Genomic DNA, 243,793 nt, shown 5'->3' with positions numbered 1-243,793 from the left:
TTCTCACCTGGATTTGCTTGCTTTTTAACAAAGAAAAGCCCATAAAAAACCCAAAACCAAAGTCCTCAGCACAATCAAAAAATATCTCCGTTACCATTATAATGACAGCCTGAATGAAAAAGTCCAAAAATCAAAGAACTAAGTTTGTTTAAAAAAAACCCAAAACAACACAAAAGAAAAAGGCCCTTTGACTGTCTTCTTGTCAAGTCAGAACTAGGCCCTGGTCCTGCAGCTCTCCAGTTCCATGGACAAGTTTCACTGACACTCTCCGCTGGTGATGAGTGGGACCATATTTTATCCACCAGCACCCTGATGCTGTAAGATCTCTGTGCCCTACATTTTTTATCTATTGAGGGCTCATCATCTAGTGTTTTCAAGGAAAAAAAAATGAAGCTCAATGATGAGAAGAAAAAGATACCATAGAGCAGCTGCAGATGTAATTGGCTGAGGGGCTAACAAATGACCTAATATTCTTCTAACTAGGATTTATCCAGCTGCTCACTGTTCTGATTAAATAGGACTAATCCATCAGATGAAAATTGCTTTGCTGATTCAAGAAATAAACTTACCTATTTCTTAATTCTTAATTTTATTATTATAAAATAAGCTCCACTTCTCTAAATCTAATGTTTGTTCTAAATTATTCATGGGTAATTTCGTAAATTAACACATAAACCTACTCCCATAGAGCTCTCTTATGAAGCTGCTGTATCTGATCTTTATTTAAAGCTGTGAATTAAAACAAAGCACAAGATGAGCCACTAAAACTCCCAGACTTCTCTATCAGTGAATATATTTCATACAAGCTACAGAGTTTTTTCTAGTATTTGACTTCTGCAATAGGAAGCTACCACAGTTATAATTAGCATTTGATGGATCACAATATATATGTATCATTGTTCCACTTCTGATAAATGCTTTGCATTCCAAGACAAATATGCCCAATTAAATTGTAATCAATATGATTTTTTGGAGTCATTCGGTCCCCATTTTCAGAAATAATATAAAAAGAACGTTAAAAATGGTTGAACCTTTGACAGTTCTCACCTTATTTCAGTCCTCTCTCCTGATTCAGCTTCTCAGCATCCTGCCTTTAAATCCCAGCTGGAGGACAGGCTCCCTTTTCCCCTGAACACCTCAGTGTCAACGCACCAGCCACAGACTAACATCTTTTGGTATTCTGCTACTGCAGTAATGGAGCATTTTCCATCTCATCAACATCTTTGCCTTAGCCTTCCTCATACAGAGGAGAATAATGATGCAAAGCCCTGAGTGTGCTGCTACCAAAAGAACTATAACTTTTAGTATCAGATAGTGTACTACAGTATATTATACACCTTTGGCTAATGTCACTGTTCTTCAGCAAACGTGATGGGTCTAGTGCTAGTAAACATTACTTGATCTGCTATTAAGTCCTGCCAGCAGAATACATATTAAAAAACAAAACAAAACAAAACTAAACAAATAAGAGAGAGAAAGGGATAAAGCAGGAAAACAGAACAGTACAGGAGCTTCCACTTAGAGGAGAAACTTGTTATGAATCCACTTAATGAGCAGAATGTTCCTTTTCCAGTGACATTTGTAAAAGCCAATTTCCAACACTGCCTGTCTTTTTTCACTGAAATACATGACAAATCTTCCCTATAAAGTCATTCAAGAGCTTAGCATGCATACAAACAAACAAAAACTATTCACTGGGGCAGCATTTTCTTTCCCCCATTGCTCAAGTGACCTCCATCAATATTGTGTTTCACTTCTGCTCCATATGGCTGAGGTTACGTTTCAGGATCTGCTCCCTTCCATCCATGCAGAGATTGCTATGGCTTCAGCTCTGGGACAGCTTCATTATTGAAACAGGAAAGAAAATGGAAATGCTGGAAGGTTCTTCAGATGGAACTGCTGGAACAGACCCTTAAAAGAAATAAAAGACCAAAGACTGAAGAGTTTATGAATGTAAGATCCAACTTCCAAGTCTCTCTTCATTTACAAGAAACAATGTGGTTTAGCTGCCAGAGAAATGGAACAACAGAGTTGTAACATGACTGGCATTTCATGACATGGCAATATCAGATACAGCTTTTACAAGATCTAACTGGCCAGGTAAAAGATGAGATTTTGGTGTAACGCTGTTTGCTGGATCTGAGAGAGTACCTTTTACAAGGTGCACATCTCAGCATTAGAAGAGTTCACTGTTTTACCTTTTCAAATCAATAATCGCAAAGTCACTACAAAATGATTGTTTGTAAGTATACAAATAATCAAATGAATCAAAGAAAGAAAAGAGTATCAAAATGTTTACTTTTGATTTTAATTTATATTCTTGTTAATGAATCAGGAGGGTGAGTTTTGGAAAAAAAAACCTGCAACCTTGCTTGGTCTGATTACCTATCTGCTCAAAAATGAAGGCAGAAAAGTAGAAGATGACATTACAAAATGTGCTATACATGTTAAGTGCAAGTGAACAGCATTACTGAAAGAGCTGCGTATAGATATGGTCCTTTAGCAAGAAACTTAGACTTAAGCAACCTACTGTCTCACCTGAGGGACCCACTCACCAGCCATGGGTTCTTTTCAACATTTCTGACATTTGGTCCTTAACTCTCTCCGACATCTCGGAGCCCCTTGGGACTGAGCCCTCCTGGCAGAACAGGAGAGATGACAGCAGTTCCAGGGAATGGGTTTCTCCTGGGTAGAGCGAGTATTTTCTAGTGCTAAAATTGGTGGTAGCCAGCTCCCTGCTAAGATCACGCCCCACCTCCCACTTCCATCTTGAAGCTTACATGAAACCTGTGCTCTATATAAGGCTCTGAGAGCTGCTCTATAAAGAAATGTCAAAGCTTTTATCATCGTAGGAAATGGAGGCTCATAAAATTGTGATCATTAAGCCTTCGCAGTCAAGTGAAGCAGGAAAAAAAGTATACCTAAAGGTTTTAGTAAACACATCTGAATTTGCCATCTTGGATAACTGAGCACTGCAATAACGTGCCAAGTAGAGATTAATACATACTTACATGCTACTAATTTCCTGGTTTCAATAAATCCAATAAAATAAAATTGACAGATGCTGTTTTACCTACTCAAGTGATTCATGAAGGGCCTGAAACTGTAATGCTGCAACAAGATATGCCATCTGTGCTAGGGTTTGGGTGTTTTTTGAAATAAAAAGAACTGACTGGCCGAAGAATGGTGACAGCACATGATTTGCCTAGCACAAAATGAGAAGCTTGCCGCCTTTACCTATAGGTGTAAGACAATTACTGGACTTGGCTACTATTTTCCTATCCACTGTCTACCCAGACTATTAGTTTGCAAATGCTGAAAAGAAAGAAAAATAAATCAAAGAAATAATTGAAATTTAAAGCAAAATTAGATCTTTTTCCATGTCTCCTTTTAAAATGATGTTAATTGGCATGCATTTTTAACAACAACATTAGCAGCGAGTAATAAAAAGTCAGTAGGATCTACACATGGATAAATAACAACACACTAATGATAATTACATAAACCTTCTGTGTAGTGACATGTGGGTCAGGAATTGCGTTTGCACTCTCAAATTAAATCATCTATCAGGTCCCCACATCATCGGTAACAAATGTCACTGGTAGGTTTCATTCTCCCGTATTCAGAGTGCTCTCATTGTTCTGTTTGTTAACATCCAATAAAAGATATGCTTCAAGGCCAAATCTTGAAACCTAATGGTACTTGACAGGAGTGTTCATTGCAAAAGGGTAGCAACATTTGAGTTTCAAAAATGAGCTTCTTTCAGAAACTCAGAGAATGTAACTTCTTCTTTATATCTAGGCATTTAGAAGGCCCTTTCTGATAAAAAAGGATCAACTTAAATACATCTGTTTATAGTTATATACTGGCATAATTGCTGAAATGGGACCTTTTTTTAAGCAGGTGACTTAACAGTGAAGATTTAAAGACTGAGCAAATTGTTTCTGAATTACTGAGGTCAGGCCAAATAGGGAACGACTGAAGTCAAATGGAAAGGTTGCCTTTAGTTTCAGAGAAAATACACATTTTTACACCCTTTTTTTTTTCAACATAATGGGATATGCTTTCTTGTCCTTATAGAACAGGCTGACAAAGTAGCTGAAAATAATTCTCATAAGTTCAGAAGAACATGGTGCTTCCAAACAGGACTTTTTATTCTGTGGTACCACGAAGCATTTGGCAGAATAAGTCATATAACATGGGCTGTTTGGGAACCCTGAAAATGGCATCTGCTCTGCCTTGTTTTAAGCACAGGTAGAACAACAGTTTGCTTTACAAATCCTGTGGTCCTGAGCTACTGACATATGGAAAATAAAAGCTAATCTAATACCTGTTGTACCGAGCATAACTGGCAGCATTTGGGTAGCTGGGGGCTGCATGGGAGAAGGTCATGGGTTGCGCTGAGCAGGTAACAGCTACGTCCAGCCAGCTCTGAAACTGGTGTGAGCAATCTATTGCCTGCCACAACTTCAGCGTTGAAGGAGCACATGGTGCCTCTGCTCAAATGTATTTCAGAAAGAGCAGCAGCCGCAAAGGGCAAGGGACACATGGGAAGATGCTCTTGGGCATATGCAAGGAGAAGCCACAGGAAAGGAGACATTTTGGGGCATAGAGGTGATCCATGTCAGAGTGGGGACAACCTCAAGGGCCTGCAGCTCGGGGTGACTCATGCCAGGGCAGGGACACCCCTGAGGGACCATGGCCATGGGTGACTCTCACTGGAGCAGAGGAAAAAGAGCAAGGAGCAGCAGAAAGAAACCATTAGGCACAAGACCAGCTCGTGGGATCACGGAATTAATAAGGAGGGACTGAGTGTAATCCACAGCAAAAACAAGGCAAGATGACACTAATAAGAGAAAAGCAGAGATGTTTGCCTTAAGATGAGCCTGGGAAAGAGGAAGGAAAGCGAGTTACTTAGGTGTTTGTTTTCTCTTTTATGTCCCCCCTCCAATACCTAAATCAGAAGATGGTGTTAACTGATAGTAAATAAAATCAAGTAAAAGTTTCCCAAGTTGAGACTGTTTTGCCTGTGCCACCTGTGTCTTTTCAGTTGTAGTTGTTGAAATGGGAAGATCTAGTGAAATGACCTGTCAAGCTAGACTTATAAATTTACAATGGACGATGGAGAATTCGCCACAACTCTTGACACTTCAAGACCTCTTTTCTGTTTATCAGTTTCCTTTCATTGTTAAAAATGTATATTTTAAATTGCTCAGTTTAGCTTCCAACCAACAGATTTTGTTACACTTTCAACAAATAGAGTGAGCTATTAATAATCCATGTTCAAGTCACTTCAGTATTTAGATACTATGAACCTTCAGAATATTTTATCTTCAGATTTTCTAGTTTTTAAATCATTCTACAGTTATTTAGCAATTTCTTACCAATTTTTCAATGTTATTCATTAGTTACGGACATCAGAATTGGTGTGTTTTAATAGCAGATGCACAAAAGCCAAAGAAAGAGGTAATAAAATCTCTATTCCAATTTAAATCTAAACAGGATGGTCTATTGCCAACAAAATATACACTAATTTGTTAAACTCAGTCTATTAAATTTGGTGATTAAACATGGAAGGCTAATACAATTTTAACTCGCCTTTGTGCTTGAGAATTTCACCTTGGACCAATATTTGCTGTGTTAATTTTATATGCTGTTACTCAGTATTCGTGGAGAAAATATAGATAGCGTAGGTACACAAACAGTGGTGAAACCATAGTTTCTTGAAAATCAAGTTATATTTTTTTAAAGTTCAATATGATTCTCAGAAAGGCTAAATAAAAAATAGCGTTAGTTACATATAAAAGTGCAATATGCATTTAAAGTTAAATAATGGGGAAATGTAGCCAGACAAATATTTCAAACAAAATGTAAAGAATTAGCATTTTCTTCCCAGAATAACCTGTCCACTTTTTTCCTATTAAACTAGCTATATTAAGTACGTATAGATCATTAAGATCATGAAAAAGAATGCATAAAATCTATTAGTCTAATAGAACACCTCTCACCTTTTGGATATTTCTTGACAAAGTCAGAACTCCATCAGGGTAACTTCTGATTTCAAGAAGTTATTTTTATCCTGAAATCCTAATTCCATATGTCTTAATAGACTTGAGAAGCCAAAGTTAGATTCCTTAGCATGGACTAGAGAAAAACAGGTGATTAGCCAAACAAAAGGTTGCTTTATATATCTGCACCTCCACTTAAATAACTTCCTTGAGTCCAGTCACCTCTCCCAAAGCAATGATAAGGCATCAAAAAGAGGAAGAAATTATTGAGGATGCTTGCCCCATTCAGCACTGTTTCAGGAGAGGCAGATTTAGATTTATTAGCAATTACAGCTACGTGGCTAAAGGAATTTTAAGTTAAACTGATGAAGTCTTAAAGTTCTGTGCCTTTTTGTTACTTTAGAGCAAGTTTTATTGTATGTATGATTTATATGTATAAAAGAATCACCCTTCATCTTAAACACATCAAAATGGGTCTCCATTGTGAAATGAACAGCACTGAGAAATGAGGACTTGTCAAACACCCCCTGGTTCCCTCAAAATGTTGTCAGCCAACAAGTGTTGAGCAACTAAACACCAAGGAACCAAAAGAATTAGAGCAAAGGCAGCAGATGCAGGAGACATAGCACCACTGGACAAGTCAGAGCAGTAAAATGAGAAGGAGAGTAGACATGGAGGAGATACACAATCAGAGGATTAGAAGAGGAACTGGAGAAAGGTTACATTTGTGAGGCAGAGGAGAAATAATGAAAAAGTGTTTACACTATGATTGTTCTTACCTGGGGAAAAATCCAATATTGAGATTTTGCAGAAGACAATGAAAATTTCAAAATGTTTCATAAATACTGGAGAAAGAAATTGTTTTCTCTATTAGATCTCTCCATTTTTCTTTCTGCCTTCCTGTGAAGTAAATTCTGGCTTTCAGAAGTACAGTTGACTAACATGGCATGTTTAGAGAGAAGAACCAAATGATACTGGGAGAAAGTTCAGGGGATAGATGTGTAATGCTGAGGCCAACAGTATAAGCAAGCCACATCTGTATTTCCCTCTTGAGAAAATAAATGTGCTAAGCTGCTGAATGAGAAAAACTGCTGGGAAACACAACAATAAGGAGATCATGAATAAAATCTGTAACTATGTTAATCTTACACTTACAGCTTTTCAACAAAGCACAGTAGCAAATGTTAAAAGGAAGTGTACATCCTTCAGATCAAAAGTCTAAAAAAATCCCTTGCACAGATTCAGCCCCACTCTTAGGGTTACCATATTACTGTCTGAGATTTTCCAGGCTAAAAGCGTGTCTACAGTGCAAACAGAGTGAGTCTGATATGCCCAGGATCCATCAAATTTACTAATGATTGAGATATGCTCGTAAAAGTGATGCATCTCAAACTCCTTGTATGCTTGTGCCTTCACACATCACCTATGCAACTCACATACAGGAAATAAATCTTATATGTCTTGACGGACAATTTGGCTGCATCTATGATTGTAAATTAAGAAGTGTCCAGGACCTTTGCCATCATTTAAACATGACCATGCCTACTAATACACTGTAGGAATATCCTCTGCTGAGGTTCTAGCCTGCGCCAAGAAGTACCATTCCAGGAAAGTCCCGAGGGTGCCTCTGCCAATTGGCCTGAGAGCACACATGCATTCCCAGGCACAGGTAATTCAGTAGCTTAGATAGAGCCAGTATGACCTGCTGGACAGCAAGAAATTTTGGGCAAGGTCCTCCTATCTACTAGGGTAATACTTTTCAGCAGAAAAAGAGGACTTTGGCAGATATGCTCTGTAACTAGGATGTAACTTATATGCATAAAATACCCAAATGCATATGTAATTAAGAAGTAATGGGGATTAGTAGCACCCATGTACTTTGGGACAGTTCATGTGCTTGTGCTGTGTAATGCATCTGCATTCCCAGTTACTTCAGTGTGAACACTGGGAACTCATGCACTTGTCAGTGGGAGGATGAGTATAAAGTATGTTAATAACTTTGAGGGTGTAAACAGGTAGACAACCAAATAATAATTATTTAAAAATACAAGAAAAGTTTATTATGTAAACCCAAGTATATTATTAATAAACCCCTATCATTTAAGCAATAGTAAATCTTCCTCTCTATGCCATTGTTCTTCAATATAAGAAAATCCATGTGTATAAACCCCACACTCTTTAATAACATTTTGTATCCACCAGCAGAAGGATTATTTTTGAGGCACAAACAAGGAGTGTTTACTTTTCTAAATGTCTGATTAGCATTTATTTCTTTTACACTCCTGCATCTGCCAAAGCTGAGACCTGTCGTGCTTGGTAGAATGATAGAGAATTTATTTATTTTCCGCAACAGCTGCTTCTTGGCGAAGTGACAGGGGGCATTCCTGCACCGGGCTGATAGCCGCAGCTGCAGTGTGGGTTTTGCTGCACTTTGGTTAGATCTTCAAATTTGGGGTCCTTCTGCACATGCATGCTAGTTCCAAACAAATCTCAATCTATTCTAAGGAAAAAAAAATCAAAACATAAATAATGCCAGTGGGTTTCTTTCTTTTTCTGTGTACGTGCTTTGAATATGACTGTCCCCCAAACAAGAGTTTTTACTTCACGCCCTTGTAATACTTCTGCACAAGGTGGCCCAAAACCATATATTAATATTAAAGGAAATAGTTTCTTGTTCCTTGACAAGTGACATAGATCTTTATGTAGATAAAACAAACATAAAATTGACCTAAAATACTATAACTGTGAACCGGTACCCATTTACGCTTTCTAACACTGGGGGAAATAACTACAAGCTGTATAGCCACAGAAAAAAAAGGGAAAAAATACTAAATTCTGTAAAATGTGCAGCAAGGTAACAAAGTTAAGCTAATGCTAATTCACTGTTTATGATTCATAGGTGAAGTGATTCTTTGAAATGTATATTTTGTAAAGGGCATAAAATGGATTTACTTATTAGATTCTCCATTTTTAAACTATAGAGACATTATGCTCATTATTAATTACTTCATTGGATACTATAGTTAATTTTTCAGCTAATTCTCTGATATTCAATATATAGCCCTCTTTTTGTTTCAGGACTAGCTGTAGCTTGATAAAAGCATGCTGTGTTGAAGTACTGTTTTCTTCATAATGTGTCCTTATGATCTTAATGTCATAGTTCATCTCTTGTATATTGTATACTATTGATCTTGAAGATCTTGAAATCCATTTGATCTTTTAATTTTTAGAACTTCTTAATAATGGTTGATAGGTATTTTAATCTGGACTGCATATTTTAATCTGGACTGGGATTTTCCAGAGAGTTTTCTTGTGTTTCTTTTTCACTTCAACCAAAGTTTTGAAGAAGCAAGTCAAGGGAGAAGCCAGAGAACAGATTTTAATAACAGTTTCTCTTCATGAGCACTTCTTTCCTTGAGGAAAGTTAGTACACAGAAGGCAGCAACCTATAGTGCAAGCATGTAAGGGTGAAATCCCAAGCACAAAATTAGGTTTAACCAGCAAAGGACATTAAAAACAGCAAAAAAGTCACTCCTGAAATACATCAGCAGTAAGAGGAACACCAAGGTAGTCAGTTGTCCAGCTACTTAATGGAGAGGGAAAGCCATCCCTAAAAATGTCTACTATAATCAGATAATTAACACAACTGGTACCAGAGACAAGAGGGTACCATCTCAGCTTTGAACAGGTTAGAGAGCACTTGTATGAGCTGTATATTTTAAAATGATGTGGGCATAATGGACATCACTGGAAAGCACTTGAAGAGGTGGCTGATTCAGTCACAGGGCCATCAGGAGTCATCTTCCAGAAATCATGAAAATGGGTAATGCAAGGAAGAATGGGGAAGGATAAACATAACAACCGCCTACATTTCAAAAGAGGGAAAAGGAGAAGTGGAGGGAATTAGTATCGTCAGCTTTATTTCACTCTCTGGAAAAATGCTACACAAGTGAATGGTTTATAAGCACCCTCAGAGATAAAAAGTAAACCAGGAAGAGTCAACATGAATTTGTCAAGAAGAAGCTGAGTCAACCCAGTCTAACTTCCTTCCATGTCAAAGTAACAGGCACTGTGGACTGAGGAGCAGTAGATGTCACATCTCAATTTCAGTAAAGCTTTTAGCACTACTTCCATGACATTTTCATAAGTAAACCAGAAAAATATGGTCTAGACAAAACTGTTACTCAGTCAAAAGTGGGTGGAAAACCATTCTCACACAGTCATAGTGGCAACCCTAGCAAAGTCAGTTCTGGCATGGTTCCAGTTCCTTCTAGCATTTTAGTTAGTGAGCTGGGTGATAGGACAGGGAGTTCTGAGTGGGAGGCTGGGCTTGATGACCTACTAAGGGCCCTTCCAACAGGAATAATCTTGTGATACTGTGGCCCTGTTTTCTGAATTTGCAGACAATACCTACCTGGGAAATACTGTCAGCTTGTTGGTGGATAAGATTGGAATTTAAGATGATCTTAACAAGCTCAGGTTATGATTTAAAAGCTTATGATAGCATCAAGCACGGATAAATAGAATATTCTACACTTAGTGTTTAAATACAGACAGGGGAAGAAGCAGCTAGAAGTTTTACTGGGAAGGATGCAGGGGTTACTGGGATCAGCCTGAACCCAGCTCAAACAGGCCATGGACAAACCAAACACTGTTCTTGGACACAGGAGCACAACTGTAGCCCATAAGGCATGCAAAACAACACCACCTCTCTGCTCAGTCTCAGCTGAGACAATGTATTCACTCTTGGGAACTGAACAGCAAAAAGGATTTGACTGACTGGAGAGAGTCCACAGAAGATCAATGAAAATGATAAGAGGTTGGAAAACATGACCTGTAAAGAAAGGCTGAATATTAGGATTGTTTAGTTTAAACAATGGAAACCCAAGAGAGACAAATTAACAGCCTACCTATCTAATAGACTGCTGGAAAGAGGAAAGGAAAAAGTCATTTTCAGTGTCTGTGAAGCATAGATAAGACTGAACGGGCTCAAACAGCAGCAAGGAAGATTTGGGTTAAACATTAGGATAAGCTCCCTGATTGTAAGAACAGTGAAGCACTGAAACAGACTGTCTCCGTGACCGGAGGCCCTGCAGAGTGGGTGAGGCACAGCACCCTCAGCAGTGGTTTGAGCTTGCTGTGGGACAGCAGGGACAAGTTGGCCTTCAGATTTTTGGCCATCCTGTTTTTCAGATTCTATGATATATTAATAATATTCTTTTTACAGCACCAGAAGTACCCTAATATTTAATCCTGATTTAAGCATACTTCATAGCCCACTTTCGTAATGCTTTACTCTTCTTCTATCTTCTTCTATCTCGATTTCAGTAAAGCGTTTGACACGGTCTCCCACAGCATCCTCGCAGCTAAACTGGGGAAGTGTGGTCTGGATGATCGGGTAGTGAGGTGGATTGTGAACTGGCTGAAGGAAAGAAGCCAGAGAGTAGTGGTCAGTGGGACAGAGTCCAGTTGGAGGTCTGTGTCTAGCGGAGTCCCGCAAGGGTCGGTACTGGGACCAGTTCTATTCAATATATTCATTAATGACTTGGGTGAGGGATTAGAGTGCACTGTCAGCAAGTTCGCTGATGACACAAAACTGGGAGGAGTGGCTGACGCGCCGGAAGGCTGCACAGCCATTCAGAGAGATCTGGACAGGCTGGAGAGTTGGGCGGGGAGAAATTTAATGAAATGTAACAAGGGCAAGTGTAGAGTCCTGCATCTGGGCAAGAACAATCCCATGTACCAGTACAAGTTGGGGGCAGACCTGTTGGAGACCAGTGTAGGGGAAAGGGACCTGGGGGTCCTAGTGGACAGCAGGATGACCATGAGCCAGCAATGTGCCCTTGTGGCCAAGAAGGCCAATGGCATCCTGGGGTGTATTTGAAGGGGTGTGGTTAGTAGGTCGAGAGAGGTTCTCCTCCCCCTCTACTCTGCCCTGGTGAGGCTGCATCTGGAGTATTGTGTCCAGTTCTGGGCCCCTCAGTTCAAGAAGGACAGGGAACTGCTAGAGAGAGTCCAGCGCAGAGCCACGAAGATGATTAAGGGAGTGGAACATCTCTCTTATGAGGAAAGGCTGAGGGAGCTGGGTCTCTTTAGCTTAGAGAAGAGGAGACTGAGGGGTGACCTCATTAATGTTTATAAATATGTAAAGGGCAAGTGTCATGAGGATGGAGCCAGGCTCTTCTCAGTGACATCCCTTGACAGGACAAGGGGCAATGGGTGCAAGCTGCAACACAGGAGGTTCCACTTAAATTTGAGGAAAAACTTCTTTACAGTGAGGGTGACTGAACACTGGAACAGGCTGCCCAGAGAGGTTGTGGAGTCTCCTTCTCTGGAGACATTCAAAACCCGCCTGGACGCGTTCCTGTGTGATATGGTCTAGGCAATCCTGCCCCGGCAGGGGGATTGGACTAGATGATCTTTCGAGGTCCCTTCCAATCCCTAACATTCTGTGATTCTGTGATTCTGTGATTCTTCGGTAGTCCTTAAATATAATATTTTTTTTTTAACCATATCACAATCATCAGATGCCAGAGAGAACCCCTTGTGACTGACACCTCACACATATTTCTTTCTATTCCTTCAAAGCATTATTTAATTTTCTGCCTAAGTCTCTATAAATCCTTTTTTATTAAATATTCAGGTACCACTAGCACTAGTGTACACATCATTCCTCTTTACTGTCACACAGACACCATAAAGAGCTTGATATTATTTCTCTGAAAATTTAGAAGATGCAGAATGGAGAAGGTCTGTACCTCCAGCCCAGTAATACTCTGCGAAGTCCCTTGAATCACACGGCTATTTTCACTGCCCTTTCATTGGATTTTAAAGGAACTGAAAAGACAAATTCATACTTTCCCTACTCAGATTACTTCTGTTCCAGGTAGCATGACATACTTCACTGAAATAGGTGACACTGAATGTGTTTCTAGATTACTTTTTAAACTGTTTTACACAGCGAAGAACATAAATTAGACTTGCCTGGCAATGCAAGCAAAGACTTTTAGACACAGGAAACTAAAGTAAGGCCCCGAAATTCCTATTTTAGGAAACAAAAACAAAGACCCTTAATTTGCAAAATGCTGAGCATACAGGAACTTTTTAATTTCCTAACCGGAAATATTGTAAAACACCATCAAAACAGCTATTTTTAAGAACCTAGCCATCAAGTTTGTAATGTTATATCATCAGCTAGCTGTGGATCTATTTTTCCTTAATAAATACTTAAATTTCTCTCCCAATTTAGAGCTATGAAAGGTGTTCTTAATATTCACAATCCTATACAGATGCTGAAATTTTAAAAGAATTGGCAGGATCACTTGTTCCAAAAGCATAACTAAACTTCTTTTTCACTAGTCTTATGCTGACTCTCTCCTTATCCATGCTTATTCTCCTTGACAGACTATCTGCATTGGCCACAATTTTCCTATCTGAGGACATTTATTTGGACTTGTTGAACTGTAAATGCTCACTTCCGGACAGAACCCAGGAGTATGGTCTATTCTGGCTGCTATGGGTCAGCTCCTGCTCACACTCATTAAAAAATCTGAGGCTTAGACTTTTCCACTCAATAACCTAAAGGAAATAAAAGGAAATATGTTAGGATTATTGCATTTTCACAGCTAATTTTATTATTTTACTCAAAGACTCCATACCATGCTGCACAATGCATAAGTAAATAAGTGAAGGAGGGTGAGGCACTGTGTACAAGTCTCTCCACCATCGCCCAGATATGCTCCTTTAAAAGTGAGGAATGCACACATTGGTAACAAAGATTCTGCACAATGGATGTTGGGCTGAGAGTTGCCAATCAGGGAGCATAAAAAAGTGATTTGCAAGATGGATCTGAGCAGTTGGGGAAGAATCAGAAGCAAATAAGACAGCAAGGCCTTTACAACAGGGCCCAATATTAAAAAAAAAAAAAAAGAAAAAAAAAGTATCTCCTCCTTTATATTAATATCAACAGTCAGTTATTTACTCAACATAGCAAGATTTCTTATTAATAGAAATCAATTGTCCAGTATATTCAGCTTATTTTCAGATGTATTTTTTCTGTGTGGGATTTTAACCTGTCCTCTGCACTGGTGGTACACGCATAAGGATGCTCAGACATACTGGAAGAAAGCTCTCAGCTTTTTGTTGGAAAGACATGGAGATAAGACTCTGAAGGCTGAACTAAGCTCTATGACACCAGGACAAAGAACACAGAACAGAAGGGCTTTAGAAAGGTGACCTGTACACAGAAATTCACATTTATCCAGGGTGTCATTAGCTTCCAAAAAGTACAATCCTGGAATTTTTTCCCCATGGATATGCGAAACAACTGTTGACTTTATCACTGCTGGTGGGTGAATAGGCACTTCCTAGGCTGGGAGCATGAACTTGCAGTACTTAAAAGTAAATGGCTGTCATTTAACTGAGCTATAATAAACTCCTGTCATCAGTCCCTGCTACGTATTTGTAGAGTACCAGTGTCCAGGTGTCTGAATTAGCTCAAGAAGTGTTGCTTTCTGTGTCTAGCTCAGTTTCCATAAAAAAACAGCTGTACTAATAAGTTACTCTGTCTCCACAAGCAGGTACCAGCAGGTACCAGTGCCTGTGACTCTGTTTACCTTCCTTATCATGTAAAACTGTCTCCAAGGTGGTGCTGTTCAAAGGTGTTGCTGTTTGGTGCTCCTTCAACTGCAAGCCATGTCACCCCAGAAAGGCCAGGCTTGATAACAGCACACCCTGTGCACACCAAGGAGTGATAATACCTTCGTATTTATTTGTGAAGCGCCTCGATACAAAGATCTGTGTTGCTGTCTCTCTTCATTCATGAGAGGCAAAGGAAACGGCAAGAAAAAGAAATAAAAATGCCCTGGCTCTGGCCTGGGGAATAATTTTTTCCAGTGTCTCAGTACTTCACTTCCACAGACTGCACAGCTCAGACAGTGCTTTCAAAGGCTGCCGAAGTTGCCAAGCACAGGAAAGGGTGATGTGAGCTTCAGGGCAAGATTTCTATTGAAAGCCAAGTTCCAGGACTGGGGGGGAAGGAGGGCTTGCTTTCACTGCAAGTAAAGCTCCACACTGAAGAAAGGCAAGCCCAGAAAGCTTGTGCATTCATGGTTGGTTTCCTCCGTGCTCTGTGCTTTTGCTGAGGGACAGGAAAGCCGAAGAGTGCAAGACCACAGCAGTGTGTTTTCTCCTGATGCCATCTGCCGGCTGAACCTCCAGCCTAAGGCTGGGCTGGCCTCAGGAGAGCACACAGGCCTAAGGGAAGTGACAAGGCCTAACTTACTAATACTTACAAGGTCCTTAGCACACCACCACAGAAAAGCCAAATGTTTATTTTTTAAGATCGAACAAAAATGTGCAGAAATATTTTACAGGTTTTAAAAAGAAAAAAGGAAAAAGGACAAAAGTGAATATTTAGCTAGCACAGGTTTAAGAAATTGATTTGCATTTCATTGCGTAGATGGAAAATTGTGAAATTAGCTTGAATAGCCATTGCTGTCAGAAGCAGAGCTAGTCCCTCATTTTGTACAGCCCCATGCAAAGACAAATATCTAAGCAGAACTTAACAAGTTAAATAATCTGCATGATAGTAATAGCTGAGGGAGTTTGCCAGGTGGGTATTGGATATGAAAAAAAGGTCATTGGATTATCAACTACATAGGGTGGCATAGTCTTCTTTCTGGATTTGGCCAGATTTTGGCAGAAGGGGCTGCCATTCACTGCTAACAAGACCCTCAGATGGTACCACAGATGACAGGAGGCTGGGCAAAAGATGGTGTTCAAGAAGCGCTGTTCTGGTATTTCAGAGCAGGTCTATGAAAAAGCTATTTGTTGCCCACCCTCTTAACGCTTTCACCCTAAAAGCTCTCTTTGCAGGGTAAAATGCTGAAAACTTTTTTAAAATTTATTTTTCATATGATGGCTACTGAATTTCCATTTCAGGAAGGTCTTCCAGACTTCAGACGATAACTGGTTTGAGGAACACAACTTGGACTGGTAGCCTTTCATATACTATGGACATTTAATTTCTTCTGCTGTGGGGATGAGAAATGATGGAGATGTATGCCTGGATGCGGAGCTGTCATTCAGGACAGGGTTGCAGACGGAGGCAAAGTACTAAAATACACCCGGCATTAACTACCCAAAGCAACATAATCACTTTCATCCACAAACTATTCTACTTACGACAACTTAATATACAACACCTAGTTTTATTTTACTAGTATAAGATGATTAATACTTGAGTTACATCAGAAGTCATTCAGACTATGTCTTACATCATCATCATTTAAAAATCCTTTACAAAGGACCGATTTTTCTCTCATGTTTCTATTTCACCAACCTGTACATACAATGGATGCGCACAAGCAGGATCTCCTGCCTAAGGCACTGAACAAAAAATAAATAAACAAATGACAAATATTATTTTACCTCTTTATTTCTTTTCAGAATATTTTAATATTGAAGCCCAAAGTGTTATTTTCAAGGGATAGGGAAGGGGAAAAGGAAAGGGAAAAGAGAGAACTTATGAAAACAAATGATTTAATTTATGGTTTTGTGAATGGTCATTTCTGTAGGCAACAAAACTTTGATTTCTTTAAAAAAAAATAAAACAAACAGCACCATTAAAGAAAGCATGATCCCTGAATTCTAAACAAAAGACTGTCTTGAAACAAAAAAATTGCTAAAATGCTTGTTTCACCCAGTCACGTCTGGTGGGGTAACAAAGCGAAGCATAACAGCATTCAACTGTAGCAATCCCGCTGAAACCAACTACGCCCCCTTCTGAAGATTCAGAGAACCACTTTCCGAGCTTGTCCTGTGGGAGTAATATTTTCTTTGGTAGAGGACTGAAGGAGGGTATTTACTTCACTGAATGTGGATAGAAAAAATATCTATGCACGTTAGGGATCTCCCCAATAAATTTGTATTTCTCATGCATGTTAGGTATGAGCAGATTTCACATTGCTGTTATACTGCAGGAGTAATACTGCCCTATAAAGGCATAGAATGGCTAATGTCGAACAGATGTAAACATTCAGAATACTGACAAAAAAAAAATACATACACACAAAAACCCCTGTACTGAAAATGTGAATCGAGTTAAGTTTCCGTAAAGCAGAAAAAATATTTTACAGCAATACAAGAGAATTATGGCAACAAAGTAAAGCACTTTTCTTGTAACATTCATGAACAGTACAAATACAACAAAGTTATTCTACGGACTAAATTATTCTTTAACTATCAAATATAGTACAAAGCGAAATATTATGTGCTATAAAAGAAGCAGCTCCTTAAATTAGACTAAAAAATGCTTTTTTTTTTTTTCCATTGGTTTTACAGTGACAAAGCATGATGACCGAAGACAACAGGATTTCATAGCTTCAGAAACATTTAGCTACACAGGTCCATGATAAATTCACTGAATATTTTGTTGCTTCCCTTGCAGAGTTCTGCAGAGCCACAGGAGACGAACCGCTGGGCTGCTGCCAGGAGACTGCAGAAGTCATTCAGTGTTCAGAGCAGGGCCGTCCACGTGTGTCAGCTAAAATGATCCCTTTTGGTGACACTTCTCAGCTCATCTTGAGTGTTCATCCTGGTACTTCACCACACCTTGGAGAAACTGCTAAACCAGAGGCTACAATAACGATTCTGAAATTGTGCGTGTGTTTATAAGGGGAAGGGGGTGCAGCATAAGGTAATTTTACTTCAGAAATTGCATTATAAAGCACCATATGCACCAGCTTAAAAACTGTGCAAGGAACTGCAGGGCCCTGAAAAACCATCTGCACGTTCTGTAGCTTACCCTGACAACATGCACCACCCTCAAGAAGAAAGTCTATAGTACAGAGAATATACCTTTTGCTTTATGGCTCAACCTTGATTTTTGTCTTTTAAACGCTACTTCATGTACTAGACCTCAGCAGATCAATAAAATATAAACAGGGAGCATCCAGTTCACCATTTCTTAATTATTTTTTTAAACATTATTTCAAAGGGGATTTCTGCTTGGAAAATTATTTCAGAACAGGAACACACAAACACACACACTGCAAATGCCCTAACATTATCTGCATATCTCACAGGTATGCAATTAAAACAATAAAGAGGGAGGAAAGAAAAAAAGAGCGTTTCTCCCTCTCACCCAAAAGTGCTGCTCCAGGGGGTAGGACTGGGGGAACAATTTTGAAGATTTAAAAAAAAAATGGTAAATTATACATGCTGGACATTGGGACACATATGTACGTACACGCAAACATAGAGCAGTGTGTTCTTAAGCAATTCTTTCACCACTTTTCAGTGCATAAACTATTAACACCCAACGGTGCAAACTGCATGGTCATTAGAAAACACAATGACAGTGGGCCTGAAACCTGGATGATTAAACAAAAAAAGAAGGCATTCGAAATTAACCTCTAAATGTGGTTGTGTTCTTAATGAAGACCAAGGGTCACTCTTCCCCAAGCATTTGTATGATACCAGAATCCAAGTAACGTTTTCTGTCACACTAGGATTCAGTCAGGCTCCTATATCACTGCAGTTGCTTTTGAGTATTTTAATACCCTAAAACTATAATCTGTAACAACACTTCACGATTGTTGCTAACTAATTGGGAATTTATTCCTGGTGCAACTCCAGTGACTCAAGAATGAATGGAGTGGAACTGCACTATGGAAGAGTTTGGTCGGCTGTGTAACACCACATAGCACCATCCAGTCTAATGCCATTTTAAATAACATTTTATCATGACCTCACACATGCAAGTTGCAATCCTGATACAAAAATGACAATATGACATGAATGAGTTACCTACCACATTAGTCAGACTCTTATCCGTTGAACAAAGTAAAACTATTTTGTGGCTGGAATTTATTTCTGTATCATGTCAGTCAATACGAGAAGTATTTAAAGATGCAAATACAAACATATATTGACTTATGTGCTGTAGACAGGAAAACCTGAGCTAGAAATAAGGATTCCCAGCAGGCTTATATAAACATAGGTTATTAGACATCTAAGACTGGTTGTTCTCTTTATTTTAAACAGAAGTATCCTACCTCTACCAAGTATAAATACAATGCAATAAAATTCCGATACAAAGGCTCCTCAAATATTAATTTGATATGCATTAACTGACTACACTCATGCTTACTCATGAGTATTTTCCCAGTGACTGTTTTGCCAGCAGCTGGCATAGCACTGGATACTAATTTTCATGTGGTTACTTTTAGGTTTTTGCTTGGCTGGCTTATTTTCCTACCAGAAGACCTGGAAGTGCTGAGAAGCCGTTTCTTAACTCACATGTCATATTAAGGAGCACTTTTGTATAGAAAAAATATATTATTGTATCAGCAACAAATTCGTTAGTGTAATTATAAATGGCCTTTGTACGACACAGTGTCAAAAATAATATTGATATGTTGCTAATTACAATAAATGAGAACATCAAGGTGCACCATAGAGCTTCCTATGACAGGAATGTATGTTGTAGATATTCCAGCTTACTTTTAAGACAATAAATGGCATTTATTGTGTTTGTGAAAATGGTCCCACAAGAAAATAAATGTGGTTCCTCCATGCAGTAGAACCTCACTAATATGCACCCATGTCAGAGAGACCAGTTACAGCTTATGAATAAGTATGCAAAGGAAGATCATATTAAAAAAGTATAGTGTAAAATGTAGTATATTTCTTATTTCCTAAATGGAGTTCTATCATTCACATTAATATTTCAGAATGCAACAGTAAATCCATCATGAAATCCAAGCAGTATTACATCTCACACATTCTTACTACATCGCTCTCTGAAAATTGTGAAAGGAAAATCCGTTTTCTTGAGCAGACTGTAAGGTCTTTGGATTAGTGAGGTTCTACTGTAATGGTAAAAATAACATTTCTCTCTGATGCTGACATTTGGGCAGACCCAACCACATATTGGCAGATGGATGACTTGCACTTCACATTTTGTGTTCTTGAAGTGGGAGTAAAAAAACCCAAGGTATTTTCATCTCCCCAGCAACTGCATGTGCTCTATCCCTTTATAATATTTTCCTTTTAGGTGAATAGGGCCCCAAAATTATTGTTTTTCTTCTCTGCTGTTACAGTGGCTAGCGCATCTGGAATGCAGCTATAGTCCTAAATGTAAATACAGTACTGGATAAATACTGAAGGTTACTTTAAAGATGCAGTATCCCTTTTAAAAATGCCTTTTTTGCATCCAAATTTCTAAAAGGTAGAGTAACAGGTCTGAATTCCTCTGAGAAAAAAACTGTTTTAAGTAATTCTAAGAATTACTTTAAATGGTAAAACTCTGAGATGTTATTTAAATAGAGTAACTCACATAAGAGGAAAAATAACTGATAATCTAATATTCCACCAATAGCAACTAGAATCTTTCCTTATTCATTCATCATAAGAACACATCATTTTTAGGCCACGGAAATGCTAAAACATCCAGAACCTATTACATAAGTCTGACCCTATATATATATATATATAGATACATATATATATTTGGGACTGACAAACCAAGTGGACAGATTAGAGAGATAAATACAAATAAAGAATATTTGAGTGAGAAATGGGAAGAGAAAACAGGTTTCTAATCCCCAGTAGAGAAGGTACTTTCTCCAGCCTCTACTGAAGCCAATGATTCCAGTGTTGGTCCCGCTAACCCATTGCATATACAAATTTTTGTCAAGGAATCAACAAGTAGAGATGATGACTAAGGTTTGAGTTCCATAGTCCCTGGCAGGCATGTAAGCAAAGTCCTCTAACAATCTAAATTCCTCTTTTTTTTTCTTTTTTTTCTAGGTGAAGTGACTATATTTTAGCTCTAGATAGTGAAAGTCAATTGAAGAAAACAACCCGATGAGCAGAAAAACTGCAAATCGACTTAGAAGCTACAACGGCTGATACCCCGCACTTTGCCACCACCCCACTCAAAACAGTCGCTATTCAGTGTGTTATTCATTCTGCATAGTTACTCCACTTCTTGCAGAGTTATTCTTCCACTGATCTTTAACCTGCAGCTTGTATCAACTATCAAAAAGTGGAGAAAAAATGTGCTGCACTTTGTGCAAATAAATAGAAGCTACGGATGACATGCATTAATGCCTTTTTTTTTTTCTTTAGCACAGCAAGAGAGCTCATAGAAGCTTCAGTAATAAGGCTCTTTTTTTTTTTTTAAACTACTTCTACAGGTTTCCTCTTCTTCCCAGAAAATGGCACTCAGGCAGGAATAATTAAATTCTGAAAGCACCATGTGGAAGGAAAAAAAAAACAGTTAAAAAAAAATCAATCAACTAATTGCAAACCATTAGTGGCCTAAACTGTTCCAATTTCTCCATTCCTTTGTCCCACTTTCCCACGCTGATAAGGGATACTGCTTCTTTGATTCAGTTCCTACCGTACAACCAGACAAGCTACACACAGTTTGGAAGGCCCTATGCAGTCATCATGACAGAAGGCTCCGCAGCCTTTGCACACGATCATGGCTTTCAGCCTGCAAGAGCATTTCAGTTCCAGCTCATCGGCATTGCTACTGTCAGCAAATTTCTGAACCGGGATCTGCGCGTTCTGGTTAGACAGGCCTGTGGCAGCGTTTGAGCCACTTCCTAAAATCCCAATCGATTTCTCAATTGCAGATGCTGCCCTTTTGAAGCTTGTGCTACCGAAGTGTATTGTCGGATAATTTCCACAGAGCTGCTGCTGCTGCTGCTGTGGGTGCTGCATCTGTATTTTCTGAGCAGCAAGTTGGGTAAAAGGCTTCTGTGGCTCAGAAAGTAAATACGAAGAGAAATCTGCATTTTTTAATGCAAACGCTTTTAACTGTTCTTTCACTTCGTTCTGATCATAGGAAGCTTGTTTCATGCCCAGTTCGCAGCTGCTGCTTAAACCTTCCTCGAAAGAAACAGGTTCAGATTTTATATTGCTACAGATGCTTGCTGGCTGAGGCCAACTAAGTCTTTTAGTGGTTTCCATAGTAACTGTCGGTTGTTTTTGATCAGAGGGGACTTCTGCATTTGGGTGAGGAGGGGGAGGAGGTGGCAAGGGCGGAGGGGGAGGAGGGGGATGCACTAACATTTTACTCTGCAGAGTTTGAGAGGCACTGGCAATGTCATCACCTTCCTTAATCTGAATATTAGGGGAAAACACACTTCCTAGCCTCAGCTGGTGAGCTGCTGTAGAAATATTCACATCTCCCAAGCCCTTCTGTTCCAGGTGTCTGCTAAAAGCAAACGCGTTGCAGCCAGGTGGGCCTTTTGAAGCAGTTTGCAACAAAGCTGCTGTAGGAATGGGGCCTCTTGCAGCCATGGACATTTGGTAAAAATGCTGTCTGTGTGAGGTACTAGCTTCTGCATGAAAGCTGCCATTTTTATCAATGTGAAATAAGCTCTGCTGGAAACTGCAGGAAGGCAACGGCCTCTTCTGCTGCTTGATCTCAGGGCTGTGAGCAATTCGGCTCTGAATGGCATGTTTGTTCAGCCACTCCTGCTTAAATGGCTGACCATGCCCTAGCTGGTTCATGCTGGAACTAATTACACAAGGAGCCACTTTAACATCTGTGTCCATTGACACCTTCCCAGGCTCACATTTAATTTGAGCATGTTCCCCTACAGTCCTGGCCATCCTCTTTTTCGGATGGTTTTCACGCTTTCTGATTTGTAGCGGGGCTATGCTGCCTGCTGCAAATCCTTTACCATCTGGATTAGGAGAGTTGGAAGGATGTTCAACAATATTTCTCTCGGACACTGCTGTTTTACATACTGAGGTAGTTTGCAAAGGCAAGGGAAGCCTGTTAATTTCTAGTTTGGCTCCTGATCTGGGCTGCGGCAGCACTTTCTCTAAAGGCAGATTGCCTTGCAGCAACTGTGTCACTAAAGGATTGTTGGCCTCCACTGATGACAAGCGACAGCTAGAGCCGCTGGCACTGGTAACTCTCTTTAGGGTTTCTGTTGTCAGGGACAGGGAGTCTTCCATGGAGTCCGCGATGGATGTCTTGGAGGTCTGCGGCGGCTGTGCACTTGTGGCTATTTCTGCAGTCTGGGCAGGCATTTCAGGTCCTGTAAAATCCTCGGTGTCCATCCTGAAGCACTTGTCAGGCTCATTAGTTTCCGATTTAACAGGAACAGCAATGCTCGTCAAAAGGCTCCTGGATTGCAGTTCTGACATTTGTGTGTAACTGGAAGGTTCCGTTTTGACATTTTTAAAGCAGTTTTGCTCTGCATATTCCTTATGCTTACCAGAGTTAAGATGGCTGACCGCTGGCTGGTCTGTACTCATTGCCTCTTCATCATGCCAACAAATTCTATTGTTAGTGTTATACTGATTGGCACAGGCAGCATCTGCTTCATTTTTAAATGCTGAAGGACCTCTTAATTGCTCAGCAAAACCTTGGCTGGGAGTAACCACCTCAATTAATTTATCTTGAGGAGCAAGAGGCACTTCTCGAAGACTTGAACAACCTGCCTGCAAGTTCTTGCTGTCTTGCTTTGCTGTAACGGTGATAAAGCTGGAACTGTTCTCAAGGCTTTCATTAGAGACCACTTCAGGCCTGCTTATGACAGACACCTGAGGACAGGCTATACTTTGTAAGGCAGCTTCTGTCCTTACAGGTCTGCTCTGCAGGTCAATGCTGTTGTCTGCATTTTCAATAGAAGAAGAAAGTGACAGACTGGAATTCAGATTTGTAGTGTGGTCAACAATGACTTTGCAAGGTATAGACCTATTCATGGCAGTTTGTGTAAAGCTCACTGGCTGAGATTTACCAGAGAGATCCATTCGGTTTCGTGCTCCAGGGCTTTTTTCTAAGAGATCAGCATTTAATTTAGTAGCATTATCGTAAGAGCTTATTGTCACCATGTTACCGGTAAACATTGAAATGGGTGGCCTTGCAGCAGAATCTGCTACTGCAAGGGCCTCACTGCAACTTAAAGCTGACCTAACGGTAGTGTGAATGGAGAGAGTGCTTTGCTCGTTACACCCAGTTATGGCTATCTTATCAGAGGAAAATCTGTTGGTAGCCCCCACTGGAGGAATCAGTACAGAACTACCAGAGAGATGATTTGGCAAATTATTTGCAATAGATGAAGCTGGCACAGTGGCATAATGACTGGAGACTGCGTTACTCGCATTGCTACTTGGTATCGGCAACCTTTTGTCATCGATGGCATTTGATAAGACCGTATTGTCTATGGAGACGGGTACGTTACTGTTATCAGTACCTTTTTGTCCAATGGTTATGCATGGAGTATCAGACCCTTGGATGGTTTTCAGCATATTTATATTACGAACTGATACTGCTGTGTTTGCACTGTCAACAGACATTAAAACAGAGGATTTATCAACAGAACTTGCAAAAGAAAGTTCTTTAATTGCTCCAGACATAGCAGTGCTGCAAACAGACACAGAGACTGAACTTTTATTATAAAGCACTGGCACACTGTTACTTTCAGTAGAGGTAGATGAAATAATTTTCTCACACAATTGTGGCATAGGTATATTTTCATCAGAGCTGTGCACAGACATCTCAGTAGCAGTTTCTGGTAATGTAGCTGTGTTAAGTGACTGCTGCAATAAAGTTGTAGTCTCACGGTGATGAGCAGACTTGTTGCTAGGGGACCTGCAGTTAGGATTAACTATAATGACACCGGTAGAACCTTCAATTTTTGTGTCAGTAGAAGCTGGTATCTCCAGAGATGAGGTACTTTCCTTTGAGCAGAACTGTGACTTTGATTCTTTATTAGTCTGGAGTAAATGAGCTCTAGCTTGATGCTTTGCAAATAGCTTGGCCTTTGTTTGCTCCTTGATGTGTGCCAGTGTTCTTGTCTTCCCACCTTCGCATGGGGTCCCCATTGCTCCAGAGACTATGCTCGCAGCTGCTGCCACGGCTGCTGCAGCTGCAGCTTCTCTTTGGGCTCTTGCTTGCTGAGCTCTTGCTTTGATATCTGCAAGAGTTCTAGCCCCAGTGTTTCTCCCACTGCTGACCGATGTACTTGGGGAAACTCGAGGATCTGGTTTAGAAACAGGTTGGCTCTTGATGATAAAAGGTGGTCCAATTTTTGAAAGCTGAATCTAAAGGAAGAAAAAAACCAGTAAGTTTAATGAGATCATCGACTCGCTAAAATCACCAGCTGTCTCTTGAAGGGTCAGAGAGAGGTAATGAAGGGAATTACTGTTCCGTGCAGCTGGACAGAAAAATGCTAAAAATTAATGATATTTACACTTCAGTATTTTATCATCCTCCAGCATGAATAACTGACACCTTTATTAGCCTACTCACATTGATCCTCTGACAGGAAGAAAGATTGAACTGGATGACAACATGATGCTTATCTGATACAACTTGTCAGACCTGTTTTACATGCAGTGTATCTAACCGAGAAGATCAACAAGCCTAGTGCAGCGATACTGGCGAAGAGCCTACAGCTAAGCACCTTCTGCAAAGGTGTGAAAAAATAACGATCATGTTGTGCTTTAGGAACAGCCTTTCGCTTATATAGCAGACAACAAATCTTGCCTTTACATAGGATGTAGCAGTGTCTCCACTGAGCCTGTTTTTCATGTTACACCACAGAGTACTTTAGAGTAGTGGTATAAAAGAAGTGAATCACCAAAGGATACGCCTTTCCCCTTCTTGTTCGCAATTTTAAGAGTATGTCCCTGGGATACCTCCTACACTACTGCATTTCAAACATGAAATCCTCAAACCTACAAATATTAAAAATGCAAATATTAAAGTTTTAAATACCTAAGACTTTAAGCAAAATAATAACCTGTAAAATCACTGGGATTATTAGTACGTTTCCAATTAGGCACATCTGTTTTCAGGATTAGAGATTAAGAGTCCTGGGACCACTTTATAACTCATACACTCTCTCAGAATACCCAAGGTTGGCAAAAAAAAAACATTTCAATTTCTTAAAAAGGGACATATGTTTACCGGCTGTCCACAGTAGTAGGACTTAGTGGTTAATGCTGTGACTTATCTTCTGAAAGGAACTGAGAAGGAAACTAGGTAGTATTTGTAGAAAAAGTAATCATAAGGTATGACGGGAAGTGAGAGCTGTATCGCAGAATAATTTAGAACTGGGGTTCTTCTTCCTCTTTAAATTACAAAGGATAGGGGTTTGTTGGTGAGACGACCCAAGAGCCAAATATTTGTTACACAAAAAACATACTAGAATTGATTGTCCAAAATTATTTTTCAAAATGCTTGCCAATTTTTCAGCATTCTCATTTGTTAGATGGAGGCTTCAGGGAGACTCAGTTCTTAAGACTGTGCAAGACTGACAGCATCTGATTTTCCATAAGAGATCAGCAGAAATCAATATTAAGATGGTATTGTAATATATAACCATTTATACAACCATACAGCTCTATGCTGGTCTGGAGGGCTGGAATACTTCACTTTTCCTAGCAGTTAAATTTTTGGCTTATAAGTAAACACTCATGGCCTACTACTGCGAGGCTTTAACATTTACATGAACATACATGAACTGCTAAAGCTCTAAGTGCTTGATTATTTTTATTATATAGTCATGACCGTTTTTATTCCCTAGTGATCTATTTTCTTTTGTGCTAGAGAGTGATTAGAATTTATTAGGCTAGATAGAGACCTTCCAAATATGAAAGAATATCACTAAACTAAGAATGGGCTAACTTCCAATTGCATCACTGCTCATAAAAATAAGTTAGTTGAAATATGCTGCCACACTAGTTATTAAAACAGTTAGCCTGTTTGCCCTCCTGGCCATATTAACAATGTTCAGTGATTGCAGTAGTTAAAAATAAATGCAGAAAAGGGCATTTTTGAATAATCAGGAACTAGTATTGCAAAGTCAATGGCTTAAGTTCAGCAAATTGGATCTAAAACTTGGCTGATGCCATCATGTACAAAATCAAAAGGGTCAAAATGCTGAGCCTATATATAACTAAATCTATAGATCCTTCTGTTAGAAAAAAAAACTTTGAACTGGAATTTACTTTCTTACATAGCAGAATGATATACATAAAAGTGTTTGCTTAGTTGTTGTATCTTTTTTACCTTTTGCTTTGCCATTAACAAAGATATCTATACATATATCAATTAGACACTTCCCCCTTATAGCCAGGTCTCCATTTCCAATTAATTCTACAGAGAAATCTTGTACTTCAGCCTACCCCAAGCCCTGGGCTTGCAAAGGGATCTCCAACTATTCTGACTCTAGGTTCTCTTGCTGGATTAAGGCACTGTTTGTTTTTCTTAGTATTGGTTACGGTAACATTTATTATTCATGCTTGCTGGAGAAGTCATCCGCAGGAGAACAAGCAGATAATACAGTTAGGCAATTAGAAGAACTAGTAGCACTGTGTAAATGATGGGGAAGCTTTTGAATTAGATTAAGCCATAGATCCTAGAAAGCTTTCCCTCACACAAAAGCAATTTTGTAGCAAAGACCCTGACTGAGCAACTATAGGTATATTTATATCAGAAGTAATTTGGCATGGTAGGAATGTAATAGTAAAGCAAAACCATCAGTTTTAACACCCCTCACAGCTCCACAAAAAATACACCATGCAGTGTCTGCATGCAGTCAGTAGGAGGGAGATAATAAACCTTTAGTTCCCAAGTCAGCTTGTTTATTCATTACTTTACCTTAAGGGGTGGAACTCGGGGTTCTTCTCTGGGTGGCTGATCTTTATCAGATGAACTCGTTGATGAAGCACTACGGTTAGGCTGATCATCATCTATTCTAGCTCTCTTCTCTTTGCAGATTCCAAAATTGTGCTGTTCTGCTGTTTTCCTCTTTGGGATCTCTGGGTCTCTACTTTCATTCCTCACTTCAGGTGATTTTGTGGGTTCTAATGACTTGGAAGAATGTGAACTCTCTAGACGGCTTTGGGTGCTGCCTGTTAGCTTGTGAGATTTACTTCTGCACACTTCGGAGAATGTAGCTTTCTCTAGAGATGAGGTATATAGTTTATCATGTGGCTTTGATGGAAGCAATTCGATATTTTTGCCAACTGATCCTTCTGATAAGACAGCTACCTCTGATGGCAAGAGTGTACCTTTCTTGTCACTTCTTTGCTGAACACTGTGATTTTTAATTTTGATCACCTCTGGAGGAGAGTGTTCTGGGATGGATGCAATGTAGGATTTCTCAATTTCAGAATGTGACTTACATGGCTGATGACTGAGGTTTTTGCTTTGGGCCTCTTCCAATACTGAAGTATCAGGTATAATTGTTAGTGGACCGACTTTCATACTTTCAGGGGCACTCTGGAGTTGCTTTGGCTGAACAACAAGATTCTCTTCTTGAGTCACCTTAGGAATGGCAGAGCTTTCATCTTTCAAAGTGGGAAGAGAGTCCTCCAGCAAACATGGTGATTTCCTTTGTTGCAGAATAAGTCTTTCATTGCTTGAGGAATTAGAAACTGGAGATGTCTCTGATGGAAGAGGCAAACTATTTGCCATGGATGTTTCAGAAGTTAGAAGAACAGAAGATACTGAAGAAGTTTCTGATGTTAAAGGCAAATCAGACATTGGAGATGTTTCTGATGTTAAAGGTAAATTAGAAGCTGGTGATGCCTCTGATGTTAAAGGTAAGTTTGACATCAGAGATGCTTCTGATGTTACAGGTGAGGTGGACATTGGAGAGATTTCTGACATTACAGGTGTGTGCGAGTTTTCATCACTGGCCTTTGGCTGAATATCAGCTTCAATGTTTTCAGTACTGGACACTTCAGATGAGCAAGCTGTTTCAAGAGATGCTGGAGTACAGGGTTCCTCTGAAGTTGACTGAGTGTCTCCTCCAGGAGAGGCAATACAAACACACAGTCCTTCTGGACTTCCAGAGGAAAAGGAAGTTTCAGAAATACAAGCATTCTCAGACAACTGTTCCTCAGGGTCACTTTGAAGCTCCATATCCACCGCAATGCCTCCACCAGTGAACAACGAGCCTTCCAGAGCAGCATTTTGCATTTCTGGTGCAATTAGCTCTTTTGCAGACTCAGAATCCTTCTCTGCTGTATCACTGACAGAGCGTGTGGATGAAGCTGATTGTGCTGGCGATACGCAATCCTCCAGCTGATCTATCACAACTGACATCTCCTCCTGAGGGCATTCTGACTTCAACTCCACTTTAATTTCAATGTGAGATACAGTATCAGTTACATCATTCATCATGACACAGGACTCAGCACTGTCTGCAAGCTGTGCTGCCTCTGTTTCTTCATTTGTGCCAGCTGGACTTACTGACTCCTCAGAAAACTCATGTTCTGTTTTATGGTTCTCCTCTTGGCATTCACAAATACTTGTCTCAACCTCTTCAGCAATCTCCTCCTGAATCACTGATTCTTCAGGTATCAGTATATCCTCTGAGTCTGCTGTTAGATCCTTGACAGGGACCTGTTCCATACTACAAAGAGATGGACAATAATCTCTCTCTGCTAAAGGTTGAATTTTAGCGCCTTTCTCTTCTTGGTCCTCAAAGGTTGCTTGCTTAGAAGGACCAGGTGTGCCAGAAGATCCACACAAAGATTTGCTTTCATCTTCATCATTATTCTGCACTGCAGTGAGTTTCATTGATTCCTCTCTTGACATTCCCAATCTAAATAAAACCACACAAATTAAAAAGGTCTTTTCATCACAGACATGACAAAGGAATAGGATTGTCTTTCTCGTCCACATCTTTTATTTACAAAAAGGACATATTTCCAGTTAAAAAGAGTGGTTTGGTTAAGTGGTGGCTGACTAACTCATATATGGTTTTACATATTTTGGAAACTTAACTAATCAGATTTTCTTATCAGTGTTAAAAAACTTATATTTTTAAAATAAGTAATCTATTATTCATTATTTAACTATCTGGCACTTCAATGAAACAAAAAAGCAAGCTACACAGATTCACCACTACTCATATTCTGTTTAAATCCCTTTTTTCCTCCTACACCTGCATTTAGGGTCAACACAGCCAGCAATATGGCTTAAATGCTGCACTTTAAAGAAAAAGCTGCACCTAAAACTAATAAGGCAAAGCATGTGCTTCAGTTTTGTAATTTGACAGTTATTTCAAATTTATGATGAAAATCAAAATAACTCCACTTTAGCTTCATTTTACAACTCAAGAGTCAATTATAAAGATCTCAGTTGACAGCTTGTGTGGTTTTGCTCCATTCTTTCAGCAAACTAAATACTTCATTTAAGATGAAAACTATTTCTAAATGAACAGATCTATGTATATACCATTCATTCAATTTCACTATAATTAAAAAGAAGTTTAACATTCTTAAGGAGCTAAAAAGACACATATTTACAATGTATGCATTCATTTTCAGGGATGAAGTGCAAAGAAACCATTCCTACATATACTTGTCTTCTGAAGATTTTCTTATCTTTGGTCCTGAAAATATTAGTTCAAAAAAGTTTTATTACTTCAACAGAATTAAAAAAACTCACAACAAACCAAACCAAACCAAAAGCCAAGGGCTGAAAAAAAAAGGTTATTTTAAAAAACATAGTGCTCTGACATCCTCATTTCCTTCTAAGGACAGTGGGAGTACAGGTGTTCAGCACCTTTAGTAAGATTTTCCAAGCAGACTTTCTGTCTCAGCAATTCCATAACAGTAGAAAACACACAAAAGCTTAGTTGGAAGCGTTAAAAGAAATTTCATGGTCTTAAGGATCTTCTACGCTAACTAATAGAAGTTTGATCTCTGTTCTCATTTTAATCAGAAAACAAAGAATAATGTGGAAATAAGTGAGCATAAAAGACATTCAGAAATTATGGAAGCAAGATAACTTGTCAATGTGAAGCCAGAGGATACGGAGATCACAAAGGCCCATGTCTATGGAAGTACAGAAACATGTAAAAAAACCAAAATCTGTGGTTGTGCATTTTAAAAATACTGAACAGATGCATTACAGTAGTAGCTGTAAACACACAAAAAAATAAAACAGTCTGGAACTGGTACCCTAAAAAGCACTCTCAGGATGATTACTAATACGGCCTACTACTAGTCACATAATATGCACAAAGTGTCCCTCTGCCATCAATACGCTGAGGAAGGATCCTCTAGAGAGCAATTCAGAACAGTAAACTTACACGTCCAACATTGAATGCATTTCAGAAGATGTGTCTTTCTTCAATATAGACTATAGGTTGCCTACATAGTCTAAGTTTAGGTGAGTAAAGTTTAGTTTACCTAGGTTTAGGTGAGTTCCTTCCTTCCTCTAAAATTCCTTGTATAAACAAGAAAAAGTTATCTCAGGAAAATGAGGAGGGGAAAGAAATCCACTGCATTACTGAAAACTGAATCAGTGGTCTATTTTCTCTAGCTGGCTTACATCACGAAAAGATATTGCCTGATAGTTATCTTCAGGGAATGAAAATCGGCAAAGGAATGAAGGACAAGATAAAGGTGAATGCAATTGTCACATGGACACTACACAAATACATGTATTCTAGTAACACACTGCAGAGGAAGAAGTGTAAGAAAAATAAATTAATATAGGATTAAGGCCAGCAGAACATGTACTGAATCTTAATCGGGTTTTTTTTTCAGTATTGAAAATACTACTATCTTTAAGAAGATACTGCAGTGAAGAAAAAGGCTTTCAAAAGGAGAAGGCTCAAGATCAGCATGTTTAAGGCAATCTCAGATTGCAAGATAAACAGCTGATGTCTTCTTTCTTAGAGAAAAAGACACCCAAAGTTTGCAAAACAGCACAAAAATATGAGGACAGCAGTAAACAGCCATCAGTGAAAGTGCTAAGGACAAGATTCAACCTATAAAGAAGGGCAGTCAGTCATCACACAAAAAACTCCAAACAGCTACTCAAGAATATGCTGATATTCTAGTGCTGTGATAAGTAGTACCAGGGAAAAAAAACCACAAAAAACTAATGAAGGATTAAATCAGCAATAAAATTTAGAGGAGGTGTAGCCAAAATTAAAGCTTTGATTTAGTAAGATGGCAGTACTATCCTGACATGTAACTCTCTCAAGAGTGGGAAAAGAAATAATATATTGAGAGAATAGAGTATAACCCTTGCAATCCTGGGTCAACAAGCCAGAAGAACGTGGATTTCTGGCAACATGCATCAGCTGATCCTAGATAAATGACCGCAGAATGAAGTTTTTGCTTTTTAAAGAAAGTCACAGAGAGGAAAAATGAACAAACATGAGTAAGTGAAAAGAGAAGATAAATAGATGGAAGTAAACTACAACTGACAATCCTATGATAAACAGCCTGGGTAGAGTTAACAGCAAACACAAGAAACATAATGTGTAGAGCCAACATGGAAGAAGCACTCTAAAACCTTTAAATGCCATGAACTGGGGAGTGTGTAAAAATGTTTACAAAGATTCTGCATCTATTAATGGTCCTTCTTTAAGTATAAGGTGAAACCTGAATTTACTTATGGAATATTAAAAGATCAGATTAGCTGAAGTCAGAGCACAAATACCGCATTGACTGTAGAGTGAGCAAGTTAGACTGCAAGAGATCCATTTTGCAGACAGTGCAAGTGAGAAATAGCTCAGAAAGCTTTCAAAATCTGCTACTTCAGTTGAACCAACATAGCTGAAAAGAGACAAAGCCCAATCATACTCAAAGCAAGTTTAAAAACCAAAGGCAAAAAAGGTGAGAGAACTTATGCAAGGTGTTAACTATAGCAAAAGCTACCATTCAGTCAGTAAATAATGAGAAAAAGTACTCAAATCTGGACAGGCAGCAAAGAAGTAGGATCTGCCTACATAACAGCCAGGAAGAAGAATGCAAGTGAAACAACGCAAGCTGTGGAAAGGTCAGGGGGGACCAGATTCAATACTGTAGTCAAAATGGAAATGATGAGCAATGTGACATTTTGCATAACAATGGTGATGTCAGGAACCTATCAACCCAAATGACATGTATCACTGCAGACTGAGTAATTATCTGCCAACCATTATAGTGTCCAGCATTCAGCTAGCACGGCAGGACTGCTGGCTCTGTAAAATTATGAGTATCATTCTCTGTGCATGTGACAGTCATTTGTGACTGAGGAACAGGCTTCAGCTAGAGAGAGGTACTCATGCTTTGCTGTTACTAAACTTGTGAAAGGCCCTATGCCAATACTTTACATAGCCCTTTCCGTCATGAAAGGTTGGTAACTGACTCTTCTCTTGACATGCATAATGAAAAGCCACTATGTTAGTTATCTAAAAACCTAATTAATATTTTTTGATTCTAAAGGGATCAACACCTGGACTACATTGAGGTCTCAAAGCTGTTAAGTAAGAAATTAAACACTTGACAATAAGAAAGTCTGCCATATTAAGACCCTAGAATTTCCATTATATGTAAAGTGGGAGAAAGCACCTAGAAAGGATGTGCAAAATAAAATATTAAAATGGATCTGTCCATTTGCTGCCTTGTTTTCATTACATTTCCCAGTGGTCCAAGGCAGTGGATTGTGCAAAGTAGCATTGTTACTGCAGAAACACTTTAGTCAATGCCTTAATCTTTAAGTTAATCACATACATGAAGGGTTCCATGTGCCCTGGATTTCCTAAACATCTAACAACAAAACTAAGACATCTCATGGCTCCCATGGCACATTTTTGTCTGCTAAGTATTATGCATAAATTCCATTAAACATACTTGAAAATAAAAAAAAAGATTAGTAACTTTCAAAGATTTAGTTTATACTTTATAATAATTAATACTTCTAATACTTAATATTTTTAAAAACAGAGATGTAATTCTAAGTACTGATGGATTAACTTCTTAAAGCAATTTTTAAAAGGAAATTTCTCGAGTTTTAAAAATATGTGAATCTCCTTAAATTTTGATTTTAAAAAGCACTGAATATAACAACTGAATCTTCAGCTGCTGCAGAATGCCATCTCTGTATCCTCATCCAATGACATTGTGCTGACTTGCCCCAGTTGTGCACCTGGAGTGATACTATCTAATTAATTTTAATCAGTTAAGGGTATTTATTTATTCTTTGCATCTCACTTCTAAAATTAGACTAGTCATTGTCACTTTGATTTGTCTCTAGCCAATATTTCTTCCATGTCATATATTCGACTCCAGCAAAGGGCCATATCAGCCAAACGATAAAAAACCACTATTTGATTCCAGAAACTTTGCAACTAGCTTAGAAAAAATAAAGTAAATAAAAACATACTATAGAAATATCTCTACTGGTCTTCTAGCCTGTAGAAGCTGTATTTATATTTTGCAGGAGGGGAGAACTGCCTTAATGCTATCTTTTAAAAGATAGTTAGAAAATACTCACATACTTGGGCCTTGTGTCTTAAGCTCTCCTTGGAATGAATTTTTATGGATGAGTTACTAACTTTTAAAAATGCAACTGTAATGCAAGTGCAGACACATCACTATAATTCTACCCACAACTTCTTATACTAGGGAATGACTGCCTTTGATAACTGCTTTATTAAGTTTTACAGACATGAGCGTGCTATGTGAAGCAGAGAATTATATTTTCATTTCCTCCTAAAAGAAAATTAAAATATGCTTTTATTTGCTTCAATACTTACTTTTCACCATAAAACCTTTCAAAGAATTTTTCTTTCCAAGGTTCTGTTTTCTTTTCCTTTTCAATCTCTTGTCTGATGCGCAACTGCATTTCTGGTGTAAATTCTCCTAAAAAACAAATACTAACATATTGAATAAAAGTTGTGAAGGATTAGCTTAATATGCGTAATTATAAATTACAGATACAAAGATGACATAGTGATTTCTGTTACAGTTATCCAACAATTCCAAATGAAAATAATGAAAAAGAAAAGTGAGTGTGACATAGAAAGATTTAATTTATCATATAACGTCAGTATTTCAAAAGTATATTGGTGGGATTTAGTTGCATGCATTTACGTTTCCAAGGCTGGCAGTGATGAAAATGCTTGGGTTTTTTTTAAACTGTCAAAACATGCTGCCATAGCAAGCTGTAAAAACGTACACTAAATTCAAAATGGAATCAGCAATTTTTCTTTTGCTGAGTTACTGGTGTATTACACTTTCTATTCTAAAAGTATTTCTCAAATGTAGAAACAGAGACATTCTTCATAAAAACAATTAGCCTTCGGTAAATCTGAGAACAAGTAGAGAGTTACCTTCTGCCAATCGCTGTTTCCACCCTTGCGCTGCATACGCGAAGAATTCATTATTTAGAGCAGAACTACTGAGGCGCAAAACTCCATCACTTCCCATCTAGAAAATAAGCCGATGGTAGCAGAAGATAGTGTCAGAAATAGCGTCAGCTAAGATTACATAAAATCAGAGTTCCAATTAAGGAAAATGTGGAGGGACAGGGAGTGGGAATAACAAAGAAAATCACCTACTACTATTAAAACAGCATTTTCATTATAGTCATTACTGTAAATGCAAGTGGTCTAATACAGCATCAGCGTGCTCTCTTCAGTCAACAGTATTACGGATGATAACCCAGTTTACAACTGATTGATGTGTTTTAATCACAGCCCTTTATCTTGCACTTATGTCTAGAGCTATTGTACACAATCAAAAATCAAGATCATTATTGTACTTGTGCATCTGCCTGGAATATGGTACAAAACAAATTAATTAAATGTAATGAAGACAGTAACTTTGCTGTTTCTAAATAAACCTAACACTCATGGTAGCTAATATGCTGTACCGGCAGAAGGGTGGATGACAGGTAACCTTAACAAAATAACTGGTGTAAGCTCAGCACTAAAACTAAAAACAGCTATACACATAATTTTATAGGCATCAACAGTGAAAACTATGAAAGAACATAATAATTATTTTTACTTTCTACATCTGTCAAACATGCAATGATAAAACACCATTAAAAGTCTTAATCACAAAGTTTTCTACAATAACTTTTAAAGGCAATCCAACTATTGAGCCTTCTTTTACCATAAAACTTAATGCTTGTTTTCAGGTTGTGAGGATATGTCTGACTATTGAAAGAATTCTAATAACTGAACAAAGTAATTATATAAAACAAATTAGCAGTGGGTATTACCTCTAGCATAACAAATAAACAGACAGTAAGTATGAACTAGCAAATAAAGAGAGAAAGAGAGGAAACAGCAGAAGAGGTAATGGTGCTAGAACAAACACTCTCACTATTTTATGTCCTTTACGGTAACTAAGAGATAAATGTTTGACAACACCATTTGTGACCTAGCAGTAAAAACCAGCACATTTTCCAGCATATTAACACATGTTTTAGCTATGTAATATCCCCTAATTCTCAGTGCTTGTTTCAAACTGTAGCCAGAAAGAAGCAGACGTGTCAGAAATATTAAATGATATTTAGCTCTATCTCCCTCACTGAGCTCTATATTTCACTGATAATACTGGCCCTACTTTCAGAACAGTCTTTGCTAATTTACTCATGGCCTAGCTGACAGCCTGTCCCACAATAATCTCATAGGAGTAAACCAGAAAGATGTGAAGTAGTAAAAAGAGAAATGGAGTGATAAGCATGGACTCTAAAAAACAGGCAATGCTAAGGACATTTGATTACAGCAAGAAAACAGTATGTGCATGGTACCAGGGTCCCTCAGCAGCATATGAACCTACAGTACTGCTGCCTGTGATTTTCTGCTGTATGGCATTGTTTTGCCAACAAGCCACAGGATTCGCTTTCAAGTAGGGTGGATATATATTGCTTCTACAATTCTCATGATGTGGGTTGTGGAATGCATGCATATTAATTTTAGATAGGCTATGACTAATGCTGAAACTGGAGAAAAACCAGAAAGAAACAGTGAAACATGCAGCAGAAGCAGCAAGAAAATAAAATCAGTGAGATAAGAGAAAGGCCATAAAGAACATGTACTTATTGTATAAATCAAACTGGTAAGACACATTATCTTCTTTCTGCACAAATGAACTTTTCCAGAAATATTTAAATCTCAGAATTAATACATTAAAGTGAGATTTTTAGATACCAGTGCCTCTTGCACCTGAACAAACAAACCAGTATATGGTTGAAAACAGCACTTACACAATTTCCTAAAAAGGTAAGAGAAGTTACAAAGAAAAGAATCACAAGTTACTAAATAAACAATTCTTTGTTCCTCCAAGCAAGGTGCTGAGGCTACCTTCAGTTTCAACATAAAAGGAGGTGAAATAGTAACATCCATTCATGTCAGTGTAGGTTCTACTCCAAACTTCAGTAAATTCAAGATTTTATCCCTAAGCCTGACAGTGTTTTGCAGGAAAGAGTAATATAGACATGAAATTGTTATTATCATATTTAACCTTATTTAAATGCAGGCTGTCTCTGAAAAGCATGGTCCTCGTGAAACTCCATTGCTCAGCTGATGGCAAACGGTGTAGCCATATCACTAGCCAGATCAAAAAATTTCATAGGAAAGTAATAATTTGTGGACAGTAATTTTCTGTTAAATCAGCAAGATGATCCAACTTACCCTAAGGTCATACGATCATTAGATCCCACGCAAAGCTGGAATATACCACAAGAGGCAGAAAGAGAATGGCACTTTTCAGCAGCAATCCACTTTCAGATTGCATTAAACATAATATGAAACATAGCCAAGTGTGATTGAGCTATTTCACAAGACTGCATAAATCGAGAGCATTATGAAGACTGCCAAGTTACATTACCTTGTGAATACAAGAACAGTATTAGCTTCGTTGTCACCCTGTTGTTCTAAGGACATGAGAAAAGCAAGATCTGCAGGAAGAGTTACTGCATCTTTTATTTTATTGGCTACTAGCTAATATACTTGGGAAAAAAGTGCCAAGTTTTTGGGTGCACAATTTCTTAGAAGGTGTGAAAAAGAAACTGCAAACCCCAAGCTAAATGCTAGAAAGAGGGTCAACCAAATTCAAATGTTAACTAGTCCACCTGAGAGAAAAGCACAGGCTGGAACTTCAGAACTGAAAGCAAATGTTAGCAAGGTCATAGTTGAAGTTCATTAGTTCTTGTGGACCAGAAAAAAAAGCCAAGTAGTAAGTACCTGCGGAAGAATAAAGGAGGGAGAAAAAACCCGCAGAAGAATAGCAGAAAGGGAGAATGAGAAGATTGCTGTGAGTTACCTAAGAAGAAAATTAATATAGGTTAACTAGCAATGGAACAACAGATCATTTGTGGACTGGATCGGATAACAGATGCATACAGCACTGACCACTTTAGATATTAATTGTAATGGCTTACAAGTATTAGGGAACTATGTTCACACGATCAAAAATATGATGTTAAAGACGCTTAGGTTAAAAAAAGTAAGAAGAACAAACTCAAGAAGTCACTGCTAACTTTATGATAGTCATTGCCTTTAATGAACTGGCAGAAGAGGACCTTTTCTGAGACCTGTGTTCATGGGACCACACAACTCACGGAAGATTTAAGCAGCTGGAACAGCTGAAATCTAGATGGAAGAGCATATAATGATACAGAAGGTGGAAACACACTAATTAATTAGAGAAGAAGCTTCCAGTGACCTATTTTAATACTATATGAAAAAATAATTTCAGGCTAACACACTATGGAGGGATGAATGAAAGTAGTCATCACTATCTAGACTTAGTACACATAATTTAGGGTAAGAGATACCTTAAAAAAGGAAAAAACACAGGAAATAAAGAGTTGGCGAGCCCCAGTGACTTCACCAAACTTGCTCAGAAATTTTAGATCAATAAAAACCTGTGCTGGGAATAGAACAGGAAGAATTTATTCAGTCAGTTAAAACTCAAAGAGAAAAGGATGAGGACAAAAAAGCTAAAGGAACTCACACTGGCCGAAGAGCTAAAGTGAATGAGACAGAAATTTTCAAAATGTTCTAAGAAAAAAGTACTAAGTAGAAAACAGATCCACAATGAAATGAGGAAAACAACCCAAACTAAACTAACAAGAAGTTCAATTGTTTAGCTGACACGGGGGAAAAAAAGTTTGAACAAGTCAGAACAGACACAAAAGCAGCAATTTTAGATATAGTTGTTTCGAAAGAGTCTATCAAAAACACCACTAACACAGGCGTTTTAGTCCTTTTCTCAATACCCTAGCCATGTGAAATCAGGCTGACATTTTTTCTGCTCTGTTGAACTTGGAAGGTCTAAGAGGTCTTCCTCCCAAAGTATCAACTAACAACCTCTAGTGAAATCCTCTTTTCTTACCTCACCCAAAGAACGCATTTTCATCTAAGCCAAAAGTTAAAGCGAAAATTGAAAATTTTGAAGCTAAAGGGTGTATTTACTTCTCTATGCTCTGATGACAGAGACAGCACAATTAACCACTAGGTCTAAATTAGAATTTGAAGAAACATGCCAATAAAGCAGTTCTTAAATACACTATTAATTTTTATGGTATTTAAAAAATGCTGTCCAACAGAGACAGTGTGTTAATGAGCTGGAACAACAAACATTTCTTGGAAAGTTTATGTTTTATTCTGTTGAGCTTCAAATTTCTGTTTTCCTGATTAAGCACAATAGTAGAATTATGTTTTCTAATTAATACTTCTGTGCAGAATTCACAATGGCTTTTAAAAGTTCCTCTTTTTATTGAAAGTAAACAAAAAAACACCCAGCCCCAAAACATTTCTGCTAAAACCCAAAATCTGTTTGCATTACAAAGCAAACATCAAACACTCTTATCAAAAGGAACTGAGTAATCTTTCTATGAACAACTACTTCAATTATTTTCCTCCAAGTTCCACTGAAAATTCTCTCCTGACAATAAGACAGGTATTATTTGTGTAGCTCAACGTGAAGATGCACACTGGTGGTTTAGTAGGGATACAGCAAGTACTGCATAGGTACTGGTAGGTTATCTGATCTTGGTTAGAATTTTCAAAAACAAGGTATTAGTAAATCTATTATTTCTCTCTCTCTTTCAAATTATTCAAAAATCTCCTAATGTATTTATGAAACTACTAATGATCCACTATATATAGTTCTTGTGTAGTATAACATACTTCTTACATCAAAGCTTATGTGTGAACATCACACCATTTGACCATAATACCATACAATACAAAACCAAACAAAAAATCAGTGAGAGAAGTGAAGATTCATCCAAATTAAGTGTTCAGCACCACTCAAGTAATTATATACTTTCTACAAACTGCTGCTAGCCCTCTTTTGTGCTTTTATATTTTATCTTGGAGGAAGAACAGTCCTATAATTCACAGACTTTCCCAAAGGTATGTAAAAGGAATTATGTGCAAAAGATGGAAGGTATGAGAAAATATATTTTGACACTTTTGCATTGAAGCCTCCAAAATATTAAAAAAGAAAAATTTAGCAGCATTTATATCACACACAGGAAAAATTACATTTTACTTATGTATATGGAGAGACACCACTGCTGTTTTGTCACATGGAACAAATCCGATTCTCCAGCACTGGGCACCAGCATCAAACTGACCTGTGATGAATGTACAGTGCAAATGTAGCACCTGAAGATGTGGCAACCTTAGTGACTGACTTTCTGAAGGCAAACACTTCAGAGAGCTGGCTGGACAACATGCTGGGCCTGGCTCATTTCAGTCTTGACAATCACAGAGCAAAAGTTCACAGGTGACAGGAAAGACCGGTATCTGTATTTTCCTCCTAAAATCTCTAATACTAAGCAGAACTCTCTCCAAGAAACAGAACTGTTTGAGTCCAAGTACACAGAAATAAACACTTAATTTAGGTACTCTGCATCATCACTCTGGAAGAGCTCCTCTGTTTCCACTAACAGTAAAGGAAGCATAAAGAAGATCAGGCTCCTAATTAGGGCCTCTACATTTGCTACTGAAGCTTGTCAGCATGAAACACCCCCTCGCAATCTAAATCCAAAGAGAACATCAATAGATGTAGCTACCAGATGCTCTCTTGCTCCACAAAATCCCCAAAGGATTAAAAATTGCTATCAAATCTAGTAAAAAGTGATAGTAAGCTTTACAAGAGATTGCAATAACCCAATGCACACCTCAACATGCACGAGCTTCTACCACTTGGACATCCTCTGAATGCAGACTACTGTAAACTAGGTGAGTACTCTGGAACACACACTTTGGTGACTAATTTTTGTGCTTTTCTTATGCATCTATTACATTGGGTAGGCCAACCTTGTCCAAATTCATGTTTGTTGATCCTATAAATTTCCACCACTTCCTACTGGTAACCATGAAGTCTGATGCATTATTTGTTCCTCCATGCCACAGTGTCTTTGTGAGCAAAAACCAGATATCTCAGTGCTTAACACCAAGCTTGGTGGTTCATGTTGTAACAGGACTGAACCGCCTTCTCTTTTAAAGTCCCTACTTTTTAAAATAGGCTACCTACTCATATTACTTTAGCCACCCAAATACAGATGTAAGCAATGACTACTTATACCTATCAACTATCTTAATAGAAAAAACTGACCTTAGACTTGAGACTTTTTCAAGGTTTGTGAAGCAGTATGTGGAATAGAAGACAGAAAGTGCAAAAATAAGTTTGGCCCAATTGTGCTGGTTTTGGCTGGGATACAGACAATTTTCTCCATAGTAGCTAGTACAGGGCTATGTTTTGGATTTGCGTTGAAAAGAGTGTTGATAATACGGGGATGTTTTTGTTCTTGCTGAGCAGTGCTTACACAGAGTCAAGGCCTTTCTGCTTCTCACACCACCCCACCAGCGAGTAGGCTGGAGGTACACAAGAAGCTGGGAGGGGACACAGCCGGGACAGCTGACCCCAACTAAGCAAAGGGATATTCCATACCATATGACATCACACTCAGCAATAAAAAGCCGAGGGAAGAAGAAGGAAGGGGGGACATTTGACATGATGGTGCATGTCTTCCTAAGTAACTGTTATGTGTGATGGAGCCCTGCTTTCCTGGAGATGCCTGCCAATGGGAAGTAGTGAATGAATTCCTTGTTTTGCTTTGCTTGCGTGTGTGGCTTTTGCTTTACCTATTAAATTGTCTTTATCTCAATCCATGAGTTTTCTCACTTTTACTCTTCCAATTCTCTCCACCATCCCACCAGAGAGGAGTGAGTGAGTAGCTGTGTGGTGCTTAGTTGCCGGCTGGAGCTGAACCACGACATCAATTCACAAGCGAGTCCCCAGGTGATACTATGAAATATCTGTGTACACCACCAAAACTGGATGCTTGCCACCTGTGATCAACGGCTTCAGGCCACTACTTCAAGTGCTTTTGGGATTCTTTGAGTGAGTGAGTAGAAGGGGTGACTGCTAGCAATCATAACAAAAACAATATCCAAACTCATACTTTACAAACTATCATTTGATGACAAAGATTAATATTTGCTATTAATGATTTCTATAGTGTTAGTGCCAAAGGCATACAAGCCTAGACCCTACAGCTCTACACAAATGTAACTTAAAAAGTAATGGAGGGTGGTGGCATTCCTGGATGGAATTCTGCTTAAGATTAAAATAACTAATGTAAATGTCTAGACATGGCCTAGGTTTCCAGTCTCCTATTACAGTCAGTGGAGATCTAGCCAATGCAGTCAATGGAGCCTAGAGGACTACCTGGCTGACTAGCAAGTCAGCATCTACTTTACAGTGAGACAAATAGCTCTTCAGGCTCTTTGTTCATGTATTGACTCAATCTGCACGATCGGTAATGGGAGTTTAGCACACTTGGAGACATATAAATTTAGATGTCTCCATTTAGAGGTGAATCCTATCCTCCTCTGTGTCAAACAGCTCAGAAGCTGGATACGGGAAAGCTACAAAGAGGTAACACACTGCAACAACAGAAAAGTGTAGCAAGAAAAGCACTGACCAAATTAATTCCTGTTAATGCTTATAGAGCACAACATAAAAGACAAGGCAATGCATTTCTAAAGGCCATCTACCTTGTCATTAACTACTGAAAACTTATAAAAGATACACTTTGTCACACAGAGCAGAACTAGATACAAGCTCTGCAGATATATTTGAACAAAGTGTTCCAGGTATAAGCAGTCACAAACATGCTCCTGAGCACTGACAGATATAAACCCACATCTGCTGCACTGGACACCAAAGACTACATTGCTATTCCTCTTGAAACAGCACGTTTAAAATGGGCACATGTAAATTTTAAATAGGCAGTCTCAGGCACCAGTAACTAGTTTACATATGAGACTGTTTGGCAAGTTTGAAATTCAGATATAATAGCACAAGGCACCCAAGCACACCATCAGAGAATAAAAAGCTCTCTCCATGCTAAACCCTCCAAACCTTCATATGATCTTTATATACAGACAGAAGTAATCCCAAAATTAGAACCTGTTCTGGAAAAAGAGAGGAACCAATCCCGAGAACAGATTAAGAAAAGCCAGTGCTCCCAGTGTCCAAGAGATTCACCACCTCCAAAGGGGATTCCACGGGAGGAATGAAGACAACAAAGACTATCTGATGAACCTCATGAAGGTCTTGGTAGGTATGATGCCTGCAAAATCTACCCATTTCACTGGTTATTAAACTTTGATATCCATCTATCTTCACCCTAAGAATACAGCCAGAAACGAGACTGAGTGGATGAGAAGTGACAAGAAGGCTGTAGGACTCATCATGGAACATAGGGATCTGTTGATATTTTTATCAGCAGTGACAGACATATACTGCTAATGAAGTCGTGGTTTAATAGGTGCTACAGCAGAACGGCTTTCGCATCTTCACCCGTGGGGTGATGCTCCAAGAAGGTTTAGAGATATGGCAATAAGTAAGCAAAGATAGAAAACAGCCCTCACAGAGGAAAGAAACATGCTGTAAAGACAGACTTGCTAATACCTCCAAAATTTGAATGCTGTATTTATATATGTGGCCCAATAGTATGGGCAAATCAAATAAAATAAAATACGGTTCTGTGGACCACTGCCAAAACAAGTTTATTTATAATAGGAGGGGTTAAAGAAGGGGCCAATATGATGGCAGTGGCACATTTATATCAGTCTTTGATGGTTGAACACTAATGCAAGAACTACAAATGGTACATTCGTAGGAGGGCTTGGAAGATTTAGTTGACACATCAACATTTTGGCTTAATAGGCAAAATGGAGATCTGATAATTCATATGACTGATAGTAATATAAAAGACTAAAGCTTGTTTGGGGAAAAAAAAAGAAAGAAGAAACGGCAACAGAATTAAAAAAATGTGTTTCAAGCAGGCATACTTTCATAAATGCAGAATTAGTTGGGAGAATCCCCAAGAATGTGGTGCTAGTGAAAAAGGAGTTAAAGAAACCTTACAGTTATTTAAATAAACAATACTGACCACACGGAGTGCAAAGCCTCCTGCAAAGGAATAATGGGGATTGTACAATAAGACCACATTGTCTTAGGACGTCACTGTCGATCTCGCAGCATGCAGGGAATGGAAATGAGGTCAACTTACTAAGCAAGAATACCACAGCAGAACATGGTATAATGGGCCAAAATTAGACACAGTTGGCAAGGGACATATCAAACTCCTGAAGAAGTAATTCTGTAAGTACATTAGGAGCAAGAAGATGATGAAAGAAAAGGTCTGCTGTGCAACACAGGTAAAAAACTAGAGGGACACCGAGACAAAGCTAATGTTCATACTGCCTTTTTTGCATCCATCTTCACCACAAATCTGCTGCTTTGAGGTACTTAATACAATTAATACCAGCAACAAAAGGCAAAAGGGTAAGAACTCACCCTTAAACAAGCAAGGAGCTGAATAATTATTATTCAAATGCATTCAAATCATCTGGGCTTGATAGACTAGCCTGTTAAATGCCCACTTATGTATCTATTTCAGAACTGTTAAAAGAAAGAAAAGACAGCACATATGTATAACCTGTGACTAAAGAAGGGAATAAGCACAGCTAAGGACTTAACAGACTAAGCCAGCTTCAGAAGAACTCTATGGCCTACACACAGACAACCGATTCTTTTTTGAGATGCCCTAGGGTATCCTAAGATATTCATATGGACACATTCTGGGCAGATACAACCCAGAACCTACAGGAGACCTATAACCTTTTGAGGAAGAAGTTGGGTACTAGACTACATACCGCAGCACATCTCAATTGACACAAGAAACCTATGTTTAAATATCTAGCTTGCTCCCCCTGTCTTCAAGCTCTGGAGAATATGTGCAATGATTAAAGCACAAGATATCACACTATACACAACTGCCTGGAAGTTAACAAGGAGTTGAGCAACAGCCAGCATGGATTTGTCAAGAATAGGTCACGTCAAGTCAGTCTATTTTCTTTCTGACAGCATAAAAGGCCTTGTGATAGAAGAGAAACAGCACAAGTTTTATAACTTGATTTTAACAATGCTGTGTCACATGACATTTTCTTAAGCAAAGCTAGGATATATAAATTGTAATTAGGTGGCTACAGAACTACTCAGAACTCTTTACTTAAGGAACTATTGTTCATTTATTCTCAACTAGTAGGCTGTATTTCAGGGACATGATAAAAAAATGGAAGGAATTTGCAAATAACATCAGTCAGAGAGGGACTGAGTACACTGAAACCTACAACTGAAACTCAGAATTCTCTTGATGGACTTGAGAATTACTTTGGAAACAACAGGGATAAGTAGGGCATTGCAATAGTGGCAAATGCAAAGTTTCAGATTCTTGTAGTAAAACATAACTAGAGAAATACAAAATAAAGAAACTAAGTGGCTATGCAATGCTTCTGTAGAAAAGTATTTGTAGCTTACGAGCACGTGGGCTGATCACAAACTGAATATAAGTCAACTTTGCTATAAAATTGCAAAGAAGGTGGGCACAACACTGGAAGTCATAAATGGGAGTACTGTGTAAAAACACAGAAATCGCTCGGGCTGGAGTAGTAAGTTCAATTTTGATTGTTGCAACTCAGAACTGGTACAAAGTCCAAAGGAGAGAAATGAGGCTGAACACAGATTTAAGGTCCTAGATCTACAAACACTGCAGTAATAAGGGCTATTGCAAAATGAACACAGTGACCTCCATGCTCTCCACATAGATGCCTAACTGAACAAAGAATAAATGTCAGAATTGCAGTGAGATCAAGATTCATATTAGATACTGAGGAGGAAACTTTCTAACAATGAGAACAATGAAGCACTGGACTTATTTGGAGAGGCTGTGAATTCTCCATCACCGAATAGCCAAAAAACCTTTTAGACAATATCTATCAAGAAAAACAGACATTGTTGATTCTGCCTTAGTGTAGAGAAGACTAGACAGATTGCCCTTTCTTTGCATATTTTCTATATCAAGATATAAAAGATGCTATAGAAGTTTAAAAATAAATTAGTAACAGAGTGTTACAGTTTACAAAGTTAAAGGACGGTATACCAAATTGCCATCTATTACATTATCGTTAAAAAGAAAACTAAAAGTGCTCTTGTATGCATTTCTCTTCTGACCAATTGCCAACCTCCTTTTTTTAAAGAAAGGTACTTAAGTCAGTCCTTGCATGCTGTCTTCAAAACCTCTAGCCTCCTAATGCCCTTCCAATGGAGTTACTCTATGCAATCTAGTGTAACTGACCACAGCTCATGATTCGTATCTGAAACCACCACTGAATTAGACAGAATGACCTTCAGAAACACTGTGGTTTCATAAGGTAATGGCTTAGTTTTGCCTGCATGCGATTTAAACTTTAGATTGCAATTAGTTCCAAAATATCTTAAATGGATGTCACAGCATGGAGCATTGCACTGTCTTCTGGGTCTGCTTGTATTGCGGACACACTCTCTCATTTTCTGGAACCATCTTTCTCAAACACAAATCCATCATATCAGCCACCACAACTACACCTCATGATGGCTGGAAGGAGCCTTACTCATTCATCAACAACTCCTATGATAGCAGTCGATAGCTTGAGGCATATTAAAAGCCAAGTTAGATGCTTTCTGTTCTTGAGGCTGAGTGTGGCATCCTTGTAGAACAGACTTCTCATCAAGCCCAAGAGCCAGAAATTATCATTGAGAAATACAGAATGGCTGCAGATAGTAGTATTATAAGGCCATATGCTTTGTCCATACCAATGTTTCCTAAAAAAAATGTTATCATCGCAAAATGGACAAGGCACTGAAAAGGGGAACAGAACTTATTACTATGCGTGCTCTTGTCAGTCTCTGGCCTGTTTAATTTCTGACTGACACATTCTTCAGAAACACTAACAAGCTCTGCTTGCCCTTACACAAGCCTAAATTCGATATAATAACGCAATAATGATTCTCCTGTTCATTATTTTGGCTAATGATCTGGGAACTAATTATGTCAAGTTTTCCACACCTAGGGCTTTCCCTGTCAAGTAATAGTTGGCAATTATAAAGCTGAACTTTTATCCATCTGAAAAATACTTTTATGTGAACTTGCATGTATTTCTAGTATGAAAATCGTCAACGAAGTTTCTCCATTTCCTATCAACTACTGCTGACTGTTCAAGTATGCCACTACCTATCTATAAGTCATTTTTCCACTTATACAACTACCATTCAAAGAGATTGTGATAAATGGGAGCAAACGAAAAGAATGCTCTAACAGTTGGCAAGTCTATAATAGAGAAGGAGTGTGAATGCACTTGGGTAAGAAAAGGAAAAGCAGCTGTAGTCACAAAAAGTCTGTAAGTTCTGTTAAATAATAGCTGCATTTCTGATGATAGTGTTTCTGCTACACAACTCAATGTTAAGAAAAGATACTGTATTTTTCAGCAGTCAGTAATATGTGAGTGGTACCATATAGTAACAATATCACATAAAATCAAAGTTGAACTAACCCTTGATAACTGCAAGGAACAGATCGTGTAGATAAAGCTTGTGAAAGATCACATAATAGCCAATTACTAGGAAAGCTGTCAAATAAAAGATTTCTATTTCTATTTAGCTTAGCTGGCATAAGACTGAAAGAGGGGAGTTTTATTTTCCATAAATATTTCAGTCCATTTGATATAACTGCGGCTACTACTCATATATATGCATCCATCATCTTCTATTCATATCAGTTAAACTCTGCCAGCAATCAATGCTAACTTTTAGCATGCAAAAGACTTCCATGGGTTAGTTGCCTATTGTATGAAATACAGCACTTGATTGTTATTAAAGTTGCTGCTCTTCACATTTAATTTGGTTCTGGTATAGATTAAAAAGCCCAAATCCAGTAATTTTTCTTTAGACTTTTTTTTTTTTATGGCTCATGTAAATTTTGATGCCTTTCTCAAGATTCTTTCCACAGCTTCTTAAGTGAACTGGCCATGCTTAATACTCAAGATGATGACTTAATACTACTTATTTAATGAAAGAGTATTTTCTGTAGTGCAGCCTCCCTGTTGTTGTTGCTTAAAGGTTGACTGAACAGATGTTTCCGCTGAGCTGTCCATAATCATGACTGTATCTTAAGATCTGATTTAGAAACGAGTAACGGAATAACATCATTATTTCCAGTGCAAGACGGTGTATGCTTTCCTGCACTAAAACCCCACTGCCACCATTAAGCCTCAATGTCTACCTTTGACTGCATTACTGTAGAACTCCTCAGTATTGGATTACCTCTGAACTTTTGGGTCAACCTCACATGGTAAGGGAAACAGCAACAAAACAGAGCTCAAGAGTCCACAGGAAGTACCTGTAGGTGCGACAGATAATTTGTATTTGCCTCAGAATTGGCAGGGAAGCAGAGTTTGGAGATCCAGGAAAAGGAACTACACAGGGATAAAGCAGTGGCACTATCAGGTGCTGAAAAAAACCTGTGTGAGGGGCCTCAACAGGGAAGTTGAGAACAGCAAAACAAAAACACCTTGAATGCAAGCTGCCACACAGTGAGCAGCAAAATAAAAACACCGTACTTCAATAAATTACTAGATTAGTAGCTGCACAAACTTGATTCAAGAAATTAGGAATTCTGTAAATTCTTTACAGAAATGATGCTAGGGCAAAGTACACCCTTGCAAATTATGTCAGTGTAGGGGAAAAAAAAAGAGACAGTAACCTATCAGCTTAAAGCACAAGCTTTTCATTAACGTCCAAGACCAGAAAGAACCATATTGAAAGTACCAACCTAGCTGTGTTATTAAACTATAATAATACACTTCAGATGGGGACAAAAATCAGAGGCCAGGCAAAAACTGTGACATACTAACAAAGGAAAACAAGAACAAACAAATCAACTTAAATCACATTAAAGAGCTAGCTCGTTACTGAACAGCTAACATGCTGTGTTTGTACTTCTCCAGGTTTTCACACATACAGAACATAGATTTCAAATCCTGGAAAAAAAAAATGGGAAATAATGCAACAAAGAACCCAGAAGATTACAAAGAAACAAGCACCAACCATGATGGACCTCTCAAGAAGAAATCATGACATCAATCTAAATGCTTTCTCTGATAGGTCTAAGGAAAAAGCAGTAGATATCACCTACAGAATCATTCATTGAATCATGTGGGTTGGGCATGACCTCCAGAGGTCATGAAGTTTTCAAAGCCATTCCACTTAGAGGAGCTTGTTTAGGGCCTTGCCTACTTGAGTTCAGAGTACCTCTGAGAAGAGAGCTTCCACAGCCTCTCTGGACAACTTCTTCCAGTGCTTAACCACTCTTGCTGTGAAAATAGTCTTCCTGATAACCAAATCAGAACGCCCCATGTTTCAGCTTGTTTCCATCACCTCTAATGCTATTACTATGTGCCTCTAAGAGGAGCTCTGTCCTCTCTACAACCTCCCATTAGCTAGCTGTGAACTGCCATGAGATCCCCTCGCAGCCTCCTCTTATCCTGTGTGAACAAATCCAGCTCTTCTCTGCTACAGCCCCTTAGGTAGGTCCAGTCCCCTCCAGTGGACTTGCTCCAATATGTCAGTGTCTTTCTTGAAATAAAGGTTATCAATGATCACTTCTCTTGATCTGCTGGCTGTGGTGCTGGTCATTCAGCCCAGGATACCGCCAGCCGCCTTTACTGCCAGGGTGCAATGCTGGGTCGTATTTAACTTGCTGCCTACCAAGACCCTAGGGTTCTTTTGCCTTTTTTTGAAGATGGGTGGAACACTTCCTTTCTCCTGTCATTGTGGACCTTGCCTGATCTCCAGGACCCTTCAAAGATGACAGAGAATGGCCTTGCAAAGACATTATCCAGCTCTCTCAGCACCCCTGGATGCAGTCTGTTGCGTCCCATGGATTTCTATGGGTCAAGTTCTCGCAAGTAATCTTGACTTGATCCTTAACTACTGCTAGAAGTTCTCTCTGAATGCTTTTACAAAGCTCAGGGGCCTGGGAGATCTTGTTGATGAAAACGGAGGCAAAGAAGGCATTATGTCAGCTGTATATGTGTTCATAGTCATTAAAACACACACTCCATTCAGCAACAGTCCCAAATTTTCTTTGTTTAGTCTACTACTACTTATTCTTTGCTCCCCTCAGGATCTTGAACTCCACTTCACAGTCACTATAGCTAAGGCTAGCATGGTAATTTATTACAGAATCACCGAATCACAGAATCAATCAGGTTGGAAGAGACCTCTGGGATCATCGAGTCCAACCATTGCCCTGACACCACCATGTCAACTAGACCATGGCACTAAGTGCCATGTCCAGTCTTTTTTTAAACACATCCAGAGATGGTGACTCCACCACCTCCCTGGGCAGCCCGTTCCAATGTCTAATAAACCTTTCTGAAAAGAAATTTTTCCTAATGTCCAACCTGAACCTCCCCTGGCAAAGCTTGAGGCTGTGTCCTCTTGTCCTATCACTAGTTGCTGGGGAGAAGAGGCAGACTCCCACTTCACTACAACCTCCCTTCAGGTAGTTGTAGACTGCAATAAGGTCACCTCGGAGCCTCCTCTTCTCCAGGCTAAACAACCCCAGCTCCCTCAGCCGTTCCTCATAGGTCAGACCCTCCAGACCCTTCACCAGCTTGGTCTCGGCCCATCTCTCTAACCTGTCCAGATCCCTCTGTAGGGCCTTCCTACCCTCCAGCAGATCGACACTCCCACCCAGCTTGGTGTCATCTGCAAATTTACTGAGGGTGCATTCAATGCCTACGTCTAGATCATCTATAAAGATATTGAACAGCACCGGCCCCAAAACTGAGCCCTGGGGGACACCACTAGTGACCGACCGGCAGTTGGACTTTGCCCCATTCACCACCACTCTCTGGGCTCGGCCATCCAGCCAGTTTTTAACCCATTTAAGAGTCCACCCATCCAAGCCCCGGGCAGCCAGTTTGTCCAGGAGGATGCTGTGGGAGACAGTGTCAAATGCCTTACTGAAGTCTAGATAGACTACATCCACAGCCCTGCCCTCATCTACTAAGCGGGTCACTTGGTCATAGAAGGAGAACAGGTTGGTCAAGCAGGACCTACCTTTCATGAATCCATGTTGGCTGGCCTCGATGCCCCGATTGTCCTGCATGTGCCGTGTAATGGCACTCAGGATGATCTGTTCCATCACCTTGCCTGGCACCGAGGTCAGGCTGACAGGCCTATAGTTCCCCGGATCATCCTTCCGGCCCTTCTTGTAGATGGGCGTTACATTTGCTAATTTCCAGTCAGCTGGAACTTCTCCAATTAACCAGGACTGCCGGTAGATAATAGAGAGTGGTTTGGCAAGTTCATTTGCCAGTTCCTTCATTACTCTGGGGTGAATCCCATCCGGGCCCATAGCCTTGTGGGTGTCCAACTGGCACAGCAGGTCACTAACCGTCTCCTCCTGGATTATGGGGGGTTCACACAGCCCCCCATCCCTAACTTCAGGCTCTGGGGGCTGCATCTCCTGAGGACAACCGGTCTTGACATTAAAGACCGAGGCAAAGAAGGCATTGAGCACCTCTGCCTTTTCCTCATCCCCTGACACTACACTACCCTCCTCATTCAGCAAGTGGTGGAGGCTTTCCTTGACCCTCATTTTGCTGTTAATGTATTTGTAGAAGCTTTTTTTGTTATCTTTGACCGTAGCAGCCAAATCAAGCTCTAATTGAGCTTTGGCCCTTCCAGTATTCTCCCTACACGACCTGGAAACATCATTATAGACCTCCCAAGTTACCTGACCCTTCTTCCAGAGCAAATAGGCTCTCTTTTTTTCCTTAAGTTCTAGTCTAAGTTCTCTGTTTAACCAGGCCAGTCTTTTTCCCCGACGGCTTGTCTTCCTACACACCGGGACAGCCTGCTCCTGAATATTTAGCAATTCCTTTTTAAAGCACATCCAGCCTTCCTGGACTCCTTTGCCCTTCAAGACTGACTCCCAAGGGACTCTGTCCACCAACCTCTTAAACAGGCTAAAGTCTGCCCGGCAAAAATCTAAGGCAGAAGTTCTGCTCTTGCCCCTCCTTACTTCCCCCACTATCGAAAACTCTTAACATTTCATGGTCGCTATTCCCAAGATGGCCACCAACCCTCACATCTCCCACTAGTCCTTCTCTGTTCACAAACAACAGGTCAAGCAGGGCCCCTCCTCTAGTGGGCTCATTTACCACTTGCATGAGGAAGTTGTCCTCCACACATTCGAGGAACCTCCTAGATTGCTTCCTCTCTGCCACGTTGTATTTCCAGCAGACATCCGGCAAGTTGAAGTCGCCCACGAGTACAAGGGCCGGCGACCGGGCGGCTTCTGACAGCTGCTTGTAAAACACCTCGTCTGCCTGCTCATCCTGGTTGGGTGGTCTATAACAGACTCCCACCGTAATGTCCGCCCTGCCGACCTTCCCCCTGATCTTTACCCATAGACATTCAACCTTGTCATCCTCATCTTCTTCCTCAATTTCGACACAGTCTAAGCACTCCCTAACACACAACACTACCCCACTGCCTCTCCTGCTTCGCCTGTCCCTCTTAAAGAGCTTATAGCCATCCATAGCAGCACTCCAGTCATGAGAGTCATCCCACCACGTTTCTGTGATGGCAACCACATCATAACCTTCCTGCTGTACAGTGGCTTCTAGCTCTTCCTGTTTGTTGCCCATACTGCGTGCACTGGTGTAAATGCACTTCAGTGGTGCTAACGGTCTTGCCCCTGACGCAGGCCTGTCACCCCTAGGTTCATTTGCGGCTGCCCTGGTCTTATCCCCCTCCCCTATCGAACCTAGTTTAAAGACCTCTTGACCAGACCTGCCAACTTCTGGGCCATAACCTTTTTCCCCTTCTGATTCAGCTGTTCCCCTTCCGGCATAAGCAGGCCCGGTGCCATGAAAGCCACCCTGTGGTCAAAGAACCCAAAATCCACCTACAGCACCAGTCTCTTAGCCACTTATTAATCTGTTGTGTTCTCGTAGTCCTTTCCCTATTTTCACCTAACACGGAAGGAACTGAAGAGAATATAACCTGCGCACCTACCCCCTTCACCAAACGCCCCAGGGCCCTGAAGTCCCCTTTGATTGCCCTGGGACTTCTATTATTACTCCCCCAACCAGCTATTCTATGTTACTGAACAGCAGATCCACTTGTGCATCACTCCCAGTTGCCTGCTCCATTACCAGATTCAAGAAGTACCCTGATACTCTCCAGAAATCTCCCTTTTTGCATTCCATTGTGTTGCCCTTCTAGTGCTAACAGGGAGGTTGAAGTCCCCATAAGAACTAGACTTCCTCAAGTTATTTAAAGAGTTTATCTACTTCCTCATCCTATCAAAGAACAGTTGAGATTAGAAGGGACCTCTGGAGGTAGTCATCTTGTCCAACCCCCTGCTCAAGTGGGGTCACCTACAACCAGTTGCCCAAGACCATGTCCAGATGGCTTTTGAATATCTCCAAGGATGGAGAATCCAAAACCTCTCTAGGCAACCTGTGCCTTCACTAAATAAGTTTTACCTCATGTTCATGTGGAACCTCCTGTCTTTTGGTTTGTGCCCACTGCCTCTGGTCCTGTCACACCCTTCCTTCAGGTATTTATACACATTGGTAAGATTCCCCCTGTTCCTTCTCTTCTCTAGGCTAAGTTTCAGCTCTCAAAGGCCTTTCCTCATATGAGAGATGCTCCTGTCCCTTAATCCTCTTGGTGGTTCTTCACTGTAGTCTCCAGTAGCTCCTTCTTTCTCTACTGGGGAGCCCAGAATTGGACAAAGTACTCTAGGTGTGGCCTTACCAGTGCTGAGTCAGATCAGATGGTCTAGCAAACTCCCATCACAATGATGTCCATGCCACTTGCCTCTCCTCTGACCCTGACCCCTCAGATCTGAACCAGACTGTAATCCACCCTACAGAAGAGCTCCATACACATACGCTGCTCTCCTTGAAAGCAACCATTCCTCTTGTCTTCTCTGCTTGTCTTTCCTCAAAAGAAGCAAATTTTCATCAATGGTTTTGATATACATAAAAAAAAAGGAAAGAGAAACATGTACAGAGAAAGGCACAGTATAATATTGGAGAGAAGCAAAAAAAGGGAGGGGAATGAATAGTAAAGGAGTCGGTAATTACCAAGTTTAATACAAACGATGATTTCAGGTCTTGAGGACACAGATGGAAGGAATGTGGAAGAAGTAATGCAGTTGGAAGCTACAGAACATTTAAAAAAGCAGACAGGGCTTGCCAAAAAACACAAAGACAAAAGGATACCCACTGTTTCTTTGCCTGAAGGAACACTTAGAGGCTCATCTCAAACACAAAAATACATGCACACATTCACACACAGCGCTGTGCCTTTGAAGAAAAATCTATCCTTTCTTAAAACAGTTTCCATGTATTTAAAGCAAACAATGGAAAAGGTTCTGAGTTTAAAGTAGGTAAAGAGGAGTATAAGAAAATTGCTTCTGACAAGATGCAACTATCAGGACATTTTTGCTGTTGTGACCACAAAACTGTTATAGTAAAGCTGAGAAGTACACGAATGGTAAGACAGATACATCCAACAAAAAAAGAATACAGTAGACAGCAATACATGGATCTGACTTAAGAGCTGCTCCCAGAACAACAAACTCAGCCACGACAACTTTGTGTTTTAGGTAGGTGACATGGAAAGAGACCAGCTTACACTATGTCTCTCACAGCAATTCTGATGTAATACAGCTTGAGTGCTAATGTTCACTCCGTATAATCTCTCTTCCATGGGTCTCATCTTTTCGCAGTAGAATATAACCTGACCCAGAATACGGCTAAATTTTGATTAGTCCTGATTATGAAGTTTTCAATCCTTATAAGAAAAACTCTTGTCATTCCCAACTGATCATCGACATAACATAAACAGTGTCCTCAAATACGAAATGAAAAGACAGACTCTGAAGACAGATGGTGAAAAATAACTCTGCATATTACTTTAGTCCTTTAAAAATAATCAGACTAAACTTAGAAGTAAAACATCAAAGGATGAAAAAGAAAATATCTACTACTATAGGAATAATTGCTTCAGACAAGAGGAGAAAAGGAAGAAGAGTCTTTTAAAGAAAGAAACAAAGACCTTTTCCATGTTCACTAAAGTGGGAAATATGCCAAGTAAGACTGAAGAATTGCAAACATATGTTTTCAAAATGGAATGTGACTTGTTAATTTAGATCTTGTCTAAATCAATAAGACAAGTGGGATAGCTATATTCTTTCCAATACACAGTAGTGTCAAAAAATACAATAGAATCCAATCTGGTTGAGCTCAGATGCAAGAAATTAAATGAAGAATTTAAGGAGAATAATAAATCTGGCAAAATGAAAACATAAAGCGTTTTTAAAATGAAGCAAAAACCAAGTAAAATATAAAGAAAACCAAAATATGCAGCAAACTACCTTCTAACTGCATTCAAATTATAGAAATTACAATTAAAATTTATCTATTACATACAAGTACATACAAGTACTAATTCCAAGCATGTCAGAACACACAACAAACAGGAAGTATTTATAAAAGTACTAGAAGAGGCACATAAGCCTATAAAAAAAAGGTAAAATAGAAAAACATACCTAGATTGTGATCAAGGCAAGCATGTACGAAACTTATTTCAAAAAAGATGCTTGGAGACTTTGAGAAAGTAACCCACTATTAAATTATCCAACAATGCTCATATGTTGGGGAAGGTGCAGAAAAAGAGATATAAACAGCCAGGGTCTATTCATCTAGCTTTTGATAAAAATAAAACACACATGCCTTTGAACCCAAGAAGCAAAAGATGAGGGGATGTTACACATAAACATCTAAAATTAGTCAGTCATTTTTGATGAGTGTCATAAATGAAAACCCTGCATCCAATCCGCTTTCTGTAGGCATTAGAAAACATTGCCCTCCTATGTAAAAAAATGGATGTATGTCCTTAACACAAGAGAGAACAAGCTAAAGGAAATTTGAGTTTAAATAGTTCAAATATAAAAATTAGCAGTGTTCTGAAATAATTAGGAAAAAACCTCTCAACCTCTTTTTCCCTTTTTTATTTCAGCAAAACAAATATACTGAAAGGAGGAGGGGGAGAGGGGGAAAGAGGCAAGAGGGGAGAGAGAGGGAGGGAGAGAAAGGAGGGACAAGGGGAGAGCGATTGTGGCAGAAGCATGGATGGATCACTTCTGTTTGCTCTTCTTTTCCCTGCACTTGCATCTAATATCCTGTTTCAAGTCCTTGGCTGTCTTCAGATTCAGAACTGTAAGGAATGTTCTGTTCTCCATCTCATGCCCGTGCAGCCCTACAGTGGCAACACTGGAGGCACTGCAGACCAACTCATATCACTTAATTATTAGCACTTTGCAAGGAAGGAACAGTTGAAACACTACACACTGCAGTAGTGCAATGCACCCTTAATAGCCACATAATTTGAAGCATGCCAGTCCCTAGTGTCCATATATGTTACCATTTATGCCCACATATTAGTTATACTCTCATAACACAGCTCCTATCAGTGTCTTTTAAAAAGGTACTTGTGCAAGTACTTCATCACTTGAAGGGAGGTGTTTTATCAATTCTTTTCTCTTTTTAAAGTACTAATAATTCTGTCAAATGTAAATGGAACTGGTTTTGCATACAAGGTCCTCTTTTTTCAAGCACTAACAGCTGTGCACTGTACTTTATAAAATTTGTTTGAAGGGAAGGAGAGGGGAACAAAAGCTTCACTAGTTTGCATGAGGAGAACGACCATGAGTGCAGGGCCCCTCACACACCAGAAGGACTTAGGGAAAAGGATGCTGCAGAGACAGCTGTGGCTCTTGTATTTTCAGGTTTCAGCAGGCACAGCATCATTGCTGTGTCCTACTAGATGCTGTAACTAAGCCAAGCCTTGCTACAGACAAAAGCAATTGCAATAGTTCTGCTAACACATCTGCAAAACTTGTTCATAAAGGTGACACATGCTTTAAGTGAGACAAGAACTTGTAGCTAGGGCTTTAGAAATGAAACAAGAACTTCCACAACGTGGATGCGACATGATGGAAAACACTGATTCACGCTTCTGAAACAGTGACCAAGCCTGCAGAAATACAAAAACATGACACTTAATCAAAAATGTAAAGCTTCCTATTCACGTACATAGAAGTACTGATATTGAGAAGGACCTCTAAGGATTATTGCAAACAAGAATTCCACTACCACACCAATCAGCAGCCAGATTGCAATGCAATTGCAGTGAGCCTTACTGGACTGCACTAAGGAAGCTAAAAGAGTATTCCTGTAGCTAAAGGCGACAGGGATTTTGAAGTAAAATCCTTCAGCCTTCAACTCACGTAAACTGAAACTGATGTTTGTTGTTAATACATGACTGTGAAATGTGCAGATACACCATCCATACAGCTGCGTTTGGTAAAAAAGGTATTAAGTTGCAGCACAAGGACAGAGGGGCCAGCCAGGGGTAGCAACCTCTCTGAACACCCCTGGCTAGATGAGCTCAGGAATCAGAGCCCCAGACTCTTATTGAAAAGGCAGCTTAAATGCTTTGGAACGTCTTCGTCCATCTAGTCTATACAACACCTATATTAAAACTACCCTAATAAAGCTGTACAAATAAAGCACATTACAACAATGCCATGCTATCCATATTAACCAATAAAACCAAAGAAAAAATGTCAGTTAAAGGGAAAAATGTGACATAAAACGACCTTCAATTACTAGACACACAGGGGTGCCAATTTAACAGCTTTTTAAATATGCTTAGGTGCAGAAGACATATGTTACATTTAACCTTCTATTGCAAATGTTCTCCTCTGAACTAAGTGCTTTTGTCATAACCCTAAAACTATTCCAGTGTAAAACTCAAACATTTACAGGAACATAATAATAAATATTTGAAAGCTACTGATGACAGAGAATTGAAAAGGACAGCTAAAAGGTTTTAGTATTAGCAGAAAAGGCAGTTAAGTAAGATAAGGTAACCACTTAGCTACTACTACACAATAATTCCATGGAGAGAAACATAAAACAAACCTGGGAACAAATAATACACACAGGACTAATTTCTGCAGTTTGATGTCTTATAAAGAAAATGCAAAAGTTCAATGGCAAATATAATCCTCAAGTACTGATGAAGTTAAGAAAGCAAACAGGAGGATGGTTACACTGCTACAAGGAAGGAACTGTGAAAATAAATAAAACTTCACTTACTCTCTTTTAATATAAAACTAATATACAATAAGAGATATACTAAATAGTTCTAAATTAAATATTTCTTTGTAATCAAAAGAATAAAATAAATACTAAGTGTCAGAATGGCAGATACCAGACCACTCTCCTTGTCTTTTACAAGCGTAAGAATTTTGTGTATTATTCGTTACCCGCTCTCCACTGCAGAACTCAAACTGATGTGCTTGGGAGTAGGAGTAATTTGTGCTCATCAAAAAGAACGGTTACCTTTTGTTATCATTGCTCAAATGGTAGGAATAGATATTAAGCTGATTCGTACTACATGAAAGCAAAAATGTTTTGAAATGGAATTCCGTAGATAACCTCCCCAAAATTACTTCTATTTTAAACAGAACAGAGAAAATCACTAACTGACATCAACCTGTGCCTTTTTTCAACACCAGGTGAGAGGGAACCTTTGCAAAGTGATATAATCAACCTGGAAGTGCCAGCATCAACCTAAATTGAGTAGGCCAAGACAGAAACAGAGAATGTGCGCTGACCTTAAAATGACAAGATCCTGTAATGTTATTACATAACAACAATACTGGCACTGACCCAAGAGACAGTTATTATTTTGGGATTCACTAATTTAGAAATGAAAAGAAAGAGATCATTGTGTGTTTTGACCCATGTTAGAATCTTTTGATTCGTGCATCATGTTTTTCTTTTTAGTAAATTGGCTTACTGTGAACCTGAAATATTCACAGGCATTCTGCAATCCTACATGGTTAAAGTATTTCCTTAAGAATATTTAAGTTTAGAATTTTGAATTTAAGTAACTACCTCAACTATCTATAAATTGTGGATTGATTCAGAAAATAAAAGATTGCTAAATTTGGCAGTTACATCTCAATATGAGGAAAAAATTCTTTACTCTGAGGGTGACAGAGCACTGGAACAGGCTGCCCAGGGAGGCTGGGGAGTCTCCTTCTCTGGAGATATTCAAAACTTACCTGGATGTGACCCTGTGCAACCTGCTCCAAGGGAACCTGCTTGGGCAGGGGGTTGGACTAGATGATCTCCAGAGGATCCTTCCAACCCTAACCATTCTGTGGTTTTGTAAATTTCTTTCATAAAATAAGTAAAGCTAAGACAAGATATAATTTTTACTAGGATATCCTCTACTGTTTTAAATGCTCTTCATGAGTAGGTTTGGTCAGATAAAATGGCACTGCGACCTAACACACAGGTCTGAGGAGGCTCTGAGATCCTTCGCGGGTGTTTTTGCAGGAGGAAATTCCCATCCTATGTGAAAGACCAGGGCAGGTATAAACCACAAGAGGCTCAGAAGAACCCAATATTACCAGAAGATAAAATATAGGAGAGGGAGTTAAATTCTCAAAGATCAGAAAGTTGTTAAGCATTTGCAGAGTCTAGAAAGACACATTTTTTTCAGAGCACTCAGGAAAGAACATTTTGTTTAGCACTCTAAGGATAAGCAAAATCACTTAAGCTTTCTGCTACTATTCAGACGAGGCAGCACTTCTCTTCTTGGAAGCTTACTACATGGGTGTATTTCCCTTCCTTTTCCCCACACCCCAGTGTTAATAGCAGTAATTTGACTCCCCAGTAGCTGCAACAAGGAAAGCTGGTGTAGACAAGATATTGCCAGCTGCCATTCCTTTTCAGCAATCTGTCATACAGACCTGTTACTCATCCTTGCACAACATACGTTGTTTAATTAATATTTAAAGAGGCACTGATGCAATATAGCAATCTACAGAGAGAAACTTCCTGCTTTGAAGATGAATATTTGCTGAGAGGTGGTCAGGAAGGCTTCTGTTACCTGTAATTATCAGCGTGATGTATTAATATTAGAAGCAGGTATTTCTTTGATGAAAACTGCATTGTTCTTCAGCTGTAGAATGTTCTAATTAGAGCTGAAAAGAAAAATACTTTGCTGGGATTTGACACAACTGAAATCTTTTGTGCAGAGACTTTGCCTTCCATATAGTTTCTATACCTACATGTTTTCTTTATTGCCAGCTTAGTCATCTAGGTCTCCTGGGGGCTCACCCAACAGGCTTCTGTATCAGCTGAGCTTTAAGGTTTTTGATCCTTTGAGTCCATACAGATTAACAAAGAGCTGAAAATCTGAATGTTCAAATTTCAGGCATGAGGTTCCCTGTATCCAGTGATGCAACACTTTGGAGCAGTCTGCTAAATAGACAAGTCTGGGTCATGGCTGCTTCTTTGAACAATGACCACATACTATTTCACTCTGAACCCAAATGAAAGCATATAAAATCATTGATAAAACATGTCTACCATAACTGCCATCTTGCTCCAATTTCTTTTATAGGCATTTTGAATACAGAAAATTACACACAGGCCTCATTGCTACAGAAGTAAAATTTAAACTAATAGACAAGCTGAAATCAATTTCAAGTGTGAATAACTGATGATACAATTTATCTTTTCCCCAAGGAAAAAAAAAAAGGCAATGATCCTACGCTTCCACTTTGCCAAAAATCTAGCTGGAGTAGGAAAAATGACAGCACCAACATCAGCAGAGTTGTTCTCAACTTCTTCCATTCCTAAGACCCTTTGTTCCATGGGCTCTCATGGCTCTTTTTCCATAAAGGGCTCACACGGCCCCCTGATAGCAACCACAAAACTTAAAAACAAAAGAAAAACCAGAAAACACATCCCATGAAGCTCCTGACTTGGCCCCGAACTTTTTTTGAACATGTTAGACTAACCAGGGTTGACAGAGAAGTCATTTATTTATAATAAACACTTGCACACAAAAAAAAAATCCCTCAACTCCCTTAACTAATGGTTTCTAAAGATGCTTATTCAAACTGATGTATGCATGACAAGTTTCAGCTCAGTATGATTTAAGGAGGAGGAGTTATACCGCCCAGAAAAATGGTGTTTGTGACAGAAATGACAAAGGATCATTCATCATAGGGTTTTTCTATGTGGAGCAGTAATAAAGCCTAAATGAAACTGCACTTCATTAGTAATTTATTTCACAGATCACTATATATACACAAATAGCATAACTCTATTACAGTTTTATAGTGCCATTCATTACAGTACTTCCCATACTATATCCACATGACAACACAGAAATGCAGTTTTCTCTGGGGAAGACAGCAGCAGCAAACTGCAGAGCAGCACACGGGGAGGAAACACTTCAGAGCCAGAAGAGCAGGAGTAGGAATTCTCAGGCAAAACAAGAAAAGGGCAACATAAAACAATGGAACTGAACCCTCAGAGATGGGCAGCTAACTGAAAGAATAGTTTTACACCATTTCTGCTTGCCTGATGCCCCATTTGATTTAGCCAGTAGAAATAAAAGAGGAAGACTGAATACCCTTGCCTTGTCCAGTCAGAGTGACCAACACCAGAGACTCCCACCAGAGCTCCCTGGCTGGAATACTCTCTCCTTCTCACTCGATCCTTGAGCACTACACTGGCATTTTCCACTTGCCACAGGAAGGAAAAGATTACCAGTTCAATTGCTTTCATCAGTCCGTATCTGGGGTGCTACTCTTTAGGCATAGCAAAGGACATAATTCTCAGATATCAAGAAAAGGGATGCAATTCTTTCTCTACTAAGACCTCTGCAAAGTAAGGATTTGGGGCTATTTCACTCCCCACCAGAAAACAATCCTCAAACTATAGCACTTAGAGGCCAAACATTTCCGTTAGTCTTCCAGAGATGAATGGAGACTCCTGCCTTCAAAACGCGTGTTAAAACATGGTATGCTACACAAACCCACAGAACACTGTGAGAAGACAATAGACAGAACAACACCTGTAAATGTCGCATGACAACTGCTTTTTTGTGACTAGTTCACTTGCCCCAATTATGTAGTGTGGGGCCTTTGCAATAACACATGCAATGTATGCATTATGCGAACGCTTTCTGAAACAAAAATTAAAAAGAAATGCATTGCTTTTAACTAGTGAGGTATGATTAAATTCAACAAATAGTCTCTTGATTTTCTTGCCAAAAACTTCACTGTAAGAACCCTGATAAGAAGGTAAATGGCTTGTCAGTTCTAGAGCCTCAATTTTTAAAAAGAAATTTTAAAGTAAGAGACTTCTAAATAAGGCCCCTGTACTTGAAACGTAATTCATGAGCACTGGGATCTTTGATGGTTGCAGAGAAAACATGATTTTACCTAGCAGATTTTTTTTTTTATCTCTTCTAGTAAATTAACTAGAAAGAAGTGGGGGCGGGGAGGGGAATCAAAACCATCAGGAAAATATTTACTGGGCACTAAGTTAAAATCTGTTTTACAGCTGTGAAAAAAGTTATCTTAAAATCTGTCAGTGCTGACATTGACTGCCTTGTGGGAGCTTGGGAATAAATAAATTTACGTTGTTTCTCCTATGGCTCTGGTTTTAATGTTCTTTTTCAAATACTCCCTTATCAAAGTGCATAATCTTAGTCCACAACATACAGTATCTAATTTGATAAGAGGCTGAGTAAATGTAATCAATACAATTTTTCTTTTTTTTGTCTCATATTGCATTGCTTTCCCCTGTGTTACTGTGGTACACGCTAACTACTAACAGTTTAAGAAATGAAACCATGGCATTTAACATACTGATTTAAGATGCAGGTTTAATCAGTCATTTAAGTGACCTGCATTCTCTAGTTATTACATAAAAGAGGGATACTGACCATCTGCAAGAATTATAATGCGCTGTTTGTGTAAATTAATGTGTCTGAATTAAGTACCCGAGTATTCTCCATTGAAATTGGTAAGACTCTTTAAATCTGGAAGTGAGGCAAGTGCGTAAATGAAATTGGTTTGGGCTCTCTTTGCTATTTTAACTGCTAGACATGCTGGAAAGATTTTTTTTCTCACTCTTAAGTAGCTTGCAATCTGACATACAAATGCAGGAAGGACCAAACATTGCAGAAAACAGCATGAAATTGAACTTTTATTTCTACCCTGTTACTCCCCAAATCATTCTCCTCAACAGAACTGATTGGCAACCCATATGAGCCTACAGCCGTGAGCTCTGAACAAGAACTTCCTCACAAAAGATGTGAATGAATGGATTTGGTGCACTGGAGCTGAGCAGATGCATACATAGGCATGTGTAAAAGGTGAGGAGGAGAAGAAACTAAGAGAACTAATATTGACCTGGACATTGCTGGCAGAATGCCTAGGAGAAGAGCAGATGAAGAGAGACTCAACATAAAGTCTTGAAGATGAGAGGTTTACCTTCAAACCATAGGTAGAAAAGCTGATTAAGAGATTTGGCAAGTTCGGAAGATCTGCTGGCCAGTTTCCATTTAGACAAATCAGGGAGCTGCACACTTTTCAGAAAGAAAGGAAGAGGAGCTGGCTGACACTTAGATAAACTTTATAGTCATTCTACATCTAACAGTTTTACCTAAGAAAATACAGAAATTTTCTTCGTATTCTTTCCTGGAACAATTCATAGTCAAATTGGCCTATGCAAACACACTGTAAAAAAAGTCTCATTACAGAAAGAAATATTGCATGACTCTACTTACCTGCCTGTCTACTTCTGGGAGCAAAAGCAGGAGGTATTGTTGAAAATGCTGAGGTAAAGAAGCAAAGGTGTGTTTATTTATTAAAGCCCTCAGGTTAGTGTTCACTAGAATAGATCCTGGTGTTTCTATGTCAATATCCTCAGCTTTGGTCCATTTCAAATGTCCTGGAGTAAATAAACAGAAATAACTTTAAACATAAATAAAGGAAGAGAGTAACAACAATTCTTCTTTTTAAGTTTTTAGCTTTTATTGTATCATACAGTAAGCTCCAGAGAAATGGTACTCTGAGAAGGGTAACACAGCCTTTTCTAGGTGTCTTAAGAGCTTCTTTTATATTCCCTGTATTTGTCTTTTGAGCTCATACAGGATCCATGTTCCAGTCAACATCACAGCTGACGTATTCTTACTTCCAGCTTAAGAGACATTAACTTAACTCAACTCAGCAGCAGCAGAAAATTTTCCTGTCATGTCATCAACATAATTACAAGCATCTATTTCCAAGCAAAAGGCAGCTTGACAAGGCTGATGTGAATCAATCATTATGGAGAGCTTCTCTTTTACCATGCTCTGCATCTGCAGTGCACTATGGCCTACATAACTTGTCCCATAGCACCTGCTAAAAACTACCTGTGTGAATAGACAGTGATCATAGAGATAAGAATATTTAATGTGTTAAATTAGTGTCTGAAAACATGCATTTTTCAGAATTTTCATAAGAACCTATGATCTAAAATGATCAACACACAGAAGGCAGCAGCAGGAATTATCAGAGTTTTAGAAAACAAGGCCTGTGAGGAAAAATACAAACCCAGGAATGAGTAAGATAAAGACTCAGCAGAGAGAAGGGGAAATGCATAAATGGCTGATGCATAGAGGTAAAGAACAATGTCCTCTTACTGTCCACAGTGGATAGCAAAGGTAACGAGCTTAAACTCTTACACAGTAAGAAATATTTCTGTTAAGATACTGGAAGAAGAGAGCTTTCAACCACCAAGGACAAGGAGACTCTGGATTAGATCCACAGGGAGACATTACTGTCTCCATCAGTGGAAATCTTTAAGAATATGTTAGACAAATACCTGTCAGGAGTGACAGACGTATAACTGATTTTGCCCTATGACTGACAAACAAATTAGATGACCACTGGAGGGCCCATCTGGTCTCATTTTGTTATTATTTCTAGGATAATATTTAAATTATATTTTTTAAAGCTCTTTAAAGAGCAATTAATGCTACCTGCTTCAGGGTATATACATACTGCTACAATCCTTTTTTCTTCTCAGTCTTAATGTATTATGATACTCAATAAAGAAATGGAAGAAGTGGGGAGTCCAGGTGGCTGGAAAAACTCAAAAGCTTCTAACCTCTCCCAGAAAACTCCTCCAGGTTTTGGTCTGTTGTACTTTCAAATATTTCAAAGATGCTACAAAATGGGTCTTAACTAAATCATACACAAACTCCAGCAGAATCTATAAAAAAGCAACTGAAAAGAATATTCCACTCCTATAAGCAATGATGGCATTTGGCATTCACATAGGACCTCTCAGGAAGGATTACAACTGACATGTTAATAAATGTATTTTACAAATGGGGGAATTTGGGCATGCTGATTATTAGGAGCTTCTCAAATGCTACAAACTACTTAAGAGTAACATTAATAAAAATAATGCAATTATGCTTTAGATTTCTTGGAAGGCCTATAGTGGTCTCCCCTGAAGGCTTATAACATCACCCACAAAATGCAGAAATTAAAGAAAATGCAGCAGATTTGTAAATTCTAAAAGCTCCCTTTCAGCCACAGCCTGCCACAAACATTCTTCCAATTTCCTTTTACTTTTCAGCAGACAATACTAACTGAATGAGACAAGGATTACTTTGCACTCAGCACAAGATAACCTTTTCCAACACATTTTTCCAACATAGTGTATTTCAGTATAGCAAAGGCTCCATTACAAACAAATGAATGCCCTGTTATAAAGGACAATTGTATGGAAGAAGTGCTCATTTTCATGAATGTCTCACAATAAACTGTCCTCACCATCTGTTCCACTCACTAAATATAAATGCAAAAAGAACACAGTCCCCAAGTGTAACACAAGTAGTATGATGTATCTGATTTTAATGCCTGTATGTATATTCTTTTCTTTAATCAATACAGAATACGCATTCCCATCTTCTAAATGACTCCAAATTGAAGTAACATTTTCCCCCGCTAACGCTTCATATCCTATGGAAAGACATACATATAGAGATGATCCAAACTAAAACAACATATATATGACCGCAAAGCCTGTAACATCCTTTAGTGGCAGATATTTTAATAGTGTGAAAAGCCCAAGACAGTATCAGAAAGTCAAACCTAATTCTGTGTGTCTGGGTCACACATTTTCTGATTTATTTAACCTGCTACTGCTTATGGGCTACTATGGAGGTTTTATCAGCTTGTGGAAAAAATATATATATATCATTCCCAGGGTGATAGGCCAGTAGCTCACTGTGGATGCCAAGCAGAGCCATACTTTTAAAAAAAGAAAAATCTGTTCAGGAGAACAACAAATTCTCTCTCCTGCACCCTTCCTATGGCTAGTTTAGGACCTTTACCGCAGGTCTCAAGTTTGTAATCAGATTTAGCGAAGTATTTGGGAGTAACATCGAAAGCAGTAGTTCTGTGGAATATGACAAGAGTATGCCACTACTGCATAGCTAATCGTAACTCTGAGCGGAGTTTATGACATATGCCAATGTTGTTTATATTGTTTTCCACAGAGAAAGACATTTTGAATCCTTGTATAGCTGCTACCAGAGTTTGGGGGGATCACTGCCCAGATCAGAAATACAACCTGGAAGATGAGAGAAACTCAAGCTTACAGCCTCGGTAAAGAAGAGATTAGTCTCCAACGTATAGAATTAACTCCAAAAAGGATGGCAGCACCATGGTTCTACATCAAAGTATAAAAATCAAAATAGGAAAAGGATAGAAAACACATAGTCGGTTGAATCAGTTATCTAAAATCCTTTTTTTAGTTAACTGGGAAAAAGGGGAAAGAGTCATCATCTTTAATGGGAGCTCAGAAAGTCTACCAAACACAACATGCAGCGAATGCTGGGCGGATAAGCAGAGTTTCAGACAATCAATGTCTGGAACTGAATTGTGTACTATATAGGACACTGGACGTATTCTCAAAGATGCTCAACAGCTGTTCTATTAGTATCCCAAGAACTATTATGTCATAAGAGAAACATCTCAGCAGGTACAAGAACAGAAACCCTTAAACCTTACACAAAGTTCCCCGCATTCCAAGTGCAGTGTCCCAGAAGGCCAGAGGATTTTTTCTGAAATTCACAAAAAATCTAATGAATTCACTCTACATGTTGTACCATCGGCCAACAGTTGATGAAATATCTGGGGATGGGGAGGAATGTATACATCAAATTATGTATCTCAGTCTTAAATGTAGAGAAAAGTTACAGGAAATGATCTAAAATTGAATGCATCTTTGCATAGCAAAAGTTGTAATACTGAAGGAGTATTTTTGGTTTTGAATAATGCCATTTGATCAACATAGAGAACTAGCTATCTGTCTGAGACTGATGAATAATCTACAGAAACATCACATTTGAAACAAAAGTACACTTTCATGGGAGGCTGTGATATAATAAGGCTTGCAAGAAACAGTTCGCCAAGAACTGGCAATAGCATATTTAAAAACCAACCTATGATATTTAGGAAGTAAAGTACCTTCAAGCTATTTTGCAGAATTTTTATGCATAAAAACAGGACTAGGCCAGATGATTAATAAAGAAGAAAAATCTTATCACCACGAAGACAGACATTAACTAATTTTTAGGATGATCCAGCCACTACAAAAAGCTTGTTTGCTAACTTTTCCGATATGTCCATGTTGCAAAATACTTCTCTAAATGATTCAGCAGTCTGCTGAATGCAAAAAGTCCTTTGTACAGATAAAGAAACAGTTATGTAATTATTCTACTTTACTTTAGCCGAGGCAAGAGTCTTAGTGAACACTACATTTTCTGCTCCTTAGGGAACATTTCCAATTATATTCCATGCAAAGCAGGAAAATCTGCCTATCGCATGGAGCTACTGAGAATTTACTCTTAGCATCTCTTTAGAGAAAATTCTTCATTAATTACAGATCATCATCCATGAATCTTGCTAAAAAACACAGAAAATAAAACCAGAAACTGTATCTACCACCTCAAGAGATGTAGCTTCAAAATAATTAAGGATCCAACTAAAGAAACAAATCAACTAAAGAAAGAGAATCAAACGGAAATGATATGCCAAATTTCTATATGACATGGAATAATGCAAATGAAGAAAAGAGGGTTAACTTCTAATAGGGCAGGTATGTAAATAAATATGCTATTATCTTTGGGAATAAATGCATATTAGACTGCAAGCGAATTTATCAGGAAGAAATAATATTTGCTACACCCCACCCCATCCCCAAAAAAATCATAATGCAGCAATCAGAAACAAACTGCTGAATGACCTCTCTGCCTGCAGTTGCTTAGGTCTGTCAAGCTTTAAAAAGCAACTACAGAAAAGCATTCTGGGGGGAAAAAATTGCCCATGGATTTTCCAGGCAGCCAGAAAGAAAGATGCCTTCTTGAGAAAGGGTCAGCTGATGAGTTTGAAAAATGGACAGATAAACCAGAAAAATAAAAACTTTTAAAGAGAACATAGAGTTTAGAAAAATAACAGTATTACAATAACAAGTAAGATATTTATTTTACTTCTACTCACCTAAACCAGATTTTTTTAACCTCTTTAAGTGCTGGCTTGTTTGTTTTCCAGTTGGAGACTTTTGCCCATGTTTCATCTCTTTATCAGAACTGTCTGCTTCACCATTTTTAGATTCAGATCCTTAGGAAAAAATAAAAATCCCCAAACATGATACTGATGCACTTGTACCAACAATCCCCCCAGCACCCCCTACACTGTAAACAAAACAAAAATAGGATTTAAAAAAACCTGATATCTACTTGCTGAAAGGCAATACACCTTTCTGGCCCCAATAAGATTCCTCATCATCAGAGGAAATGGAAGTAAAAGCTCAATAAATCAATTAAGTGCTGAAAACTAAAGTTTACTGAACACTGCAGTCAATAAAAATGTTCACTGATCTAATAAAAATAATGTTTTCCTATAATGCCCAAGAGATATCTTTAAAAATATTTTAACCTCAAGTTATGGGGCAGTAAAGCAATCTAAAGGCAAAAAAAATCATTTCTTTGTGAAGGAACATTTATAGAAGAGATATGCCTGGAAATAAAATTGTCAATTTGTGTTAAACATAGACATAGAAATCTCTTAAAATGAAGCAACTTAACCACCAGAACTAAAGGTCAAGGTTATGCTGCAGTGATAAGCATGGTACCAGAAGAAGAAAAGCTAACAAAAGGATCCGAGTATTGCAGCGTAGAATTGAGCCACAAATTCACATTCACACAGAAGCTTGCCTTCCCCGCCCGCCCTCCCCTTTTTATGGCATTGAATACCAGCATGGGGTCCTCCATTAGAGTTCCAGAGCCAAACAAAATGTTACTTTGCATTCCTTTAAAGCTGCTGCTATTAGCAATTGTCATTTTACTGCATGCCTTCAGTTCTTTATTAAAGAAAAATCTCCATCCTTGAGACACCAGATTTGATAAGGAAATAAAGATGTTAAACAAAGCCACCAAGTGGAAATATTACTTCAGCAGTTCCAAATTCTGTATGCTACACAGCTGATTCAGAGGAAGGCTCTGTGACTAGAGCTGATCTTGCAAACAGTCCTTTAGCTATTTACCTGAAGGTGAATCCGACTGCTCATCAGACACCTTTAATGGTGTCAAAACAACACGAGGAACAGTCTTGTTTACCATCATTGAGACTCCATTTCTTCTTTTCTGCTGTTGTCTTAAAGCCTACAAAAGCGAAACAAAACATAAAAATGTAACAAAAAATAATACTTATAAGTGAATTACATGAGACATTTCTCTACCATTAAACTGAATCTCTTAAAATAAGCACAATTTACATAGCTACTGACTTGCCAGATTTCACATTCATCCCCTTTATGTCATTTTCCTTTAAAATATAAAATCAGGCTTTTGGTTATACAGAGAAATAAGATGCACCCTAGATCATTTTCCAATACAGTTTTGACAACAAAGAAGCACGTAACTATTTGCTCTACCTTAACAGCACAATATGATAACCCAATGTGAAACTAAGATATCCAAGTAAAAAAAAAATGTAAAATAAATGTTTCAAAACCAGAATAAAAACATATATGTCTGCACATCTCTTGCAGGTGCATGCTCTCCAGTATACTGCTCAGTCAATCAAGTTAACACAGAGTGTCATCAGTATGTACAGCATGTAAGGACTACAGTATTGATGCACTCACTCAGCCGTGAGTAGTGCTGCACAAAATCACTGAACATGGCAGGAATCATTTATTTTTGTGAAGGGAATCAGTCCTAATCTTGGAAACCTTGCAGCACTTGGCTTCTGTCTGCTTGACTTTGGGCATTAACCTTCAGAACACGAACATGATGGTGTTCTGGCAAATCTGGGGAAAAATGATACAAGAATAAATCTCTACAAATGGGAGTGCTTTGTGTTTCATAAATGGATTGAATACAGGGTTGGTAATGTAATACAAAATATTTAAAGATTCGAAATAGAAAATACCTGGCAGACTGTTTTATACGGAAAATGATATCTGATTCAAATGATCTTAAAACATACAAATATGAGTACTTGCTAATTAATACATTTGCAAGCATTAAACTTCTGGAATTAATCACAATGAGCTGGGCTTAATACAGATCTCTCTTATCCTCATGTCTATTTTTCTCCAATCTTACTGTGCACTCTCTTTTTAAAACTGTGATTTGTGTTATGATCTTGGGGGGGATTTATTAAAGTAATATTATATCAACAAGGAACATATTTTATATGAATTATGCCTGTAGGTTTATGAGCATGAATGACTGATGCCTTATAAGGTTTAAGTCTGTAACTTCAATTAATCTGTAATATCTTTCAAAAATGTTTAAATAGCTAAATAAAAAAAAAGTCTCTGAAAGAAAAAGAAATCGATATCGCTCTGCTCCTCTAAATAACACACTACACAACATAAAATACACCAAGCCACACAAAAGCTATTTCATTGATTAACCCCTTTTATAGTACACTTCTTAAAAGACACATAAGCACTCTGCAATAAAAAGCAAATTAGAACACTCGAAATCAAACAAAGAGAGGAAGCTGGTCAGATCTGCACTGAGTCAAAGAAGCAAGCAGAAAGCCATGAAGAACAGCCTATAGAATCATAGAATCACAGAATGGTTTGGGTTAGAAGGGACCTTAAAGAGCAACTAGTTCCAACCCTCCTGCCATGGGCAGGGACACCTTTCCACTAGACCAGTTTGCTCAAAGCCCCATCCAACCTGGCCTTAAACACTGCCAGGGAGGGGGCATCCACAGATTCTCTGGGCAACCTGTTCCAGTGTCTCACCACCCTCACAGTAAAGAATTTCTTCCTAATATCTAATCTAAATCTACCCTCTTTCAGCTTAAAACCTTTGCCCCTCGTCCTATTGCTACATGCCCTTGTAAAAAGTCCCTCTCCAGCTTTCTGGTTTGAGACAGAAAATTCGTACTGGTATTGAGCAAGCACAGCCACACTTGTGGACAGAAGATTCCAAAATGTTAACGTTTTTCAAAAATTGCCTAAAATTCCAAAAATGACCCTCAGTGCACAGTCCTGACAAGCTAAATGTCAAACCAGGTGATCCTTATTTAACAGTAATACCACTGAGACAGTAACAAATAATTCACTAAAATTTAACTGAAAAGACAGCCAATTTCTGTGCTAACAGCATACCAATATAACCACAACCCAAACTTTGTATTGTTGTGCCCCACAGCCTGATTTACCTGATGAAAAGCAAAGACAAAAAATAGCCATCCTCACTGTCATCTTCCCTAGACAAATAAGTAGGAGCCCAAACAATGCCCCATGTTCTCCTCCAACCTCCTCCTGACCTTTCAAGACAATTTCCACATCTACCAGGAACCACAGCCTTGTTGCCAGCATCCATAAGGAATTGCCATTTTAATGACGTATACAGCCACTATGACAAAGGTAGATTCTTTGTAAAGCCTCACAGTTGATTTTCAATGCTTTAGACTGAACTCCCACGAATGAGAGAAAGTAAGCAGCAATGTATCCCCCACCAATGACAGGTAGCCAGTGTTCATACACCTTAGGTGACCCATGTGCTGCTGGAGTGAGGGCAGCGGTACCCAGTCTTTGTCAGGTGCACCACTTACCTTCTTTCGTGTTACAAGAAGGCCACTTATGGACCTTAAGTACACCTTTACGCAACCGATCTGGCACTTCCAAGAAGCACAGGCCACCCCATGCCCACAGAGCACTAATGCAAGACAGCATGGCTCATCCCAGCACTCCCGGACACTCAGAGCCACAAGAGCAGGGAACACAGCTGGCAGCAGGCAAACATTGCTACCAGAACTATTTACTTTGAGGCATAGCGCACTTCTGAGCTACCAGCTACGCACCTCAACATGTGAGGATCAAGCACAAACCTTAAAGACACTATTTCCCTTTGACACACATTTGCTTTTCAGGGTTTCTTTTTCCCCAACATTCATTGTTTCACTGCCAGTCCCTCCCCCATCTCCTCCAGTTTCACAACGCAAGGAACCAATCACCGCGCAGGGCCCATAGTTAAGTTTGGAAATCAGTCTGTACGGGATGACTCAAGCTGACAGTAAAGCTACACACATGTGGACTCCTGAAAGATAGGTTGTAGAATAGAAAAAAAATTAAAACCACATGGACATCAAAATCTAAGTTTTAACACAAAGTGCCAATGAATTATGCTGTGCCCAGAGAACAGATGAATAATCTTCCCTATGCCTCTCCATCCTTTCATTTGTCAAAGGAAAGATACGAGGCAGGGGAGGACGGTACAGAAGTATCAAGTAAATAATCTAACATTTGATTTGCAGGGTAAAGAGATGGCTGAGATCTTGCTCAGTCATCCTGTTCAGTGGGACATATTATCACAGAATCACAGAATCAACCACGTTGGAAGAGACCTCTGGGATCATCGAGTCCAACCGTTGCCCTGACACCACCATGACAACTAGACCATGGCACTAAGTGCCATGTCCAGTCTTTTCTTAAACACATCCAGAGATGGTGACTCCACCACCTCCCTGGGCAGCCCATTCCAATGTCTAATAACCCTTTCTGAAAAGAAATTCTTCCTGATGTCCAACCTGAACCTCCCCTGGCAAAGCTTGAGGCTGTGCCCTCTTGTCCTATCGCTAGTTGCCCGGGAGAAGAGGCAGACTCCCACGTCACTACAACCTCCCTTCAGGTAGTTGTAGACTGCAATAAGGTCACCTCGGAGCCTCCTCTTCTCCAGGCTAAACAACCCCAGCTCCCTCAGCCGTTCCTCATAGGTCAGACCCTCCAGACCCTTCACCAGCTTGGTCGCCCTCCTCTGGACTTGCTCCAACACCTCAACATCTTTCTTGAAGTGCGGGGCCCAGAACTGAACACAGTACTCAAGATGCGGCTTCACCAGTGCCGAGTACAGAGGGACGATCACTTCCCTAGACCGGCTGGCTACACTATTCCTAATAGAGGCCAGGATGCCATTGGCCTTCTTGGCCACCTGGGCACACTGCTGGCTCATGTTTAGCCGGCTGTCGATCAGCACCCCCAGGTCTCTTTCCACTGGGCCGCTTTCTAACCACTCTTCCCCCAGCCTGTAGAGCTGCATGGGGTTGTTGTGGCCGAAGTGTAAGACCCGGCACTTGTTCTTGTTGAACCTCATGCCGTTGGTCTCGGCCCATCTATCTAACCTGTCCAAATCCCTCTGTAGGGCCTTCCTACCCTCCAGCAGATCGACACTCCCACCCAGCTTGGTGTCATCTGCAAATTTACTGAGGGTGCACTCAATCCCTACGTCTAGATCATCTATAAAGATATTGAACAGCACTGGCCCCAGAACTGAGCCCTGGGGAACACCGCTAGTGACCGGCCACCAGTTGGACTTTGCCCCATTCACCACCACTCTCTGGGCTCGGCCATCCAGCCAGTTTTTAACCCTAATTTTAACCTAATTTTAACCTAATTTAACCCTAATTATGTCCCTAATCACAACAATTTTATGTTAAATTCTCCTTTGAATTTTAAGCTTCAGGGTCTGAAATTTTGGATAGATGAGTCTTTGCAAGAAAACACTAGGAGCAACCCAGCAGAGGGAGAAATTGCCGACTGACGCCTAGTTACTAGTAAAGCCAAACACCAGAAGGAGTTAAGTATAAATCAAGGACACTGTGCAGTCTCTGCTGAGGACGAATATATAACTTCTCTACACTTAGCCTGAGGGATATTAATTTTAGGATACAAGACTACCATAGGATAAGACAAGAATCTTGTATCCCAAGATTAATACTACTTAGCTGGGACGTCAATGGGATTACTCAAAGTGAAACATACACCAAACGCTTTGCTATATTGAGCTTTTAGTGCACCAAGCTAATTCAGTGCTTTCCTAGTCACCATGACCAAATAAATCTCTAGTTTTGGCTCTTCTGTCGAAGGGAATAAACACAAAGTAGATGAGTTAAATTTGTAACTAACATTGAAGAAAATGAGAAATTTTATAACTTATTCCGAAGAAAAATGGTTCCAGATCTCAGTGCAGATACAGAAACACCAACTAACACAAACTACATTGGCCTCTTTTACCGACAGAGTCTTTTGCATCTCATCCATATTTAGAGATATATAACCTCCTAGCCAGGCTGCCTACAGATCTGCAAGAAAGAGCCGATGATTCTACCAAATTATAAGGTGTCACTTTTACTACAGAAAGTAAGAGAGAAAAACATATAGCACATATGACAGCTTACATAAAGTATATTTTTCTTTAACGAGACTCTGTGTTTACATTTCAAATGTATTCAACCATTCTGTGCTAAATGCTTGAGTTAAAAAAGCTGCAAGTTGTAAATTCCTAGAACTGATCACTGTCGAAGCATTCTGTAAAACATTACTACCATCCTATCTGTACAGCACATAAATATAAAAGGAGAGAAAGAAAATGAAAGTTTATGTGGTATACAAGTTAACCATTAAAAGCTCTCTTAAAATCACCACCAAAATATAGTACTTACATCCAGCCTTTCACAAGCAGTTTTGCAAATGACATCTGTGAATCTCTTGCACATAATGAGTATGGAGAATTCCCAATATTCCCATTCATAAAAATGAACCTGTGACCATCTGTTGAATAACACTGCCATGGTCATTATACAGGGCTTGGCATAATTAATTTGTTTAATGAAATTATTTTTATTGCCAAAATCTTTAAGTAACCTATCAATCCATTTTCATCCAAAGAACTCAAAATAACATAAAAAGATGAATATTAAGAAAACACAAACGCTGAAGATAGATGGCAAAAGGAAAACACCATGCAATTAACAGTCATCTTCTAATTCCAAGCAGTTATTTATGAAGAGGTGACAAAAGCAAGTCTCCTTCTCTTTTTAAGGGAGTTTATGCCCCTGCTGGAGCATAGCAGTGTGTTGGAGGTTTCATGAATGCTATTATCTGTTCTTAGGAATAACCATTTCATGTTTAGTTGATCTTAACATAGGAAAGACTTCACCCATGTGACCAAATGGTTGACTCTCTTCAGTAAAAACTAATAAAGATATCTTTGAAGCAGGAAGGAAACAATATAAACTAAAAGGTAACTGGACAGAGGGGAAAAATACATTCCCAAAAGAACACCAGAAGCAAAATGTCAAGCTCTATGCTCTGATTTTACTGCTGCTCGGGGTATTTTTTAATTATTTTTCTTTTCCACATCTTTTCAACTCAGAACAAAAAAATGCAGCATACAGATAAACCATTAATGCAGAAAACCACTTTGATTTGAGCTTCAACGCATGACATGCTGAGAATGTTAAAAATTTTTTAACAATAAAATTTATTAACAACAAAGATATGTAACACTTGGTTGCATTAAGCAACATCGTCCCAGATTTCTATTTGTTCCATAAATGTCAAGTCTGCCTTCTGAAACTCATATCATGAAACATAACCCTTGAAATTTCACACATTATGGATAAGAAATGTAAAGCTATGGAATTCTTCCGTTCTGCCATGTGAAAAACACGAGCTATGATACACTGAGCAAAGTCTTTTGCACAAAATAAATAACAACTCTACATCATGGTCATGGATCCCAGATCGGCAAAGATGAACAGATTTATAGTTTATCACTGATTCACTTAACACCACCATAAAATTTCTTCTTTGTCCTCTCTCTCACCCTCAGTTTGTTAGTAAAATTAAGACAGCCTTTAATTCCCATGTGTCTATTAAATTAAAATTTCTCAGTGGCAACCTGTTTCATGGATACACAGAGCAGTTAAAATAAAATACTAAGCACCAAAAATCATGAGGAATAAACCCATTATTGTTTTTAGGATGTCACTACTACTTATATTAAACATACATTAAAAGTACTCAGTTATAAGCATGCAAACATAAGATTAAAACAATAGTAAAGATGTCTTATGGAAACAGCTACAAAGTGCCATTTCCAAAGCATAGAGCAAATTAATTTACTTCCAACCAGACTTGTACATCAAACACAACAGTATTTGTGCCAAGTGTACACAACCAATCATTTGGAGATGAAGAACAGTGGTAGAACATCACGCTGCAAGTTTGGAGACTGAGGGTTCACTTTCAAACTCTGCTAATAACTTCTCAAATAAGCATCTATTCTTGTCCCATGCCATCCTCCTACCCTGTGACACTTATACCTGTATTTGGAACAAAAAAAAATTTCTTGCTGCATATTTGTTCTTTAGGTCCCAGCAGTGATCAGAGTCTTTCTGCATAACTACAGTACACATTAACAACTGAACATTTATCTGTATATTAACCAACATTGAACTAAGGTGCTTAGACATTCATGGTGCGGAGACACAGAGAGAATGTGTGTATCTGTGTCCATGTCTGTACACCTGCAAGCCAGCACTATCTTCTATAGGGGTACAATAACGCTATGGTTGCTGCAGATCACAATAGACCGCAAAGTAAACATTTTTGTTGCTTTCCCAACCACAGAAGCAAGAGACAGACAAAAAAACATGTGATGTGTTCAAACATCTGGTCTGACGTGCATGTGAATGGGAATGATGACGGCATATGCATCGACTCAATGACGCTTTTTTCCAAAGAGAAGAGTGTGGGTTTTTTTTTTTAAATTGTTTATGTAGCATTAAACTAATAACATCAGCTGAAAAGTGCTTTATGGGGAGAAGTGATTCTTGGCACAACGAAACACATATAGGTAAGGAAACAGTTTGTAGAAAGTAGTTTAAAACCAAACTAAAATAAAGATAGCAATGTCAATACAAAATCTTAAAACAGTAATCGACACTTTTCATTAGGTCAAGTTTGCAAACATACTCTGCACAGGGTCCAAAGCATACAGTGGGGGACTACAGGGCTAGACTACCATTCTCCAGATAAAAAATCCTGTCATATTACCTCTCAGAGAAACATATGCACCAATTTACATTGCACCAATGCAAGCAGTTACAGTGTAATGCCTTTCTGCCAGACATCCTCTTTCATCCTGGGTTCTGCCACATGCCCACGTACCCTGAGCACGCAGCCTTCTAGGGACCTACCCAACAGCTCCTGGAACTGCATTTATACATAACGGCTTGTCAGCATTTTGTAGGAGGCTTCCTAAAGCTCTGAAGAGTTGTGAGCTGTTCCACCTCCTGTCTTTCCCTGAAAAGGCCAACCGTTTCCAGGATGCACTTCAAAATCAAGGCATGATTCACTTTCACCTGGGTATAATTTCATGTTATAAACTATACAAATCTAAAGCTGTTCTTTTCGTATGGCCCAGAAGAAGATACTCACCTAAACACCCACTGCCACTACATGGAAAAATCAAGTAACATCATCGGAAAAGCTTGACTGCTATGCACAGACCAAACAAAATGGGACTCTCATCTCCAGTGATGATATTTGTCATTAATATAGTAGCAGTGACCAATCTATCTTAAATAGTTCCCCAGGTTACTTAAAGAAAAACATTATCAGACAAATGCAATGCTTAGAAGTAGGCCACTATCATCAGCTTGATTGCCTGAGACTTGGAACAAGCAAAGGCATCTAGAACAGAACAAAGGGAGCGCTTCTGACCTATATTTGGGGAAGAGATCCCACTACGTAGCAGTGGTAGACTTAACCAAAGGTAATGTTCACGCCAGGACATATTTTAAGTGAGGGACACTGTCTTACAGTGAGGTAGAGGGGCAACTACACTTCAACATGGTACTGTTCTAAAGTTGCTTTAAAATTCTTCTTTTCTCAGAGTAAGAAATTCTGGAAAACACATTTATTAAAACAGAAAACATGCAGGAGAGCTGCAAAAAGCATGCTATGCAAACAACCCCAAAGGAAAAACAAACAAGCAGAATGCCCCAGCAACTGGGAGCTAGTTATTAAAAAGCAGTACAAAAAGAATACAGGGACTGTGTGGATTCCTGTTCCTTTCTTTCCATCACAGGTAAGGGCTGAGGACCAGAAGAAAGTCCCATAAACATTCTCTTGAGTCTTACCAAAGCACTGTGCTGAGCAGCTGGTACGTGCTGCCCATGCATAGGGACCTTTAGAGGGACATACCGTGCAGCCTGCCTTCGGGCAATTCATGTACTCCCTGAAGAGCTCCTGCTGGAACTCTTGCTCTTCCAGCTTCTTTTCCCCATTATGCAGTCTCCCTGCCATAGTTTCTCTGTCCTCTTCCCTAGACTTGTCTTGACAATCAGAAAATCAGTTTAGTTTATCATCTTCGAACTTCCATTTTCCTGAATGCATTTTGTAAATTCCACTGTCCCTTCCCATGTCTCTCTAGAAGTCAAAAAGCAACATGTTTTCCTTGTTTTCCGTTTGTTGTCAGGAAAATTTGTCAAGAATCATCACTTATGTTGCCAGACATCTGATCAAATGCTTCAGCTAGGGAGCCAGAATTCTCCAACTGTAGCCTTGGTAAATTTGTAGCATCTGAAATGAAACATAGGAAAATGGTTAACACAGACACTGAGAAACTGCTGCAACCTCTCTATACTGAGGAATTTAGTAGAAAAAATACCTCTCAGTTCACAGTGGATTTTCAGAGCCTTTCAAGAAGACACCCTGTGCTTAAATTCTAAGTGATAAGGACATAATCATAATGATCTTGTCTGTCACCTTTGTTTCTTTGGGGACAAGGAAGGGAAAGAAGGGCAGGCAAATATATCAGGCTTGTATCAGAATGCATGAGTGAGTAGTTGCTCAAATGAGTAAAAGGATAGACACCACAGACAGACTCATACTGGATTACTTTCTACGAGCAGCAAAATGCTTCAAGATAACCTGCATCTGGCTGTAGTCAAGGAAAGAAGTCCTAACAGAATGAGTGTGGAGGAAGCAAGACTGGCGAGTTTGCTCTTGTTCTTCTCTCAAAGCAAGATAAGCTGTGTGCCTGAGCTGAAGACAGGAAAGCAAACCCACACCAGCATCAATGGACATCAGGATTCTACCTTCAGTGCCAACCTAGGCACTTGGGCACCGGTGTCCTTAAAAAACAAACAAACAAAGAAGTCTTGATAAACTAGTCCTGTGAATTTGGGTAAATCAGAGTTAAATGACACTGTTCACCATTCTGCTCTGAAATATAGTCTCTTGTTGCTTCAGGTTGTAGGTTGGTTTCTAATAATAATTACAGTTGTGCTAGAAAAGTCAGCCTGAAATGTTATTTGAAGCTGTACAGGTCTAACGTCCTACAATTCAGAAGCAACACATTAGCCAACCTGTAACCTCCCCATAGCTCTCTTACTGCTTGGGGCCTAACAGCATCCATTGGAAAAAAAGAGATGTGGAGTTGCCACTTCTACTATAAGAACAAATCATATGGATGGGTGCCTTCTTTCTCCACAAAAAACTGCATCTACCCACTTTATGAATAAAACAGTGGCACATATATGAACCCAGCCACCAAGCATGCAGACAAAGCCCAAAGTTAACAAAAACAAAACAAACCAGCGACAGTAACATACCTTGTGTAGATTCCCTTATTTCCTGAGCTTCTCTCCTCCCAAACCCACTTGGCTGCTGTCTCTGGAGTTTCTGTCGCTACAAAGAGATCTGGATGCCCAGCACAGTCTCAGACATGTCCTGGTCTGTATTCACATTCTGAGTCTGAATGGAGTATCCTTCTCTTCTCCCAACAGAAAATTTATGGGTACCCTTCTTGGTGCTGATTCCAAAATGCCAAAAGTGAGGCAGGATTTTCTTCCACATCTGGGAGCTCTACTATCATCCCAGACAGCGTTACAGGGCATCTTCAAGTTCTTTATCCTCTCTTGGTACTGCCCCAGGAAACAACTTGTACACTGATGGACAAGGTGCTCTTATACTTGGCTATCAGAGTCCAACAGACACTAATACCACCTCAATGTCCTGGATATTCACACATGCTCAGTGTTACCTACATGAGGCCAGTTTGCAGGTATGATCGTTTCTTCTGAGAAATGTTCCAAGAACATCTTGACAGATACAGACAAATCTGTACATAGCGAAGACTTCCAAAAAAAGTATCACCTCAAGTCAATGGAACAGAAACTGGACCAGAGAGGAGCATGGTAGATACTATGCCATGACTTGATGTCCGTACTTGAGTTAGCCTTGTCCAGAGCAAGAATAATTCACACAGTAGTGTGACCATGTACCACTGCTAGCAGATGCAGATGTAGTTCAGTACTTTCCCAGGAAGAGGTCCTTAACATGGGTCTGTATGCCAAAACGCTCGAGTGCAAAAATGAGGTAAATCAGTATGGAACTGATCAGTACTGATAGTAAATCAGTGTGTGACAGCATACCATAAACCTTTTTTTCAAAGGTACTAGATCAGCAACAGCTGGACACACATACCCAAGCACTTCCAACAGCAAAGGGGAAACAAAAATCTGTAAAATCTGCCATCAGAAAGCCAAGCATAAAAGGCAGCTCTACACCATAGACTCTTTTGTCTAAACCCTCATGAATGGGAACTATTTTGTTGGACATTACACTCAGATACTATACAAGAGCAAAACTGAAACTCCCTCAAAAACAAAAAAAGAAGCATGAAACACACTCAGTGGTAAAACACTCAAAACCTTTTTCCCAACAAGGACACTATGGAAGGCAGTGAAGCTACGAAGTTTCCAGATCAAAATGGCAGCCCAGCCTTTGAAAGGTGAGGAGATAAGGTCTGATCTGTGACATAGACCTTGTGAGAGTCCATTGCAACTGCAAATCTTCCTAGCCTCTGTAAAGTACTCCAGATCCACTACTACCTGACAGAAGTCAAGACCAAGAGTCAGGGCTCAGAAAATGCCATTTCCTCCAAGCTCCTAGCAGAGCTCAAGAAATGCAGTGTTGTGACTAATTTGATTCATGAAAACATCCTAAAATGCAAGCTGTTACAAGGAAATGCGAGATTGCTCCTTGCAATCTAAACTCAGGAATACACGTCTAGAATTCATTAAAAATCAAGTCATATGTAAATCCAGCATATAATATTTTAAAGAGAATTACATAGTACTAGACTGTTTAATAAGTAGATAAACAGTGGAGAAAATCTTCTAATTCTAGCTCAGATCTTCAAGCAGTACTGCACATTATCAACTTGCCTCTCAATTTTAACAGATTACAGAACAAATACACACAAGTTCAAGTTAATGCAAAGAACCCACTGTTTTTAAATAAATTGAGTAGGAAACTATTTGGAAGACTATCTTGTAGGTTTTCATTCTGGGAAGACCGTTTAGTAATAGCAAAAAAGTGATAGCTAGGGAAGACCCCATTATGACACATATAGAGTATAGATATGTTTATATAGAATAAGCACTATATGGCTCATCTTCTGTTACTTTAGCATGGAACCAGTAAGTTAGTATCATTTGGAGGAGTGTTGCATACAACTGTCTAAAGTTTCTTTTGTATTCAAAGGTACTACAGGATTTTTTTTGTACAAATTTTAGGTATTATGTATCCATAAAAGCAACAGAGAGAATGGACAGTGAAAGAATAAATTTCCAACAGCAATTTTATAAATAAAATCACTGTTAAAGTTTATTCACCTCTGCTACAGTATGAAATTAAATCAAACCTCCAGCGTATATATGGCAGTAGCGAACACCTGAAACTTTAGAGAAAACAAAGCAAAAATCCTCTACTATTCCACAATACAAATGTCCATTTGTCTGATATGGAACATAGAGAAAACATTTTACTGATAGCTGTAATAATACTTTTATACTCTGAAGTACAGGATCTAATTACCATCAACTTAATTAAAACTGATTTCTTTTTATCGATTACTTAACTTTCCGATGTTGCCCTAATCCTACTGCCTTAGGGAATGTTTTCAAAGATTTCCATCAGTGTTATGACTTTTTATATTAATTAAGCTATTCTGATTAGTTTACCCTTTTAAAAACTATTCTCAGTGCTACACATCTGCTAAGTGACAAATGGTAGAGTTTAAACAGTTACACAAGTCCAAACATTGTGGCTTTGCTCTTTTTTACCCCTCCTTTCCCTTTGCCCACTCCCTTCACTCCTAAGAAAGTTCACGTATCGCAAAAGATCTGTATAGAAGAGTTTCCAAAAAGTGTGTCTTTTTCACAGCTATCCACACAGTGAGTGAGCTGCTTTGTGCCCACTTCTCAATTTTCCTGACCAAACAGATGTGAGTTCCCAATCTAACAATCCTTTCCAGTCCTCAAATCCTGCAAGTACAAGATAACCTTATGTGAATGATAAAGGTCTACTATTTTAAGTGGTTTTGAACTCAAACCGCATGAAAAACTAAGCACAAATACTTAAGTGTTTTGAGAAGGAGATGCGGATAGACTTTGCTTAACTTAACACTAAATCAACAACTCTGCAATAAACTACCCCACGAAATACTAGACCTCCATTTACTGTAACTAGGAGAGCAGTTATCAGAAAAAAATAAAACAACAACATCTCATTATGCTAACACTTCAGAAAAGTATTTCATTTTTTATAGTCTTTACATGACTAAAACAGTTCCTACATACTCAAAATTGAGAGGAGATCATGATAATATTTTTGAAATTATAATTTTTTAGTTTTTCTTTTTCATTTGCCCGGCTGTAAGCTGAACTACTTTGGCACTGTTGGAAAATAATTTTCACATTGTTATGCTTTCAGTTAGTATCTGACCTTCAATACTCAGTTACTGTTGCCAAGCTTTACTACTTATCATGCAACATAAATCATCCAATTCATGTTATTCAAAAAACAATAACTACCCCACTTTTATACACTGTAGCGTCAAATACAGTATAAAAAAAAACCTACTTAACAGACCATAAAGAAAAATTGAACAGCAAGTGTACACAGATTCTTATCTGCAGAACTTCTTTCAAAATCTTTTTTTTTTTTTATTTTAAACCTCACGTAAAGTTTCCAACGCAAGTGCTTACATACAAAAAGCAGGGATGTGATAAGATAAACAATTCTGCTTACTTGAAAAGCACATAAAAAATCATCAACTCACAATAAATAGCAGGACTGCACCATCGGTAAAACAAGAGAAGGAAAAACACCGGCAATACACCACTAAACAAAGCACTAAAAATCCTCAGAAATACCTTGAAATTCTGCTGAGATCTTATACAAATAAGACTGACACACACTTTAAAGGGAAGCCAATTGATTATCAGTCAATACAAGCTTACCTGCTTAAGTGCTTTCTTTGTGTGCTGCTGGAAGGAAGATACTAGCTTGCTTTGCACTGGTGCATTAGTAAGGCTTGAATCACGACTGGAAGACATTTCTTCAGATGTCTGCTTTGGGCAAACTTTATAAAAAGAAAAACAAAATCAGAATACTGTTACGGGGGTTACCTTCCCTATATCTCGGAAAGTCCTGAGGACAGGGAAAAAAAAAAAAAAAAAAAAAAAAAAAGACAAGTGCCTGGAAAACAGAAAGCTTGCTCTAAGAAATTCAGCTAATCTTGAGCTCCAGGTGAGCTGAAAATCCATCCATACTCCAAATAAATGTATTGCTTCACAAATATTTGTACCTCATCATACCCTTTCTATGCAGTTCTGAAAGGAAACTGAAATAGTTTAACTATGGTTTTCACACAGAAGCTAGACAAAAATTATCATCCTCACCAAGACATTTTTAATGGATTATCATGTGTCTAAAGGTGTATTTATACAAGAGACACTGATGACCCTGTGTTCTAGAAATATTTATAAATATGTAACTTCATGCCAGATTGTAATGGCTTCTTAGGAGCCAGACTCATCTATTTTATAAGTACGTCTTGGCAAAGCTAAGAACACACACTTTCCTGTTCAATGGGTAGACTGGAATATCCTGCAAAGAGGAATTCTGGTCTCTCAGGTAATACACACTGCTACTTGTCAGCCTTCTAAATAATACATGTTTTAATGAAAAAATACTACAGTACTTGCACTAAACAGCCTCTTGAATACATGTTGTGTGAGACACAGAAAAAGTCTCCTGGTTAAAATTAAAAGGAAATACGATTAATTGTTTTAAAAAAAACAGCTTTATTGAACAGATATGAAAGCTGTGAAAACAGCTGGAGGATCCTATTAGTCCTGGTAGTCAGCAAGTTTGACTAAAAGGGCTGTAAAAACCTTTCCACTCTTAATGCCTTGCATTACTATTACTCTCAATAGTGTCCTAAGACAGCCCAGCTAAAACAGCATTAGCATGAATCCAGAAATTAAGCAGCTTTTTTTCCATTCTCCTCTGCTGACTCAATTCAAGTCTGTCTTCCAGCGCTGCTCAAAGCTGGTTTGCGTGTTGACATACCTTCTTTCTAACGCTCTGCAGTTGTACATGGTTTTCCAAGGTTTGCCATACTTCGCACACCTACCAAAACAGTTTGAAGACACTCAAAGCAGCTGCACAGACACGTGCCAGAAATAATTTTAGCCCAAAGTTTCTGTTTGCCTATGGTTTTCTCCTCCCATCCTTCAGTGGGATGATCAGACACCTAAAGTAGCATTCTACCTCCCTTGCCTTTAGCAATGTTTCATAAAATAAGCATTGTAATGATTTTTTCTTTGTGTTTATATGAAGAAAAAAAAAAAGAATAGAGACAATTTCATTATCAATAATTAATGGCCACCATAAGATGCATGCAATAGTAAACATTTTTTTTTCACATTGAAAGAACAAATAATGAATACTTACCTCACAAACAGAGAATACACTCTGTTTTATGGCATTGTTATTATGTCAAGATATTTTTCATATTAGATTAAAAATTTTCATCAGCAGCTAAGACAAATCCAATTTTGTCACAAGATTTATAACTGATATTTGTCACTTTTTTCCCTTACACTTGGGGGATTTGTCAAAATATACAAAGCAGCTGCCACACAAAACAGATTCTGAGTCTACAGCATCACCTGGTTTGGATCAATCTTTTCCACATGATGAGCAAAGCTTACTATCAAAAAAGACAACTTAAAGGAGCAGCAAAGCATCAGCAGAAAACAAACAATAGCTGGTTTATACAATCTAAATCACTGCAACAGCTAAGCTCCTGAGACAAAGAACATCTACACCAAAATAAAAACCTGACATTTCAAATTACCTAGCTTTTGTCTTTCCTTCCAAAGAGATTTTTTTTTACTGTTTTCTGGCAAAGTCTGAGTCAAAGAACTGAATAAAAAACCAGAAATAACGTGAGCAGACAAACCCCAGAGTTATGGAGACAACAGAAAAAAATTAAAAATGCCTAAAAGAATGAAAACTGTTATATACTTAACTGTCCCTCCTAAGAGAGGATACAACATGACCTGTCATGAAAAACCTATTCCTGTTCTCCGGGATGACTGCAACTCCTTTTACCTTCTTGTTCAAATGGGAAATTCTGGTTTTCATTACCCTGATCTAGGACATTACCCAAGAGTCTCCCCTATTTATTTTGGTGATAAAGTTTATCCTGGAGAGGTTTGGCAACATTAACTGAAGATGCTCAACACTACAATCGTTAATGTCATAGTCACGATACAGCACAGGAATAAAAATAAACATAGCTCTATATTAATTTTTACCTTTCATTCATTGTTCTTTTAACAATAAACCCTGAAACTGTGACAGGGTCTATCAGAGGCCACCCTTCTTATTTCTATCATTGCTTCCAATTTTACATAAAAATATTATCAGTGTATTGTTTTTTTGCTTCTGTTTCTTTAAAGCTTTGACAACAAAGTTAAACCAAGCAACGGGGATTGTTCTAATGGGTGGAGCAACCAGAAACGAAACTCACTGAAACAACACATGCTTTCCATTGCTGTCATCTCTTCTGCAAGTACGGAAGGAATACCTCTCTCTAGGCTGGTTCGGTTTAGTGCAACCCAAACCTAGTTCCTTCAGAGTTTTGAAAACCAAACTTTTTCCTGTAGTCTATGATTAAAGAAATAGGTTTGTGAGGCTGAAATCCGCTGCTTAAAAATTTTAAAATGACATGGTGATTAGAGAAAGTCAACTTCATTTATTAACAACAAATGGCACCTCCTTTCTAAAATATATTTTGTATTTTATAAATATTTTCCTTCATATATCTAGTAGCTTAAAATAGTAAGAAGCTATTTTAAATATTGTTTTCCTTGTTTTAATTAAATTCCCATTTCCATTTAAAAACAGCTTGATACAGATCATGGCTATAAACCTATCCATCCAGTAAATAAGAGATGCCATTGCCTATTTTCCAAAAGTAGAGGGTACAAATGTTAAAAATCTAAATACATTATAATAATTTATATAATTGCTTAATAACTTATACAGTCTATTCACTTTATTAGCAAAAAAATACTAAAATTGTTATACAGGCTTTATTTAGAGGATAATCAAGATATTAATTGTTCACAAAACAATATGAATTGACTTTTCTGTAGGAAATGAAATACAAATATGAGACAATGAATACATGTATTCTTTAAAACATGTTCTACTTAGTGATTTAAATCAATCTGTGCCAAAATCTCACTATACTACAATGCCTGTGACCGCACAAAACTGTATTTATTTATTTGTTCATTGTTGGATAAAGTCCAACTGCTTTTCTCTGAATAAGTCCGAGGTAAAAAAAGGGGAAAATATGATAGAAAAATATGTAAGTGCTTGAAGTGAACATTGATGATCCCAATGAAAAAGAAAACACCTTCAGAACAGAGCAGGCATTTCTGCTATGGAAACCAAAGAACCCAGTAAAAGAAAAACAAATTCAGGAGGAGCCAGTGGTCTTTGTACATACCTACAACTTTGGAAAGGTGCAACTACTTTGTCCATAAGCACTGAAGATGCATAAATATTATCAGATCCATGTTCACTTGAAAAGCTCTAACAGAAAAGAATGCTAAGAATAAACTGGATGCTGAGGAGGAAAAAAAGAACCCTGAAAGAATGCAACAGATGAAGGAAAAATATGTGGGTAGCAAATAAAGAGGATTCATCATTATTGCTACAGTAGAAAAAGAGAACAAGAGCAGTTTTCAGTCTACAGGAGGCATTTCCATTTAGTGGAGAATAATTAGGCTCCATTCTTTAAATTAGTTTCTTCAAGGGCCATGACTGAGTGAAGGAATAAAGCAAAAAGCAACTATTAAGCCATAAACCGTTAGGTTATGAGCTGGAGGAGCAGCTGGGTTTCTGAAGATAAGACCTCCTTAGTGAGTGTTCAGAGAGTGTTAACATGAATGACAGAATTAGAATTACTTAGCAAAAAGAGCACATTAAAAATGTTTTCGACAACCTTCATTTAAAATAACTTCCTCTCTTCCATTTTTCCAAGACCAGTTTTGGTAATCATTATGAAAGGCTATAATTTATAAAAATCAGCAATGCTATCTTTTAATTTCAAATTTTATAGGCTATTGCTGTAATTTTTTATTACCTTTTACCTTCCATGCCCAAGAAATATGACACCTACATAAAACATATTAGAAGATGTGTTTCTTCAAAGAAACAATTTTTATGGGAATACATTATTCTGTCTCACTGCCACTGAAAGTTATAAGGAATAATTATAAACAGATTTATGTAACTAGATGGGACAGAAAAATTCCTGGAGTGCTTTACGGGGCTTATTTTCCCAAAATAAATAGCACAATTAATTCTGATTTCAGACAGACCATATTGTTTTAAAATCAAACCAGTAAAATCAACAGCAGTTCACTTCCTTCTTTGTTACAGAAACCACTGCAGATGAGAAGGATCGTTTAGTAATGGCCACATTACAAAATACAAATTAATATTGCTACCATATGCTAAAGACTAGAGTCTACCTCAAGTATAAAATGTATGCACACACTCTGGAGATATGAAACTTCATAGAGAACTCCCTAAGGAAAACATACACACAAAATCTCTCTCTAAGACATCCATAAAATGCAATATTTTCTTTGGGTGACACAGATCTATACTTGTATTGACACAAACGGTCATGCTTTGCCAACACAGATGTATCAAGTAATTCACCTCCATCACTCTCTGATCTCTAGAGCCCAACTTGCAAAATCGGAACAATTCAGAACTCGACTGTTGCCATCAGCTCTTGAAAATGAAAACCAGTTTGGGAGTTAGTTAATTGTACAAGTACGCCAATGCAAGCAAAACCAGATGCATATATCAAGGGCACTACGGTGACTGTAATATTCTTTTTGAAAAGCAATACTAGCACTGTGAAATGATAAGTAATATTGAATAGTATTTTTTTCAAAAAAGATATCAAATACCACATCAGCTTGGTAGCTTGCACTGAATCACATTATATTCTCGGCATGCTTTTGAGCCCAAACATTTTACAAAGCTTTGAAAACTGTGGATCCTTATTCCGAAGGAAGTCAACATTTTCCACTAAAAATATACAGCCTGTCATCACTAAGCTACCGGTTTCTTAGGCCTCATTAACTCTACTGTACAGCAAAAAAAAGCAGATGAGAAAGATCTCTCCCTCCAGCTCCACAGCATTTTCTCTCATTCTTATGACTCCCCTCCAGTGCTAATGAAACAAACCAAAGTTAAACTCTATCCTGGGTACAGTATTTTTATTTTATAGCTACTTGAGGGGAGATGAAAAAAAAACCCTGCCAAAACAAAAAAAAAGTGAAAAATTGTCTCTTTCTGATACGTCATCCAAAACTATACGTTCAAGCTGCTATTCCATTACCGCCCTTCTGCTTTTAGAAGAGCCTGTCCCACATCCACATGTTGCCACGTGTAACAGACATATTCAGCAGAATGATCCAACATTATTCCCAAGAGACAAGATGCTCAGGATAAGAGGTTTCCCTGAACTGCCAGAAATTCCATTCACAGAAAGAAACTGAACATCTAAACGTGGACTCAGGTTTCAAAAAATGGTAAATATTCATTCCTCACTACAGGAGTTATCCTAGTGGCTTCCTAGTCCAAAAAGCACAAGGTGTTCAAGAGCACAGTAGCTACAAAGACAAAATTTCAGGATTCAGCACGAATCCGATCCTCTGTCGTCCATCATTTCATCTACTGTCTCTAAGAAAACTGCCTAAGGAATTAATTCTGCTGTTTCATGTTCACAATTGAAGCACTTAACAGTTTTAGGAAGTGCTGAAAACCAAAGTGACTCAAGAGGAGACAGATGTTGCTCGTATTTGGCCAAACATCAGAACCCATGTTTGGGTTGGGAATGGGGAGGGCAGTCATGCTACCGCAGGAATTGCTACCTTCTCCACAGTTACACCATTGCGCATTCCAAAGGCTTTTGACAATTTTTAATCAACTGCGCTCCATGGCTGATGGATCAGCCCTGACTTCAGAAACCCTAGGGACAAGTGGTTTTTGAGAACAGAAAATCCTATTGATGGGCAAAAGGATATTATAGTCATCATTTTCCCAGGCAACAGTAATTGGGACTTTAATTCTTTTACTGACTGCATCTTTACATACTGCCCCCGTATTTGAGGGAAATTGAACTTATAAAAAGATATTATTATCTTTTTAAAAAGTACTGGCTCAGTATTGAGGCCAGTTCTCTTTAATATTTTTACCAATGATCTGGACAAGGGGATCGAGTGCACCCTCAGTAAGTTCGCAGATGACACCAAATTGGGTGGGAGTGTTGATCTGCTTGAGGGTCGGAAGGCTCTGCAGAGGGATCTGGACAGGCTGGATCAATTGGCCGAGGCCAACTGTATGAGGTTCAACAAGGCTGAGGGTCGGGTCCTGCACTCGGGGCACAACAATCCTATGCAATGCTAAAGGCTTGGGGAAGAGTGGCTGGAAAGATGCCTGGCAGAAAAGGACCTGGGGCTGAATTCAGTAGCCATCTGAATATGAACTAGCAGTGTGCCCAGGTGGCCAAGAAGGCCAACAGCATCCTGGCTTGTATCAGGAATAGTGTGGCCAGCAGGACTAGGGAAGTGATTGTCCCTCCGTACTCGGCACTGGTGAGGCCGCACCTCAAATACTGTGTTCAGTTTTGGGCCCCTCCCTACAAGAAAGACATTGAGGTGCTGGAGCGAGTCCAGAGGAGGGCAACGAAGCTGGTGAAGGGTCTGGAGAACAAGTCTTACAAGGAGAGGCTGAGGGAACTGGGGTTCTTTAACCTGGAGAAAACGAGGCTCGGGGAGACCTTAGCACTGTCTACAACTACCTGAAAGAAGGTTGTAGTGAGGCAAATGTTAGTCTCTTCTCCCAGGTAGGAAACAGCCTCAAGTCACGCCAGGAGAAGTTTAGATTGGATATCAGGAAAAATTTCTTCACAGAAAGGGTTGTCAAGCATTGGAACAGGCTGCCCAGGGAAGTGGTGGAGTCACCATCGCAGAATCACAGAATGTTAGGGATTGGAAGGGACCTCGAAAGATCATCTAGTCCAACCTCCCTGCCGGAGCAGGATTACTTAGATCGTATCACACAGGAACGCATCCAGGCGGGTTTTGAATGTCTCCAGAGAAGGAGACTTCACAACCTCTCTGGGCAGCCTGTTCCAGTGTTCAGTTACCCTCATCATAAAGAAGTTTTTCCTCGTATTTATGCGGAACCTCCTGTGTTCCAGCTTGCACCTGTTGCCCCTTGTCCTGTCAAGGGATGTCACTGAGAAGAGCCTGGCTCCATCCTCATGACACTTGCCCTTTACATATTTATAAACATTAATGAGGTCACCCCTCAGTCTCCTCTTCTCCAAGCTAAAGAGACCCAGCTCCCTCAGCCTCTCCTCATAAGGGAGATGTTCCACTCCCTTAATCATCTTCGTGGCTCTGCGCTGGACTCTCTCTAGCAGCTCCCTGTCCTTCTTGAACTGAGGCCTCACCAGGGCAGAGTAGAGGGGGAGGAGAACCTCTCTTGACCTACAAACCACACCCCTTCTAATACACCCCAGGATGCCACTGGCCTTCTTGGCCACAAGGGCACATTGCTGGCTCATGGTCATCCTGCTGTCCACTAGGACCCCCAGGTCCCTTTCCCCTACGCTGCTCTCCAACAGGTCTGTCCCCAACTTGTACTCATGCATGGGGTTGTTCTTGCCCAGATGCAGGACTCTGCACTTGCCCTTGTTATATTTCATTAAATTTCTCCCCGCCCAACTCTCCAGCCTGTCTAGGTCTCTCTGAATGGCAGCACAGCCTTCCGGCGCGTCAGCCACTCCTCCCAGTTTGGTGTCATCAGCGAACTTGCTGACAGTGCGCTCTATTTCCTCATCCAAGTCATTAATGAATATATTGAATAGTACTGGTCCCAGTACCGACCCTTGAGGGACTCCACTAGACACAGGCCTCCAACTGGACTCAGTCCCATTGACCACCGCTCTCTGGCTTCTTTCCTTCAGCCAGTTCACAATCCACCTCACTACCCGATCATCCAGACCACACTTCCTCAGTTTAGCTGCGAGGATGCTGTGGGAGACCGTGTCAAACGCTTTACTGAAATCAAGATAGACCACATCCACAGCTTTACCATCATCTATCCACCGGGTTATGTCCTCATAAAAGGCTATCAAGTTGGTTAAGCATGACTTCCCCTTGGTGAAGCCATGTTGACTGCCCCCAATGACCCTCCTATCCTTGATGTGCCTAGAGACAGCACCAAGGACAAGTTGTTCCATCACCTTTCCAGGGATGGAGGTGAGGCTGACCGGTCTATAGTTACCTGGGTCCTCCTTCTTGCCCTTTTTGAAGACTGGAGTGACATTCGCTTTCCTCCAGTCCTCAGGCACCTCTCCCGTTGCCCACGACTTAGCAAAGATGATGGAGAGTGGCCTAGCAATGACTTCCGCCAGCTCCCTCAGCACCCGCGGGTGCATCCCATCAGGGCCCATGGATTTATGGACATCCAGGTTGCTTAATTGGTCCCTGACCCAGCCCTCATCTACCAAGACAGACTCCTCCTCTATCCTGACTTCCTCTGAGGCCTCAGGGGTCCGGGGCTCCTCAGGACAGCCTCCAGCAGTATAGACAGAGGCAAAGAAGGCATTCAGTAACTCCGCCTTCTTTTTATCCTCTGTCTCCACGGCACCCACCTCGTTCATCAGTGGGCCTACATTGCCTCTAGTGTTGGTTTTACCTGCAATGTATTTGAAGAAGCCCTTTCTGTTGTCCTTGACCTCTCTTGCAAGGTTTAATTCCAAGGAGGCCTTAGCTTTCCTAGTTGCCTCCCTACATCCTCTGACAACAGACTTATATTCCTCCCAAGTGGCCAGCCCCTTCTTCCATGATCTGTACACTCTCGTCTTCCACTTGAGTTTGCCCAGCAGTTCCCTGTTTAACCATGCAGGTCTCCTGGTACCCTTCCTTGACTTCCTACCTGCTGGGATGCTCTGATCTTGAGCTTGGAAGAAGCAGTCCTTGAATGCTAACCAACTATCTTGGGCCCCCTTACCTTCTAGTACCCTGTCCCATGGGATTTCCCCTAGCAATTGCTTGAAAAGGCCAAAGTTGGCCCTCCTGAAGTCCAGGGTTGTGATTCTGCTAGATATTCTGTTCCTGCCACATGAGATCCTGAACTCCAGGGTTGTGATTCTGCTAGATATTCTGTTCCTGCCACATGAGATCCTGAACTCCACCATCTCATGGTCACTACAACCAAGGCTGCCCTCAACCTTCATCCCTGGAGTTATTTAAAAGACAAGTAGATGTGGTGCTTAGGGACATGGTTTAGTGGTGAACTTGGCAGTGCTAGGTTAATGGTGGGACTTGATGATCTTAATGGTCCTTTTCAACCAAAATGATTTTATGATTCTATGATTCTATTCTATATGAGACTGCTAGAGAGCTTCTATAGAAATCACATTCCAAACAAAATCAACAGTAGCGTAAAGAATTTCTTTAACATACGCCTTCGGAGAAGGTGGGGAAAGAAAGATTTCTCCACAGCGTCTGAAAAATCCTGAAGTGTGGCCATTCCAGTTGTCAGTTTAGCAATACTGGTGTGGAGTAACAGCTTTCGCCAAGTCATGTGTTTATAACTGTGAGGAATTTTTACATTGTTATGCTAATAAAATTGTTCAGTAGCCTGCATTTATACTGGGAAAATGTGCTTGCTGGGGAATAATGTGATTCTTCTCTATTTGAGAGTCAGCTGGTACTTTTTACTCTGAAAGCTGGAGACTATCATCTAAAAGTCCACAAACGTGCTGAGGCTGTTGCTTAGGGTTTCATCTTCTCCTTCAAGCTAACTTTAAAGTGGCACTTTTTAAACTTTTGCTAAACAATTTCTGATCACTGTTAGAACTGGGGCTTCTAGAGTCTACCACAGTGGAAACAAGAGTAAATAAAAATGCAATCATTTGAGCAATTAAGAATACAATGTGCAAGCAATGTCCATCCTCATATATATCACGCATACTAAGGCTGAAAGGAGACATTGTATCTATTGACCTTTTCTAAAACACAAGCCAGAGAATTTCATAAAGCGTTTTTTGTACTGAATCAAATGTTATTTTTATGCTACAGAACAGTTTCCTGGCAAGAAAAAAAATCCCAGCTTTAGTGTGAAAAGTTTAATTGATAGACTTCTTGTTAGATTTGGTCTGCTAGACCAAATATTTTCTATAGAAATACCTTTTCTCAAATATTTACAAACCGATCAAGTCACCACCTCATATTTGATAAACTAATTAGATTGTCCCTATTAAATTTCGCAGAGTAAAGGAGGTATTTGTTCACTCACGAGTTCTTATATGTCTTTTCTAAATCCCTCCGTATTTTTCTTAATTCTTTCTTACAGCTATAACGAATGCAATACACTAGTAATCATTTAACTAGTGCTACACCCAAAGGAAACACTGTGCTATATGCTTTAATCAGTACTACCAGAATTACTGTCCAAGAACTGCACTGGAGTAATTAGCAAAAGCATCTCATTCATGTTCAATTCATTTTCTATTGCGATCCTTAAATTCTTTTCAGATTTACTGATTATTGAATATATGTTTCCACTGTGCAAATGTGATCTTTTTTCTTCACTTTAAAGTCTAAAAAATTCATGCTGTTCAACTGTCATAATTTACAAGGCAATCAAGAGGGGTCTCAACATTATTATCAATACATTTATTCAAGAAAGATTTTATACTTTTCAAAAAGTATAGACAAAGATATTGAATGAAAAGTGGTCAAATCATGTCCTCAAGAGAACAGTAAAAATACCTACTGTGGATGGTGATTCCTACACCTTTGCAGATCTAATAATTTGTAATTTTCAATCCACTTAAAACTGGCTGCATTTCTCAGGCATGGTGCTGTTTTTAAGCCAAGCATTCTACACTGTAAATGAAATCACTTATAGAATTCTACATATATATCAATAGGTATCTTTAACGACAAAACTTTCAGTCTCAAGAAAAGCTCTTATCAAACACATTTGACAAAACTATGTTCTTTATCAGCTGACTGATACAAGATACGCTGTCTTCAATTCCTTATTGATCACATCCAGCATCGGCCTTTCTATACGCAATATTGACTCACTATTGCCATCCCATTCACTCTTTTTAAATACATCTACTGCATGATATCATAAAAAAAATTAAAACATGTTGTTTTCAAAAAGTTAAATATATTGCAGTTTTCCAAAATTTGTTACAGATGAAATAGGATGGAAAGTTCTCAGCTTCAAAAACCATCTAGGTGTAATTTACTGCTCTACCCTAAATATTTTAAAATATTTAATTTTAGCAGCTGCTTTTTTATGTCACCATAAGTGCTAGAATTATTTTTATTACTGTAAACTGTGAAAATAGTATGCAGCCTCCTCCCAGTCAAAACCCAGCAATTTTCTTCTTCTGGCATTCTGACATCCTTCTTCACATCCTACAACTCCTAAATAGCCAGGTTTTTGCCATGATTTTTGTTTGTTTATAACAAGTAACATCAACTTTTGCTTTCCTACCTGTAGCTGTATTTACACCGCTTTTCACTGCTGTGTTCTTCCTGTGACTTACAGAAGCATACATCAACAAATTGACTGAGCATCAGACAAGAATTGTTGAAGAAATACAAATACGTATGTTCACTTACACATACAGTATATACTACATTAGCACAAAACCACTGCACATGCAGAGTCTGTTAACTTATAGACATAATATATCAAAGAAAATTAAGAAGCAGAGCCATTTTATAATTCTTGACTTTTGTTTTTCCACTGAGCATCAAAACTTCACCACTAGATCCACAACAACCTGTCTTAGGTAGTTCTGTTACTCCTGTCACTTAGCATGGAAGCTAAGTAAGTTGCTCAAGATCAAAAAAGGAAGTCTGTAGCAGAAAAACAACATGAGCTGAGCCTTTTCATGTCCTAGTTGTAAACAGGACACCCTATCACCATATACGAAGTGAGCCAAAACAGTAGGCTGCAGTCCAGTGGTGGGACAGGTTGTGAGGGGGCAGCAGAAGAGAAGAACTGACCAAGGAGAGGTTTATTTCAGAGGTCCTGGGAAGCTTGATTTTTGTATAAAGCATTCACTTTACAAGCATTACATGAGTGTAGTTTTAATAAGAAGCATATTCATTTCTATTACTTGCAAGTAATTTTAGGTGACTGAAGAACTGTGTTTTCTTTATGAGCAATTATTACCTCTCAAAAAGAAAAATTATTTCTAAGGTTGCCATTTTCAAGTTCTTGCAATGGTTCAGTTTGTCATTATCTCAGAGAAAATAAATGCATAGGATTTACTACTACAACATGTCTTTATATCAACATGGCACCCAGGAGAATCTCTGCCTGAAACAAAAAAACTACAAACCTTTGTCCTGTGCCCAGAACTCTACTGATGGACCAACCCCACGTGCCCACACTGAAACCAGTGAGATGTCTATCCAACCAAGTCTGAAGCCTGGTAAGGCAAATTACTCTTTAGCTCTGGGGCCTAGAACAAAAAAACTGTAAGCTAAAAAATTACCTTCTCAAAACACACCCAACAGCACTACTCATTGTCTTTTACAAATATAAGTCAAATGAAGGCACTTGATGTTCCTGATTTCTTTACAAGGCCAAAAAAGAGAGGAAGTCACTCAAAAATAGTTCCACTGAGTACAAAACATTACTTATACTGTTTAGAAATCACACCATGAAAATCTTAAGTAAAGAATACTTTTTCTTTCCCCCAAATATGCCCTCTAATACTGAAATTAAAACACCTACCACTATTTTCTTCTCCATTATTATTGTTTGTCTCAGCCATTTCAGTGCCATCTAACTCAGATTCACATCCTAAATCCAATGTTCCATCAGTAGGGCATGTTGATTCTTCTTTCTAGAGTTAAAAAGGAAAAAGAAAACTAAACTAAATTAACAAGAAAAAAATCAATCATGATCTTGCTGCATCTCCAAAAATGGATTACTGCAGTGTACTCTCACGCTTACGTTTCAAAAAACAGAATAAAATAAAATATGCTTGTGAGTTACTTCAGAGAAAGACATAAAAACAGACCTTCATGAAACAACTTGCAAAGCAAAAAAAACCAAAAAAGCTATTTTGTGAAGTCATAACATACTGTTTTTTAAAAAATGTCACATAAAATGCAAGATCTTCCACTTTTTTTTTTTTTTTTAAACAGAAACAGACTTATTTGGCTGTTAAAAATCCTAGTTTTCCAGTTGAGTGTCCATAGCACTGCAGCAAAATACAAATCCTTTAATGTTTCTTTTCTGCCTTTGCCTGTTTCCTGAACTCAAATAGCTGAAGCAACCAGGAGCTCACAAGCATGGGAGTGATTGTGAATACCTGGATTTGTGCCAAGAATATCTCCTGATTTAAAGAAAAACAGCAGCATCTGTTTTAGTAAATTAGGAAATGTAGTTTCTGAAAACTGTTAATTCAATCTCAGATACAGAATTTTTAGTTATCAGGAGTAGGCAAATCTATTTAGTTTTATATTTTTTAAACCCTTACATCAAATAAGTCTGTCATAAATTACAAAAGGTCCTTCCTCCCTGCCCAAAATTTTAATTGACTACATTTAGGCTGCCAAACACATAATCTGACTTTCTTGTTTCTTACCTCTGCCTCACATTCCTCCACTCCTATTGTGAAGCCCCTCTAAGTTTCATTAAATACAGCAAGAAAAAATTTCCACCCACAAAAATCATCATATACATACCAAAAAAAAAGAAAAACAAAGAGGAAAAGGAATAGAAGTAGCATAAAGGCAAAATTCTATCACTGTAATTATATTCATTCTCAAAAGCAATGATGCAACCAGTAAATTAAAAGCTGATTTATATTAGACTTGCAAATAATTTTGGACTATTCAAAAACCAAACATTAATACAATTGCTTAATGAGAAAGTCGGTGATCCTCTTGAGCTCACTGCTCATAAAACAAAGGCCCTTCTGTGAACAACTCTGAAAAAGCAGCATTTTAACTAAGCTACATGTTTTTTATAGCATATGCCAATACAAGAACATGTATATGCTTTCTAGGATAAAATATTCAATGTTTACTTTCATTATAAATCCTTTCAAAAGACATCTGAAAGCAGTTAGAAGGACTATCAGGTCATTTCCTCTCCAAAGAATCTAATCTGTTTACCTTTATATCTATTGAGACATTCATAAAATGGATTAATAGTGCATCTACTTTCCATATACAAAATTTAAACTTACTTTGAGAGCATAGAGTCCCGACTTCCCAGGGATTTTGAAGAATGTTCCATCACCTACACGAGTGTTAGTATGAAGCATTGCATTCAGGCAAGCTAATGGAGAGGTTCCACTGAAAAATAAAATTGTGCAGTCCAAGATTGAGTGCCTCTTGTAAAAGTATTCCCTCAGTCTATTTTTTTAAAACTCATGCTTGCCTGGCTTTTTTTTTTTGCCCCCCTCCCTTTTTTTATTTTTAATTCTCTCAACCCTGAAAACATCTACATTACAATAACAGGCCATTTTCAAACTTAATCATATGCATCTGTCCCCTAGGCTTGAGGCAAAAAGTCTGTGTATTATAATTATGCTTTTCTTCATACAGCAACCAGCTCCACATTCTAAGAGAACCACAGTCCAAATATTTATGTGAAATTACTTCGTAAATAACACCATGAAGCCTCGTTTTTTAAATGTTACAGATGATGTGGCTGCTGCACATGAACGATCAAAACAGTACCAAGTTCAAGGGCAGCTGCATCCCATAGGATGAAAGGCAACAAAAGAATAATAAAAAGCCCAAGAAGAACACATTTAAAATTAAAAGTGATATATAGTTAAGCCTTCTTGTAGCTTAACAGAGTTAGCATACATTACTATATACAAATACAAGCACATCTGTACCTTCTATGAAGCACTATCTTTTCTAATTAGAGTTGTTTTAGAGATTAAGAGATTGACCTACTCAAGGTAGTAATTGTAATACCACTGTGGAATGCATGTTAAGGGACTATTTAAAAAGAAACACAATACATTAAGAAAAAAAAAAGTACTAATACAGAGATGTCTTTGTAATATATGCAGGCTTACATCAGAAAAAGAAAGCAAATGTTTCTACCCTAGCTACACTTACACTATTCTGAAAAGTTGACTTAAGAAATCGCGAGGAAGAAATTCAAGTACAAGATTTATAGATGTACTATCACATCTTTGACCCCATTTACTGACTAATGTACACGGTGTACTCAGGGACTGATTCTAAAACTGTGCTTCTTCCCTGGGGTGCCTAGCCTGCACACACGCTTATCTGTAGCCACGTAAATATATTCCACTTGGTTAAGTGGAACAATGCCTGTGCATTAAATTGTGTTGCTAAGTATTTCAGGATTAATTATATACTCAACTATAAACCAGGAACAGGCCTTCAAAAGTCCATCAGAAACTACTGTTCTTTATTATGCAATATTATAACACAACATCCAATCTTTATTGAAAATTGCATGACTGATCTTTTTTTTAATAAATAAAACTGGACTGAAATTGTCACCTTTCATATGACGATGCTTTCTGTTGATTTCCATGTCTCTGTTACAACAAAGTTAGTCCTTACTGTACATGTATTAATTTAATGGCAAGATGGATAGTGTGGTAATTGCTCTTCCAGTAAAAATTAAACTATAAAGTGTCCTCAGGACAGGGAGTCTTGTCCAATATAATTTATTCACTATTGGTCACCTAATATATCACATTACTCCATCTAAAATCAAAAAGTACAGGCAAAAATGCTGCTTGTTGATAAACACATCAGATATTTAACAGATATCTATTTTATGAGTATTCTAAACACAATCATGCAACATAAAACTTCTGACAAGTTTTTGTTGTTTCTTTTTTTCCCCTGCAAATAAAACTAATTCAACATCTGGTTTTGATATAATACTATAACAGAATACAAAACTAAATACGGTAGAAATATAATGATAATGCTAGCAGTAGCATAGAAAACATTAAGAGATTTCATTGAGTTTAACGATTACTTAAAACAGTTTTGGAATAAGTAGGATACTTCTCTTTACACATTATCCTTATTGTATTAATGTTTGACAAGCAAAAGCACAAAGCATTTAATAGAGCAGTTCTAGTTGCATAATTTCTTCCATATGTTAACATACACAACGTGAAGCAATTTTGACTCTCAGTCTTGGATCTTTGTAGTGAAACATTATCGCAGATTAAGACTTTCTCTGCAAGACAGAAAGAACTTGCTGACTCTGCAGTGGAAGATAAACTCAATATATCAACAAGAAACAAAACTCTGTGTGCATATACGCACAATTTGTATCCTTCTTCTATTCCAATGTAGATATTCTGGACTCTGCAGTTATTTTTAGATATCATTAACCAATTAAAATAATACAAGATGAATGAACCCAAAATAGAGGATTTGGCAGTATCTCATGACAACTTCTGTGCTTACAGCAGATATCTTAATCTTCAAAGTCTAGCCAACTGGCAAGTGGACAATAGAAACTACTCTCTGACTTACAAAGAAATCCATATCAGCTACTGAGCCAAGAAGTACTTTAACTACCGTTATGCTTCTTTCATACAGATATCTGCAATTCCTAAATAATTTGGCAGGCAACCAAAGAGCTATATCCACTGTTCTTGAAAATTGGACTTGGATATGTCTGTAATGAGCACAAAACAAACGACACATACTTAATTTGCAAATGAAATAATAATCTGGACACTGTGGGGTGGGATTTATTTTGAGCTAGCAGCTCAAACTGAAATTCCATGGTGTCCTTTATCACTGCTATTTTGACCCATGTTAACCAATGACTTGCCTATTCTTCTGTCAGCACAAGCATCCTTAAAACACTGTATTAAAATTCCCAAATGTTACCCACAAGGGATGCTGGAAACACTTGCAATACATGTTATCACAACACATGGGACTGCGGTTAGAAAAGCCAGCAATCAAAGATCCCACGATGCAGACTGATGTCTGAATCACAGAGCAGTTTCTGAGGGATCCACACTACTTACCACATGCTTTCTAAATTCTCCTACAGCCTGAGGACATATTCGTTCTGCTCAGAGCTGCTGGCATGTATTAATACAGCAGCCAAGGACTGCCAAATGTAAGGCTGAGTATCTTTGAATGTCAAAAACGGCACAGTTTGACCTGAGTTCTTGAAACACTCCAAATCAGTTCAACTTTGATTCAGTTAAATCAAATTAGATACAATAATATTCTACTTTGTAACTTGATATCTGTGAATTTTTAGAGCCATAACATATTTTAAACCAATATGCTGCAAGTTTTGTCGCCATAGTCTACACACAAGGAATATGTGTACCTTTTACATTCTTCAGATGCAGAACTTTCATGCTATTTATCATCTTTTGGGTGAGATTGCTTTAAACCACTGTGGTATTCTAAAAGTAATTCATACATGGGAATCACCCTCTGTAGCAGTACGTCTTTAAGACTGATCATTTTCTGCTTGTATGTTTATTTTATGTACATACACATATATACATACATACAAGCAGTATACCCACGCCTGCACACTCTCAAAAAGATACAAAAAAAAGAAAAGTTACTTACTTTCTGTAAGTGTGATATGAAGTCACAACAGCCAGCAACATAGGAAAGAGAAAGAATTACTGATTAGCCTTCCAATATAAAAGTTGTTAACACAATTTGACCCATTTAAAAGACATCAAGATTTTTCAACATTTCATAAATGCTCTTCCCTAGAATCACTATAAGTTGGTAGTAATCAATGCATCCTTCTAAATATAATCACAAAATTCCTGTACATGATCAAAGCAAGCTTCTCATCCCAACTCCCCCAGCCAAAAGGATCTCCAATATTTTGTGATTCTGGGCTCCCTCTGCTGGTCACGCAGCCTGTGTTACCTCAATCAAAATGCTGGACTACACAGTCTCTACACACAAAGCTCTACAAAAACATGTAGGGAAAGTACAGATTTTGGTTACTTTCTCCCCTGCCACTCTCCTCAAAACCCTACAAAAATCTGTAAAAACACTATTTATTTTTATACTGTAAACTCAAACACACAGTTTTGTCAGAAAAACCCTGAAATCTTCTAAGCTTATACTTTAAATTCTAATGGTCTTTGCTAGACTGCTTGCCAAGGGGAAAAAATGATGATCTTGGCAACAAAAGATGTTTTAAATATGGAAAATAAATTGACTAAAGCTGACCTGTCCAGACACTATAGTGTAGCAGACAGTGAAAGTTTCCTGACGCTATGCACAGAAGGCACCTCGGGTCCTGCAGCAGGCACCATTTCAGCCACAGCCCCCCTGAACGCGTCGTAGCCCCCTCCCAGAGCTTACAAGGGTTCCTGATGTGTTCCCAAATCGAACAATGACTGCTGTCAAAGGAGCACTTAGCTATCATAAATGTGATCAGTATTTATTTGTTTGAAATCATCTGCTCATCTTATACAGATCCATAAATAGTCACAAGGGAGCAACAATTTTTACTCACTGATGGAAGCAAAGTAAAACCAAAAAGGCTTCAGAACTAGTGCTAGTGGATACCTGTCAAATTCTGGGCCCATCTAAAGAGAAAGATGGGCAAAAAGTCTAAAGAAGAACAAGAGTGATAATAGATAAAGAAAATAAGACCTGTGAGGGAAGGCTGTAGAAAACACATTTGTGTGGTCCAGAAAACAGAAGAGTAGAAGGTGTAATTGTAATTTTTCAGAAGAATGTAAAAGGCCATTGGCAGTCAGTAGAGATAAATGATCTTCATGGCCACTGAGGGAAGAAAAAGAAAGTTCAAAGATAGTCTAAAAGTGTGAATGTAGCTTTGTTGTTTTAATCAAAATCAGAACAGAGCAGAGAAGTTTGTAAAATGACCTGCACCAGAAGATCAAATACACACCAGTCCTGGCTGGTACACATACTGGAACCTGTCCTGTTAGCGTTTGCATTGAATGATCTCTTGAGTGTGCGACCAGCACTGTATCCTGGGATTCTTTATCTCTTTACTAAATCAAAGTTTTGTTTGAGCTTGAGGTTAACCATATACCCTAAGTATACTGTTTCCAACATATACAGCAGCCAGAAATGCTGAAGAATTGACAAGATGTCCAGATGCGCACTGCTTGCTGAAGTGTTTCACCGAGCAGTGCATGCAGTACTGGATGCCCAGCGTGATGAAGCCAAAGCAGCAGCTTTCCCATAATCTTCAAGGAGCCATGTGCCCGCAGTCTTGCTATCAGGTTCCAGCAAAACATCTGAACTTGCCTTACAAGACCGTAGCCATGACCTACCTTGGGAGTGACACACAAAACCAGCAGGAACCTAAAGCAGCAATACCAAGACAAGAAGATAGCTGTGCTACATAACAAGAAGACAGGCAAACTGTCACTGTCTGCTCCAGAGCCACTCTCCCCCCACACCATGCTTGACTGAGCTGGCAGTGCTGCAGCAGCTGTGAGCGCTGGGGCCAAGGCAAGCTCTTCCAGCCTGTGCTCAGGAGGAAGATCCAGGAGAGGTCCAGTGAACAGAAGACTGAAAAAAAACCCCAGATATTTTACTGTATTCAAATGGTACAGGCACAGGATCCTTCCCTTGGCACAGAGGGAAGCAGAGAGCACAGAGTAAATGGCTGAAAACAATGCTGATAAGTGCAAGATTACCTGCCAACCATATTTTCTGCAATAAAAGCTTCAAGTTAGCCTAAACAAATCAAATCACATGATGATGAAGTCTCCACTGTCATCCCTGGTTATTTCATAGATCCCTACACAGGAAGACCGCAAGCAGTGCATTTGCTTTCTCGTCCAATGTTAAATACAAACTACATGTTACAGGTAAAATTTCATTCAGAGTCATCCTTCTTTCAATAGACAGCAAAATCATAGATTAAACATGTTAATCCAAACTAAACCAATTTAAATTATCAAGCAGAAAACTTCATCTGAACAATCAATTGAAATCTTGCTTTTTATTTTTTCCGTTTATTTTCCTATTGCAACGTTAATTTGTCATTGCTTGAAATGATTAAAATACCTCAATCAGCAAATAAACAGAGCTTTAATGTAATATTACTTTTTGCTAATCGGGAGACTGTAAATGCATTCAGCAATTATCTAACTTAATTTACAAAAATTAATCTAAGTCTTATTTTCTGATATTAAAATAGCAACAATATCTTATTTATTAATTCATTACAAGTGTACTTATTTCTGTTAAGTCATTTTTGGAAAGAACTGGAATTTGATTAAAAGATTGGCTTTTAAATGCTGAATGAAAATACACTAGATGTGTTGGATATAAAAGGAAAAAAAGGAGACTTTCCAAAACATTACATATGCAACATAATTTATTAAACAATAAAAACATTATCTTTTAAGTATGTGGGTAGTAGGTAGCTAGGGAACCATCTATTTTTATATAAAGACTAGTGAAACTGTAGAGCTGGTAGATCTCAGCCTCTCACACAACGTTTTTAGTCATAAATTGGAACAAGAAAAAAGCTTTTTACTTTTTGAACTTCCAATCAGCTTCTTAATTTTAAAGGAACTACTAATGAGAACTACAGAAAACACTCCTCATACCTACAGTTGGTGTGACTGTCAAAACTATTTATGTTCTGAAGTCTTAACCATTTAAATAATAAAGTCATAATAAATAAAGTCTTAAGCCTTAAACAGTTGTTTGCTAAAGTTTTATAGGAATTGAAGTGTACACAAGTAGAATACTATTTATACAGTTTGAATAAACTATACTTAAGGTTTATTCCTAAGATAAGGTCTTCCAACTGGATCTCTAAATGTATTTTAAAGGATTAAAAGAAATTTCTTAAAAGAAATATACATACTTTTTAAGTTTATTTTTAATCAATTTTATCCACATTAGCCAAAACTAACATCAGTTTTGTTCTCACTTGGGCAGCACCATAAAGAAAATTTTTACATCTCTGGTCCTACATACGCTTCACACGTGGCATACACAGCTACTATTTTTGAGCGGAGCAAGTAAGCCAGAAAGCTCACAGCTCTCGGGCAACAAGACAGAATAGTACAGCTGATTTGACCGTAGTCTCACAGACTGCAAACAAATCCCAGAAGATGACAGGGAAAAAGACCCATTATATACACTACTGACATCGCTTCATACTCAACCCTCATATAGATTTCTTGTTTTTCTAAACCAGATGAAGATAGATGTGAGAATATTATTAGTATGATGGAAAAAACAAGGACGAGTACAAACATGCTAAAACGTAACACATCCGTCATAGATGCCTGCATCTGTCTCACAAGCTAGCAGAACTTACCTATCAGCTTTCACTGACTTTAACCAAAGTAGTGAATCCCAAATATCTAAAGCAGAAGAATGTAGTGATGAACTTGAACCTTGCCCTTTGTAGCTTGTGAGGAAGTTACAAACAGCTGGAATCACAGTTGACTAAGATGGCTGATATATCACCAAGAAACTGTATCTTTTCATTTTCAAATGTGAAGTAATCTGGAGCAACACTTGACAGAAATTAAACATGGATACTAAATTCAAGTCAGGTATCATGAAAGGGTATTTTTTGCATTCCTTAGCAGGAAATCTCATTTACAAACTCACCTAGTCCGGTTTTACATTTTGAATTCGCCAAACCTGGAATCAAGGAAGGAGTCGGAAGCGAAGCTGCTTTCACAGAACTAACAGGTGTCCCCTATCTCTTACCAGACTGCCTCTGAAGCATTAAACAATGCTGTATCTCCTTGAAGGAGTGACAAGCAGCCATCCAGAGAGACACAGAAAGATTGTTCAAGTCTTCTGTGAAAGGACATACATAATAAACTAATACTGGAGATTACGCCATTACCCTCAAGACCTATTTCTACCACTTCTAGGATCCTCCTACATGAACCAATCTCCCTCTGGGCCTTTTGTACATCTACATACAGCCATTGTGTGCAGTGATTACATGACATTAACACACACAATAAAGCACAAACATAATAAACCTCTAGCCATACATCATCATGTAAAAATCAAGGTGGACAAGTGAATGAAACTGCTAGCTGAAGGCAAACATGACAAAAAGACAGGGGACGCTGGTAAGAAAACATTGTTTTGTTCCTTTGTTTAAGAGTTGGCCAGACTGGTTGCATTCACCCACAGCTGGTCACAAGCAACTGACTGACCACACAACCTAAGATGATACTTAGGTTTCTTAGTAAAGCAAAGCTCTCACATAGGACTACCCATAAATTTTTATTCTAATTCCCTCTCACTAGGTAAGATTTTGGCTCACTTTTGCAAATGATGGCATAGGCTTAGGTTTTCTTCACCTCTTAGCTGTGTTGCAGCACTAAGGTATATCTGATCTTCCTTTTTTTCCTCAGAGTTAAGACTACTGAAAACACGTCGGATCTGCCCTGTGCTCTGTACAACGGCCTTTGATAGACATTTCAATCAAGTTCAGCATTTCCACCCTTACCTTTAGAGCACTTTGTGGTCTAGAGGCCAGGGTATATGAAGTTCTGGTACCCTACAACACTGATAATTAATCTTTTTGATATCTAGAGTAAAGTGTACTGTATCTCCTGGTGCTGGCAGCCTGGGAAAACTTCTGATGGTGTCAAACTCAGTGACAATAGCCACAGTAATGTTCCAGGGAAAAAAACAAATGGAGTTCATCTGTGGTGAAACCAGATCTTTATTACGACTCACATAAAACAATAAAATGAAAAGCCCCGGGAATGAAAGTTCATCACAAATCTCAGTACTCCTTAAGCCAGTAAGGCTTTCCCTTTTTTTTTTTTAAAAAAAACCCTTTTTCTCTCACAAGAAAGCCTTTACATACAAAAGTTCCAGAACCTCTATAAGACTTAAAAGTGTTCCTGAATAGAATTTTACAGAGTTATTGCCATGGATTTTCCTCTGAAAATGTTTTTTCTTCAAGAAAATGTTTTTGAAGGAAAAATTTCCTATGGAGATACAAGTTTACTCTAGGTTTATAATGTATTTGAAAACAAGATGCTAGCAGTATAACAGGTAAATTTCAGAAGAAAAAATAAAAAGCACACAAACACATCATACCAATGCCACATTATACACTGCAGACAGAAAGATACAAAGATGCTTTCCTGAAATTTAAATATACCATTATTTTTGCTGATCACCCTTGCCCTTTGTCAGCCATGCCTCCCTGAATATCTTGAATGTTCTGAAAAGTATTCTTGAAACACCATGACACCTCTTTAAATGACATTCACATATGGCAACAAGCATTCCTCGACCAAAAGGAAATGAGAATACAAGTTTTATAGAGAATGTTTACTCTTTTCTGTGTTCCCTAACACCTGGGAAAACACCAGGTTTTTCTTCTTTGTGAAGAAAAATCTCAAAGAAAGGATATATAGTAAATGCATCTCTGTACTTTGAATCCTTACCATTTATGTTTTTGAAAGACACAGGCAAAGATTAAAAGAGTACCTTTTGAAATCATCCTAAAAGAAGAATGTTTCAGAAAGAAAATTATCCCAAAAGAACAAGAAATCGGCGTGCATCAGAGGTGATCACAACAGCGAAGGTGTACTGCGGACTGAGTACACCCTCCTCATTCAACATCACTTGAAAGAAACTATTTGATTTCTTTATGTAACAAATTCTTATATTGGTCAAATAATACAGGTCTCTCTGACAGCTACTCCCTATTCAAGCATACAGGTTTTTTCTTTTCTCTTTTAATAAAATATTTCCTTTTAATAGTTTTAACTGATTTCATTAAAAAGTAGTAGTACATTTTTCATTTTCTACTGTAATACCAATGATCACCACGAAGGACAAAATTATAAAGAAAGAAAAAAAATGAATTCCTGACACATGAAAGGAACTCTCGAGTAGAGGTTAAAAAATGGCTTTCTTAAAGAAACCATGGTTTTGATATATATGATGTCTTATTTTAGTATCAGATTTCACAGGCCCTTGTGGCTTTTAAATATGTATGTTTAGAAAAATGAAATAATGACTGTTCTACAATCAAAAATGTACTAAACCCAAGAAAAATATTGCCACAAAATGTGCAATGTATAAAACGAAAAAAAGCACCCCACCCTTCCAAATATTCTTGGCTTTGAGTTGGGTGAAGTTTACTCCTCAAAAAAAAAAATTAAGGGGAAAAGTAAAATTACTACCCTGAACAAGACATAGTCAGTAATCACTGAATGCCTTTTGGCCTCTGAAATTTAATCATCCTACACAAGGGACCTCTATGAAGTTATCCCAAGTTCTCTTGTTTAATTTGGCTTTTTAATTGGCCAGTCTCCACAACTTTCTCTGTAGTGCTTTAAGAGTATCTTGTGTGCGTTATTGAGATATAACTGGTTAGTCAAATGCAAAATAAAAAACACACCCTATCCCTCAAGGAAAAGTTACAGCTATTTTTAAGAATGCTCAGCTCCACCAACATTCACACACTCATATAAACGTAGCCTAATTTACACTGGAAGGAACTTCCAGAAGTCACCTAGTTCAACCTCCTGCTCAAAGCAGGGCCACTTGGGTCTGGGCCTTGTCCAGTCAAGTTTTGTGCAATCTCCAAGAACGGATACTCCGTGGCCTCTCTGGACAGCCTCCTCCCATGCTTAACTGCTCTCACTGGTAAAATATTTTTCTTAGTATCAAATCAGAATTTTCCATGTTCCAATTTGTGTCTGTTGCCTCTTATTCTTTGCTTCTCGTGCTGTCACTGTGCAACCTCCAAGAAAAGCCTGGCTCTGTTTTCTCTACACCCTCCCATTAGCGAGCTGTGGACTGCCACGGGATCCCCCTGAGTCTTCCCTTCTCCTGTGTGAGCAAGTCCAGCTCTCTCAGCTTTTCCTCATACATCACATGCTTTAGCCTCCAGCTGTCTTGGTGAACCTCCACTGGACTCACTCTGGTATAGCAACCTCTTTCCTGTACTAGGGGGTCCAAAACTGGACACTGTAATCCAGAAGTGCTGAACAGAAGGGAAGGATCAGTCCACTTGACCTGCTGGCCACAATCCTGTTAACATAGCCCAATATGGGCTTGGCCATCTTTGCTGCAAGGGCACACTGCTGGACTAATATCTGGCTTATTAAGCATCAGGACTCCCAGGTCATTTTCTGCAAAGCTGATTTCTAGCCTGTTAGCCCCCAACCTGTACTGCTGCATGGGCTACTGTGTACCAAATGAAGGAGTTTGCTCTTGCCTTTGCTGAATTTCATGAGGTTCCTGTTAGCACAATTCTCTGCTGTCTTGATCCCTCTGAACAGCAGCTCAGTCCTCCAGTGTACCAACTGCTCCCTCCAGTTGAGGATCATCTCCAGACTTGCTGAATGCGCACTCTGTCCCATTGTCCAGGTGTTTAATAGCAACATTCAACAATAACAGCCTCGGTATCAATGCCTGAGCAACACCAGTTAGTAACTGGCCACCAACTGGAGTTAAAACCTTTGATCAAAACACTTTGGGCCCTGCAGTCCAGGCAAATTTCCATGCACTTTATTGTCTGCTTATTGAGTTCCTATCTCACCAATTTGACTGTGAAGATACTATGGGAAATGATGCCAAAGGTCTTGCTAAAGTCAATGTACACAACACCCACTGCTCTCCTCATACACTGAACCAGTCATCTGATCACATAAGGCAAAGAGGTTGGTCAGGCATGATTCACCCTTGCTCATTCATATTGGCTTTCTGCCACACTTGCTTGACTTTCTGCACATTGGAACGGGCCATTCTCATTCACCAAGGAAGATAAAACAGCTTTCCTGGGCCCTTTTGTCCGTAGTCTGATGATCAACCATGGCTAAGGCAGTCATCAACCTTCACACCTTCCATCAGTTCTTCCTTGTTCATGTGTAACAAGTCCAGGATAGCATGTCCTCTAGTTGGTTCATCAATCACATGCATCAAGAAATTGACTTTCAGGAATGTCCTGGCTTGCTTGCATCCCCCACGACTACTATGGCCTGCAATAATTTCAAGGCCCCCAGCAGTTATTTAAAGGCCTCATCTACTACTTCTTGGCCAGATGGTCTGCAGCAGATGCCTACCACGACATTACTCACGTCATTCTGCCCTCTGATCTCTCCCTTTTCTCCCCTAACTGCTCGACAGGCTCAGTACCCATTCCAAGGCAAAGTACTGTGCGCTCCTGTCCCTCCTTTGCATGCACTGCCCCTCTTTGCTTGCCTGTATCCATCCATCTATCCACGGCAGCACTCCATTGTGTGAACTATCCTACCATGTCTTTGTAACCCTAAGGAGCTCTGTAAGCACGCAGAGACTTGCAGTTCTTCCTGCTTGTTTCCCATGCTCTATGGGTTTGTGTGCAGACACTTGAAATGGACACCCCAGTAATACTGCCTGCATAAGGAAAGTGCAAGGTTTCTCCAACCATGCTGTTCCCCAGACACTTCCTCAATATTCCCCATGCCTTCACTTCTCTTCAAATTGCAGCAACCCTCCTATTAAGTAGCTACTTCAAAGCCCTCCAGAAAAGGTTACTGAGACTGTCAGCAAAGATGCCCTTCCCATACTCCATCTCATGGATCCTGTCCCTGTTCAGCCGTCCTTATTCCTCAGAGGGTACTGTGGCTTTGCCTGTGACACGAGCCATGCAGCTACACTTTGACTTGAGGGATGTGCCCTCTGCCATCTGAACATTTTCACCTCATTGGCAGGATTGAGAAAAACAGCACCTGGGCATTTGTGCTCTTCACCCTTGCCCCCAGGGCTCTGCAGTAATTTTTTATACAGTTGGGCTCACCCCAGTAGTATCATGGTGGCCACAGGGATGAACAGCAAGGGGTGAAGTCTGAGGGCTGGACAAGCCTCAGATATGTCCATCTGTAACATCTGTGATTCAAGTACCCAACAAGAAGTAAACCTCCAGCTATAGCAAGTACACCAGGTTGGCAGATGGGTGCCTCTGTCAGGATGTGGTCTCAAATAACTGCCACCCTCTTTTTCTTATTCATGTACACATTTGGCTGAGCCTCAGCCGGCTCTGATGTCTCCCCTGACAATCTTGCTTACCTCCTTCCCGGGCACTACACTTATGCTTCTCTGCAGGCAGAGAATCTTCTTTCTACTACCAGAAGTCGTAAGCTTCCAGCTCCCCAGTCTTAGGAGTCTCTATCCACAACTTGTTTGAATATAATCTCTAACTGTCTCTACTTCACATCACAGAGCTTGGGTTCTTGCCTCTGCAGAGATCCTGTTGATCTCCTGTTTGTCCCCTCTCATGCTGCACAGTCTACTCCTCTCCTCCCAGAGCTCCTTCACCTGGCAACTCAGCACCTTGACCAGAGTGCACTTCCCATGGGTGAGACCACAGCCCTCCCCAGAGCATGTCCTAGACCCAACAGTGCAGCCCAAGAGCTGGAGTTGTCTCTGGGCCAAGGCCTCTGATGTGCCAGGAACAGTTGCTGGTGACCACGCCCTACAGCACAACAGTACCATCACTGCACAGTCCTAAGCAGTCCCACATTGTCCTGAACTAACCTTCTGCACCCCCCTGTGCCTCTCTTGTACTAACTACTGTGATAACTGCTAGGTCTCTTAGCTCCGTTTCCTGGGCTCTGGGAGCTGCACTCTTGCCCACCAGTTTGAAACAGCTACTCCTCAAGCATTCATAAAACACGTGTTTGACACTGCTTGATCAAGTCAGCTGAAGACAAAATGCATAGGTAGTCCACAACCAGCCAAAATAAGCTGTCTGTAAGAGCTGACAGAGGCAAATGCCTCCATAGGCTGGCCCTGACCTGCAGCAGCAAGCCACTGCAGTTCCCAGAAGCAGGAGCTCCCAGGAGATTTTCCCTGAAGCTTCCTGAAGAAGCCTGGAAACTGCTGCAACTGCTACGTCTCTGATTAGCTGCCTCTGCTGGAGATCCGCAATGGAGTGACAAAATATACTGCAAAAGAAGAACAGGACTTCTCAGCTGCTGCATCACCCACAGAGGAAGCCCATGCAGCATCTGACAGTGGCTTCATTAACTGTTGCACAGCGCAAAAGGGAAAAGAAGGCCGAACAAAGCGTTGCCAGCAAACCACTGTGGGCCAGCTCTAGTTCAGAAGGCTGAATAGGGCTCCTACTTTTATCATGCTATACCAGGAATGTAATCCTGACGCAGTCACAGCTTCCAGCCACACTCCTCCCCTGACTGATTAGAAGAATCTCCAGCCTTTCTTATCATCCACAGCAGGGGCTTTTGCTACCACAGCTGTGTCAGTGACAAGACAGTTATGCCAGCAATTGTGCATCTGTGTACCTGTATGTAAAGCAATGGAGTATTTTCTGCTTTCACGAATGAGGTTTGCACCAAGATTAATACTGGGCTCATGTCACTTTCAGCCACCTCTGTCACTCAAAGCAGCAGCTTGAGTGGCTTCCCTCTAAGGCAGACCACATGTTCCTGCCTCCGTGACATGTTCTCCCTGCGCACTCCCCCCCCTTTTTTTTTTCTTTAAATCTTCATTATTTCCCCAAACAGCCACGTGAATGCCAGCACCCAGGGAGGTGGGCAGCCCAGAACAGGAAAAGCAGCTTGGAGAGAGCGGGATTATTCTTTCAGCTGCAATATTCGTTTACAGTAACTGGAGAAGGATGGCCTCAGACTGACACAACTGGTTCCCATTTCAGACTCCTCAGAGCAAGGCCTGCGTTTCACCTTTTGTCAGTAACGAAACATGCTCCCTCCAGCTGCTCCCCAACCTACGTGCCAGATACAGCTGGTTCGCCTGAGCTGTAACCCCTTGGGTTCCTACATCTGGCATGAGAAGACACAGAGGATGGGAGAGGTGGAGGTACCACCCTGCTGAGGGAAAGCAGAATTACCAAGCTTGAAGGAGCCCCACACCCCCACACATTCTTCCACTCGAGCCTAATGTCATGTCCCTGCTCTCTCACGTGATTTCAATGCAGTTTTCCAGTCGTTGCCATTAAAACCAATTGCAACTAAATTTATAAAATTAAAATAGGTGCTTATGTACAGACATCTCCTTCCACCTTCCCCCAGTAAGGAAAAGAAAACAAAAGAGGCAGAACACAACATGCTGTTAAGACCTATTACAATTCAATTTTAAATGGTAAGCATATCTCACAGAAAAGTCTTAAATTGTGGCAATATTTAACCATTTAAAGGAAGAAATCAACAAGTACTGCTGAGCAAAGTTCACTAACTACTGTACAGTTTAAAACTATTGTTTATATTTTATGAGAATTATGGATTTCTTTTTCCACTTCAGAAATTTTTAAATCTTGAATATGTTACTCACTGTTGAGCTACCAGACTGTAATATGAGATTACTTTATTAAATAATATTTCTCCCTGATAGAAAGGACAGCATTAAAGCAAATTGCTATGCTGAACTTAAAAGTGATTTATTTCTCTTTCTTTACCCTCACTAGCAAAAATCTTATTAAGTTTGAGTTATCCTAATTAAATTGTTTTATTAACTTTGCCCATTCTTAAAAATTGACACATGCCAACATGCTGGCCTGCCGGAGTTTGTTACATTGTGCCATTTCAGCCACACCATCCATCTGCCTAAGTAGTCAATTTTCCAAATCAGTAAGAAAGTTTTTAATACTTATTACAATTTCTATGGAAATTTCTACCTGGAAATAATGTATCTATTCATTGAATGGCAATGCTGAAACTACCAAAGCTGAGTTATTTTAATATAAGGATTTTACAGTTTTTACTTGATGGAAAGTAATTTCCAGGGTCTTGGTTACCGCATACTAGTACCACATACAAGCGCTTCCAGCCAGTTACGAATTTTAGCTTCACTACTAACAGCATTCAGTTACAGATTCCTCAACCACAGCAGACTTGCTTGAACATGTTTTCTTTTTATTCTTTCTTTTCTCTCATGTTCCTTTCTGTCTCCTTCTCCTCTGTTCTTGACTTTCCCTTTCTTTTCCTTCTCTCTTTTCTTTCTCTTTTATCTTCCTAGTTTTCTTTCCCCCCTTTTCTTCCTCTCTGTTTCTTTTTTCTCTCCTTTTCTCTCCTGCCTTTTTTTTTCCCTTTTTCTCTCTTCTTTCCTTTTTATCTTCTCTCCCTCCCTCTGTTCTCCTCTTTCTCCCCTCCCTTCTCTCATGTTCTCCCTGTTCTTTCCTGCTTTATCTTACTTTTCATTGTCTTCTCTTTTCTTTCCCTGTATTTATTTTCTCTCTTCTTTCTGCTTGCTTTTTCTTTCCTCTCTTCTCATTCTTTCCTCTTCTCTTTCATTTCTTATCTTTTCTCCCTTTTCTTCCTTTTTCTCCCTTCTTTTTCACTGCTCTTTTATTTTCCTTACCCTTTCTTTCCTCTTTTCCTTCTCTTTTTTTTCTTCTATCTTCTTTTCTTTCTCTTATCTTACCTCTTTTCTTCCTCTCTCTTCCTCTTCCTTGCTTTCTCTTTCTTTCCTCTTGTGGAGGGTTAGCCTTGGCCAGCAGCCAAATGCCCACCCAGCCACTCTCTTCCCCTCCTCAACAGGAAACAGAGAAAAGGGGATGAAAACGCTCGTGGGTTGAGATAAAGACAGGGAGAGTACTTACCAGTTACCGTAAGAGGCAAAACAGACTTGACTTGAGGAAAATTAATTTATTGCAAATTAAAATAGATTTGGGTAGAGAGAAACAAAGACAAAAAAATTAAAACAACAGCTCCCCGCTTCCAGGCTCAACTTTCCTTCTTCACTGCTTATTCCTCTACCCTTCCCATCACTGAGCAGCACTGAGGGATGGGGGGTTACAATCAGTCCATAACAGCTCCTCTTCTCTCTGTCCTTCTCTCCCCATCTCCTCTCTTCCTCTTCTCGCTTTCTCGCTCTCCTCTCATTCTCTCTTGCCTTCCTCTCGCTCTCTCTGACCTTCCGATAAAAGAATCATACTTCTTTTAACGCAGAAATACAAAATAATAAAAAACTTTTTTATGAAGCAAGAACAACTGAAATAACTAAATTTAATTTTATTTTTGTTCATTTCTATTCAAAACAAAGTGTCTCATATCTTATTCCTTCTCACACACAAAAAATCAGGGAAATCTCCACGGCTTTTATTTTCTTTGTTTCTTCTCCCCAGTTTTCAGTTAGGGCATGACTTTGTACTGAGGGAATTTAGAATTCTGAAACTAAATGTTGAATTCTGGGCTAATTATGCAAAAGTGTCATGTTTATTTTTAGCATCCAAAACATTGTATCCAACCCAAAAAGAGAAAAAGGAAGTCAGAACACATGAGAACGACCTATTTTTACATCTTCAATTCACACTCAATTGTCAAAAAAAAGTTCTAAAATCTATTGTTTCATGTGAAAGAATGAATAAATGAAAAGAAACATTCCTTCCCTTACAGAAGATCTTTCTCAATATTATTGTATTTGAAGAGTAATTCAGCACTTAAGAATGTTTTACTCAACCAATAATACATGCAGAAAAATCAAACTGATAAAAAGAATAAGGAAGCTGGGAATAATGACAAATAAATAAATATTAGATCCAAAAGCAAATTACTGTTTTCTAGTAAAATTTATTCCTACAAAAATACTTTTGTAAGCAAGATGATACTTTCACACTTTACATTAAAATAAATGTAACTACTACAACGTTGCTGACTAATAAGTGGCAATTATGTCTTTAAAATATTTTTGTTAAGAGCTCTTACCTGTAAGGAAAGCCTGAAAATAAATACAGAACAGGCAATCACAGTACCTCCTGTACCTTTAAAAATACAGCAACATATGATTTACTGTATTGGGTGAAATTAAAATATTTGGGTGGATGTGAAATGTTTAAATTATACTTCTTGTACATAAGGGAGTTTAACTTGGCAAAACAGCATAGCAAAAGGTTCTTTCCTTCCCTCAAAGGACTGAGCAGATACTTTTATTTTTGTGTTTTAACTTAATCCAGCTGTTGCAATTCATACTATTAGTAAATCTCCTTATTCTTTTCTGACTTACAATAGATCATTAAGCCTGGAACTTAGAGACTTAAGTTTCTATTTAACTTATAACTAAAAGTTAATCTAATTTCAAAATGTCACAGACAATGTTTTAAAATTACAACAGCAACTATCAAACAATTCATAAAAACAAAGCATTGATAACTAAAATAAGTTTTAGACTAGCCATTCTTGATAGGCACATCATTCCATCTGAAATGAAGCCTGATTCTGCTGAAGTCATTAATAAAGTCCCTTTTAATATAGGGGCTGAGACACACACACATACAAAGAAAGAGCCAAAGAAACGTAACATAATGTGGCATCACAAACAAAATTCAGTCTAAACCAGAAATTGTTTTGTTAGTCATCCCAATCACTATGTCTAAATATTTTTAATAAATAATTAAATGGTTAAGTATAATATTAATCAATTGACAGTACCAATCATGTCGTGAATTCCTGGATTGTAAGCCTGGGCACAAATAATCTTGTATCACTACCACTTTAGTTTACACAGTTCAGTACATGATCTGACTGAATGATATTTTGATGCAATTGTTTACATTAATATACTTAAGCTACTACTACAAACAGACAAAGGTTAACGGTTGGATTGGGTTTAGTGGTGTTGGTTTTGGATGAAGGGGACAGACAGTTAAGAGTATACACACAGTTTGAAACTGCCCAACTTTCACTGGCCAAGAAAAGATTCCCTGACTGAAAGCAAGCAGTCTTTAAAAAAACAAAACAAAACAAAAGCCAACGTCCTGCTTGTCATATATTCTTAAAGATTTCTTCTCAAAAAAGTTCCTCGCTGTCCTTTATAGGTCATAGCTTTTTTCCTTTGTGATGATTGTAGGGGACACATATTATTTTTTATACAATGATTCCATATTTGATAATGGCTACCTGAAGTATTTAGCAGTCTATAAAACAAAAACTCCAGGTGTATTGGTAACATAAGAAAAAGAAAGGAAGCAATAACAAGTAATGGGGTACATTGCAAGAGAAAATAATAATTGTCTAGATCCTGTACTTATTTTATTTATAAATGAAATATAAAAGCATGGAAGTGAAGCTCTTTTAGGAAAAAAGGTACAGAAGGGTATATCTTGATAGATTCCTGATAGCAGATAAACATATTTTAAGCAAGCTTATTGAAACACATAAAAGATACAGAAGTAGCTATGGATGCTATAAGATGCTAAAACAGGGTGACTCAGCTATTTCTGCCTGTTTTTTCTTTAACAAGTACTACCTTCCAGAAAAAGAGCTACTAGATCCCATTTTTCTTTTCTCATATTACGAATAAAATTAAAACCAAAAGTAAGGGAGTAGGGGGTGGAATCAATTTGCCCTCTCTTTTAGCTCTTGAGGACAAACAGCAGAACAGTTCTTCGGAATCTTTTGAGCTCTTTCTCACAGTCTTTGCTATTGGAATAACTGAGCAAAGGATGTATTTGAGTATAATTTTATGATTTACAACTTTACATGCATGTAAGTGTATGTGTACAAAAGTGAATTTGTGTCTGTAGGTGTATTTACACATTCAAGCACATAAACACAGTTTCATACATACAGTATTTAAGTTCTTTTATTTATAGTTTGATTTGATATACATGTTGTGGTTCTCAGTTCTCTGTTGATGCTGTAAAATATTTGCCAGCCACACAATTACTGGTTCTAGCATACAGCTATCATAAAACAGCCTCACTGACAAATGCAGTTTATTTGGATTACAAGCAGAAGATGGGAGCTTTCTATACTGCTGCAAGAAAATCAGATTCTGCATAAAACATATTTTTCCTTCACATGATAGTACGTAAGCAAGAAAAAGATGTTTAGGCACTTTTAAAATTCCGTGTTGAAATGAAGATCGTGCATGTAATTTAATTTCACAGTAATTAAGACGACTACCTATGAGACTCAAAATAAATAAAATGGAATCGCTATCAGCTAGCCTTAGATAAAAATATTCATCTATGTAACAAATTTTCTAAACAGTTATACCTGATCTTTTTCATAGTCCTTGGAGAGTGAAATTGAGGCTTTTTTTGGTCTTGATTCTATAAAAATGTACTTCAAAATTTTAAATGAAATCTGCCAGTGCATGACTACAAGAGAACTAGTATATTTTTCAGCTCATGCAATATGAAGAAAAAAAAAATAAAAGAATTATTTCCATATTTTTTTGTCCTTCAGTTAAGAAATGGTTTAATTACAGGTAGACTGAAACACATACCCATATCTTTATAGAAACACAGACATCCACAGCAAACTGTTCCAGAAAATAAATTATTACTAGAAAATGATGCTTTCATAGAAAGCCTGACAATGTTTTCTTTTTTCACATTCAAGTAAAACACATCTAATTCAGTCTGCCAGAAATGGCTACGCTTCTGTTCTGTGAAAAATATGCTAATGATGAAAATAAGGACTTGACAATTTACTGAATACTAAGCAGAAAATCTGTAATGAATTGCCTGTGTTGTAGTGTTCAGTTTAGGCTCTTTTTTTTTTTTTTTCCCCAGTTGCTATGGAATACTAGAAATAGCATAAAAAAAATTATAGTGGGATGTTGTGCATGTCCCTTAAGACAGAGTGCTTAGAAATAAAGACAAAAGTCAGCTGTGGGATAAATGAAATTCAAAGCAGTAATAAATAATAGGTTTAAATACTAACTTTTCAATGCAAAAGAGAAATACAGAGAACAAAACAGAAATGCCAAAAAAATCCAACCCCAACAAATAAATCTCATTCAGAAACTAGCAAGTTGAAACCTAGAATAATTCATTTTACACCTGCAAGAAAAAGCACCTTCTTAGGTTACTTGGATGTTGCAACAAAAGCTCATAAATCCATTAAACCAGGCATGTCTTCAAGTTCCCAGCCAGACTTCAGTTTTCACTGCAGGTTTTAAGTCTTCAACAGATTAAACTCTTTTCCTAAGAATATTTTACCAGAGTGTTCATTCAAAAGGTGACTCCTTCTAGCTAAAGTCTCCGTATTATTCTGTGTTTGAAAGTTTGATATATACGGCTGCTCCTGACAGGCTTATGTGTTTGCCCAAATACTTCCTAAAGGAAATACAGTAGATTATTCTTGCCTTTTCTAAGCACAAGAGAGCTGGCTACTCAGCAACAGTTCTCGCATTTTGCCCCTAACTAGCATACACTGATATTCAGCTCTCTTGCAGGTCTTGTTTCTGACTTTTATTTTACAATACTAGTTTATTACCTATGTACTTTAATGTTAACATGTGACAGATCTTCCACAATGATGGAAAGAGAACATATTCTGTCAAAATATCAGTTTCCCAAAGACATTTTTGAAAGTTTTGGCTCCGGACAACAATGGACAACTATTACTGGAAAGCTCTTCTATGTCCTTGCTCCTCCTAAAAAGATGTTGGCAAAGCAGGCTGATAAAGGTAGTAAAATCAAAGAACATATATATCTATCTACCTACCTACCACATAGTCATGGATGTTGGTCTCTTCTCCCAAGTAACAAGTGATGGGACAAGAGCAAACAGCCTCAAGTTGTACCAGGAGAGGTCTAGATTGGATATTAGGAAAAATTTCTTCACCTAAAGGGTTATCAAGCATTGGAACAGGCTGCCCAGGGAAGCGGTGGAGTCACCATCCCTGGAGGTATTTAAAAGACGTGTAGATGGACATGGTTTAGGGACATGGTTTAGGATTCTATGATAGTCATGGTTTGGTTTACAGAACTGCAGGCAGACTTTGGATAAAAGAACAGTAAAACACTCTGTAGACTGTGGAAGGTCTCTTCAGTTATTTATAAAAAGAAATCAGGCTTAAAGCACTACACTATAGGAAAAATACTATACACACACACACAAAACAACCCCAACCACCAAAACAAACAAAAAACCCACCCCAAACAAACAAACCAAAGAACTCGCACTGCTGGGAGGACAGATTAAAGATCTGGTGAAACTTCCCTAACACAACTTCTGTGAGCATCTGATTGTTTTAAACACATTTACATCTCTTGGATATCCTTATTTAAGCTCTCTTTCTGAAAAAGAGACACAAACTTTAACACAGAATTACTCTTTGAAATACAGAAACATTAAAGAATAAAGATCTGTAACATACTTCCTTAAATACTGCTAGTTACACTTTCTAGGAGAAATGTGAGAAGACAGTTATCACACAATACAACTTTAGGATAATGTGATGCATATGGTAACACCAATTTATAGTGCAGGTTTCTCTTTTAATCAGCTTGAACTACATTACTACTTTTCAGTCTCTTTCAATAGTAGTCTACACTGAGAGACACAATACTGGAGAAAGAAAACACAACTTACATTCTTACATTAAACATCAAAATATAGTATAATAATACTTTTATTGATATATAAAAAAGCCAACACTGAATTTGTTGACAAATTCACACTATTTAGTCACAGCTGATGTCCGTCTCCAACTTCAAAATAAAATGTCCTTTAATAGGAAGTGTTGTCATTACTGCATAAAATCACTAGTAAATCTTACAAGATCATCAGCATCTGCACTGCTATCCATTATTTGTTACATTTAAGTTGTTGGATTTCCTCTTGTATTAAAAAAGAAATATCTTTAATATAGCATTAACATATTATGGGGGTCGTAATTTCAGCAAATTAGGCTGTGATAAAGAGGACCTGGGCATGCATTCAAAGATAAAATATTTTTGCAATATAGACCTTTAGAAGTTGAAACATGTTTATCACATCACAAAATTTAACAACCATAATTTTTCCTATTACAGCTAAATAAACTAACTTTCAAAATGTTCATACTTCCACTGAATTATTATAACTTGAATATCTAATGATCATATGGGCCACTCTGGCTCACCAGTAAAGCATCAAATAAATAAAAAGCTTTATACACTGCACTAGCAGAACGTTCTTTGAGAAAAAACAGGTTAGGCTTGAGTGGGAGGAGCAGAAACCTAAGTAACTGCACAAATAAAATAAAAATATTTTAATAGCACCGAGGAAGCAAGTGTCACACAGACTGGATTCTTGTTTTCCCAATCTTTGGAGACGTGTTTTGCAGAGCTGTGAATAGATTTAAAGCAAAAAACTTTATGACAGATCTTTTAAAAAAATAATAATAATAAAAAAAAAATCAAGCAGCACTATTTCCTATTACTTCCATGAAAGGTAGGAAGGTGGTTACAATATATGTTTTAGCACCCAGACACAGAGAACTATTGTACCAAATAGCAAACTGAAGTACTCAACACTATATGAGCAAAAATGTATATGGAAAAGTAACAGTAACATAATGATCTTTAATATAAGAGAATCAACGGTTCTGAAATCTCAGTTCACCTGAGCATACAGGAACAGACTTCAACATGGTGACAAATCAGGGGCAAAGTACAAAACGGGAAGCCATATGAACTCTTCTAAACTGTTGTAAGTCATCTATTGAAGGTCCCAGACATGACAAAATGATGCAATTGTGGTTTAATTTCCTCATAATTGGTCCTGGAACCAAACTAAAGAAGAAAGGTTAGTTGGTCCTGAACCAGAATGTGAAATAAAATACTGAAATCTGGAATGTCCCCATTGTATTACTTAAGAAAATTTCAAGCACATAGAATGGTTTAATGAAAAGTTTGAGTCCCCATACATGGGAAGGGAAAAAGGATGACAGCAGATAATTGGTAATTGGGGTAACTGGAGACCATGGAATTGGTGACCCAGTTTGAGAAAGAGGGAAGAGTCATGTAGCAGAAACTCTTGGGACAATGGATTGCAGGTAGTCAGGAACTCTCTAGCTATTATCTACTAGAGATACTGCACCAGCAACACCAATTTAATAGACAGGATATTGGGAATGACGGAGCAGAGGACCAGGCTATATTCTTAGCTCTGCATTTAGCTTTGAAACATATTACTTTGCTTCTGTCTCCACTCTCTTTTTACATATGCTCAATTAATATTCTTAACAGTAAGAACAGTATCCTCCAAAGTATTCTGCGTCACACTCAAAAGATTCTTACTATTTACATGATGCCATTTATTATCTGAAATATTTCCAAAATCAAATCCACACCTTAATAAACCTAACAAAGGAATCTGCATCTGTGACACAAGCATGATTTTTAGCCTGCCTGTAGCAGGTGGGGCACCTGTTACTACATGCATCATGCAAAAAAACACCCCAAACCAAATAAGCAGGTAATTTTATAAAAAATGCTGACATGCAGACTGATTTTACTGGACTGTTTATTGAAGTCCCTAAATAGAGACTCCATTGTCCTGTGAAAGGAATAGAAGCAGCATTAAAACAAAAAAAAAAAATACCCCAGATAATTTCTAAAACCTGAAACATGGAGCAAAAAATAAGATAATGGTGGTTCAGGCAAAAAAAAATAAATTCAAGGTAGTTAAATGTCGTACATTGAAATATATCTCTTACAGGTATACACAATTGAAGAAGCACCATCACTAATGAATAAAAACTCTCTTGTCTTTGCAGTTAGCTGAGTGAAAACATTTGAGGTTTTATTATTTTACATCTGTTTCATTAACACTCAAAACCAATTTTTCAATTGCATAGAAAGACAGGATTACTGTTGTACAGACACAAGCAAGCTAGTTTTAAGCTAACAGTAGGGTAATCACAATGCAGCAACTTGCAGAACTAACAACCCTGTGCTCTTAGGCTCGAGTTAATACCACGGTTGTGTGAGGGCTACATCACTACCAAAAACTGAAATAATTATCACAGAGGCGACACATGAGTGTGATTATACATGTCAGGGTTTCAATGCTGGAATGCAATAATGTAGGAAACCCAACAGTTTTTACTAGGTTAGGTTGCACTGTGGCATAACAACGCTAGGAACATCTAGGCAAGAAGGATCAAGCCTGAAATTTTCAGCTGGTGAATTGCTGCTCTCACAACTGCCTACCAAATGAGAATGTTTGTTGTTCCAATAGGAAGAACAGCATTTCAAAGGGGTGTCTGAAGTGAATTTATGCAGAAAGACAGGTTGTACTGAAAGTTTGTTTCTTTCACTGCTCTACAGCCAAAAGCCACATCTGTAGAGGCATAAAAATCAACTTAATAATGCCAGGCAAAAGAATGCAAATAGCTTTCTCGTCCCATCAAGGCTTCCTTTCAGTCTGCTGCACGGAATAACTACCTTCAAGACAAAACAATGCACTCCTTCAGCTGAAGAGGCTCCCAAATAAATTCCATCATACATATGCAACCACAGAAGCCTCTTAACTGTCTGTGCTCTTCCGTTAACAATCAGAGCCTTAAGACAAAAACTGTGGTTCTTTCAGTGAAATTTTTAAGAGCTTCTGGTTATTGGAGGGCACTTGCCTTTTTTTCTTTTTTAAGTGGAAGATAAAATCTATGACAATAATTATGAATCACAATGACATCTTGGAATTACTTTACAGAGAAGGGAAGTAAAAATTTTTGTGTCTACATGCACACACAATAAAACAAGGAACTTAAAGACGATAAACAACAGAAGACAGTTGCCAGCTCATTTAGCCTACTTACAGAAACAGCAGCATTCAGAACAGGTTTTATTTTTAAATCAATAGCTCTAAGGATGAAGTATGCAAAGGCTTAAAGAGACACTGTCAAAAAGATCAAAGGATTCAGAAGTGACGGTAATATTTTCAGGAGTACCATCTCACTTCTAAAGTGAGACAAAGACAGATCATGCGTTTTATTCCATTGATGACTCCACTCAGTAGTTCAAAGTGGGTTTACTTCTAGCTAACCCACTAGTTCAATATTTCTGCACAAAGACTGCAGATCTAGTAAGAGTATCTTGAGATTTATTAGGGTCATACTTCGCTGCTTTCCTAGGCTAAGAAGACTTAATATATTCTGATATCATTCATGATAGATATTATCAACACTGTGGAGTGCAGAAGAAACAGCACTATTGCTAGTGCCAGTGGCAAGCATCTCTTCTTAGTCTTCTGAAAGACTACTGTCACAACAATAAATCAACAGATAGCTTAATCTTGCATAGCAAAAGACAAAATATGCAGAGGAAAAAAAAGAAGGAATTAGGACTGATGCCGTGATTCTCATAGTTGAAGTGAGGATGAAGAAAGAAACATCATGAGAATGAAGTTTAAGATTCCTACTGGAAAATGAAAAACAGAATGAGATGAAGGGATTTTTTTAACCTCTTCTGTGAATTACCTGAACAGAATAATCAGTTATTTGACAATACAGAGGTCAGTTACTCTAGCTGAAGAGCAAAAATACTATGAAATAATTGCATTCCAGGGTTCACAGTCCTGAGCCTAATGGAGGAGGAAAGAAAATAGCTAGCGTAGCTGTGGGCTAAAGTTGCACTCCAAAAAATTAAACATTGCTTGTCCCATTTTGAAAGTTTATTGGCTTTTAACTTGTACTGAGAATCTTTGCCTTTAATCTTATCCAGACAAGTCAATTTCTCAGCCTCACCAACCAAAGGAGAAAGGGAACCACAGAAAGCCAAGACATAATCTAGGGTTATTAGCATCAAACATTTATCAGAATTTGGCTAGATATTCTCCCCTAGGACTCAAACAGTATGTATGGCCCGAGTACTGCAAACTGATCTAAAAAAATTCATAGAAAAATATGGATCAAGCGATATGCTAGTTCATTCCCCTAGTTCAAGGCAGGATCAACAAATCTACATAATTCCTGATAGACACATACCTCAATTGTTTTTAGAGAGATCTAGAGATCTCTCACACCTCCCTCACAGCTCATGACAGAAATCAATTATACCTGTTAGAAAAAAAAAGCTTCATACCTTCTAATTGGAATCTTTTCTTGCTACAATTTAAAGGCTTTATTTCTAGTCCTGTCCTTAACAGACATGCAGGGTAACTTATTCCCTTAGTTTTTTCCTATCTTTTATGTATTGGAAGACTTACTATGTCTAAACTCAATCTTCTTTTCCTTAATCCAAACACTTAATTCATACCAACTTCCATCTTATTTTTATCTCCCTGATAATTTTAAGCAGTCTTCAATTGGTCCTATACTTCATGAAGGTGCAGTACCCCAAACAGAAGGGAATAGATAGATTATTCCTGGTGATTCTACAGGCAGTTTCTGGGCAATGACAAAAGAAGGCAAAACCAAGGATGGTACATGGGTCAGAGTTTAATATAGCAAGAAACCCGGAGAATTAGAGAGCACAGCTTTTTTCTGTGAGAATCAGCAAAAATTTTTAAAACACATGACCTATTTAAATATCCTCATTATGACCATGCAGGCACCTCTTGGGAAAAGAGAGACACACGAACAGAGAACCATCTGGCAAGTTCCTGGGATGGTGTTAGGAACAAAAATCCTTGAGCAGAAGACATAAAAAGCAGTTAGGAAGGAAGGCAGTACTAGGTTTGACTTGACCCAGTGGGCAAGAAGCAGCTGAAAACACTGAGCGTTCATGAAGGGATAATTCTTCATTTTTAGGAAAATAAAGGAGAACACAAAAAGAAGAAAATAGGCTTCAGGAAATTAAATTTCAGCAAACTCATCCACCCACCACACACAAAGACATTTCTGTAAGCACTCCAACAGATAGGAAACTGGCTTGCTCTTCTGTGAAGGGGTGGCACTGAGCACTTACACCAAAAGCACAGGAGTGTGAGTGCCCTTTCTTTGTTGACACCTAATTAGAAATGTGTCTATGATTAGACAACTACCAAAACCAACACCAGGAACAAACATGGAAAAAAATAATTTGATTATAATTAAATAAATTAGATGTTCTCAAATCAGTTAAATCTATTCAAATTCACCATAAGGTATTTAGAGCTGACTAGAGCAGTCTCAGAATTATCAATAGTAATTTTTGAAAATTTGTAGAGGATAGCAGTGATTCCAAAAGACTGGAAAACATCTAGTGACTAGCTTTAAAAAAATGAAAGAAGGCAGGGCCAAGGAAGTAGAGATGCAGCAACTAAATTTCAATTCCCCCAAAATATGGAATAAAAATTATTTGCAAGTATTTAGCAGATAAGAAGTTGAGTAATACATAGATCTGTCAAGAACAAGTTATCTCAAATCTATCAAAATATTCTTTATGACATAGTAGCACACCCTGTAGTTAGATAAGCAGCAGCAGGTATCATATAGGCCAACTTAATGAGTCTTTGGACAATTTCTCAAGGGACTTTCATACGCAAGGAAGATAAATATAATGCTGCAAAAGGAAACAAGTTCTAATAAGCACCAAAACTGGAAGCGCTGCATGCATGCTGAAAGACAAGACTACATATTAAAACCATTTTAATAAATCTGAGAAACGGTCTGCAGCAGACGTGAATACAATTCAGTAAGGGGAATTCTAGACCTTAATGGAAATAAGTAACAGCAGAAATACATGGCAGAGAACAACTAGTGAGGCAGCAGCACAGTGGAAAAGGAGCACTGAGGCTAGAGTGGATCATACTCTGATTAGTAGTCTATGTCACACCAGCAAAATCAGCAAAATCTCATGCTAGTATGCATAACCAGCAGGTTGTGAGTCTAGAAGTTTACAATGGGACAGGGAATTGTTTTGAATCAAAAGAATGGGACAGTGGGTGCTAGGAAGGAAAATCCAGAGCACTGTGCACTGGAGTGAGCTGCTGACTATCCTCTTTGTAAAGATATTTCAGTGCCCAGGACTGCTGGCCTGACACTGTTCACTATCAGCACAGGCATGAATGTAAAAAAAATACTTCTCCCTCCTCCCCCGCAACTCCTGGAAGAAAACTGTATATTTTCTACATCCCGAAAAGGTTTGCCTTAAAAGCTTTTACTCCTTCTAGGTAGCACAACTGCCTGCCTGCTGACCATTTTACAACCAACCATCAGGAAAGATATTTAAAAAACAAAATTGAGCTGTACATCCCCCAAGATACAGGAAACTGAGTAGGTGTATAACCTCTCACAGGGCATGTCAATAAGTTTTTATTTTAATTTCTAACATATATCTGCTTTGTAACTATGGAATTTTTCTCCTATTGTATTTAATTATTTGAATAACAAAAATATAAATGTGCAACTTTGTCTTCACTGCAAACAAAGAAAAGAAGAGGCTGAACAGTCTAACAGTGTCTTTTTAAAGATTACACAGAATGACAATGAGATTGCTGAAAATCATATGTTATTCATTCAGATTTACTACCACAGCAAAAAGCTTTAGATTAATTAATGCTACAATATATTTGAAAAATGACTAAGCCAATTAATCTCATTCATCTATAAATGGAACAGTAGAGAGGAGAATTTTTGAAGAACTTCATTTAGGATTGCCAAGGTTTTACTGACAATGATAATCAGTATAAAGGAATAAGTAAAGTATATTAAAGTAGTAACCTATTGCTGGTACAAGTTCAGACTTGAAGAATACACAAATCAATACAGAATAAAATACGCTTGTGCTATTCTACTGCTTACTGATGTGACTGCACATCATAAATTTACATCCCTTGCTCATCTTAGCTGGCTGCAGCAGAGACCAGGAAAGGTGATCTTCAGTAACCGCAAAAGTACCATAGTGGCAGAGAGGTACTGAAAGAAATTGCAGAGCTGGATGAAGTAATTGAGAGACTCTAAATTCAAGCACTGTGAAAACAGAACACTACTTATGCACTGAGGTCCAATCAACAAATATGTGTATGAAGTCAAATGCCTTATTGGCTCTTACTAGAAGTTAGGCACTCATAACTTTGCAGGCTTGTGCCTAGTCCATATTAAAATTCAGCAGAAACACAACTTTTACATGAAATCAGAATCCAGAAGTTAAATGAGAATCCAAGTACTTCAAAAAATTAATACAGAATCAACATTTTTTTGTTTTTACAATTGTAGAATTTAGAATTTTTAGGCTAATCAGTTTAGGATGACCTAGCCTATAACGAAGTACAATGTTTCAAGTAAGGAGTAAAGAACACTGAATTTTACCCTTCTCAGTCATCTAGATGCTCATGAACACTCATGGCATCCTGCAATCTACTACACATTCACACATACCTGCACATAACCATACCATGAATAAAAATCAGAATCAATCTGAATTTCCTTCCTATTTCCCTGCAATTCTCAGTTCCTTAGTAACTGAAGAACTGAAAGAAGATAAACCTTTGAACCTCTTTAAAGGAACCTTTCTCTTATTATTCATTCTACAGCAATTAAAAAGAGCTTCCACAATTTCTATATTTAAATCATAAAAATGCTGCCTTCATTCCCTCCCATAGGTTTTGCACACAAAATTATATTCATGCATTGCTCATGGAAACAAGAATTTTTTAAATTGCAAAGAAATGCTATTACCAGGCATGTGAGCCTCTCCCGTGGAGTTGTCTCATATCACAAGACGTAAGAAGAAGAAAGCAAACTATTCACTGCTGTGAGAAACAGTATCTTAATAAAAAAGATTTTCAAAGTTGGGTTTTCTTGCTTTTTTGTTCTTGTTGTATGCAAATCCTTGCAGCATAACACACATTTGGACATTCATTGTCAAAAGTTTTCATTCCCTTGTTTCCTTGGCATCACTGCCAAACATACTTAAAGGAATTTCTTGACAGGAACTAAACCATTTTTTATCTGTAAAAGGTAGCAAATTCAACTTCCTCTTGCATACCATCTCTTTCGCAATTTTACCAAAATACAGCTATTATAAGCATGTTATGAGGCTACCAACAAAGCAGTGCATGGTTATGCAGTGCAAATGACCACATAGAGTGTTCTGTTTCTTAGGAATAACAGTGCATTCAGTAAAAATATGTCCCATGGTTACTTCTGGTTCACCAGAATAAACTCAGAAGTAACAGACATAATGTGTTACTACTCCTCTACACGCGCTTTGAAGTTCTCGTCCTAGATTTTAGGTTCTACAATAAAAGAATATAATTAAAATAAAAGCAGATGTCTCCCTTTGCTTTGAGTCATCAACAAGTATTAAAACAAGTTACTAGAACAGAAAATTTTTACTATAACATTTGAAGAAGCGGAAACTGCATCTTGTATGAGACGTCCACCAACCACACAGTTTTTCCTGAACTTTTTTTACTTCATGCCCAAGTTTCCATCTGCAGGTCACTAGAAGACCTACCAAGTAGTCAGTCACCTTTGAGGAAGAAGCTGCATGCCCATCTGATCCAGGAGTCAATGGAAGACAACTGTTGATTTCCATACCCTCTGGATAACCCAACTATCCCCTAACAGCTTAATGATTACAGTTGAAATCTACATCCAAAATGTGCTGTTATTAAGCAACTCGGTATCTAATCTCTGCAGCCACAGACTAGCTCCCAGTGTTCAAACACACCTCTCCTTCCATTCCCAATTCTTTATTGGCACAACCCGTTACCACAGGCAACACCATCATGTCATAACAGCGATTTAAGTGCCAGACCACAAACCCAAATCAGTGAAGGAGTGCATCTAACTCCATCTCACACTTTCTCCATGCATATGGTGGCAGAGGCAACTCAGTTGTCAAGTTTTGGTCCTTGAGCAAAAATGAGACGTAGCACTGGGCTGTCTGAGCACATCACACTGTCTTTCTAAAGAAAGGCCACTGGACTGGAGCTAGCTCACTTTGGAAGGCTCCTTTTGGAAGGTACAAAGTTAAGCCAGTCACTGACCATTTTAAAAGCCTTGAACTAACAAACAAACAAAACCCATCAGCTGTATTTCTCACTTTGGTACTGGAAATCAATTCAGCCATTAATCAGCGCTTTATGTTTTGTAAAGATTATATACCATTCCTAGATGGTTTTCAAAGAGACAGCAAAAATACAGAGCATATGAACACTGACCTTGTTTCTTTTAACCCTTCTTTCTGAATGACTTCCAGTATTTGTTTTGCAGTCATTGGTGAGTTGGGGTACTTTTCCAATGCCTGAAAAGAAATAATAAACATGTAAGTGACAAGACACAGCTGTCCTGTGAATCTGAAAGACTATGCAATCATGCAGTTTTTATGCAGTCATTTGTGAAAGGCAGGGAACGGTAGTGTTGAGACTGGAGTCCTCTGTCTGTTGGAAGGCCAGATACAATCCAGGAAACTGCAGCAAGAATAAGATTTACTTGCTGGTTTTGTGCATCATCTGCTACATCTGCCTGCGAAAAATTCTTACCAGGTTCCAACTGAAAGAGTTGAAATATGCAACTGATTTTATGACACAGCAACAGAGTTCCTTTCAGGCAGGAGGGGAAAAAAAACCCCAAAACAAAGAGACAGCTAGTATTCTTTTTTTGATTTTTATCACTTTAGATCTATTTGAGGTCATTCGAATATTCTACAGTTAGGTTTTGTCACGACCTCAGGAACAAAATTGGCTAAAACCTTCCATTTGTAAAGCATGAGCTTCTGTGAGAATTGACACAGATAGGTTTCAATTTTAAAATCTTTTTTTTTTTTCTCAAAACAATGAAAAATGAAGTAGTCAGAACAGTCACAGCACACAAGATGGTACATGACAGAGTGCAGTATATTTTTCCAGTTCAGCTCAGTTTTCCACTCCTTTGCCTTTTCCAATTGAGCCCAAAGTAACCCACTCCTCTCTCCAGATACAACCATCTCGTACAGATTTTTTTGTTTTTCCACTTCCTTTTTGTCCCCATCAGTTTTACGCTGTTAAACAAACAGCCACTCTTTTGCTCATGTAAAGTGCCAGACTGACAGCCCCGGAAAATGAAACCTTTCAATCAGCAGTAAAACGTGCAGCACAGGCCACGGCAATTAAGCTTCCAAGAGCATCTTGCCAACATCTCAGCCAGAACTTGCATTTCTACCCTGGGTAAATAAGAAGTCAGTTTGGTCTCCAAATTCATCTGATCCTGAGCTTCTCTCTAGTAGTTACCAAACGATGGCAATTGTGAAGGTAGCTGTTACCATGTGGATACCTGCCCACTAGGAACTAGAGACACCACCACATCGTACCGTGCAAGTCATCAACCTGTGAAGGGTGCTAGCCAAGGGCTGTAATTCAAGGAGCTCACCTGAAGCCAAAGCCTCCCTACTTGCTGCAACTTGACCAGCTCAGCCCTCTCCTGCCATTTTACAGTTCTGATTTACTGCCTGTTCTCCCTTTTCGCTGCCAAAACAGAGTTTACTAAATCCTTCGGTTCTTTGATACAGATGAGCTTTGTATCCTTTATCTTTCAGTTCCACAAAGGAAAACACAGAAGTGAGGGCTGCACTAGAAGGGTCTGGGAGCTGAACTGAGCTTATCTCATGTACATCAACATGGAAGATTCAAAAGGGACCTGTCAGGAAAGGAAAACTGAAAGGTGATTTGAAAGGAGAAAGAAGAGTGGGTAGGAAAGAGTACAGCAATGAGTAAGGGCAGAAGGAACTGCACAGGGCTGAGAAAAGGGCCACTGCACAGCAAGGGAAGAGAAATGATACGATGTATTAGCGACAGAACCACAATGACACACTGGAAAAAAGACAATGCATATAAAGATTAAGACTAGGATGAGAAAAGATCAATGGTGTGAAGAGGCAAAAATGGAGACTTTAACCTTCAGAAAGAAGACAAAGGAAAAGGACAAGGTAAAATGAGAATCCACCAAAATAAAGTGAAAAGAACTGGGAACATTTCACAAGGCAAACTGGAAAGGACAGAAGAGGAAACTACACTGTACTGGACATGGCTATGAAGGAAACTGTGTGCACTTGAAAGAGGGGTTACTCACTGTGGAGGATTCCCTGTTTCTCTTCCTGAGTACAGGCCCCTCAGCACACCTGGGCAGCTCCTCCCTGCAATTGAGAAAATTTGGGTAGCCCTGTCCCCTTCTCTACGACATCACATCCTACTCTATAAAGTCAGTAAAAGTGCTAAATATTACCACGTGAGTTTGACAATAATGGGAAGGAAACAATATAAAGCTATGCAAACATCAGAAGTCACCCTGTTCTGGACAACGGGAGAAGGGAGGGCAGTTTGTGCTGAGGAAGCTGCGCTGAACTCGTTGTGGAAACAATGGCCAGACATACAGATATGGAAGATCATCTTCGCCAAACAACAATGAACCCAACAAGCAGGATGCAAAACACCACTACAGAAAGTTTAAACAAACGCACAAGGCAGATTTCAAGTACCACAGTATAAAGTGAACACATTCAGGGTATAATGACAAACTGAAATGCAGAGTATGTTAGACAGGCTGAAAGTGCTGGAGCAAACAATTGCCCATTGTGTCAACTTGTTTTATGTTGGACATGTAGCGTGGGCTGCAGTTCATATACCCCATGAATTTAATCTAACCCTTTAAACCCTTTAAAGCCTGTTATTTAAAGAACTGTTCATGCCCTAACTGAAAAACATTAGTTCTCCAATTCAAACACTGCTTAAGTTGAATATCCTGTTATTGTATACCTGATTAAGTTTTCTTTATCAGAACCAAGATTAACTTAGCAGAGAACCTTAGTAAGGATGTTTTTTCCTGCCCCTCTCACCATGCTGTTGTCCCATCCACCCAGTTTTAACCTAGCCATTTATCACAGTAAGAAAATAAAAATAATTACTTGCAAAAACATTTTAATGGTAATCTCGTTTTCATCCCCCAGCTATAGAAAACAGCATTAGAGTATTATTTAAGAGTCTGTGAGCTAATGAATACACTGAACTGATAATTGCACTAGTATCTCTTGCCTCTGTATGTCACCATCAACGCTGCTAAAAGCCCACAGTCCCTTTCGCATTTCTAAGATTTTTAAAAATAGTATTAGAAATTCAAACTGAATTACTAACTGTGCCTTAAGGCAAATGAAATACTAAAATGCAGTAGCATAGTTAAGTCATAGACTTCTCGGTCAGAGAAAGTAATGCACATCAGGAGATGAAGCTTTTATCTGTTTTAAATATCTTTCTCCTTCCTCCCACTCCATCCACCAACACTCGTATCGTATATGGGCAGTGACTAATAACGCTGAAATTAAACCATGCCAAAGTACTGTCATGAAGAGTATGATTGTTTCAATGTATTTTGTTAAGAAGGACAAAGGCAGAAGAATGGTTTGCACTGACTGCAACTTCTATCACAGAGGATCAAATATGCTCTATTTATTCCTGCCATTCAACCCCAGCCTTAAAAAGGGGCAGCCACTAAATAACTGGGACAAATAATTTGATATCTATCAGGACAATCTGTAAGAGAACAGAAGTAGTCATTGCACTGAACACATTCTTGGTGTTCATTCAAACCCTGGTTAATGTCTCAAAGAGAAGATGACTCAGATCTTACCAACCGCAGTAGAAATCAAACCTGCCACAAATGGGAGCAGCCTGACAGATTGTTATGTTTGTATCACCTACACGTATCAATTCACAACTTCACAGATATTAAATAATCACACAGATGCTACAAACACATACATTCCCAGTTTCATTGGAAAAGTCACGTCAGTTATATGGGACAAGAAGAAATCCAAATTCCTTTTCTCACCATGGCATCTATCATGTTCTATGCATCGACAACTGCTCAAAAAATCAGCTGCCACACTGGGGAAAAAACACTTTCCAGTGAACAGTTAACAAGAAAACTCTAGAGCAGAGTCAAGCCTCTCAGCTTTGCATAAGAGAGAAATCCTGAATGCTCAGCTCGCCTACAAAATCAGAAGAGAACCTCTATATAATTGACGGAATTATTAGTTTAATTTATATACACAGCTGGTTGTGACTACCTGAATCAGATCTGCTCAATCGTTTGCATTTCAGCCACTAGAGGGAACACAAGCAGAGGGACAGCAGGAGGAAATGCGAACAAGAAATTCGGCCTTCATGGCACCCATAAACATTCCAGCAGCAAGTGGGAAGTTTTGCCAGAGAAGCAGCCACTACTCCTGCAGTTATCAGTTATTATGCCAACAGAAATTGATTCTTCTAAACAAGAAACAAGTGTGGTCTGATACTGTGCTGTGGTCCAACAGCAGCAGGCAGATCAGTCTAGTGGGCTCGCTGGTGCTGATTGAGAGGCCAGAGTACAGTTAGCTGGAACCAGGCAGAGCCTCTTCCATTTCTGGAAGGTGCTTGCAGGGATCTGAAGGTCAGGTAGCTAACAAAAATAAGATTCATTTTATCACATCTGCTTAGTCAAAACTATAGGCTGAGCCACTACTCACAAACTGAAGCAATTCTCTTCAGAACATTATTTAAATAATTTGTGAGGAGAAAGAGGAACAGTACAGTTATTGCCAGCGCTCCCACTCAACAGCTAAAATACAAGTCAGGCTGAACTGCACAACAGACAATCTTTACTGCCCAAAGACAGCAGGGTGAATAAGAGAACAGAAAAATAACTTTCCTTCTCCTAAGCAGAAAATATATGATATTTTCTAGCCACCCATTACTAAATTAATGAATTGAAAGACAGAGTCCCAAACAGGGTACAAGAACAGCATCCTGGAAAAAATCCAGCATTGTCTTTTCCAGCTGCTTGTGTGAGGTTAACACGAGGACTGACTTCTATTGTGGGAAATGTCCCACTCAAGTCTTTTGTATTCATTTTTGATTAACGGCTTTAGTCATTGGGGAATTATCAGCAGCCTGGTAAAAGTTCAAAGCCCTTTGTGTGAAGAAAGATGGGTAAATGGTTAGGAGAGGAGGGCAGGGTACTGACTGGGGGAAGAAAGGAATTGCATAGAGATGGATGAAGAGGAGAAAACAGCAAGAAGATCGAGAGGAGGGAGGGTACATGATACAAGAAAAAAAGAAAAGAGGGATGAAAATAAGAAGGGAAGATGCACTACAACCTATTTTAACATAAGTTCTCAAATAGATATTCACGGAACTCTTGCTGATGGTGATTAAGAGAAAGGTAAAGAGTAGTTTCCAAGTACTAAAATATTAAAAGAAGCTGAAATGGGAGTAATAATTCTCCTGGTAGGCCTTTTGTCTGAGCAGTTGCAGTTACAATAAGGAAGTTATAAAATCTGAGTAGAAGAAGCTGCATTTCATACCACATGTCTTTCACAGTATGCTCCATACTATGAAATTGTCTCTCTAATCCATGCATCACTATAGATAAGAAAGAAAAGTAAAATCAAGCAAGGAAAGGAACAAAAGTGTAACATGAACAAGAAAGCAATACATAAAAATACCTAACCCTGCTGAAATACATTAAATTAAGTTTTAACATCAGTTATGTGTATGCTTGCTAGTCGACACTTTTTTTAGGTTCAGATGTAATGTTACTGACATGAATAGCTCAAATGGTTTAAACTACACCCAAAAAACGTTTTTCCCCAGCCCTCTTTCAGTCAAAAGCACTTCACAGTTCCTTTAGCATGAACTACAGGGAACAACTGGGAAAGAATTTCCTGCAAGAGAACTCCTACTACAGAATTTGTTTGGAAGGCGGTCTAAAACTGCCTAGCTTTGCTAACCTGCCAGAGATGTAAGGCATTATCATCTCCTAAAATACTGAATGAAAGGAAAGAGCAAGAAAGAAGCTGAATGATTTGTTTGTTCATTCCATTGCTTTGACTGCCTGGTTTGAGGCTTGTTCTGAGATGTCTGGACTCTTTTATTGTTCTTTCTTAAATTTATTTATAATGTCATATTTTAAACTGATAGAAAGGCAGCAACAATGCTTTGGAAATTCCAGATAAACTGTACACTTGACATTTTGAATTCAAAAGAAACTGGATTACAATTCAGTTAAAATTAAACATACAATTGTGTTATTCCTTTAAAAGGCACAAGCTCTAGCAGCAATGACATCTTGCCATTGCTAGTGGCCTCACACATCACACCACAAAACGTAGGGTAAAGTTTTCAACCCTAAACATTTGACTTATAATAACTTATTGATCTGGTCTGACATACTGAAACAAAAGGAAACCTTCATATTTCTCTCTTTATTAATGCAATCAGCCTGTCCAAGCAACCAGGAACTTTCACTTAAAGGCTCTGTCAGCACAGATCCAAAAACATCTCCGTGTCGGTAACAGGATGAATCCAGTGAGCACGCAGGATCTGTAAGATCAGGATCAAAGATACATACCCCAGTGAGCAGGATGTCAAACCAACTTGATAGCCTTTTATGAGGATGTAACCCGGTGGATAGATGATGGTAAAGCTGTGGATGTGGTCTATCTCGATTTCAGTAAAGCGTTTGACACGGTCTCCCACAGCATCCTCGCAGCTAAACTGAGGAAGTGTGGTCTGGATGATCGGGTAGTGAGGTGGATTGTGAACTGGCTGAAGGAAAGAAGCCAGAGAGTGGTGGTCAATGGGACAGAGTCCAGTTGGAGGCCTGTGTCTAGCGGAGTCCCTCAAGGGTCGGTACTGGGACCAGTACTATTCAATATATTCATTAATGACTTGGATGAGGGATTAGAGTGCACTGTCAGCAAGTTCGCTGATGACACAAAACCGGGAGGAGTGGCTGACGCGCCGGAAGGCTGCGCAGCCATTCAGAGAGACCTGGACAGGCTGGAGAGTTGGGCGGGAGAAATTTAATGAAATATAACAAGGGCAAGTGCAGAGTCCTGCATCTGGGCAAGAATAACCCCATGTACCAGTACAAGTTGGGGGCAGACCTGCTGGAGACCAGCGTAGGGGAAAGGGACCTGGGGGTCCTAGTGGACAACAGGATGACCATGAGCCAGCAGTGTGCCCTTGTGGCCAAGAAGGCCAATGGCATCCTGGGCTGTATTTGAAGGGGTGTGGTCAGCAGATCGAGAGAGGTTCTCCTCCCCCTCTACTCTGCCCTGGTGAGGCCGCATCTGCAATATTGTGTCCAGTTCTGGGCCCCTCAGTTCAAGAAGGACAGGGAACTGCTAGAGAGAGTCCAGCGCAGAACCACGAAGATGATTAAGGGAGTGGAACATCTCCCTTATGAGGAGAGGCTGAGGGAGCTGGGTCTCTTTAGCTTGGAGAAGAGGAGACTGAGGGGTGACCTCATTAATGTTTATAAATATGTAAAGGTCAAGTGTCATGAGGATGGAGCCAGGCTCTTCTCAGTGACATCCCTTGACAGGACAAGGGGCAATGGGTGCAAGCTGGAACACAGGAGGTTCCACTTAAATATGAGGAAAAACTTCTTTACGGTGAGGGTGACCGAACACTGGAACAGGCTGCCCAGAGAGGCTGTGGAGTCTCCTTCTCTGGAGACATTTAAAACCCGCCTGGACGCGTTCCTGTGTGATATGGTCTAGGCAATCCTGCTCCAGCAGGGGGATTGGACTAGATGATCTTTCGAGGTCCCTTCCAATCCCTAACATTCTGTGATTCTGTGATTCTGTGACACCTTGGTATGGGTTCCATTATTAGCAGCAGGATTACTAGCGATGACTTCAGTTCAGGTGATGGAGCACCCAGATTCTCAGAATGGCTGCTCAATTCTGACACTGCAGTGCAGCCGCCAGACTTCTCCTTAGCCATGCAAGCCATACCTCTTCTTGCTTTCTATCAAAATACCCCATTGCCTCTCACTCTGCCCAGCCTTTCTCTACTCTCAAAGTGATACTCTCATTTTTGAGGTGTTGCAATACCCCTAACTTCCGTATCTCCCACCTTCCTGCATCCCTACTGAAATACCTTTCTTCCCTTGTCCTTATCACAGTACACTCCCACAGTACATTCCTGTTATCCTCTACCTCTTGAAACATTAGCACATCCATACAGATGCAGTTCATAGCCATGTGTTCCCCAAAACCCACGCACAGGTACACAAGAGCTGCCTAGGTAGTCACTACTGAATAACAAGCTAGCAGCATGCTGTAGCTCTTAGGTGCTGACAGGACAAATTGCATTGTGAACCTCCCGTGGCTTGCAGACCATATTCTCTGCCTATTTAGTTTAGAGTAGAAGTTTCAATTTCTGCATCAGTGCACCCAGCTGAAAAACACGGGTCAAAGCTGTTTACAAGCACGAATCATTATTCCAGTAAAGGGGCCAGGACCAAAACATAGCTCTGCCACCCAAAAACATTACTGAAATCTGCACTCCTTCGGTGATCACACAGGCCACGATCCTGAAATGCCTCTAATTCCAGCAGGGATAAAAATTCCCCTTTGGCACCTACCCCCGTACAAAATGAAGAGAGGCCATGCTTAGGTGACTGGAACTAATGGAGCGGAATGGATATGAGTGCCCCGTCAGCTGCCTTCATATTACAGATAAGAGAGGAAAGAACTACCACCAGTGCGAATACATTCATCACTACTAAGGGAACAAGAATAAAAAACACTAAGCAGCACCAAACCCCAAACACATTTGCTTCCATATATATGCTTTTTTCTCTATTGAAAGCTGATACAGATTTTTGTTTTCTGAGACACTAAAAGGTTTTCTGTATAATTTATGTTTCAGCATAGTAAAATAAAAAAAAATATCAAGAGTAAAACTTCCCAGAAAAATCAAGAGAGAATGAGTACATGTTTGTTTTAAACGCCTTTATCGCTTAATTTCCTCAGGCAAATGTAATGTGTAAGGGTTACTTTTAATGTGAGAAATAAAATTCCTACTGGCTACTCTCTGAACGCACCAAATTTAACAGGAGGTGACAGTTATGCCGGTTTTCTTGCCATTGCTTTACTATCAGAGCTTATCTTGTTAGACAGTGTCCTAGAGATACAGACCTAAGATTTCCAGAAGGCAAAAAAGAAAACAAAAAAAAAAAAAAGGAGGGGGGAAAAAAGGATAGCAGAATATAAATACAATATTTTAAACTATGCACTCTACCTCAATATTCTTACATATTAGTTTCAGCCATTTTAAGTATTTCATCCAAGTAAAACTCACCCACTAAAAGGGTAAGACAAGTTTCATGCTGCAACTGACACTGATGAACCATGAATACATTTAATCAATCACAAATGACTTCTATCCATGTTACTAAAATATGGTTAATGGCAGCAAACATAAAAATAAAACTGTAAAAATTATACTTCCATTTTAATTCTGTCAGATGGTATGAAACTACCTCATGAAATTTACAGCACATTTTGTTGCTTAGGTGAAAAGCCAGTATAAGTCACATTGATCCTCTTAACCTCACAAGGGAAGTCCATAAACTTCACAACTCAGTTGTTTGCTCTGTTCCTCACTCACAGATGAAACACAGCATCACTCCCTTCGAATTAATAAGCAAGCAAAGATGCAGAAAATTACTAAGAATCTTTCTTAGTAATTTTGTCCCAGAAAGAAAGATTGGCACATGTCTAATGCATGGAAAAGCTGGAAAGAAATTCCTGAGAGGTGTACGGCAAGTGATAAAAGCTAAAGACAACAAAAAAAGCTTTCACAAATACATCAACAGCAAAAGGAGGGTCAAGGAGAGCCTCCACCACTTGCTGAATGAGGAGGGTAGTGTAGTGTCAGGGGATGAGGAAAAGGCAGAGGTGCTCAATGCCTTCTTTGCCTCGGTCTTTAATGTCAAGACCGGTTGTCCTCAGGAGACTCAGCCCCCAGAGCCTGAAGTTAGGGACGGGGTCTGTGTGAACCCCCCGTAATCCAGGAGGAGACAGTTAGTGACCTGCTGTGCCAGTTGGACACCCACAAGGCTATGGGCCCGGATGGGATTCACCCCAGAGTAATGAAGGAACTGGCAAATGAACTTGCCAAACCACTCTCTATTACCTACCGGCAGTCCTGGTTAACTGAAGAAGTTCCAGCTGACTGGAAATTAGCAAATGTAACACCCATCTACAAGAAGGGCCGGAAGGACGATCCAGGGAACTATAGGCCTGTCAGCCTGACCTCAGTGCCAGGCAAGGTGATGGAACAGATCATCCTGAGTGCCATTACACGGCACATGCAGGACAATCGGGGCATCGAGGCCAGCCAACATGGATTCATGAAAGGCAGGTCCTGCTCGACCAACCTGGTCTCCTTCTATGACCAAGAGACCTGCTTAGTAGATGAGGGCAGGGCTGTGGATGTAGTCTATCTAGACTTCAGTAAGGCATTTGACACTGTCTCCCACAGCATCCTCCTGGACAAACTGGCTGCCCGGGGCTTCGATGGGTGGACTCTTAAATGGGTTAAAAACTGGCTGGATGGCCGAGCCCAGAGAGTGGTGGTGAATGGGGCAAAGTCCAGCTGCCGGTCGGTCACTAGCGGTGTTCCCCAGGGCTCAGTTCTGGGGCCAGTGCTGTTCAATATCTTTATAGATGATCTAGACGTAGGGATTGAGTGCACCCTCAGTAAATTTGCAGATGACACCAAGCTGGGTGGGAGTGTCGATCTGCTGGAGGGTAGGAAGGTCCTACAGAGGGATCTGGACAGGTTAGATAGATGGGCCGAGACCAACGGCATGAGGTTCAACAAGAACAAGTGCCAGGTCTTACACTTCGGCCACAACAACCCCATGCAGCTCTACAGGCTGGGGGAAGAGTGGTTAGAAAGCGGCCCAGTGGAAAGAGACCTGGGGGTGCTGATCGACAGCCGGCTAAACATGAGCCAGCAGTGTGCCCACGTGGCCAAGAAGGCCAATGGCATCCTGGCCTCTATTAGGAATAGTGTAGCCAGCCGGTCTAGGGAAGTGATCGTCCCTCTGTACTCGGCACTGGTGAGGCCGCATCTTGAATACTGTGTTCAGTTCTGGGCCCCGCACTTCAAGAAAGATGTTGAGGTGTTGGAGCGAGTCCAGAGGAGGGCGACCAAGCTGGTGAAGGGTCTGGAGGGTCTGACCTATGAGGAACGGCTGAGGGAGCTGGGGTTGTTTAGCCTGGAGAAGAGGAGGCTCCGAGGTGACCTTATTGCAGTCTACAACTACCTGAAGGGAGGTTGTAGTGAAGTGGGAGTTGGCCTCTTCTCCCGGGCAACTAGCGATAGGAGAAGAGGACACAGCCTCAAGCTTCGCCAGGAGAGGTTCAGGTTGGACATCAGGAAGTATTTCTTTACAGAAAGGTTTATTAGACATTGGAATGGGCTGCCCAGGGAGGTGGTGGAGTCACCATCTCTGGATGTGTTTAAGAAAAGACTGGACATGGCACTTAGTGCCATGGTCTAGTTGACAGGGTGGTGTAGGGGCAGCGGTTGGACTCGATGATCCCTGAGGTCTCTTCCAACCTGGTTGATTCTGTGATTCTGTGATAAAGGTGGAAAAATTAAAAGTCCCTCGCAATCGTACACAAAATAGAATGCCAGTTTCAGTTCCTTGAGCCCACCTGTTCAAGTACTGGAGGCAAAATGGAAAAGTGAAATCTCCACAAAATGAAAAATGATGAAAGCATTGGTTTTGGTTTATTTTGGATATGTTTTTTTTTGTGGGGGGGGGGGGGGGGGGGGGGCTGTTGCTTGCTTGCTTGTTTGTTTGTTTGAAATAGGAGAGTTATTCTTTCTTGTCAGAACAGACAATACAAAAGAGCAGAGTCTTAAGAGTCCTTGGATGTTATGCAGTTTTTTCCTTCCAAAGCTTCCACAATTATTTCACATCAGTTTTCATTAGTCTGAACCACGACATCATTGTGTACAGAATAGAGTTCACTGGCACAATCCAGATCTACTGCTTAAATTGCTCCGAGAGCAGATATGGTAAGTCATGTTTTTGACCTAAAGAAATACAGCCTCCTCACAGAATGTGCAAAGAGAGAATTCTTTTGTTAGCTGTCAGTGGGATTTTGCTATCTCTGTTAAATATATAATGGTTAGTGTCGTAACAAAGATCAGCCATCGTGTTATGGCATTTATCTTCATGAGTGAAGAGAGGAAGGGCTACTGTGATTTATTCCGTCTCTCCTCATGAGACGATTAATGTCATAAGAGATTAGTCTTCAGTACTGACTTATACATGGAATAAAATACAGGGCTGGAGTGGGATGCTAGGCAGTTTTAATTGCCTCAAGTTTGGAAGCCCTCATTACTTACAGATGGCACAGCTGACAATTACTCATCTAAGATTTTCAAAAATAGGAGAATATTTTGCAGTTCACTAACTCATATCCATTTTGTGTCATTTGTTTGTTCAGTCCTTCTTATCAGTCTTTCCACATAGTCCTTTCCCCCCATCTCACCACCTAAGTCCACCCACGCTCATTCTGTTAAATACACCATTTATTGCAGAACTGAAGTCCATACTGGTGGTTTATAGCGATATTTGGTAGCATCTGTTTAAAGGTTTGAAAAATACACTAATTAACAACTATTACTAAGAAACATTTGTCACACTACAGGCAGATTAGAAAGAACATATAATGGCTCTGTATCTGTGTTTGTATTCATATATAAATACATAAACAAAACCTGGGCTAGAAGGAGCAGCTTTCCTCAAGTTTTGAGAAAAGTTACATGCTCGCTTCTTCCCAGGGACATCGTAAAATAATCTGACCATCCTAAAGTTAATAATCTTTCAAAGGCCTACCACTTTGGAGAAATGCACACAGCATATTTTGTTTACGTGCTCCCCACTCTTTCTTATGAAAGAAAATACTTCAGATAATACTGTGGTGAAAAAAAATGATAAGTAAAAGTTTTGTTAAAGATGGAAGACTTATTTTTCCCCCAAAATGGAACAGCAATTGTCCTATTTTCTTAAATTTTCCTTTTCTGGATACTGCTAAATCACGCCAAGCTAGGTAAACTTTAATCCTTGATATAAATGTTTTTACTGTTAAAACCAGCAATTCTTTACCATTGGTTTACATCAAATAGAACACATTATTAAAAAGCTCTCACCACAAAGCGTGACCTTTATCTAGGCTTCTCAAGTACTGACTTAAACATTTTTATCAGGCTGTTAATCACATCCACATATAATGTGATCAGCAACTGAGACCAGCCCTGACAGCAAGACCAGCCGGGTAACAGGGCAACATTATGGCAGGGAAGAAGTATCATGAAAGCGAAGGACATTTCTTATCGATGGTAAGTGGATAGGAAAGGAAAATCAATGAGTCCTCATCAGTACAACTGTCTACCAGCTGGATGCTGATTTCCCTTAGAGATTTAAACCAATAGAAGTAATCACTTGGCATAGGTAAGGAAATTCAATAGGACCTCCAGCCTATAAAGAAAGGTGAACTGTGACTTCAGAACTGGAGTTCATAAGGAGACAAAATGCTGATTGTTAAACCAACAGTTTGTAATCAGATCTCAAACCAAAATACAGAACATGCCTTCCCCCATAGGGGGAAAATCTGAAAATGTTCAGGATAATCTGTAATTGTTCAGGAGGCTCCAAACTCCTGATCCTGCTTGAAGGCATTATTCCAAGCTACAAGACTGGCTGACCCCTTCAAGTCAAGCTGGACAAGCACTGACCAGGTTACAGTGAGAAATGGCCATCAGCCGTACACACCATGCAACTACTACCATCACCAAACTGCAGAACCACACAAAGTAACTGATCAACAGAGAGGAATCACAGAGGATTTTATAAAGGACTATAAAGACAGAGACTTCTCATACAGCTAGGCTTCCTGTTCAAGACAAGCCTCTATTTTTAAGGGTCCTTAATATCACAGCATATTTCTTATCCTAAGACCCCTCACTATACATTGAACAAATTCAACTATTGCCTGTCAGGACAGCAACTGTAACCCAAGAAAAGCAATCCAAGAGAGAGTAAAACATAGCTGTTATACAGTATATTCAGTCATGGTTTTTATTCTTCTTCTATGACCACTACGACAACGTACACATGAGGATGTGAGTTTTCCCAAAGTCACATCTCCTCAGCAAATGTAGCAGTAAAAATTGCCAGCTCCTAGGAAATGCTACTGGCAAACAAATTCAATGTCTATGGGGCTTAGGCACACCATTTTAGACGTAATGTTTTAGAAGTTGATAATAATACATGTTCTAGCTATATCTTCCATTGCCCTCCAAAACCAGCTACCAATAAGTGAACAGAAAAATGAAAACTTTTTGGAAAAGTTACACTGCCTCAACTTGGGCTTCCAGTGTAACTACTGAACTCATACTGTACCTTTGAAACAATGAGAATTAGTAATGAGATGAGCCTTACAGTTCAAATCCAGGAGTGCAATCTTCCTTTAACTGTGCCAGACAATCTCACCCAAAGACATAAAATCATACTTAGGAGATTTACATGCTATGTCCTCTGAGGTTAAAACAAAAATAAACCAAGGTGTCCAGAATCACAATAAGAAAACTACCAGTGTCTCATATTCAGTTATCATGACAGACAGACTTTTGAACGTGGGAGATTCTAGGAGATTTTTTTTTTTCTGCTCTAGAAATAACCTGGGCAAGATAATTTGAAACCAATTCTGAAAATTCCAATAGGAGATCTTACTACCAAATGGATGAGAAAATATTTCAGAAGACAAATTGATCTTTTCAATTATTTCAAAGGGATTACTTATAATTTCAACAATACTCCTTTGGACAAGATAGCCCATAATGGAACTTGTTCTAAAAATAAACAGATGCAACATAATCGAAACATAGTATTTCATTTCCAAGACAAAGGCACTGTCTTTTACAGAGGAAAGAAGAATTTTTTTCATCTTGGTGTTTCATTCCATTCCTTATACACCCAAAGTCTGAGAATAATCCAAACTTTAAAGATGACGGTTTGGGGACTTTAGCTGGTTACGTAATTAAGTGAAAGGGTAGCTAAATAAACAAAAGAAATGTAATTTTATCCTAGAATTCAGAAGGGTTTTTTTGAAAAATCATTTCTTTCGTTGTCAGTCATAGATTTTTTTTTTTTTCTCCCTTCAGTATATTTGCTATTCTACTTCTCATTGGTACAAGAACAACTCCATCTCTTCTTCACTGCTTCCCAATGCAGCACTACCATTTTTCTCCCCAGGATTACATCAGTATCACCCAAGCACACACTCTTTTCACCACATGACTTGCCAACAGACATAAACCCAGTTTCATTCTCTTCTACTAATCCCAGAAAATGTATTCAAGTACTAAAAGTAATAAGCTTCATAACTATTATTATGTATGTATGTAGCACTTAAAACCTCATTTTTTTCAGAACATTAATCCTCAGAATGCTTTCCCCAGATCCTTTTCCTCCCCCTTCACACCCATATTTTTCCATAAAATTAACTCCAACATTTAACGTCACTTTAACTAACACATGAAGCTTCTTGCCATAACAGCTCTAGGAATGCAACCAGGTGCAGTGATTTTAAAATTTTTTTTAAACCTCTCATTCTCTTTGCAGCTCTTTCAGAAGCATTTCCCAACCACCACGCATATATATCAACCTTGTCCACTTTTGTAGATCTGGCTCAGAATGAAGACAGAAGCATTATTTTACTTTATTTAACATTACTTTAAATAGCTTGAAACATTCTGCTACAGCTCAGACACTAATATAATGAGCGCATGAAAATCACAGTGTGAAACTGAGTCTGTCCTCATTAAGGACAGTTAAAATTGACTACACAGAGATTTTCTTTTTTTGTTGTTGTTTTTTAATTTAATGGAAGTGTTAAAGATTTCAAGAATTACAGTAAGATAAAAATGTTACGATAATGTGTCAAACAGTCTATCTCCAAGCAAAGTAGGTAACCCTACAAATTAATGGAGACAGAAGTGTTCTCTTTTGCAACATAACAATTATTTCATTAGACATTAATCTAGAAAAAATTATAACAGGTCACTGAAGAAAAAAAAAAATCCCACTTAGGCCAAACTAATTTGACAGATTAAGATATCTTAGATTTTTTTTGGTTTGTTGGTTGTTTTTTCTGAACAGATTAAAAGACGATAAAACAATGCATTGCTGATCTAACTTCCAAAATCCATACAAAACATTCTCGAGCAACTGATTTGACTCTATTACTCCAAACTTTTTTCTAGTTTCCTATCTTCTATTAAAGTTTTCAATCTGTAGTTCACAGACCAGTTAAAAGACTACCTTTTTGGAGTCCGTGAAACATAACAGCTCAAATGATTGCTCAGATACTGACTTTATCCTCTAGGCCTTTCACTCTGCTCACTCCTCTTGTTGCTTATCTCTTGCAATGTATCCTGCACCTTTCAGTCAGTCAAGCACCTGTTTGTTCACTTCTGCCACATTTATGTTCTCTTTGATTGGAAAACTCCCCAGACAGCCCTACATGAGTTCTGCAGTCTCTTCCTCAAGTGCTGCTGCTGCTGTGGGCCTGAAGGCTAAATTAACAAGCCACCACGGTTACAGTGAACATCAAACATTTACTGTGAAGGGCTGATTGTAGCACAGATACTGAAAAGTTCCTGTAGAGGTACTCAGTAAATGAACAACTAGTAATGCATGTATACAGCATGCAGCAACTTGCATGGCCAGACTGATAAAAATCTCCAAATTTACATTGTGAAGCTACAGCCCTCTAGCTCTGAAGTGCTTCTACAGCTCTAAAAAAGAGCATGCTTTAACATCACAACCACTTAGTGAGGCTCACCGTCATTGGAACACTATATCACAAAGAGCAGAAAAGATCCTTCTTCATGAAATAACTGCAGCGTTCAAGCTAGCTTAAAGCAGTAACTACATTTTCTCTCAGTATCTGCTCTTTGGTGGCTGATCCCATGCTCTAGAAACCACAGTATTCACTAACAGACTTTTACTAAGGACAAGGAGCATCAGTCCAAGACAAAGACATAGGCTTGGTTACCATTGGCGAGTTCCACTCAGATGGGTAGCTCTCATTCCAAAAGCGATAGGGGAAATTGGCAGTGAATCAGCTGATCCCTGAACACTGACTGAAGGAACAGCATTTTAGCATGAAGAAGAATTTGATTGCAAGATGAAACAACCACACAACGGACCAACCCAAGAGCTGGGAGTAGTGTCCATTTCTTGCTACTGCTGTCTACCCAAAGGATGCTGGGACTCGTTATGGGCAGATGAAATGTCCAGGCACATAGACTTGTTCTATTGATTTCTCCCAGTCAGTCTCACCAGGGCTGTAACCCAATACTTGACACGATATATATAGAAGATTTGGGCTGCGAAAGTCAGGAATTGAGGACTACATCAAAACATGCAATCCTTATTCTGTCCTCCCATCAAATATTTCTTACTGGGATACCTGGCAAAAAGCACTTCAGCTATTGCCCAGAAGGCCACTGTTATACTGCGATCTACATTCAAAGTCTCCCGCTGCACAGATGTACTGGGCAGGGTGAACTAAATTGTCACAAGAATCTCCACCATTATTTTAAAGATTAGTAGCCTTACAAAAGACAGCTCATGCTCTACACTACCGCTTCCCCCTTCTTTTCTATGATCTGGCCTGATGGACCCAAGCACTTGCTGAACTGTCCAGCCATTCTGCTGATGTGTGCTTAACAGACAAGAGATGTTTAATAATGCAACACAACTTGACAGCACAGCATCCCAGGCACAGGACAAAAGGAAGACAAACAACCTGTTTGACAAGGATTGCCAGTGTAGCAAAATTGGCTACACAAATTTTCCTTATTCTTGGACAAAAAAAAAATCGTTTCAAACTGAGAGACCTCGGCACAATAACAATCCGGGCAAATGCTTGGTAGTCCCTGGCATCTTCAGGAACTTCTGGAACCATGGGTCACCTCGAAACCAGTAACAAAAAGGTATTAACATATCTTCAGTAGCAACTTATTTGAAAACGTCTTCAACAACAATTTACTGAGCTTATTCCACAGCTAGACAGTGAGCTTTACTGTTATTCTACTTTCTTTTTGTCTTTTTAAAAGAGAAGATGAGTGCTTACAAGATGTCTCAAAAACCTGCATTATGAATGAAACAAATTATGAAATAGATTAGAATGCATTAAGCCCTGCTGCTCTAAGTACGAACTTGCTGCAGCATTCCTACATCAAACTGCCAAAAAAATCCAGAAACTAAGTCCAAAAAAGTCTCAAAAAAGCAGAGAATGTGAATGAGCACCATTAAATGGATACAGAATTCTCAAATTGTGCAGAAGACTGATGTTTTCTGTCTCGTCATTGTCAGAAAAAAAGAGGTAACGATGCATTTGAATTCTAACTCATGCCCATTGGACAACTTATCCTAATCATTTTACTCTCCTAGTTCTCCCATTTTTTAAGTAAGATATGAAATTCCACAAAAAGACCAGATTCTGGCAAAGGCCAGAGAAGTCCTAGCGCCTATAGGTAATGAAAGTTACCAAGTGATTTTATAGATTTCACAAAACTAAAATTAATTTGGGGCATGACATATTTTCAAGTCTAAACAGACAAGATGACCTCGAGGCCCTTTCCAAATTTATCTTCTACGATTATCGGTTCTATGACTATTGAAGTAATGCTCTAATTAAGATGCTTTTCCCACTCTAAACTCTGAATTCCAAAGAGGTTCTCATTGGTCTTACCTGTCTAGAGTTTCTAAATGATAGAAATGCCAAATGAGATCAAAGAAGCTGGTGTGATCACAGAGTGTCATAATTTTGAGATAGCTGCCAGAATCTTGGTCCAGAAGAATGACAGCAGGCTATTGCCAATAAGGGTCTATTTGCTCCCATTACCCTTGCTAGGAAATACTGGTAGATCGGTGTAGTGACATGGAATGTCCCATGCTTCTCTGATACAGCAATGTCAATAGATATCCCAGCAGCTGGTGGATAACTGGGAATTTTGAGACATAAAAAGAATTAACGTTTATCCAAAAATAGACATCAATAGATGTACTGAAACATCTGGATGTGGAATTTGTTCTGTTAAAACTGATGGAACTGAAAGAAAAATAATTGAAACAAAGTTATCGCTTCATGAAGGACGAAGTTAAGTACTTTAAAGGCAAGGACAAATCACACAGGATATGAAGATTGACTGTGATTTACTAGACTCCATAGACACAAGGCATCTCACCAACTATACTGAACCACTACACACAGTCAGGCAGGTTCTCCAGGCTGCTAAGAGTCAGCTGAAATGGAGTAAAACTTTGACCTTCAAATGGTTGATGTATACTTTGGTTAAGGCTCTTTTCCCTCTCTAGACATCAAGTTATACAGGAAGCTAACCAGGCTAAAGCAATATAAACCCTGACTAGAATGACTGCTCCACTAAATTCCTGATCCTGTCTGTACTTAATCAACATCATAACAACAGAGAGAGAAAATAGCTTCGACATTAAGTTCTCCAAATCAAATCATCTACTAGCTCAAGACGCTTGTCTGTCAAGGAACACTTCTGAAGTTGTAGATGTTTAGAAAATATTGTTATCTGTAAGTCAGACTATGCTCTATAGGATGCAACTGTCATCCACAGAATAATGATCTCTAGAGTTGAGCCTCTACAAGCAGTGAGGAGACTCTCATCATCACAGGTTTGGCTAGACAAATCTATGTATATAGGAGGACAAGTTTTAAAACAGAGTATGTAATGTGTGCCTTCTAAATAAATTACTTTCTGATGCTCCAAAATAATGAACAATAATCTAGGACATGACCTGGAATGTCTTCTACAATCTGTCTGCCCAATTCTCTTAATGAGTCTGTGAATGTCCCTGATGATTCCTGAGCAACAGACTGAACTGTGGTTGCCAATCCTGGCAAAGGCTGTCAGATAGCAACTAAACTCGATGCTACACTACAAGTCTCCTCAGACACCTGAGGTACAGGATGCCACACCAGACTCAGAACCTGCAATGTAACAGCTGGATCCTGTATGTTAAAAACCTCATCTAAAAGGTCCTCCGATATTAAGGAAAGCTACATGCCAGGGTCCACACAGACTTTGTCCTGCTGAGCTCAAGCCATTCAAGAGAGATGAACTCTAAACATTCAAAGGATGAAAACATCAGATCCCCCCTGGTTTCCTGTTCCAATGCCAGAAACACCAGAGCTTGCTTAGACCAAAGAGAATGGTGCTGCTCTATACCCCTCCAACACTAAGTGCAGTCCCCAGCCCTAACCAGTGCACTGACATCAAAGAGGCTCTAGGAAGAAGGCATGCACTGCCAGACGGCTTATTAACTGTCTCCTGAGACTCATGATGTCTGTGCTAAAGTACTACAGTCATAAGTGGATATATTTAGGTAGTGGTCTGCTTAAGGTATGATATTCAGAAAGACATAGGTCATCCCTTCAAACCAAGATTAGCTGTAGGTAAGGCAGCACCTCTCTACCCTTATCACATTCCCAGCAGGTACAGCTCCTCCCAAGAAAGTAACTCCAGCAATAGGAAACTATGTAGCAGGACTTCGAAAAGACAGAGCAGCCTCAGGGGGCCAGTACATAAGTGATTTGGGTTTCTTTGGGGAGGGTGACTGTCATTCAAAGTTGGTAAGATATTACATAGGCCACCTATGGCCAATCTGTTGTCCTTGAGCAGCATGGGGATTTGCTACTGAACTAACAGGATGAGCAAATGGGCTGAACCAGGATGTGCCCCTTAGAGCTGAATCTATTCCAGGTTGTTCTTCTGCCTTTGCACTGGAAGCTGATTGTTCCAGAGTGAAGGTTGAGATATTTGATTCCTTCAGTCTGTAAGTTCCTCAAAAGGAGGATTTGATCAGTTTCAACTGGAACCCATGGAATCATAACAAAATAATTTCCACTACGCACGTCTTCTCCCAGATCCTGATAGCAGAAAAGGAGGTCACTATTTAGTTATTGCTATTTACAGGGAATGCAAGATTATCATCATCATACCCAGGAAAAGGGAAAACATTTTGAAGCTTACAACATCTAAAAAAAACCTATTACTCCAAAGCCAAGAGGTCAAGTTTAGCGATAAAGAACAAAGGAAGGCTCCAGCAGGAAGTACAGGGAGCTTGGCTTTTCGCCTTCAGGACAGCATGCTACCCGGTCCAGACCAGGATGCTGCAATGACACGATCTGATCCAGGAACTGGTGACCTGGGCTAGGAAATCCAAAGCAACCTAGCTGCGAAGGGTGTGTAGGGCCCTGCATGTGGTTAGTGGAAACTATTTCACTGTGATTCCACTGGTTCCACATGCAACTGGCCAAATCTTGTTTGTGAGAAACTTGTCAACTGCTGGAAGAAGAAAAAACAGATCAGTTATTTCAACAGAAATATGTAGTATGACAGGAAAATATTGGTTCTTCTACAGAGAAAGGTAAGTCAGGAGCCACTGGAGCACTAAATCACACCTTAAGGCACGCAGAACACCATCATATTGTTGAGGAATGTTTATATTCAGGTTCCTGTAAGGGTTTTCTCTTGTGTTACCCTGTTTTGATAGAAGTAATGTGACATTACTGAGAACAGGTCCCATTCCTGGGATGGATTCCTGCCTTCCTAAAGGTCTGTGATGCCAAGGGTTAAAGGGCTGTCTTAAGAGTTAGAATCTCATTCCTCTCAATCTGCCCTAGAAGAACGCAAAAGGTGAACTGAAATAGATTAAATTTCTATTTTATTTGTAGACCACTTTTTAAAATCAAAAAATATTAAAACACACTAATTTCTGTATTATTTCATACTAACAAAATAAAATATTGACACTTAAAACACAACCACAGAAGGTAAAAAGAAAAATAAGTGCAAGTTCAACCTTGTCTAACAAGTGCAAAAATTACTTTGAATAAAACAAATTGGAGGAAACCCTAGAGCAAACCAAAATAAAATATAGCTCTTCAAAGCAGCATTGATTGTGGATCAAAGGGAAAGGCCATCAAAACTTCCCAAGCCACAAGGTTTCTGCATGTCTGAAAAAGAATTAACACAGAACAAATATGGAAATAATACTAGGTCTCTGTTAAACCAACAACAAAGAAATCCTTAATGCCATAAAACAAAGTTATGTCAAATCTCCCATTTTTAAAGATACACGAAGCTCCTTTCACACAATGCTTTAAAAAGTTATTTATAGTAATGAAAGCAAAGACTTAAGATAAAAGTCAAAGGGATTATCATCAATTGTCTAGCTACACAGAAGTTACTCTTCTAATCTTTTGCTTCATTCGTGGTCTTCAAATATGAAGATGTAATGCAAAAATATTTCCATACCACTATATGATCTGTTTCAACTACACTATCTTAGCAGACCAGACAAAGCAACAATCAGCTTTTGGACAGCCAGCCACATGAAACAGTAACATGCAAGCTAACAATTCCAACGGGCTTTTGTTGCTTTTCATGTTTTTTTTTTTTTCAGCATCAGTTTCCTTAATTAATTAGTATAATTTTCTTAAAGTTTACAGGAGGGGGAGAACAACTCTTAATTAAGAGCTGGATCCTGTCAGGAGACTAGTGCAAGAAATACAAGAATTAAGCTTTGAATATTACTCACCCAATATGCACACGTCACCTGAACCATAAGGACTCTCCACAGCCCTGTAAAGCACATAGTCTTCAGTAATGCAAGAAAACCTTTCTTTCAGAACAAAATTTGGAGAAGAAAGAGGAAAAAATACTGGAGAGGAGATCTAACACATGAATAACCCAACAAGCACGACTGTTCTCATTCTTGGCGTTTTCTTCTGCTTTATTGTCAACTAGCGGTAGAGACTTAACTGAACTGGTTTCAAAACACCACTTACAGGAAAGAGGCCAATAATAAATGCAAGCTATTCATAAAAAATCCTTTTAAAATGTTACCATAAACTATCACACTTCACAGGCAGATGTTGTATGCTTCATACACATGCTGAGCTCTGCAGTCCTGAAGTAAGTACCCTCCACTCATTCTGTTCAGGCCTCTCACCTTTCTACATCACAAATAACAAAGGATCGTGTCTGGCAGTCAAACCATAAAAGTTGGACCACTGATACCTACTTAAAAGTGTTATCAGTTCTTGCGTGGCAGAGTATCCTTGGACATGTTTTGTTCTCGTATTTTTCATTTCAATATTTTTTATGCAGTATCTTATGGCGTTGAATTATTAAGAGGCAGAATTCACTATTACAGGACTTTCAGCAACTACTTGAGAGTCCTTGTGAGTTTAACAACAGCTGAAACTAAATGGATACAAGTTTTTTCAACTGAAATTGCTTAAACTACTCAAGTGTTTAACCCTTCTATTCAATTTTCATGAGTTTCCTGTATGATGAGAAAACAACAATATGGTTTCATCAAATGAGGATCAACTGAAAGACAGAGGAAAGACAGGACGTTTTTCCTCCTTCCTTTAAAGGTTTCTCGTTCTTTTCAGTGTTCTATCTTAGTCTATCAGACACAAAAAGCAGAAACCTGGTATGGAGATAATGCCCAGGGTGTACATAAGTATCGCTGTAGTCCGCTGCAAAGTACAAAGTGAGCTGACATATCAGTCTACATCAAAGATATGCCCTTTGGCAGGTTGCAAAAACTGGTTGCAATTTTGTCCATAAAAATGCGTGTTCTACAAAATGAGTTCTGTAACATGAACTGTTAGTGGTATGCCACCATTCCACTGATCCTGCACATGCGTTCATTTCTCAGGAATGCTTGTAAGCTGGGCTATGCCTTGCCCTAAGATAAGCAGACTTGCATGAGGAAAAAAAAGCAGTGTGTCGAAGACAGAAAGATTCAACTCTCTGCAGGAGACTTCTTCCACAAAATGCAAGTTCCAATACAGGACATGCCAGTGGCTCCTGTTTTATTGCCTGTATCACATACGTGGTATTTACAGCAAGGGCTGAATATAATGGAAGTCCTTTCCTGCTTATGTTTTAAAAATCAAGGGAATAGCTTGAAAAAACAGTGCATTGCACAAACTTAAGTTTTCAAAGACCCTTTAACCAAATACCAAGAAATTGCAAATGCAACACTGTCAGTTTAGCGCCTCACCACTTAGACTTACGCAACGTATTTTAAGACTGTCATGTAACATATTTTTCTAAACTACTTCTGCTTCTTTCATTGTGAATGTGGGAAATGGAGAGCTGTGTAATCAGGCTTGAGTCCAGTTTTTGTACTCCTTTTTATCCATAACTATTACACAGTGCATTATGAGTTTCAATACATATTGAATATAGATACATGACATATCCATTTCTCTCATAATTACTGCAAGAGACATAGTAATAGAGAGTGAATGAGGTAAAAGTGTAGCTACAGAAGGAAGATGATTTTATGACTATGAAACAGAACTACTACGGAGACGCTGTTGGTACCCTAACTGCCTCTCCCACAGATTTCCTGCACAGCTTGGAGTAAGGTACTTAATCTTTCCATGCCTCAACTCTGCATGGGTAAAGCAGAGGTCAAAATACTTAACTTCATAGGCATGTTATAAGTACGGAAACATTTGCGTTTGGGAAGCTACTGGGTGTTGCTAATAATAGCTATGTATGTACAACTGACACATAAAAAGAAAAATATATTTTATCACTGAGTTTGAAAGGCGCATAGAAAATTAAGTAGGGCACCTCACATCAAAGAAAATAAAATGAAAAATTAGCAGCTCTAGTGAGTGAGCTTAAAGTACTTGGGAAACTAGCATGCAAGTACATCATTTAAAGTCTAGGTTGTAATATATGGATGTGCATAACAGTGAAAAAGCAAAGCCAGCAATGTTACCTCTGTCATTTCATACTTTTTAGCACTTCACTTTGAAAGCCCGATATTGTTGTAATGTACGGGCTTTTGCAGAAAATTTAACACGTAAACATCCATACATTTGCTGTATGTATTAATTCAATATCCTGTTCCTAAAAATAATTCAGCAGCATACAATTTTACAACATATTGATCTAGGTAACTCATGAGTCGTTTTTTGTGAGTAGGTATCAATCACTTCATTGTTTACTTGTCGTTGGAAAGAAATTGATTTAATCAAACCTTGCAGTAATACATTATTGATGTATCCCAAGAAAACGAAGTCATAATGAACCATCAGGGTCCTAACATAAAACAGTGTAAGGAGTGGCAATTTTTCTTCAATCTTTCATTGTGATTTGCAAACAGAGGTCACCATACAAGTAAAGCCCAGCGTAAGACTGTAGTTGTTGTGAGCAGCACTATGCGGCATTCACATAATGTACTTGGGATGAGTTCTCCATAACTTGGCAATCCCAGTAGGCAAGACAAAACCACACTGTGGACCTTGTGTATTGCAGTGTATAATTTTTACTCAATTTTAGCAAATCATGATCCTTCTGAGGGGAATGTGAGGTGATACGACATCAAGAAAATAAGAGAGAGTCTTAGCCTTCTCCTCAGCACTGGCTCAGCCTTTGGTCTCCAGAGGCTTTAAACTTTTCCATATATTGGACCACATTGGAATAGCAATTTTACTCGATACACAATAAAATTCCTTTACGCATACCTGTCACACAAAATACAGCTTATAGTGGCAACTGCAGCAGCAACTTGAAAGGGTAAAGTTATAATAGTATTTGATGTATTTTATAGACTTTTGAATACACGTTGTCAGTTTAAAGCATGGAAAAACAAGTACTGTAGCAACACCCACTGCCAAAATTATTTTGGCAAAGGTGAGTGTTTCACTGCAGTTAAACTTTTGTTACAATGGTGAGAAATAAGAGAGGACAGTAGCAACACTGTATCAGAACAGCTTCACTAAAGCCGCATTATTACAAAATGTTGTAGGATATACAAGGAGCCACATCACAATTTAGCACTGACCAAACACATGAGAACACCTCGGTACAGCTTGCAGAGACATCTATAGGTAGTGTCTGTCTAATACCTTATAATTATTTACATAGGACAGAGAGGCTGAACTTCCTCTGTAGGAATTCATACAAGGTGTAAACATTTTTACAAGAAATGTGCTTCACAACTAAACAAATAATAGTAATAAGATATCAATACCCATTACCAAAAACAGATGCACCATTAGCACAGACATGTTACTTAAGCAATTAAGTCTGTATCAGAGATGGATAAAAGTTGGTGTAGATACAAAAAGCAATACAACCAGTAGCCTATCCTCCCAGCTTTGTCATCTTTCTACGCGCTCAACTGAAGCTGAACCAGACCCAACTTTGCAGAAGACACACATACAAATGTGTACAACCACATATGCTGTATCGTGCATAACTGTTTGTTGTAAAATTCCTAGAATGGAGAGAACCCGTACATACTCCGAAACTGAAAAACAACATAAAAAATGTGCTCTATTACACTTAGCAAACAATAATACAGAATCATGAAAACAGATACAGTAGGGTAAGGGAGACAATTTCTTAACGAAGTGGGAACGGACTAGGTCTCCAGAGCCACAGAGCCCTTCCAGCAGTGAGTTTGACTGCCCTGGATATTTCCCTGCTCAGTGGGGGAAGTAGAGTGGGTGAAGGGAAATCCCAGGACAGAGTTCTCGCTAACGTCCTCGCCCCTCACCCCAGCCCTCCTGTCCGCACTAAAGGGAGGAAAAGGCAATTCCCAGATATTTCACTTTTCTCTACAATTAAAACGAGGGATTTTCTTGGGATATCTGACGCGTGAACTTGCAGAGATAGAAACAATTCCTGGGTATTTACACACACACACATGCAAAGGAAGAAAAGAATAGGCATTTCCTCACACATACACCGAAGAAGGGATGTAGCTATTTCTCCTCTCCAGGCGGGGACGGGAAGGGAGCAGAGGGCTGCCCGTACCGCCAGCTCGGGCTCCCCCACGCTCGGAGCTGGCTGCCCCGGCACCGCCGTGGGCGGCACCCCCTCTCCAACACCCCCCCCCCACACACACACAGGCACGCCCGAGCTCTCCTCACGCTGGGGCACCCCAGCCTCTCCCGTCACACACTGACTCGCACAAGCTCCCTCGCACACTCCCTCCCTCAAACCCTCGCACACACGCTCGCCCCCTCCCTCACGCTCACACACACTCCCGCACAGGCGCTCCCTCACACACACTCTCCTCCTCATTCTCCCTCTCACAGACAGTCCCTCACACACTCTCCCCTCAGTCTCCCTCACACGCTCGTTCTCTTGTCTCTCTCACCCCCCCCCCCCCCCCCCCCCCCCTCACACCCCCCCCCCCCCTCACACGCCCGCCCGCCCGCCCCAACAGCCCCAACAGCCGGCAACAAAGCGGCGGGCAGCGCGCCGGGCTGGCGGCGGCGGGACGCGCGCGGCGCGCACACTCACTCACACACACTCACGCACACACACGTTCTAGCACACACACGCACACACAATGCTGCCGCGGCACCTACCAGGCGGGCAGCCTCGGCCCAGGTGCGGTCCTTCTTCTTCCTCTTGTCTTTCATGTTTGCATCTCATTGAGGTGGTGCTGGGGGAAGGCGGGGGGAGGGCGGACGGGGAGGGCGGGGGGGGCCCGGAGGGGTTCCGCACGGACAATGATACGGTGACACCGAGCTCTGGAGCCCCCGGGGCGGGAGGGGCGGGGGAGGAGGCGGAGGCGGAGGAGGAGGGGAGAGGGGGCCGGGCCGGCTCGGCTCCCCGCAGCGGCGGCGGCAGCGGCACAGCTGACAGCTTGAGGGATGCTCCGCTACGCTCACAACAATGCACTATGACGTCACGCGGGGGAATGGCGCCCGCACCAAACATCCCCGCGGCGGCGGCGGCCGCCCTCGCGAGGAGGCCGCCCGAGAGCGCTCCCGCCGCCAAGCCTCGCGAGAGCGGCCGCGGCGCCGCTCTCCCCGTGGGCTGGGGGCAGTGGGAGGGGAGCGGAGCGGAGCGGAGCGCGGCGGGAGGGAGGGTGGCCGGCCGGCGCGGCCGGACTACAACTCCCACGGTGCGGCGCGGCGGGCGGGGCGTCTCCCCGGGGACGCGGCAGTGAGGGCGCTGCCGGGGCAGGGGCGGCGGCGGCCGGCCGGCCGGCCGGTCGGTCGGTCGGTCGGTCGGCCGGCCGGCGTCGTCGGTTGTTACTATTGGCGCCGCGGTTGCGGTCGCGGCCCCTTTTCTGCCCTCGTCGCCCGCCGGCCGCTGCTCTCCCCGTTTCACGCCGAAAGCGCGTTCGGTAAAACGCAGCCGAAAATAGGGCCCGGCCCTCCCCCGGCGTGCGACCTCCTCGCTGGCGCTTACTTACGGCTGGGGCAGCCCGCGGCCTCGACGGGGCCGGGGCGGGCCGGCGGCGGGCCAGCTGCGGCGACCCGCGCTGAGAGCACCGCGGCGGGGCGGCTGTCGCGCCTGTCGCGGCGGCGGTTCACGCCTCTGCCCTCCTCGCTTCGTCTCGAGCCGCGTGCCGAAATCCGACAGACCAAACCCCGGCTGAACGGGTGCCAGCGGGGAGGGACCCCGCGGTAGCGTTTTAACTCCTTTTCTTGTCGGAACAGGAAAGAACACCTTCTTGTTCCAGTGTAAACAAAGGAGTTGATGTGCTGTGCTTGTAGAACTGCTGAAGGATGGTTTCTTTTATTGGATGACCTAGGACTGAGATACCCACGGAATGCAAAGCAAAGGACTTGGCACACCTTCCTGAGTTACAGGATATTGTGATGTGGGTTTTCTCCCCTGTTTCCTCCCCTCCCCAAAATATTAAAGTATATTTGGAACACTATTGAAGTATATTTGGCATTTTTTGTTGAGACTGAAATGAGTTAGAAATTATTCAGGCTTTTGTGTATCCATCTGTTCAGTCCCTGCTCCCTCAGTCATCCCTTTCCCAGCAGCACCCCTGTTCCGCCTTGCCTTTGGTAACATTAAACCTTATTTTCCCACAAAAGTACAGTTTACTGGGGGGGGAAAAAATCACTTCCAGCTAACACGATGCTCAAGCTGTTTTATCTAGAAAAGGACCGTGGCAGCCCCGGGGGAAGCAGAAGTGGTGACCTGATTGCACTCCCAAACGCTCTCAAAGAGCGCTCAGATTGTGTACAGTGTTCCAGCTGCAGATGCATTCTGCTCTTCCTCCTTGTCTTTATGTTCTAATTGGAAATAATCCATGGAAGATAGTTCTTCACCATGACACCTTTCCAGATTTCATAATACATTCACACTTAAATGAAAATAAAAACACTAAAGAAACAAAATTCTATTAAAACAGCTGCTTCTAAATTTAGTTTTGATTCCAGACTGCATAGTATTGATTGGAGGATTTGAGTATGCCTCAGAAATGTTCTTGAGAAAAATGTTGTGGCAACTGGAATGTTTCAGGTTCAACGGAGTTAGGTTGTGTAAAAATTTTTACAATCATCCAGTTGTCGAAGCAGCTACGTATTCCTTTGTTATTTACAGAATGCCGCCTTTGTCACCTTAGTAACATTTAGAAAAGAAATGCTTGCTATTAGGATCACTTCTTTGCCTATGTTTTGTTTCTTTGACTTTTTTTCCTGCCTTTTATGTAGCTGTGCTACTTCCTTTTTCTTCCTTTTGCATTTCCTCGCCTTTAGTGACTTTCTATTCCTACACCATATAGGCTTCATTCACGTCTTATCCCCCATGCTGAAAGCCTAAATCTGTAGTAATTAAGTGCCTCATTAAAAGTGCCTTCGAAGTATTCTCATTGTTTTCAGTATTGAAACTGCAACAAAACAAAAAAGCCTAGGCAGCTTTAGCAGTCGCTCCCATCATAAGTGGCTGCTTTAAGACTGAAAATGTCCTGCATTAATTCCTCATCTGTTCACAGGTAGATGATGATCCAGCGGTTGATCCAATTGCTTCACGTACATAACATGAACTGAACTTCCATTACTCAGGAGAGCTCTGGTGTTGTAGTGTTGGTGTTGGACAGAGGAGGGTAATTGTCAGGTAAAGAGAAGTTCAGGGACCCTGTAAAGCTGGTCTGACTTTGTGGGCTTTTTTGGTCAGGATCACACTTTCATCTGGTATTTCTGTGGACACATGGAATAATTTTTTTAGTTATGCATCCTTTCTGTTCAGCTGGTGGAGAAATTGGACCAGTGGCAGTGCTGCCATTTAATTCATTTGCATCATTCCTACCAAGTCCAGGTGCACCTAGGTTCCTTCTGTTTTTCACATGCAAATAGTTGGAAATCATATACTTACAGTTAATGGCACTGAGTTTACTGCAGAGAGAAAACCATTTATGCTGTTTGCTGTATCAGAGCAGAGAGCCAGTGTGCATTCTGTATGCTGTCATGATGAAAAAAAAAAATGAATCTGTGCTTCTGAAATGAAGGGGGTTTTTTCTGCAATAAAAGTTTTAGCTGAATCCTATAAAGATTGCCAACATACACAGAAACCAAGTGACTCAACAGAATAGTACACTGCTACCTTAAGGGGGTTAAAAATCATGTCTAAGTCTGGAAGCACAGCAGAAAAAGGTCAACTTCTGCTTATGGGAAAAAGTATTTCCTATTGATTATAAACAGTATTTACTGACACTACAAGAGATCATAACCATTGCTACTCTAACTGAATTGACAATAGCAAAATTGAGAAATGGTGAACTACATTCAAACTGCAGCCGCTGGAACTACAGCTAAAAGCTCAACATACTTAACAGGTGTATGTGTGTATATATATGTGTGGGGGGGTGTAAATATACTACTGCTGTCTCCACAGCACATTGTAAACCAGATTGGATAACCTGCAAATACTGCAGAAAGATGTTATATTAAAATGATGTTAATTTCTACCTAAGCAATATTTATGTGATGTTACAGTGCCAGATGTTACTGTTTTGACAATGAATAGGAGCAGTTATTTATTATGGATGCATTTGTGTCCGGTTACTTTTTCTTGCATCAAAAGAACAGCCATATGCTACTAAAATAATGTTGGACACTGGCTTCTGAGTTTCGGTACTTAGTGAATGCATTTACATGCAATGCTACAGAAGTTTGACACTTGACATACCTAGTGAGCTACCGGAAGAACATTGTTCTTGTTGTTTCCTGCATATAAAAATGACTTTTGATAGGTACTGCTGAGTTCTTTATTGTATACACTATTGTGTACACTAACATTACTGTTAAGCAGAAATCTGTGACCTGCACTACATATGTAAATATATATATGCATTGTTTCAATACAACGAAACACTGCTGCAATACAAATTCCAGTTTCAGCTGTTACAAAAGAAACAGTATCAGTTAGTACATGGAAATGCCGTATGTGTGCAGGGGGATTTATTCACAGCATGACAATTCAATCTAATGTGCCACTTTTACAATGGAAATTATATTCTCTACAATTGAATGAGAGATGCTGAGTCACAAGATAATTTTAAAAATAGCCCAGAATAATACTAATGGAGACACTGCATTTTCTGAATTAGTTTCAGCACAGTGGTGACAAAAAGCAAACCAGAATACTTGTTTTTATGTGGACTTAGGGAAGCCAAACAAAGCCATTGTAAGTGACAGTTAACTATTTACAGATACTGATGTCGTAGCTGCAGAGTATGTTTTCTGCTTTCGATTTAAACAATGCATATTACCAAGTATTCAGACAGCATGAGTTTCACAGCATTTATTACACTTAATGGACTTTTTCTTTTAATCATACTCTATATGGACCTGAATCAACATCCAGAGCTTTTAAAATATACTAATAAAGTAATAACAAGCCCGGAATCTAGTATTATCTGGATGATGTTACTATATATGGAAAGACTCCTGAAGCTCATGAAAAAAAAAAACTACAGGCTGTACTTCAACATGTCAATACATGAGAAATGAAGCTGAATTTTACTAAATACTAAATCAGATTCACGGAGTAGTCTTTTCTTGAGCACATCATCTCTCCATCGGGATTGGAAGAGGTTGTAGAATACGTAGAAGAGCTCACTCTTCCCAGAACAAAAAAAAAAAAAAAAAAGAAAAAGAATTACAGCCATGTTTTTCAGGTCTCAAATCAAGGTATACATTGTCTACTCCTAACTGTGCAGTGTTTCTAGAACTATTAAGAACAGTACATTGCAAAATCTAAAATTTACCCAAGACATATCTCACCATAGCAAATTTTCAAACAATGAAAGCTTTGACTCTGAATAGCCAGTGTTTATTCTGTTGGCTTCAGTGTTCACCACAACTGTCATTATTTTTGTCTCAGACCAGGAACGGCCAACTACTGTAAACGTAGGGCTATTTCCTGTACTCCCTCCTAGCCCTTCAGAAGCCAGATAAACACTCAGGTCTTTTTTATGGCATTGCAGCTGAACTAATAAACCTGATTGCAGCTAACCTGGGGTCCACTTTGCCCTCCCAACAGATGAGCAGTGGTATCCCCAGCGTGGAGAGCCTACCAAGCAGTCACCTCCCAGTCAAACTCACTCCAGGCAGCACTTCCCTCAGCCATGCTGGCCATCACTTTTTCATACTACAAATATGGAGCCACTTTTACCCGAATCTGTGGGGACAATTTCTATGAGAAGACCATTGTGTTTGCACCAAGAACAGTTGAGAAGATACCGTAAAAGTGTTGGGAAGAAAACATTTCTTTGTGCACATAGTACAGAAGAGTAGGGAGCCTGCCTCTGAGGCATAGCACTCCAACTGCATACAGATCACACCTCCTGGCAGTTCTGTTAATGACAGAAAGACTCAGAGGAGCAGGAACTGTCTGCAGATGGCTAGCAAGATTACTTTCATTTTTACATGACAGTTTAGTCAAATCAAAAACACAGCAGCTGATAGTTTTCTCATCTGCTCTTTTTTAGATGCTTATCTAGTTGATTATATGGAAGTTGTTGCATGGATTATAAATATGTTTGCTGCAATTACAGGAGAAAAATTTAAAGCTGTTTGCTTGTAGAGTCTGATTTAACAGAAATTACATCTCTTCTAGAAGGTGATTCAGGAATTCCAAATGCATGGATGCTATTCCAATACTGTGTTTCAGCCTACAGAATGAACTTCACCCACAAGATAGATATGTAATAAAATGTCACCTCAAGTTATATGTAATTTTAAGGAATTGTGAAGGTGTCCCAGAAGAATTACAAGAAAAATTTATACATCGTGCTCATGGTAAGTCTCAAGTTGTCAGAACAAAACAACAATTATAGGACAAGTATTGGTGGCCAGAACGCAATATGAAGGACTGAAGCTTCCAAAACCACTGTCCTGGTTTGGCCCCTTAAACTGTGACAACCACTTACCAAAACTAAGACAAGTGACTCATGCAATACCATTACAGCCTACTCCTTACCTTTTTTCCTCTGTGAATGACTGACATCACAGCTCCTTTGGGCAGTTACACTAGCTATCTAGCTGTCTTTCTGTGATAGACACCATCATAAAATGACCAAACAGAGCATTTACATTGTGTGACATCTGCTGCTATAGTCACTTTCTTGTCTGTTTTCAGCTAAGAACAAAAGCTGTAAGAATTATTACCATTTAACTGCTTACAATGTACATTTTTTTCTGGGAATATATGTAAAAGATCGTCATCAAGTTACCTTAAAGCTGATGAAGAATGAGAATGTTAAGGAGAATTTTGAAAGAGACTTCAAAGCTAACCTGGAAAAAAAGCTTGGAAGACCTTCTCAACGGACTAATTACAAATTTAAGGACTAACAAACCACGTAATCACATAAATCACTTCCTAAACTAATGCCTGGAGAGCTACATACACTGAGTTAAATGTTGCTAGGTTGAGGATACAAAACACAGAGTCCAAAAGCATGAAAAGTAATAAAGATCATTGTTGTACTTTGGATCTGCAATTCAAATTTGGCTTTGTAAGTGCAAAACCCCGGAGCCCTCTGAAAAGGGGAGTCATAGTTTCTGTTGTCTCTCAAGCTCATTGGGGGAAAAGGGCTACATACATACAAGCTGTCTTTGGAATAAGTATACACCTGCTCGCACCTGCTTGCCAAGGGCAACTTAGAAATATTTTGAATTATTTGTGCATAATAGATGACTTTCCCTTACCTGCTCTGCATTACAAGACAAATGAACAAGATAGTCTGTCCAGCCTTCTGCTAGCTGCAGATAACTATCTGCACACATCAGAAACTTTTATGTAATAACAAAAAAATAGCAGAGAAATACAGTGTTAGTTTATTAACACTACAGACTTCTTAAAAAGGATAATGTGGTGATGCAGTATTGGTGATAAACTGCAGAAGGCATTTCTCAAATGTGCTGATGCGAAAAAGCAAATTCAGTCTGGAGAATCTCTTTGTGTGTTTAGTCTAGGCTCTTGCTGCAGACATGGCTGTGGTTTTTCTCCTTTGCTACTCCTTTATGGCTATGGAAACAACCATCAGTTATACCACACAGTATATGATACTTCAGCACAGGTCAATAAATAACTCTGGTTTAGGTGTACTACATTACATTTCTCTATTTGAGCTGTGCCAACTCCACAGGAACAATAACCATCTTCTCTTCTGAAGTTAGCAGAAGAATCTATGTGGGCTTGGAGCAACTCTCCTGATTAAGACCCCGGCTCTGCAAGAGGCTCCGTTCACGCCAATACTTACAGCATCAGTGCCATTTTGCATAATGACTTATATTAGCTGTTTAAATCAAAAAATTATAAAAGCCAAATAAAGACCAAATAAAATAGTTATTAAAATGTCAATATTTTCTGAGTAAAAATATTTGTCTTCTAATCTGGGGCAGGGACTGATCTTTGGCAGTGAGTTTGTAGTGTAGCTACCACATCAAACATTGGTCTGTAGACATCACAACAATAACAATATGTATATATTTAAGATGAAATTATGAACATTTGACTTATATACTACTTTTAAACTGTTAAATAATAGGTTTAAAAATACTATGAATATCACACAAGAAACCAAGGGTCTTAATTAAACACATGCTAGTCAGAACAATGAGGTTAAAAATTTTCATGTCAGATGATTTGGTGCTTGATTTCTTCAGCTGCTCTTCTGTTTTCATCCTTAGCTGCCCTCTGCTATATCTCTCAGATAAACTTATGCCCACAATAGGACATCTCAAATTCTGTTCCTGTGAGTCAGCCATTTTCTATAGTCCAGCCATTCAATTACAGATCACTTACATTCAGACCTTTAATAAATAAATAAAATTAATATTTGCTATCATATTTTACTTTTTCTAAGAAAGAATTTTCCCAGACCTATACCTTTTTCAGTTTAAAATATGTGAGTAGCCCACTGAACTTCATGAGACTAGTTGTGTTAAGGAAATGTTTAAACATTAGTAGAAGCAGGCTTCCAGCATGGCAGCAGGTAATGCATGTATTGGAAACTATTTGATTGGATTGCTGAAGGCACATGGACGAGACACATACCTGTGATATCTGAATCTGGTGTTTCTTTGTAAATTCAAAAAAATCAAAAGTGAATGTAGCACTTTCCTAGTATGCCTAGCAGATCTTGTAGTAAGATACAGTGATAACTTATAGAAATCAATTTTTGAATTTCCTAATCTCCAGATATTTTAAAGCATCCTTTTAAAAATATGAGTTTACAAAGTTAATCCTGGCTTAAGAAAGTTAATTTTAAATAACCACTTAAAAATGAATTAAACTCACCCTCAGATGATTTTGTGTATTCTTCTAGAAGAATTAGAACCTATGGATGTTCACTGTCAGTACTGCAAGTTACCTACATAACTACACTGAGTTTTATATGGCCATTGTGAAGTTTATGGATTGGAAACACTTTCACTAAATTATGACGAGTTACTGGCAAGCTAATTTGGAAAATTTAAGGATTTGCGTGGCAGAAGACTCCTCTTTTTAGAACCTGAGGTTCTAAACCTGAGGCAGGGACAGGAAGTAAAGGTTACAAGGCAGATTATAAGTAAGTGTGCGATTCATAATAAAGGTTTGTGGACTGTGAGCTTTTTAGATCAATCACTTCAGATAACTGGCTTGTAGGTGATACTCAACAATTGTAAGGAGGAGAGCCTGTATGGAAGCTATTTTGGGATATGAAAGGATCTAACACGTTACTAACAAGAGAATATAACTTCTGATCAACTGCTTTTATAGCTGACTAGGTTGGTCTACTCAATTTGCATTTAAGAGACGATTAAAATAACTTATAATTGTCTGCATTCATCCTGCTAGAATTTATGGAAAAGAAAATAGTTATGCATAATTACTGAAAATGGTTGCAAAAGAATAATATGCTGCATTCACAGCGTCTACCCTGCCTTTATCAAGGCCAGCCATTTACATACACATGGGAGAAGTAACCGAAAATAAGACTTGTTATACAAAGAGGAGAAATTGCCTTTCTTGATTTGATTTAAAAGATCTAAATTGGTTATTTATGAAAAAACAAGGTAACTGGTACAAGGAGTGCATTATAAGCAGCTTTTCAGAGCATATGACAGTGTTCTATATTAATAAGTATTGTGGGAATGAAAACATCACTTATACCAATCCAGACATAATGATATTTCAGGCGGATAAATTGGAGTGTTACAGCTCAGCAGCAAAAGGCCTACTGTAAACCTTCCTTAATAAAACACTGCATATGCTGCCTAAATTCTTAGATGGAAATTTGCCATTGAGCAAGGGGCCAGCTCACAACCTATACATCATTTACATGGTGTGCTGCATGACAGTATACATTAGCTACTATGCAATAGAATCCTATAGCAAAAATACAAAGTTGTGTTTTTAATTACCACCTGGCAGAGATTACTGCTATTTTTCAGATGATCGGTACTCACTAAGCAGCCCAACCACATACCCTGCAGCTGCATCCAGTCCCAGGTCCATTCAGCCTATAATTAAACGTGTCCTTGCAATTTCAAAGAAAAATTGTTCATTTTCAGTTTTCCAAATCAAGAGGAGTCTAAAGTTACTAAGAAGTATACAATGCTGTTCCTCTAATTAACTCTGTTGAAGACCAGTTCTGTAAACATTTACACAGAGGATTCATTTCATGCATCCATGAGGTGGTTGTAAGAAATATTTCTTGTGCTTACAGGCCAAAAAGAGGCTAAGATGCCTGAATTAGACTCAGGCAGAAATGCCTTAATCCAAAGTCACAAACCCCAGAGATTTTCCCCAAAATTTTCCTTGCCTGGAAAAGCCTGTAAAGTCCCGTGGAGCCTGCCTGGTGTGCTGCCCATTCCATGAGTGCTTGCTACCACACTGCTTTTGTGCATGCCCTTCTGTGAGCAGCCAGGCAAGGCACCTACCTTAAAGATAATAAGCAGGGTATGATGGGACTTCTGGTTACAAAAGTAATGTATGTACATGCATTGAAAGAAAACAGTCTACTTGTAATAAAAGGATTTAGCAAGGTGCCAAGTACTCCATCTCTGCTTCTGAAAAATAGGAATGTATTGTCTTATTTGCTTACTGTAATGTTGTGGTTATACTTTTAAAAGAGTGAATAAGCTAGCTAGAATATACAGATTTTCTTTGATAAGATCAAGTTTCACTTAAAATTACTCTGGCTTTACTCTTGTGGTTATCCATATGTTATTAAAGCATATTTTTCTTTTGGCATTTCCTCTGTGGGGAAGAGATTGGAACAAGAGTTTCAAGTTCCAAAATATATGGAGGATGGTTATTCTGGTCTGAACAAGAAAAACCGTGGTCGCTGTAGTCAGGATTGCAAACCAGATCTGGTTTAAAAAAAAATCACATGTGAAATCCCATGAGGCATAGAAGGAGGATAACGTTCAAATCGAGATTCTGCACCATCACAGAAAGTTGACACTCAGATCCTGGCTCTTCTCCCTCTTTTAATCCCGGGAAGTCAGTTGCTTTTTCTCTAGCACAGTTCTCTGTCTCTGACTAGAGATATTAATATTTCATTTCTTCCTCCATTTGTCTTCCTTGCTTATTCAAATGGAAAGCTTGTCAGAACAGGGACTGAAAATCTCTTGGTATGTATACATCATGAAATAAAGTGGAAACCTGATCTTGGTTTGGTCTCTCAGGTTACCATATGAAAGAATTTCTATGTGTGTTTGTACATATATTAAGGTAAATGGCAGTTGTATGATATTTGAAAAATACAATTTTCCCAGTGTAAAATTATACCTCACCTTTTTTTCCATATAGATATCTAGGGAAACCCAAATGTCGAAATGTGGCATGTGAATAGTCCACTCTGTCAGACTGACTGGGAGAAAATTGTTAGCTGGCCAATGACAGCAGCTCTCTGGATATTTTGCACAACTGGAACATTGCAAAGATATGAACCAGCAATAATTTTATCAGACTGAAAAACTGACTGAATTTGGCAATTCTGTACAAAGGAGTTTTCAGCACAAATGCAAACATAAGAATAAATTATTGTACTAGTGGCCATATATCGTTTTGAAGGAGAATGCTCTTCCTCTCTTTATTTTTAAATAAGAAATGTTAATTGTATGGCTGCTTTTTTTCTTTGCTAATAATTCCATTTTCTGAGGAGTTCAAGACTCTGAGAACAGTGAGGTAAATTGTCATTCCTCTGTTCAGTTTCAAAGGGCCCCTTAAACTCAGATCTTCTCAACTGTCACAATTTTGTGACTGAAAACCACAAAACCAAACATTGTTAAATATAGTCAAAAGGTTTAAATTCAGGTGAAGCTGTCAGGTTTAACTTGAATAAAATTACTCTTCAAAAAGCTTAAAATATGAGATACTGAAGAGAAATTCAGCCATAGATTTAGTCATATTTCCTTTACCAGAAACTGTGGAGCCAACATGGTTTGCCTTACTTAACTCCTGTACCTCTGCTTTCCAATATTAAGACCACACAAGTTGCTGTCAAAGTCTAGAGGTAATGAATAGGTCTACATTATTTTTCTATGATGCCAGGGAGAGGTACACACCTCTTCATGCTGTTCACTTTGTCCCCAAATATATGCACTTTTCCATGCAAAGAGATGGGTTTTTTTCATTATCAGTGAGAGGCAAAGAGGTAAGAGGGCAATGGCCAGTTTAAATAATTTTTTGTGATCGAAAAGGGAGGCATTAAAAAAAATACATGTAAAATGTGATGTATTGACTCTTTTAGCTGCCTTTGTTCCTTTTTTTTTTTTTTCCAGATTGTTACTCTTTTACAATTCAAATTCTCAGTAGTCTTTGAACACTGGCAGTAGTGTTCTATCTTCTACATTTGGGGATTTCAGCTTTCAGAATATTATTCCATCTGGAACTTATAGGTTTTGACCTTTTTTCCTTAAGGCCAGATTTCAATAGCTTTCTGGAGTTCAATAATCCACATGGTATATTTCTTCCATATTTTAACAGTCTCAGTGTGTTCCATAATTGGTTGATTAAAAATGTAAAAAGGTTGAGATGCAGAACAGTTTGCATTTATGCACCAAGATATTTATACTTCAAATTGTTCCCTGACATTTTATTTGGAAACTGATATGTTCTTCCAAATAAATAATTCAGATAACATATTACATTTTTGTAACTCAGGAATGAAAGTCAATACTATTCATAGTGCTATTGACATGCCTTCTAGTAATTTATGGAATAATTATGACCATATTTGGGATATGTCTATTCACTACATTTCTGATTTGTCCTCCTCCAATACATCTTGACTATGTTGTTTTAATTCATGTATATTGTACAGACCGAAAATATTTAAAGACAGACTATTCGATCCAGACAAATACATGAAAAATATAACACAGCTGTTTGGAGCTCACTTTCTCCATGAGACCTTTACAGTAGATGTTTGGTTAGTAATGAAGGAATTCTGCAATTCTGCCCTTTATTTTTAGTCCATGAGACCACGAATGATAATTTGTACTGAACCATTATCTAAATCTGTTTAAGCCTCTAAAGAATTCAGATGATACATACATGAAGTGCTTTATTTCAGGAAGTGGGTGGTAGGCAGCATTGTACATATATGGAAATAAGTCTTCAATAGCTTGGCCAAACTTTATACAAACATCTAGCCTTACTTGTCATAATTTTCTCAGATTTTAATTTTCTCAGTTAAAAGAACTACACAAAGGTATAAACTTATTTCTTCCTTAGTGTTTTTCATAATTCTTCTTATGACTGTATTTTACAAATGTTTTAATCTAAAAAAAGTGTCATTCATGTTGAAAGAGAAAAAATATTTCAAAGAACGACACAGAGAACTTTCAACTGACGTTAATGCAAATTAAAAAAATGGAGGATTAGACTCATGGGAAGAAAATCGGTGGGAATTTTGCCCATTGACTTCATGAGGTCAGGATTTTTTCCAGCCCCCACTATATAACCTGGGAATGTTGATTTTACACATCTTGTTGAAATTCATGTTTCCACAGTACATAGCTCATGGCTATCATTCCATGAGCCTTAGAGTTTGTGGGGGCAGCAATATTAACAAACAAAAAGCACAACTAATGTTTGTCAACACATTTAACATTTTATAAATCTACACGCATGTTGTGATTCATTATCATCTAAAAACAGAGTTCCGTCAGAAGTGACATGACTATCCACTTTGTGAAAATAGCTCGTTTTAAAAATTCCTTTAGCAAGTTACAGTTTGTCATGTTCTCTGAACTGAGTAACTGAAAATATAATTAAAATATCACTATTGAGTTTATTGAGAGTAATAACTTAATTAACAGACTCTCTTTTTTTAAAAAATGACAGTTTTCTTTAGGAGACCATTGATAATTTATTTAAACTAATTCCTCATGAAAATTAAGCATTAATTATGAAATTACTGTTTCATAATGGTACCACTAAAAATGCAGATCAGATGCAGATAAAGATTGGCATTTTTAGTTGGTTTTGTGTGCTACTGGTTTTCTTTCATCATAAATGAACACTGGATTACTTTCAGTGATTAACAAGAATATTCCAATAATATTAGAGGATTTAAAAACCTTGACTATTGCTAAAATGTATCTTGTTACTGTTACCTGATTATTCGAAGAATTAAGAGAATAATCAGTCTCTGAATGTTGATCAAAAATTCAGCCCAGAGAAAACATATATAAAAGAATCAGAGGTAGACTACTGTTGTAATTACATACCATTTGGTAAATAGAACCGTTATTAAATCCAGTGGCAGAATAGGGAACTTTGACTAATTTTATAGTAATTATTTAACATATTTTTATATGGTAGGAATTGTTTCTATTTCTTTTTCTCTCTGGTCAGAACTTTTTATTGTAGAAAGCCATAGAAGAGACTCTCTGATGTGGGAGGATGTTCATTATTTAAATGTAACAGAAATACAGGCAGTACAGAAATATATCTGCGCTCCATGTACCAAATATATAAATACATAAACTTCCTGTACCAGTGAATGTTTTAGATTATTTCCATATATATAACAGCTCTAAAAATTACCAGGGACAGTGTTATTATGGGAACACCAGCCTTTTTTAGAAACAAACCACAGAACAAATATTACTAATAAATTGTGAGACTCACAAATGAAGATGTGATAGGTAATGTATTTCTTTCTGAATACTCACATAACCAACAGAACATTACTTTGTGTAGATTTTGTTTTTGTAGGCTGTGAAGTCATTACAGAAGAGCTGTTCAGAGAAATGAAAAGACAAATTTGGAATGGAATAGTTTTGGGTTTTGAAAATATCATTTTGGTGTTGAAGCAAAGGAGGTCTACATCATCAACAGGAAATAATTCACTTCAATAAAGGAAAAGGTTTCAATTTGTTACCATACATTTTTTTTAATACCATGTTGCTGGAAATATAAACACTGCATTTGTAGATTCTGATTTAGAATGACATTTCCCTGCCTCTAACTTACATTTTATTTGAAGTAAAAATTTCAAATTCCAGCTGCATCTACTTTCACATTTTATTTCAGATAACTCCTTCATCGGCCAAGCACTTCTTCCAAGACTGCTGTGCTTCCCGTAGACTGGATCTTCAGGATGCTTCTGGGTTCTCACTTGTGCTCCAACAAAGTAGGTAAAAATCCAGATGATAAAATAGTGAATCTTAATGGAATTAAAATTCTAGCTAGACCACTAGAGCACTCCTGGAAAAATATTTCCACTGTCAAGGTCCAAGTAATGTTACAACAGAAAAGGAATGCTGTTTGAAATATGGGGATACTAAAAGCTACAGCAGTGGTAGCTGTACTAAGTGCAAACTACTAAGTGCATTTTTAATTACTGTAAATAAATGAAACATTTCTTTAAAATGTAATAAGCTCTTTCTTGACAAGTTCACATGGCTTCATTTTCACCTTTAAAATAAACATCTGTTCTTACTTCTGAATGTATTTAACAAGTTAAACAAGTATTAAAAGTAAGAGAGAAAGGTAATAGTTCACATGCTTGAACAGACCAATATGAATAGGGAATCAATTTTTTCTTTTCTCTTTTGGTCTTTTATTACATATACTCCTAGGCAATTTAGATAGTGTGTAAAATCATTCATGAGCATAACAGTCAAAATAAATCAAAGACAATTCTGCTGCTGTTTCTCCATAATGTAACGAAAACATTTAGAACGCTTTCTCAAAATCTGTTACATATATATTATTTAGTCATGTGCTCTCACCAGATACTGTACCATGAAAATATACTGCAAATAGAAAAACATAATTTTATTGTTCAGTAATATCTATAGCAATAATGATGTGAAATAAGAATGCCACTTTCTCCAACTAAAACAAACATTATCAGATGACATGCATTTTAGACTTATAAGAAATGTTCACTAGATTAAAAATTCATTACATTCATTTTAGAGATTTCTGAAATTCAGAAAAAGATCTCTTTCATTATTAGATTCCTTCAAACTTCTCCTATGAAGGCTACTTTAATAACAGTTCAAACTATAAAGTATAATTAAGGGCATAAGAGCATCACTGCTGTGAGTACCGGGGCCATTGTCAGTACGCATGATTTAAGTCCGCATTATCTAGGAAACATGCTGATACTTAGAAAACACAATTGCTTTCTTACAAGTCACTAAAGTGTAAGATGTTTAATCTGCTTTCTTCTTGAAAGCTAATCAAAACTATGCAATTCTAAGACCTTAGACCTTCTGTGACAAAAGTTGTGACAGGGAGATGGGTATTTGAGTATATCAATCAGTTGCAGTCTGAAAAAAATGAAAAATGTTATGAAAGCAATTATTCTTTTTATCTATCTTTAAGTATTTTCCTGAAGTTTCATTTAAGCTATATAATAAATAATTTTAAATATCGCTTGACATATGTGAGAGAGAAGATGAAATTACTGGCAAATTATCAAACACTTTTTGTTGCCAGGAGTACACTTTGGAAGGTATTTTCATTGGCTGTTTTTCTCATTGTGAAGTTTATTGTAAATTCTGTTAAAAAATATTGAAAAAGCCTCTCAAGTTTACACCATTGCTTTCTGCTGCTGTTATTATTACATTGTGTATAAATATAGTGGTAATCTAAGGTATATTCAGGAGCCTGTCCTGGTTCAGTATCATCTCATAGGAGTGCTTACATAAGGAAGGGATCTTAGGGAAAAAAAATGGAAAGAATACTTATGTTTTCCTGCATTAATTGTAATAAAGCCTTCTAGGTTAAAGATTTGTTTAAAGGATATGTATTCTTTTTATGTCTGGAGGTGTGTATACATTAATTCACACATTAGTCTCAACTAAAGCCTGTGGAAGGTTTGTCTTTGTCCTCGGTGGGCTTTGTATGCCTTTGTGGATAAAGATTCATGATACTACATTGTTGCAAAGTAAGAATTTTAAAAAGAGAAGTAATGACAACCAGTGGAATAGCAACTGGTCGTGGTTTTCCTAATTGGTAATTTCTAGTTAGGAGTGCTGACAATCATGGATTAATGTACATATTTCTGGATTATGTAGAAACACAGATCTGTATTTTAATATTTCTTATACACGTGCATTTCTTGGGAAGAAACAAAGATCCAAGTCCTTAGCTGGTTTCAATCAATGTTTTGGTTTTGCTTATTTTCCTAAAATTGATTTTTTATGTCATTTTTAAGTCTTAGCTTCAGAATTTTCCAATCCATAACTTACCTTTAAATGAATATAAAGTCAACCATAGTTTTACAAGCAGCATTATGTCCTTCCACACATTGATGCATTTCCGTATCTATTATTAATGCCTTGGTTGCTACTGTCTATTTTGAATTACTTTGTGTATATTATGCCTGTAGCATGTGTTTGTGTGCATTATCTTCACATGCCTCATCTTGTTTTCCTGCTCTGGTCTGAGTGGGGAACTTTTCTATTTAAATTCACGGCAGCAGCTTCAGAGTTATTAACAACTCTGCCACAAGAATTTGCATCTCCCACCTCATAATGGTAGGAAGACAATGTCTGTCTCCCTGTACTGTGTATTTTGATACCAGGTATGATCTTTATCAGTTGCTCAATACAAACTAACTCAACTCAAGTGAGAAACTCCATTCCTTTAGTGACAGTTTCTTTTAGATTTACAGGAATCAACAAAAAATGGTTCGATAGAAAGAGGTATATGAGTATCATGCAGAATTCCTGTAACAGTTATAGAATGCAACAGAGATGGCATTTATATACATAGACAAGCTAACCCTGTAAAAAAGTTTCTGTTGGTCACAGGACCTGCATTTCAGCACATGAAATGTTACAGTTTTGTGAGAGGCCATGATAACTGTCATGTGCAAGGGTATTAGTTTAGGCAGGCAAGACACCATTGCTAAGCATAATATTTGGCTTTCCAGCATTGTCATAGCTGCAGTCTGTTCTAAAGAGAGTTGCATGAATAATTGAATATTTTATTTGCCTTCTCAGCCAAAGTGAAAAATATGTGTGGTGGGGATGAGTCGTAAAGAACCAAATTTGTGGCTTTTCACACTAGGAAAAAAAAGGTTTATTCTAAATTAAACATACTGTTTGTTCTGTAACACAATTTTTATTTTCAGGCACTTGAAAGAAAAGCAAAGCATATAGACATCCACATACACCAAACTGCTTCAGTTCAGTAACCCAGTACTGAAGTAGCCAACCCAGATGCAAGAAACCCATATCTAGTGTTTCTTTCTACCTTGAGGAACTCTAACTCACATTTTCAGTCTCATGAGGGATTAAAACTAAGCCTCACCAAATCTGACTCAAATATTTCAGCATTTCACACAGGATCACAGAATAACTGAGGTTGGAAGAGGCCTCTGGAGGTTATCTGGTCCAACCGCCCTGCTTAAGCAGGGCTAAATAGAGCAATTTTGAGACCAGAATAAAAAATGTGAGATTTATAACTGGCTGGAAAATCTTCTCCCTCCAGTTTTCATAAGAAGCTCTCCTCCATTGCTAGAGTAATGGTCTGAAGTGGCTTGTTTTGATTGCATTTGATTAGTCTTTTTCAGTTATTAATGTAATTTGAATAATTACAGCACATCATTATAAAATTGACAAATGCATTTCATAGAATAGTCTATAAGATGCAATAAAAAATCCTTCCCAAAAATCTCTCTTTTGTGTTCTTCCACAAACTTTTATAAAACACTCTTGTTTTTAAGTGCTCTTTCCAATGATACAGCTGCTTTGGGGTGTTATTTGTACTTTACCCTGAAATGTAATTGCAAAAACTGGAGATGGGGCAGCAGTAGTATACCCTTCATTTTCTCCCACCCTATGTATTACACGATGAGCTGTAAGTGTGATACAGGAAGAAGTTAAACTTTCTTCCATCACACTGTGGGTTCTCAAAGTTGCAGAATGGGCAACTCATTGTGCTAAATATAATTAATTTTGCACTGCTTGATTTGTAGAAAGCAGACATTATGAAGTGAATCTGGGACACAGATTCTATTTTCCCACATAAGACAATATTGTATTATTAAAATTCTGCATAAAGGCTCAAAATGTAAAATCTCTTTAAAAGGCAACGTCAGGGTCTGGTTTTGTTCTGAAAATGTACTTAATGAAAATTATGCACTGCTAAACAAGGAAATTTTCTCCTCGAATCTGCTGAAACATTTGTAATGCATGTAACGAGCAATTGGGAGCAGAGGGTCAGCTTTATAGATTCCTATTAGCATTGCAGGGTGAGTTGGACTGTCTTGCGGCTTACACATTGCCAAAATTTGTGTTAAGCTACAGTCAGTTACACTTCGCACATATGTAATTAAAGACACAACTTGGACATCTAACAATTTATTAGTGATGAAGTACAAAAAGGAAGGTAAAAGAAGGGAAGAAAAGCTGTCTTATCTTACCAACATTTTGCTTCAAAGTGGTTTCAGCCACTCACATGAATCAGACTCGGCAACTCCATTTCTTAAGATGCAGCCCGGGGAGGTTACACAGGAGAAGGGAGGTTGTTCGGTGAAAAGTCGGGTGCTGAGGTTTTCAGTTGTGGATGATTTTAGGCACCTCATTCTAAATGAAAGCATTGGATGAAGTTCCTAGGTATGAGTTAGGGGTAGAAATACTGCTATGGGTGCTGGCCTGGTGCCTCTTTTGATGTAGCTTAACATCTCTCCAATATTTGTTCTTTTATCTTCTCCATTAGTGGAGAAGATACATAATACTGTGCTTGCTTTTGTAATTTTTTCATCATTCATGTACAAATTTCTCATTTACATTGCAGAAGGGAAGATTAAAGAAGTGGACCCTGAATTTCAGTGTCACGATTCACCATTCAATGCTAAGAGCTTGGCTTCTTACAGCTTCTGCATGTTTTGGTGCAGCATACGTAGGCTGTAAGAAGTGGCACAATTGGTCCCACGTTTTCAAATTTTCCTATTTTGCAACACACACCATGCAGACCAACTGCCCTTCCTTTATGGATTGTTCTAGCACATGTTTTACTGACAATAACAAAGAAAGAAACATTAGCAGTTTTGGACAGTGGAAGAAGCCTACGGAAGAGTAAAACAATCCATATTTTAGAGTATGGTGCCTTTTTGCAATATTCTCTATTGTGTCATTTCACATTCTCTGGATTATAAGATAAAAATATGAAGATTCATTAAACAGTGACATCTAGTACATTCTCAGAATTTTTCTTGTTAAGGTCCTAATTAGTCTTTAATGAGGGTGAAAGGTTATAAGAGAGGTGTAAAGAGATGTTCACTGGAAATACTTAGTTGGTATCACATGAACTAGCAGTTGATGATCTCCATGTGTTTTGACCATCTTATATATGCCTATAATTCCATAATTGTAAAACTTAAAAATGTTTCTTAATATACCTATACATGAGTAAAACATTATGTATTTAGTCCTGCTTCTTTTGGGCAACTTTTAAATCCTAACTTTTAAAGTGTTTAACTGTAATAATAATCTTCACAGTCTTCTAAGAAAAAAAAAAGGCACCAGGCAATGCTTTCTATGAGATTAATGAATATATTAATATACTCTTAAAGCTTTATTCCCATTTATCAATAAATTATAAAGCTCACTACAAAGACACTCAACTTTTGGGTAAATCTAGTTTTTATTAACACCATCTAAATTTTTCAAATGTATCAGATAGCTGGCAGCTATCTAAATGATTTTTTTTCTTGATTTGTTTAAGAAATCTACAACTAAGGATGACCACAGTACTCTTATGATAGCAATCAAAAGATTAAACAACATGTTCATTGTCTCACAAGAGTTACCAAGATCAATAACTGCTCCACAAGATCAAACATGGTAAGGGTAAAACTTGCCATACAATTTGTGGCTCAAAAGAGCTCTTTTTATTGCTTCAAGAGTGGTTTCCTTTTTCGTTGGAAAAGCCTAGAAGAAGGCAGAAACTGTGTATTGCCAAATAAGTAGTGATAAATCAAAATATGAGAAATATGTGCAACAGCTTGGGGGTCTGAAACCCTGGATTTAGCCTGGAAAAGTAAAAATGTAGTATCTATCACCTTTACCTATCTCCTTTCTTCAGTCTTGGTAAAGATAATTACTTCAGGGTTAAAATTGTTATTTCAAAGCCTATAAAATATCTAGGAACATGGTATTTCTTCTCCTGATAACTTCTGCCCCACAGCTTTCTTGAGTACTAAAGGGTATTTTTTTTTGTTCTTTGTAACAAGGTATTTCTTTTGATGCATCTATCTCAATGCAACATCATTAGAGAGATAAGGGCAGTTTTGAATTCCAGAGTGCCAATGTTATTAATTCCCCTCATTCCGTGAATCACAGAATCACAGAATGGTTGAGGTTGGAAGGGACCTCTGGATGTAATCTGGTTCAACGCTCCTCCTCAACATAGAGATGGTTGCCCAGGACCATTTCCAAATGGCTTTTGAATATCTCCAGGGATGGAGAATCCACAACCTCCCTGGGAACCTTCACAGTAAAGTGTTTCCTGATATTCAGAGGGAACCTCCTGTGTTTCAGTTTGTGCCCATTGCCTCTGGTCCTGTCACTGGGCACCACTGACAAGAGCCTGGCTCTGTCCTCTTTACCCTGCCTTCAGGTATTTATACATTGATGAGATCTTCTCTGAGCCCTCTCTTCTCCAGGCTGAATAGTCCCAGCTCTCTCAGCCTTTCCTCATAGGACAGATGCTGTAGTCCCTTCATCATATTCATGGCCCTTTGTTGGACTCTCTCCAGTATGTCCATGTCTCCCTTCTACCGGGGAGCCCAGAACTGGACACAGCACTCCAGGTGTGGCCTCACCAATGCCAAGTAGAAGGGAAGGATCAAACTCCCTCAACCTGCTGGCAACACTCCTCCTAATGCAGCCCAGGGTGCCATTGGCTTCCTTTGCAGCACAGGCATATTGGTTTTACCAAACAAAAAATACTTACATCTTGTCTTTGCTAAGATTATATTGAGGAAGTGAGGTGAGGTAAGGTAAACACTTCACCCCACCTCCTTTTTCTTTCACATTAAAAATATATAGGCTGAACTTGAACATACTAGAATGCACATAAAGACAAGACAAAGAAGTGATGAGGACACGGAGCACAGGAGAAAGTGATTTTTGGATTGTCTCCTAAATTTCTCAGACTTTTTTTTTTTTCCTGACATGGTACAAGGTGTTGAAAGAGAAAACAAAGGGTAATCTAGGAATAAATATAAGCCTGTATCAGTTCCCAGACACACTGCGCCGATTTCCCTCACTTAATTTTAACCTCCTACCTTTAAAATAAGGAAGAAGTACAGAAGGCTGAGCAAATACTTCTCTTGAGGGAAACCTCGATTTAATTAAGTCCGATTTGAGCCCTCTATGAGTCCTAGTCTCTACTTAAATTTGAGCGAAACGGCTTTTCACATCATTATACCGTTGTGCAAGAATTTCCAGGAGTGGTTTTTAATAATCAGGAGTGGCAGCAACCATGGGGACTGATCTGGACCAGGTTGGTTAGTAGCTAGTAATTTATGTAGGCAAGAATTAAATAGGCAAGGATTGGCTTTATTCTTCAAAATAGTAGTTCCCAAATTTTGGACCGTGGAGCACTGTCAACCATTATAAATTTTTCATGGCACAATCAACCTCAGCAGCAAAGTTTTAACTGGAAACATGTAAAACCGAGATGATGTCACGAGATGATGTCACAGCACTGGCCACGAAAACTCCGCGAGTTGGACAACACTGATCCGGCAGACGTGGGGCCCGGAGCGGGTTCCCAGTTTCACCGGGGGTCAGAAGCGAATCTTTAAATATTGAATTCCCTGCACGGAAAGAAGGACGGGAGTGTGCGGGCAGCCTCACAGCCCCGCGGCTTATTTAGCTCCCTCAAGAAATGAGAGGTGGGGGGCTGGCGTGAGCGACCCCTCGCCCTCCGGCGGCACCTCCCGGCCGCGACTCTCGCCACCCCCTCGCCCGCCGCCCCGGGCCCCGGCCGCCCTCCTTGGGCAGCCGGCGGAGGGTCTCTCCTTCCCGCTTCCCCCCGCTGAGAACCGGACGCGGCCTGGGCCGGCCCCGCCGAAGGAGCGACGCGCCGGGCGGGAACGGCCCCCCCGCCGCCGCCCGTTAGCTCCGCGCGCTCGGCCCTGGCCGCGCGCTGCCGCCGTTGCCAGGGGAACGGGCTAAGGGACGCCGGGCAGGACGCGGCGGTGGCGGCTGCCTGCCCTCCCCGCCTCCGCCCGTCGGCGGCGGCGGGCGCCCAGCCGGAGCCGTGAGTACCGGGAGGCGGGGCTGGGGCGGCAGCCAGCTGTGTTGCCGGCGGCAGGCATGTGGGCGGGCGGCCGGCCGGCCGGCCCGGTGCCGCCTGGCCTCCTCACGGAGGGGAGGCGGCGGGAGGGAGGCAGGCCGTTGCCGCCTCCTGTTCAGGGGGCTCCGGGCGGCGGCCTCCGGGCTGCCGGGCTCGATGCCGGGTATCCTAGTGCGGCATAAGTGCCCTGAGGCTGTATTGTGTCGTCCTCCAAGCGAGGGCCTCGGCGGGGCCCCGGGTCGGCGTGGGAGGGAGCGAGGAGCCGCGGTTGCGCTGCCCATGCCTGTGGGCTCCGCCGCCGCGGAGGTTGTGCGGGGCCCTCGCTCCGCAGCGGCGGGCGCCGCGTGTTCATCGCTGCCTCGGAGTTCGGCTTGCGGCCGCGAACGGCTCCCGGCCGGAGTCCGGGGCGGCGTTGGCTTACACAGCGCGGCGTTTGGCACATCCAGTTCTTACTCACTGAGCTGTCGTGGCACAATGAGCCAAAGTAACGGTCTTTGCCTTCAGGAGGTTGCACCCGTGGAGGTGCCTGACTGAAGCCTGGGAAAGTACTTAAGGGGAGGGTACATCCCCCGCCGCAGAAGCATTCGGGCATCTCTACGGTGGGAAGTGGTTCAGTTGGAATGGTTTGTTGGGGCTTCCAGAATTAATCCCCTTTTCTTCTTGCAACGCCTGATGCAGCAGCTAAAGCATCTTTGGGAGATCTGATTTTTCAGCTTATGTACCTAAATAGGCTCTGCCCTTTTACTGCTGAGTTCTTAACTGATTCAAAGAATACACTAAACTTTCTGATATATAACTTAGAGTTTTAAGCCTTCCTTTTCCAAGTTTCAAATACATAACAAACATTTTGCACAAGCTCAAGAATGTGATGAGTCACTACTGAAGACAAGACTGATTAAAAGTCAGATTTTTTTCCCCTGCAGAGGGTATAGTAATTATTCTGCCTCTTAGTTTTTTTCCCCTCTTTAAAAAGTAAACTGCGTAAGGCTAGAAAACATGGAAGGACTTGGTATGGGAGTTATTTCAGAATTTTATTACCTTCCAAAAGGTCTTGAGTTGTTTTTTAAAGAATAAAATCTCTTGGGTTTGCTCCGTAATAACACCATGCCAAAGTAGAATACACTTTGAAGAAGATATTTTGAAAACCTTATGGAAGGAAGAGGTGGCTGTTACTGCAATGATGATGGTTGACCTCTAATTTCTGCCTGTCTTGTTATTTCTTTGGGAAAATAATTAATGAGGAAGGGGGGAATTCATGACAGGTTTAGTAGACTTGTTCTAAAAGCTCATAGGGTTGTAAAGTTTTGGTCACACTCCGGTCACGGGAGCCTAGGGGAATACATTGAGGAAATGTGTAAAAAAAAATTTATAAAGCACTGTAGGCTTGACTGTTGTGCTTCAGCAGAATATACCCCAAGTAGCAATCCCTTCTTGTTTTTCTGTATCAATCGTATTGATATGTATATCGGAAGGCAAGGGGTTGGTCATGATCCCAAATGAAAATCCAGTATGTGATCATTTGGGACTGATTGTGTTCTTTCATATTGCCCTGACTGGAAAATTGAGTATGTTTGCTAACACAATAAGATCACTTTTGAATATGCTTTCGGGAATTCAGAGATTTACTAATTTCTGTGGGGTTCCTGATTTTAATGAGGTAGATAGTAGTAATTCTCCTAATAACAGGCTAACTGCATGCCTCTAAAAGGGCTTTGTACTGGCATAGTTGATCACTCCCATTAAGAAGAGTGAAGACACTAAGGATTATGCCAATCAGTGCATATGGATGAGAAATTAAACTCTAGCAAAAAATGTGTGTTTATATGCCTTTGAACTGTGTACATGGTGTGAACTATTACATATTTGAGAACAATTCTGTGGTGAAGAAGAAATTTAGAGACAGAGTAAATCTAGCAACAACAACAAAACCACTTCCCTGCATTCTTTTTGCTCAAATATGCAATTAAATCTCTATATATAAAGGTTTTTTTTTTAATTTATTCTTCATTTTACTGTGTGTTTTTAGCTTTGTTTGAAAATTTAAGTTGAATTAATGAATCATGGAGCACAAACACTGAGTAAAGGTAACGGTCACATTTCCTAGATAAAAAGTTTTATGGTTTGGGATGTCTCACTTTGGAAGGTAGATGGTGAGAAAGAATTAGCTTGAGCAAGCAGCAGCTCCAGTCAGCTTGGGGATATTGTTGATTTCTTAATTATCATTACCTTTTTAATCTTTTTTTTGTTCCTTTTTTTTTTTCCTGTCATGCAGAACTTTGTCTCGGAGCTGTCATCTTCTAAGGTTATATTGCAGGACAGGTGCAAGAATGTCCTCATAATATAGCTGTATTGAATTGTATAAGTTATTTCTTTCTTTAATGTTGAATCCTTCTAAAAAAGCAGTTCAAGACTATATAATTTAAAAATAATTTTCTATTACTTGTCTTTTTAAACAAGACTTCTCTAAAGCATCAAGAATTAATTAGCTGTGAAGATCTGAGCAGTGCCACAAAATACATCTTAGTCCAACTGAAGAATAATGTGTTTATAGTTACTCAGCCCTCGATTTGGCATTTGGCAAGATCTTCATTTCAAACTAGAAAACACACAGATGCAATTTCATATTTTTTAGCAGTGTGTTGTGTTCCATTTTTTATTTTAAATAGATTGTATGATCCTGCCAAATTTTCAATAATTTTTGTTTCCCTAATCTTTGCAACTAAACTATTTATATAATATACATAATAGCTAGAATTACTATTTAACTTCAAGTCCCTCTGAAGCGTAAAGTAATAAAATACATACAGCTTAAAGTGGGAAATCATATAGGGATGGATCAGCATTTTAAAATGTTTATTTCTCCTTTTTCTTTTTTGAAAGAGCATAGAATTGTTATATGAGGCACAAACCATGTCTTATGCATGGCACTGTAGAACAGTGGAGGTACTCTGTGAATGATACTGACAGCAAGGGCTTACTACGTGATTCTCTCTCAATGTGGACACAATGTCTTGCTGGGAGGAGCTGCAAGCACTCTGGAGAGCAAGATCATTTGGAATTTGAAATGATCTTGAGAAGTCAGAGAGTAGGATGTAAATCAGAAAGAACAAATACAAAGTACTATCCATAACCAGAAATAATGTGTACAGAAGAGAAGAAAATGCTAGCTAAGGTAGCAAAAGACCTGTAGGTTGAAGTGCTAAACACAAAAAACAGTATCATGCTGCTGTGGTAGAGGCAAGGGTTGTATCAGGATATGAAACTAAAAGCATTACGTAATACTTCCGTTCGTCTTAGTACGGGTGAGGCATGATCTGGAAGGCTGTGGCCTCTTTGGGATATGTGTCTGGAAAGACCTGGACCAACTGAGGAGAACTTGGAGGAAGAGAGTGGAAAAAAGGTTGGAAAGTATAATCTCTGGGCAGGGGGTGTGTGTGTAAAAAATTAGAAGAATTTGGTTTGTTTAGTGTAGAGAAGCAAAGAGATAGCAGTTCTCAAATGCTTAAGAAGTTGTTTACAAGATGAAGGCAATCTGTTACTTTCTGTGTCCATACAGATACGACAAGGAGATTATATTAGACATTAGGATGGCTAACTAATGGCAAGGATGGTTAAGTTTGGTTTGTTTGCCTAGACATCTGGTAGAAACTGTCACTAAAATATTTTAAAACAGATTTGACAAGCATCTGTCAGAAATGGTTTAGATTTAGTTGAAACTGCCTTGGATCTTTCAATCCATGGAGGCATTATTTTGCAAATGGAATCTGTTTTTACAAGGTGCTACACTTCCGTCATTACTAAAGAGAAAAAAAAGTTTCTACCTAGTTGGACCCCTTCTGTTCTATCATGGAACTTTCCAAGGGCTTAATTAAATAATCAATTTATTTTTTTCTTTTACAGATCCTCTGTCATTTTTACTTCTGTCTCATTCCAGTTTTGGCAGCTAAGCTTGTCAGTCTCTTTTTTTTTTTTTCCCCCCTTTAGCTCACATTCACTTTGTCATCTTTGTATCTTTCTACTAACTCCCTTTTCCTACTGCATAATATGTTTTCCAGCTTTGCCTTGCAAGCGCTTTTCATTCCTTGAATGCCCTATCCCACCTGCTTTTCTTTACCATTGCCAGCACCCTCATGCTTTGTTCTTTCACTTGTTTGTCTTTTTTCTATGTTCTTTATTTTTTAGCATATACAAGATGTCATCTTTTTCTCTTTCGCCTTTATCTGCATTACTTCTAAAATAGTGAAATTTAAGATCCCTATGAAATATAGATTGATGGAAAGATTATGAAATAAATGAAGGCAGTCACTTTAGGTAGCCTCCAATTAAAGAGGCTTTTTAGGTATATCCAAGAAAACAAAGTGTACGCTGTCACTGTATATGGTCTGCCAGTGCCTGTCCTCCAGTAGCTTTTGTCTGTTCCAGCCAGATTTGACAGATGGGTTAGAGTCTCAAAGATGTTAGGTTCTTCCAAGTTTCATGAAAATTGGCAGCTAAGTAATGGGAAGAAAGACCCAAATTATTTCCTTATCTGAAAGAAAGGAGTTATACGTTAGCCCTTTGCATATTCTGGAGGGTAGCAGTCAGCCGACTAATCAACTCGTGTCTTGGTTAGCCAGAGAAGCTTCAAACCAGTCCTATGCACATGCCCAGAAGGGAATACTAAATGAAGCAGGGTTGGTCAGGCTCAGTGTCACTGAGCGGAGCTGGGCTTCTGTGAGGAAATGTTGCACAAAAATCCATGGAAAACCAGACTTTACTGATTCTAATAGTTATGGGAATGCTGGGGTGTTTTTTTAAAATTTTTTTCTCTGGTCTTTGTGACATCAGTGAGACCATCACTTAATAAATGGCTATTATTTCAAATAATAATATGATCTTTTATTCATCCATTATTCCTGTTTTATCTTCAATTTTTTGGAAAACGTGTTATAGCCTTCAAAATTTGGATGGATCAGTTCCACAAGTTCATTAAGACCTTGACTCATTCATGCCAGGAAGGTCTGAAGAGAGAAGGTAAACCAAAAATGATATTGTTGGTACTTCAAGCTGGGAGCGTGATACTGTATGCTAAACAAATTCTTGGACTTTTGCTTTGCATTTCTTTGTTGCAGTGTATTGGCTGATTAGATTTTTGTGCAATGTGTGTTACAGCTCAAGAAAATACTTGTAAGTTTCCAAGATTTAAAGCTTTCAAGTCATGATGATCTGTGTTGTTTTTGACTACAATTTATTTGTCTGTCTGTTCTGTATTGCCAAACTCTTTCTGAAATTGTTTTTTTTGCATTTCTGAATATTAAAATGAAAAGTACTGATGGTAATGAACTTTATAAGTATAAGGTAGCTCTGAAACAAGTGATTCAGAACTAAATTATTGAACAAACAAAGCTAGAGAAGGGAAAGAATGAAAAAATTCTAGTGTTGAAGTAAAAACATAGAAATCCAACTGTCCTACTGTTCATCTGACCTATGGGGTAGTGGGTTAGTTTTGGGGCTGGGGTTTTTTTGAGACGTTTAAGATTCATTCTGGGAGCTGATAAGGAAGTGAAGAGGAGTTTGTAGCTAATTGACAGGCTGGTTGAATTGAGTTAATTTGTTCCTGCTGAATGCATGTTTTTTAATGCTGCTGAGAAAATTATGCTGTTGTAAGACTGAGTGTCAGCATGCCTAGAGCGCTTTTTCTTTTCTACTATTTCTTGAAACTAAAGAAACAAATAAATTTAACCTTATTCAATGTGAACCTCATTGCAAGTGAAAAAACAAAATAAGTTTGTCACAGGCTGTTGGAGGTGTTTATTTTTGCTGAAGTTTCTTCAGCCATTTCTGGATGTTTGACTAATAATAATTAGTATTCTAAAATAGTATTTTGAATTTGATGACACCAACAGAACTGGCTTAATTATCAGTAACTAAAAAGATAACTTAAACAGTACTTAACTAAATGGTTTAATAGAATGCAAGAAAATATACTCTAATTTTAAAAGAAAAGTGAATGAGTGAATTAAACAAGAATATGTTGCGTTATGGCTGTAAATACTTGATTTAATTTTTTGTCATTACTCTCTTTTAAAAAATGGAGTTCAAAAGTGTCTTCATTTCTAATGCTCAGAATAAAAGATGTGATTTGTACGAACATATGCAGCAATTATGCCAAAACTAAATTTCTTCAGTTCTGTGGTTACTATGGTAACCAACATTCACTGTGTTTCATTTAGACATATACAACAGAATGGAAGATGGTAGGTTTAAGATTTAATATTCTTTGCAAAAATATTGTGCTATAATACGTGATATTTTAATTATGTGTAAGGGGACAGATCAAATAAATAACATGCTTAGTAGCATGAACATGGGTAGTAATCCTCTTTAAAACATATTTGGATGATTCTTGTGGTAATAGAATTTCAGATGCTCATTTCTAACAATTGAATTGAGTTAGTTTTTTGCTTGAACAGGGAGATTGTTCCTACTACCGTCAGGTCTCTTTGACCTCCCAGGAATAAGAAAGAGAATAGTAATTCTATTGTTTCTTGCCTTGGAACGTGTGAGGAGGGACACTGACGTAGTAGATCAGGTAGCACTTTTAGTTAGAGATAGTTGTGTTTTATATGAACCCATGTTGCAGAATGTGAGCAGCTCTTAAGCTATTTATTTTCTCAATATTACTCGGTAGAAGTATAATTCCTCTTTTCTGATTCATGTCAGAAAGGTGGAACTCAAGAATATATAGAAAGACAAAGTGTATTATTCATGACTATGGCACAGAATACCTGGATTTAATTCCCTTACCTATTACAGATTTCTAGTGTCCCTGTTCTTCATTTTATTTAATTGCCTGTGGATTTTTTGTTTGTTTGGAGTTCATATTTTCACTAAGGTCTGTGGAAAAAGAATAGGGATTAAGTTTGAGTTGCAGACTATCTAGCTGGAATGAACCACAAGAATAGTGGAATACTGGGAAAAAATCAAATTCCTTTTGATACAGAACTATTTCAGGTGTTTATGTGATAGCAGTAAGATCTCAGCTATAATATTTTTAGGTTTGGATGCCATTAGAAATTTGTGAGAGTATTATTTGATCTTAATTCCCTTCTTAAAGCTTAAAGTGGCTGGTATAATGGACTGATTCTTGGGATCTTGTTCCTGTGAGAGGAATAAAATACAACAAAGAACCTAAGGAATTTTTCCTGTCTTTTGTTGCTTTTCATAATAATTCTAATCGTTTTATTAGAGTTGGTGGTTTATACTATACAGCCTGTAAAATTCTACATGAAGCCTTGCTTTCAAGTGTGAGACCTGTCTATCACTATAACACATTTTAATGCTGGAAACTGCTATTTAAACAACACTGTGTACTATTTTGAAACATCTGCGCTAATTGTAGTTTCGGGAATAATCTCAGGGATGTTAATCCCTTTTTACATCTTCTGAAGTAAACCTGGGCTGCATTTCAGTGGTTTAAAAGGATTCACTCCATCACTTGAAGATAGGCAGAAATTGTGCAGGAAATTCTAGGACCCTAAAACCAAGTGGTAAAATGCTGTATTTGCAGAAAATTAACACTTGGAGGTCAGGAAATGATAGAATAAAATGAAGATTGTTCATGGAATGTTAGCTCCTTTTAATTGTGAATTAGTTCATAATTTTTATTTATGCTGACTGCATTTTGGAGAAGGAGGAAAAATTCCAACACAAAGGACATAGTCACAGTGAAGCAGGAATCAATGAGATCATTTTAAACAAAATTCTTCTGTGATTTGGCCATATCGTGCTTATGAGGTAGATAATCTCAATTTGCACTTAGTTTAGTTAATAATGAATTAGAGTTTTGGTGAAGAGGTAAGTATGTGAGTTGATGAGAAAAAGGTTCTTATAGAATAAGCTTTTTATGAAGCATATTTATGACTATCCCAAGACTCTGTCTGGGAAATGGTATTTATGATGAGAAATAGTAGTAGTATCTTATGTTACATGGATAGAAATTCTAACATGTGGATTCTGATCTCTTTGATTGAAAAAATTTTGTCAAGGATTTTGCTTTTAACAAAACTTCTGTTAGTTCCTCACTGTTCTGTTTGAGATGTTGGTATTAGAAATCCATTTTAGCAGCTGAGAAATTATTTCTGTTACAGTAAAGTACCAACAAAGTAATTAAAATGTTGTGTGTGTTTACTCTAGCTTTAGTCTTATTTAATAATATATAGAATGTACGTATATTTAAAAAAAAATATATATGCGTACCTGATGAAACGTTCACAATGCTTTTTTTTTTCTCCTTCTTTATGGAGTAGCATACAATGACTTTTAAAAAATATACTGTAGTAATATGACTAATATAGTGGTTATCTTTGTCAGCGTGAGAAAGTTAGTTTGAATTCTGTAAAACAGTTTGTGCAGAATAATACTTCTTGAAGGTCAGAGGTATATTACAGAATTGTGAGTGCTAACTCACTGGATTTGACTTATTTTTTCTGGATAGGACAATATAAAAGAAATTCTTTTTTATTTTCATAGCTACAGCTGTGAACATAAATGGTCTAATATTTATGTGTTGGGGCTAAGATTCTCAACAGATACTAGATGAACTACATGCTGACTAATTTTTTTCCAAGCCTCAGATTGAAATAATACTTTTGTCATCAACTGTAGATTTGTCTAATATATTTTTTTCAGTTGGTTGTTATGTACAGTGGAATGCGTCTTTGTGTTGTGTATATGATTCCTTATCAGGCAAGTGATGTTCTCACCTTTTTCTTAACACACACTCGTGCGTCAGATAATAGTCCAGTTCATACCTTGTTCCGGATGTATTACTGGCTATATAAGCAACAACAAATCGAAACCGTTTCTTAAGCTTTCTTTCTGCATGTCATCCTTTTGTATGTAGTATTTTTCTCATCTTTCCTCCTTTCTCTAGAGCTACTCTGTCTGTCAATATGTATTTTCTTTGACTTATAAGAGTTTCAGATTCTTTTGTACTCCTTGTTGGAGCTAATATGGTCCATCTGGTCTGGCTGTCAGGATGAGCCTGTAGGGAGAGTAGGATATCGCTTTGCAGAGTCCAAGAAGCTGACATTCTGTCATAGATACAGTTAAAAATTCCTGCTTGCCAAATTGGCATATTTGTTTGAACAACATTGAGTCCTGCCATTTGAAGTAATTGATTCATAAAATTGAAAAAGCCACCAAACGTGAAAAAAAATAGGTATCAATGTGCAAATGACATGCAAGAATGGCTCATATAATAATACATTTTCCATAGATTTCCTAAGGAGAGTTGCATAGTTGAAAATGTGATAACTTGAAACTTTGTTATATGTATTATGAACTTTAATTTAAAAAAAATCTTTTCCGTAGCTTTAGTTTGAAAGGTTTTGTTGGTATTGTTCAGAGTTTTCAAGTCAATTAGTTTGTTACGGTAACAGAGCAATAATGCTGTCTGCATTGCAGGGCGTGGAGGTTCATGTAGAAGATCAGCCGTGGATTCAGCATTTCTTTTGGTAAGCTCGGTACGCTTATGTTCTTCTAACATCTCTTTGGAACAGACTTGAATTTGAGTTTAATGGATCAATAATCTGAGGTGTGGAGAGTGCGAAGAGCACATTTTGGTCTTGCTCTTTGTTTTCTCTGTCCGTCCATCCAGTTGGACTCTTAGGCAACTGTTTTCCATTTCAGAGAATTTCGAATAAACACATCTCTAGTTTTTAGTAGTACTACTTACAAGAATATGGAATGCTAAAATATATGATCTATGCAATATTTGTTTCCAGTATTTTATATTAATGAAGACTGTAATATAGGTGTTGGTTTTTGTTTTTTTTTTTTCTTTTTTACTGTTCAGTTTTTATAGATTGATAGTTGGAAACCACAATTTACTGTGGACTTCTCATATGCCAATTGCACAGGTCGGGGGGTGTGGGAAGGGAGGTGTCCACCTGGATCTCTGTATGGCAGTACAGGTATTTGTCAAATTATGAATTTTAAGGGTGATAAAATATTTTGGTAAATTACTTTAACTTCATGTCCTAACGCTTAACTACAGAAGTTTTCAGCCAGTATTATTTTTCATGAATTATGTAGATTATAAATAAATAATGCTTGTTTTGTTTATTGTAGTAAATCTGCATTGTAAGTTTATATGCAAATAAGTAGATTATTTTCCTCTCTTACGTGTCTTCTGTCCATTGAGACAACACTGTTTCAGACTACAGGTTTATGGACTTCCCTTCCATTGACAATTTCTTAATTAAAATTCATCTCATAGGTTATCCATTTTGTTTTTCACATTTTTCCAGTTAGTGTTGGTTAACACTGTCATAATAGGATCCAAAATAACCTGTATAATTTTAAAAGCCGGGCCCCATAGGTTGAAATTTGGCTGTCTAGTTTTTTATTTGCTTTTTAACTGTAATTTCATTACTTAAATAGGATCCACTGTGTGATTCGTAATGCCATCAACTGTTCAATTGCTGCTTTTCCCTTAGTAAGAAAAGTGAAAATGGATTTGCTAACCTTTAAAAATACTGTAGATATACCACTGATGGAATATGTTTTTTTTCCGATGAAAATAAGTTTTTAAAATGCGTGTATGTGTATGTATATATGTATATGTATTATTATTTTTCTAATCATTAGGCTGAAAAGTACTACCAGCAATAATGTTTGAAACACAATCATTTTCCTGTTCTTCTAAGGACAGTAATGAGCCATCCCAAGGTAAGTCAGATATGTCTTCTATTATACAGTTTTCAAATAGTTCGATGAAGGGCTTAAATTTAAGACATAAGAAATTATTTTATATTTTGTATTTGTAATATTATATAACACTACTCCGCTTTCTTGGTTCTTATCTGTCATACTGCTTGAAAAAACATACAAATTATGCATTTGTAGACTTTTTGAGTGTCAGTCATTGACTTACTGGTGTTACTCCGTCCTCTAATAATAGTTCAGTTTTCTATCTATCTGAAAACAAAATTGGCTATATTTCACTTGTGATTTAAATTTAATTTTTAGATTTAAGAAAATGGTAAATAATTCTTCTTTCTCACTCAGTTATATTTCTAGCTTGCTTTTACAAAGGGATTAGAAGACTTGCATGTAAAAATGTTTGCATTTACCAAGGAAAACCAAAGCAGTAAGAGAGTAATCTTTTTTCATTAAAGTGGTTCAAAAATTTAATTTTTTTTTTAAATGGCAGTATTGTTAGTTGCATTAGTGATGTAAAGAAAATAAACATAATTTTAACAACAAAATTAATGTTAATTTAGTAAAATGTAAGAATAACAACAGTAGGAGCAATTAGGTGAAATTAATGTTGATTTCAAAATCTGAACTTCTGTGTTGTGCTTCAGAGTATAAGAAAGATACAAAGACTATGTATGCTTTGTTAGGGTTGTGCTGTGTAGGCATCCTGTGAAGGTTTCTGACTCTAGAAACAGGCAGAGCAAGATCCCATGAAATAGGTTTTGATATTTATTTTAGTGGGCTGTCTTTTCAAACAAAATCTTGCAAACCATCTTTTCCATTCCAGTAAGGCTGTTTACGATAAACTAAAATGAAAAGGGCCTTATGTGACCTACAAACTTTTAATGTTTTAGGCTGACACTTTAATTAAAACACTAAGAGATTATTCTTAAAAAAAAAAACCAAACCACCAAGCCCACAGACTGTACATGAAGGTTATCTGGTTATATTTTACAGTTTAATCCCTGCCGCTGTTATTGTTATTTTTGGTTCATCTCCAAGGCACATTAAAGCATTGTATCCCTCTGAACGTAATTAGGTTATATATTTCATGTTTGTAGGACAGCTTCTTAGACTTTTTAATAGCTCTACTGCTAGGTTTCAGTGTCTTGTTCTGGTTCCTGACACCTTTCATTGCTGACCTCTGCCGTCAGATTCCCATTCTATGTATTAATTAAATAGTTAACATTCAATAGTGTGTATCATTTATTTATGTGGTTATAAGGCTAACAGAGTTTAAAGAAAACATAATTGTGAAATCCGCGTGTTCTCATAGAACAGTTCGTTTATGTCATGTAGCTTTAAATTCCCAGCACAGGAACAGCTGTTCTAGAACTTCATCCCTTCATAAGGTTGAAGCAAACATTTGCTGGAACTAAGTGTTGTATACATAAGAGTAGTCTAAGCTTGCCTATAAGGCCCTGTGGCCTTTTGTGTTTTGCTCTGGGCATTTTTATAGTAGCTGCTACCTTTGCCTTTTTGGGATCTGATACTATTTTTTCTCTTTCAACAAAATCCTTGTTGAGGACTAGCGTAAAATCATCAAACTCAATTCGTTTGGGATTAATTATGTAAAATTAATTATAGCAAATTGTATTTTGACCCTAGCCCCCTTTATCATATCTCATCTCTTTGAAATGATTCCTTCATATTCTTCAAGCATTTTTGAATCTCTCTCCTTGATTTTGAGATTGTATTTAAAAGGAATAACATTTTGTGCAAAAAGTGTGCATGGTAATAGGTGTAGCTGTTACATTCTCTTATTAATTTCAGGACTAAATCTTACCAAGTTCCAAATTAAAGGAAGAAAATCACGTATGAGAAAATCTGGTATCAGCCCGCACGTGAAGCTTAGCAGCTTTCTGTATTCTTTCTTTCTCCAGATAAGAATGAGTCGATTGCCGCAAGGCAACGTAGCTGTGCTTTTGTGAATACTCCATTACCCTGTATTAACAAAACTATTCATCACATTCAAGAGTTAGAATTAAAGATGGAGAAATGCTTTCAACAGGTACGTTTATAGTTGAAAATGGCCAAATGCTTTTTATCTTTATAGGAACAAGTATATTTTTAAATAGGATTACTATGTCGATTTTTATAAAACTTTAACTTCATGTCATATGTACTCTCCAAAATAGTGCCCAGGAGGTTCATTTACTAGTCATGATGTGTTTTTCATCTGCTTAACAGTTTTGGTAAATCAAACTATCTTATTAAAATCAATGTGCCACAATATGTAATACCACAAAATGTAATATCGATATATCATAAAGATTAGTAAATTCGTATATGACAATTTAAAAAAAAAAAAACCTGGGGGTCCTAGTGGACAACAGGATGACCATGAGCCAGCAGTGTGCCCTTGTGGCCAAGAAGGCCAATGGCATCCTGGGGTGTATTAGAAGGGGTGTGGTCAGCAGGTCGAGAGAGGTTCTCCTCCCCCTCTAGTCTGCCCTGGTGAGGCCGCATCTGGAGTATTGTGTCCAGTTCTGGGCCCCTCAGTTCAAGAAGGACAGGGAACTGCTAGAGAGAGTCCAGCGCAGAGCCACGAAGATGATTAAGGGAGTGGAACATCTCCCTTATGAGGAGAGGCTGAGGGAGCTGGGCCTCTTTAGCTTAGAGAAGAGGAGACTGAGGGGTGACCTCATTAATGTTTATAAATATGTAAAGGGCAAGTGTCAAGAGGATGGAGCCAGGCTCTTCTCAGTGACATCCCTTGACAGGACAAGGGGCAATGGGTGCAAGCTGGAGCACAGGAGGTTCCACTTAAATTTGAGGAAAAACTTCTTTACTGTAAGGGTGACTGAACACTGGAACAGGCTGCCCAGAGAGGTTGTGGAGTCTCCTTCTCTGGAGACATTCAAAACCCGCCTGGACGCGTTCCTGTGTGATATGGTCTAGGCAATCCTGCCCCGGCAGGGGGATTGGACTAGATGATCTTTCGAGGTCCCTTCCAATCCCTAACATTCTGTGATTCTGTGATTCTGTGAATTCAGATGCACACAGAGTCAAGTTGCTTCAATGATATCAATTGTCTGAAAAAGTTTTTTAATAGTAATCTTGAGTAGATAGATAGTCAAATTGAGCTGTGTGCCATTTTCTGTCATTTATAGTAAGCAATGTTTTTTCCTGAACGGTACTTAACAATTCCTTGATTAAAAAGTTTCTTTACTCTCATATTGAGAGGCATGAATTTGAAAATGTTATGGTTCTTTCCCTAGCAGTACATGATGTTTTCCTAGCCTGTATAGATTTTGTGTGAATAGAACTTGTGTGAATAGAACTGGAAATCTGATGGTTGACAAGAAGCTCAACATGAGCTGGCAGTGCGTGCTTGCAGCCCAGAAGCAGCCCAGAAGGCTAATCGTATCCTGGGCTGCATCAAAAGCAGCGTGGCCAGCAGGTCGAGGGAGGTGATTCTGCCCCTCTACTCTGCTCTAGTGAGACCCCACCTGGAATACTGCGTTCAGCTCTGGGGCCCCCAACATAAGAAGGACATGGAGCTGTTGGAGCGAGTCCAGAGGAGGGCCACGAAGATGATCAGAGGGCTGGAGCACCTCTCCTATGAAGACAGGCTGAGAGAGTTGGGGCTGTTCAGCCTGGAGAAGAGAAGGCTCCGGGGAGACCTCATAGCAGCCTTCCAGTACCTGAAGGGGGCTACAGGAAAGCGGGAGAGGGGCTTTTTACAAGGGCAAGTAGTGACAGGACAAGGGGTAATGGTTTTAAACTGAAAGAGGGTAGATTTAGATTAGATATTAGGAAGAAATTCTTTCCTGTGAGGGTGGTGAGACACTGGCACAGGTTGCCCAGAGAAGTTGTGGCTGCCCCCTCCCTGGCAGTGTTCGAGGCCAGTTTGGATGGGGCTTTGAGCAACCTGGTCTAGTGGAAAGGTGTCCCTGCCTGTGGCAGAGGGGTTGGAACTAGATGATCTTTAAGGTCCCTTCCAACCCAAACCATTCTATGATTCTATGATTCTATGATTCTATGAACAAGGAGAAGCTGAAAAAACAGGCAGGTAAATGAAGAAAGAATGCAATATACACTGTTTTAAAGTATAGTAAAATCTTCCTGTTAACTCTTTGAGAACATTATTAGTATAATTTAAATAATTCATTTTTACTGGAGAAGTGTTTTCCAATGTTAATAAATTCTGCATATGTCTACACTGCAGTAAGATCTCATTGCTGCTTGTACAGACAAGTTGTATTTAAATAATTTAACTCCAATACCGACAATAATGTCATCATAGCAGCACATCAGGAAAACTATCTTAGATTAGTATTCCACAAATGCTGTTAAATATTCTGCAGGGAGATTTCTGCAACTGCAGCATAAATACTAGAAGAATCCAAGGTGCATGAACTGCAGTCATATCTTGATTTACAGTATAGACATTAATTTGATAGGAAATTTTATGTTGCTTCATTCACTTTTATTTAAAATAATGTGACAACAGTGAAATGATTTTAATGTTATTTTCGTCATCAATATACATGAGTTAGATGCATAAGCATTGACATGTCTAGATGTTTATTCTTTTTAATATTAGCTTAAATTGTTTGTGTAAGTCTTGTGCATATTTTCCACATAAGTTCCTGTTAATATATAGAGATTCAAAATAGTCTAAGGCCTCTAGATGGTGATATCATTATAACTATGAGTTGAGAAAAGGTAAAGTTGCTATAATACGAGTGTTTCATTAATGCTCTTAAAAATCAAAATTAGGCATATATACTGAAACGACTGTACTACAAATATAGGGAGTGTGGATTTAATTGTCTATGTGTGAATTTATTTACACCTCGCTAGTAAGTTAAGTATTACCAGCAATGTGTCCAGTTGGCATGGAAAACCTCATATCCATGCTGTTAAATTCTTACCCTCCAAAACAGGATAGACATTATGTGTACTGCTTTTGATGAATGGTTCCTGACGCTTTCCAGTTCCTGAACTGTGCTTGGAAACGGTTTGAGAATGGTTTGGGGATGTGGTAATGTCCCTTACCGCAGGTTGTAAGATTTAGTAACAGTTTAATGGTGTAGGTGATCAAGTTGCTGGGCCCAGAAAACTTCTCTGGCCGTGTTTAATTTACTGTTGTAAACATAGCCCTAATGAAGAATAAACATGTGAAGTTCTGACAGAATCTCTGCTGTAGTTTGAGATTAAAAACAAAGTACAGAGGTTAAAATAGAATAAACAATATTAAGGGATTTTTAAAAAACATTCTACAAAATGGAGTAATATATAATGTGTATGTGCAAAAACTGGGTTTTGCCACTAACCATTTGGAGGTGCAAAGTTTTCAGGAATTCAAAAACTTTGTAATTATTTTAAAATGTTAAAAAGTATTCATCTATATTTACACTAATTAGATCCTCTTATGATACAAAATTCAGTGGCCTATTATGCTTTTTGTTAGAAAACAGAAAAAGTGTGTAGCATCTGAGATGTATAACGGAGTTTATATTTTGCTTTTGCAGTATGATCATGCGTTTAAGGAGGAGAAAATACCACGGTAAGAATCATACGTACAAAATCATACAAAATAATACATTTGTTTTAATGTCAGGTAATTATTTGATGAGATGTTAGTCTGGCTATAAAGTCTGGTCTGTGAACTGTAGAATTTACTAAGTTCTTCTGTAATGTAGAATGCATCAAAACTAAGCATTCATAGTGTCTGCAGGATCTAGTTACTTCAGAAGACCAAAAGTCTTTATGGAAAATTTCTCATATCTCTCCTACTCAGTGTTTAATTTTCAAAGATTCAAGATGATCGCAGGTCTCAGTTAGTTACTGATTCTTCTGAAATTGTGGCAATTGTTGCAATTATCTCAGATACCTAAATATCTTAGGTAAAGGTCCTTATTTTAAGCTCTTGTCACTTTAAGTTTTGGGTTGGAACATGATGTATAAGCATTCTGAATGTTTCTGTATACTTACTCTGATCTTTGTGAAGATCTCTAAATACTGTGCACAATTTTCTGAATTTGCATAGAGTGAAATTTACTCTCGTTTCAGCTTGGCTAGACACAGGGAGAGGACAAGTAATTATAAAAGGGAGTAGGAAAAAAGTTTGAAACAGCCATTTTTTCATCACATGCTGTAATAAGATAGGGGAAAAACAAAGATATTTTTTTTTTCTTTCCCGGGTTTCCTATACTGCATACTGTTAAGATTCTTATTAAATGCATGATTTTTGTGTTTTCAGTGTAGTTTGCCAGCTACTTATGTTTAGTTCAAAAAACTTCTACGTGTTTGAATGGCAAAATTGCACTAGTTTGCAGCTATGTATCTTTAAAGTTAGGGAGCAAGAGAGATGCTTGTTAAAATCAAAACAGAACATAATTCCTAAATTAGAAATAACAAGTTGAAGCATTGTTTTTTCTAGACATGCTTGCACTGGAGATATCTAGACTATATACAGAGTTGTTAAAGGTTATAAATTTAAAATGTAATTTTAAAATGTAAATTTAAAATATAATTTTAAAACATAAAACTCATACAGGTTTTTTTTTCTAAATTTTACATATTGGCTGCATGTATTTTGAAATACACTAAAGAACTCAGACTTTTCCTAAGCTTAGGATACAATATAATACAATAGAATTATATTTCAAAGCCAAGTACTCAGAAAGCAAAGTAAGTCTGAATGTATGACTTTAAATTGTATTATTCATGATGCAGGCTACTTTATGATGTAGTTCTAGTTACAAAGATTAAAAGAGAAGTCTGAAGAAGTGTCTCATACACTAAGCTTGTTGTCCTGGTTGTTTTGCTCGACAAACCCTGTATTTCCCTGCATGTTTTTACTTTGTGTCGGATATACCTATTGAGTTATTTTGTGTTTGCCTACTTATTTAACTCCTGTTTATCAAGCTCCTACTTATGTATCTAATTTGATATCTCTTCCTTCACCAGGTCCCAGTTTTCCTGTCCAATGTCTTACTATTTTCCATTAGTACATAGAATTTTTTTCTATTCCTTATACTTTAGGTGTATTTTTTGTTGATCGAGGAAGGCTTCAATAGTATTTCTTTCAGTCTGTTTTTAGCATTGGCTTTTTGTCTGTTATTTCTTCAGGGAAAAGGAACTTTTTGTGGAGTTCTTTCAAATATATACCTTCACATTATGTATATGTGCGATGTAACGCAGTGACTGCAGATTTAGTTTCATCTTAGCTGCATATGAAGGACCTGTATGTGCTCTTTAAGATGCACGTGTGGGCATAAGGGGGTGGTGGTTGTCCTTCATCCCCTTGTTCTCAACTGCAGTAGGCTAATGAGCTTCTTAAATTCACATGAGGGCTATGATTTGTTTGTGTTCTTCTTTGACTACTTGTGTTACTTCTTTCCCCCTCTCACTTGAAGGTTAAATTTGTCCTGATCTCATTTTAACGAAGCCCTCTTCATCTCTGCTTTTGAGTTTCCCAGATTTCAAAAGCTTGTCTGTTGGAAACTGATTAAGCCTTATGCCTTGATCGTTTTTCCTTCATATCTCTAAAAAATCTTTTTTCTTCATTGTTGACCTTCAAGTTGTGACTTCCCTTAAACTGATAAAACTGAAACTACATCTGACCTGCAGTGGCAGTGTATCTGTGTCTGCACTAAATGCTTCTGCCACTTAGAAGAGTCTGGAAATTATAGCATATATTGCTCCTCTATATTCAGAACTTGGAAAGAGTAACAGCTTTTCTACAACAGTTTCTCTTTGGCATATCCTTGAGTATGAGGACAAAAATTGAAGATCTGTGTAAGTGCAAGATGTAAAGAAATCTGTTTCTTCTATTTCTGTAAAGAAATATGAGAAAAGCATTTATATGGGAATTATACACATAATTCTTCTGTATGACTTGCAGTATTTTTTAACGATTATTCAATTTAGCTACCTAGCATTTAAATGTTAAGATTCAAGAAAGGAAATTTTGACTTAGTGAAATTAATATTTAGTTAACAATGCTAATTTGAATTCAGTCTAAAATTTTGTAGTGACAGTGGCTTTTGTCTACAGGATAACAAAACAGGTCAGTGCTGAATCTATTGAAGATAACTGGTTATCGTTATCCACTAAATTGGATTCTCAAGAGGCTGATGTATCTTGTGAAGGTAAAAATATTTCAGAACACTCAGTCTGAGTGGTAAAAGTTACTTATCCTCATTTAATACATGCTTTGGGTTTGTAATAATAGTGGCTTATCACCTGCTCTCTGTCTTACGTAAATAGAATATCCTTTGAAATCTGTGTGTATCATCTGTCAAGCTGAAAAACACATACATTTTAAATGTTATATTAAGTGCTATTAAGTCATCCTGTTTGCAAGAAGATAATTTATGTTTCTGTATTTAGATCCGTACTGTATTTTAACTCATCTAGGATTTGAACCAGCTAAACTAGTTATGTTGGTTGTTGGAAATTCTAGATTTTTTTTTTCATTTAGTTTCTGTAAAACAAATAACTGCATTGCTGTTACAGGGTATTCATAACATACTCCCAACGCAGAGTTCTGTTTTTTACAGTTTGCATCTTTACTCAGATTATACATTTTTGAATTGTTTTAAGTATTAAAGAGATTGTGTGCAATTTTTTTTAAGCTGATGTGCAACCTTTTAAGTACTACTAGCCCAAGGCGATCCTGTCTGCAGTAAATTGTGTGATAAAATTTCTGTTGATGGCAGTGAAGCTAAAATTTCACTCCAGATTTTAAGTAGTTGTCCTTCTTTTCAATGCTTGCAGTTTTTAATCAAAATAATTTAGGGAATTATTGACTGTGGAATCAAAATGGAAATGTCTTGAACTCTGTAGCTTGTATAATTCCCATTTTTTATACATCAGGACAAGGGATGATGACCTCAAAGAATCTTTTATCAAAACAAATAACTGAGACATTTTTGATAGCCAAATTTCACAGAATGAAATGTTGATGATTTTGTGTATCACGAATAAAACAGTGCTGTTGAGATATTACACTGAATATTCTTAGAACTCCAAAGGCTTTAATGAAGTCATTGATACTTAGGAAAATAAAGCGAAATAAGTATTCTTTAAAAAATTGAGATATTTAGGAACTTGTACTGCTATTCGGATGATTACTTACCTAAGCAAGGAGGCAAAGATGAAAATTTTATACCTTCTATATTAATATGTCTTTGTTGCACTCTGCATTAGAAATAAGCTGGAAGAAAATGCCGTTGAATGTGTAAGTTTTGTTTGTAACCAATTGTGCTTGCCTTGAGAGATGTGAAGAGGCTAGCTTTATATTGAGAAAGAAGCTGGAATAAAGAGTGTATGTTTAAGCCTTCATAAGAAATAATTCTAATGTATTTTTAAAGGCAGCAATATAGCCAATTGTTCTTACTGTGATACATGCGAACAGGCCAACTTTGTCTTGAGAATGAAGCTCAAATAAAGAGCATATGATTAAGCTTTCATGAAGAAATATTTTTAATGTATTTTTAAAGACAGCAAGACATTAACCTTGAAGCAGGAAACAGAAGCTTTGCTACTGGAAGTTACTGAGCTAATTAAGTGGCTGGAGGCTGATCGTGAGGAGGCAGAAAAAGCTTTGGAGTTGGAGAAACAGCGAAGGAAAAAGCTTATCATGAAAATTGATTGTATGTCACTTTGGAGGCTTCAGCAGCTCCCTGCAGCCGTGCAAAAAGGTATTGGTATTGAAACTAAGAATATGTATTATTTTTCAGTTAGTTCATTACCAAGCATAAGAATTATGATATGGTTATAGTTGTGTTTACTGTAAAAGGAGTACAACATTTACTTTTCTGAATTTGATATGCTTGAATATATATCCAGAAAAAACACATGTGGAAACTACTATTGAATGTTCAGCATTGTTTAAGAAATAGTGTAAAAATACAGAAGACACTCTTAAGGTGATAATAAACACAGTTTGGGGCAAGGAATGAGAAGCTGAAAGAGAATTACAAAATAATGCTTTTGAGTTAAACCATAGATTAAACCACAAAAGAAAAAATAAATTTATTTTGAGAAAAATTAAAATGTGATAAACTTTAATATAAAGTACTTACATATTTACTAGGAATTGTTTGGCATAACCATTGATAGGTCTCCTTGAAATCCCAGATTCTAAGGATGTGTACTATTGCCTTTTGTGATAAGCTGGCATCTACACAATAGAATTAAAGAAAAAAGAAAAAAGAAAGCAGACACTTAGCAGCTGTATGCTGTTTGTCTGCTGACTCATGGTCAGAAGCAGGTACCATCTGAACCTAGGCTTATAGAAAAGTTGCATTAATTGTAACAGTAGGTTCCTGGATGTAAAATCACAGTTGGTTCTCTGGTGCATATTTTGGTGCCCATCATCCTGAGATCTTTGACAAATGCCTCACAATCCAGAGTGTGGTGACAGTGCAAGAGTCTTCCATAACTGTGTTTACTGGTGGGTAAACACTGAGTGAAAATCGGTGTATAATGGAGGCAAGCCAGGAGTCATTTAGTCCCAAATACATTCTCTCTCTCTGCCCGCCCCTGCTCCCCCCTCCCCCACCCCCTGCCTAGGAAGGCAAAATATCAAATAGTGCACATCCCTAACAATATATGAGAATCATGTATGTATGTTTGTTTGTTTATCTTAGCCAATGGCTAACTCTTGACTTGGAAACTAGAAGCCTATGTTAAGGTGCTACCAGTTTGCAGAGATTGCTTTCCTTAAAAGCAATTGCCTCTGAAGGACAATTTACGATGCCCTGAAAATGAAGGAGGAGATTGAATAAAGAATAAGAATTAAAATTCATTGATAGGTTAGAAACTGCTTTCAGGAGAAAATTCTCTGGCAATTGAAAAGTCAATTTTACAGAAGCAAAGAACTGCAAGAAGAGAAGGTTGATAATATAATCTTCATTCTTCAGCAGAGTAGTTCAGGATTTGAACTTTTTGATGTACTTACCTACAGTGGTGCACCTGTAAATAATTTTTGCATGTTGCTATACATTCCTGTTGCTTTTACTTTACTGTTTAGCATTTTCTATAAGTATCAAAAGTTTGAAATAGTGGAATATAATTAACATATTTTCAATTTGTTAATATATGCGCTGATACAATATTTTTTTAAAAAAAGGGCAAAACAAACCAGCATGAAGTTTGGCTGTGACAATTAACCAACTTTTCTCCCTTGATTTATCAGTGGACCATGTCAGTATGACATTGTGTCCTTGGAGTAAATTTGTAATTTTCGGGATTATAACTTTTCATAGTATTATCCATAAGAGAAAAATTAAGCTAAAATGGAATTGAGGATAAAGGGAAAGGACCCTCAGGGATGTTATAATTATCCCTAATCTAAGTATTACAGACCCAGGAGATTCTTAATTAAAAGTTTGCATGATCCATTCAGACTAGACACTAATTCCTGTTACTTTGTCAGACTTCCCTTGATTTCCATTGTTGCTATCTCCTGCTGCATCTATGTCCTGTAGCACACTCAGGTAATTGCAGTGACATAACCTGTCTTCAGAAATTACCTCCTCTGAAATATAAAAAAAATCCAATGTAAAACACATTTTATTCATCTTAGTGTTAGGTATCACTTTGTATGATATAGAAAAGCCACTTATTCATACAATGTCTCTTTAACTTTTAGTAGCAATGAAATAATAATTTTGTAAATTTGTATTTTATGTCTTGTTAACACAGCAAAATTTATCAGCTACTAAGGGATTGCATTGAATATTCCAAAGCTTCTTCTCAGAGCTAGAAAGCCCTATTTTCCTCAGTAAAATGTGCTGCTCGCTCTCAAATTTATGGCAATGTTTACTGCTCTTGAGACATTTTCTGACTTTTTTCTTATCTGATAATCTTACTTTACTTTCCCTAGTTTCATATCAATAATTTTTCCATATAGAACATCAGCTGCTACAGGACACCATCTGTAATATCCTTTTTTTTTCTCAGCAAAATAAAATATATGTTGTCATTCAGCAACCAGTGGTGTAGTCACGTATTTTCTTATAAGGACTGGTAGGAAATTTATGCCAAAGTCAGAAAAGTAAACGCAGCAAACTAAATTGAATTAAGACTGACATACTTCTGTGTGGCAACATGAATGTTTTGTTTGTTGGCTTTGAGTTTGTATTTTTAGTTTAGCTTTTTGAAGCCACATTTAGTTCAGGAAGTGTCCCTGAACTGAAAATAATCAGCATATTAAGAGGATGTGGGATTTATACTTGTGCTGTTCTTCCTCTGCATACATGTGTCTGTTGCTGGAGACTAGGAAGCTCAGTAGAGCTGTTCTTGTGTTACAGTAGCCTCCTCTAGATATGCCTTAAGGCTAGATGTTTTAATTTCCTTCATAAAAACAAAACAACCCCTCACTTTGAAGATTTGCTTGAATTACGTATTAGGATTATTAAGTATGAGTTTAAAAACAGTTCGACTGTTAATGCAATATTTGGTGATGTCTTTTGTAACCAATGTCCTCTTAGCGCCTTCAAAGTAGTTTACAGCAAAATTTTGCAAGTCTTATACTTAGCATTGTGACAACGTATTTCCTAATCTCACTAGGTATTCATTGTGTCACTCAGACACTCACATTTTTTTCTGCTAATTATCTTTTTAACAGAATATGAAATGTGTGTTCAAGATACCTTGGAGCTACAATGGCATTTTGATTGTAAAAGCCGTCAGCTGCGAGAGGTACAAAACCAAATACTTCAGATAGAAACAGTCAACAGACAGATTCAGGAGGATATAGACTTCTTGAAGAAACACAGCCCTCTGCTGGAAGAAAAGCTGAAGCTGGAGAGTGAAGCTGTGAAGGATGTGTTGCTGGCTTATGAAAAGGTAAATGCAAACAGGGATTCTTCTAGAGCCTTTCTGCTACATAGATGCAAACCCTTCTAGAGAACAGTGGTCTTTTGGAAGTACCAAAGGCTGTTTTAAATTTTGCGCGCAAAGATTGCGAATTGTGTGCCAATAACGCCACATACAACCACGCAGTGCAGACAGAATCCAGAGAGGATAATGCCTTTGGCCTTTAACAAATGTCTCTTAAGCATACGTAGAATGTAATTCTAACTTGGTAAGTTGATTTCATGTGGGATTTTTCATAGGAAAGGTAGAAAGCACATATCTGATATTTGGATAGATTCTTCTCAGATTTCTCACAGGCATCAGCATTTATTCCAGAATATGGAGATGTTAGAAGCTGTCCAAAAAATGTTTGTAAGTTTTAACTATTGTTAGTGTTGATGTACATTTTTCCTAATTTATTTGTTGATAGTATTTATTGATAATAATTATTATTTGTTGATAATAAATGCAGAATGTGGATAATGTCAGGCTGAATAATCAAAGTGTAGCAAAGTTGTAGGTCTCAAACCCCTCTTTTACATAGGTGACTGCTGGTCTTGCACATTCTGTAGGTGATGTTTAAGTAATGATTCTGTCAGATTACTGAGTGAAACCTCAGTGGCTTCTTTTAACATTATTCTTTCTTTCTGCTCCAGAGGTCAGTATCTTCCCGTGGAAGTAGCCACCTTTTCACAATAACTTCAAAGTTTTGTAACAGAATGAAAGCCTTCTTGCTAACATTTGTTTATGTTACACAATTTTACAACACACATTCTGTCGTCTTTCTCTAGGACTGTGCTAGAGCACAAGTCTTATGAGGAGTGGCTGAGGGAACTGAGGTTTTTTAGTCTGGAGAAAAGGAGGCTCAGGGGAGACCTTATCGCTCACTACAACTACCTGAAAGGAGGTTGTAGCAAGGGAGGCGTTAGTCTCTTCTCCAAGGTAACAAGCGATAGGATGGGAGGAAACAGCCTCAAGTTGTGCCAGGGGAGGTTTAGATTGGATATCAGGAAAAATTTCTTCCCTGAAAGGGTTATCAATCATTGGAACAGGCTGCCCAGGGAAGCGGTGGAGTCACCATCCCTGGAGGTATTTAAAAGACGAGTAGATGTGGTGCTTAGAGACATGGTTTAGTGGTGGACTTGGCAGTGCTAGGTTAACGGTTGGACTTGATGATCTTAAAGGTCCTTTCCAACCAAAACAATTCTATGATTCTATGATTGTATCTATTGCAGACCATGCAGAATTTGTTGTTAAGTTGTATGATGTCACAAAGTACTACTTCAACTTTAAACTTCAATTTTTAAACTGCAAAGAATAAGACAAATATTGAAATTATTTTTTATTTTACACATTATGTATGATTTTATATAACATCTTTCAGAAAACTTGTTTTATTTTCTTAGACATCAAAAATATATAGTGAAGTTCGTTGTGAACTCATGGAAATCCAAAAGGCAATGAAAATAATTGAAGAAGAATCTGAAAAGAAGATAAAATCTGTGTATGAGAAAATTAAATACGCTGAGATGCTATTTTCTCAATACAAGTAAGAGCTATTCAATACGGTATTATAATGTCCTGTTAGTTTTGATAGTGATAATCAAACTGTAGAAAATTTGCTTTTAGAAATCATTTTGAATTCTGATTTTTGTAAAATTAATAGAATGGTACATAAAAGAAGTGTTTGCCTTGTCTGTCTTAGCTTGCATTAGCAGAATAAGGAAGGGATGATGTCCAGAAATATACACAAATGGAAAGTTCCATGAATCAACTCCTAAAGCATGCCATTTTTACCTTATTTTACTTACTTACGAATTTTTAATCCCTTTGACAGAACTTTTTGCTATCATTCTTGTAGACTGCACAAATTACTTGCATTGAATATCAGCACTTATCGTATTGCCATAGTTTTGTTATTATTATAACTTAATTTTGAACTTGCATATTAACCGAACAATTCTAGCCAACAACACATACTTTTGAACTTCTTTTTTTTAGCAAACAAACAGAATTACTATAACTTCATTGGATTGCAAGGTAGCTTCTATATGGCAATGACTTATGCTGCAGTTTCCTCACTGTAATTGCTTGTCAGGTTATTAACCCCTGAATTATCAAGCAGAGCTATAGTAACAGTAGGACACCACTAATGGCCAGTCACTGACAAGTAATCTCTCTGTCACTGAATGTACAGACAGAGTCAGCACCAAGAATAACTATGCCAAAGAACAAGGATACCGAGTACTTTCATGTTTGGTAGGAGGTTGCACTCTACTGCATATGCCTATGGCTAGTTGCCAGGTTTTATTTGGCAAAGTAGCAAGTGACACAGTGACTCTTTTTCACTTGAGATGAGGAAAGCATAATTGAAAGACATCAGTAAATTTTTGAGATAGATAACCTTACTGGCAGTAACAGATGTTTCCATACCGCAGCCATGTGACAGCAACTGTTCTTCAAATATCAGGTATTTCAAAAACTGCATGGCAGTTATGAAGTATATACATTTTGTAGTAAGTCATCAAATTTGGTCCATCCTATTCATTTAGAACTACTTAGATTCACTAGGAATTTATATGCCAGTTCCGTTATTTGAGTTGTGCTATGTACTACCTGAGTTGGGAAAGCATGCACTCTTTTGGTATTCCAGAGAGGTGATGTTAGAAAGTGCCTGATGTACAGTAGTGGCTGTAAACCTGTCCTGCTCACTGATGCTTCATTCAAGGCAGCAAGACTAATGATAGTGGTTTGAGATGTACATGCAAACTCATGCAAACTCATGTCCTTGGTAACCTCATTTCAGTAGGTGTTAATTTCCCATCCAGCAAAACCATTGCCAGAGACTGTCCCATCTAACTCCCATTCCCTGTTTCTTTTCAAGGATCATTCTCGTGAGAATTCTCTATAGAGTTGGCCGCATTAGTTTACCTAAGAGAAGTAAAGGAGCAACTACAGAGCTGAAGAGAAGTTTCTAGTTACAGAATTTCATAATTTTTAAAGAAATGAGGGCTTTAGAGGGATGTCTGTTATACATGTACCACCTCAAGTTAGTGCTTTATTTCTTCTACAATCATTCTGTCTATTCAGAATTAAGACACTGCGGTTCTCTTACTGCAGGATGTCTGTTTCCATACACTGATCCATTCAGCTCACGGGAAGTACTGTGAACACAAAATGCTCCCTGATCATTTTTAGATGAGGATTATGTTTATTGGACTAACAGTGGAATTTAGACTTCACAAAGTTCCTGGCAGTAGCATTAGGTCCCTCAAAGAGATGGGTCATCTGTGTCTGCTAGATAATTGTGTGATGCTAGAATGTTGTGACAGTCTTTCCCTATACTTCCAAATATGGCTGTGAACTACAAGAGCTACTCCTCACAGCAGCACAGATGTAGTTTTTGTAAGAGCTGTTATTCAGTTCTGCTCAGTGAAAGACTATTTGACAAAGGTGGTTCTCATCTGTACGTATCTAAGAATCTCATGCCACATGTCAACCCATCTTTGTCAAGAAAAGGTCAAACTCTAGAAATTGCTACTAGCAGAAATAAACTTTGTGATTTTGCATGTTTACAGGCCAGCAGCCCCCTGCCAGACTTTCTAAAAAGACAGAAAGTAAGCAGTTATGGATAGCTTATTGTCATGGTTTAACCCCAGTAGGCAGCTGAGCCCCACACAGCCACTTGCTCACTATCCCCAAGCAGGATGGGGTGGAGAGTCAGAAGGGTAAAAGTGCAAAAACCTATGGGTTGATATAAGGACAGTTTAATGGGTAAAGCAAAAGCTGCATGTGCAAGCAAAGCAAAATAAGGAATTAATTCACTCCTTCCCATCAGCAGGCGGGTGTTCAACCATTCCCAGGAAAGCAAGACTCTATCACACAAATACTTGGGAAGACAAATGCCGTAACTCCGATTGAACGACCCCCTTCCTCCTTCCTTGAAGCTTTTATTGCTGAGCAGACGTCATATGGTGTGGAATATCCCTTTGGTCAGTGTCCCAGCTGTGTCCCCTCCCAACTTCTTGTGCGCCCCCAGCCTGCTTGGTGGTGGGGTGGTGTGAGAAGCAGAAAAGTCTTTGACTCTGTGTAAGCACTCCTCAGCAACCGCTGAAACATCTCTGTGTTATCAGCACTGTTTTCAGCACAAATCCAAAACATAGCCCCATACAAGCTACAATGAAGAAAATTATCCCAGCCAAAACCAGTATACTTATACACAAGCCCATTGTAATTACTGCATTCTGTTAGTGAAATATCTTTTGTAGGCTTGTCTTCCATGGAGGCTCACACCAAATCCTCAAGTAACTGAGTAGTTGTGAGCTCTTAGGGTACTGCGAGTGACCTTTTTATTTGTTGTACCAAATAAGAAGAATTGTTACACTTTTTAACCTGTATGTAAATTGTTTTAGTAATATATGATAGAATAAAACAAGGCACACAGTAGAATTTGGGAGTAAAGGGACATAAAGAAGAGGTCATAGCTGCTCTAACTGTTTTCTGTTGCTTTTAGATTTTCATTTCATTTCTGTGTTCAAGAAATAATTGGAATTTTTAAGTGTGATTGTTTTGCTTACCATTTATGATGCTCAGTAGGCCATGGTAAACAGCTTCACATGATTAAAATAGTGGGTGTTGGTTGTATCATTTCCAGTTTCTTTAGGTTATAACATCTCCGCAACTTTATTTCAAAAACTGGTTAGTGCTCCGGAACTTGAAACACCTTTTTCAGTCCCACAGAAGGAGTGCTTACTGCCTGCCTCAGAACCTTGCAAGTTGTTAAGCCTGCAGCACAAAGTAACACTGACTTTTGCAAAACATAGCACTCTTACAGTGTATTTTGGGGTAGATATGAACCTCAGAAAATCATTACTTTGGCTAATATGGCTGGTACTTTTGATGTCTGCTATGCAGGGAGATCTGTGCTTGCCAGTCAGCTAGAGCAGAAACCTTACTGACACATTCTTGAAAAAAAGGAAGGTTATTTAGGTGCAATAATCCTGTTTCTTTAAGATACCATATCACTGTGGGTCTCTTTGCCATTGGCACTAAGCTGCAGAATTAAAGAAGGATCATAGCTCTTCCTGTAATATGTTTATACTTTAATATGGGAGGAGGAGGCATCCTGGGTAACATGAATTTGGTCAAACGATGTTACTGCTCGAGTAGTTCCAGCCTTGCACTCATAAGGTGTCTGTGCACTTGTAATAAGATCCCAACTGCCTATGTCTCAGTAAGGATGAGTCAGTCTAGGATAAAAAAATGTATTTTTCTGTAAGATGGATGGATTAGTAATACTAGAGAAATAAGTGTCTCTGACTTGTTTCTTTTGTCAGCATGTCTGAATTTTTCCTTTTTTGATTCCTGCCTTTACAGTTAATTTCTTGGTCTTGTTTTTCTTGAGTTCAGGATAATTTTGACACTATATTAGAGGTATTTATGCTAATTATATTTTTATTACCTCTAAGATTAAAAAGATTCACAGTCAACATGTTTCTGTTTAGTTAACTAAAGCTTAACTTTTTTTCATTTCAGAGCCTAGTTTGCAATCTGGAAAGAATATTAGTATATGAAGATAAAAATTGTAGTCAGAATGTAGCTAAAACCCAAATGTGATTCTCCAATTAAAGTCATTACATGTGTCTAAACAAAGGAAGAGGTGTGTGAAGAGTAGGAAATAATACTTACTTTTGATGGATATGAGCCTGTGAATGCAAGCTTCACAATGTCTTCACAATGTTTGGAATTTTAATAATAGCTTAAATATGTGTGTAGAGGTGATCCGATCAAATGCTTATTAGCTCCTCTGTGGGTTCCAACTGAGAGAAATCAGAGAGCATGGACCCTGATCCTGTAACTGGTAAAGACCATTGCAAACCTCATGTTGATTTTAATTATGGGAAAGATTAGGTCCTGAGTAAGAAGTATTACCAAAAATGTAGTGGGATTTGTTACTCTGTATTCAGATACTCTGCAAGTCAGTTTAGTATTTCACTGGCCTATTTCGTGTTCTGTCAACTTGTCTGAATTACTAGCTGCTGGCAAGAATTGTTAGCAATGGTTATAGTGATCCATTGCTGGAGGTGATTTTATTGTGTTGTATCAGAATAAATAATGTTAAAAGTATATGATTTTACTTTTCTTTAATTTTTTTTTACTATTCCAGCATATCCTACTATTACACTTTATTCCTTATCAATTAATATTTACAAAGTGTGGTCAGCAGTGATTTGTTCTACTCTTGTAGGCAAATTGCTGTAGTTTGGGAGCCTAAGCCTTAAGATGTATGCAATGATAAATATTGTATGGTGATCCTTCTTCATTAGCCTATATCCTCTGTGACATGGATTTTTACTTTGTTCCTTCTTCCTATCTGTTTCCTAAAGCAACTTCCATTATTTTTTGTGTGCTTTCAAAAGAATTCTGTATTTTATGACCTTTCCAAGAATGTCCTCTGACTCCTTTTCACTTCTGTGATAGACTTTTCTGAAATGGGTTGAAAGATAATGCAAACAGTATTCCAAATTAAGCAATGTCAATGACTTTAACAGGGACATCTTACTCTCATTTTTTATTCTAATGTTTTTCATCCTATTTCTTACTTAATCTAACACCTTCTTGGCTTCTTTAACTGTGCTAAATGTTGAGTAGATTTTCTGAGTGTTTATGGAAATACATACATGTCTTTCTCGACTTCATACAGTTAAGTTAGAATATTAAGGTGTACTGATTGCTTAATCTCTCTGATCTTATACTTCTTTTGAGTTTGGACACTAAATGGTACGTGCTGTTGTGTTCTTCAGTTGCTTAGTTTGTCCTGAAATTTTTCTTAGTTTCTTAGTTCTTTTTGGCCTTGCCTATTGCAATCACATTATATGCAGACTTTTAATTTCACTACTTCTTGCCCTTTCAGATAATTTGTAAGTATATCCAAGCAACAGATATGGGATTTTGAGGTACCATCCTGTTGACCTATTCTTTCAATGAAAATTGATCATTTAATCTTACTTCTGCATTTTTTCATTAGTATTAGGATTTTTCATCTTGCCTTCTGACTACTTCACTTTTTAATAGTCTTTTATGCAGGATTTTGTTCAGTTCCCTTTAGAATTCTGTCACTGTGTGCCAGCTGTCAGCTTGCTTAGCAGTTGTAGCGCAGCATGGACAGTTTTTCTGTTTTGTTTTTGTAGTCTTGGTGGAAAACAAGGCTCATGAGTTTGTTTCATGTGCAAGAAAGTAAGTGTGGTGTTTTCCTGTAACAAGCCTTTGTTCTGAGGTGCATTACAATTGCTTTACAGGAACTCTTTGTTCTTTTGAAACAAGTCATAATGTAAGTAAAATCCCCATGATGATGGCAATAGGTAACTAATACTGGAAATTCATCATCTATACTGATAGAAATATACCATGTATGTTTTCTGTTTCACCTAGTTAAGTGATTTCCTATTCATACCACATGACACTGATGTAGACTGTTGTGCACCTTGCAACCTGTTTTGTTTGTGTGAATGTAGATTAAACTAAAAATGCTAATGGTGCAAGTGTTTTTAGTAATATCAACATATACAGGAAAAAGTCGAGTAGAAGACTTTTTTCTACCCCTCAGTGAAGAAATTAATTTTTTTTGCCTACTGTATCTTTTTTTTCCCCCAGCCATTTGCTAGACTGGTAATTAAAGTCATACTTATGTTACAGAGGAAGTCGACCCTTCAGCTGCCATCTGAGGAGGACTAGAATAACATGTGGTATTGATAGGTGTGAGAAAGACAGATTTGTGGTGGCACAGACTTGAAAGACTGTTCTGCAGTTGATACTCTCTTCTTTATGTTCAGTGTCATCAGTGACAAAATGATGAAGGTTTCATGAAACTCAAAATACTGAGGCTGGGATACATCACACAGCACTGTCTGTTATTTTTACACATATTCCCTGTGGCTGGTAGTACTGTATTTTTCCATCAGATTGTACTCAGAAAGTTGTAGCTGATAGGTAATATGAGAAGAAAATTACAGTCTATGCCTGTTACATGTCTGTCATTAGAATAATTTCAAGTATCATTTATGGTTCTTTCATGGGTGGTGGGACCTAAGAAAGCAGAGGTGTTTGAAGTGCTAGGTTTCACACTCATGTTGTATATATTCTGTGACATTTGGAGTGTGACTTTGCAAATAAATCTTTTCTCCATCACTAGATGGAAATCTTGGAAACAAAGAAAGGAAGAGAGTCTATCAAATAATCTTGTAGGAATGGTTCTTGAATTAGTGGTGAAATCTCTTCATTATTGTTTTCTGTTGTTTTACTGTGTTCAAGTATGCAAAAGTTGTTTAGGTTTTATTTGGGTGGTAATGCAGTAGACGTCTCTAAAATTCAGCTACTGTTGGTCTTAGTTCTGTTGCAGTGGATCGATTTTGCCATTTAAGGCATGCTTTGGAAATGTTATTGACCAATATAGTTCTCTGGGTAGCACGGGGAAAACTCCTCTTTTCTGCCTGCTGAAACAATAATAACATTAATGGACAAGCACCGGCAGTCATTGTAAAATTTTAACCTGGTGTCCCTCTATTTCTTCTGCCTTTCACCAAATCCATTCTCATACACAGCTGTAACAAAAGGCCCACAGTCTATAATGAGACCTAACAGTGTCTTGTGGGAGTGTTTTCCTGACGCTTGTTGTAGTTACTATTATCTCTTCCTGTAATTATGACCAGTGTTCCTTCTCATAATGCTGATAAATATGCTATTCAGAGTGAAAGTGAAGTCCTTATCCCCTCCTTTGACCTTGCTTGCTGTCTGCAAGTTCCTTTTTACATGAGGAATTGATGTCAGTAAAAAATTTGCTTCACAAATGACATTTGTCCACAAGATGACAGTGCAGTGGATTGATTAAGTGAATATGGCTCTGAACTAGATTCAGCCACTAGCAGAGAAAGTTGACTCCTATTTTGTTTAATTAACGTGTGAGCTATGAAACAAAGTCTTGTATTTAAGTACATCAATACTCGTTCCGAGGTCCAATTAGAAGTTGTAGTGTTGGCAGGCCGTTTAAGTGCAAGTGAACTGGTAGCATGAGTAGTTTTGATATCTGGCTGAAATTGCATGAATGTGCCAGGGTAGATATTTTGAAATTCTCTCATGCATACGTGTTCAAGAAACATAGTAGAGAATCAAAGTAAATCTTTACTAATTCAGATCTGCTTTACATCTACTTTATGGAGAGGGACTACCTTGGAATATTTCCAAATAGATGAATTCACTTTGTGTGTATTTCTATTAGGAATGAGTTAAAGCATTCTGAATTTATTTGGACCGAATACTGTATGAAGTTAAAAGAAACAGAGGAGAAGATTATAAAGGATGAAAAACACCTTGAGGAGTTAGTGAAGCAAAAAGCAGAAATCCAGGAAGATGCAAAATGTTGGAACAGCAAAGTGAGTCTTGAATATTTATAAGCAAGCAAGTAAATGAGTATCTTTTATTGAAAAGTATGTGAATGCCTGAATATTTTGTATGTTTTAGAGTTAAGGTCCTCTGTAAAAGTAAAAATACAAATACTGATTTAAAAATAAAAAGTGCTAGATTCTATAGAACTCTTATGTACATTCTTCTGTTGTAGTATTTTTCACCTTTATTTATTAAAATATCATAATCATCTCACATTCCTTTAAGTGACCTCGATATTTTTAGTTGTTGGGTGTGTATTTTTAGTTGTTGGGTGCGGCTAAACATGAGCCAGCAGTGTGCCCAGGTGGCCAAGAAGGCCAATGGCATCCTGGCCTCTATTAGGAATAGTGTAGCCAGCCGGTCTAGGGAAGTGATCGTCCCTCTGTACTCGGCACTGGTGAGGCCGCATCTTGAATACTGTGTCCAGTTCTGGGCCCCGCACTTCAAGAAAGATGTTAAGGTGTTGGAGCGAGTCCAGAGGAGGGCGACCAAGCTGGTGAAGGGTCTGGAGGGTCTGACCTACGAGGAACGGCTGAGGGAGCTGGGGTTGTTTAGCCTTGAGAAGAGGAGGCTCCGAGGTGACCTTATTGCAGTCTACAACTACCTGAAGGGAGGTTGTAGCAGAGTGGGAGTCGGCCTCTTCTCCCGGGCAACTAGCGATAGGACAAGAGGACACAGCCTCAAGCTTCACCAGGGGAGGTTCAGGTTGGACATTAGGAAGAATTTCTTTTCAGAAAGGGTTATTAGACATTGGAATGGGCTGCCCAGGGAGGTGGTGGAGTCACCATCTCTGGATGTGTTTAAGAAAAGACTGGACATGGCACTTAGTGCCATGGTCTAGTTGACGTGGTGGTGTCAGGGCAATGGTTGGACTCGATGATCCCAGAGGTCTCTTCCAACCTGATTGATTCTGCGATTCTGTGATTCTGTATCTGCTTAATATTGCTTATCTTCTTAAATCGTCTGGAAGAAAGTGTGCGTTTAGTGGGACAGCATAAATATCCTCTTGATTTAGTAGATTTGTTGACCTGAGATAGCGCATAATGCACTCTTACAGCATGCAGAGTGATAACCCATTTTACTTAAAATTCCCCTATTTTCTGCTATATCTGTCTAGCATTAATTTTGAAATCTTGTTGTACTTGACAGTTTAAAATCTGGAATTCCTCACACCACCTGACTAGGAGTTTTCAATTAAGTGACAGCTCCTTATGTGGAACCAGTAGAAAATGCCTAAAACAGGGTCTAGATGCCCACAACAGAACTTGTTATTTTTTACATGTATAATATGTTTATATATGTATAAATAAAGTATTAAATTCTTTCCCTTATACAGTACTGTTGTGGTTTGTGCATCTAGACAGCTAGGTCCTGCTAAGGATCCAGTGGAATCCAGAGTCTATGTGGAATATTTCTGAGAAGCTGAATCTACCAAGCATGCTCAGAACTTAACAAAGAAACCCAAAGCACACACTCCACAAAAGTAAAGATATAGTCATATACAGACAGCAACCAATGGACATGTTCTTGACGTTTGTTTCCAACTGTGTATTGTGGTTTTCTTCCTGTTATTGGCACCAGCAATTGCTACCAACTGATAACTAGAAGACCACTATTTCAAATAGAGCCAGTACTTATTAGTAAACCTTTCTTTTTTTCCCTGGATTTGTTTCTAGCTGGGTTTGCCTGACATGCTATACTTCGATAAGTGCTACTTGGGTATTAAGACCAACACAAGGAAAAGATAGAAAGGCACAACAGGGGTAAGGTGGAGCATGGAACTGCTCGATTTGGTGACCACCTGTGGTTTGATTAGTTTATGTAAAGGTGAGACAGAGTTAGGTTTAGCATAAAGCTGTTCTGTTATTGTTAATTTCCTTCAAAAACGTGACTAAACCAACTAACTGAATAAATCTTTACAAATAATAGTGGATTTTCAGAAAGCTCAAAGTGATTCTTCTGATCATCATAAAAATGTTACTGGGATAATGGAGTTATTTTGGGAATTGAGAAACAGTTGAGGTTATTTTCAGTGACTTCAGTGGGGTTTGAATTGGATCTGAATTATAACATGACACTTGTCACATGCATCAACAATTTTGAAGACAGAATTAGTGATGTGAACTAATATTTTTCTGCACTTTTTTTCCTGGCGTTTTTTCCTTGTTTTAATTCATGCTGTTGTTTAAATTTTATATATGACCTATTGGGAGCGTTACAACTTTTGGCACTGTAAGGACAACTCTTGAGTTTTATTTTTTCTGTATTACACAGATTTGCATTACAAAAGATATATGTATGCATTAAATCCATTTTCTGTATCTACCTGGGCTTTGCTCTTCAAAGATTAGAAGAAACCCTTCGTATAAAATTTATCTCATAGTTAACTATTCCTCCTTTATTCTTTTATCTTCGTTAATTACCTGCACAGTGTGGCAGTATTTCAGGTCATTCCTGTCAAAACGTTTACTCTAAAAACATTGAAAGAAGGAAAAAGATTTCTAAATAATGTTTTTCACATGTACTAGCAATTGCAAAACTGGGACATTTTGCTCATACTTAATCTGTTGGGGTTTTTTTCCCTGTAGATGTAACCAATTTCTTTGTCTTTCTTACACTTCCCCTGAACTATATTTCATAGGATATTTTACATATTGAAGGACTTAACAATTTGCTTTTTTATCTCCTTTTTCTATATTAGTAAAGGTGCTTCTTTGCAGTTTTTCCTCACAGATCAATGTTTCTAATTCCTAACCATTCAGGTTAGGACCTTAAGTCCCCAACTAGTTAGGAAGGTTCAGCCATACAAGGACATCGGCAGAATGCTAGAAGTACGACACAGCTATGACATTCTGGACTGGATAACAAGACAAAGCCTGTATTGTTTCCCTCCTTAGCTGCTGGAACATAGTCACAAAGTATCATCTTATGTAAATCTGCTGTTCAACAGATCCTAAGGTAGCAGTAGGAAATTACATGCCATTTAGAGTACCTGTGTACTAATTCTGTCCTGATCTTCCCACATGTATTCTCTACCCTTATGCTAACATCCTTGTAAACCCTCATTCTTCTTGGACACACTTGTTGTCTAGTCATATGGAGATTGTATAGGTAAGTTCTACCAGGATAGCTGTCTTGTTTCAGCCTCTGCAGAGGAAAAAGAGGTGAAGGAAACAAAGTTCATTAGGCTCAGTGTGAGTAGGCATGCCTTTATCTAAAGCCACTTCAGATGTTTTCCTTGTTGTGTAGGTGCTTGTTTCCCTAACATCCTCATTTTTCCTTAATCTCCAGTGATTGATCCATCATTGAATCTCTGTATGAATCTATATTAAGTAGATAGGTATACTGAGATATTAAGGAAAATCTTGAGGCTGAGAGGAACTTAAGGTATTCTGCTTAATTATACCACATATGTCATGTATGAATTAGCAGGCTGTGAGTGTGTGCTTACTGATACTGTGAAGTTTAAAGATTCTGCTAGGATACATCACAATGGCAATGTGCATATGAATAATATAGCATGAAATATCTGTAGTTACTGTTTAATAGCCTTCTTTTTAAATTTATTTTTTAAATGTGTTGTTTAATTATTACAAAGAAATATAGAAGATATTTGTATTACTTACTTACTTTACAAAATGTGTTCTAGATAGAAGATTTGAATAATAAAATAGCTGCCCAAGGAGATGAGAGCATAAAAATATCAGATGCTTCTTCTGAAGTGATTAAAGCTGTGGAAGAATTAGTAAGTTTTTATTGTTTTTATAGAAATGAAGTAAAAATGCTTGAATACTTGCATTTTCTGTGTTGGCTTGAAATAATTTCAGCTTATGCTAAAAGTGTCTTAATGTTTTTATGTTCATTAGAAATCCACCAGGGAAAGTGATCTACAGAATAAAAAGCAAAAGCTTCGCAATACTAATGAAGCATTGGACATTTTGAAATGTGAAAATGAAGAACTTGAGGGAGAAAATGAACGTTTTTTGCAAAAAATCAGAAATAGGTAATGCCCGCAATATAAATATAGGAAGCAAGCGTTATTTTTTTCACTGAAAGCATACCTATAAAAGTGAACCTTGTTTTTATTTTAAATCTGTATGTAATTTAACTTTTCAATAATTAAAAATCACTTCAGGCTGAAATTTATCATCTAACTTTTTTGCCCTTCACTTGAAAGGAAATAACTAAAATTCTGCAAAAGACAAAATAAATACTTTGACAAAATAAATACTTTGACAATTAAAATAAGGCAACTTGGCACTGGTGAGGCCGCACCTCGAATACTGTGTTCAGTTTTGGGCCCCTCACTACAAGAAAGACATTGAGGTGCTGGAGCGTGTCCAAAGAAGGGCAATGAAGATGGTAAAGAGTCTAGAGCACAAGTCTTATGAGAAGCCCCTGAGGGAAGCCGGCTCTGAGGCTCCCAACATAAGAAGGACATGGACCTGTTGGATCGAGTCCAGAGGAGGGCCACGAAGATGATCAGAGGGCTGGAGCACCTCTCCTATGAAGACAGGCTGAGAGTTGGGGTAGTTCAGCCTGGAGAAGAGAAGGCTCCGGGGAGACTTCATAGCAGCCTTCCAGTACCTGAAGGGGGCCTACAGGAAAGATGGAGAGGGACTTTTTACAAGGGCATGTAGTGATAGGACGAGGAGTAACGGTTTTAGACTGAAAGAGGGTAGATATAGATTAGATATTAGGAAGAAATTCTTTCCTGTGAGGGTGGTGAGACACTGGAACAGGTTGCCCAGAGAAGTTGTGGATGCCTCCTCCCTGGCAGTGTTTAAGGCCAGGTTGGATGGGGCTTTGAGCAACCTGGTCTAGTGGAAAGGTGTCCCTGCCCGTGGCGAGAGTGTTGGAACTAGTCACTAAATTCCCCAAAAGAAGATTAGCTGTACTTCTACCCATTTTAAGAAACAATCAGATGAATATTTTTTTACGTTTCCAGTGTTGGCTGTTTCAAAACTTCCCTAGAGAAAGTGAGTAGTTAGTTGCCCAGCGTCCTTTTTTTCAATATTTTAGAATATGCGTTACTTTCTTCACCAAATTTGTTTCTGGTAGATAATTTTTTTTCCTACATAGTCTACTGTAAGTATTGTTCATATGAGGATGTTAGGGGATATGTGGAAACATTAAAAGTGCTTAATTAGAAGAACCGCATGTGTCATGAAGTATTGGATTTGTAAGTCTTCTACATGTGGAATTTGCAAGATTAAGTCATCTATCTCTGATGCAATAATTAATGAGACCTGTTTCAGAATCAGGTCACAAAACCATCTGTAGAAAAACTTTCTGTTTTGAAAGTGATGTGGTTGTGGTCTGAATAGTTCAAATCAGTATTATCAGAGACTCTAGGATTCAGAAACTCTGTAATAACTAACCAGAAACCATTACCAAAAGTGTATGGAAATTATTTGTTCAGGGACAGATTTACAACTGAAGTTTCATCTAGTAATCAGAATATCCTGGAATCTCTCTTTGCTGGGTGGAGTATTGTAATTACTCCTGATCCCATCTAAGTATTCGGTCTTTGGTCTCAAGGCATCACATATTGTACCTTCACAAATTCCTCATTTGCCACTGATTCTTCATAGCATTAGTTTCTTGACCTCATTCCTCAGTCTGTCTGTAACTGGTAATCCACTTACTGTTATAACTCTCATAAGTCATGGATAATTCACAGCCCTGGTTGCTACTCACATTGGTACTGTTGGTCTCTATCTGTCTCATTGCTAACCTCACTGGTGTGCAGGAAAGTGTAATCAGCGTGTGTGATAGAGGCAAACCTGTGAAAGTCTAAAGAATAGAACTATTATTACTGTTCAATGAGATGGCTCCTAACTAAATAGTCTTAGACTTGGCAGTACCAGAGTACGTCTGCTTTCATGTTGCCTCCCTTCAGCCAAAAGATCTCTGTTGCTCTTTCTTGTTACCATCTTTGATCGTTACCATCTGGGGAAGATTTGGGCCATTCATATGTGTACTCTCGGCTATATTTTTCCTAACATGCTTGTAGCAGATCTTGATCATCTCCAGTGTTTTAATTCACAAGGAACAATATCTTTTAGATCTATGCAAGAGTCGTCTGTCTCAGCAGTTGAAAAAAGGGCTAGGAATCCTTTGTGTTTAAGGGCTGTCTAAATCAATAACTGACTGTGCAGCACTTTGTAGAGTGCTGATTATGTAGAGGTTGCAGGGAAGCACCAGTGGTGTAGTGGTATCATGCAAGATTCCCATTCTTGTGACCCGGGTTCGACTCCTGGCTGGTGCAGGCAAAACCCTCATCTCCCAATCTGTGTAGCAGCTACAGCGCTACAATTTATAAATAATCAGAACACCCTAAGCTGCCCCAAAAATCCGTGGTTACATCACTGACAGTGTCAGATGGTAGAAGTAATCTCTCCTGTTTCATCTGGAGCTCAGGTTTTTTTGAAGAGCTGTTACACCTCCTGCGATATCTTTGAAAAATTCTTGTATGTGAATTTATGTAAATCAGTCAGTCATGCCTCTAAACACAGAATCTTACAGATATGTGACATTGCTGAAGCTTCTAGGGTCATGTTTTGCATTTTGGAAAGATCATATTGCAGTTTCAGTTCTATTAGGACTGAGTTCCTGTCTCCGTCAGGTTGGTCCACTGCTTGGGAATCACAGTAAGTTGAATCTAGCTATGGACAATCTCTTAATAGAGAAAGGGTAATTTTAATTCATACTACATACATGGTATATGTTAGGTATAGTTCATCAAGATGCATATAGGTAATGTTTTATGTTCTCTTCCTTTGTGCTTCTGTGTTACTTGAGTTTTGGCAAGGGAAATCAAGTTGATGTGGGCTTGCACTGTCTTACAGGTTTTTCAAGGGCTATATAGAAGATACTACTGACTGTAAGACTGTATATTTAGGAACCAGCAGTTCAAATGCACTGGAAGTGGAATGTGCAGAGAGTGTGTGTATGTGTGTGTGTATCACAGAATCACACAGAATCACAGAATGTTAGGGATTGGAAGGGACCTCGAAAGATCATCTAGTCCAATCCCCCTGCCGGAGCAGGATTGCCTAGACCATATCACACAGGAACGCGTCCAGGCGGGTTTTGAATGTCTCCAGAGAAGGAGACTCCACAACCTCTCTGGGCAGCCTGTTCCAGTGTTCAGTCACCCTCACCGTAAAGAAGTTTTTCCTCATATTTAAGTGGAACCTCCTGTGTTCCAGCTTGCACCCGTTGCCCCTTGTCCTGTCAAGGGATGTCACTGAGAAGAGCCTGGCTCCATCCTCATGACACTTGCCCTTTCCATATTTATAAACATTAATGAGGTCACCCCTCAGTCTCCTCTTCTCTAAGCTAAAGAGACCCAGCTCCCTCAGCCTCTCCTCATAAGGGAGATGTTCTACCCCCTTAATCATCTTCGTGGCTCTGCGCTGGACTCTCTCTCGCAGTTCCCTGTCCTTCTTGAACTGAGGGGCCCAGAACTGGACACAATATTGCAGATGCGGCCTCACCAGGGCAGAGTAGAGGGGGAGGAGAACCTCTCTTGACCTGCTAACCACACCCCTTCTAATCCACCCCAGGATGCCATTGGCCTTCTTGGCCACAAGGGCACACTGCTGGCTCATGGTCATCCTGTTGTCCACTAGGACCCCCAGGTCCCTTTCCCCTACATTTCCCCTGTATGAAATAATCCATGAAGTTTAGTCCTTGTGCAGTTAGAAATCTTTGGGTTTTGTAAGGTAATTTATGTTTCCTTCCTTTAACTAAGCAAATGACACCGTGTATTGAAGGAGCTGATCTTTGAGAGAAATATTCTGGCCACTGATTCAGCTAAGGAAATGTGAGATCAGTGCCAACTGTTGTGGGTTTGCAGATTAAGTATTGGAAACAATGTTGTATATCCTGTGAAGCTCCTTACAATACCATTTAGGTTTATCATTTTAATTCAGCAGCTACTCAGTGGTAGTAAACAGTTTCTTTTTCAGGGATCCCATTCTTCTACAAAGAAACATTCCATTGAAGAATATTGAGTTTTAATGATACAGAGGTTGTATTCTGTCAGTCAAACATATCGATGTTTATCTGCAGGTTTTTTGTATTTGATTCAGTTTGTTTTTTGCTAGTCTAATCAAATGGCATTTTAAGTTCACTTCTGTTAAACAGTTCACTTCTACTGAAAGTTTGTATGCAAATAAACTAAAATTGGTTTATGTGACCTAAGAATTCTGCAAATAGCAACATACTTAGGAATTTGATTTCACCAGCTGTATGACTAACCTGTACCACTGCTCTAGTATGAAGTACCCTAGACATGGCCATTTATTATAAGATAGATGAACTGAGACTGTGACCAATTTCAACACTTTCAGATAAAAGGGCTGTTTTCACCACTTTCTTCTCATCCAAAATTAATAGTTCTATATTTGGGAAGAAGGGCCCAAGAAAGCTGGTTAATATTCAAGGATCACCTCCTTCAAGCTCAAGAGCAGTCCATTCCAATAAGTAGGAAGTCAGGCAAAAATGCCAGGAAGCCTGCATGGATGAACAAGGAGCTCCTGGAAAAACTCACACAGAAAGGAAGCATACAGAAGGTGGAAGCAGGGACAGGTAACCTGGGAGGAGTACAGAGACATTGTTTGAGCATGCAGAGATGCAGTTGGATTCAAATGGAATTGGATCTGGCAAGAGATATCAAAAGCAGCAAGAAAGGCTTCTGTAAGTGCATAGATCACAAAATGAAGACTAGGGAAGACTAGGGAAGACTAGTGGGCCCATTGCTGAATGAGGCAGGGAAACGGATGACACAGGACTTGGAAGAGGCTGAAGTACTGAATACCTTCTTTGCTTCAGTCTTTATTAGCAAGAGCCAGCTTTCAGGAATCCCAGGTCCCAGAGACCAGGGGGAAAGGCTGGAGCAAGGAAGATGTACCCTTGGTGGAAGAGGATCAGGTCAGGGAATACTTAAGCAAACTGGACATACATAAGTCCACGGGCCCTGATGGGAGGCACCCATGAGTGCTGAGGGAGCTTGCTGATGTCATTGCAAGGGCACTCTCAATAATCTTTGAACAACTGGGAGGAGTACCTGAGGACTGGAGGAGAGCAAATGTCACTTCTTTGTTCAAGAAAGGCAAGAAGGAGGACCCAGGGAACTACAGGCCAGTCAGCCTCACCTCAGTCCCTGGGAAAGTGACAGACAGCTAATCCTGGAAACAATTTTCTGGGCACACAAGGACAAGAAAGTCGTCAGAAGTAGTGAGCATGGATTCACCAAAGGGGCATAATGCTTGACCAGGTTGATAACCGTCTATGGTGAAATGATTGGCCTGGTAGACAAGGGGACAGCAGTGGATATTGTCTACCTGGACTTCAGTAAGTCTTTAGACACTGTATCCCATTAAGATGCTCATAGGCAAGCTGTTGATATATGGGCTGGATGAGCAGCCAGTGAGGTGGATTGAAAACTGGCCAGGCCCAGAGAGTGATGCTCGTCAGGACAAAGTCTGCTTGGAGGCCAGTAACTAGCGGTGTATCCCAGAGGTCAGTATTAGGTCCAGTCCTGTTTAACGTCTTCATTAATGATCTAGATGATGTGGCAGAGTGTACCCTCAGCAAGTTTGCTGATGACACCAAGCTGGAAGGAGTGACTGGTGTGCCAGAGTCCATGCTGCCACCCAGAGGGACCTCAACAGGCTGGAGAAATGGGCTGAAAGGAACCTCATGGAGTTCAACAAGGAGGAGTGCAAAGTCCTGCACGTGGGGAGGAACAACACCAGGCATCAATATATGCTGGGGGCCACCCAGATGGAAAACAGCTTGGCAGAAAACGCCCTGGAAGTCCTGGTGGACACCAAGTTGAACATGAGCCAGCAACGTGCCGTTGCTGCAAAGAAGGCTAATGGCATCCTGGGCTGCATTAGGAGGAGTGTTGCCCGCAGGTCAAGGGAGGTGATCCTTCCCCTCTACTCAGTACTGATGAGGCCATACCTGGAGTACTTGCCCAGTGCTGGGCTCCCCAGTACAAGAGAGTCATGGACATACTGGAGGGAGTCCAACAAAGGGCCCTGAAGATGATGAAGGGACTGGACCATCTCTCCTATGAGGAATGGCTGAAAGAGCTGGGACTGTTCAGCCTGGAGAAGAGAAGGCTCCAGGGGGATCTTATTAACATATATAAGTACCTGAAGGGAAAGTGCAAAGAGGATGGAGCCAGGTTCTTTTCAATGGTGCCCAGTGACAGGACCAGAGGTGATCGGCACAAACCAAAATACAGGAGGCTCCGTATGAACATCAGGAAACACTTTTTCACTGTGAGGGTGACTGAGCACTGGCACAGGTTGCCAATGCATGTTGTGGGTTCTCCATCCTTGGAGATATTCAAAAGCCATCTGGACATGTTCCTGGGCAACTGTCTCTAGGTGGCCTTGCTTGAGCCAGGGTAGTTGTACCAGATGACCTCCAGAAGTCCCTTCCAGCCTCAGCCATTCTCTTATTCTATGATACAGGTTAACAGTAGAGATATATAGGAAAACAAAGAAATGGATACATATAATTGTTTGATATCAATGAACTATCAGGACTTATACTCATGAATAAGACGACTTTACATTTTTGAGGAAGAGCCTGGTGTTTTCAGCAAAAATAGCAAGATGATAAAATACCGCTTTTGATTTTAAAATGTTTTAGCTTTACTTACTCAATAATGGGTTTTACTTTTATTTTAGTTAATATGCTTTATAAAAAGAAATGTAAAATTTGCTGGTTTATTTCAACAGTTCAAGAAAAAAGAAAGTGTATCAGTCAGAAGTAGAAACTATCTGCAAAAGCATATGTAAGATTGAACAGCAAATAGAAAGGCTAAATGAAGATCTCTGTAATACTGAATTGTCATACACTGAAAAAGAAACGAAGTATGAGGACTTAAAAAAAACCAGAACTGCGGAAGAAGTCTCTTATAAGGTATGTTTTTTTATTTAAATTCATTTTTTAGAGTGGAAGAATAGAAGATAATGATCTTTGTATCAGAGAATTATTGGGCAAGCAACCTGGTATTAAAATAATAATAATTTAAAACAATTATTTTAACTGTGTGTTTTAAAACACTTGAAAAATAGCAAATAACAGTAGTCTCTGGAAGAGAAAATGACTTAGTTCCCAAAATGGTCACAGGTAGCGGCAGGCTAAAAAGTAAACACATTAAATATTCTCAACCATACAAAGATTTTGTTATTCCTAGGTGATTTAAAATGAATACTAACAAATAACAATCTGATTCTTTATGTAACTAAATGATTAGAAGAATTCGTAAATCAATATAGTTTTATTTGATGCTGAATGTAACTAATGAAAATAAAATACTATATTAGAATAATTATTTAATTATTATTTGGATGTCATTAGTTATCTAGAATTGAAAAGTTAGTTCATTCTTATATGGAAGCCTTGCCATGACTATGAAGGCTTACAAGACTTACAAGACACTTGTTTTTTCACTTTACATAATGCTTAATGAATAATATTGTACATATGCATACAGCTTTTAGCACCAGTGTTATTGCAGGGCATAAGATTCAGCATTCAGAAATATGGAAAGAAAACAATACAGGGAATTTTCATGGGTTTTTTCATACCAGGGAGATATAAATAGTGTTTTGCATATTCTTCACTAGAATCTTCTGCTCTACATAAAGTATAGATTGCCTGGAAGGAAAGACTTTCACAGTTTTGTTTTCTGTAGTAATTTTAGGATTTCCTAACTTGTAGTCAGTAAACTTAAGACATTAATAGTATTTTCTATTAATACTATTAATAGAAAATAATAATAGAAATGTAATAGGAAGCATATGACGTGCCTAATATACCTGCCTTCCTTTTCACCTACCTGCTTGCCAAAGGTAAAGGTATGCTCATATACCAGACTGCTTCTGAAAAGCAAAGAGGAATTGTTGGATATGATTTAAGACAGAGCCAGTTAAAAAGCTTATAGAGCCAAGGTAAAAAATAGTAAAACATGAGCTAGAGAACTTCAGAGCTGTTTTTGGAATTAATATGATTGAGTCAGTTTTGTGTTTGTCAAGGCCTTTCATAGTGCCAGGTTGTCTTCTCTTGGATCAAATTTATATTCCTGGCAATATCTGAATTTGCACCATGTGGTTTTGTCCTATAAATAGCTTTTTGGTGTGTTATGGTGCTTTATGGCCATGTGTTTTAATCCTAAATTTGTGTGACTTTTCTGTCTTGTTTGTGTATAAATTTGCCAAGCACCATTTTCTCCACTTTCTCAGTGTTGTGTGCTGAAATATCTACACAAATGGATGTTCATCTGTACAATCCAGGGAATTTACTATGATTCTTCTTATAGTTTAAATATTTAAGGAATGCTAAATCTTAGTCTAAGAAATTAGGATTTTAGAAAGGATTCAGACAAAGCCCCTACTTATTTGCTGTCCTACATCCTGTTTTGGTTTGTGTCTTAATTTATATTTTCCTTTAACTATTAAAAATTAATTTAGAATTGGCAAATTTTTCTTCTATGAATTTTACAGTCACATTTTGGATTTTTGACATCCACAACATTCTGTGATAAGGACTTCAACAGTTTTGTCATGTGAGAAAAATTACTTTGTTTATTTTCTGCCTAGGATGTATGATTTTCTTATAAAGCCCTGGTTCTTACTTTCAAAGACGTATTGGTCAGTCATTCCATGTTCACTTTCTACATGTCACACATGACTTTATAGACTTTTATCATATTCTTCCTCTTTTTCAAGCTGAAGACTCCTAATCTGTTAACCTGTTTAGTGAATGGAAACTGTCCCATGTCTGTCATCCAGTTCTGTTTTCCAGATCTGTTGTTATGGGGAAAGAGCATAGAGTATTCAATACGCAGGCGCGTCTTGGGCATATATAGTGGTATAACAAGGACTTCTGTTTTGTTCTCTATTCCTTTCATAATAATTCTTAACATCATTACATTTATTGTTTTAAATGCAGTGGAACATTATATTCTTCACGATCTTGTTATTGTTTGATTACTAGACAGCTCAGAGTCTGGCATTACATAAAATGAAGACTTTGTCCTAATGTACAAACATACATTAACCTTCATTGAATTTTGTCCTCTGTAAATAAGAAATCCAGCTGGTTTTACTAAGTCATCCCACAAAATCCCCCATTTTCCGTATTGTTTCTGAATAAATTGGAAACCACAGGATCCAGCATGGATACTTGCAGGACCCCACTGTAGCTTACACTGTGAGAACTGGTAATTTGTTTCTCCTATAGGTCTTCTGTCTTTAAATGTGTTCTATAGTCATGTGGAGACTTTTATCCTTAACTCATGGGAAATTAATTAAGGACTTGTTCATATAATACTTTATCAAATACAATTTAGGAGTCCAAGTAGACTGTATCACCCAGATATCTCTTCTTCACATACTCCTTAAATCTTTCAGAAAACTGATGAATTTTGAGGCAGTGCTTCTTAGTCACACTGAGTCCTCTCCTATGCATCAAATTTTCCGTGTGTCAGCTAATTCTTTTTTTCATAATAATTCGTATTATGCGTTTGCTTCTTAGGTCTTTGAAGGTTTTATTTGTTTTGGAATTTGAGCTTTTTTTCCCCTATCATATTTTATTTTCTGAGTGCTTCATGGTAAGTCTGTCCTTAAGTGCTTCTGATCATCTGTTGGCCTTACGTTGTCTCTAGCAGGCTTCCTATCAGATGCGTTTGGAAAAGGACTTGTTTTCTGTCCCTTGCAGGTTTTTCCAAAACCTCTTACTTAGCTTGCCTGATGGTATTTTCAAATGTAAATAGGCAAAGTTCAGGATCTTTTCTGTCTTCCTTTTTTTAGACATAATTTCCATTTTTTCGTCTTTCTGCTAATAGCTGCCCTTCCATTTAGTGGCCTTAATTTTGTTTTTGATATTTCCAAAGTGTCTGTCAAAACTTGGCTTGCATGTGCTTTGAGTCTCCCATGTGATATCTGTAAGTAATCTCTGTCTAACTTGCAAGCATTTTACTCTTTTAGCTGTTCCTCATAAAGTTTTTGATAAAGTCCTCTGATTTTTATTAAAAAATTATTTTTTAATTTGACTGTAGTGTTACTTTTTTGGTTTTGTTGTTCCTTAAACTCTCTTCTCAAGTCATAGTGTTAACAACCTGGGCATGTAGTCAGTCAGAAATGTATCTCAAAGCTATACATTTATGGTTGGAGATGGAATTTCATTCTATAGGTATTCTGGTTTACTTGGGCTACAAAGATGATTAGAGGACTGGAGCATTCCTCTTATGAGGAAAGGCTGAGAGAGCTGGGTCTGTTTAGCCTGGAGAAGAGAAGACTGAGGGGGGATCTTATAAATGCTTACAAATACCTTAAGGGCAGGTGTCAAGAGGATGGGACCAGACTCTTCTCAGTGGTGCCCAGTGACAGGACAAGGGGCAATAGGCACAAACTGAAACATGGGAAGTTCCTTCTTAATATGAGGAAAAAGTTCTTTACTTCGAGGGTGACAGAGCAGTGGAACAGGCTGCCCAGGGAGGTTGTGGAGTCTCTTTCTCTGGAGATATTCAAAACCCGGCTGGACACAATCCTGTGCAATGTGCTCTAGGTGAACCTGCTTTAGCAGGGGGTTGGACTAGATGATCTCCAGAGGTTCCTTCCAGCCCTAACCATTCTGTGATTCTGTGATTCTGTTTGCACAACTTCTATGTGAAGCCTTTACTAGTGGTCCTGCTTTCAGTGGTAAGATTGCTTTCTAGCACCACTCAAGTTGCTTCAGTGACCTTGTTAATGAATACCTCCATTCCTACCACTTGCAGAATGAACATTCTGTCAACAACTTTAACATTGCTATATTTAGTCTTAGTTACCATAAATTAGCAAAAATATTGTGTTTATAACAATTTAAAGCATATGTATACACATGAAGACATACACAGGGAAGATGACCAGTTGCAAGAGCTATTTGCTAGGTAAAAGTTAGTGTGAATGGAGTGGACAGAAGCTAAGATACCTCTCTACCTAAGCAACAGTTGAATAGTGGTATATTTTGAATATGATCATATAAATGAAGGTACAATATATAGCTGACTGCCTGGTCTCTGCTGATATTCAGTGAGAGAAATTACCCCCTGGTGTGCCTGAAAAAAGTGTCTGACTGTAACCACCAGTTAAACTGTATCCTTGGGCTACTAAATAGAGTTAGAAATATGTTCATTCAATCACCAAGTGTTATCATTAGCCATTCAAAGTGTTGCTGCATTTTGGAGAGTAGTTCAGATGCCACAGTTTGTCTAATAGACTCAGAGATTTGGATCCAAATAGACTATAAGCACGTGTGGGCAAGGAGGTGTGAGGGGGAGAGAAGGACCATGGGCACGAATTGTTGCTTGGAGTTATCCTTGGAGCAAATGTATAAACTTTCATCTGGAAAGAAAGGCTTTTACTCATTGATTACAGGATGCATTTTCCACATGAACACTGATGTCTGTCACTTCTATTTCTTTGAAGTTCCTAATAATCTTTGGGATTTGGGGTTTGAGAATATATGGGGATGTTTGGCACCTGTTTTTGTATTTTCTTATGTATGTGGCATCTGGGGGATGTTTATGACCTCCTTATGCAGGAACCTCTCTCTCCAAGTGCTGACAGCATATGCATTTCCAAAGTGCAGATATGAATGTGAATAAAACATCTTGAATAAATACATTTCAATAATAGAATTGAGTCTGTTTCTTGCTTTACTATTGGCCATGTTGTGCCTAGTTTGCTTAAATAATGTTTGCCGTTCCCTAAATTCACTTAAAAATGAAACAGAAAGCGCTAATTAGGGTTTGACTTAGACTCTAATCAGGTATAGTTATGATGGTCTGCAAATCTGACATACATTATATTAGAGGTTTTCAAGGCACAAACTAGAATATGCTATATAACTGTTACCCTAGAAGTAATGTGAGTAGGATAGTCATATAAAAAAGTGGTAAAACATGTTCAGGTTTTTACTAGAAATTACAAATAAAAGTCTCATCATATAAAATATAGAAGGCACTGAGATTTTAAAATTTGGAACACTTGATGTTCAATATCCATTTAGGTAAGCCAGCTCAGCTTCTTCATGTATTTAATTATTTTAAGCTACCAAAAATAAATTACATTAAATCTAGAAAATATTGTTGCTTTTCTTATAGTATGGTCTACATTTATTCACCTCTTGTGCCTGAGAGTCTGTTGTAATTTACTTTTTTAGTATAGTTTTATTATACTTGAGAAAAAATGTAAAAGCTATGCTCATCCTTACTCTGATGTTAGTGTTAAATTTTCATTGCTGTTGTCCATTAACTTGTTTTCTTATGCATTGTGTATGGCTTTTTTTTTCCTAAGAATTTGGAGCGGAATCTTAAAAAAAAAATTCAAGATCAGAAAGGAGTTTGGAAAGTGACTCAGGTAAACATGACGGTAACGATTTTACTTCAAATCTAAATTCTTCTTCTACCTTCTTTTTTACTTTCTACCATGAATTAACTTTGAATACCTTGTGACCAACTCACATAGAAGGCTAATGGGGTTTGCTAAGTAATGATGCCTGCTGTTTAACAACTAGGAAGATTTAAATACTCATGAAAACATGAAACACTTCATTTGTATCCCAGTTATTCACAATAATTCCCAGTTTGCTTTAAAAGATAAAAAAACTTTAGTAATAATCCATATATGCAGTGACATTATCATTTGAATTTGTATATCTTTCTTACTTCAGTTTCTGTAGAAAGTGCAATCAGGCCCTTACCATACCTTATATTGATGCATGCATATGTCAAACAGGGTGGCCCTAACATCATTTATTTTCTCCTGGTGTGAACCGCCAAATTCACACAACACAGTTTGGTGTCCCTTTTTAGATTGTCAAATGCAGCTCTTTTCTTCTGGACTTCAGTGATGTTTTTCAACCATCCTCAGGCAAGTGTGGATATTTCTTCAGCTTCTCTGACTGAAATCCCGAGATTGGCATCACCAAAAGGGGTATTCCATCTATATCCATCCTTTGGCAGTTGGATTCCATCAGCTGTCTTCTGCAAGAGCATGGATAATGGTCATATTCAAACTGTTGTAATAACTACCAGGTCTTAAAGCCTCAAGCAAGACACTGAATGGAAGCTCCAGGACTATTTTCTGAAGAAGCCCTTAATCTCTGCATTCAGTGTTACCACCAAGAGATAGGAGGCCTTAAAGTGGGATTGTCAGAACAAAGCTCTGGCTTCTGTCTGAGCAGCTACTTTCCAGAGATCACTCCATTGTTCCCTGTGATGCCAGAAAATCAAAGTCAATGTTTCCTTCAAAGCTTCAATTTAATAACACAGAGACCTTTATGATACAGAAGACCTGGCAAAATCAGCAACTGCTGACCTTGCTGTTGGTACTGACCTTGCTGTTGGTACTGACCTTGCTGTTTGTTAGTGGTGCCTGCCTGCAAGATAAGGGCAAGTAATAGATTTCTAGTTGCTATTGTTGGGCACATCCTGTGAGGACATGGGATACAGTGATAACAACCACACCAACCCTGAGCCACTACTGGCTGAAACAGATTCTTTGCAAGAAGTAAAAGCATTGCCTTTTTCTTATATAAAACTTGATGCCAGATAAACAATACAATTAATGACTTTCTTCTTACCCAAGATCCCTTTAGTAACTGGAAAAGATCTCCTGTGATGCATCATTAGCACGCCACTCTATAACCCATCCTGAGAGTCCTTTCATAGTTGGTGAGTGCCATTGAGATTCATCTCTTCTTTCCTATGGAGACATGTAATACCTTGGAAAAAGTATTTCTACTGTTAACGCTCCCACTCTCACCATTAGGAGATATAGGATTGTTAGGCTCCATTGCTCCTTCCTGCTCATCCTGAGATGAATACTCACGTGCTGTGAGTGTTCTGATGTTGGATTCTGATCCAACATCATGTGGGATCAAAATAACATTGCCAGAACAGGAAGGAGGCATTGCAGTCTTTTACTGCAAGTCTTTGCATCAGAAACACCCTTTGTCAATGGTCTCAGATAGGAGAGATTTACTCTGAGAGATATTAGAGGCTATTTTTCTTTAGAATTGAATGTTGGATTTACTGTGATGATCAGAAGTCCTCCTGAGATTTTTGTTCCTTTTTTTTTTTTTTTTTTGAGGGAGAATCCTGGACCTTTTTTTATTTGCTTCTGGACATTCACAGTCTCCATTTTGATTTTGTTATGAAGCTTTTTCTCTTCCTTTCTGTGACTCTGAACTGTGCCAGAGGTCAATAGCAGAATCTACATCTCCCATTTCTAGGAAGACAAGCCCTAAGAGAGATCTTGCAATTTCTGTTTGTCCCAAGCATTAACAGAAAAGTGTTCCTCTTCTAAGCCAGTCCTCCATCACATGCAATTGTAGTTGATGCACAACTTCCCTCTGATTCTCAGGCTTTGCTTCAGAAAAGGCTGACGGGAACGTTTCTGGGCCTGACTGCCACAGCATGACAGACTTGATTTGGTGCTTCTAAAGATCTTCCTCCCTTTTTCGTATTCAGTACTGATCCTTTTCTATTATTCATTGAAACTAAAAATCTACTTTCTTTCTCTTGATTCTTGGTAAAGATCCTCAGCGGCAACGTTAGCCCACTTCTTTCCTTTTATAGACAGAAGCAAAAGAACACTTTCCTAATGGGAAGTAAATGTTGTGCTCAGAACTGCTTTTTTCAGTGTAGTTCATGATTTTTTTCGGGATAAAGAGGTTCTTGAGATGCATCTTGTACTTCTTGTAAGGTGGTTTTAAAGTTCTGTTTCAACTAAATCTGTTTTTTCTGTTTTTCTTCCAAAGTCTCATTTCTCTGGGTTAGTCAACCTTCATATCCTTGCTGTCAAGAGGTTTTTTCTTACTAATAGGACAAAACTGAAGATGATGTCAAAGGATGTTGAAAGTGCAAAAGCTATCATTAACTAGTGACTGTCAAAGTGCATAGAAGTTTAGATGAAGGTCTGTTCTGAGGTAGCCAAAGGGAATCTCCTGATACCATCTGAGTATAAAGCAAGAGAGATCCAGAAATGTTAGTGGTTTTCTGGGAAGATTGTCTATTCCACCTACCAACCATGTTGTCACCTGGAACATCATCCATAACTTCACCTAATATTCTATTGGAATGCAGAAATTACGCTGCATTTACTACTTGAAACACTCCTGGTAAGGATAACTATGTTTGTAGACTATGATTTAAAACTTGAAAAAGGAGTTAGTTACCACCTAGCATAATACTTTGAGAACAGTAAGTCACATGTATGGTCATTCCTTGCCCTCTTTCCCATAATTTTCTTGGCTTATTTTAGTCTGCTCTACAGCTGAAAGGAATTAAAAATGTTGCCAGCTGTGTTCCACTTTAAATATATACAGACGTGTGTGTGTGTGTGTATCTCAATATCAGATGTTGTATATTCACTCTCTGCTACACAGTTAAATAATTATTTGAGTTCAAGTGATAGTGAATTTGGGATATTAGAAATTGTAAGTTTATGTAAGACCTGCCCATTCTGAAGAACACAGCTGCTGGTACATAGTATTTTTCTTTCTCCTTCTTTATTTCTTTGGGTGGAGGGGAGAAGTTTGGAGTGAATGTATGCTCGATCTTGTATTTCCCAATCTTGAAGGGTGTTCATGTATTCTGCAAAGATTTTGTTCCTTTTCACTCTGCAGTGTTTTCCTTCTCGTTTTTCACTCTTTTTTTTTTTTACTAATAGGACGTGCCTATGGTCATTACATTTCCCATCAGAAAAGATTTTCACTCTTGACCTCTGGACATTAGTATTTATAATTTTAATTTCTCTTTTATAGAATTCTTTTCTACTATTTGCTTAAATAGTACTGTAAATTCATTGTCTGCTTCAATGTAATTTTTGCATTTCCTAATCTTTCTTGCTGATTCCTCTGCTGTATTTGTGTTTGCCAGTTCTTCTGGCTGTTCAGCTTCCCTTATTCAAAGGCTTCTGACATATGCTGACTCAATGGCCAACATTTCCTTTGTTTCTAAGACATTTTTAATCACCTTATGATGTATTTGTTAACTTTTGGTCTATTCATGGTGTTTACTTAAGAGTATAAATTTTCTTTCAGGTTTGGATTTTTCGTGTTCTACTTCTGCTTTTGAAATACTGAAAGCTAATTCTGTATATATTTTAATAAACAGGCCAGGATTAAAGCAATATATGATGAGCTAGAGGAAAAGAAAAAAGAGAAACCCAGGAAAAGAGTGGAAGATATGAAGAGGATAGAAGAGACTGAGAGACAAGTAGCTGATCTGGAAACAAAATTTAAAAGAAATAAGGATATATTTAAAAACAACCATGAGGTAAAAGTAGTAGATTCTGGACCACTCACTAGCATATTTTTTTGTCATTATTAGAAAAAAATAAGAGAAAACAGAAGTCCATAGCTCAGAAGAGTTGGATTTTGCAGCTGTGCAGTTCTGCTGTGATGCAACATAACAAAACACAACATAATTCCAGCCTTATTTTTTATCTTTGTTGCTTTCTGCATTAGAAAAATCTTTCTGTTTCTTTTAACCGCTGTGGTCTTTTTTCTTGCAAAAGGGAAGACTGTTTGGTACTTGCTTGTTTCCTTTGTACTTTGCTTATAAGCTAAAGAGAGCAACAAGTGTATAAGCCCCCAGCTGTGGCATGCCTGAGACCTACTTCACTTCCCTGCTTTATGGGTGATACTGATGAAAATGTTTTTCCTTCCTCTCATGAAAGGTCTGTTTTGTATAATAAGAAAAAGGAGCAGAAGATTTTTGTATTAAAAACAAGTCCTCAGTTTACTTGAATTGACTTAATTAAATACACGCTTCCAAGCATTTCTTTTGCTTCTGATAGAGCATTCCTACTGTTATAGTATGACATGTTTTGATTGACCTCTCTATCATCTTGAAAGTATGGCCAAAGAGCCATTTTCCTCCAGTTGTCCAGTCATGACCTAGTCGCCTGTTCCCCATATTTGCAGGGTATACTAGTGGTGTTAACCTTCCCTGAGGTTAAAAACTTGGGAAAATTTTCAGAGAAAATAATCTTTTGTCCAGACCTGCTCAAAGGAGTAACAGGAATACTCACTAAACTTGTATGGCTGAGAAACATTTATTTCATTATTACACTTTCCTCTTTTAGATCTAGTGATCTTTTAGATCTTTGAAAGCTTTGCTTATATGGAATGCTACAACAGTGGTAATAGAGAGCAGAGTGCAAAGTGGACAATGTTATCTAAATAAATTACTGTTTGGAAACAAGGTATTACAATGATGGATGCTTTTCAAAAATACCTGATAGCAGGTAGATCAGTTCATTAGTAGTCCTACAAACATGAGACCTTAACTAGGTAGACGATCATTTCCTTAAGCGATGCTTAAGGAAATGACCCCTGCCACCTCAACAAACATCTGTAGAAACAGACCTTATTGTTCTGAAATGATGTGGAAATATTCAAAATCTGAACCCTAGTTTACTAAAAGATGTAATGTCTGTACATTTTATTGAAGGAAAACCTTCAAGTAAAACCATTCAGTCTTTCTTTTGCAGAATTGTTTGGAATGCAATTTATTCACAGGTTTTTTTTTTTTAAATTAAGAGCATTTCCGTACCTTTGCTTTATCCTTTTTGTATGTTGTCTTCTTGAGCGGGTGCTATTCCTTTTGTTCTTTTGGGAAATGGCTCTGAAAATGACTGGAAACATGGGAAAAATTTCAATTGTTTTCAGTCTTTTATCATGAATGAAACAGAGTTTGGCTTTCACACTGCTAATTGTACAAATCAGCAACACTGAAGTTGGGGGCTGTCCGTCTATCCTTACGCTTAAATGCAGCTTTGCCTACTACTCAAAGCCTTTGTTCTGTATGCCACCATGAAATATGTGCAAATCCTTGCAAACAAGTCCTTCCAAGTGTGAGCTGCCCCACGCTGTATGAATAGGTGGGCATGCATTGTTCACTGTAACAAGCAGTTTTACAATCTAGGGAAGATATTTGAAGCTTCCCGGCTTTTGGCAAAGGAAATAAGCGTCTTAGGGACCTGAATTGTTAATACAGTAATCAGTGTGAAAAAAGCAATTATTTCCCAAGTGTCTGAAAGAGGAGGGTGTTTTCACTGGACCTTACTGCCAGAAAAGAAAAAGCAAAATGCTTTCACTTTTGTTTCCAAATCAATAGGAAACAAAACTAGCTATTGATGGTTTATGTCCAGAACTAAGGATAGGAGTTTTCAATAAGCCATATGCTTCTTATAGAACATTCTCAGAATCAAGCAAGATGCACATCTTTTGACTCTGTTCAGTTTAGATACAGGACTTTTTATTTTTGCTCAAAGCCCAGATACAAGAATTACTGCTGCCTCAGCGAGAAGTTTTTTGTTGCGGAATCAGTCTGTAGGTTTGTAGTTCAGTTATCCAACTGTTAATAAATAGCTTGGCACAGGAGATTGTCTTCTCCAGTTTTTTAGTGTTACTCTATTTGAAGGGTTCTTGACGTAGTCTGCGTATAGCAATACTTCACCATTTTTGGAGGAGAGATGGAGGATGTTGAATAGTTTGAGTTCAGATAATGGATTATGTGGTAGTTTATTTTTGATGCAGGTTTAATAAGTCAAATTGAAAAATTAAAAAAAAAAGATTCCTCTAATAGCTAATAGTATTTTCAAAACAATGCGTTAATGGCAGTGACTAATGTCTGTAGCCCTTCCCCAACTAAAACTAAGTAGAAACAATGTGACAAAGATCACCTCATTAGTTTCCTGGAAACCTAGAGAGGTGTGGTGTAAGTTATACATCATGGTCTATAGCTGTGTATTTGCTTCTGTTTTAAAAGCTTGGAAACAGAGTTTGCACAAGCAGATTTGTATATGAATGATATGTGAAAGATATTGGTAATTTCAAGGAAGAACTTTCTCATTGATTAAAGGTTTAAATTATTTTTTTGAGAATGGAAATATTAATACTTATTTTCATATTCTTTGTTATATAGCCTAAATGTAATTTAAATCTTTGAATAATATAACTTATACAATTCATATAAACATATTTAGTAATGTAAAATTTTCTTTATTACATGTGTTAATAAAAATTTCTGTCATTTACTATTTGTTGCTTACGCTAGTGATGCAAACGAAATTAATACAATAGAAAAGAACTGTTTTTCTTGAGGTGCTAATTAATAATAGAATGGATTAATGAAAAATATAAAAATGAGATCCCCCAATATTTTATTTTCTTTCTTCTTCCTCCTTTTGTTAGCTGTCCTTAACTGTATTTTTCATAAGTCATAATAAGTTATAACCATTTATTCTGCCCTTTATAAAAATTCCATGGAAGCTATTCCAAATAAATATTTTGATTTCAGAAGTTTATTTGTAATTTTCATGGCAGAAAGAAAGTAAATATACATAAGGACCAAAGTAAGCAGTGATATTTTGCTGTAAGATGATAAACACTGTATGAAGTAGCAGAGATATTTTCTATTTTTAATGTGCATGTTTTCATTCAAAGTGTAGAGCGTATAAACCTACATGACGGAAAAATGGGTATGGAAGGGAAAACAAAAGTAAGCTTAAGAATGGTGACTGTTAAAGTATTTAATGACTAATATATTTTCTGATTTCTATAAAATGTAGAACAATAACTTTTTAATACTAACACATCTGTTTATACATAAACTCTCCAGAAGCTGTCCTGTTTGGAGAAGAGAGTACAAGAGCTAGTTAAACAGCAGAAGCAAACTGAACAACAACTGGAACAAAAAAGAAGTATCATGCAACAACAATTAAATGATCTACAGGTGAATAATTTAATGCTTGTATGGCTTTTATATATGCTTAATCTCAAAGGTTAGGTTGTCATTTCTACACAGTTGCCTTGGAACTATATACATACATCGAGGGTATGTACTATTTTCTATCTGTCTCTTGCTTGAACTAACCTATGAGGTCCATAGCCTTGAGACAGTGTAAAGTACAAAGTAGAATTGATATTGGGGTCATTGACAAGTCCTTTGCTTTCTTCATTTGCTACACTGGCTCAGGTTGCTTGAGGGGCTTTAGAAATGCAATGCAGAAAATCAATAAAGGACGAAAAAGATTCTAGTACAATAGGAAGTGCTTGCTGGTTGCGTGTTTGCTCAGCAGATGGCATCTTTTTGTAAATGATGGTTTATATCTGCTGTATCAGGTACTAAACTGTATAATCCACCGAAGGGAATTATTGAATTTCATTACTGAACACTATGCTTTATATAAACATGTTTATAAGCATTAGAAGAAACAAGCATTTTCTTTCTAAGATTCTGTTCATTTTTATTATTCTTTCATTTGCATATTGTATAAACTTAAGTTAGATACTACAGCATCAAAGATGGGTCATATAGATTAAAAAAAGAAAAATAAAAGCTTTCATATTGTTCAGAGTAGCTTTCATCAATCTCGTAATTTCTACTGAAAAATTCTGAGACTTCCTATATATGACAGAATCTTAAATGAAGCATTGGAAAATTCATTGATTCACACATGTTTCTAAATTTGGTGGGGAAGTTGGCGTTTATACATCCCTTTCTCTTAAAGATTTTGCTCTACCAAACTGCAGGTTTACCAATAGATCTTAGAACATGTGGAAATGACTGATGAGTCAGCATACAGATAATCAGTAATTCTACAATATTTTTCAGTGCATTTATTTCCTATTCTTTTTATTGTTATTTTTAATGCTGCCTCTCCTAGTAACTGTAAATAACTGTATCCATTAGTTACTTGAGCAATATTTGAGTTGGTGTTCTGGAGGAGTATTAGAGGAGTGTTCTGGGTAAGTGGAATAAAACAATGTACAAAGCCTATTTTATGAGATCTGTAGAGCTCTGAACTGGTAACAATAACTGGATACCTTAAATGTTGCGTTCTTAGAGCCTGATATAGTTCCTTGATCATAGCAACTGAAGTTTTGTAAAAGGGAGGCTTTATAAAAGGGGCTGTCTTATTTTTAACAATAACTCATATTTCTAGCTATGCAGGGTCACACTATATGATTCTGTTAATCATGTTATATTGTTTTTAAGGAAAAGTTGTTTAAAGTTGTATTCGGAGATTTTAGTGCTCTCCCATGATTAAGACATTGGCTTGTTTAAAGCTTGTCCAGTGTGTAGCTTAAATGATGTTATGGAAGAGATGTCCATGATTCCATAGTATTCTTAGTACAGGAGTAACATAGTCTCCAACTTCCAACTAATCAAGCAATTCACCCAATCCTTCATAGTTTATCTATTTTAGGACAAGATGAATCACACCCTGGAGGCTTCTGCATCTCACATTTGAATTTGAAGTGACCTAAATGTCTGCTGTCATTTAAGTGTCTAAAAGCTAGATACCTAGATAAGAGCGTATGAATTCTACCCCATGATACACCAGTAGTCTTGTTCAGCAGCTATGAATGAAGAATAGGCAGCTGAATGACCAAGCGCCAAGGGACTCATTCAGCTTAGGCAGGATACTGGACTGTTAACCACTACAGCAAGCCATAAGGAGCAGATATTCAGTCTGTCAATATTTGGATCACAGAATGTAGAGTATCTCACCGTTTTTGTTTGTTCTAAAACCTGATTGCAAATTCTCATGTCTTCTGTAATAGGTACCAGATTGCACTGACTCAATGGCTAGTATTCCATATACTTGGAAGCCAATATTTTCAGGTTTTATCCGTCTTCTTGATTAGAAAGTCCTGAAAAAAGTGTAGGAAGTAAAAGAGACAAAATTCTTCTTCATTGGCAGTTTTATTCTAACAGAGCTCATATGTGAACCTGACTCTGGCAAAAAACATGTCTTGGCTTCTTTGTGTACATATTTATATCTGTCCCTGATATCTGGTATTAATCAGCTCAGATTTCATTACTTGTAAAGTTTAAGGCCAGGACAGACCATACGGGCATCCTATATATCACAGGCTTTCACATTTCTCCAAGTTCTCCTGGTACTGAGCCTGAAACTAATATGATTTTTCCTCAGAGGTTTGAGACTCTCTACGGGTGGCTCAGTTGCATAGGGATTTTCATTAATTACCATATCTTTGTTTTCTTTCTAATGATTCTATGTTCCCGCAAGAAACCTGAAAATTTCATCTAATCCTATACAGATACATATTACACTTTACAAAGTTCAGAGGCCTTAAAAATGTCATGTTCTTGTGGTACCTTGCACACCTTCATATCTGTGCTCAGACCTGTTACAAAAGCTTTGATTCCTAATTTTTTTACAGCTACCTTTTAGGTATACCTCTAAGAAGCACTTCTTTCATAAGGAAAAAGATCATTAGACTATGCATCAGGCTACTGCTTTAGAAAAATGGGGTGGTATCTAAAGAAGAAATTTTGAAAATACTGATATTTATTTAAATACTGTGATGCATTCTTTGCCTACTGAACTGTGAGGTCTTGAAATCTGGTGTTTATATATGTGTGCACTTAAATTATATGTGTATATATAACGATAATCAAAAGGTATTTTCCTCCCTCTTAATTTAACCCATTGAAACAGCTGCTTAGAGTTGATACTGTTGTGGGTGTCTATTACAGGCCACCGGATCAGGATGAGGAGGGTGATGAGGCCTTCTACAGGCAGCTGAGAGCAGTCTCGCAATTACAGGGTCTGGTTGTTGTGGGGGATTTCAACTACCCTGATATTTGCTGGGAGGCCTACTCAGCCAGCCATCCTCAGTCCAGGAGGTTCCTCCAGTGCATTGATGATAACTTTCTGATGCAAATGGTGGATGAGCCAACTAGGAGAGGAGCGCTGCTGGATCTGATCCTCACTAACAAGGAGGGTCTGGTTGAAGAGGTGAAGGTTGAGGGCAGCCTTGGTTGTAGCGACCATGAGATGGTAGAGTTCAGGATCTCATGTGGCAGGAACAGAATAGCTAGCAGAATCACAACGCTGGACTTCAGGAGGGCCAACTTTGGCCTTTTCAAGCAATTGCTAGGGGAAATCCCATGGGACAGGGTACTAGAAGGTAAGGGGGCCCAAGATAGTTGGTTAGCATTCAAGGACTGCTTCTTCCGAGCTCAAGATCAGAGCATCCCAACAGGTAGGAAGTCAAGGAAGGGTACCAGGAGACCTGCATGGTTAAACAGGGAACGGCTGGGCAAACTCAAGTGGAAGAAGAGGGTGTACAGATCGTGGAAGGAGGGGCTGGCCACTTGGGAGGAATATAAGTCTGTTGTCAGAGGATGTAGGGAGGCAACTAGGAAAGCTAAGGCCTCCTTGGAATTAAACCTTGCAAGAGAGGTCAAGGACAACAGAAAGGGCTTCTTCAAATACATTGCAGGTAAAGCCAACACTAGAGGCAATGTAGGCCCACTGATGAATGAGGTGGGGGCCCTGGAGACAGAGGATAAAAAGAAGGCGGAGTTACTGAATGCCTTCTTTGCCTCTGTCTATAATGCTGGAGGCTGTCCTGAGGAGCCCCGGACCCCTGAGGCCCCAGAAGAAGTCAGGATAGAGGAAGAATCTGTCTTGGTAGATGAGGGCTGGGTCAGGGACCAATTAAGCAACCTGGACGTCCATAAATCCATGGGCCCTGATGGGATGCACCCGCGGGTGCTGAGGGAGCTGGCAGAAGTCATTGCTAGGCCACTCTCCATCATCTTTGCTAAGTCGTGGGCAACGGGAGAGGTGCCTGAGGACTGGAGAAAAGCGAATGTCACTCCAGTCTTCAAAAAGGGCAAGAAGGAGGACCCGGGTAACTATAGACCGGTCAGCCTCACCTCCATCCCCGGAAAGGTGATGGAACAACTTGTCCTTGGTGCTGTCTCTAGGCACATCAAGGATAGGGGGATCATTAGGGGCACTCAGCATGGCTTCACCAAGGGGAAGTCATGCTTAACCAACTTGATAGCCTTTTATGAGGATGTAACCTGGTGGATAAGATGATGGTAAAGCTGTGGATGTGGTCTATCTTGATTTCAGTAAAGCGTTTGACACGGTCTCCCACAGCATCCTTGCAGCTAAACTGAGGAAGTGTGGTCTGGATGATCGGGTAGTGAGGTGGATTGTGAACTGGCTGAAGGAAAGAAGCCAGAGAGTGGTGGTCAATGGGACAGAGTCCAGTTGGAGGCCTGTGTCTAGCGGAGTCCCTCAAGGGTCGGTACTGGGACCAGTACTATTCAATATATTCATTAATGACTTGGATGAGGGAATAGAGTGCACTGTCAGCAAGTTCGCTGATGACACCAAACTGGGAGGAGTGGCTGACACAACGGAAGGCTGCGCAGCCATTCAGAGGGACCTAGACAGGCTGGAGAGTTGGGCGGGGAGAAATTTAATGAAATATAACAAGGGCAAGTGTAGAGTCCTGCATCTGGGCAAGAACAACCCCATGTACCAGGACAAGTTGGGGGCAGAGCTGTTGGAGAGCAGTGTAGGGGAAAGGGACCTGGGGGTCCTAGTGGACAACAGGATGACCATGAGCCAGCAGTGTGCCCTTGTGGCCAAGAAGGCCAATGGCATCCTGGGGTGTATTAGAAGGGGTGTGGTTAGCAGGTCACGAGAGGTTCTCCTCCCCCTCTACTCTGCCCTGGTGAGGCCGCATCTGGAGTATTGTGTCCAGTTCTGGGCCCCTCAGTTCAAGAAGGACAGGGAACTGCTAGAGAGCGTCCAGCGCAGAGCCATGAAGATGATTAAGGGAGTGGAACATCTCCCTTATGAGGAGAGGCTGAGGGAGCTGGGTCTCTTTAGCTTGGAGAAGAGGAGACTGAGGGGTGACCTCATTAATGTTTATAAATATGTAAAGGGCAAGTGTCAAGAGGATGGAGCCAGGCTCTTCTCAGTGACATCCCTTGACAGGACAAGGGGCAATGAGTGCAAGCTGGAACACAGGAGGTTCCACTTAAATATGAGGAAAAACTTCTTTACGGTGAGGGTGACTGAACACTGGAACAGGCTGCCCAGAGAGGTTGTGGAGTCTCCTTCTCTGGAGACATTCAAAACCCGCCTGGACGCGTTCCTGTGTGATATGGTCTAGGCAATCCTGCTCCGGCAGGGGGATTGGACTAGATGATCTTTCAAGGTCCCTTCCAATCCCTAACATTCTGTGATTCTGTGTGATTCTGTGAGTCCATTAGCATGGGTTACAAAATCTAGTGCAGCAAGAGCACTTTGGATGTATCACCCAAATAGTAGACTCCCACCTGTTTATTACTATTGAACTGCTACAGTGCTTTAGGTTGACCTTATTCAAGGTGGGAAAGCTGCACCTTTGTTTACTAGATACTGTTGCTCTTGAAGGTAAGTTTGCTTGTGTCATGGCTCTTTACATTTTTGGGGTCCTGTGACTGTGAGTCACCTTTGGAATGAAAAAGACACTGCAATTTAATCTCTCTTCTGTAGAATAGGAAGTTTAGTGAAAACAGTGTTTTGAATTTGAAGGTTTTTAGCAGCTTAGTGTCAGCATCTCTTTGAGTTGTGTACTTGTAGCTGAGGAAGGGCAGGAGTTCAGCAGTCTTGTTCTCTATGCTTTAATCCTCTACTCTCTGGAGTACAGGACAACTATGTTATGAAAAACTTGACATCTAAAAGAGGAAAACTCTCTATTTAGGCAGCTAAATGAATCATACCAGTTTTCAGATAACGAGTAAGCCATGTTCTGCCTGGAGAATGTCATTGAAAAATACTCATTTTTCCTGAAAGTCAAGTGTTTTAGGTATCTGCCTAAAACAGTATTACTTTTTGTAGGTACTTCGATGGTGTAGCAATAAAAGCTGCCAGTTAAGACTGTGACTGCATACACTGAAACAAATAGGCCCAGACTTGGGTCATACGTGAAAATTGTTACTTTTCGGTGTCATTAATAAAGTTTTTGCTGTGCAAGCCAGTGCTTATTTGCAAAATGAAAGCAAAAATAAAAGACAATATGTATGTTATAAAGATGGTGGCCTACAAACATGCATACATCCATATACAACAAGGCAACTGCAGAAATAACAAGAGCCATAATAAAATTTATGGATATATAGTAGAAGAATTGTGCAACAAGTTGGACAACTGTAACTGGATGTGCAAAGCTGTGCTCTTACAGAAATGCAATTATTCTGGTTGCCCTAAGTGCTTCAGCTGCTCCCTCTGAAAGAAGTTCTGTTTGGGTATATGATTTCATGAATTGTTGTGCATAATCATGTACTTAAAATACACTGTTCAGAAATCTAGCCCTGCCTAGTTTACATGCTGTGTATGTTTTAATTCCCAGGAAAAGATTTCATTTGCTTCCAGTCAAATTGCTGAAAACTCTCACGCTACAGAAAATTTAAAAAATGAACTTAAAGAACTAAATGAATTATGGAACGTGAAACAAATACAGATAGAAAATGCAGAAAAATCTTTCACTGATTTGTGGTAAGACCTACCTATTGAATGAATTTAATAAGATAGTTTATTACTTTTACTAAAGTAATTTAGTAATTCCACTTTATTACTATTAATAAAGATAGTTTTATTATTTTACAGTATTATTTCTAGGAAATATAATGCACTTTTAATCAATGTTTTGAGAGTATTTTTGTCTGATCACTACTTGTAGTTTTAATGCATCTGTAGAAGCTATTAATGATAAATTGTCTGCCTACCAAATTGGATTTTGTGCATCAGAATTACTGTTGGAAATCTGATAATATTCATGGTCAGTTGCATCCTTAAGTAATGGAGGATTCCACACACTCAGTATTTTCTCTGGTTTAAGAAGTGTGGACCTACACTTACTGTGACTGATAAGTCCTGCAAATAGTCTCAAAGGTCTCTATCCAACTGATAATGCAGGCTGCCTTCTAGGCCATGCAAGCCTTGGAGGGCCGTATATGCTGATTGCACAACAGTTTTACTCTTCAAGAATAAAGGTGAACCTGATGTGTAATGTCAAAGAGAAAGCAGCTTGGTTTGTTGATTGTACAGGATGACTAAATAGTGAAAAAGTGATCCTTGCATCGTTATACTACAGCTCCCTTTCTGTGACCTCATTCACTTACGTACCATCAGTGTTGAAAGATCTTTGAGAGAATATTCCATGAAATTCTTGACTGGGGAAAAATAATATTTTTCTATGTTAAATTTTTAGCTAAATATGTGGGACCGGATATGTTTTTTTCCAACTCTTAATTCAAACAGAATGATTCAGAGGGACCCAATATGCAGTGGAACTTACTGAACTTCAAGAATGAAAGGCATCTTTCCATGACTGAAAATCTCTTCTCATTTTCCACA

The 243,793-nt window shown here is 38.6% G+C and overlaps 2 protein-coding genes and 1 non-coding gene across 3 annotated transcripts in view; 2 read left to right on the top strand and 1 right to left on the bottom strand.

Moving 5' to 3' along the window:
• Window positions 1-21,413: 21,413 nt before the first annotated feature.
• On the bottom strand, window positions 21,414-156,982 carry ASXL3 (ASXL transcriptional regulator 3). Its single transcript, XM_068396971.1, has 12 exons — window positions 156,863-156,982; window positions 129,735-129,817; window positions 98,199-98,307; window positions 96,734-96,845; window positions 83,803-83,924; window positions 69,722-69,839; window positions 68,677-68,796; window positions 63,906-64,069; window positions 35,117-35,213; window positions 34,541-34,646; window positions 27,649-29,602; window positions 21,414-25,085 (listed from the first exon to the last, which is right to left on the bottom strand). The coding sequence occupies exons 1-12, from the start codon at window positions 156,914-156,916 to the stop codon at window positions 21,414-21,416; spliced, it is 6,711 nt and encodes a 2,236-aa protein (XP_068253072.1). The 5' UTR covers window positions 156,917-156,982.
• Window positions 156,983-190,171: 33,189 nt separating this feature from the next.
• CCDC178 (coiled-coil domain containing 178) overlaps window positions 190,172-243,793 on the top strand; it is a 179,131-nt gene continuing 125,509 nt past the window's right edge. Inside the window, exons 1-15 of the mRNA XM_068397234.1 lie at window positions 190,172-190,229; window positions 192,143-192,270; window positions 195,740-195,774; window positions 198,270-198,364; window positions 199,718-199,918; window positions 202,852-203,072; window positions 204,488-204,630; window positions 212,356-212,513; window positions 216,176-216,267; window positions 216,389-216,525; window positions 223,289-223,472; window positions 228,896-228,958; window positions 232,720-232,881; window positions 236,233-236,346; window positions 242,787-242,932. Of these exons, the coding sequence (XP_068253335.1) occupies window positions 190,172-190,229; window positions 192,143-192,270; window positions 195,740-195,774; window positions 198,270-198,364; window positions 199,718-199,918; window positions 202,852-203,072; window positions 204,488-204,630; window positions 212,356-212,513; window positions 216,176-216,267; window positions 216,389-216,525; window positions 223,289-223,472; window positions 228,896-228,958; window positions 232,720-232,881; window positions 236,233-236,346; window positions 242,787-242,932 (1,937 nt within the window). The remainder of the gene's footprint in view (window positions 190,230-192,142; window positions 192,271-195,739; window positions 195,775-198,269; window positions 198,365-199,717; window positions 199,919-202,851; window positions 203,073-204,487; window positions 204,631-212,355; window positions 212,514-216,175; window positions 216,268-216,388; window positions 216,526-223,288; window positions 223,473-228,895; window positions 228,959-232,719; window positions 232,882-236,232; window positions 236,347-242,786; window positions 242,933-243,793) is intronic.
• Window positions 218,723-218,793, top strand: TRNAG-CCC (transfer RNA glycine (anticodon CCC)). Its single transcript has one exon. It is a non-coding gene; the product is annotated as a tRNA-Gly (tRNA).

The sequence above is a fragment of the Nyctibius grandis genome, chromosome 3 (genome assembly GCF_013368605.1).
Source record: "Nyctibius grandis isolate bNycGra1 chromosome 3, bNycGra1.pri, whole genome shotgun sequence".
NCBI lineage: Eukaryota > Metazoa > Chordata > Aves > Nyctibiiformes > Nyctibiidae > Nyctibius > Nyctibius grandis.
The sequence above is the reverse complement of the archived record's forward strand: the minus strand, read 5'-3'. Positions and strand labels throughout refer to the sequence as shown.

Coding starts and splice junctions, on each gene's coding strand:
- ASXL3 (XM_068396971.1), bottom strand. CDS start 156,916: ATGAAAGACAAGAGGAAGAAGAAGGACCGCACCTGGGCCGAGGCTGCC. Junction 83,925..96,733: donor TAATGGAGAAGAAAATAGTG/GTAGGTGTTTTA, acceptor CTTTTTATAAAG/TTTGCCCAAAGCAGACATCT. Junction 29,603..34,540: donor GAAAGGTTTTATGGTGAAAA/GTAAGTATTGAA, acceptor GGTTTTATTTAG/ATTGGGAATGTCAAGAGAGG.